This window comes from Herpailurus yagouaroundi, unplaced genomic scaffold (genome assembly GCF_014898765.1).
Source record: "Herpailurus yagouaroundi ecotype Mexico unplaced genomic scaffold, PumYag 162, whole genome shotgun sequence".
In the NCBI taxonomy this organism is placed as follows: domain Eukaryota; kingdom Metazoa; phylum Chordata; class Mammalia; order Carnivora; family Felidae; genus Herpailurus; species Herpailurus yagouaroundi.
In genome coordinates, this window is record NW_024412403.1 from 59,456,078 (window position 1) to 59,715,001 (window position 258,924).

At 38.6% G+C, this 258,924-nt stretch overlaps 4 protein-coding genes and 2 long non-coding RNA genes across 12 annotated transcripts; 4 read left to right on the top strand and 2 right to left on the bottom strand.

Annotated features, from left to right (window-relative positions):
• Positions 1 to 989: 989 nt before the first annotated feature.
• GCSAM (germinal center associated signaling and motility) lies at positions 990 to 17,166 on the bottom strand. 4 transcript variants are annotated; one of them, XM_040484486.1, is made up of 6 exons: positions 17,010 to 17,166; positions 9,399 to 9,443; positions 8,360 to 8,406; positions 6,147 to 6,175; positions 5,018 to 5,252; positions 990 to 1,329 (listed from the first exon to the last, which is right to left on the bottom strand). In XM_040484486.1, the coding sequence occupies exons 1-6, from the start codon at positions 17,036 to 17,038 to the stop codon at positions 1,226 to 1,228; spliced, it is 489 nt and encodes a 162-aa protein (XP_040340420.1). In that variant the 5' UTR covers positions 17,039 to 17,166; the 3' UTR covers positions 990 to 1,225. The 4 variants fall into 4 exon arrangements, with proteins under 4 accessions (XP_040340420.1, XP_040340418.1, XP_040340422.1 ...); XM_040484484.1 differs by having other exon boundaries at positions 5,018 to 5,255; XM_040484488.1 differs by lacking the exon at positions 9,399 to 9,443.
• A 10,699-nt stretch (positions 17,167 to 27,865) lies between these two features.
• On the bottom strand, positions 27,866 to 136,344 carry SLC9C1 (solute carrier family 9 member C1). Of its 2 annotated transcripts, XM_040484489.1 has the most exons (29): positions 136,223 to 136,344; positions 117,458 to 117,704; positions 116,325 to 116,425; positions 113,665 to 113,793; positions 111,236 to 111,401; positions 107,898 to 108,023; positions 103,309 to 103,470; positions 98,760 to 98,859; positions 92,811 to 92,954; positions 91,410 to 91,584; positions 87,550 to 87,631; positions 85,227 to 85,393; positions 83,277 to 83,402; positions 79,479 to 79,576; positions 73,337 to 73,456; positions 65,385 to 65,580; positions 63,743 to 63,928; positions 61,733 to 61,882; positions 59,905 to 59,956; positions 58,506 to 58,654; positions 50,863 to 50,988; positions 49,415 to 49,513; positions 48,719 to 48,892; positions 41,415 to 41,546; positions 41,096 to 41,281; positions 39,310 to 39,436; positions 38,171 to 38,217; positions 30,966 to 31,053; positions 27,866 to 28,274 (listed from the first exon to the last, which is right to left on the bottom strand). In XM_040484489.1, the coding sequence occupies exons 2-28, from the start codon at positions 117,606 to 117,608 to the stop codon at positions 30,988 to 30,990; spliced, it is 3,537 nt and encodes a 1,178-aa protein (XP_040340423.1). In that variant the 5' UTR covers positions 117,609 to 117,704; positions 136,223 to 136,344; the 3' UTR covers positions 27,866 to 28,274; positions 30,966 to 30,987. The 2 variants fall into 2 exon arrangements, with proteins under 2 accessions (XP_040340423.1, XP_040340424.1); XM_040484490.1 differs by lacking the exons at positions 116,325 to 116,425; positions 136,223 to 136,344 and having other exon boundaries at positions 117,458 to 117,568.
• Positions 136,345 to 145,569: 9,225 nt separating this feature from the next.
• On the top strand, positions 145,570 to 168,033 carry CD200 (CD200 molecule). Its single transcript, XM_040484491.1, has 6 exons — positions 145,570 to 145,680; positions 155,214 to 155,552; positions 156,255 to 156,554; positions 163,278 to 163,380; positions 164,636 to 164,719; positions 167,832 to 168,033. The coding sequence occupies exons 1-6, from the start codon at positions 145,587 to 145,589 to the stop codon at positions 167,854 to 167,856; spliced, it is 945 nt and encodes a 314-aa protein (XP_040340425.1). The 5' UTR covers positions 145,570 to 145,586; the 3' UTR covers positions 167,857 to 168,033.
• An 880-nt stretch (positions 168,034 to 168,913) lies between these two features.
• On the top strand, positions 168,914 to 195,272 carry LOC121036229 (OX-2 membrane glycoprotein-like). 3 transcript variants are annotated; one of them, XM_040484494.1, is made up of 6 exons: positions 168,914 to 169,052; positions 172,301 to 172,385; positions 183,198 to 183,518; positions 186,065 to 186,337; positions 188,321 to 188,428; positions 193,834 to 195,272. In XM_040484494.1, exons 1-6 carry the CDS (start codon positions 169,041 to 169,043, stop codon positions 193,839 to 193,841), a joined length of 807 nt encoding a protein of 268 aa, XP_040340428.1. In that variant the 5' UTR covers positions 168,914 to 169,040; the 3' UTR covers positions 193,842 to 195,272. The 3 variants fall into 3 exon arrangements, with proteins under 3 accessions (XP_040340428.1, XP_040340426.1, XP_040340427.1); XM_040484492.1 differs by lacking the exon at positions 172,301 to 172,385 and having other exon boundaries at positions 168,932 to 169,052; XM_040484493.1 differs by lacking the exons at positions 168,914 to 169,052; positions 172,301 to 172,385 and having other exon boundaries at positions 183,327 to 183,518; positions 186,070 to 186,337.
• A 5,425-nt stretch (positions 195,273 to 200,697) lies between these two features.
• Positions 200,698 to 207,474, top strand: LOC121036231 (uncharacterized). The gene is made up of 3 exons (XR_005793285.1): positions 200,698 to 203,279; positions 204,795 to 204,956; positions 206,212 to 207,474. It is a non-coding gene; the product is annotated as an uncharacterized LOC121036231 (long non-coding RNA).
• A 1,876-nt stretch (positions 207,475 to 209,350) lies between these two features.
• On the top strand, positions 209,351 to 218,422 carry LOC121036232 (uncharacterized). Its single transcript, XR_005793286.1, has 3 exons — positions 209,351 to 210,643; positions 218,001 to 218,132; positions 218,377 to 218,422. It is a non-coding gene; the product is annotated as an uncharacterized LOC121036232 (long non-coding RNA).
• The last annotated feature ends 40,502 nt before the right edge of the window (positions 218,423 to 258,924 follow it).

Below are 258,924 nucleotides of genomic sequence, written 5' to 3' on the forward strand. Positions count from 1 at the left end.
AAATATTTACAATAAATTATTTTTGTGTGGTCATTGTCACATTACTATTGCTTCGTAGCTGTTCACTCTCCAGGGCCATGATTTCAGCTGGCATTTTCTTGCAGTTAATGGTGTTGGAACTGATTTTTTTCATTTCCCTGAGGGCAGCTTCCCCTTCTGAGTAAGACTGAGCTGGATGGGCTGGGGTGGGCTGGGTCCTCCGTGCCAGTGAGAGCGGGGAGGGGCCCTCTCTCTATCTTCCAGTTCCTCCCAGGGCTCTCCCAGTAGGACCAGGTGTCTCAAGGGCCTGGGGCCAGAAGGAATGACCTGTTCCTGTGTGGAGACAGGATGGTGTGGTTTTCCCTTCTCCTGAGAGGCAAGTACATTTTCTTGGGTTTTGACCCCTTGTGAATCACACAGAAGACTTTCCATAGGTGTGGCTCTTTGGTTCATGTGCTGTGGAAAGAGTTGAACTTTGTGACTAAAGCATGTTGAAGTGTCTGGGAAAAAAATGGCACTCACGTATACACTATTCTGCAATTGGAGATGAGTTTATGGGTCGCCACACATCTTAACGGTGAGCACAATGCCTGGTGCATGATAAGGTTTCAACAACTATCTGTGAAGCAATTGAAAGATTTAAGAAGAAAAACCGGGGCGCCTGGGTGGTTCAGTCGGTTAAGCGGCCGACTTGGGCTCAGGTCATGATCTCTCGGTCCGTGAGTTCGAGCCCCGTGTTGGGCTCTGAGCTGACAGCTCGGAGCCTGGAGCCTCTTTCAGATTCTGTGTCTCCCTCTCTCTGACCCTCCCCCGTTCATGCTCTGTCTCTCTCTGTCTCAAAAATAAATAAACGTTAAAAAAAAATTTAAAAAAAAAAGAGAAACCGATCTTTTCTGGAAGTCACTTAGGGACAGGAAAGAGACAGCCAGATCAGTGGGATGTGCCGCTTCTCCTATTCCCAAGAAAAATTCTACCCATGTGTCCAATTCTTTTTTGCCTCTCAATTTAACTTAGTTCTGTAGATTTTTTTTTTTAATGTGCTTTGCAAACAATTACGAGACCGATTACAAGAAAAGAAGCTGCTGGTCTTGTTAGGCATTGAGACTCTGCACAGACCAAGTGGGAAACAGCAGGAAAAAAACAGCCCGGTGTGAAAAATAAAGACAAACTGTAGGGTTGTGGGCAGTCAGAGAAACGAGTGGTCAGCATACACCAGTGGGGTTTGAATAAATAGATTTGCTTTCCTTTACACGTGTTTGTGTCTTCTGAGGATGAGGTTCACGTTTTGTCTTTTCTCTTTTAGATGTGGGCTCTGCGTGGACTCCTGCTCCATCCAGAGTCTGGTCAGTGCTGAGAAAAACGAGAGAAGTCTCTCTGAGCCTTCCCTTCTCTGCTCCCGTTACTGTTTCATTGCTTTAAAATAACTAATTCATGCTGTCACCGCGCTGATGGCAGTGGTGTCCTCAGACATCCTTTCACCTTTCGGTTATCGTTAGAGACCATGTATTCTTAGCCTCAGAAGGTAGTCCCCTCATCGTCTATTTAGGAAACCGAGGTCTGGAGAGAGTGAAGAGTGAGGTTAGTGTTCCACCATTTTGGGGGGCAAAGTCCAGCCCATGGGACAACTGCACACCATCAGTGGCCTCCGACTTTGGCAGGCACCCCAAGGTCCTGCTCAGTTCAGGCTTGGCTGATGTCTGGGAAGCCACAGAGAGCACAGGCGGTGAGGGGGGAAGGGATGGGTTGACAGGTGTCACCATCAGACTGTAGAAGACTCTCTGGGATGGTAAAGACCACTCAGTGCTTCCCCAAGTGCCTTGCAAAAAGCACCCTCTGTCTAAAAGGGGGAAGAACTTATACTGACCCATTTAACAGATGGCAGAACTGAGGTATGCTCAGATCAAATGACTTTCAAGTTGCTTTCTGAACACAAGAGGCTGGCTTGAAAAAGAACAGAGTCAGAGAAATGTGAGCAGAATCTCCTTCTCTCTGAAGACTCCTGCAGTAACCTGGGGACTCATCTGTCCTGTTCTACCTATGCCCTTCCATTCCTGCGAGTATTCGAAGCACCCGTCACCTGCGGTTGTCCTAAAAATGTCAGCGTTTGCATTTATTGTCAACGGTAGATTTTCCTGACCCTGCCCTTTTCTTGTACCTCTCTTCTGTTCTGAATAAGAATTTACTCACGGGTTAAGGGATTATTTATAGATGCTACTCTGAACATAAAACGGAAACCACCAAACCTGCAGTGACTGTATAAAATGTGCCCCTGTGTACTGGCCATGTACAGGTGTGAGACCGGCAAGGGGGAAGGGAGTTTTCTGATTATATCTGTGCTCCCTCAAGGAGCAGTTTAGATCTTCAACCTCAGTATCTTATCCAGAACACAGGAATTCTTTCCCTGATGGATGACCTCTACAACCTAAATTGTGTAACATATTGTGTGTGTGTGTGTGTGTGTGTGCGCGCATTTTCAGGAAAAAGGGCTTCACAGCTTTCATCAGCAATCCTGAAATCCATGGAAAACAGGATCAGCATTATATACAGACATAGTAGGGATTCCAAAGCCCTCCCAAAGGGCTCTCCTGCTCAAATATAATTCCCTTTTGTAATCCCTCTAAATGTCACCATAAGAACAAATTTCTTTGGTTAAGCATTTATGCTTAATGTATTGCTGATAAAAAGTGTATACTATTTGGGACAAATAATACTTTCACGGATAAGACTCAAATTTGTATAACTTCCATTGTACTAAAAAGTTATAAACCGGTCAACTTCAGTAAAGGTCCAAAGTCCAAATGAAAAATTCCAGTATAAAACCCAGCGATTGTGTTTCTCTCCCTGGAGGAGAGCTGGGTGACCCTGATCATCAAGCACATCAACACGTGATTTTCCTCAGACATCGTGAAGTTTTTTTGTTTCTCTTTGCTCTTTGAGATATTTATTCAGGGTCTGTGGTAAATCAACTACATACATTAGATGCAGCCCTCCTGTTGATGGGTGTTAAAGCTGAGCCTTCAAGTTACATGCTCAAGGTCCTAGAGGGAGAAGGAGGTAGAACCAGGATTTGAATCATTGATTATCTGACTCTAATGTCCACACTCTTTCCCCTAAGTGAACCCTGGCCAAGGGTCAAAGTTAGAGTTCCATGTGAGAGAACTTTGCTGAAAACAGGAAGTTAGCAGAGGACAAGATGCCCAGATGTGATTGGCTCTTAGCTGAAGCCCACCAACTGGCTGAAGTCTCAGCAAACCTGTGTTGGCACATCCAGCCTCATGGGACCAGATTTATTATCCTCATTGGCATTTAGCACATTTTAAATAGCAGTTATTTAACCTTGGTTAGTTTTGGGGCCAAAACAGTGATTAAACACATAACATATCCACTACCTTGTCAACAAACTTCTTGCTGTTTTAACATCCCTAAAATTAGGACAATGGCCGTGGCTTAAAACAAGAAGTTGAGAACACAGGTGTGAATATAGAAATAGGCTAATTTGCTAATTATTCTTGGTCTCATATAAATTGTGGTTTAATATTTTCATGCCAGTTTACTGGTATCAGCTCTTATGAGTTACAAAACCCAAACACATTTGTGTTGAGTTTCTCTCCAAATATGATCATTTAGGCCTGGGGTCTGCAAACTTTTTTTTTTTTCCTGAACAGGGCAAAAAAAATAAATATTTTTGGCTTTGCAGGACCTCAGTGTGTGTCAACAACGACTCAGGTCTTCTGTGTTTGAGCAGCCATAGACAGTATGAACATGTATAAGCATGGCCGTGTTCCAATAACAATTTACTTATTTAAAAAAAAAAGGCACTAGGTCAGGTTTGGCCTGTGGGCCACAGTGTACTGACCCCTGTTTTAGGGAGTAGACAGAATTCTAGGAACAATGAGAAAAAAATTAGGAAAAATAATCAGAACATACAGAGAAAGGCTCATTGGAGAAGGGGTATGTGTGTGGGGGGTGTTATTTTTCCCATGTAGACATTTTATTATTATTTTATACATGACATATGAATTAATCCACATATACACCATACAGTTAAATAGAGGCTTTTCTATGTAGTATGTTGGAAGAGTGTGGAATCGGGAGCCAGGAAATCGGGCTCTGGATAAAGTTCTGTCAGTAACTTGCAAAGTTGCATTGGCCTACTTATCCTCTCTGAGCAAAAAAGGGATGGTGGTATTAGAGTGTCTCCATAGGTCTTTCTACTCTACCATGCTCTAATGCTATGATTTTCTTATTAAGATATTTCTAGGGAGAAATACAAGGTTTAAAATATGGATTAAAATTATACTAAAAATTATATAAAAACCTGGCCTAGAACTTACTGATTCAACCCATGTAACCGACAAAGCCATGAGGGCCAACAAGTCAAAGGACACTATGCAAAGACCATCGCTGAGTGGTATGGAGTGAGAGGAACGCACCCAGCCTCCCCCTCCTCCCCCTGCCCCCTGAAGGCTCCAGGTGAAGAGTTGGGTCCACGTGTGGAATGAGTGGACCCCCCTGGCATGCTTAGTATGATGGGTAATGTTTCCTTGTGACTTCAGGAGGTAATTATGTAGACATTTTATGAGAAGAACCTGGACACAGGAGCAGACTCTTTGTGATGCTCCCAGCTGTAGAAGACCAAGAAGCCCCTCCCACCACTGAGCAAAGCAGCCAATTCCCAAAGCCATTTGGAATCAAAGATGGCCACTCCCTTCTCAAAGAGTGGTGTTTAGGATAAGTGGTTGGTCTTTGTAGGATGAATATTGAGTAGGATCTAAGGATCCCTGTGGTTTGTAAACCACATTCTGCAGAGATCCCTGTAGAAAGGGGTGGCGTGTGTGTGTGTGTGTGTGTGTGTGCCCATGCGTGTGCCCCTTAAGGGCTCTGTGCCCCATGCCTGCTTCAACCAGATCTCTATACCCCCAGCTTTTATTTACTGGTAATTAGACAAGTTCTGGTCTATTTCATTTTAAACAAGAAACCCGAATCTCAGAAGGTAACATAGGTGGATGTGGCTGACGCAGGGAGTGGAAGATTTTACCAGGAGTGACAAGTTCATATTCATCTTCTGGGGAGGGCAAATGCCTTGGGGAGGAAGGCACATGGAGAAGTGCATACGAAGTCTCAGTTCTTCTCAAGAACTCCCTGGGTCTCTTGGCGTTGGGGGAAATGTTCTCATAGTATGCCCCAGAGATCCCTGATGACCTTCTTCCGAGGACGCTGTGATTGATGAGGGTGTAGGAGAGATCTTCTAAGGAGCTCTGGTCAGCATTATCCTGCTAGTGAAAGAAGAGCCTCATCAACAGTGGGTTTCTTGCCATTCCCTTTATACTCTAGGCTCAACCCAGACCTGACCCTGGGCAAAGTCTGTCTTCCATGACCATCTTTCCCCCCATCTCTTAGATGTTTTTCCTAAATGGCTGTCCCTACTCCAACCCCTAGCCCAGGCCACCAGAGAGCTCATGCTTTCTGGAGTATTCTGCCTACTCAGGCATGTCTTCTCTGCTCCATGTTCCAGAGTGACCCCTGACCACTCCGTGTAATTCCCAAATCTCAGGCCCTGAAGGCAGCCTATTCATACATAACAGAACAATCTGAGGATACCTTCACTTGGCTGGGTTATGATATTTAACCACTCATTCTAGAGACTTTGGCATTATTAAAAAGGGATACCACTCAAGAGAGGTTCCTAGTCAGCGGCATCTCAGGAGATAAAAAGCAAAGCAGCAAATCTAAGAGGGAGAGCCTGGATCTGGGACGGAGGCTTGGTTTTGAATCATGTCTTTGCCCCTCTTGTCAGTTGTCTGGCTTTGGGAGAATATCACTCAATCTCTCAGTTTTCTCATTTGTAAAACAGAGGAAATCATAGTGCCAATCTTAGAGGGTTGCTGTAACAGTTACGTGGACACTACAGGCAAAGCCCTCAGCACACTGGTGCCAACAAAGGACTCCGTATATATTAGTTCCTTTCAATAAGACGTATAACAACAGTGGTGGCGGCTGCTGCTGCCCTCGGGCCCCATACAGGGTCCTGGGCTAGCAAGCATTGGCACCTAAAGTTTTTCTTTCATATCGAGCTTTGAAGGGGTCTTGGAGGCCAACTTCTGCCATCCGGGGTGTCCGCATTTCCGCCATCATCTCAGAAAAAGGTTCAGAGATGTTTGCATTACCTGGATGGGAGCAGATGACATTTCTGTATCTGGAGAAAGAAAATACACTCAATGAATTTCAGGTCACGGGGAGATTTGAGGACAGAGGATGGGGAGTGGTGGGGCAAACACTCGGATATAAGCAGCCAGAGAGCCACATGATAGCCCATCAGGCTATCCTGACCTGCAGCACACCCCTGGGGAGTGACGGCACTATCTAAACAAGATACAGCAGAGCCGTGCTGGGGCTGAGAGGCTGCATGGAGGGAAACACATTCGGTGGGGTATTGGAAAGGAAATCACAATTCCCTCCATCCCTCATACAAAATTCATCGCAGACCCGCCCTGTACCAGGTACTGTGGAGACCAAGAAAAATCAGAAACATTTCCTGTCCTCAAGGGGCTCACGGGCTAGCGTAGGGGACAGACCAGGGCCTCAGAGGATCCACAATGCAAAGGAGGGCTGTGGTGTCTATGCAGGTGAGGGGATGGCCGTCATGCGGGGGCTGGTGTTCAAGAAAAGCTTGACAGAAGGAAACTCTCTCTCTCTTTCTTTCTTTTTTTTTTCTTTCTTTTTTTTTATTTGAAGAGGCAGAGAAAGAGCATGAGTGGGGGAGAGGGCAGAGGGAGAGAGAGAATTTTAAGCAGGCTCTATGCCTACGTAGGGACCCAACTCAAGGCTTGACTTGGGGCTTGACTTGGGCTTGATCCCACGACCGAGGCATGATGACCTGAGCTGAAATCAAGAGTTGGATGCTCAACGAAGAGAGCCACCCGGGTGCCCCTTCAGAAGCAAACTCTTAAATTGAACCTTCCCATTCCTGAATTTGCTAGCAGATACAAACAAAAGCAGGCCAGTTTATCAAAAACCAGTTTATTTAAAACCAACTGGCTCTGGCCCCTCAGTAAAGAGACAAATGGACTTGCTCCCCCTTCACAAACACATCAGCTCGATCAGCAAACGTGAGCTTTCCCACGGAAGCTGCATGGTGCCATCCTACACAGAAGGTGGGTAAGCCCTTGCAGGCCACTTGATTTATTATTATGGATTTGCATTTCCTCAGTACTGACATCCCGGATGCTCCTATCTCCATAAATTCCCATGGCCATCTAGGACGTCCCTGATTATCACTACAAAAAAAGTCTCCGAGGGGTGCCTGTGTGGTTCAGTCGGTTGAGCGTCCGACTTCAGCTCAGGTCATGATCTCAGGGTTCATGGGTTCGAGCCCCGTGTCAGGCTCTGTGCTAACAACTCAGAGCCTGGAACCTGCTTCGGATTCTCTCTCTCTCTCTGCTCCTCCCCCACTCACGCTCTCTCTCTGTCTCTCAAAAATAAAAAAGTAAACATAAAAAAAATTAAAAAAAAAAAAAGAAAGAAAAGCCTGCAAGTTTTGGCATTAGAGGTCTTATTTCTACCGGGTTTGGCTCTGATGGAGATTGGGGTTTCCAGGAACCCATGATTCCCCTGGTGACGCTAGGGATGGGAGGGCCATATTATTCCTTTTTCATACTTTACAAAACTAGTTGATAAGACTCAGAGTGAATGAATTAGGCTCCGCTCTTTCAACCCAGGAAGGCAAAGTCAAAACTCCTTCATTTTTCTTCTTTAGAAATCCAGTGGTCTGTCCTCATGCCTATGCTTTCTCTCTTTCTCACACGTGATGCTATTCGCTACCCTCTCCTTCTCGAATTCCTTCTTCTTGGCTTCAGTCCTGTTCTGTCTCCAGAGACCGTTGCCTCACCTCCTAAGTGATCTTCCAGCATCTGTTCTTGCCACTCCCTGACACAATTAGTTCTCTGCACAGCCACCCAGGCGATGTCTTTTAAGGCTAACACCATCACACCCACCCTTCTTTAAAATAGTCCTGCGGTTCTCAAGACAAAAGCCCCAGTCCTAAGCTTGACCACAAGGCCATGCCCCTCCTGAGTGCTCTCTGTGCCCGCGCCGGCCTCCTTGCAGTCTCTTGGAAGCACCTGGCACCTCTAGCTCTCCAGTTATTGTTCCCAGTTAACCCCTTCAGCTTCCAGACCTCAGGGAGATATGGAGTCACCAGCTCCTGATTCAATGAGTTCACAGTCTAGTGGAGACGGAGACCAGCAACTGGACAAATGACTCAGACCGATGTGGAAGGTATTACACTGGAAATAATGCCCAGGGAGCTTTGGAAGCGTGGGGAAAGGGCAGTTGGAAATGTAAGTCTGTCAAAGGTAGCAAAGAGAAAGCAATGACTTACTCTCCTTATCGGAATCCGGCTTTGCTTCAAAACCGTGTGTTTTTTTCCTGAAAAAAGAGAAGGAAAGAAAATTGGTTCAGTGTTCAGCAACTCTCCAAGGAAATTACACTCAACTCTAAAACCTTATCTTTGAGTCTTTCATTTGTTAAAGGTATACCCCCTTCAGCATAGAGGCAAATGAAGATAGATAAAAAGAAAAAGGAAGGATAAGATCAAGGAGAAATCTACACCTTTGTGTGTGTGTGTCTTTCTCCTCCCTTCTCCTTTTTCTAAGGCTGAGGTGGAATTGGTTTATAAATGGAGAACCATGATGATGTTATAGGTAACTATTTGGGGGATGTTTTCTTCTAACAAAATCTCAATTTCTTTTATATCATGTGAGATAAGGAGGCAAGATTATTTCCAGCTCCAACCCCAAGTTCAGTCTGTGATCTCCAAGCAAACAAGCAAACAGCTCCCATATGAACACAGAGGTAACTGCTCTGTAGAGATGATGCCCCCACCCCAGAAAAACACAGTATAAATGTAATGGATGCTCCTTATCATCTCCAGAGATGATGACATATACTCCAAGGAGCATGACTGTGTGTTCTGCTTTGCTTAGATGGCCTAGTTAACATCCTTATCAGTCATTTAGGGACCCTAAACTATTTTTAGGGTCTCTTTCACTCTCAAAGCTTTCTCAGTGCAGAGGATGAATTATATGACCACCCTGGCTGTAAGGGACAGAAATGTATGCTTCTGTACATGGGGATTCCGGGGCTAGCAGTGGGATTCAAGGGTCTTTCTCTGCATTGTAGCCAGTTTAATTTTTGCTTCTGAGGCTTTCCTGTTTGAGGAGCGCTTATCAAGACTATTGTTCCTGTTTCTCACCAAACTCAAATTGTCACTTCCCTGACTGACTCTCAGATGACTGTGTCCGGGTAGTGACAGGCTTCCACTGTGGCCACAGACAGTGGGCAGTTACAGGTGATTTAAAGCAAATACCACATTGAAACCACACTTAGGGAAATAACTCATGAAATAATTCTCCACTCACCACGGAAGGCAGAGACAACCTTCAGCAATGTAGCAGTCCCAGCATCTAAAATAACAGATGACACAAATCACAATGTTGGTTTCTGCAGCTTTGTTAGGTGACTCTCTTCCCTTTGCCATTTCTGTGAAAAACCTTTTTTCTTACCCCAAGACAGTATTTATTGTAGATGACTTGGACACATTTAGCATGCTAGACTGACTCCTTCCTTCCAGGACATTAACTGACCTTTTGAAATATGAAGATGATGCTTATCAACTCCTAATCAGGGAAGGGACTTTCGGCTGTATTCCCAGCAAAGGGAAAGGGCTTGCTCATGACTGATTTTAATGATTTGCTTGGACTCTTGTGATGAAGGACACGTGAGTTATCTCTAGGAAATCAAGGTATAAGTACATGGACATTTTAGAGATTTCTTTCAGGTATAGGTTATGTAAGAGTTCTACAGCACTCTGAATTTCTCCGATTTATACCATATTATAATTGTTCTTTTGAAAAAAAAAAAAAAACCTCAAAACAACACGGGCCCAAAATGGTGTCACTTAGACTGAGTCCCCAAACTGGTGCTTAATCCATACAATTCCTGGGGGGGGGGGCACAATTGATTGAGGGACAGAGAGAGAAAGAATCCCAGGAGGGGAAGAAGGAGAGAGAGAGAGGAGAGTGGGGAGAGAGAGAGGGAGAGAAATTGGGCTCACTCGAAGTGGAGATCGTGTTTTACTCAAAGTGGGTCTTGGGCTCACCGGATGTGGGACTTGAACTCACAGACTGTGAGATCATGACCTGAGCCAAAGTCAGATGCTTAATGACTGAGCCACACAGGTGCCCTTTAATATATAATTTAATTGCAGTTTCAACCTCCTCCAGAAATGTAGTCTTAACCCGTCAGCCAGGAGTTCTTTAATCTATGCCAATGAGCCTGTCACTTGGGCCCTCTCCATCCCCCCAAAAAAGTGAGATAATCTGCCTGATAAAGACACGTTGTTTTTCCCCTTAGAAAGTGGCCTCGCCTGGAATAATTCTTTTTTTTTTTTTTTTTTTTTTTTTTAGAGGTAGAGAGAAAGAACGTGCTTAAGGCAGGGGAGAGGGAGGGATGAAGGGAGAGGGAGAGAGAATCTTAGGCAGGCTCAATGCCCAGGGCAGAGGCCCACATGAGGCTCCATCATGAACTGATCCAAAATCAAAAGTTGGATGCTTAACCAGCTGAGCCACTCAGGCACCCCGAGAAATAGTTCTTTTCTTTTGCTAATAACTTTTAAAAAATGTTTTATTATTATATTTATTTTGAGAGAGATAGAGCATGAGAGGGGAAGGGGTAGAGAGAGAGGGGGAAGAGGATCTGAAGCAGGTTCCATGATGACAGCAGAGAGCCCGACTCGGGGCTTAAACTCGCAAACCAGGAGATCATGACCTGAGATGAAGTCAAAAGCTTAACCAACTGAGCCACTGAGGTACCCCGCTAATAACTTTTTTAAAATTTAGTTTTCTTCACTTTATTATTCTTTTTAAATATTTACTAATTTATTTGAGAGAAAGAGAGAGGGAAAGAGAAAATCCTAAGCCGGCTCCACGGGGTCAGCACAGAGCCTGACTCAGGGCTCGATCCCACAAACCGTGAGATCATGACCCGAGTCGAAATCAAGAGTCAGTCACTTAACTGTCTGAGCCGCCCAGGTGGTCCTAATTCCCATCCTTCTTCTATAAAAGCCTTCCATTTTGTGTAACTCCTTGGAGAGCCTCTCAACTTGCTAGATGAAGTGTTGCCTGACTAATGAATTGTTTTTTTTTTTGTTTTTTGTTTTTTTTATTTTTTTTTATTTTTGGGACAGAGAGAGACAGAGCATGAACGGGGGAGGGGCAGAGAGAGAGGGAGACACAGAATCGGAAGCAGGCTCCAGGCTCTGAGCCATCAGCCCAGAGCCTGACGCGGGGCTCGAACTCACGGACCGCGAGATCGTGACCCGGCTGAAGTCGGACGCTTAACCGACTGCGCCACCCAGGCGCCCCTAATGAATTGTTTAATAAAGACGACTAGGTTTTCAAATTTACTCGGTTAAATTTTGTTATTTAACAGTTCATTTGTTGACATCCTACACTAGAACATTAGTGTCATAGAGCTGGGGACCATATTTATTTGCCAGCACATGCCACAGTATGGAGCACACAGTAAATCTATTTTCCATAAGTATTTCATAAAGGAATGAGTAGCCAAGTACAGAGCATCTCTAACTGGCTCAGATCCTCAAATCTACCTCCTTGATTCAAGGCATAGGTAAATCAACAAGACTTGTGATCTATTTTATGGCAGAAAGGCCCAGGATCTTTTTGTGGTCAGATATCCAGCCTGAAGTCTAAGTATCATTCTGGGCATCTTTCTGAATTTGAGTCATAGTCAGCTACCTACATAGTTAAATGTGAGGGTCCTTTATAAAGTACTGCGTGTACCAGTAACACTATGTAAAGTGTAAAATGTCACTCAGAGATATCATCCCTAGTGATCTTCCCAAGGAGTTCCCTTGGAAAGGGCAGGAGAGGAGAAGCTGTGGGCGTCACCACGGCTGAGTGTTCTGACAACCCCTCGGGTCTATGTACCATCAGAAATTGGGGGCTGAAAGGCATTGGCTGTAGTTATTCCTCCCCTTTGGGCTACTTTCGGCCATTTGTTTACATCTCCTGTTTCTGTGGCTAAAGAAACGCTAGAAGGAAACCAAGGAATCTCACCAATTGCTAAGAAATCTGGTTCACGGAGCAGATTTGGAAGATGAGAAAAGACACTCAAGTTTGAATTACTCAGTCAGTGTCTCTGGAAACCTTGAGCCAGTTTCTTCATCGGTAAAATGAAGAAACTTCCCCTGCTTACCTCATGGAATTGTAAGGGTTAAATAAAGTTAAATGCGGGCAAAAGTTATTTTTAAACTGGTTATTTCCCCCACTCAACTTTTCTGTAACATATTCTTGCCCTTCGGCTTGGATGCTTTGGTCTGGGATGGGTTCAGAGAACCTCCCTGAAGGAGGCCAGATGCATCTCTATGACACCAGGCTGTGTGCCAGCAATTCCAGGCTCCTGTCTCTTACACAAAACTTCTCTGGCCCCCTGGTCCACCCAGTCTCTCCCTTGTTATAATGGCCATGGCCCTTCTGGTCTGTTTCATTCTTTGGACTGTGTGCTTTGACATATGTCCAATGATATCCCCCAAATATGTGACTCTGAGCTTGCACTGAAGAAATGTATGCTGCTGGGGGCGGGGGGAGTCTTTGGGCGTCTAATTCCTAACAGAAGCTTTGGCTCAGTGGTAGCTTTTTAACTGATATTCTTTCAAAAGCTTCTCCTGAAACCATAGGAAAAGTGCAGATAACTCTATGGGCCACAAAACAACTGGTTTTGCCACCCTTTGAGATTCTTGGACCCCGAGACACTAGTTTCATATTTGAGTGATTGCCTGACACTCAAAGGGAGTAGTCAGAAGAGTCTTGGTTTAACAGCATCAGGATAATTGCAAGTGTCTCTCTCCACAAACCTTTCAACAATCGTGATGATGTGGGAGATGTGGTCATCTCAGAAATAGAAACTTTGAGCTTCAAATGGAATGGCCAGGATGGAGCTTGAGCACAAAGGGACTTGAGTTAAATGAACAGAGACAGCAGGAAATAGCAATCTTATTTCTAGTTGCTGGGGATCACACTAGGTTCCTAGTACATCTCCTCTCCAAAGGTTCAAAGTGTTTTTGTCTTCTCTTCACATTTACTGTTATTACAACTGATGCTGGGTCTAAGTAAGGTGCTCCGTGTGGAGTATGTGAAGTTCAGGACCTGATAGACTTCACTCTTCATGGGCAAAGGCCGGGAGATTTCTTGGATTTGTTCTCACCTGGATGTTCTCTGTTTGAAGGTATGATTTTCCAGACCAGGTTATCTTATGAGTATTCTGTTGCCCCCTAAAACCCAATCTATCAGGAATGAGCTAAGTACTTCCTTTCCAGGCTTCCCACTTTAATTCACAAGTTTTCCAACCGCCATTTGTGTGTAGCCCCAGAATCGCCTCAGCTTCTGCTTGTTGCCCTCAGATCTGTTCACAGCCCCTCCTCAATGTACATGGAAGCCTTTTATTTGACATTTTCTCCATTGCCATGGCAACAGCCCACCAACATTCTCCAACAACCTCCATACACAACCAGTCCTAAATCATTTGTTCCCACATGGCCAGGATTCCTTATGGTGACCATGAGAGTATCAGTATATAGAGAAGTCTATCTGCTGGGCACAACATTCAGGACTGTATACAGGGATGGGGAAGGGTACTGGCTTTGTCTCATGTAAATCATCATCTTTTACAGCACCAAGGCTGAGAACAGGGGACAAGAGGAGAAAAAAGGATTAAATAAAGAAAAATCTATTCATTGTTTGGGTTAGGTTTCTTCTGTATAATCATTTTTTTCCATTTGTGGAGAATTGAGAGTATAGAGAAAAAGAAACTAAAAAATACTACTTATGTTTGTTTATTACTTTCTCTCAACCTCTCTCTCTCTCTCCACAAACACACACACACACACACACACACACACACACACACACACTTACTACATGTATGTAACACATGCATTGTATATATTTCATTTAATCTCAGACTAAATCCATGAGGTAGATATAATGATTCTATTTTTTTTTTTACCAATGAGAAAACTAAGGCTGAAAATGTTAAGCAACTTGTCTGAGAACTACCAGTCAGTAAGTAAGACTCTGAGCTCCTCTCATAGAGAACTAGGTTCTCTCACTCTGCTCAGTGAGGGTGGGGGTGGGATTTCCATGGCTTTTGTAACAAATCCGGTCTGGAGAACCATGATGAGGGTGTGCTGATTGGATGGTGAAGTTGAAAATCACATCCCAGTAAATGTAAATATAAGACTTTAAAAAATTATATTAAGGGAGACATTTTATTTATTTTTATTTTTTTAAGATTTTTGATTTTAAGACGGGGTGTGTGGATGCACAGAAAGTGAGAGACAAAATCCTGACATAGGGCTCTACCCTGTGAACCATGAGATCATGACCTGAGCCTAAATCAAGACTCCTGGATGCTTAACTGATGGAGCCACCTGGACACCTCTAAGGGAGATATTTTAAATTAGCATGGAAATGAAGTTGCTGAGGCAACTGATTAACTACTTGGGAAAAAAATGTGTGTGTGTGTGTGTGTGTGTGTGTGTGTGTGTATTTGACACCATATAGTGAATGTATGGGGCTGCATGTAAAGCAATAAAACAAACAAAAAATTATACTGTGGATTTGTCTTAAGAAAGGGAAAGAATTTTAAGCATAAATTGGTAGAAAACAAGATTTCTAGATTTAATTGTTATGTTTAAGAAATAGTAAGCAAACAGGGGTGCCTGGTGGCTCAGTCAAACATCTGACTTTGCCTAAGGTCCTGATCTCATGGTTCATGAGTTTGAGCTCCACATTGGGCTCTGTGATGTCAGCACAGAGCCTGCTTCAGATCCTCTGTCTCCCTCTCTCTTTGCCCCTCCCCCCTACGCTTTCTCTCTCAAAATAAATAAACATTTAAAAAAATAGTAAGCAAACATAAAATATCTGCATGGCATGAGATATACAGAAAAAATATTTTTTGTAATAAGAGAAAAAGGCTAATTTCTTCAAAGTACAAATAGCTTGTATTAGCAATAAAACAAAGTAGACCATACCTATCAAAATAACACCAGCATTCTTCACAGAACTAGAATAAATAATCCTAAAATGTGTATGGAACCAGAAAAGACCCCGAATAGCCAAAGCAATATTGAAAAAGAAAACCAAAGAGGGAGGCATCATAATCCCAGACTTCAAGCTCTATTAGAAAGCTGTAATCATCAAGACAGTATGGTCATGGCACAAAAATAGATGCTCAGATCAATAGAACAGAATAAAGAATCCAGAAATGGACCCATAAACGTATGGCCAACTAATCTTTGACAAAGCAGGAAAGAATATCCAATGGAATAAAGACAGTCTCTTCAGCAAGTGGTGTTGGGAAAACTGGACAGTGATATGTAGATAAATGAACCTGGGCCATTTTCTTACACCAGACACAAAAATAAACTCAAAATGGATGAAAGACCTAAATGTAGGCCAGGAAGCCATCAAAATCCTCGAGGAGAAAGTGGCAAAAACCTTTTTGATCTTGGCTGCAGCAACTTCTTATTCAACACATCTCCAGAGGCAAGGGAAACAAAAGCAAAGATGAACTACTGGGACCTCATCAAAATAAAAAACTTCTGCACAGAGAAGGAAACAATCAGCAAAACTAAAAGGCAACCAATGGAATGGGAGAAGATATTTGCAAATGACATATCAGATAAAGGGTTAGTATCCAAAATCTATAAAGAACTTCTCAAACTCAACACTCAAAAAAAAACACAAATAATCCAGTGAAGAAATGGGCAAAAGACATGGACAGACATTTCTCCAAAGAAGACATCCAAATGGCCAACCGACACATGAAAAAAATGCTCAACATCACTCATCATCAGGGGAAAACAAATTAAAAACACAATGAGATACCACCTCACACCTGTCAGAATGGCTAACATTAACAACTCAGACAACAACAGATGTTGGCCAGGATGCAGAGAAAGAGGAACACTTTTGCACTGCTGGTGGGAATGCAAATTGGTGCCGCCACTCTGGAAAAAAGTATGGAGGTTCCTCAAAAACCTAAAAATAGAACTACCCTACAACCCAGCAATTGCACTACTAGGCATTTATCCAAGGGCTACAGGTGTGCTGTTTCAAAGGGACATATGCACCCCCATATTATAGCAGCACTATCAACAATAGCCAAAGTGTGGAAAGAGCCCAAATGTCCATCGATGGATGAATAGATGAAGAAGATGTGGTATATATATACAATGGAGTATTAATCGGCAATCAAAAAGAATGAAATCTTGCCATTTGCAACTATGTGGATGGAACTGGAGGGTATTATGCTAAGCGAAATTAGTCAGTCAGAGAAAGACATACATTGTATGACTTCACTCGTATGAGGACTTTAAGAGACAAAACAGATGAACATAAGGGAAGGGAAAGAAAAATAATATAAAAACAGGGAGGGGGACAAAACAGAAGAGACTCATAAATATGGAGAACAAACTGAGGGTTACTGGAGGGGCTGTGGGAGGGGGGATGGGCTAAATGGGTAAGGGGCATTAAGGAATCTACTCCTGAAATCATTGTTGCACTATATGCTAACTATCTTGGATGTAAATTAAAAAAAAAAAAAATAGTGGTGTCTTTGAGCTCCCTGCAGGTGTTGAGAGCTCAGGAGAACATCCCCTCCCAGCCCTCAGAAAGTTGTTCCATTTCTGAAGTCACGGTTGACTGCCCTGACTTCCCTTGATAAAGTCCTTCTGCCTGTCAGCTGTTCTCCACCAGCTGCTCGCACTGATTGTGGGGAGAAGGCCAAACCCATAAGGAATTGAACTTAGTGTCTGACACCTAAAGGCGCTTCATGTTTCTCAGTTCTTTACCCAGTTCCCTCCCCTCCCCAAAAAACCTCTTTTTCTCTTTCTGGCTGCGTTCCTCTGCCCCATCTCTCCTGCTTTCCCTTGGGGAGTCTGGACTCACCTGTTTTTCCTCAGCAGAGAGTTCCCCATTTTCTCAGGTCTCCTGGCGACTTCCCCTCAGCCAACCTGCAGCTCTAGCGAGGGCAGCTCCCTGACTTACAGGCTGCTGTGGAGCTCGGCCACCAGTGCAGAGAGCTGAGAGCTGAAATGAGAAGTGTTCCTCCCTGCAGCAGGGAGGAGGACCCCAGGAGGAGGAGAGTCTGAGGCGCACACATGAACAACTTCCTAAAATGTCAGAGATGGCAAAGGTGAGCAAATTATGCCACCCTAAGGTACGCCTCTTCAGTGTGTTGATTATTTTTTCCCCCAAAGTTTATTTATTCATTGTGAGAGAATGGGAGAGAGCATGAGCAGGGGAGAGGCAGAGAGAGAATCCCACGGAGGCTCTTGGCCCAGAGCATGGTGGGGGACTCAGACTTACAAACCGAGAGATCATGGCCTGAGCCGAAACCAAGTCCGATGCTTACACCACTGAGCCACCCAGGCACCCCTGGCATATTAGCTATTTTAAGCTGGCTATGACATGGGAAACAAAGGCAAAAGGATATGCAGATAAATTTAAGTTTCCTTAGAACCTGCAGCCATCGACAAACACTTGAGGCAGGCAGAGGATCATATTTCTCCAGGAACTCCTACTGCCGTAATGTTAAGGCTTTGCTAGAGGGAAAAACAACCTTAGCTTGACTGACAAAAGCGAGGCCTCCAGTATCCCTTGAGTCTTCTTCAGCATATGAAAATCCTTTGGAAACTTCCCCTTGCCTTTACCTTCCCCAACTCCAAAGTATATAATCAGTCCCTCCTCACAATCCTGGGGCAGATCTTCCTGCCCGTGGGTCTTTTCCCCACGTTTTAAGAAAATCACCTTTTTGCACCAAAGACATCTTAAGAATCCTTTCTTGGCTGTTGGCTCTGGACCCACACCCCCTGCAACTCCAAAATCACATCAGTTATTTTTAAGAAGCTTCAGACACAGGGACACCTGGGTGGCTCAGTCAGTGAAGCACCTGACTCTTGATTTCAGCTCAGGTCATGGTCTTGCAGTTTGTAAGTTCAAGTCCCACATCGGACTCTGTGCTGACAGCTTGGAGTCTGCTTGGGTTTCTCTCTCTCTCTCTCTCTCTCTCTCTCTCTCTCTCTTCTCTCTGTGTCTTGCTCCCCGCCTCCAAATAAATAAACTTAAAAAGAAACTTCAGACATAAAACAAGCTCTGAAAATCAAGTGGAAATTACCCAACTGCAACAGACATTTACATTTACAAGGGAAATCTCCAGGTGTAAGGGTGTCAGGTGGGGGGGGGGGGGACGCTAAATCTCCAGAAACTGTTACTAAGGCAGAAGGCAATTAAATCTGCATAGCAGCATTACCCTAGTTTACTGTGCATTTTCCTCCTGCTTGGACTCTCTACCCCAACATTTTCTTTTGTCTTTATCTGAAAATGGTATTTAAGGTTATGGCTCCAGTCATTTGGGGAAGTTACTTAGTTTCTCTGGGTCTCTCCCTTGTATATGGGAGATATACATGTTGTTCAATTTTGTTTTTCTCCCGTTAATTTGTCTCGTGTCAATTTAATTCTTAGGCCAGTCAGAATCGAGGATAAATTCTTCTGAAGGAATTGGGCTACTGGCCTTCACCAGAAGCCATTGGTCAATGAGAGCACTGAGCTCTGTGGAAGCCCTGTCTGCAATTACGGTCAGGCCATGGGAATTTTTCACTTCAGATTCCTAAATTTATTAAACCACTTTGTAGTCTTGGAAAAAAAAATCAAAGGGAACTTTGTTTTAAAGCAAGAAAAGTTTAACACAAACTAAGTCACCCCATGGACCAATAGAAAATATTAACAAAACATATATCTGATAAAAAGAATTTATCCAGAACTTACACAGAACTCTCAAAATTCACTAAGAAAACAAACACCCAATAACAAAATGGCCAAAATACTTGAACAGACATTTCACCAAAGAAAATACACAGATGGCAAATACATACATGAAAAAATGCTCAATACCATAGTCACTAGGGAACTGTAAATCAAACCACAACGCGGTACTTTTACACACTTATGTTAAAAAACGGAAGTCAATTGGGGCACCTGGGAGGCTCAGTCGGTTAACAGTCTTGATTTTTGGCTCAAGTCATGATCTCATGGTTTGTGAGTTTGAGCCCCGTGTTGGCCTCTGTGCTAATCGTGCTCCCCACTAACACTGCTTCGGATTCTTTGTCTCCCTCTCCCTCTCTCTGCCCCTCCCCTGCTCTCTCTCTCTCTCTCTCAAAATACATAAACTTTAAAAAAAAAAAAAAGAGGCTCAAACAAGTGAGTCTGAAGATTTAATTGGCTTTATAAGCGATTCATGAATTGGGCAGAATCCCATCCAGAGAGTAGAGAGACGCTCTGAGGAGCTGTGCAAAATGGAAGGTTTTTACAGAAGGAGGGTGGGGCAGGCACGTTATTAGCAAAAGAGAAGAAGGAAGTGTTTCAGGCAAGATCACTATCCCTTAGGGGGAAGACAGGGAGTCTCATTCGGTGGATTATCTCATTTTTTCCGGGATAAAGAGGGCCCGAGTGAGAGATTACTTCACTGATGTTGATCAGAAAATTCCTGATTTACCAGTTAAGATGTACATTTCTGGAGGAGGTTGAACCTGCAGTTAGGTATTAAGTCTCTGTTTGGTGACCTGGTAATTACTCAGGTAATGACATTTTGGGTCTGTGGTTTTCTTGCTAACACCTATTAGAATTTCTACCTTTGAAAAAAACCCAGAAAAATTGATAATACCAAGTGCTGACAAAGGATGCAGGGCTTTGAGAGGTCTCACGTATTGCTGATGGGAATGCCAAATGATTCAACCTTTTTGGAAAACAGCATGGTACTTTCTTATAAACATAAGCATAGCAGCATTATACAGCCTAGCGGTCCCACTCATAGGCAGTAACCTAAGTGAAATAAAAAATAAGATTTCTAAGAACGTGTTTGCAAATGTTTATAGCGGCTTTACTCAGAATTGCCCCTCAAACCCTGGAAATAACCCAAATGATCCTCAAGGGGTGAATGGCGAGACAAACATTGTCACAACCATCCAATACTGCCCAGCAATAAAAAGGAATAGCCTACAAATCTATACAACAACACGAATGAATCTTGAGTGTGTTATATGAAGTGAGAGAAGCCAGACTTAAAGCCTACCTTTAATGGCATTCAGCACAAGGCAAAATGGTAGGGACAGAAAACACTTCAGCAGTGGCCAGGAGCAAGGGGTGGGGGAGGGATTGACCTTCAAGGGGTAGGAGGGAATTTTTCTGTTGTTCTTCTGTGTCTTGTGGTGGTGGCAACAGACTGCATGCATTTCTCATAATTAAAATAGCTCTATACCAAAAAGGGTGCATTTTACTGTATGTAAGTTATGTCTCAATAGAAAAAAATCAAGAGGTTAAAAAAAGAGAGAAATGAACTTGGATATTTGGTATTATGCTTATATTTGATGGTCGGTTCCAGCTTGGGCACTCATTTGTTTCTTCATTTTTTCAACAAGTGTGTGTTAAGCACCTATGCTAGGCGGGTTCAATGTCGAGCAAAGCAGATACAGGCTTGCCCTCGTGGAGCTCCTTGAAATGAAATAAAGCAAAATGCTTTATTGCTCATCCTTGGTAATGCAGAGGTCGCACTTGCAATAGTCAGGAGCAGCACAAGGAGGGGACTAGTTGTGTGACACCAGAGCCACCACACATCACTGTGCCCTTGTAGCTGCTCCCCAGGCCTCAGTGGGACTCCGTGGAGCATTTCCAGGATGGCATTACTACCAACTGGAAGAAAGACAATAATCCTTGCCTAGGAGGAGAAAACATTCTGAAGTGAGGAGGGTCTGTAAGCGAAAAGAGAGCAATGCCAATCTAGGGGGGCTTGATGCACAAAGCAAAATACATGATTATTTCCAACATCTTAGTACTATAAGGGCAAATACAAATTAAAAAATAAGAAGCCTAATTCTCTCCATTAAAAATGAGGGGGCAGACATTCTCCGCCCCCCCCCTTTTCAGAGCTTTTACATTAGAAAACTTTTAAGTTCTTAATGTATTTGAAAGGCACAGAAATTCTGGAAATGCTGAGTAAACAGCTGAGGAATGTTTCCATCAGGATCTGCAGGCTATCTCTTTGAAATGTAATCACCAGGGAATATACACGCAGTCTCCCAGTTTCCCCCTGGGGGAATAGCCACAGAAATTGAGTGGGCACCTGGCTCCAAATTGCAAGCCTACTTCCAGTTAAAAAGAGGAAATGTTCTCTTTGAAGGACATTTGGCAAATACATTAGCAAATTAATTTAGGATGGATTATGTGTGGCAAGTGGTACAGTCAATTCTCTTGTTTGAGGACTAGTCATTGTTAGTCTTGAGAAAATGTATACAATGGATTGTATCTGCTTGGTTCCATAAAAGGGCAGGATTCTTCTGTTTTTGCGGTCTTCTTAGTGAATTACCTGTGGTTTGCCTCACATCCCAGTTTAGTGCTTATTCAATAATGAAACTTTCTACTTTTGTAGAAAGGTTTTCTGGGGCAGCAGGGGATTTTGTTTTTCACTGTATTTCTCTAACAGTACCTCCATTCAAATTATCATTAACCTTCAGGTAATCAACTCTAGGAAACATGTTAGGTGGCAGATTTTCTTATCTTGGAAATATCTGAAATTCAGGAAATGCTGTCCTCAGTAAATTAAATGAAACGATGAAGTAAGAAAGAAAAGTCTTTTTTTTTTTTTAAGTTGAAGACAGCACAGATGTGTGTGCGTGGCGGGGGTGGGGGGTGGGGGGGCGGGGTGGGGAACAGAGAGAGGGAGAGAGAGAATCTGAAGCAAGCTCCATGCTGCCAATGCAGAGCCTGACGTGGGGCTCAAACTCACAGAACAGCCAGATCATAACGGGAGTGGAAACCAAGAGTCAGGCGCTTAACTGACTGAGCCACCCAGGTGCCCCTAAGAAAGAAAATTCTTAACAAAGCATATATTAAAAATTAGCTGTGTCCACTGAATACAGGTCAAAGAAATCTAGAGCTGCACTAATCTGTTTCTCCCATTCTCTTCTGTCAAAACCACTTCCTTGTCCAGGCTGGATAACTACAATAAATTTTAGGAAATATCTTCCAAGTTATCTAAAGCCTTCTTTTTTATGTATAGGAAATCTGGTATAACAGCCAACGGTCTGCCATTCCGTGTATGAAAAAAGTGGTGGGTGTTTGTGAGTGTGTGTGAGAGAGAGAGAGAGAGAGAGAAAGAGGATATGAAGTAGTCTTGACACATTGTTATAACTTAGAATTAACCTTTCTCTTCCCCACTACCTTCAGGAAACAATGAAAAAAAATTCAATGCAATCTAAAAGTCCCTCTCCTCAATGGTTTCTGTATCTTTCACACTGCCTAGAGGTCAGCAGCAGGGAACCAGAAATTTTCAGCATCACGAAGACAAAATGGCCCAGGACGTTTAGCCAGTGAGTAAGACTATTACTGACTCATCAGTATGAATTAAGATATCCCAGATTTGGGGTAGAGCGGTTTGAGCAAACAGGCTGGACATTGCCCCATGGGTTGCTAGATTCATTCCAATGTAGAACAAAGGCTTCCTTGAGTGCAGTCAACGTCACAGGGATGAGGGCTGGAAATCAATCTGTCATTGCTGGGAATCACTCCTTAACTTTTCAGTTTCACTTTTACTCGGGCCACTAGATGGAGAAGTTGAGCTGAGTGAACGTGTTAGCCACGCTCGCAAAAATTTCCTATGGTTGTGTGAGGTAGCAGGAAAGAGCGGGACATTTATAATACACACATTTATTGCAATGAAAACGACCCTGGACTAAATAATCTACCCCCACTTCACAAATGAAAGTAGAGCAGCCCACATCCCACAAAAAGAAGCCAAAATAACGAAACTTAGAATCAGACCATTCTCTTTATCCTTCTCCGTTCTGACCCCAGTGCCTACTACATGAGAACTATAGGAATTGAGTTGGAAATAAAAGCCTGGGTCTTGTTAGGCAGATGATGGTGAAATCAGAGGAAAGTTGAGTTGAAATCTTCAAATTTACTCTTCTATCCTTTGGCATTACTGTAGACAATTGGTGACCCATGCAAAGACTGTTTTGCTGTATCTCAAGATCATAGGCTAATATAATAAAAATAGCTATTTGTTGAGAGCTTCCTATGATCCATGCACCGTGTTATATGTTTTTAAATATAGAAGCATCTGGGTGGCTCAGTCGGTTAAACGCCTGGCTCTTGATTTTGGCTCAGGTCATGATCTTGTGGTTGGTGAGATCGAGCTCCACATGGAGCTCTGCACTGACGGTGTTGGAGCCTATTTAGGATTCCTCTCTCTCTGCCCCTCCTCCTCCTCTCTCTCTCTCAAAATAAATAAATAAAACTTAAATGTTTTTAGATATAACTTCTCATTTGCTCATGCGAGCATTCTATGAGTAAATACTATTTCCTCTATTTTATAGATGAGGACACCCAGGCTCATAGAAGACAAGTTAATGGGGTTTTTGGAGTGGTGGTGGTGATGAGGTTCTGGGGTGATGAGGGTTTGGAGCTGACGGCCAAGAAAGAATTCTTGAAGACATCATTGGTGCAAAAAGGTGATTTTATTAAAAGCAAGGGGACAGGATCTGTGGGCAGAAAAAGCTGTACTGGGGTTGTGAAGAGTGACTGGTTATATACAGTGGAGTTGGGGGAGGTAAAGTCCAGAAGAAATTTCTTAAAGGGATTTCCATATGGTAAAGAAGACTCAGAGATTACTGGAGGCCTAGCCATGGTCAAGCTAAGGTTGTTTTTCTTTATAGCAAAGCACTAACATTAAGACAGTAGGGAGTTCCTGGACTTTAGGCTATTGATAAGATTGCCTTTTTTTTTTTTTTTTTTTAATTGTACTAAGGTATTTGCAAACTGATGGACACTCATCAGTTTAACCATTTGTTTTCTGAGATTTCCTTTGTTCTTGGGTAGCCAGAAGTGCTGAGGAATATTACATATATCTCCCCTGGGGGGGGGGGTGGGGAGTGGGCAGGATGTGCTAGCTTGTGTTTTGCCCTCAGCTTGCCTTATGTTCCCTCATCAGTGGGGTCTAGAGCCGATGGCCAAGAAAGAATTCCTGAGATGTCTTTGGTGCAAAAAGGTGATTTTAGTAAAGCGCGGGAAAAGGACTCATAGGCAGAAAGAGCTGCCCCAGTACAGGATGGATAGACTGATATACTTGGGAGTTGGGGGAGATAATGTCAAAAGAAAGCTTTCCAAAGGGATTTTCATATGCTAAAGAAGACTCACAGGATCCTGGAGGCCTAGCTATTATCAAGTGAAGGTTGTTTTCCCCTCTAGCAAAGCATTAACATTAAGACAGTAGGGAGTTCCAGGAGAAATGTGATACTCTGCTTGCCTCAAGTATTTGTCAATGGGCTGCAGGTTCTAAGGAAATTTAATTATATCTGCCATTTCCTTCTGCCTTTGTTTCCCACATTAAAGTGGCTTGCTCAAGGACACCCCATAATAAACAAGAGAGCTGGAAAGAAGTCCAAAAAAAGAGTGTGGACCTTATCTATTCACTGTCCTATTCAATTAGTACTTGTGAAAAGAGGAACTTGGCCTTGAATTCTGGTCTGTATCATTCCGGTGTGTCTGGAAAGACTGAAACATGCCAGGTATTTGGAGTGTGTTGTGCTTCCCAGTTCCTGGGTAGCTCAAACGCCTGGCTGGTTCAACTGCCAAGGCATTTTAGAGACCTTTCAGTGAAGAGTGATTTTTTTTTTTTAATTTTTTTTTTCAACGTTTATTTATTTTTGGGATAGAGAGAGACAGAGCATGAACGGGGGAGGGGCAGAGAGGGAGGGAGACACAGAATCGGAAATAGGCTCCAGGCTCCGAGCCATCAGCCCAGAGCCTGATGCGGGGCTCGAACTCACGGACCGCGAGATCGTGACCTGGCTGAAGTCGGACGCTTAACCGACTGCGCCACCCAGGCGCCCCAAGAGTGATTCTTTAAGCTTCTTCAGTCTCTTCAGTCTCAAAGAATTGGATGCGATAGATCTAGCTCTAGCCTACTCCTTTGTAGACTCTTGTGGTTAGAGAAGGGAGCTGGGAGAGATATTTATCTGTAAGGAAAACCCTTATGGATCATTGTATGCTAGGAAAAGACCTGGTTAATTTAGGAATTCTTGTAGAGTCAGGAATCTAACAGCTTAGCTAAGATTTCCCTGGTCTGCTTCCTTCCCAAAGGTTTTAAAGGGAGGGTCAAGACTGCATGGCGTGATAGTATTGAGAGGTACTCCTGAGGATAATTTTCCAACTGCTTACTTTGTGGTGCAGAGTATGAGCTGATTAGGAGTCCTGGCTAATGTCGGAGAGTTAGTTATGTATTTGAAACTATGGCTATTTGTTGCTGGTATTCCCCATTAATGTGCATTTGGTTTGAAACAGGAGTTTCAGTACCTCCCTAAGTGAACTTTGGGGCTGGGATATTCTCATATAGCTCCACTGACTTGCCAGGAACCGTAACACAGAGGGTGATTTTTGATGGTAAGAGGACCATTTGGCGACAAAATGGGAATTTGTCCAGCTTACTGAAAGGGCTCTTATAAATCTAATGACAGGTGGATGGTATAGCACTTCCCTGTCACTGTTTGAGCCACAAACGACCCTTGGGAAGAATGTTCATTTGCAAAGTTTCCTGTTTCTCATTAGTAACACTAATATAGAACACAGAAGATTAGAATGAAGTGTCTGGGGGAAAAAATGACAAACTAGGTTTCAGCACTGTGAAAGTTAAAAACTAAATTAAAAAATCCAAGAACCAAAGGACCAAGGAAAGCCTTTTATCTAAGAAAGTTAAAAGCAGACATTCTGGGCTTTGTAAGCAAATGAGTGGGTTTCCTCTGAAGAGTCAAATGGAAGTGAACTCTAAGCACCCTTCTCAGGTCAAAGTCTGTGTATTGCATTCTTTCAGATGAGGGGCAGTCCTGGGCACACAGACACCAATATCCTGTTGATAGGGGGTGGGTATCTGTCATACATGGTGCTGGGATTATTTCATATCTCAGTGCCTTGTTCAGGGTTTTTTCCCCACGTGAAAATGTTTACACCCCAGGACACAAACATGATCAGACACTGACCATGACTGATATTTATGGAGTGTATCCTCTTCTCCAACGGCTCAGATATCCAAGATAAAGTCTAGGGAATTTAAAAAGCGTCACAAATTATACTGAATGTGCTTGCAGGATTTAAGGCCCAGTGTCATTACATCTGTGTGACTGAGTAATTTGCCTGAATTCCCTAAGTTCCATTATTTTCTCTGTAAAATGAGGCAATGATAGAACCCACTTCCTACAGTTTCTGTGAGGATTGCCTGAGAGTCCGGGGCTTACTGAGCTTGCTGTGACAAGCTTCTACTGGTGGAGAGCTCCTTCCCCACCTGGCGTCTTGTTCAGGATGGAGGGCTTTACTCTCTGTTGCCCTGACACTCATGGCCTGTCACCATCTCATTCATTCTGCTGAGGTGGAGTGGCTTATCAGGTTGATGAATCTGGAAGCAGAATCTCGACGTTCTTTGTCCAGCCCCTTCTTTCTGATTTGAGAATGAATTTGACCTTACGAATCTTACATTTTCTATTGTTCTCAGCTAGGCAGTAAGCTTAATGATATCTACCTGCAATGGTAAATCCATCAGTTTTGGGGGTCAGAAGGCAACCATGTTCTTCATGTCAGTTCCATCACTAATGAAGGTGTATGCATGTGTGTGTGTGTGTGTGTGTGTGTGTGTGTGTGGTTTAGTCTCTAAAGGCCTTAATCTTTTCTTTTAAGTTTCATTTTGTTCAACACTCAGCAGAAGAAGGGCACTCATTAACAGGGTTCCTTCAAACACTGTCGGAGCTGCTAGTTAACTATCATTGGGGGGAAAAAGCTGTTGAGTTCAGTTTTATAGAGAAGTGATAGTAGTTTGATTTGACTTTCCCAACAGAAACAAACCAAACTGTCTTCTCTGCAAGGACGTTTTATGAATGGAGTCTTTACTCTTGGCCTCTGAAAATGTGTCTACCACCAGCTGTAGAAGACAGCATTTAGCATTCAGGTTTCCAACCCCGGGTAGAAGCATGGTCCTGAAGACATAGATGTAAATGCTTATTAATTCTTCAGATATTTATTTAGGATGTACTGTACTGGAGGCACATGTGGTATAAGAGCTAATCACGGGCTCATTTTCAAATCTGTGAGATTTTTGGCAAATTACACTCACTCTTTCAGTTTACACATTTGTAAATTGGAAATAATAGTACCTACCTCTCATGCTTGTTGTGAGGATTACATAAGCATTTGTTAAACACCTAGCATATAGAAAGCATGCAACAGCTCTTAACTGGTTGGGATTATTTTTTATTTTTTATTTTATTTTATTTATTTATTTATTTATTTATTTATTTATTTTTTTCAATGTTTATTTATTTTTGGGACAGAGAGAGACAGAGCATGAACGGGGGAGGGGCAGAGAGAGAGGGAGACACAGAATCGGAAACAGGCTCCAGGCTCCGAGCCATCAGCCCGGAGCCTGACACGGGGCTCGAACTCCCGGACCGCGAGATCGTGACCTGGCTGAAGTCGGACGCTTAACCGACTGCGCCACCCAGGCGCCCCTGGGATTATTTTTTAAAAGGATGCCAGGCATCGGGCTCGTTGTTGTAGTGAAACGATGAACAAAATGGACACTGGAAGTTTCATTTAGGACTGAGTTACATTGTGTAAGTCTAAATCAGTTTCCATTCTTTACTATTTTAATTCACTGAGCGCTCCCCAAATAAGTGAAGTACAATGAATGACAGAAATCAATACTTGTTTAAGATCAACATTTAAACTGCATTTTAATAGTGTTCTGTTTTTCACAAAGTGAGTCAAACCATTTTTACTCTAAGAGCATTATGCAAACTATCTAGGTGGCCTAAGCTTATTTTCTGGCTCTAAAACGAAAACTTGTTCTATGATTTTCTGAGATGTTCTAGATACTTAAATTAATAGATATTTTAAATGAAGAAAATTTTCCAAGAAATATGTTTTAGATGGAACGGTTGCAAGGTGCATACATCTTTCCATGTGGCACCAGGATCATCCACACAGGATCCAGCTTGAACTTACTCCCTTCTGATGCAGGGAAATGTGTTTCAAAACACATTCAAAACAGGAGGCATCTTGTGACAACAGCGCCGTTACGTGCGTCAGTTTTCAAAATAGTATTGTCAACCATTCCTAACAGAGTAGGAAGGGGAAAAAAAAAAAACATGTAAAAGAACTTTTAGTCTTTCAACATTGACTTACAACCCCAAACAGGATATACTAGAGGGTCAGTTTCATTCCGGCAGGAAATACCTCCTGGTCATTATTGCTAAACGTGAGGAAGGACGTTGGGTGAAATGTGAGTTACTCCTGATTCACAAAGTGGTGGTAGTGTGGTATAAACTGGGAGTCAGAGTCCAGGAAGCCACTGGGGCTTGCTGAACTGGACAGGGACAGTTTATGGACTGTCAGGAGCATGATGTGTCATTGTGGGAAACACTGAGTCTTGGCTCTGGCTGTTACCACTCCTTCTCACAGCACTGGGATCGCCCCCAGTGCCAAGTGTAAAGGGTGACAACTTTCAGATCATGTATATTGGAATAATGCTTAGTAGTTTTACAATCATGTTGTTCATTACAAGGCCAATAAAACCATGTAAAATAAGAGAAGTGAGAACACCCATCCCTACTCTTACCTTTCTAACACCTAATTGAAACATTTGGGTATATCTCTTCTGGATTCTTTTCATGTTAAAAAAGCTGTATGTATGGGTTTGTCTTCCTTTTCATATTTTACATTGTACTGTATACAACCAATCTTTTTAATGGTTGGATGATATTTCCTCTAATGAATGTTCTGTAGCGAAATTAAATACTTTCTTACTATTGGACACTTGGGACTCTTTTTAATTTTTTGGCATTAGAAATACTGGTGCACTGGACAGTTTGTACATATGTCTACTTCACTACTTTGGATTATTCTCTTTGGATTGGTTCCCAAAAGCAAATTCATGGAGTCAAAGTATATGAACATTTTTATGACTTTTGTTTCAAATTCCTTTTACTCATCTACCAGCAAAATATAAGAAAACAAGTATTTTCATTTCTATTTCATCAACTCTATTTCAAAGGAAATAGATGTTACCATGGAATAAAATTTGTTAATTTGAAAAAGCAAATGTCGATGCTCCGTTATTTTATTTCGTACTTCTTATTTTCTCTATAGTCTGGGTATTGTCTTTTTCCTGAAGTGGCTGTTCTTAAATTTGTCTCTTGGAGTCATGGTGTTTTCCTGATCATTTTGCATATACTTTTCCCAGGTAATGATATTGGTCATAATACAAATAATTCTTGCAAATAGTTTTTCATGAATATAATTTATTGTCAAATTGGTTGACATACAACACCCAGTGCTCATCCCAACAAGTGTCGTCCTCAATGCCCATCACCCATTTTCCCCTGTCCCCCACCTCCCACATCCACCCTCAGATTGTTCTCCATATTTAAAAGTCTCTTGTGGTTTGCCTCCCTCCCTCTCTATTTGTAACTATTTTTTTCCCCTTCCCTTCCCCCATGGTCTTCCGTTCAGTTTCTCAAGATCCACATATGAGTGAAAACGTGTCTTTCTCTGGCTGCCTTATTTCACTCAGCATAATACCTTCCAGGTCCACGTTGCTGTGAATGGCATGATTTCATTCTTTCTCATTGCCAAGTAGTATTTTATTGTATATATAAACCACATATTTATTTTTGAGAGAGAGTGAGGGAGCAAACCACTAGTGGGAGAGGGGTAGAGAGTGCAAGAGAGAAAGAATCCCAAATAGGCTCTAGGCTCAGCTCAGAACCAGACATGGAGTTTGATCCCACAACTGTGGGATCATGACCTGAGTCAAAATCAAGAGTCAGACACTCAACCAACTGAGTCACCCAGGTGCCCTTAATCTATTTTTAAAACGGTCTTTGTCACAGGAAGTAGCATCTAAGAATTAGAAGTTTTTAAATGGAGATACAAAGATTTATCTGAAGGTCATTTTTTAACCCAGAGATATGCTTTATGTAGATTAGAATCATATAAAGCATGCACACGTGCGCACGCACACACACACACACACTATATGTATATATATGTATACATATATACATATATACATATGTGTATACATATGTGTATACATATATACATATACATACATATGTATATATATACACACATATATACGTGTGTGTGTGTGTGTGTGTGTGTGTGTGTGTGTATATATATATATATATTTCCCCATTGGTGCTGCATTTTGAACAACCAACAGCCAGACTGGTCTACTCCCTAAACGTCTTGCTGTCTTGTGTCCCTTTTCTAAACATCCTCTTCCCTTCTCAACAAAGGCTGTGTTTATTTCTCTTTGGATTCCTTTGAGTTTAAGCTGCCACTGTCCACAGTGTATCTTGTGTTGTTATATAACTGCCTTCTAATCAGTTTTGTTTCCTTAACTAGAACAGAAACTTGAAAATTAAAGTCATCACGAATTACCCGTTTATATCTTCCATCATACATGGCAGCCTGAAAAATGACCTCCTGGATTGGGGGGCAGCCAGTTTTGCATGTACAATTAAGTAGTGGAATGTAGAGAGGAGACCATGAGTCTATAAAGTTTTCAGAAATCTAGATCAAGGAATCTTATTTTAAAGTTAATTTTCCAAGCTAGAATTTGGAAATAGTGTCATTAGAAGAATGAACTGGCTACTGGAAAGTGACCATATTGCAAATAATGGCTAGTGGAAAGTGATAAAATTCACACGGTCACAAAAGAGCCACATGAACATGGCTTTAGCCTGTATCTCCAGAGACAAGCATGATCTGGATCACATTGAGGAAACTGAGGCAGCTTACCAGATTTTCATTTAGTTTTATTCTAGATGACCTCATAGACGTCCATTTCCTCCTTGATACTATCCAATAGCCCTGTAGATTCTTGAATCTAGAAATGGAGATAGGAGATAGGAGTCAAATTCTGAGACTATTAATAAGAGTCAGATTTATAAAGCAGGACAGATGTCAAATCTGGTCTACAGAGCAGGGGACTGAGAATTAGAACTTCTGGCATTGGCAGCGCTGTGTGCTCCATCCTGGACGCCAGAACACTTTGTAAGGAGCTGCTGGATTTGGGGCATGGGACTTTTTATTATGTAAAGGTATAGCCACAGTTCTAGGGTGTGGTGGGAGGAGGGGTTGGGGGAGGAGGAAGGGAACTGGCCCAGAAACACCCATAACCAGGATCTAACATCAGGGAGAAAAAGCATTTACTAAATAACACAAGTTGACAATTGTCTCCATAAGACTCACTCGGTGATGTTTTTACCATTTAATAAACTGTCTCTCACTTCCACACTATTTTCTCTATATTAACCGCCTCACGCAATCAGTTTTTTTTTTTTTTTTATTATGAAAATGGAGCACTTTGGGGGAATCTGTACAGGGAGATCATTAGCTTCCCTGGCTTCTCACTCAGTTCTTCAATATCTACTATTAAGCTGACTCCTACGAGTGAGGCAGCCTGCCCAGGCTAAGGAGAAAGAAAGGCTAACCAGTGGCCTCCAGGTACCATCTAATTCTGGAAGTCGAGCTATCCAACCAGCCTGATGGCAGGGCCCCAGGCAGTGGATGGATCAGGACTGCAGGGCGGCCCATAGACAGTGAAGCTTCTTGTACTCCTGCTTTTATGTAATTTGGCCTTAATAAAAGTACCTGGGGAATTGTCTGTTGGGGAATTGCCCTAGACAGGCCCCCTGGGAAAAGAACTATTGGGGAAAGAAATAAGGTTCCGCAAGGAAATTGTGCGGCCCTACGTTTAGCCCTTGCCACCCCCTATAAAGACTCCTCTACCTGAAGGAAGGATAGCCCCATATATTTCCCAGCCAAGGAGGGGCAAATGGATTTGAAAGCCCCACACCGGCAACAGAGGAGTGTATCTATGGGCACAAGTTACTCCAACTCCTAGGTGCACTTGGCCCCCAGGAGGCATTCCAGATGATGACTGAACCTAGTCGGTTAAAGTACAGAATGGTCCATTAGTTCCTAGGTGCATTGCCTCTCTGAGAATGTATGAGGTGTGGTTCCTAAGGCCCTCCTGGCCCCCTCCTGGCATCTCACACCAAGGGGAACATTTTTGTTCCTCAAGCCACAAATGGTTCAGGGAAACAACTAAGAGGTCATGTCCCTGTAACTGTTCCACTTCAGGTGTTGAGAGATAGATGACCTGTCATGAAAACAGCAAAGCAAATGCTCTACAGATTATAGATAAATGTAGATACATAATGAAAATAACGTAAGAAATTAATCAATAAGCAAAGGGCGGGAAGGAACGTTACGAGAAAATAACCATGTTATTCCTTAAAGGGTGATTACCCATAGGAACATTTTTAGAATTAGGTAATGCTAGAAAACATAGATGACGCATGCTACAAGGAAATTGCTAAGAAATATATAATGCCACGTTTGCCACAATAAAGCAGCCAGTTCAACACAATAAAGCAGCCAGTCCATTTTTATTTTTATTTTATTTTATTTTTTTCCCTTTTTCACCGATGTCATTCATCCTTCGGGAGCCCCTGGACCTGCTGGAGTTGGACTCCGGCAATCTAACATTTTGTCTTAAGTGTTCTCCTCATCTTCTTCATTCTTGAAATTGTAATTTCCCTTTGTTATTTCCTAGTCTTCAGCAGCAGCCATGTTTGGGAGAATTAGAGGAGATGACTGTATCCCTATTGTTTTAGAAATTTAGTACCTGGAGGGCACAAGAAGTTTGGAGTAGTCTACCATGTTAAGAAGGTGTTAGCAGAGAGTAACAGAAATTAATGGGTACAGATTACTTGTTATGTGCCAAACGCTATGCAGTGTATTTTCCATTTCTTTAATCTGCATGGCAGCACTACACGAGATATGTATGGTTATCATTCCTGTTGTATAGATGCAGGAAGTGATGCTTAAACAGGTTAAGAAAACTGTCCAAGGTCACGTGGCTAATAAGTGATGGAACCAGGAAGCAAACCAGGAATCTCATGCCAAAGCCTATATTCTCAGCTCCTATGTTATTCAGTCTACAGTTCCAGGCACTGAGCAACAACCAGGAAATGTTTGAGGAAAAGATTCCCCAGAAAGACCCCAAAATATAAAAAAAATGTTTTTAATGTTTGTATTTATTTTTTTATTAAAAATTTTTTTAATTTTACTTTTTATTTTTTTAAATTTACATCCAAATTAGTTAGCATATAGTGCTACAATGATTTCAGGAGTAAATTCCTTAGTGCCCCTTACCCATTTAGCCCATCCCCCCTCTCACAACCCTTCCAGTAACCCTGTTTGTTCTCCATATTTATGAGTCTCTTCTGTTTTGTCCCCCTCCCGTTTTTATATTCTTTTTGTTTCCCTTCCCTTATGTTCATCTGTCTTGTCTCTTAAAGTCCTCATATGAGTGAAGTCATAAGATTTTTGTCTTTCTCTGACTGATTTCACTTAGCATAATACCCTCCAGTTCCATCCACATAGTTGCAAATGGCAAGATTTCATTCTTTTTGATTGCCAAGTTATACTTTATCCATTTTTTCCATTCATCCATCGATGGACATTTGTGCTCTTTCCATACTTTGGCTATTGTTGATAATGCTGCTATAAACATGGGAGTGCATGTGTCCCTTCGAAACAGCACACTGGTATCCCTTGGATAAATGCCTAGTAGTGCAATTGCTGAGTGGTAGGGTAGTTCTATTTTTAGTTTTTTGAGGAACCTCCATACTGTTTTCCAGAATGGCTGCACCAGCTTTCATCTCCACCAACAATGCCAAGGAGATCCTCTTTCTCTGCATCCTGGCCAACATCTGTTGTTGCCTGAGTTGTTAATGTTAGCCATTCTGACAGGTGTGAGGTGGTTTTGATTTGTATTTCCCTGATGATGAGTGATGTTGAGCATTTTTTCATGTGTCGGTTGGCCATCTGGATGTCTTCTTTGGAGAAGTGTCTGTTCATGTCTTTTGCCCATTTCTTCACTGGATTCTTTGTTTTTTGGGTGTTGAGTTTGATAAGTTCTTTGTAGATTTTGGATACTAACCCTTTATCTGATATGTCATTTGCAAATATCTTCTCCCATTCTTTTGGTTGCCTTTGAGTTTTGCTGATTTTTTCCTTCGCTGTGCAGAAGATTTTTATTTTGATGAGATCCCAGTAGTTCATTTTTGCTTTTGTTTCCCTTGCCTCTGGAGATGTGTTGAATAAGAAGTTGCTGCAGCCAAGATCAAAGAGATTTTTGCCTGCTTTCTTCTCGAGGATTTTGATGGCTTCCTGTCCTACATTTAGGTCTTTCATCCATTTTGAGTTTATTTTTGTGTATGGTGTAAGAAAGTGGTCCAGGTTCATTCTTCTGCATGTTGCTGTCCAGTTTTCTCAGCACCACTTGCTGAAGAGACTGTCTTTATTCCATTGGATATTCTTTCCTGCTTTGTCAAAGATTAGCTGGCCATATGTTTGTGGGTCCATTTCTGGGTTCTCTATTTTGTTCCATTGATCTGAATGTCTGTTCTTGTGCCAGGACCATACTGCCTTGATAATTACAGCTTTGTAGTTGAGTTTGAAGTCTGAGATTATGATGCCTCCTGCTTTGGTTTTCTTTTTCAAGATTGTTTTGGCTATTTGGGATCTTTTCTTGTTCCATACAAATTTTAGAATTGTTTGCTTTAACTCTGTGAAGAATGCTGGTGTTACGGTGATAGGGATTGCACTGAATATGTAGATTGCTTTGGGTAGTATTGACATTTTAACAATATTTGTTCTTCCTATCCAGGAGCATGGAATCTTTTTCTATTTTTTTGTGTCTTCTTCAATTTCTTTCATAAGCTTTCTACAGTTTTCAGTGTATAGATTTTTCACCTCTTTGGTTAGATTTATTCCTAGGTATTTTATGGTTTTTGGTGCAACTGTAAATGGGATCGATTCCTTGATTTCTCTTTCTGTCACTTCATTGTTGGTGTATAGGAATGCAACCGACTTCTGTGCATTGATTTTATATCCTGCAACTTTGCTGAATTGATGATTCAGTTCTAGCAGTTTTTTGGTGGAACCTTTTGGGTTTTCCATATAAAGTATCATGTCATCTGAGAAGAGTGAAAGTTTGACCTCCTCCTGGCTGATTTGGATGCCTTTTATTTCTTTGTGTTGCCTGATTGCAGAGGCTAAGACTTCCAGTACTATGTTGAATAACAGTGGTGAGAGTGGACATCCCTGTCTTGTTCTTGACCTTAGGGGGAAAGCTCTCAGTTTTTCCCCACTGAGGATGATATTAGCGTTGGGTCATTCGTATATGGTTTTCATGATCTCAAGGTACGCTCCTTCTATCCCTACTTTCTTGAGAGTTTTTATCCAGAAAGGATGCTGTATTTTGTCAAATGCTTTCTCTGCATCTGTTGAGAGGATCATATGGTTCTTGTCCTTTCCTTTATTGATGTGATGAATCATGTTAATTGTTTTGTGGATATTGAACCAGCCCTGCATCCCAGGTACAAATCCCACTTGGTCGTGGTGAATAATGTTTTCAATGGTTTGTTGGATTGGGTGGCTAATATCTTGTTGAGGATTTTTGCATCCATGTTCATCAGGGAAACTGGTCCATAGTTTTCCTTTTTAGTGGGGTCTCTGGTTTTGGAATGAAGGTAATGCCGGCTTCATAGAACTAGTTTGGAAGTCTTCCTTCCATTTCTATTTTTTGGAATAGTTTCAAGAGAATAGGTGTTAACTCTTCCTTAAATGTTTGGTAGAATTCCCCTGGAATGTCATCTGGCCCTGGACTCTTGTTTTTTGGGAGAGTTTTCATTACTACTTCCATTTCCTTACTGGTTATGGGTCTGTTCAAATTTTCTATTTCTTCCTGTTTCAGTTTTGCTAGTGTATATGTTTCTATGAATTTGTCCATTTCTTCCAGATTGCCCATTTTATTGGCATATAGTTGCTCATAATATTCTCTTATTATTGTCTTTATTTCTGTTGTGTTGGTTGTGATCTCTCCTCTTTCATTCTTGATTTTATTTATTTGGATCCTTTCCTGTTTCTTTTTGATCAAACTGGCTAGTGGTTTATCAATTTTTTTTTAATTCTTTTGGAGAACCAGCTTCTGGTTTCATTGATCTGTTCTACTGTTTTTTGTTTGTTTGTTTGTTTGTTTGTTTGTTTTGGTTTCAATAGCATTAATTTCTGCTCTAGTCTTTATTATTTCCTGTCTTCTGCTGGTTTTGGGTTTTATTTGCTGTTCTTTCCCCAACTTCTTAAGGTGTAAGTTAGGTTGTGTATCTGAGATCTTTCTTCCTTCTTTAGGATGGCCTGGATTGCTATATACTTTCCTCTTATGACTGCCTTTGCTGCATCCCAGAGGTTTTCGGTTTGGGTGTTATCATTTTGATTGACTTCCATATACTTTTTAATTTCCCTTTTAAGTGCTTGGTTAGCCCATTAATTCTGTAGTAGGATGTTCTTCAGTTTCCAAGTATTTGTTACCTTTCCAAATTTTTTCTTGTGGTTGATTTCGAGTTTCATAGCGTTGTGGTCTGAAAATATGCACGGTATGATCTCGATCTTTTTGTACTTACTTAGGGCTGATTTGTGTGACAGTATATGGTCTATTCTGGAGAATGTTCCATTTACACTGGAGAACACTGTATATTATGCTGCTTTAGGATGGAATGTTCTGAATATATCTGTTAAGTCCATCTGGTCCAATGTGTCATTCAAAGCCATTGTTTCCTTGTTGATTTTTGATTAGATGATATATTTATTTTCGAGACAGAGTGAGACAGAGCATTGAACGGGCTAGGGTCAGAGACAGAGGGAGACAAAGAATCTGAAGCAGGCTCCAGGCTCTGAGCTGTCAGCACAGAGCCCCACGCGGGGCTCAAACTCTCAACCACGAGATCATGACCTGAGCCAAAGTCAGATGCTTATCTGACTGACCCACCCAGGTGCCCCAGAAAGACCCCAAAATATTAAGGGATGGAGTGAACTTCCTGCTTTTATGCAGGGGATGGGCAATGAGTACTTAAGAGAAGTGTTGGCCTCTTGAAGATCAGAGAGACACAAGAGAAACACCTTCAGCTTCCCCCACAGAACCTGTAATCACCTTTCATTCAACATACATTTGTGAGTAGAGATTCAGGGGAGAAGGAGCATGCGTTCTCAGAGTTACATATGCAGTGCTAATGGGCAAAATGGACTTGATGTAAAACCTATTTTTAATAACCAAATACACAATTTTCTGGCTTGTATATTTTTAGCAGACATCTCTCAGATTCTGGGTATTATAATCAGCATCTCCTGGAGTAATACAAACAGCTTGGCACAAACTAGATTTAAAAATAAATTCTCTACCCTATCTGGAACTCTCAAAGATTCAGTCTACAGGCATGCTGGTGTAGATGTAGTGAGGTACTTCCATTTTATTCCTCTGCCCCAGTTTCATTTCCAGGGCCCTACAGTGTTTCATAACTTGGGATCTTGCTGTAAAGTTGGCCTAGGATTTTGAAGATCCCAAGATCCCCAAATGACCTATCCAAGTTCATAGCAGAGTGTAAAATTAATATTTAGGGGATTTTCTGAAGAACTTAGGTTAGCCTGGGGTAGATTAAATTAGTGCATTTATTACTGAGCTCCTGCTTTGTGACAGGCCTTGTGGATAATCGGGCAAACTGTCTTCAGGTTGGGAGCTCCTGGATGCAAAGCCAAGGTAGCAATGAAGGCTTCAGACCAGTCAAAATTTCAGCCCCAGGTGGAAACATGGGAGGAGCTCGTGTACATGACAACCCTTGCCACCCCAGTAGTACGTGGTTGCTAATGTGATTCAAAAGGAACATTCTGGTATCTTCTGAACTTTCTTTCTCTTTGTCATTTAATATTTAGCTAAAAATATAAATACAATTTCCACTGTACCCTAGTCTAAGAGACAGTGCTCATATCGAAATCTGTAAAATGATTAGCAGGTAAACTCCTCCCAATTAAGAGTTTAAATTCCAGACACTCTTTTCCCCCAAAATAAAGCTTTTAAAAGTACTGTTTTAACTTACCTCACTCTTTGTTTCGCATTGAAGATCTTTATATAGTCTGCTTGTAGCTGGTTCAAAAAAGACTGTGTTAGTTCAAGCACTGAAACAAAGGACTATTTCAATTAATCCAACTATCACATTAGACCAGGTTTAATCATTCACACTCAGGGCCTGTGATTTGAAATTGGTGGTAAACTCAATTGGTGGGAAGAAGGGTCACTTTTTTCAAAAAAGGCTTAAAAGTCTTTTATTATAAACATTATGTAGTGACACCTGGGTGAGTCAGTTGGTTAAGTGTCCCACTCTTGATTTTGGCTCAGGTCATGCTCTCATGGTTCATGAGTTCAAGCCCTGCATCTGGCTCTGTGCTGATAGCACAGAGCTTGCTTGAGATTGTCTCTCTCTCTCCCTCTCCCTGCCCCTCCCCTGCTTGCTCTTTCTCTCTTTCTCTGAAAATAGATAAATAAATACATTTAAAATTTTTTTTTTCAACGTTTATTTATTTTTGGGACAGAGAGAGACAGAGCATGAATGGGGGAGGGGCAGAGAGAGAGGGAGACACAGAATCGGAAACAGGCTCCAGGCTCTGAGCCATCAGCGCAGAGCCTGACGCGGGGCTCGAACTCATGGACCGCGAGATCGTGACATGGCTGAAGTCGGACGCTTAACCGACTGCGCCACCCAGGCGCCCCAATAAATACATTTTAAAAAAGATTATGTAACAAACAAAGTTTGGAAAGAGAAAAAATTACCTGTTGTTCTATCGTCTCAAACACATTTATGTTAATGTGTGTTGAGAATGAATGCCGGGCCCACTGGTAATTGGAACAGTCACGCAGTGCAACACTACTGTCATTATTACTACTATATAAAATATTTTAATTTGGGGGAAGAGCTAAAATTCTCTCATTAAACTTTTTCCCCATATTATTTTGATTATATGATTATACATGTTTATTCTTATAGTTGAAATATAGAATAATTTCTACCATAACATGGATATTCTCAGTCTGAATTCACCCATTGGATATCAAATATGGCAATTAAAATTATTTCTCAATGCTCTAGATAGAATTCATACAATAGTTCCCAAATACATCTATGGGTATTTTATAAATGGAAAGTAAGAGTTCTCAGTTACTCAAAGAAATCTAACTCACATGTTGGTGTTGTTGGAAGAGATGCTTTACGTGAAGGTACATACTTTCTAGTGTTCCATCTGAATTTTTTCACATCAACGAAAGTTTGAACAATCATTACCTTTGTGAAATCTTCAGTGCCTTGCACCTGAAGTTTGACAGAATATAAGGTAATAAATGAGTATATATCATACAATTAAATGTTTCTCTGGTAAGCTCCTAACTATCTCAAGACCTCTCTAAATATCTGGGCTGAAAAGTAAACATAAATATGAGACAGCTACCTTAAAATACCTGGATGTGTTGGCTTTTTGAAACTCAATATTCCATATACTTTCACTGATTTTTAAAGTTTCGCTCATTTCTCTTACAAATGAGAAAAATGATTAAGAGTTAATCATTAACGGTCCTTTAAAACATCACCCAGAGAGATTTTCTATGTGGTGAAAAGAAAGCTTAAAAAATAGTGGATTTCAGGGTGCCTGTGTGGCTTAGTCGTGTCCTACTTAAGTGTCCTAATTGGGCTCAGGTCACGATCTCACAGCTCTGTGCTGCAGCTCAGAGCCTAGAGCCTGCTTCTGATTCTGTGTCTCCCTCTCTCTCTGCCCCTCCCGGCGCACGCTTTGTCTCTCTTTCTTTCAAAACTAAATAAACATTAAACAATTTTTTTTAAATAGTGGATTTCAAGAAATCCTTCAACCTGTGGGTGGTTTTGGTATTTTTTGAATCACATTGGTACTCAAATCTACAGTAAGTGGGGCTTTCTGTCTAGGAGAGTAGACAGACTTGGGTAGGTTTTAGGCTGCCTTGAGAATCTCTTAGTTGGCCATCTAAATTCCCAACCAGCACCCACACCCAAGCTCTGTTATTATGTATTCAAGCATAGAGATAAGGAGCACCACAGTTAAGAGTAATGTCTTACTTCCTCTCATGTGGCTATCACGTTGGTGCTGGTGGCGTCCACTCAGAAAATTTTTTCTTGTGACCCCTTCTCACCTTGGGATTCCTCTTATCCCCACTTCATGTTTTTCTTGTGTCTCAAATCTACCCTGTAAGTACTTCTATCATAGCTGCACATGTTTTCTTAATATATTTATATGTTTTTCTTTTCACTTAGTTGGCAGATTTTTTGAGGGCAAGCTGCAGATCTCATTTGTCTTGATCACTTTAGCGTCTAGCACTGTTTCTGTCATATATTAATTGCTTAAAAATATATGCCTAATTTAATTGACTCTAGGTACCTCTTTCAATTTACTTTCTGTAGCTATATTTTATATGTCCCCTGATTCCTCCTTACATGTGTCTCTCTTATGCTACCCAACACACACACACACACACACACACACACACACACACACACAGAGCTTAAATATGAGGAGTCTTTCACTTCTATATTCACTTGAAAAGTAGCTGAGGAAATACCACTGATACTCAGATCAGCATGGGCCTGGCAGAGCCTTTCTAGAGTACTGTTGATGCAGTCCAGAGAAAGTGGTCCTTCTGCATTGTGTAAATGAACTTAATAGACCCTCTTTTGTTATTTACAACAGCACCAAAATCTAACTATAGCCAAGAGGTACAACTTGGCCAGCCTCATTAACATTGAACAGGGATATCTTGGTGTTTGGGTTACCCATTGCCAAAGGTATCAGCGAACTTGGGGTGTGTGTGCTGTGTATGTGTGCTTCTGGAGTGGTCAGGGAAAGGGAGAGGATGGAAAGGTGGAAAAGTGGCAATTTTTGTAATGTTAACACATTGTTGGACATATGGCATATTGACCCGAAGACATGAATCAACATTTCCCTACCTGATAGCATGTGATAGGAATTAAAGAAGGTGCCTTATAAGCTTTCCGTAACTGACAATCTTCTACAGCTCCATGTATGAGGATGACATAGATTACAGTTTCATCATAGATATCAGTTTTGGTGTTCTTTGGTATGTCTTTTATGCAGACGTTACAGAGTTTTAATTGCATCTTGTAGTTCCAATCCTACAAGGAAAACACAGTTTCATAACCTATGGTTTATAAGGTTTAATATAAATTCCTAAATAGTTAATTAATAGCAGTACTTTAATAAAACTCCATTCAGAGAGAAGAGTGAGATTATACAAACACTTCTTACCTTATAAGATAAACGTTCCCTGATTTTTTTGGCAGTAATAGAAAGACCAAGTTTTAGCCACATTTTATATTCAATGTGAGGACAACATTGCTCAAAAGCTTCATACAAGTGACTTTTGGGAATAAAACATGTCTGAAAAAAGGAGGATACAAATTTAATATTTCATTCTGTACACCTATAGTTTAAGGATATAAGGTTTTCTCATTTACGTATAACATTAAAACTAAGAATTTAAATGATGTAACATTCATGTTGTTGCCTGGAAATCTGATAAGATGTGTACAGTAGTAAATATTGGTGTGATCTTGTCATAAATTAAATATTAAAAGGCTACATGCTCCAATGAGATATTCTTTATTATTGTTATAGATTCTGGAAAAAAAAAGAAAATAAAGTATAAAAAATTATTTAAACTTTAACTAAAGATATGAATATTTCTAAAAATACATTATTTTAGAGAAGTAAACTTTTTAACTAACAGTAAAATGCCAATGCTAGCAATGATCAGAATATTGGCTATCAGGAATAAGCTATTAAGAATATACAAGACAGGGGCGCCTGGGTGGCGCAGTCGGTTAAGCGTCCGACTTCAGCCAGGTCACGATCTCGCGGTCCGGGAGTTCGAGCCCGCGTTGGGCTCTGGGCTGATGGCTCAGAACCTGGAGCCTGTTTCCGATTCTGTGTCTCCCTCTCTCTGCCCCTCCCCCGTTCATGCTCTGTCTCTCTCTGTCCCAAAAAATAAATAAATGTTGAAAAAAAAAATTAAAAAAAAAAAAAAAGAATATACAAGACACTGTGTATGTTGCTTTTTATTTCTCATGGGTAAGTATGTACGAGTGGTATTGCTGGGTAATATGGTAATTGTGTGTTTAACTTTATAAGAAAGGGTTGAGACATTTTACAGTCTCCTCAGCCATGGGCGGGAATTTTAGTTGCTTTACGTCCTTGCCAATACGTGGTACTCATTATCTTTATTTTTAGCCAAAGTAGTGGGTATGTAGTGATACCTCATCACGACTTTTGATCTGAATTTCTCTGAGAGCTAATGATATCAAGCATCTTCTCTATGTGCTTATTCTTTTGTGAAATGTTTGTTCAAATCCTTTGTGTAATTAAAAACAATTTTTTTAAGTTTATTTATTTATTTTGAGAGAGACAGAGACAGCTTGAGTAAGGGAAGGGCAGAGAGAAAGACGGAGAGAGAGAATCCAAAGCAGGTTTTGTGCTGCCAGTGCAGAGACTGATGCAGGGCTCGAACTCAAGATCGTGACCTGAGCTGAAACCAAGAGTTGGAGGGCACTTAGCCAACTGAGCCACATAGGTACCCCATTTTGCCCAATTTTTAATTTGGTGATTTGTCTTCTCATTTTTGAGTTGTAAGAATTCTTTATAAGTTCCATTGTCAAGTAATTTTTCAGATAGATATTGTGAAAAATTCCCCACCGTCTGTGTTCCATATTCTTTATGGTGTCCTTTAAAACAGAAGAATATTTTAATACTAGTGACATTCCATTTATCAGTATTTCCTTTTATGGTTAGTGTTTTTTGAGTCCTGGCTAAGAAATCTTTGCCTACATCAAGATCTTTGTGTCCCTTTAGAATTTTTATAGCTCTAATTTTTATGTTTAAGTCTACAATCATTCCAAATCAATTTTTGTGCATAGTGTGTGGGGCCAAGGCTCATAGCTTCCATGTGGATACTTGGAATTTTCAGGATCGTTTGTTGAAAATGATATTATTGTTAAAGATCGATTGACTGTGTATATATGAATCTGTTTCTGGATTTTCTTCCTTATTCCACTGATCTATATTGTCTTAATCTTAAGCTAATTCCACATGGTTTTGATTATAAGGATCTATAATAAGGCTTTAAGTTAGATAGTATAGTTTGTCTAACATTATTCTTTTATAAGTTTTAATTCACGTGTATGTAATATACAGTGTTATATTAATTTCAGGTGTGTAATATAGTAACTCAACAATTCCATATATTAGTCAGTGCTCATCAAGATAAGTGTACTCTTGGGGCTCCTGGGTGGCTCAGTTGGTTAAGCATCCAACTTTAGCTCAGGTCATGATCTCATGGTCCATAAGTTTGAGCCCCTCATCGGGCTCTGTGCTAACAGCTTGGAGCCTGGAGCTGCTTCAGATTCTGTGTCTTCCTTTCCCTTTGCTCCTCCCCTGCTTGCTCTCTGTCTCTGTCTCTCTCTCAAAAATAAACACATTTAAAAAAAAAAAGGTAAGTGTACTCTAAATTCTCTTCACCTATTTCACCCATCCCCCCATCTTCCTCCCCTCTGGTGACCACTCGTTTATTCTCTAAAGTTAAGAGTCTGTTTTTCAGTTTCTCTCTCTCTCTCTCTCTTTCCCCCCTTTGTTTGTTTGTTTGTTTTTTAAATTCCAATGAAATCGTATGGCATTTGTCTTTCTCTGACTGACTTATTTCATTTAGCATTATGCTCTCTAGATCCATCCATGTTGATGCAGATGGCAAGATTTCATTCTTTTTTAATGGCTGAATAATATTCCATTGTATATACATATATACTAGATCTCGTTTACCCATTCTGTTTATCCATGCATCTATTGATGGATGCTTGGGCTGCTTCCATAAATTGACTATTGCAATTTGAGTATTGACTATATATCCTTTCAAATTAGTGTTTTCAAATTCTTTGGGCAAATACCCAGTGCAATTAGTGTATCTTAGGGTAGTTCTATTCTTAATTTCTTTGAGGAAACTCCATACTGTTTCCACCGTGGCTGCGTTAATTTGCATTCCCACCAATAGTGCACAAGAGGTCCTTTTTCTCCACATCTTTGTGAACACTTTTTTTTCCTTGAGTTTTTGACTTTAGCTATTCTGACAGGTGTGAGGAGATATCTCATTGTAGTTTTGATTTTCATTTCCCTTATAATGAGTGATGTGTCTGTTGGCCATCTGTATGTCTTCTTAAGAAATATCTATTTATATGTTTTGCCCATTTTAAAATTGGATTATTATATATTTATATTTTGGATACTAACTCTTTATCAAATATGTGATTTGCAAATATCTTCTCCCATTCAGTAGGTTATCTTTTAGTGTTTTGTTTTGTTTTGTTTTGTTTTGAGAGAGAGGTAGAGAGAAAGGGTACAAGTGAGGGAAGGGCAGAAAGTGAGAGGGAGGGAGAGGGAGAGAAAGTTCCATGAGGGGCAGAGAGAGAGAGAGAGAGAGAGGGAAAGAGAGAGAAAAGTGGGGCTCACCTGAAGTGGGGCTCATGTGGACCCAAAGTGGGGTTTGAGCTCACCCAAAGTGGGACTTGAACTCATGAACTATGAGATCATAACCTGAGCCAAATTTAGATGTTTAACCGACTGAGTCACCCAGAAACCTGGTTATCTTTTAGTTTTGTTGGTTGTTTCCTTCGCTGTGCAGAAGGTTTTTATTGTCATGTAGTCTCAGCTAGTTAATTTTTGTTTTTATTTCCCTTGCTTCAGGAGACATAATTAGAAAGATACTGTTACAGCCAATGTCAGAGAAATTACCACCTGTTCTCTGTTCTAAAATTTTATTATTTATTTATTTATTTATTTATTTAAGTCAACTCTATGCCCAACATGGGGTTTAAACTCATGACCGTGAGATCAAGAGTCACATGCTCTACTGACTGAGACAGTCAGCCACCTCTATTCTAGGATTTTTATAGTTTCAAGTCTCACATTTAGGTCCTTAATCCATTTTGAGTTTACTTTTGTGTATGGTGTAAAAAAGTGGTCTACTTTACTTTTTTGCATGTAGCTGTCCTGTGTTCCCAACACCATTTTTTGAAGATACTGTTGTTTTCCCCCCATTTATTATTCTTGTCTCCTTTGTCAAATGACCATATAATTGTGGGTTTATTTCTGGATTTTTTATTCTATCCCATTGATCTATGTGTTTCTTTTTGTGCCAGTACCATACTGTTTTGATTACTACAACTTTGTATTGTAATGTGAAATCTGGAATTGCAATACCTACAGCTTTGTTTTTCAAGATTGCTTTCACTGTTTGGATTCTTTTGTGGTTTCATTCATATTTTAGGATTGTTTGTTCTAGTTCCGTGAAAAAATGCTGTTGGTATTTTGATAGGGGTTACATTAAATCTGTAGATTACTTTGGGTAGTACAGACACTGTAACAATATTTGTTGCTCCAAGCCAAGAGCATGGAACATCTTAATTTCTTTCATCAGATTAGGCTGCGGGGAGGGGAGAGGAGTTAAGATGGCAGAAAAGTAGGGGGACCAGGATTTCCCTTGTCCCTCAAACACATCTGAATTGAAGTCAAATCACTTGGAACACCCAGAAAATCAATCTGTGGAGTGGCAGAAGGATCTCCACAGGTGGAGGGAGACAGCTTGGTGGGATTGAGGTGCATGTATGTGAATTGGGGAGATAAAATGGCATAGGCACAGAGGGTATGGAACCCCTTCTCTGGAGAGACAAAAGGAGAAAAAGAAAAGAGGGGCTGTGAAATTGCGGTATTGAGTTAGCACAAGAGGAAAACCTCTCCAGACCATGGACTAGCAAATGAGAAATATGGAGAGAACCAGTTTCTATTTTGCAACACGCCTTTTGAAACTTGGAGGTTTCAAAAACGCACAACTTTCTCCAGACCAGGGCTGGCCATTGTGTGCACCTGGCTTGGAGGGGAGCTAGACCCAGGGCAAGGCCCGAACACATGAACTGTGAGATCATGACCTAAGTGGCAGAAGTTGGATGCCTCCCTGACTGGGCCACCCAGATGCTCCCAGATATTGTTTCATTTTATGGAATCACTTAGCTTTCTAATTCTCCCTGGTAATCTAGTAATTTCTGTTCCCTCCTTTTTTCAGTTTCATCATTTTCAATAATTTTATCTTCTAATTTTTTTTATGTTTATTTATTTTTGAGAGAGACAGAGACAGAATGCAAGTGGGTTGGGGCAGAGAGAGAGGGAGGCACAGAATCCAAAGCAGGCTCCAGGCTCTGAGCTGTCAGCACAGAGTCCAACACAGGGGCTCGAACCCACGAGCTGCGAGATCATGACCTGAGCCGAAGTCGGATGCTCAACTGACTGAGTCACCCAGGTGCCCCAATTATTTTATCTTCTATTTCACCTATTCTTTCCTTATTATTTATATTATTTGTCTTCTAGTTCTTTGACTCTTAAAATGTTTTCTGTAATGTTTTATTTATTCTTGAGAGAGACAAAGACAGAGCATGAGTGAGGGAGGGGCAGAGTGAGAGAGGGACACAGAATCCAAAGCAGGCTCCAGGCTCTGAGCTGTCAGCACAGAGCCCCACTTGGAGCTTGAACTCACAAGCCCCAAGCTGTCTGACACTTAACCAACTGAGCCACCCAGGCACCCTTGACTCTTTTTTATTGCTATCTCCAATTAGGTGTTTTTAGCTCTAAAATTTCCATTTGACTCTTTTCTATATTTCCACAATATCCTGATGTTTTCTATCTCATTTCTCATTAAGGATATATTTTCCTTTAATTTTTTGAACATATTTCAAAGAACATAGTTCTTCAAATCTATTATTAATAATTATTTAGTGCCTAATCCATATTTTGGACAATTTCAATGTTGTTTTCTATCCATTGTGCACTTTTTTCACATTATAGACCACATTATCATGTTTGTTTGTTTAGTAATTCATTATTGTTATTCTGTAACCAGAAACAGAAGGCTATAATATGTTTATGAACATCTCAGGTATCATATAATTTTACTTGTAAATATTCTAATATCCATCACTGAATAATAGACACATAACATTTTCCCTTAACCTCTTCCTTCTCCCATTCCTCTTTATATGTCATTGGTGTGTTGAGAAAAAAAATGGATCATTCATTCTGTGGACCTCCCACATCTTTGGATTTAGCTAGTTATTCCCTTCTGATGTCAATTAACTTGTTTCTCTCCTTCCTGAATTTTCTATAAACTGGTTAGATCTATATGTTTTTACTCTCTCAATTTTTTTTTAATTAAAGAAAAGGGGCACCTGGGTGACTCAGTTGGTTAACATCCATCTCTTGGTTTTGGTTCAGGTGATGATCTCATGGTTCATGAGTTTGAGCCCTGTGTCAGACTCCGTGCTGACATCATGGAGTCTGTTTGGGATTATCTCTCTCCCTCTCTCTGACTCTCCCTGACTCCCACAGGCATGCTCTCTCTCTCTCTCAAAAAATATATATATGTGTGTGTGTATATATATATATATATATATGTATATATATATGTATACACATATATATATATGTGTGTGTGTGTGTATATATATATATATATATATGTATATATATGTATACACACACACACATATATCTATATATATAGGCTTTTAGTTTTTTCTCATTCAAGAAGACTTCATGGTGGTGCCAGTACTTCTGCTGCATCATATCATGAGGTACATGATGCCCAATTGTCCAACTTTTAGTGATGCTACAATTGTCTTTAGGTGGTGCAAGCCTGGTCCTTTCATTATGATGTTTCCCATTAGCATTGCACTTAGTAGTTTCAGCATCAGTTGATAGTTGTTGCCTATTTACATTATTGCATTTCAGATGGCAAAATGAAACATGCTAGGTCTCTGCTTCTATATTTGTTAGCTGAAATTCTGTATAGAAGAATATTACTTCATTTTTTGTTGTCGTTACCTTGAAAAAGTTCATAGAGGAAAGGCAGGATAAATGTTTAATTCTTTCTATTTTTTAAAAGAACAATCCATGTTTAGAGTAGTAAGTTGATATTCCAAAAACCTTATTGGAAATTAAATGAATTTTGGTATCATTATCAACTTATGGATTTTTATATATTGTGGGGTTCAATTGTTTGCAGTCATTGTTCTTTTAGAGTTCAAATTAGGCCAGTGAGAGCCCCTGTTGTTTTGAGAATTTTGTCCTCATTGTGTCTAGGGAAACTTCCATCTACTTTGTTCAACTTTTTTATTAATAGCTATTAGTTCTCTGACTTTTTTCCTTACTTAGTCCCCCAAATTATGGTGTTTACAGTTAAAATATCTCCTCTAATTTCCCCACGAGAGACCTCATTTAATCAGTTTTTTCTGGTTAAAATCTTTTTTTCAACATGGCAGAGCAATATTTATAAGCCATTTTGCCAGGGCATTATACTGGGTAAGTGTAATTTGGTAACAAGTCTTGCTCCCTTACGATTCCTATGTTTTTTAAAATTATCATCAGACAGCAAACATATGCTAGGTACAGAAACAACCTTAAATTTGATACTAGATATTGAATGAGATACAACAGTAAGACACAATGTGATGTTTTCTGACCTCCACTACAGTTTTGCAGGTAGCAGAACATATCATGGGTTTATTCGTTAAGCAGTTTAACTCTCCTATTATTTCCCCACTGATCACAAAGTCTGTGTAAGTTATCTGATCATCATTCTCCTCTGACTCCCAGAGCATTTGGTCAATTCCCAAGCCAGGCTTTGATCTTTGAAGCTGTTCAGAACAAAGAAAGATAAAAAAACATATGTCAATTACCCAAACTGTCTAAATTTTGACTTTTTTCTTTTGGTTTTAACAATTTTAATATGTACATATTATTTTGAGGATATTTATTACTTGTACCTTTTAAATCAAATTTATTAAATTAGCAATAACTTAGAAAGAAAAGAATTCTTAGATACTGCAGTCTTTCTGATTTCTTCTACTACTCAACTAACCTATACCTGCTTTAGGATGGCTAAATACCTGATTCAGATAAACATAAGAAGAAAACAACTTATACGATAATATTCCATCATAAAGATGATCCTTTGGATGGTTTCTTACTAACTATGGGAAAGTATCACTTAAAAGGTGATACATAATGCTAACCGTTATGTTTGAATAAGAAAATTGAATGGAAGCTATTGTCCTAAAGGAATAATGCAGTTCTTAACATAGAAAACTATGAATTCTCAATTTTATGGAGTTTTTAACTAATGTTCACAAATGCATTTATGAATAACTCTGACTTACCTTCACCATACCTGATATTATTATATAAATTCCTTTGGGCTCATCACCTTCTTCAAATATATCATTTCCACAATCAAATGTTACCACTCTGGCTCTTTCCTTAAAAATATCACCAAATATATAAGATATAAATACTATTTTAGCAGTAGTTGGTGATGTTGAAATTTATATTTTAACAAATTTTTTGCATTTTAAAATACCACTCAATAAGATCTGATATGTTGTGTTAGTAAATTTATAAGAGAAGATAGGGATTATGAATATCAAAGAAAGAAAGTGGATATTCATAGATCTATATAACTTCATAAATGGGGTATTTATACATGGATTAGAACAGAAATAATTTAATCTAAGAATAAGAATGTAAGGGAAAGATAAAAAAATATTTAATCTGGATGGACAATAATGAGAACAGATGCAGGCTAATGTCATATATATGTGTCTTACATAGTTATACTGTAAACAACAGATAAAGTAAATAAAAAAATTCATTCATTCAAAATATATGAAGCAGGTGGATAAATATAATTGGTCCTTTGGCACCAAGTAGATACAAAAAGAGAATGTTATTAGAACAAGTTAGACCTATTTATTTCTGTATTCAACAAACACTCTTTGAGCACTCTGTGCAGAGTGCTAGGGTTTGGGTATACAAAATATGGATGAGCTAAAGAGTATAGTACAGGGGCGCCTGGGTGGCTCAGTTGGTTAAGCATCCGACTTTGGCTCAGGTCATGATCTCATGGTTCATGACTTTGAGCCCTGCGTAGGGCTCTGTGCTGACAGCTCAGAGCCTGGAGCCTGCTTCAGATTCTGTGTCTCCCTCTCTCTTTGCCCCCCTCCCCCTCCCTACTCACACTCTGTCTCTCTCTCTCTCTCTCTCTCTAAATAAACATTAAAAAAAGAGTATAGTACAGAAGAGAGATGTAAAGGTAATTGTAATGCAATGTACTTAATGCTATAATGAAAGTATATAATGGATACAACGCTGACACTTTGGTCCTCCAAACTCAGAAAGGATCACAGGTTGATCTTCTATTGGTGGGATATTTGCCTCCAAATCCTACTTTTCTGAGTATTTTGTAAGGATGTTTCCAGAGAAGCAAGATTTGAAAAAAAAAAAAAAAGTAAAAACAAAGGGCATTTGAAGAAAATTAGCACCCCCAGAAGAATGAAATTAGAAAATAGTGTTAAAGGGCTTGGGGCACCATGCAAGGTTCAGTATGAGGTATATGATGAATAGGCAACAGAAGATTAAAATGGAAAGGGAGGCAAGAGACAGACTGTGGATAGACTTTGCATGTCATTTAAAGGGATTTTGGGGATTTTATCCTACAGGCGATCAATGACATTTAAAGACTTTTAAGCTGGAGAGTATCATAGTCTCTTTTTAGAAAATCATTTGTTGGTAGATTAAAAATGGTATTACCAGGAAATAAAAATATTACCTGAATGAAGCTTATATGATCTTTTTCTTTATCTAGCCATGGAATATTGTAGAGTGCTTCTTCAACAGTAAGTGGTTTGATAACAGGTTGAAAATCAAGTATCTCTCTTTTTTTGGCCATTATTAACTAAAACCATAAAATTTAAGAAAAAGGATGAATAAAATTGTGTTCACAGAATGTTTAAAAAATATGACTCTGTACTATTTCCTTTTCTTGCTCTTCTGAGATTTTGTTCTTCTATGGAACCCTTCAACCTCTCCCCACTGATACCCTTTTTCTGGTATCATTATTCTGAAATCATAAACACTTAAAACTAAACCTTTTTACTGAACTATAGCAGATAAACAAAAAACACACAAATTATAGAGTCTAATGGAGTTTAAATGGGACTTAAACCCTCTCCTTTCTCCTTTCTCCCTTTTTTGTTCAGTCCCTGCGGCTGTTTCCACTTTTCCACTTTCTCTCCAGCTGCTTTTGGGGAGGAGTGCTTTTCCCGTACTCCCCCCCCCAACCCCAGTCTCTGTCCTCTCTCTGCAAGCAAAAACAGCTCCCTGCCCTCCGTGGTTTCTCTCTCCCCCAGTTCACCTCTCTGCACTGTGTACCTGCTGAGTTCTGTGGTTCAGGTTGTGCACATTGTTGTGTTAATCCTCAAATCAGTTTTCTAGGTGTGCAGGATGGTTTAGTGTTGACCTCAAAAGTGCACAAATTATAAATGTCCACGGAAAGAAGATTTACAATATGAAAAGATCTGGGTAACCAGCACCCAGATTAAGAAATAAAACATTTACTGCACCCTAAAATTCTCTCTTATATTCTCTTACAGTCATTTCTTGTATCCAAAGACAACCACTCTTCTATCACCAGAGTTTAGCTTTGTTTGGTTTTGAGCTTTATCTGCATGAAATCAATGAGTATGTACTTGTTTGTATCTGGTTTGTCTACTATTGATCTACTATTCATCAACATTTGGGGTGCTCCAGTTCTGGGCTTTTGTAATGCTGCTGTATTTGCTTGCTGTACATATGTGCACATTTCTGTGACTATATGGTTCTGTAATCCAATTGCTGTGTCATATATATATGTTCAAATTTAGAAGCTTCTGCCTACCAATTTTCCAGTGTTTCATTACTTTACACTCTCACTCTGATGTTCCAGTTGTTCCACATGATGGCCTACAGTTGGTATTGCCAGTTAAAAACCATCAGGTATTCTGGACATAAGCCCTTTGTTGGATATATTTGTTTTGAAAATATACCCTACCTTTTTGTGGCTTGTCTTTTAATTCTCTTGTTTTCTTAATAAAAAGAAGTTCTCAATTTTTGTGTTACTGAAATCCAGTTTTCTATCATGTTTAAGAAATCTTTGCCTATGCCAATATCATACAAATTATCTTATATTACCTTCTAGAAGTTTATTGTTTTACCTCTTACAGCATCTTGCAGCATCTAAAATTGATTTTTTTCGTGTGTGGTGTGAGATAAGAGTTCAGGTTCATGAATGAAATAGGTTGAAGAACAGAAAAACACAAGAACTACTGAGCCAAAGTTAAAACTAAAGTGGAGAGATACGTTAATAGATTGTCAATATTACTAAGATGTCAGTTGTCTCTAAATTGACATACAGGCTTCTTGGAATCCCAATGGAAAGTTCATTAGATTATTTAATGGAAATTGACAAGTTGATTCTAATGTTTATTTGAAAATACAAAATGCCAAAACAAGTCAAAATAATCTTGAAGAAAAGAGCAAAAGCTGGAAAATACATAAAATCAGATATGAAGATTTATTATTAAGTTCCAGTGTAAGATGGTGTGATATACACTGAGAAAGATTCAATGGCAGATAAATAAAATGATTAAACAAGAATCCAGAAACTCATCAACGCATACACAGTCATTTAATTCATGAAATACTCCACTGAAGTTTAATAGGGTATGATAATCATTTCTATAAATGATGTTGAGTCAATTGATTACCCATATAGGAACAAAATGTTAATTATTTTTTTAAGAGAAAGAGAGGAGTGTGAGTGGGGGAGGGCTAGAGAGAGAGGGAGACACAGAATCAGAAGCAGGCTCCAGGCTCTGAGCTGTCAGCACAGAGCCTGACATGGGGCTTGAACTCACGAACCGTGAGATCATGACCTGAGCTGAAGTTGGGCGCTCAACCCACTGAGCCACCCAGGCGCCCTGGAAAAAATGTTAATTTTAACCTAGCATTGTTATGTAAGGCATTCTAGACACCCTTAACAGTAGAGAATAAACTGAGGGTTGATGGAGGGATGTGGGTGGGGTGATGGGCTAAATGGGTGATAGGTATTAAGGAGGGCACTTGTGTTGAGCACTGGGTGTTATATGTAAGTGATGAATCACTAAATTCTACTCCTGAAACCAATGTTACATGATAGGTTAATGAACTAGAATTTAAATAAAAATATGAGGGGTGTCTGGGTGGCTCAGTGGGTTAAGCATCCAACTTCGGCTCAGGTCATGATCTTACAGTTCGTGGGTTCAAGTCCTGCATCAGGCTCTGTGCTGACAGCTCAGAGGCTGGAGCCTGCTTCAGATTCTGTTTCCATCTCTTTGCTCCTCCCCCACTCATGCTATCGCTCGTGTGCGCTCTCTCTCTCTCGAAAATAAAGACATGTTAAAAAATTTTTTTAAAAAAATTTGAAAGAGAAAGAGAGAAAACCCTTAATGTTAAAATCCCCTAATAAACTGGTATGATTTTTTTGCTCAATCAATCAATCAATCAATCAAAAATATTGGTTTGGGTTATTATTTCTATTTTCTTTTTTAATTTTTTTTCAACGTTTATTTATTTTTGGGACAGAGAGAGACAGAGCATGAACGGGGGAGGGGCAGAGACAGAGGGAGACACAGAATCCGAAGCAGTCTCTAGGCTCTGAGGCATCAGCACAGAGCCCGGCGCGGGGCTTGAACCCACAGACTGCAAGATCATGACCTGAGCTGAAGTCAGTTGCTTAACCAACTGAGCCACCCAGGCACCCCTGTCTTGAGTATTTTTAAGTGTACAGTTCTATTTTAAGTGTACATTCATACTGTGGAATCATAGCACTATTCATTTTCAGAACTCTTTTCATCTAGCAAAACTGAAATTCTATGCCCATCAAACAATAATTCCTTATTCTTCTCTCTCCTCAGCTCCTGGAAATCACCTCTCTACTTTCTTTCTTTCTTTTTTTTTTTTTAACTTTTTATTTATTCATTCATTTAAGTAATCTCTACACCCAATGTGGGCTTGAACTCATGACCCCAAGATCAAGAATCACATGCTTTTCTGACTGAGCCAGCCCAGTGCCACCACCATTCTACTTTCTGTCTGTTAAGATTTTGACTCTATACAGAAGTGGAATCATATTGTATTTGTGTTTTTGTGACTATCTTATATCATTTAGACTGTCCTTGAGGTTCATCCATGTTGTGGCACATGTCAGAATTTTCTTCTTTTTTTTTCTTTTTTAATTTTTTTCAACGTTCATTTATTTTTGAGACAGAGAGAGACAGAGCATGAACGGGGGAGGGGCAGAGAGAGAGGGAGACACAGAATCGGAAACAGGCTCCAGGCTCTGAGCCATCAGCCCAGAGCCTGACGCGGGGCTCGAACTCACAGACCGCGAGATTGTGACCTGAGCTGAAGTCGGACGCTTAACCGACTGAGCCACCCAGGCGCCCCAGAATTTTCTTCTTTTTTAAAAGGCTGAATAGTATTCCATTCTGAGTATATACCACATTTTGCTTACCCATTCATCCATCAGTGGACACTTCGATTGCTTCTTTTTCTTAGCTAGTGTAAACAATGCTGCTGGAGTGGTATCAACAATAGCCAAATTATGGAGAGAGCCCAAATGTCCATCAGTTGATGAATTGGTTGAGAAGATGTGGTATATACATATACAATGGAATACTACTTGGTATGAAAAAGAATGAAATCTTGCCATTTGCAACAACGTGGATGGAACTAGAGGGTATTATGCTAAGTGAAATAAATCAGAGAGATATATGATTTAACTCATATGTGGAATTTGAGAAACTTAACAGATGAACATAGGGCAAGGGAAGGAAAAATAAGATAAAAACAAAGAGGGAGACAAGCCATAAGAGACTCTTATGAGAATACAGAGAACAAACTGAGGGTTGATGGGGAGGATGTGGGTAGGGGGTGGGTTAAGTGGGTGACAGGCATTAAGGAGCACTTTTTGGGATGAGCACTGGGTGTCATATGTGAGAGATGAATCATTGGGTTCTACTCTTGAAGCCAAGACTACACTATATGTTAACTAACTTGAGAATAAAAACAAAAACAAAAACAAAGGAATGCAGCCGGGATCTCTTTGAGATCCTACTCTCAGTTTTTTAAAGTATATTCTCAGAAGTGGAATTGCTAAAACTTAGGGAAATTCTTCTTAAGTGCCATACTGTTTTTCACAGTGGCTCTACCATTTTACATCCCCACCAATGATGTACATGGTTTTTGGTTTTGGTTTCTTTGATGATACTCATCCTAATTGGTATGAAGATTTCATTGTAGTTTTGATTTGCATTTCCTTAATAATTAATGGTGTTAAGCATCTTTTCGTGTGTTTATTGGTTATTTGTGTATCTTTTTTGAAAAAAATATCTATCCAAGTCCTTTGCCTATTTTTGAATTGAGCTGCTTGGTTTTTGTTGTTGACTTTCAAGAGTTCTCTATATATTCTGTATATTAATTCCTTATCCAATACATGATTTGCAAATATTTTCTCCTATTCTGTTTGTTGCATTTTTATTTTGGTGATAGTGCCTTTTGATGCACATGAAGGTCATAATGTACATTTTTTTAAAATTTTCTAATTTTCATGAAGTCCACTTTTTATATTTTTTTTCTTTTGTTGCCCGTGCCTTTGGTGTCATTTTAATAACTTATTGTCAAATACAGTATCATGAAATTTTGCCCTCTATTTTCTTCTAAGAGTTTGACAGTGTTAGGTCTTACAGTAGGTCATGGGTTCATTTTGAGTTAATTTTTATAAATGGTGTCAGGTAGGGTTGCAACTTCATTCTTTTGCATGAGGATATCCAGGTTTCCCAGGAACGTCATATAGTTGGATCATGTTTTTTGTCTATTTTGCCAATCTTTGTATTTTGTTTGGAGAGTCAAATCCATTTATATTTAAAGTAATTACTTATAAGGGAACAGTTACTTCCATTATTTTACTATTTTTCCTACATATAGCTTTTTGCCCTTTATTTCCTACATACTGGCTTCTTTTGCACGTAGGGTTTTTTGTTTTGTTTTGTTTTGTTCATTTTTGTTTTGTTTTGTTTTTTGTTTTTTGTTTTTGGAGTGAAACACTTAAATTCCTTTCTCATTTATTTTTTGGGTATATTCTTTGTTATCTACCTTTTAATTTCCATGATGATTACATTTAACACCCTATAGTGTAGTACTCTAATTTAAATGTATATCAGCTTAACTTTCATGACATATAAAACTCTGCTCCTTTAATAGTTCCATCCACACTCCTTTCTGTTGTTACAAATTTATATCTTTATACGTTGTGTGTCCAAAATATATATGTTTTTAAATGCATAGTCTCTTATATGATGTAGGAAACAACATATAGACTTACAAGCCAACATTATCATAATGTTAGCTTTTAGACTAATAATTGTTTCAAATGTTCTAGTCTCTTAATCATGTAGAAAACAAAAAAAAGTGGAGTTGCAAAAAAATTATTACAATAATATTATCTTTATGATTGCCCATGTAGTTATCTTTATTAAGATCTTTATTTCTTCATATGGGTTCCAGTTATTGTCTTCTGCCCTTTCAATCTGTAGGGCTCCTTTTAACATTTCTTTCAGGGAAGATCTAGTCATAATAAACTCCCTCCACTTTTGTTCATCTGGGAATGTCTTAATTTCTCCCTCACTTCTGCAGGACAGTTTTGCTGGATATAGGATTTTTGATTGGATAGTTTTTTTTTCTTTTAGCACTTTGAATATATCAGCCTGCTTCTTTCTGATCTCTGAAGTTTCTGATGAGAAATCTGATAATAATTGTATTGAGGATTGCTCATGTGTGATGAGTTGCTTCTCTGTGGCTGATATAAAAATTTTCACTTTGTCTTTTGACAGCTTGATTACAATGTGTCTTGGTGTGGGTTTTTTTGAGTTCATCCAACTTGGAATGTATTGACCTTCTTGAATGTTAATATTTATGTCTTTCATCTAATTTGGGAAGTTTTCAGCCATTATTTCTTCAAATATTTCCTCTGTCCCTATCTCTCTCTCTCCTTGTGAGATTCCCACAGTGCATATGTTGGATCGCACAAGTCCCTTAGATTTTGTTCACTTTTCTTTAATCTTTTTCTTTCTGTTCTGAAAATATGATAATTCCCATTGTTTTGTCTTCAATGTGACTGATTTTTTTTCTACATGTTCAAATATGCCTTTCAGTTCTTGCCACATAAGTGTTATATATTTAATGTTAGGTTCACACTTAAGGATTTAGTTTTTAATTAATACTGTGAATAGAATATTTTTCTATATTTTCTTTAGTTGGGGAAGAATTTTGAATGTTGATAGTATTTCTGAATATTCTATAATTTATCTTATTAAGCCTATATTATTAAGCCTATTAATTCTCTAGGATTTTAAATTAAACCATCAACATATAATAACTGTCTTTTCCTTTTCCCCAAAATTTTATCTCTCGATTTCCTTTTTTTTTTTCTTGACCTGGCTAAGACTTCTTTTTCCTGACTTTAAATGGTATACTCATAAGTGTTTTGACATCTAATACGATGTTTGTTTTAAATTTTTAGTAGAAACTCTTTATTGGGTTAAAGATGCTATTTATTAGTCTTGCAAGAATTTTTAAAAATATTTTGAACAATGAATTTTGTCAAATGTTTTTTCTTCTTTTTAAATCTTTGAATAAGTTCTATAGCTATTTTATGAGCTAAAACCTTCTTAGTCATAGTATATTACTTACTAATATATATTTAATATATGATATATATTACTTACTAATATATTACTTACTAATAATATATACTTACTAAACTTTTAATATGTTACAAGATTCAATTAGCTACTATTATGTTTAAAAGTTTTGTATATGTATTCACAAGCATAATAGCTTTTGGATTTTTTTTTATACGGTTCCCAATTTTGGGAATAAATTTTCTACTTATGGAATTAGTGGGACCCTCTATATTTTTATATGTCATGGTACTAATAAATAACTTAGAGAAAGGAAATGTAGTTATTTTTCACCCTATAGTTGGGTGTTCTTATAAATCATGGAATTCTATGGGAAAAGCTGTTTTGGTGGCACAGATAATTCCCAGGAAAATATTGATACCCACTCTAGCCTAGTGAGGAGTAGTTTTATCATACCCCTGATTTGGGAGCAAAGCATAGAAAGAGATGGTCCCTCACTGTGGCAAGAAATGGAAAGAAAAGCTGACCACTGGAATTCAAGAAGGAAATGCTTTATGGTATGTGCTTTTCTTTAGACAATTATTTTAATGTGGATATTCATATACCAGAGATGGTCTGTAATGGAAAACCAAAAGTAGGTTTGAAGATCTATATATCAAGAAAGTATATTTGTTTTTAAAATATGCTACTTTACCTTATTAATTTCAGAACCTTCGATTTTATGAATAATCCCTTTTGACCTAAAAACCTTAACAATTTCTCTAGCCAAATTGAGCATGACATTAATCTCCTCCTTTGTTTTCATAGTAATAGCAATTTCCGGGTGATCATACTCTAAGTAGCCTGAAAAATAACACAATATTTTCAGAAAAATAAGAACATTATTTAAATATTTCATGTGGACAATAAGCTCAATATTTTTGCTCTAAATCCATGGAGTACAACCCTCAACACAGAGAAATATATCTCTCCCTGATGAGTCCTCTGCAATCAATCATAATTCACCAGCAGCAGCATAGTTCTGTTTACCATTTTCTTGTCGGCTTGTACTTACACCAATGCCCACGAGGAAGGACAGACAGCCCCGGTCGTAGGATTAGCAATTACCCTGATCCACTTGCATGGAACACTGAGAGGCTCTTCTGGTTTCTAGGTCTGTGGTTTATGTCCCACTTTTCCATTCTGTTTGAATTAGGATTTTTGACTACAACCTGTGCACTTAGATATGGCTTCTGATTAAGTCTTCTCATTCATCCTGGGTCATTGCCCACCCAGCGTGTCTGTGCGTCTAGATGACTCATCCATCTATGTCTTCTGCCTGTCTTATCTGGATTCCTAAATGCCCACAGAGTTTCATTCACTTAGATTCTACATTTGGGCTTTTCCTTGGTGATGACTTCTTGTCTGGCTTGATGACTATCTGCCGTGCAAGATCTCTCAAGTCCAGTTCCATTCTCATGCTTGCTGTACCCTTTTACTACCCACCATCTGGTATCAAACCCCCTCCTTCTCCTCACACATGAACACTATACTATAGGAGTGTGTCTGTCCCACTTCCAGTATTAATCCTCTACTAGGAGCATGATGTGGCATGACTCAGGGAATAAGCTGGTGCCATGTTTAGGCATAGAGCCTTCCAGGAGACATATCAGAGATCTGTGAAGCTCAGTTGTGATTTCAACTTATAAAACTAAATCTTCACATGGCAACTGTATGGCAAGTGGAGAGAAAAAGTAACTTTTCCCCCTGTATTGCTCAGGAAGGTATGTGTGTACTTTTGGTTTGGAAGAAAATAGAATTTATAAGGTGATAATAGTGTGTATAAACATGCAGTACTAATTTGTTTCCTTTAAAGAGGAATTAAAAGGTCTTCATTGGGGTATAGGGCAGAAAGAACAAGCGTGGAGAGGTAATATTACACTAAACCCATGCAGCCAAAGATATGATCATGTTGATTGTTGAAGTTACTCACTTTATTATTAGTAATAAATAGGTTGCCTTAACAATCGGTTTAGTTGTCAAAACAACCGCCTTTCAGAAGTAATGATAATAAGAGATGGTTGTGCTTAATCTTTAGAACGAGGGTTACCTACCTAGCTCTTTCAGAGCATGTCCTGTGTTCTTCATTATCCTCCTTAATAATATCTATGAAATAAAAGAAGCATTATCCCCATTGGAAAACAAGCTGTTATAAAATGTCTTTACATTTGCAGCTGATGGATTTTTAAACTAACTAATAACTTGAAAGAAAAATATGATGGGAGCTTTTTAGGGATTAGAACTGAGTTTTGTGCAATAACCTTAATTTGCTCCAGGAAGAGTGGTAGAGAGAGTAAAAAGTGGCATAACAGGTTGATTTTGAGAAGCCTGAAGGCAAGTCATATTTTTTTTTCTCTAAAAGTAACTTGCTTTAGGTTACTATTGATTCTGAAAAACACACACATGGTAGATATTTTCCTCTTCAATGTTATTAAAGCCTCTAAATTGGAGATACAGGGGAAGCTTTCAATCTTAAGTGAGGTAAAATGTTTGGCCAAGCTGTGTGAGAGCAGTAGGGACTAAAACCAGACAACATCTTAGAGACTCAGGTCCTTTTATATTTCCTACTGTGTATTCTCAAATTCCAGGGCTAAATATCCTTTTTCCAGGTTAGAAAAGGTAACAAAATTCAGGAAAACAGTTTGATTTATTTTTTTTTTATGTTTATTTATTTTGAGAGAGACAGAGATAGCATGAGCAGGGGAGGGTCAGAGAGAGAGGGAGAGAGAGAATCCCAAGCAAGCTCCTCATTGTCAGCTCAGAGCCTGATGTGGGTCTCGAACCCATGAACCATGAGATCATGACCTGAGTAGAAACCAAGAGTCGGACGTTCAACCGACTGAACCACCCAGGCACCGCCAAGAAAACAGTTTTAAAGTTCCAGGCGATAAAGAAAGGAAAGATACTTTTGTGTTCTACTACATATCATCAGTTCAATTTTCCTGACTATCGAGATTTGGGTACATTGCACAGAATTTAGATGTTCTAAATTGCCTTGAAAGGTAAATGTTTCACATAGTTGACAAACTTGTGAGAACATAGTGTTAGTCTGTCTCAGTCAAAACAGTAAAAAACAAAATCTAGGGGGTGTCTGGCTGGCTCAGTCAGTAAAGCATGCAACTGTTGGAGCCACACATTGGATGTAGAGCTCACAAAAAAAAAAAAAAAAAAAAAAAAAAAAAAAAAAAAAAAAAAAAAAAGAAAGAAAGAAAAAAAAAGGAAAGAAAAAAGAAAAGTAAAAAGAAAAGAAAGAAAACAGAAAACTAAAATCTAGAACTTAGGCCCTAGAATTCTCTTTGCTGTTTACTACCTATGTGACTTTGAGCATAATCATTCAACCTCTCTTGGCTCCCCACCCCCCTTAACTGTGTAATGAAAGAATTAGACAAGGTTTCCTTCTAGATGAGTTATTATTACTCTTCCCCGTTTCCAGATCCCCATCCTTTGCTTCTATTTACCGTGGGGAAATGAGGCATATAGACAGGAGGGGAGCCTTTGGGAACTATGAGGAAGTTCTGGTTGATCAACACTGCCATCACGTCTCATCTTGCAGTGTTTCCTGTTGAGCACAGCTATAGCTGAAAGATCCTGCAACTTGGGTCAGGAGGGAACTACCCACTGCACACAGGCTTCACAAGAGCTTCCACAAGAATGAAAAGGTGGGTTGCAAAAGCCTCATGACTTGCTACTGTGGCACAGACATTTCAGTAAGGAGGCATTTGAGTAATACAGGTGTAGACTAGTTTAAGTTTTTACAGAAATCACTCAGGGAATCAGGAGTCAGGGACCACACCTACACATAGAGACAGAGAACATAATGGGTGGGGCAACAGAGGGACTGGAGGAATAAACCCTCTCCTTAGTATTTAAAGTTTTTCTCACCTGTTTAACTTGCTTAGAACTTGAAATTTGATCAATTATAGTCATTATGTCTGCTTCACCTTGGATATAACCTTTTAGTATAGCATATTTAAAGGATAGCTGATGACTCATCTTTTTATCTATTATTTGCAGCAACTTGGGGGTTATGAGCTGAAAAAAGCAGAACTACTATTTAACATAAATTGTATACATTTAGTTAACTATATGTCTATTAGTTTACCTAAAGTAGATAATGCTAAGAGATAACATTCTTTCAATGGTAACTATAGTAACCTGTTGAGGTTCTTAGTTATTTTATTCATGATAACTTTATAACTTCATGACTACAGCTATTTCCTAGTAACTAATAACGTTGGGCACCTATGTGAAGTGATGACTTTACTCTTTACTTATGTCCCTTATAGAGAACTGGATGGTATTTTCAACTGGCTTAACTTCTTGGAAAACAAAGCAATTAATCTTTTGGGCTTAAGTCAAAAAATGTCTATAAAGTATTGCTATTTTACCTGCAAAATCTCCTACTAATCTTCTTGCTAGAAGGTTTATTTGGGGGTTAGAACCCACCACAATTATGCTTCTTGTGTGACCCCACCATTAACTTCTCGTTGTTTCTTTGCTGAGGTTTACATTTCCAGATTATCTCTTACCACTGAGCAATCCCCTCACTTCAGTAGAGTTGGCTATTTCTGGTGTCCTGTCTATGCTCCATAACCTCCATAGTCTGCCTTCCAACCACCTGCCATTAATCCTAGAAGAGCTAGTTTATGTTGATCTTTCAAGATTCAGTTCAAGTATCACAAGTATCACCTAATAAAGGAAGTCTTTTTTTTTTTTTTAAATCTCATTAGCGTTGTGTACAGACTCTGTTTTGCACTTGTATATTCTACACTATAACATTGGAACATCTAGATGGCATATCATTTCCCTTCTACAATGAGTTCTCTGGGGGTAGAGAGTACAGATAATTTGTCTTCATGTTCCAAGGACTATCATCTGACATAAGAGTTCAGAGTTTCCTGAATATATATACAAACTTTTCTTAAGTTGTTTACCAGTTTTTTTCATTTAAAATATTTGGTAGACTCTGCGTATCTTCCCATTAGAAAGAATTAAGTAGTCACTGAATACACTTTACTTGCCTTCCTTAGGTCAAATTGCACACTAGCATTACTTATGGTCTCATTTAGTAGTAAAACTGGAAAAGCTACGAGTTGCATACTTTTAGACCTAGTTATTTCTCTTGGTAGCATAATTATTTTTTAAGCATATGTAAGAAAACTTTAAATGTAAAGATTGTAACCTATTAGTTTTATTTCTAGATGAACTATGTTTTACTTAGCCTTGTATCTCTCACAGTGCTTGTATGTGTATGTACCTTATTTGTGTATGAAGAGAGAGAGGCGGTGAGAGAGAGGGAGAGTATATCTGTATCCATATACACACTTCATATGCTTTGTGATGAGTGAGTTTCATGTCATTGAAATAACTGTATAGAAAAAATATCATACTTGTCATAGAAAGGTGTATTAGACAATCAAAGGTCATTTTGATGCTGTGATTTTATATTACTATGAATTTATATAACATGAAATGTGCATTTTTTGGTTTCGTGATGTGTATGAATTTCTACTATTTGTTTTGTCACTGTGAATGGTTTGCATGGTTGTTTTGTTGATTTTATACCAGGTATCTATACCAGGTATCTATAAAAATATACATAATTTTGGGGTTAGTTTATATTTACATTAATACGGAATTTGTCATGTACTCTCTATTCAAGGAAAAGCTGTGATGAACATTTCTATACTTTCATATGCTAAGTAAACTACAAATATAATTTGGATACTCATAAAACACTGTAACAAAATTTAATTTGTGAAAGGGATATAACATTTGAAATATAAACATCATTCCAATAGAAAGTGGAAGCCATAAAACTAGTAAACTTTAGTCCATATTTCATGAAGCAGTCATTAAAATTTGAAAATGAATGTTTTTATAGTTCTTTACCTTTAAAATACGTAGTATGCGAAGAAATCGAACAATTTTTAAAAAGATTACAGTTTGAATAAATTCAAAAGTATAAGTAATGTAATTTGTCTCAATAAGAATTACATCTATGATGCCAACCAATGTAATTGTCAACTCAAATAGATTCCAGGTATGTGAAAAATATTCCTTCCTCATTGCAGCCATCTGTTGATTTAAAAAAAAAACAACACATTATCTTGTTTGTTTTTGCTTTTACTGCAACATTTTCCTCAATAACTGAAATATCACTCATTAGGTTTTTTTCTCTGATCTACCTTAACACTACTTGTCTGAAATACTAGTAAATAATCATATTAACTTGAAATTAAAATGGTTGGAATATTGAAGCATCCATTCCAAGGGGGAAAATACTCAAAATTCCCTACTATTTTGTGACAGTTCATTCTTTCATTCCTTCTTTGTTTCAGAAAACCTACTATAGCTAAAAGAATGGGAAGTATTAAAAATGACTGGATTCAAGCCTGGGAAATTGGATTTCCAGTGGAATTTTGAAGGGAGAGTAGGCTTACAGAAGATAAATTTGTTAAGAATATGCTGTTTGAGATGTTTGCACAGTATTTCGTTGGGGAGATCCAGTCATCAGATCTGAGGTTCTTGATAAAATCTGAGCAGGGAACTGAATTGGGAAGTCATTAGACTATAAATGGTAGTTGATGCCAGGGAAGTGAATGAGATAGGCATGGTGTGTGAAGCTCTTTATCCTTTACGTCCACATTTCCTATCTCATATTCCATATCCTTCATGCAGATCTAACACCTTTCCAATCTCCATGCTGACCAACCCATCCCTAAGCTCCAGTCACTGGGAGTGATGTTTCTTGTGGGCGTCCTAGTGTTGCTTCTGACTTTTCCCTTATTTTTGTTCATCAAGCTATGTACTCACATACTCAACCTCCACTTTTCGATCCATGTGACCCAAGACTATAATCAATTTGTGGGGGTTTATTTCCTCATTTTACAACTACCTTTATATTTGATTTAAAAATCAAATCATGAAATGTTTTTCAAGTTTACAGGGATATGTATCACTCTACCTATCTGTTTATCTATCTAGTATTAAAAAAATAAAATGAACACTACTACCCTGCTAAGTTTAAGAACACTGCCAACACCTTTGAAACTCCCTTCAACACACACCATTTTGAAATTTGTTTTTGCAAATACAAAATCAGTTCTTAAAGTATGGATGTTGGCTATTGAGTTGCCTTAAAAATTTACTTACCTTTAACGTTTTATTTATTTTTGAGAGATAGAGCGCGAGCAGGGGAGGGGCAGAGGGAGAGGGAGACACAGAATCTGAAGCGGGCTCCAGACTCTGAGCTGTCAGCACAGAGCCTGATGCGAGACTCACACCCATGGACGGTGAGATCATGACCTGAGCTGAAGTCGGATGCTAAACCAACTGAACCACCCAGGCGCCCCAAAAATTTACCTTTAAAAATTAAAGTTTATTTGTTTGAGAAGTGAAAGAGAATTTCACATACTCCTTTAGAAAATTGTGTGTAGCTAATGCTGAAAAATGAAGTTAGGGAATCTCTTTGTGAGACATATAGCATGTTCATGCACATACACACACACATACACACACAATTTTGGATTACCTTAAGTAGGGCCTCCATGATATAAAACGTAAGAAAAAGGTAGTTAGAATATTTTAATTCATGCTCATAGATATCATTTAATGCAGGTATCCAAGAAATTGTAATCGGAAACATATTCATCATTATCACAAGATATCCAACATACTCAAATTCATTAGTAAATACGATTTTATGGCATGACTGAAGAAAGCAATGTCTGCAAAAAAAAAATAAGTTTTATCTGATAAAATAATTATACGGAATTATTTTCATTATATGCTCAGCTATGTTCTAATCATCTATAGCACAGAAGCCAGCTTAGTTCTGGGTAAGAACAGTCACTCCCTAACACTTTCTGGCATCCCACTTCAGATGCTGTCCTTTTAATTTCCTCCTCTGCTAAATGTCTTCAGGCTGATTTCCTTTCTTTTTCCCCCACCTTCGTCAACTTTCATTCACTTTTACTTTTAATAGAAATACTTTTGGTCACAGATGGGAATAATGCAAACTGAAAGTATTTTAAAAAATCATAAAACAGGGGCACCTGGGTGGCTCAGTCAGTCAAGCCTCCGACTTCAGATCAGGTCATGATCTCATAGTTTGTGAATTTGAGTCCTGCATTGGGCTCTGTGCTGACAGCTCCGAGCCTGGACCCTGCTCCAGATTCTGTGTCTCCCTCTCTCAGTGCCCTTCCCACCCCCCCACCCCCCCACCCCCGCGGCCTCTGTCTCTCTGTCAAAAATAAATAAACATTGGGGCGCCTGGGGGGCTCAGTCAGTTAAGCCCCCGACTTCGGCTCAGGTCATGATCTCATGGTGTGTAGGTTCCAGCCCTGCATAGGGCTCTGTGCTGACAGCTTGGAATCTGGAGCCTGCTTGGATTGTCTCCTTCTGTCTCTGCCCCTCCCCCACTCGTGCTCTGTCTCTTTCTCTTAAAAAGAAATAAACATTAAAAATAAACAGACAAATAAATAAACAAACAAAAAAAAATCATTAAACAAAGTTAATCCCTTCTACCTTCCGGAGATGACTATGATTAATAGTTTGAATACTGTTCTAAATGTAATCATTACCTATAAACACAAAAGAAATTATATTATACGTTTTGTTCTGTAATTTTTTTTCTTTTCTCTTAACAATGTGTCATGAGCATCTTTCTTTGTCAAGGCATAAAATCTGAGGAAAAAAAATCCCAGGAGGTGTGGTAGTGGAATAGTATACATCCACACTTCACCAAAAAATGTAAATTCATGCATATGTTTTGAAAAATAGTTTCTGGGGGCGCCTGGGTGGTTCAGTCGGTTAAGCGTCCGACTTCAGCTCAGGTCACGATCTCGCGGTCCGTGAGTTTGAGCCCCGCGTCGGGCTCTGGGCTGATGGCTCAGAGCCTGGAGCCTGCTTCCAATTCTGTGTCTCCCTCTCTCTCTGCTCCTCCCCCGTTCATGCTCTGTCTCTCTCTGTCTCAAAAATAAATAAACATTAAAAAAAAAAAAAGTTTCTGTACCAAGTATGCCAGGGAGTGGAACTGTGGATACAAGGATTTACTTATGTATTTTTATTTTTTCATTTTTCAAGTAATATAATAATGCATTATATTGCTAAAACTCAAGTGACGTGATTAATCAGCTGCTGAATTCAGATTAGGTAAGTAGTGGATCTCCCTACTCTCAGAGGTGGATCTGTATTACTCAGGACCTGAAACTTTTACAATTTGGGACCCTGAAGATGACATTGGGAATAAATTATGATCCTGTCTTCACATTCCCAGGGACCTCTAAAGCCTTTGGCAGTGACTGTGTGAGGGAGGAGCCATAGAGTGAAGCCTTGTTAAAAGGCGCACTATTTATATGATTGGAAGAGAAACCAGAGTATAAGCGAAGCCTTGTCAAATTCTGCCCATCTCAGTTCTATCTCCAGAATGCTATTTTTACCTATTTTAAACTTTCAGCTGTATTGAGGTATAATTAGATATAAAATTGTAGATATTTAAAGTGTACATTGTGGTGATTTAATGTATACATTGTGAAAAGAGTCCCCACACTAATGAATTAACATATCCATCATGTCCTATGATTACCTTCTGTGGGGGATGAGACCTTTCAGGTTCTACTCCTTTAACAAATTTCAACTATACTATTGAGTGTTTTCAGCTAGAGTCACCGTGTCTTATATCAGATTCTCAGACCCGATTCATCTTCTAGCTGAAAGTTTGTAACCTTTTACCATCCTTTATTTCTTCAACCCCTCAGCTGGTAACCAGGTAACCACTTTGCTATTCTCTATTTCTATGAGTTGATTTTTTTCATTTTTTTCTTTTGTATACTCAACACATTAGTGATATCATGCAGTATTTGTCTTTTTCGGGCTTATTTTCACTTATCATAATGCCCTTGACATCCATCTGTATTGTTGCAAAGGGAAGGATTTCCTTCTTTCTCATGGCAAATAATATTCTCATATCCCTTATTTTCTTCAATCAATCATACACTGATGGACAATTAGGTTATTTTCATATCTTAGCTACTGTGAATAATGTTGCATTGAACATGGGAGTGCAGATCTCTTTGATATCTTGTTTTTATTTCCCTTGGATATGAAAGGAGTTTTCACTGGAATGTTAGATCATATGGTAGTTCTATTTTGATTATTTTGAGGAATCTCCAAGCTGCTTTCCATAGTGGCTGCATCAGTTTACATACTTATCAACAGTGTACAAGGGTTCCTTTTTTTCCACATCTTTGCCAACATGTACTATCTCTTGTCTTTTTGATGATAGGCATTCTAACAGGTGTGAGGTGATACTTCATTGCATTTTGATTTGCATTTCCCTGAGGAGTAGTGATATTAAGCACATTTTCAGGTATTTTTTTTTTTTTTTTACCATTTGTATGTCTTCTTTGGAAAAGTATCTGTTTATTTCCTCTGAGCATTATTTAATAGGGTGTTGTTTTGCTTTTTTATTGTTGTTGTTATTGAATTGTATGAGTTCTTTACACCTATCAGTTACTAACCCCTTATCAGATATATGATTTGCAAATATTTTCTCCCACTCCAGTTTTTAATTTTGTTTTTTTCTGTGCAGAAGGTTTTTATTTTTTATTTTAATTTTAAGATGACTTGTTTTATTTATTTTTTAATTAAAAAATATTTTTTAATGTTTATTTATTTTTGAAGGAGAGACAGAGTATGAGCGGGGGCAAGGGAATAGAGAGAGAGGGAGACACAGAATCCAAAGTGGATTCTAGGCTCTAAGCTGTCAGTACAGAGCCTGACATGGGGCTCAAATCCACGAGCCATGAGATCATGACCTAAGCCGAAGTCGGATGCTCAACTGACTGAGCTACCCAGGTGTCCCTATTTATTTATTTTTGAGAGAGAGAGAGAGCACATGCACACACATGAGTGGGAGAGGGGTAGAGAGAGAGGGAGAGCGAGGGAGAATCTTAAGCAGACTCCACGCCTATCCCCTGACTGTGAGATCATTGTGGCCTGAGCCAAAATCAAGAGTCAGATGCTTACCCAACTGAGCCACCCAGGAGACCATGTGCAGAAACTTTTTAGTTTGATGTAGTACCACTTGTTTACTTTTGCTTTTGTTGACTTTGTTTTTGGTGTCAAATCCAAAAAGTCATTGCCAAGACTGCTAGCATGGAGTGTATCTCCCATGTTTTCCTCTGGGAGTTTTACGGTTTCATGTCTTACATTCAAGACTTTAGTCTATTTCAAGATTATTTTTGTGTATGGTGTCAGATAGTGGTCTAGTTTCATTATTTTGCATGTAGCTGTCCAGTTTTCCCAATGTCATTTACTGAAAAGACTGTAATTCCCTCATTGTATATCATTGATATACTCATCCCATCTATACACTCGGGGATTCAGGGAAATGACCACACAGTGGACTTGCTGGATTATTATGAAACAGACTGGGTCAGAGACTCCCATATATTATCTGGCCTAAAAGCTTCCTGTCTAACTTGAGAGCTATAACAACATTTCAAGCCTTTGGTATCAGTACCATTTCTAATGCCATATCCCATGGTCTTTAAAAAAGTCTGGGTATTCTTTTTTTTTTTTTTTTTAATTTTTTTAACGTTTATTTGTTTTCGAGACAGAGAGAGACAGAGCATGAATGGGGGAGGGTCAGACAGAGAGGGAGACACAGAATCTGAAACAGGCTCCAGGCTCTGAGCTGTCAGCACAGAACCCGATGCAGGGCTCGAACTCGTGGACCGAGAGATCATGACCTGAGCCGAAGTTGAACACTTAACCAACTGAGCCACCCAGGCTCCCCAGGGTATTTTCTTTTTCTCAATGCAAAGTAACTCTGGTAAAGTGACTTAAAGGTCGATCTGAGAAAAGATTGAGGCAATATTTATCCCATGTATTTGTGGTATTGCTGTAGATCTTTCTCAAGGGCTCTGGTTCTGAGAACTGACTCAGAAGGAAAGGGTGGGGAATCATGATCTTCCTTTGTAGTAGTTGATCTGATCCCTTTGCTCACCAGTTCTCTATCTTTAGAAAAGTCAAGTAAAATGTAGTTAACTATTTGTCTATATTGCCCTTTGACACACATTATTTGTTAACCATTCCCAGGTCAAGGTACTCTGACCACTACTCCAGGTTTGCTGTCCACCAAAGAAAGTATGCTCACCTTGCTTCTGACACTTAAGTGCTGCCATCTGTCTTCTGCTATTCCCAAATCCTTTCGATACTGGTAAGATGAATTCCATGGCAGCCCCCACTACTGTGAACCGTGCCTTGCAGAAGACATCTATCATTGAGTTTCTCAGTGTTGCCTCGTGAAACTAAATGTCCTCTGGTCCTTTCCAGGGAGCAAAGTCATGTGGTGGGTCCTTCATTCTCATATAATGATCTAGTTAAATATTCCAATTTTTATCATCTGCACTTCATTTACTGTAATTTATTGGCCTGGTCAAGCTTCAAAGAACCATCCCAAGAGTATAATAGTACCGGCTCCAAGTGTCCTTGGGCAGAATTTTGAACCCTGAATCATCATGGATAAGACCACTATGCCAATAAATTCTCCCCAATCTGGCCTTATGTTGTAACCTTGTGGTCCAATACCTTCAAGACCCATTCTCTTATATGTTCTACTAGTATTTGGTAGTATTAGTCAGGCCCTGTAATTCCTTCAGTAGATGAGTTGTAGTCTCCTAAAGAAGGCGCTATATTTTCCCCTCTGACCGTGTTGAGATCTGACCCGGGAAATTACCTTAGAAGCAATGAAAGGTGGTAGAGAATAACCTGGAAACAAAGAAAAGCTTTACCTTGTGATATATTTGTGGGCACTGAAGGTGACAGAAGGCTACTATTCTCTAGCAGGAAAAAAGATGGCTCCTCTGCCAGGTTAGTGTATACACAAGCATGTGGGGGTTCAAGATCCTCAGCTCTATCCATCCAAGTGTTATCACTTTAGATCTCAGTGTCCTGACCTTTTTCTCTCAGAGCCCTCATACTGACACAGAAGCCTTGTCATTGCTCTAGGCATTTCTTCTTCTTCGTGCAGCTCTAGTTGCGTCCCCTTAAAACAGATACACTATACCTACTTTTTGTTCGATTCGCAATCATTTAAGTTGAATTTTTAATTTTAAGAATTATGTGTGTTTTTGTATCCAGTTTCTTTCGGTGATTGGACTTGTTCACGTTTGTGATTCCATCACATATTTTTTACATATTTACAGTATTGGAATGTTATTCAGCACTTAGTAATAAATGCTCCTATCTGGTAAGTACTTACCCAGTGGTAGTCCCTGGACTAGGTGCTTATAAACACACTATACATTCTTTTCCACAGTCCCAGGAGGAACAGAGGAGAACCCAACTGGCATACTTTGGTACCCATTGTGGGTCAGTTACCTTGTCAGAGGCCTTACATATCAGCCTCTAGAATATGACACAGATGTTGAGAACTGAAAAGCTCATTCAGATAATAAATGGCAGAGACTGAGATTCTAAACCAAGCCATTGGGACTCCAGAATCTGCACTTCTTTGAGATGAATGATATTTAGAGACAGCCTACAGGGTACACTATCAATTATAGTTTTTAAAATCTCTCTTTCAAGTTTCATCATCAAAAATAATTACTCAGAAAGTTGTAGCTTTAGTCAGTATTGAAGGCTTAAAAAACTATAATATGAAAATATCTTTCTAGTATTTATTGAGTATGGTAGATTAAAGAGAGCCATATAACCTTTGATACTCTTATTGAGAAGAGGGGTCTATATTTCTTCCAGTTACATCTAAGAAAAGAAATAAAAGGCATCCAAATTGGAAAAGAGGAAGCAAAATGATCTCTATTCATAGATGACATAGTCTCGTATATAGAAAATCCTAGCAAATTCACAAAAAAGCAGAAGAGCTAATCAATGAATTCAGCAAAGCCTCAGGATGCAAAGTTAATATACAAAAATCATATACTAGGAATGGACAATCCAAAAATGAAATTAACAGTTTCAGGGCACCTGGGTGGCTTAGTCAGTTAAGCATCCAGCTCCTGGCTTTGGCTCAGGTCATAATATTGCAGTTTGTGAGTCTGAGCCCCACATAGGGCTCTGCGCTGACAGTGTGGAATGTGCTTGGTATTCTCTCTCTCTCCCTCTCTCTGCTCCTCCCCTGCTCATGCCCTCTTTCTCTCTCTCAAAATAAATAAATAAAGTAAATAAATAACTTAAAATTAAAAAAAAGAGAAAAGTTTCATTTATAATAGCATCAAAAAGAAAAAAAATATGTAGGATTAATTTTAACCAAAGATTTATTTGCCAAAAACTACAGGATATTCCTGAAAGAAATTAAAGACCTAAATAAATGAAAAGTCACCTCAAATTCATGATTTGGAAACCTTCATATTGTTAAGATGGCAATACTGCAGATTCAGTGCAAAATCCCTATGAAAGTCTCAATGCCATTTGGTTTTGTTTTTTGCAGAACTAAGCACATCGTAAAATTTATATGGAACTACCTACATCATTACGCCAATCTTGAAAAAGAGAGTAAATTTGATAGATTTATATTTCCTGATCTTGAAATTGTATAGCAGCTGTGGAGCAATTTGGTGGTTCCTCAATAAATTAAACATAAAATTATGATATGCTCCAGCAATTTCATTCCTACGTGCACACCCAAAAGACGGAAAGCAGGTATTCAAATACTTGTACATAAATGTTCGTAGCAGCACTGTTCACAATAAACAAAAGGTGAAAACAACCCAAATGTTCATCAATGATGACTAGATAAAGAAAATGATATATCTGTACAATTAAGCCATAGGAAGGAATAAAGTCTTGATACATGCTACAAAGTGGATGAAACTCATGTTACTGGTACATTCTACCATGTGGATGAAAACATTGTGCTGAGTGAAAGAAGCCAGAAACAAAAATCTATGTATTGTATGATTATAATTATATGAAAAATTTAGAACAGGTAAATTCATAGAGACAAAGCAGACTTGTACTATGCAGGAGCTGGGGAGCAGGGAGATTGGGGAGTAACTAATGAGTGCTGAATTTACACTGGATGCAATAAAAATGTCATGGAATTTGATAGAGATGATGGTTGCCAAACATTGTGAATGTACTAAGTAACACTGAATGATACACTTAAAAATGTTTAATCTTGTTATGTGAAGTTTACTTCCATAATAAAAAAAGTTGTTATACTGTTTCTTTTTTTCTTCAAGTAATTTTTTGTATGTATATAAGTAATTTATTTATAAACTACCCCCAAATATTTTCCAATTTATTCAGGATATAATTTAAAAAAGTTTGTAAAATATTTTATTTTTAAGTAATCTCCATACCCAATGTGGGTCTTGAACTTATAACCCTGAGATCAAGAGTCACATGCTCTATGGACTGAGTCAGCCAGGCGCTCCCAGGATATAAATTTAAAAAATTAAAAGGGAATTTAAAATCAATATAATAGCACTTCTAGTAAGGTTTAAAATCACTTACCTTGATGGGATCCCTTTTTCCTTTTTAGTATTGTACACCCAATTGAGCAATACTTTTCTAATAAAGGCAAGAAGTTTTTTGCTTTCAGAATAAGTCTTTATTGTCTCAGGACTCATATATCTGTGGAGGGGGAAACAATCATTAAATATGCTTTAAAATTTGGGGGATAGATATAATGTAGTATTATCAGAAAGTAGCAAGACAATTTTGTCAATCGATAACTGGGATTAGGGCACTCTCATGAGCATAGGTCCAAGTCACAAAGTTGTAGATACAAGTAGACATATAATTATGAATTTAGATTGTGGGGCTCACTCATTAGAGTATAAAAAACCCAGAGAAACATGGTTTATAATGGAGAGGTCAAGGTTCGGGGAAGGAAAAAATAACACGATTTAAATATTTGGAATTCAAATACATCCAGGCTTTCATGTTGGATCCCCCATTACCTAGTGAAGCAATAAACAAATTACCTCACTAACCTGTTCGCTCTATAAAATAGATGTAAAAATATTCATGCCAGTTGGGGATAATTAAATGAGAAAGTAGATATGAAACATCCAGCCTGTCTCACACATCCTCTTATTCCTTTGATTTTACCTTCTGGGCAGGTAGTTGGGAAACTTAGGGGGAATATACACGTGGTGGGTAAAGAGTTATGGGTACTTAGGAAAATCAGTGGTCATAAAACCCAAAAGACAGTTTGGTAGCATGTATCCCATTGTCTCTAGGTTTCTTCTGGCTTTTTATTGAGGCAGCTCAGATCTATATGCTGTGATTTGGTCTTGCTTAGGCAAGTCCCTTGGTTTTCATTATCTTCATCAGAAAGAGGATAGGGTTTTGTCTTTGGGTCTGAAGCCCCACTTTAAAATATGCCTTAAATAGAAGGGCATTGGTGACTTGCATTCAAAGGTGTACCTTGTCCTTCCTCTTGATTATACTGTTCTTACTCTGAAATCTGAGCAATTTCTCTGCTGCAAGGATACGGACATAATTGAAAAGAAGAAAGTCACTGAATTCTTTGTGATTCAATAAAATAATGTAGCAATTACATGGAAAATCACCAACATATATAGGACTTGATTTGTTCCTAATCTTAAAAATATTTATTGAACGTATTATGTTTGCTAAAAGCTGGGGAGAAACCATAAACGAATACGGATCTCTGCCCTTAAGGATCCAGCAGATAAATGGAGTAAAACATGAAAATAACAATTGTAGTGAAGGGCAGTAAGTGTTGCTGGGGAGATGATAAACAGCAGGGCACTTTGGATCCATCAAATGGGGGGCATTTAATATAGTCTTGGGGAATCAGGAAAACTTCCTGAAGGAATTAATGACTCAACTAAGATCTGGTCATTTGATTAGTTCCTACCAATCCTAGAATTCTGTGATACCAGTAATTCTGTGGTATTTTACAGCCCAAACAACTAAATAATTCAAGCTCCTGAATTCTTAGTTTTTACCAAAACATTCACTGCTTAGACCTGATTTAGGAAAACAGTTATATCTCTTTGGTTGGATAGTGAGGCAGCTTAAACTTTGAATGGGAGCTCTGTAATCTATTATTCAAGTGACATGGGGTAAATTGTTTATAATCTCTTAGTGCCTCTTCGTTTCTCATCTGCAAAATGAAGATAATAGCACTTACTTCACAGGACTCTTAGAACATTAAATTGGTAGTACATGTAACATGTTTAAAACTATGCTTGGCACAGCACTTAATAAATAGAAGCTCTCTATTCAAAGAATTCTTTCTTAGGCAATGACACAGGCAGTTAGCACAGGACCTGTTTAAATCCCCAACTCTTTATCTCCTTAGACTTGTTTTCTTGCCACAGGACACACCAACACACAGGCTACTGGTAGGAACGACCAGCAAATGGCAAAGTAAATGCCAAGGCAGCCCAGCAAAGAAGCAAGTACTGAATATAAGTGTAATTAACAGGAAGCTCTCTGGGGATTGGAACACCATTCCACTTATCTTGCTATTCCCCACAGTACTTGGCATACACCTTTGCACATATTAGTATTTCATATTTATCTACTTCATGTGTGACTAAAAAATTGTATATTCTAAAATTTGCTTTTGTTGTCCACTATGAGTCCGTTCAACATTTTGACCCCCTTCTCCCACTGTTGGCCTCCTGGTTTTGGGTCATCATAGGCATATATTGCTTCTGCCTTCCTGGAGGATTTAAAGAGGAAAAATCCAGGCATTGGGTTGAATTGCTCAATGTTCCTTTTTTTTATATTAACTTTGCCTGAACAATGCAGCAATAATGCTTTTCAGCATGTTATATTCATTCTTTTATAAACTTCCACTGTACATCTGTCTTCTTTAAGTGTTCATCATACTCGATACTCTATATGGAAAATCCAAAAGGTTCTACCAAAAACCTGCTAGAACTGATCCATGATTTCAGCAAAGTTACAGGATATAAAATCAATGCACTGAAATCGGTTGCATTCCTATACACCAATAATTAAGCAACAGAAAGAGATATTAAGGAATCGATCCCATTTCCAATTGCACCAAAACCCATAAAACAGCTAGGAATAAATCTAACGAAAGAAATGAAACATCTGTACACTGAAAACTATAGAAAGCTTATGAAAGAAATTGAAGAAGACACACACACACACACACACACACACACACACAAAATGGAAAAATATTCCATGCTCCTGGATAGGAAGAACAAATATTGTTAAAATGTCAATACTACCCAAAGCGATCTACATATTCAATGCAATACCTATCAAAATAACATCAGCGCTCTTCACAGAGTGAGAACAAACAATCCTAAAATTTGTATGGAACCAGAAAAGACCCCAAATGGCCAAAGCAATATTGAAAAAGAAAACTAAAGTAGGAGGTATCACAATCCCGGACTTTGAGTTGTATTACAAAGGTGTAATCATCAAGACAGTATGGTACTGGCACAAAGACAGATAGATCAATGGAACAGAATAGAGAACCCAGAAATGGACCCACAAATGTATAGCCAATTAATCTTTGACAAAGCAGGGAAGAATATCCAATGGAATAAAGACAGTCTCTTCAGCAAGTGGTGCTGGGAAAACTGGACAGTGACATGCAGAAAAATGAACCTCAACCACTTTCCTACACCATACACAAAAATAAACTCAAAATGGATGAAAGACCTCAAGGTAAGACAGAAAGCCATCAAAATCCTCAAGGAGAAAGCAGGCAAAAACCTCTTTAACCTTGGCCGCAGCAACTTCTTACTCAACATGTCTCTGGAGGCAAGGGGAAAAAAAAAAGCAAAAATGAACTACTGGGACCTCATCAAAATAAAAAGCTTCTGCACAGCGAAGGAAACAATCAGCAACACTAAAGGCAACCGATGGAATGGGAGAAGATATTGGCAAATGACATATCAGATAAAGGGTTAGTATCCAAAATCTATAACGAATTTATCAAACTCAACACCCCCAAAACAAATAATCCAGTGAAGAAATGGGCAAAAGACATGAATAGACACTTCTCCAAAGAAGACATCCAGATGGCCAACCGACACATGAAAAAATACTCAACATCACTCATCATCAAAGAAATACAAATCAAAACCACAGTGAGATACCACCTCATATCTGTTAGAATGGCTAACATTAACAACTCAGGCAACAACAGATGTTGGCAAGGATGTGGAGAAAGAGGATCTCTTTTGCAGTGCTGGTGGGAATGCAAACTGGTGCAGCCACTCTGGAAAACAGTATAGAGGTTCCTCAAAAAACTAAAAATAGAACTACCCTACGACCCAGCAATTGCACCACTAGGTATTTATCCAAAGAATACAGGAGTGCTGTTTCAAAGGGGCACATGCACCCCCATGTTTATAGCAGCACTATGAATGGATAAAGAAGATGTGGTATATATATACAATGGAGTATTAATCGGCAATCACAAAGAATGAAATCTTGCCATTTGCAACTATGTGGATGGAACTAGAGGGTATTATACTACCTCTAGTGAAATCAGTCAGTCAGAGAAAGACAAATATCATATGACTTCACTCGTATGAGGACTTTAAGAGACAAAACAGATGAACATAAGGGAAGGTAAGCAAAAAGAATATAAAAACAGGGAGGGGGACAAAACAGAAGAGACTCTTAAATATGGAGAACAAACTGAGGGTTACTGGAGGGGCTGTGGGAGGAGGGATGGGCTAAATGGGTAAGGGGCATTAAGGAATCTATTCCTGAAATCATTGTTGCACTATATGCTAACTAACTTGGATGTAAATTAAAAAAAGTAAATTAAATTAAAAAAAACCTGAATAGGTGCCGTCTTAGCTCAGCAGGCAGCGTGTCAGTCTGATAAAAAAAAAAAAAGCTGAATAAAGAATATCACTTTTACAAATAAAAAAATAAAAATAAAGAGGGTAGATCTCATGTTAAGGGTTCTTATGAAAAAGGAGGGTCGGGGGAGGACATAAGGAAATTTGGGATGTGTTGGATATGCCTATTACCTTGACTGTGGTAATGGCATCATGGGTGTTTGCATATGGGGAAACTCATCAAATTGTATTCACTAAATATGCGCAGTGCTTTGTATATCAATTATTCACCAATAAAGCTTGTTTTTAAAAAACTAAAAAAAAAAAAGTGTTCATCATATTGTTTTAAAGTGATCACATTTGCCCAGCCCTCTTCCCCAGTCCCCTAACACCACTGAGGTCCCATAAACATTTGAACGGCCTCGAGCTGGTGGGGCGGGGAATGGAGGCCCTTGTACTTATACTCATTAATCAAGAAAACAAAATTTTAAGTAAGATATATTTTATCTTCCTACCTTGACAATATAATGTTATAATTATTTGTATGGCTAGGCTTGAAATGGAATCTCTTATACTCTTCAACATCTGTACTTGAACTGCAATGAGACTGCTGCGATGAGACTCCAGTCCGGCTGATTCTCCTCCAACACACAGCTTTATCTCTCTCTGTGCCACAGGCCAGTACATGTGAGTGGACACCATGCTGGCACTTCTCTTGGCTCTCAGGGTGTGCACACCAAAGGCCCAGTTTGCTTGTGAGATAATGGCCCAGAGGAAAAGTCCCAAGAGGGCCTTACAAATGAGCTGAGGACCATCTGAGCAGATTATTGGGGTCCTTAGCACCAGGGGTGTGGTCTAGAATAAGAAGGTATGTCCAAGCTTTGGGTGGCCATCATGTACCTGCATGACAGTTTAACTCGTCCCTTTGCCCGCTCAAATATCTTGCGTCCTTCCAAGGAGATCTGAGGCTATTCTTAATGTGCTGACTTTAAGGAACTTGCTGTGTACTACAGAGGCTTACAGCAAAAGTAACTATTACAAGAACATGCTGAGGATTAAGAGAGAACATATAGGGGCACCTGGATGGCTCAGCCAGTTGAGCATCCGACTCTTGGTTTCAGCTCAGGTCTTGATCTCAGGGTCATGAGTTCAAGCCCTGCATTGGGCTCCACAGTAAGGCATGGAGCCTACTTTAAAAACAAAAATTAAAATTAAAAAAAGAGAGAATACTCATTAAAAGATGTGCCTGGAGGAATTAAGGAAGTCTTTGACCTTACTGAGGCATTCAAGTAGTCTACAAGAGTCTTTTACCACAGCTCAGCTTTGGAGGCAAAAGGAGAAAGGGAAGAGAATCTCAGTCAGAAGAAGCGCCTTGTGGGGCGCCTGGGTGGCGCAGTCGGTTAAGCGTCCGACTTCAGCCAGGTCACGATCTCGCGGTCCGTGAGTTCAAGCCCCGCGTCAGGCTCTGGGCTGATGGCTCAGAGCCTGGAGCCTGTTTCCGATTCTGTGTCTCCCTCTCTCTCTGCCCCTCCCCCGTTCATGCTCTGTCTCTCTCTGTCCCAAAAAAATAAATAAACGTTAAAAAAAAAAAATTAAAAAAAAATAATAAAAAAAAGAAGAAGCACCTTGTTCAAATTTACAGAAGTGTGAAAAAGTAGAGCAAGTTGGGAAATTAAAAGTGGGTCATTTGGCCTGATTTGGGGGTGTAGAGCAGTCAGTGGCTTTCACACATAATATGGGATGATCCCAAAGTCTCAGAAAGAGCGAGAAAACTCATTTGCCCGATTCCCTAAATGCAGTGGCTGAGGATGGCGGTGTTCTCTTGCCAATATACTTACTCTCCCTTCTTTTCACCGAAGCTTCCCACTGCACCCACCAGCACCTGGGCCGCACTCTGGGACAGAGTCTCATTCGTGTACTGTCTCTGGTAGCTTGCCTAAAAGAAACGTGCAGTCCAATTGTTATGTAGCATGGTTAATGATAACAAATTAGTATTCCCTTTATGGAAAAACAGTCTGTGAGAAAAAAAGTCAAAATCCCTAAATAATCTAGTATCGTTATAAAAAGAATGTTTCTGTAAAGTCCAGATCTTGAGATCAGTGTAGGAGGTCTGTCTGTGCTTTGGGTGGAATCAAACTGGTTCTATGGGAAACTAGGTTCCTGCTAGATGTGAACTAGACTTTCAAGAATAAGTGGAGTTCTGGGGCCCAATAAATGTGCGAGTATATCCCTTTCTTAAAAGCTTATAATGCATCTTAGAAATTTAAAGGCTCTGAGAAATCCTGTAGTAGAGGATCCTGGTTTATATCTTTAATTTTTCCAAATGTGTTGACAACAGAACTCTTGTTTTCTCCAATCTATTATAAGTATTAAGTGAAGTGCCACTGTGTACAGAAAATATTCATTTGTTTATTCAGTCTGTATACTGAGAGACCACTTTGCTTCAGGCACTACTTTTGATGCTGAAGAAACCATTGTCCGACACTGCCCTGGCCTCAGAGTGCTGACACTGTTAAAAATCTCTGTATGGGGGCGCCTGGGTGGCGCAGTCGGTTGAGCGTCCGACTTCAGCCAGGTCACGATCTCGCGGTCCGTGAGTTCGAGCCCCGCGTCGGGCTCTGGGCTGATGGCTCAGAGCCTGGAGCCTGTTTCCAATTCTGTGTCTCCCTCTCTCTCTGCCCCTCCCCCATTCATGCTCTGTCTCTCTCTGTCACAAAAATAAATAAAAAACGTTGAAAAAAAAAATTTTAAAAATAAAAAAATCTCTGTATGAACCAACTTTCTAAATTGGAATGCATGATGTAACTAAAGACTTCTGCTTTCATAGAACATGTCCTGTCTGTACAGGATATGGATATTAAAATGCATTTTTGTTCTTGGGGGATGCCAGAAAGGGATAGAACTAATTTAAAGAATGAGGGAACAAAAGGTTGTTTGTCCATGATACAGGAATTCAACAGTCTACTTAAGCTTCATTAAAATATTTATAAAATAATGTGAGATAAACATATTTTCAATATCCTCAAAAGTAAACACCATAGTAAACACACTAAGGAAACTGAAAGTAATATGGAACTCATGGAAGCTTAGCAACAAAAATGACAACGCAGTTAAGATACTAGAAATATGTTAATTCTTAAGTGATCATTCACACCAAAATGTAAGAAGAATTTAGAGAATGGTTGATTCCTTAAAATAACCAGCATTTATTGATCTCCCTACCATACTATTACATTAACTGACATGTTTTATGCAGAATTATTTAATTCTTGCAGGAAACTTATGGGGAAGATATTTTAAACTGTATTTCATAGATGAGAAAGCTGAGGCTCAGAGAATTAAGTCATTTTCCCAAGATCACATTAGAAACCCAGTTCTCTCTGAATTTAAAACCTGTCTCCTCTTCCCCCCATTATGGTTGGGGGATGTTGCCTCTTCTATACCACTGTCTCACCATGCTGTGCTTCCTCTTCTAATGTACAATAGTAGAGAAGATATTGTCCCAGTGAACAATACCTGACTGAGGAGCGCCTGGGTGGCCCAGTCAGTTAAGTGTCCAGCTCTTGATTTTGGTTCAGGTCATGATATCACAGTTCGTGGGATCGAGACCAATGTCGAGCCCATAGCCTGCTTGGGATTCTCTCCTCTCCCCCTCCCCCACCCCGGTCTCTCTCTGACCCTCTCTCTCTCTCTCAAAATAAATAAATAAAATCTTAAAACAAAACAAAACAAAAAAACAGTAAATGGCTGAGATTTATTTTTTTTAATGTTTATTTATTTATAATAGAGAGAGAGAGAGTGCAAGTGGGAGCAGGAGAGAGAGAGAATCCCAAGCAGGCGTTGTGCTGTCAGCACAGTGACTGAGATTTAAATAAAAACTATCAAAGCTTTAAAAACTGTAATAGACCAATTAGTATTATGGTTGGAGCAGTGAGCATTAGAATTGCCATTGTAGAAACCAAATCAACTAACCAAGGTAAGTGTGAAAATATGTCTAGAACAAAGAAGGGCTAAAAAGATGTGAGGCGAGATAAAGAGCTGGAGAACAGAGCAGAAAGATCCAACTTACTTTAAAAAATAAGGATTTCCTGGGGGATCTGGGTGGCTCAGTAGGCTGAGCGTCTGACTCTTGATTTTGTTTCAGGTTGTGATCCCATGGTTCTTGGAATTGAGACCTGCACTGAGCTCTACACTGCTAGCATAGAGCCTCTGTCTTCCTCTCTCTCACAGTCTCTGCCCCCCTCACTTGTGCTCCCATGCTCTTTCTCAAAAATAAACAACAACAAAAACAAACAAACAAAAGTATTTCCTGATTCAGACCCAACACGTAGCACAAAAATCAACAAAGATATAATGGTAGAAAACAAACATTTAGGGAAAGAAACCAAAAAGATTCATGGTGGATATGTTGCAGAAAATGTAGAATATCATATATGGAAAGAATCCAAGAGTTCCTGTAGTTAGCATTTTCCTATTTTATGAATGGAGAGAATAAAGACTGAAAAAGAATAAATCCTAAGACATACATCATATTATTAATGAAAGCAAGATCCAAAATGGAATGTCCTGTATTGATTTTGAGAGATCTTGAATACATATTTTCCTGAAATAAATTAAAAATCTGGAAGTGACTCAAAGACATGATGTCATAAAATCTGCTGGTGGAGCAAAGCACCATATAGGCATAAGTTCATCCTTAATGGCACTGCCTCAATTGCTTAATGAAATTTATTCAGGTCCTTGGAAAAGCTGCCTTTGAGATTCAACCTGTCTGCCAGGACTACTGCTGAAGAGAGAACAATTATACCCTACAAACCTTCCATTTCCCAAGTTAGATTGAACATATAGAATGCTTGGAATCCTGTATGGCTAGAATAGATGAGACATGCATGACAGTTCCATATGCAATGAGGAAGGCCCAACATGAACAACAGTAAATAAGCTATTAGCAATTTCCCACAGAGTCTGCTCTGTGGCTGTGTCACAGAATTTCTCTAATTTTTATTCAAGATTTGATCTGGAAGCTACTACTCTCTATTTGCAGTTATTAGCAGACTTGGTGGTATCTTTCACGAAAACCTGGCGTGGAACTGGAGGTGGATGGTGTCATCGAAATGTCCACATAACACGTGTGAAGGTTGAATTCAACTGTAATTCCTGCCATTGGGATCTGTCAGATTCCCAAATCCTCTTAATAAAACACCTTTTACTTAGGCCAATTTGGATGGATCCATTTTTCTTTTCTCTCTTTTGGCAATCAAGCAGATTCCTAAGACAATGCCAAACTTCCCTTTGCCTTTATAACAATCTATTCAGTTCAGCAGGTAAGCAAAATCTAGATGTCTTTAGCAAGGCAGAAAGCTTTCAGTATAATTTTAGGCCAAAATATAATTTTATTTTTTTTATTTTAGAGAGAGATAGAGCTCAAGTGGAAGAGAGAGGCAGAGGGGGAGAGAGAGAGAGAGGGAGAATCCCAAGCACGCCCCATGCTGTCAGTGCAGAGCCTGATGCAGGGCTCAATCTCAGGACCCTAGGATCAAGACCAGAGTCAAAATCAAGAGTTGGACGCTCAGCCAACTCAGCCACCCAGAAGCCCCCACAAATATCATTTTAAAAGTGTATAATCAAGTACTAACTATTTGTGCTGACAAGAGACGCCTGTTGGCCAACTCCATTGCTTCAATGTTAAGGGTCTCATCTATTTCCTTGTTACAGGCTAGACATTTCACCTTTTGATGTTCTGTTGTTTCTCCTTGGCTCAACTAAGTAGAAAGAAATAACAAAAAAGTAATACATGAATATTAATATATTGTTTAGCATAACCCTCAAGCAATTCACATAACAATTTGGTTTGAAAATTATAGAAAATCTGCTAGATACAGAAAAAATGTTCAGATGAGTTTCGTCATCATTTCACAGTTATCTAGAAGGTAAAATAATTGCCAGTTTTTGGGAAAAGGAGTTATATCATATTTTTACCTTTACATGGCATTATTGAGAGTTTATAAAGCTACCATGTATATAATCTCAATTTAAGCCAATGGTTCTGAAAGTGTGGTCCCCCAGCAGCCTCAGAATCACCTGAAAATTGTTAGAAATGCAAATTCACGTCTGGGGGAACAGGGCAGAAATCTGTGATTTTACAAACCCATCCCATGATTCTTGCTGCAGTTAGAGTTTGACAATCACTGCTTTAACCTGATCGATTAAGGTAGAATAGAAAATGAACTTGGCCTTGAGAGATGGGAGTTATGGATAATTTCATTTTACATATGAGAAAAGCTGAAGCTTAGAGAAAATAAAACATTTGCTCAAGATCACAAAGCTATTTATTAAAGTGACAAAGCTAGGATACGAACCCAGATTTTCTGAGTCCAAGGCCAGTGATCTATCTGTTATACTGTTATAGTCCCCCTTGTCTGCACTGTAAAGAGGAGAAAGCAGTTGTTTGGTCACCTGCTATCTGAAACAGATAAGGTATCAGAGTGGGGGCCTCAATGTTGACTCTGAAGTAGAATCAGCTGGGTAAATGGAATAAAAATACATATTCTTAGGACCCTCTTCAAGCCACTTGCATCAGAATTTCCGGGGGAGGGGCTGGGAAATAAAGCCATATTTTAATAAACTTTCTAGAAGATTCTGATGCAGCCAGGTTAGCAAAAGGCCACAATCAGAAATTGGGAGCTATTATAGAAAATAATTGAATTTGATTTGGTACTTGTCTTATCCAGAAATTCCTGGCAGTATTCCTATAGATGGGGGGCTTGGTTCTGGATCCCCATCTAGAGCATCAAGTACTGGTTAGTGGATATGAAATGGATTTTGAGGAATCCTACTTTATAGAAACCAATTATTTTATGGCTATACTCCTAGAATTTGGCTCCTCATATTGTATGATGCAGAAAAACACTGCAAAAACTGCATCATACAATATGCATTAAAACACTGCATTGAGAACTGGACATGACATAGGAGATAGCAAAACAGCAGTAACATTGAGAAGATTCCAGAACAACTTTTATTATTTCTTCTTATGGCAACCATTACTGATTGGTGAGTTACATATGCTTCAACCACAGATATTCTAAAGCATATCTCAGAAGCAGGAGGTGACATCTCACTCACACCTAAACTTATGACACTGGCTTTGAATTCTGTTTTATATCAAAAAATAATATTAATCATAAGTTAGGGGCTAGCAAGTGCTTGGCAAATACAGTAGTGTAAATAAATGCTGAACAAAGGCACCTGTCCACCGTCAATCTAGCAAAAAACTAGCCATTTTCTAAGACTCACTCTCCTCTTTTTATGGTAACTTTTAAAGGGAGCTCCAATTCATCACTCCTTCTTTTGAATTTTACACCACTTATTTTCTACCTACTCAAAGAGGTTGTCACTTCTATGCTGCCCCACAATGATCACAAAATTCCCTAAGATCCCCTTCTTACTATTATGACAGTGAGCCCCCAGTACAACTTCTGTATTACAAGTATTAAAAATTGTGAATTAATATTTACAACACTTATACTTAAGATAATTAGTTATATCTGCTTTGAAAGAATCAACAAAAGATACTATTTGCTTACAGCATATGGGTTTTGAAGGACAATTGCTTTCTCAACCATATTCCAATCTGCATTAGCAAGATCTTTGTCAAATTTGAGTGCAGAAGCTGCAGATTTGGTTAGCTCTTGAAAGTGTTGAAATGTACAATAAAGAGATTTATATTTTGTTGATGTGACGTCATGAAGACCTTTGATACAAAGAACATGTTTTATCAATAATAAAGATGCCACCATTTTGAATATGGATTATAAGTTTCCCTTTGTATTTTTGATTTAAGTTAAAGACTCAGCATATGTTGTTTAATAATGGGAACCCTGACAATTTTAAGCTTTTCTACTTTCATACTCCTCAAAAACACTGAGGTACATAATGGTAACAGTAATAGTTAATAATTATCGAGTGCTTAACATATGCTGAAAAACACATCTCAGCACCTTGAATGTATTGTCTCTGATTGATTACCTTACCCACCTTTTAAGGTAAGTCCCTTTTCCCAGTTTGATAGATGAGGAGACAGAAGAAAAGAGGTGTGATGATTAATTTTATGTGTCAACTTGACTGGGTTACAAGATAACCAGATATTTGGTGTGTCTGTGAAGGTGTTTCTGGATAAGAATAATATTTAACTTGGTAGACTTGAGCAAAGCCGATTGACCTCTTCAATGCAGGCAGGCCTCATCAAAACCATTGGAGGCCTGACGAGAACAAAAGAAAATTCATTCTCTCTGCCTCATAGTCTTTGAGTTGGGACTCAGTCCTTTCCTGCCTTCACAATTTGGACAGGAACTTACACTATTGGTTTTCCTGGTTCTCAGACCTTTGGACTGTAGATCTTGGGGCTTCTCAGCTTCCATAATCATGTGAGCCAACTTCTTATTGTAAATCTCTTTATAAATATATGATATATACATATAATATCATATACAGAATGGATGACATATACATATATATGTGAGATATAGGAGATATATATCTACACATTCATATATCTGTACTTCTGACATATACATCCTGACATATACATCTCATATATATGTACATATGTACAAATATACAGAATATATGTAAATATACATATATGCAAGAGATACACATGTAGGAGGTATTGATATAGATATATACATATATATACAGAGTATATATACATATACACATCTACCCTACTAAATATAATATTGTATATATTTATATGATAAGTGTTTGATATGTATTTGTCTCCAGACCTCATTAAGGTTTGAAGGACTCTCAATATTAAGCACAAATTCCTTTTTATGAGCCATAGACGTTTCCTTGGAAAGCAATGATGTTCTGTAAGCAAATGTTCACTGCTCTTAGTGCAAGTAAACATAATCCACAATAAGAATTTTAAGTTTATTTAGCTACTAAGTAGAACATATGATGCTCTTTGCAAAACTTTCCCTCTTTAATCTTTTCTTCCCAATTTACTATGTTAAGGCTCAGAGAATTTAAAAAAGTAAAGAGAAAAGATTTTGTTACAAATACAAGGAAGGAATGCAGATTGGGTAATGAAATACCATTCATAAAGATGGACTCTCAGATTGATTAAAAATGCCATTAGAGGGGCACCTGGGTGGCTCAGTTGGTTAAGCCTTGGCTTAGGTCATGATCTCAGTTTCATGAGTTGGAGTCCTGTGTCCGGCTCTGTGCTGATAGCACAGAACCTTCTTGGGATTCTCTCTCTCCCTCTCTGTCTGCCCATCCCTCACTCATTCTCTCTGTCTCTCTCTGTCTCTCTGTCTCTCTCTCTCTCTCTCTCTCTCTCCCTCTCCCTCTCCCTCTCTTCCTTCCTCTCTCTCTCTTAAATTAAAAAATGAATTGCCATTAGAGTGAAAACGCTGTGTGCAAAGGGAAGGGTGATAGAGCAGTTGAGAATATAATGGATTAAAACATCAGGGCCATTTTTTTTCTAGGTTTTCAACTGCCACATGAATTTTTAACTCTCTAGATCTCGACTTTTCAATTGTTAAAAAGTAGGGGATGAAAACAGACATATTGCATAATGCAGTTGCTTCCTAAAATTGCTATTTCTGCTTTAATGCTCTTCATCCCACAATCAGTTATCCACAGAAGTAGAGTTAACCATATAATTACACTTACTTGCTTAAAACCAGCCAAGAAATTCCTTTTGCTGACAGTGTGGAGCCTGCTTGGGATTCGCTCCCCCTCCCTCTCCCTCCCCTCCTTTCTCTCTCCCTCTTTCTCTCTCTCTCTTTCTGACTTCCCTTCCCCTACTTGAACTCTCTTTCAAAACAAATAAACATTTTTAAAAATGTTATTAGAAAATGTTTCTCTTCACTCAGAATAGTAATTAGTAGGGCTTACCTAGTTTAGTAACTGCCATTGGCAAAATAAATCTATTGACAATCAAGGTAACTAAGCAAACTGACACTCCATGAAATAATACCTAGAGTAGAAAGAAAAATACAAAGTAAGTAATCATGACAATTTCATGCACTATATTCTATATTTGCTAATGTAAGTTAAACCAGGCTGTATTAAGTCAATAAATGCTCATAGTAGAGAAGAATATGAATGTCAGGCATGATGAAAGTACTCTGGGTATTCTCTATCTCCCTGCATAGATTTTATTCATGCTTTTGGAACCAAATCAATACTCAGGACACATGATCTGACAAGTAAACAAATACTTATGGAGACATTGGGAACATAAAAAGCTTGTCCTTAAATTTCACTGCTGCACTTCTTGGGCCTTGGGAATATGCTTGTACTTTATCGGTTCTTATTCATTACACACGCCACCATGGGCATAACCATGAAGTTCTGTGTTCAACACTACCAGGCACCTCTGTATCAAATAATTCTCCTCATCTGGGGTAAGAGAAGAGCTTGGGGGTCTTGCTATGTTTGCTTACCTCATGTTTTGCCTCTCTGCCATCCCTTCATTGTCAGGAGGGAGGGGCAATTAATATCTCTGGTGCCACTTGATTTTTTTTCCCTCTGCTTATACTCCCAGTTGGAACAATACTTTTCAATCTAAGACCGAACACTTCTGTTGACTTACATAACTCTAATTTCCAGAACTTATGTCATACCCCCAGCCTTTCCTTTTTTTGTGGCTACAGATGGAGGTTAGAGACAGAGCGTGAAACCACACCAGAGACTCTCCAGGTGGCATATTAGAATCATGGGGAAACTTTAAAATACTGGTGCCCAAGATGCTCCCACTGAATATTCTAATTTATACAAGGGTGGAGCCCACACATTAGTAATTAGAAAAACTGAGGTATAATGTACATACATTGAAATGTACTTGTTTACCATTTGATAAATTTTGACATTGTATACACCCACATAACCCTCAATCCTATCAAGATGTAAAATATTCTTATATCCCGCCCCCCCCCCCCATATCTCTAGTTCTCCTTGCCAATCAATCCCCTACTTCACAGGAGGTCTGATTTCTACATCTATAGATAAGAACTACCAATTCTAAAACCTTCATGTAAATTGAACATTATGTTTCTCATTGTAGTTTTAATTTGCACTTCCCTAAAGAAGTGATGTTGAGCATTTTTTTTTAAATTTTTTTTTTCAACGTTTATTTATTTTTGGGACAGAGAGAGACAGAGCATGAGCGGGGGAGGGGCAGAGAGAGAGGGAGACACAGAATCGGAAACAGTCTCCAGGCTCTGAGCCATCAGCCCAGAGCCCGACGCGGGGCTCGAACTCACGGACCGCGAGATCGTGACCTGGCTGAAGTCGGACGCTTAACCGACTGCGCCACCCAGGCGCCCCTTGTTGAGCATTTTTAATGTGCTTAGTGGTAGGTATATCTTTCTCTGTGAAGTATCTGTTTATCTCTTTTGCCTGTTTAAAAAAATTAGGCTGTTTTTCGTTTATTATAAAATTGTAGAAAATTTGAAAACGGTATTCGATCGCTTCATATATTTTAACTAGTTTTATAGTTGTTTACTATAGGAAATAAGTCTGATATCCACTATTCACCATGGCCGTGCCCAGAATTCCACATGCACTGATAATTTTCTAAAAGTTCCTGAAGCACTCTAAAGTGCGTCCAAAATTGAGGATCACCAAGTTTGTTAATTTAATAGTAATAAAAGTTAACTTCTATATAGTAAGCATAGAGCACGATATATCAGGCTTATTTAATCCTCACAACAGTTCTGTGAAGTGAATACCAATCTTGTCCAGTTGCACAGATGGGAAACTTAGGCACTGTCACTTAGCCAAGGTCAATAAACTTGTGAGTAGTAGACACAAGATTAAGTTATTTTTAACCTTTACTCTAGTGCTGCTTTGTGAGTATTAAAAAGTATTAAAAGGTTAGCTATAGGGTTCAGCCAAATTAAATGAAGTGTTACTTTCTTTTCAACTAGTTACTACTCTAGTGAGGGCATCTCACTAAATGATTTTATTTAAGGTTTTATCTCAAAGCATTATATTTAAGGTTTCAAAGCATTTTATTTAAGGTTTTATCTCAAAGCATTATAATCATCAACATAGCTCATATTTATTGTACATTTACTATATGCTAAACAATGTATTAAGCATTTTATGTACATTTTCTATTTCTCATACTAACCCTTTGAGACAGTGGTGTGCTAGAGCTGGTTTTTCCCAGTTCATGAGAGCTGATCATTAAATTTTCAGGAAGTTATTGAGCTGATTGATGTTCTCTTAGTGAGAGTGATTACACAATGGAAATTGGCAAATACTACAAATTAGGACTCCCTCTGACCCCTAAAAAAGCTATTTGTAAACATTTGCTAAAACAGCCATTGGTATTATTATCTTTTAATTTTTTTAATGTTTATTTATTCTTGAGGGGGGTGGGGGCAGTGTGACAGAGGGACATCGAATCCGAAGCAGGCTCCAGGCTCTGAGCTGTCAGCACAGAGCCCGACACGGGGCTTGAACTCACAAAGCTGTGAGATCGTGACCTGAGCCGAAGTTGGACACCCAACTGACTGAGCCACCCACGTGCCTCAACCATTGGTATTAAGTCCCTTTTAGAATGATGAAACGGACATGTGCAATGAGGTAGGAATTAAATAACTTGGTGATGGTGACACAGCAAATAGCAGTCAACTAGAAATTTCAGAACCCAGATCTGTGCGTGATGTCTACCATTGAACTGGTCAATGTGTATGGTAAGGAACTAACCTTGATTCTTTAGGCATGTGTATATAGGTTAAAAAGGAGGAGAAGGTCATGGGATAGTAGATAGTTTTGGTTTCAAAAGAAGTGTTTGAATGCTTAATTTTTTAATGTTTGGACTATTATCTAATTAGACACACAAATATTCCCTGGATGCTCTTTCCTTTATATTTGGAATTTATGTGTAAAAGAAAACAAAAACAAAAAACACCACAATGGAAGTATTAGATGCTTGTGATATCCGCACAGGAAATTTCTTACAGAGCTCCTTGTAATGATCTTACCTTGAAATAAGGTAGAGGGAGAGTCAAGCCCATTATGTTCTGTTAGGTAGAGTTTGGGGTAACTGTAAGTGAAAAGGTAACTTCACTTGACAATTAAAATGTTCTGATTCCTAGCATTACTAAATGTGGCTTCACAAAGTTACAGAAAGCAATAGAGCCAATAATAAGCAGGTTTCTGCTTTTCTCAAATGGGTATTAGGAGTAAGTAAAAATAAAAACACTTATTAAGTACATACTCTGTTTTAGGTACTATTTTAAATTATTTATAAGTATTTTTTAGGTTCATTTATTTATTGGAGAGACACCAAGAGAGAGCGTGTGTGCTTGTGCACATGGGGAAGGGGCAGAGAGAGGGGACGAGAGAATCCCAAGCAAGCTCCATGCTGTGAGTACAGAGCCGTACACAGGGCTTGATCCCATGACCATGAGATCATGACCTGAACCAAAATTAAGTGTTAGATGCTTTATCAACTGAGCCCCCAGGCGTGCCTTAAATTATTTATAAGTTTTAATTCCTTTAACCTTTGTAATAAACCTATTTTAAGAGTGTAATGAAAGGATTTAGGAATTCCTAAGCCAGAATGTTCCCCAGGAAGAGGAATGTTGCCAGGTGTTCTTCCTCTATCCAATCTTGGCATCATGGCTAAATCACTCCCATAGTCCAAGTGGCATGAGCTACCTCACTGCTAAAATATATTTTAAGTACACAGCAACAGTATTCATAATATGTTCAAAAAAAACCAAATCATTTATCTTTACTTGAGATTTTTCCCTCTCAGTTCCAAGAGAAAGGTCAGAGTAGGCAAGGAGAAGAGCCATGTTTATATTAGGTGTTCCTTTCATTTCACTCCAGATCATTATGAACGCCCAACGCCAGTTGAACCCATGACCAAGTCGAGACAAAAGAGGGCTCATTAATAGAAAAACCAGAAGTCTAGAAGACAAAAGAGATTTTTAAAAGTTATTGTTGCCATAGATATTTTCACCACTACCCCCATTTCATTCTATTCTACTCCAATATATTCCCTGTGGAATACCAACTCTCAAACAAATGAGCCATATTTCACACACTGTTAGCATGGCACCAAAAAAAAAAAAAAAAAAAAAAAAAGGCAGAAGGGCATTTCATGGAGAGATACAAGGGTATGGCATTATTCTCTTCATTTATTTCTGTTAGGTTTGTAGAAGGTTAATTCCACATCACCCTTGAGTGGCGTTTCTTGTGGTAGAAAAGAAAAAGTTAGAGATGCTTTGTTGATATATTTTATTCTAGATCCCAAAAAGAAATAAAAGCAAATCTAATGAGTGAGAAGTGAAGGGAAAAAGTGCCCTCCTTTTTTTTTTCCTTTGTAGATTTTAATCTTGCTGAATCTATCTAATATTGGCCAATTCATTTTTATTTTTTTCTTTTAATCGCACATCTCCTACATTTTACACTAGTTGTATCTCATAATTTCGGACTCATTTCTATTTATTTGGCACTAGCCAACAGATGTCAACTCCCTATTAATTTTCCTAGATGGAAGCAGCATGTTAACAACACTAGTGATGGAGATTGAGGAATCCTGAGACTGCAGTGATGGTGGTTTTCCTCCTCTGTGTCACCTCCTCTTCCCTTCCAAGGGCAAGGGCAGACTCTTTCCCACCTCTTATCATTGAAAGAGAGCTACAAAAATTATTTAGGCAAAAAGGACATTTACAAAGAAGATATTCTTATGATTGTTAAAAAGCTATTTCTAACTATAATTTAATCACAACAGGAAATTATTTGTTATATAATATTAGGCAAACTAAAGCAACATAGAATTTTTATTTAAGATCAGTGTTGAACTTTATGAAATCTCATCGGAAAGATAACATTGGATGAAATATACCAAATGTTAATAGCAGTTGTCTCTAGGTAGTGAAATTATGAAAGGTTTTTTTTCCTTCTAATTATCAAAAATTTTATAAAGTACTTAGATTGCTTTGAAATTCAGTTAAAACTGGAATTAATACAGTTACAAAAAACACTAAAACACTAATTTGCTAGTGATTCCTTGGCAAGTTTAAAAGGCAATTCTTCATATTCATGCTAAGGAATGAAACATTTCTATTTAAAAAATCTCTTTGGGTTTAGTCAATGCCTTATAAATAGAAAAATTCAAATGAAATTCTTACCTTAAAACAATAAGTGTGAAATAGATATTTAATGAATAATATATATCAGAAAATGATATATATAAATATGTATGTGCAGGAATTAGAAGTCCAGTGAAGGTAAACACCATAAGAAAAGCAACAAATGATAGACAATTCCAGAATCTGCATTTTCAGAAGAAAAATGTAGTTAATTATAGTTAACTAATCTAACACATTTATCACAAGGCTTATCTATGTGAGGCATTGTGCTAGGCCTAGTCAAAAACATAAAGACAGGGCACCTGGGTGGCTCAGTCAGTTGAACGTCCAATTTTGGTTCAAGTCATGATCTCATGGCTTGTGAGCTTGAGCCCTCTATTGGGCTCACTGCTGTCAGTGCAGAGCCCGATTCAGATCCTCCCTCCCCTCTGTCTGCGCCCCCTCAAAAATAAATGAAACATTAAAATAAGAAGAAGAAGAAGAAGAAGAAGAAGAAGAAGAAGAAGAAGAAGAAGAAGAAAGTAAAGGTAATTAACGCATTTACCTACACACTCAAGGGGCTTATAATTTAACTGGGAAGAGAGGAGCACTCAGACAAGTAAATAAATAATTCTAAAGCAACTTTAATCAGTTTACACGACAGGTAAATTAGTGTCTTTCTTTTGGATTGATTTTGAAAACATGTTTTGGTTGTAGTTGTACTATTTGACAGAATGTATTTGGGCATTATGGTTCATGTAGCTTGAGAATACTGATTGTGAACTCCTTGTATCATTGGAAAGAGCTAAAATCATTTATCTTTAAAAGGAATACTAAACTGCCAGTCTGCTTTACACAATGATAGGATGAAGGCTTGTCCTAAAATCTAGCTAGTCCTTAGAAGATGTAAATTAATCCTTTATTCTAATGAGTGCCCTTTGTAGATTTTCCACTGGGGATTTGTGAGCATGTGTACATTCTATGAATTTTATGTATTCAATGTCAAAATATTATATTCATAAAAAAATAAATTGAAAAGATTAGAAGGGTACATGAATACCATTTTATGAGATGAAGGTAGCTTGGTTTAACCATATGTTACCCTTTAAAGATAATGATTATTTTTTCTCCAGGACTCCTGATTGGCCAAAAAACAAATTCAGTATAAAAATTAAATCTTTCCCTGTTACATTAATAAGAATTTTCAGGGTGCCTGGGTGGCTCAGTCAATTAAGCGTCTGACTTCAGCTCAGATCATGATCCAATGGTTTGTGAATTTAAGCCCCACACTGGGCTTTGCACTGATGGTGCAAAGCCTGCTTGGGATTTTCTCTCTCTCTCCCCCTCTCTCTCTGCCCCTTCTACTCTCTCTTTATCTCTCAAAATAAATAAATAAACTTAAAAAAATAAGAATTTTCAGTTTTGAACTATATTTAAGAACCACAAATACCTAGGCATTATTAGAGAAAAATTCAATATAAAACATCCTATATTAGGAAATGTTAAGTCAAAACATTCAAAATACTTTCTTTATGACTGAATTTAGGCTAATTACTCTAGGCTGTGACCAGCATTCAAATCACCAAGGAGGAAGTCAAATTTTCACTCTTTGCAGATGACATGATACTTTACGTGGAAAACCCAAAAGACTCCATCAAGAAACTGCTAGAACTGATACCTGAATTCAGCAAAGTCACAGGATATAAAATTAACATACAGAAATCGGTTGCATTTCTATACACCAATTAATGAAACAGCAGAAAGAGAAATCAGGGATCAATCCCATTTACAATTGCACCAAAAGCCATAAAATACCTAGGAATAAATCCAACCAAAGAGGTAAAAAATCTATACACTGAAACTATAGAAAGCTTATGAAAGAAATTGAAGAAGACACAAAGAAATGGAAAAATATTCAATGCTCATGGATTGGAAGAACAAATATTGTTAAAATATTGATACTATCCAAAGCAACTTATGTATTCAAAGCAATCCCTATCAAAATAACACCAGCATTCTTCACAGAGCTAGAACAAACAATTCTAAAATTTGTATGGAACCAGAAAAGACCCCAGATAGCCAAAGTAATGTTGAAAAAGAAAGCCAAAGCTGGAAGCATCACAATTCTGGACTCAAGCTGTATTACAAAACTGTAATCATCAAGACAGTATGGCACTGGCTAAGAAACAGACACTCAGATCAATGGAACAGAATAGAGGACCCAGAAATAGACCCACAGATGTATTGCCAACTAATCTTTGACAAAGCTGGAAATAATATCCAATGGATAAAAGACAATCTCTTCAGCAAAAAATGTTGTGAAAACTGGACAGCTCCATGCAGAAGAATGAACCTGGAGTACTTTCTTACACCAGACACAAAAATAAACTCAAAATGGATGAAAGACCTAAACATAGGACAAGAAGCCATCAAAATCTTAGAGGAGAAAGCAGATAAGAACCTTTTTGACCTTAGCTGCAGCAACTTCTTACTTGACATGTCTCTGGAGGCAAGGGAAACAAAAGCAAAAATGAATTATTGGAACCTCATCAAGATAAAAAGCTTTTGGGGCGCCTGGGTGGCGCAGTCGGTTAAGAGTCCAACTTCAGCCACGTCACGATCTCGCGGTCCGTGAGTTCGAGCCCCGCGTCAGGCTCTGGGCTGATGGCTCAGAGCCTGGAGCCTGTTTCCGATTCTGTGTCTCCCTCTCTCTCTGCCCCTCCCCCGTTCATGCTCTGTCTCTCTCTGTCCCAAAAATAAATAAAAAACGTTGAAAAAAAAAAAGATAAAAAGCTTTTGCACAGTGAAGGAAACAATCAGCAAAACTAAGAGGCAACCAAGAGAATGAGAGAAGATATTTTCAAATGACATATCAGATAAAGGGTTAGTATCCAAAATCTATAAAGAACTTATCAAACTCAACACCCAAAAAGCCAAATAACCCAGTGAAGAAATGGGCATAAGATATGAATAAACACTTTTCCAAAGAAGACATCCAGATAGCTAACAGACACATGAAAAAATGCTCATCCTTCATCAGCAGACAAATAGAAATCAAAACCACAATGAGATACTACCTCACACCTGTCAGAATGGCTAAAATTAACTCAGGCAGCAACAGATGTTGGCAAGGATGTGGATAAAGAGGACACCTTTATCCACCTATTCTACCACTGTTCATGGAATGCAAACTGGTGTAGCCACCCTGGAAAACAGTATGGAGATTCCTCAAAAATTAAAAGTAGAACTATCCAACAAACCAACAAGTGTACTACTAGGTATTTATCCAAAGGATATAAAAATGCTTATTCAAAGGGGCACATGCACCCCAATGTTTACAGCAGTACTATCAACAATAGTCAAATTGTAGAAAGAGCCCAAATGTCCATCTACTGATGAACGGACAAAGAAATAGTGGTATATATGTCCAATGGAATATTACTCAGCCATCAAAAATAATGATATCTTGCCATTTGCAACAATGTGGATGGAACTAGAGTGTATAATGTTAAGTGAAAGAAGTCAGTCAGAGAAAGACAAATAAAAATATGATTTTATTCATATGGGGAATTTAAGAAACAAAATAGATGAACATAGGGGAAGAAAAGCAAAAATAAGATTAAAACAGAGAGAGAGACAAACCATTAAAGACTCTTAAGTACAGAGAACAAACTGAGGGTTGCTCTCAAGTGTTGGGTAGGGGAATGGGCTAAATGGGTGATGGATACTAAGAAGGGCACTTGTTGGGATGAGCACTGGGTGTTATATGTAAGTGATGAATCACTAAATTCTACTCCTGAAACCATTATTACACTACATGTTAACTAACTGGGATTTAAATTTTGAAAATTAATTTTAAAAAGGTAAAAAAAACAAATAAAAAAATTTTTAAAAAGATTTTACCTGTTACCAAAAGAGATGAGAAGTTATTGGGTGGTTTTAAACAAAAGAAATGATTTGGGTAAGAAGGAAGTGAGGTGGATGAAGATCAGTAAAAGGTCATAAGATTGACACAGTGTAGTGTCAGCATATTTGCAGAACTGTTCAAATCTGGGTCCTAGAGGCTATAAGCTGAAAACATGGGAGATGATGTTCCTCTTGTCTTGGAGAGTCGCAAGGCCCTGCAGCAGATTGTTGTAGAATATAGGAGGATTTGCTATTGTCATCTTAGGTTTTTACGGTCTTGGAGAGTAGGACCTGACACATGTCATATTTTTGACAGTAAGATTCTTAACATTGAGATTATGATGTGCTCATTTATATGACCATGTACGTGGGTGGCTGAAGCAGGGGGCTGAACAGGCTCATAGGAAGAGAGGAGGTCCAAGAACTGAAAGGTGGAATAGAAGGATCAACTGTGTGGGTATTAACCGAAATCACTGAGAATGGTGATAGGGTAATGGTGCTGGAGAGTCACAGTGAGAGGACGGTCAATATCTTCACGAAATGGAGAGTGTGATTCAGGGATCTAGACATAACTACAGTCAAGAGAGTGGCAGATAGGAAAATCTGATGGCATGAGCTTCAAGACTGGGTTCTTCTTGGGAAGAATGAGAAAGTATGATCTAGAAATGACTTTAAGGCGTAGAAAGATCACCAGCCTCAACTCTAGGCTTAGTAGTACCCAGGATGTGGGTGAGAAAAACAACTTCTAAAGAAAGAAAGGGAGTAAATGCCTTCAGGGGAGATCCAGCATTTAGTTAGAGCAAAAAGGTGAAGGGAGACTTCAGAATCACTTCCCAAAATCAGATTTAAAACATGTAACATTTTTATTTCTTCCTACATAATTAATTGTGGCCCAAGTAATTCTGCCTAGGTGTTGGTACAATTGGTTTCCTTTGTAATTGACATGAAATTTTAGTAAAGAGTTCCAAAATTCTAGTAAGATTCTATACTTTCAAACTTCTGACTTCTGAGTTTATTCTATCTTCTATAACATTCTGCAAAACTCCAAAAATCATTGATTATGTTCAGGGCCTCTGCTACTCTATGTTGTCATTGTGCAAGTTAAGTCAAGTTCTCAGCCTGTGTGTTGTATCATTACAGAAAGCATCCTTCTAGCAGGCTGGCACAAATTCTACTCTCCCCTAAGCTGGATGCCCTTGAGCAGGGCACAATTTGTAAATTTGTACATATGGCCATATTTTCTTTTATAACACTGCCAATCCTCTTTAAATGCCCTAGCTTTGTCTTTTAATTTGCTTTGCATGCCATCTCTTCATTGTCCTTAAAATATTGGTCTTCTAGCAGCAGCGCCAGGCTGAGCCATATTGGAGCTCGAAGCAAAAGGAACTATCAGTAGTCTTGTTCTAATATTTCTTTAAAATGTTTACATTTTCACCAGGGGTTTTTTGCATTAATTTCTTTTTTTTTTTTTCAAAAATAATGCATTAAAATTTAATTAAAAATTTTTAAAAATGTTTATTTATTTTTGAGAAAGAGAGACAGATTGTGAGCAGGGGAGGGGCAGAGAGAGAGGGGGACACAGAATCTGAAGCAGGCTCCAGGCTCTGAGCTGTCAGCACAGATCAGACGCAGGGCTCGGACCCATGAACTTTGAGATCATGACTTGAGCCGAAGAAAGACGCTTAACTGACTGAGCCACCCAGGCGCCCCCAAAAAGTATTGCATTAAAAGATTATTTATCTTGATTACTGAGTCTTTTGGCACCTTCTTAAATTTTGTGCCTGTGATGAGTGTCTCGCTTGCCTTACCTTAGTCCTCGCCTTGTCTAGTGGGATTATACTGGGAATTACCAAGTAGATGGTCAGAGACTTGAGAGAATTAGGGGGAAAATAGAGCCAACATGAACTCAGGTAAGGTTACAAATTTTGCCTAAAATTAGAGGATTAGAAGACACAAGCAATAGAGTTTCTAGGAAAGGTTTTTATTGAGTAGTTTTCAAGTCAATATCTTACTTTGATAGATATGTAGATATAGATATAGCTATTATTACAATATTATAGCGGCCGATGCATGAAAAAATATGAAAATATGCTAGCTACTCACTCTAGAAGAAGTGCTTCAACTCCTGGTTTAAAACTGGTAGAATTTAAAAAAAGTCCCATAATGGCCAGGGTAAATATTCCAGACATTCCAACTAGTTCACCTATTTTAAAAAGAAATAAATATAAAGTATTAATTTAAGATCAACAGTGGTACAAATTTTGCTCAAGATGAAAATATCAGATATCTTGATAGTATAGTAACTTTATAGAGAGGCTACCCTACTTGGTTTCAACTGGATTATATTGCAGGTTATTACCACCACCTATTGTCCTTCTTCCTCCTCAGATTCACACCCAACTGTATGGTGGCGTCTAACATTCTTGCACAGTTTTGGCTTCAGATCATTGCCAACAATTTGAAGCTCATAAAACTCTTTTACTGTGTTCTCGTGCAGCCAAAGCACCCTCTACAGGAGTCATGTTTTTAGAGGGGCTCTGGAGGGATAAAATGGAAGTGAGCAAATGAGTTCTTTGGACTAGCCCACTTCATATGCTTTCTTTCTTGGGAGACAGTAGGAGATAGAAATGGTTTGACTTTGTGGCAGGACTAAGGGAGTCAAACTGGTAGAAACCCAATAAGGATATACTTCCCCAGTTTAATTTTGTTTGGGTGCATTTACTGTGTGAGAACGAAAAGCATGAAAAACTGGAATATTCTTAAAAGTAGCTGTAGTAGAGTTATATTCCCTCTTGCAATATGAAAGTAGCATATTATCAATGTAAAAATCCAAATAATATGGTACAGTATAGAGATTATATATATATGTGTGTGTGTGTGTGTGTGTGTGTGTATAAATTTTTTAATTTTTATTTTTTTAAAGAGGACCCATAATTCAATGACCCAGGCTTCAGGTCCAGATCATCCCCAACTTATGCAAGTTTGACTTCTAATTTTTTGACTTTACAATGGTGTGAAAGCAGTATGCGTCCAGTAGAAATGGTACTTCAAATTTTGAATGTTGATTTTTTTTTCTCAGTCTAGCAATATGCGGGAACATAACCTCTTGTGATGCTGGGCAGTGGCAGTGAGCCGCAGCTCCCAATCAGCCAGGTGATCATGAGGGTGAACAACCAATACACTTACAACCATTCTGGTTTTCTCTCTGAGTCAGCACTCAATAAATTACTTGAGATCTACTTTATCATAAAATAGACTTTGTGTGAGATGATTTGCCCAACTGTAGACTAATGTAAATGTTCTGAGCAGGTTTAAGGTAGACTGGGCTAAGCTATGATGTTCAGTAGGTTAGATATACTAAATGCATTTTTGACTTAAGAAATTTTCAACTTACGATGGGTTTATTAACACATAGGCCCACTCTAAGTCAAGCAGGATAGGTATAATTTTAACAAAAAATTTATTGGAATTTCTATAATGGAGAGGACTACATTTTCTCAGAAGAAATAATTTGATAAGCTAGTTGAGAATAGAGAATGAGACCCAAAAAGGAGCTTCAAGTATTAAAGGATACTTGCTGAATTACAATACTGGACACAAGTGGTAAAAATTAAGCAGGAAACATGGAAAACTGAGATTAAAGGTAGCTATCAGGTTTTACGAAATCATGAATTACATAATGTAACTTCCCTTATTAGCTTCCTTGTCCCCATCTTCAGTAAAATTTACTAAGAACCAAAAACATCTATATATTTAAAAGGAGGTAGCAGAGATCATGAGGAGCTAACCTACAAAATGTTTCAGAAATCATGAGGAGAGAGATCTTTGGGTGCTCAGAGGCTAAAGAACTGGGAATTTAAGATAATTGGATCAAGATCTTTGAGAGCAGGGGAGTGAGTTCCCAGTGAACACTCACCATGGCATACATCAAGCATTACATGCACACAAAGTCACACAGTAAAAAAAGCTATAATGAGATTGTACAGTAATAGAGTTCTGTAACTAGTTTCTTTTTTCCACTTACTGTTTAGCAGACTCTGTTCTAGTTAATAAATAAAAATTAAAATTAAAATTAAAATTTGTTTTAATAGTAAAGAGTATTGTGGCTAATCCACCTTTATCATATTGCCATTACTTGTCAATTGCCAGGTGTATTTGGATCAGTTATTTTCCCTTCCATCTCTTTGGCTTATTTTACATTGCTTTGTTACAACAGTTGTATTTTAATTACTGGTGGCTTGTTAAATATTTAATACCTACCTAGTAGAGAAAGTTCTCCACTTTTTTTTTTTAAGCTATCTTGTCTATTCTCACATTTAGTATTTCCAGATGATATTTCAAATTGTTTTGTAAAATTTCAACCCCCCCCCTCAAATTTCTATTATTTAATTCGGACTGTAATACATTTTAATTTTATGAAATTGGTATCATTATCACACTACCGAGTCTTTCCCTTCCAGAGATGGAAAATTACAAGTTTTATATTCTTTAGTTTAGTCCTGGCTAGAAATGGTACCTTAAGTCAGGAACTAACACTTTGGTTAGTCAGTTTTGAATTATAAAAGAAGAGGAAAATGTGGACATAGGCACTTTGAGGAGATCAAGTCCTGGACTAGTCATTGTAATTTATTAGGTAACAGTGACACCTGGAAAATATTTATAGGGAATATCTTGAAGATACTAATAATATGAACATTTAGCCAGGTCGGAGTGAAAGTCCTTTTACATTAGATTTATATTTCCTCTGTACCTTGTTTTCAGGAAATTCTGTCCTAGAAGTTTTCTTTCTAAAATATTTATAGAGACATTTTAACTCTAAAAGTTTATAATTATTTTGGGGGGTATAACCCTTAACCTTGAGGCTATGCTCACTTACTAATTAATGTTAGAGAAAAATTATATTTTCTGGAATATATTTTTGTAGAAATTTAGGTATCCACAATTAAAGTAGTACATGATGAATGTATCTGTACTGGCTGTTCCCTAGATGTCTATTAATTCATTAACTTGATTCTATAAACTCACTTGTTATAATTGGCTTTAATCTCCTGATTAGTTAGGAAGCCTCAAGATCCTATATTCTACCTTTCCTTCCTCAGACATGAAAATAAGGACTCTTGTTAGTCTAGCAATTCTAAAAAGATTTTCTCTGTTTCAGTTTATTCCAATTTTATATTTCTCAGTAAACTCTTATAATTTTCCATGTTTAGACTCAAACTTCTTAAGTTTATTCCTTTATATTTTATAACTTTTTGCCAATGTAACGAGTATCAAATTTTCATTATATTTTCTAACTAACTACTGCTGGCTTATAAGAACACGATTTCTTTTTGTATATTTATCTTATATCAAGCTATTAAAAAGCCTTTTGGGCTTAGTTTACTAATTAATTCTTTTGAGTTTTCTATGTAATTTAAAATGTTATCACTAATGAAATCATTTTCTTTTAAAATTATGGATAAATGTCTTTCTTTTTTTTTTTTTTTCTTATTTCATTAGCTAAAGCTTCCAGAGCTACTTTAAATCATCAATATGAGAATAGGCAACTGTTTTACTCCTAAATGTAAATGAAAGTGCACAGTATAAGTTGGTAACTAGATAACTAGGTATTAGAGTAAAACCTTGGATTGCGAATAACTTGTTCTGTGAGTATTCCACAAAATGAGCAAACATTTCTAATAAATTTTAACTTGATAAACAAGTGATGTCTTGCCATACAAGTAGTATGCGACACCAAACACCATGTGATCACAACTGGGCAAATGGTTCTTGAAATTCACTTTGATAAACAAAGTGCTGTGGATTACAAGCACATTTCTGGAAAGAATTATGTTTACAAACCAAGGTTTTACTATATTTACTGCACATGCTAACTCCAAGTCCTTTGCAGGGCTGTCTTGAAGAGCAGGGTTGAATGAGATTCTGAGGCTGCATCAGAAAACAATAATATGATGAATGATTAATAACTACCATACTCCTGTGAGGAAGAAATGGTGGCAAAGGGATTAATAATATTGATAGATTTTCTAATATTTAGACTTACTTGATATGAAACTTCTATTTTGATTTCCTTTTTGATCTAAAAGCTGTCCAGAAAAGTATATTTAATTTCAGGCTGTTAGAATGACTATTTTTAAAGACCCTCCTTTTGTAATTAGTAAATTATAATTGCATTGTGATTGAACAATATTTGGGATTTTATTAAAATGCTCTTTGAGTCTAGTTCATTTCCGTAAATGGTCTACAGGTATATATGTAAAGGATATGTATTTGGTTTGGGGAGATAAGACTGTATATCTTATAAACCAAACACTTAAGTGTTTATTTATATCTTTTTATAGCATAATTATTTTTTGTTCAATTGGTTATGAAATTATCTGGGAAAGGCATGATAAAGTATCTCATTGAAATTGTGATTTTGTCAAATTCCTTTGTCTTTTATAATGGCATTTACTTTATATATCTTGACACATTGATTTCTGTTGTATATATACTAATATTTTTATCTCTTCTGATAGGTTATTTAAAAAAAACATTCCTCCAGATAAATTGAATGGTTTATTTTACCAACGTTGCCTGGTATGTATCTTCCCGTATCTTTGTATTGAGTTTTTTTGTGTCATTTAATTTTAGGCATAGGCCCCAGACTTACAAATAAAAAAGATGAGGTACAGAATTGACAAGCTGAGACTTATGTGATTGACATCATCACCAAAAACAGTAGCCATCCACAATTGGATCAGTTTTGAACTCAGAATTCCAAACAAGAAACTTGCTAGAAAATAAGACCAAAGTTCAACTAGGATGTCAAAAACTGAAAGAAAGGGGAACAAACAGAAAATAGTTAATAGAGCTTACTTTATCTTAATTTTAAGTGATAATCTGGGTCAACTTTTCTTTTTGTTCCTATCTTTAAAACTAGCCATTGGGGTAGATGTATGGCATTTTCTTATTCCTACATTGAAAGAGTTTCTATTCAAACGCTGAGAGCCATAGAAGTTGGCAAAATTCAGTCAGTTTCATTAAAGAGCTTCTTTCGATCCCCAGTAAGAAATATACATTTATTCAGTGCCAAACAGTGTAATAAATTTTGGAGATACAGTAATGAATAAGAAGTAGAAAGTCCCCAAACTCTTGGAACTTATATTCTATATCTAACATGATACACACAGGAAATACAGAAAAGGAATGCCTCTGGGTCCCAGCTTAGTGAATCTCCTGTATTGTTGTGGCTTGTCAAAGCAACTGATTGGTTCCTTATTGTTGAGTATTTCATTTGCTTCCAGTTTTTTCCCTGATAAAATGCTGCATTGTATATTGTGTATATTTCTGCACATGGTTTTTTTGTACTTCTCTGATTACTTCCTTAGGCTCCAGAAGTGGAATTTGCACTAAAGAATAGTTGCTCCTTTACTGATATTGTCATATTTTGCCAAATTTCTTTCCACAATCATTATGATGTCCTTCCCAGGAAAACAGGAAGCCTAAGCCCTTGATGGCCTTGGTTGCTGGAATCAGGCATGCCAGTGGGTGAGGAAATCCCCCCACTTTTACAGGGTGAGGAACAGAGGAATAGAATTTGAATCACAGATAAAAGCAGGTTCTGGGGTCAGGAAAGCAGAAGTGTCAACTGCAACAGAATAGGTGGAGAGCAAGAATGAAATGAAAACAAAGAATGGCCAACAGAAAATAGTCAGAGCAACCCCAACAAAAAGCGAGACTAAATTTGAGAATAAGTAAATCTTGAACTGTGTTCTGAGGTGGCAAAATGAAAGAGAAAAAAATCTTTTATGAGTCCCATTTATAAACGTCCACTGTGGGAGAGGACACTGCTCAGAGTGCTGAGACAATTTAGATTCCTTCTTACCTAGTCCTGTGCCCATGTTTCTAGGTCTGCTAAGTGGAAAGATGTAGCATCTGTAGGGATAGTATGAACATGGAAGGGGAGTTTCAGGAGTGGCCTTCTAGGTCATACCTGTTCAAGGCATGGGGTTACCCGTAATGGCAATCTGGGGAGTCTAGTACCTCCTGCAACTGAAACAAAGAATGGAGGTTGACTCTGGTTTCAGAAGGATGCAGGGAATGGGAGTTAGAAGACCCAATTTGAAGGTTGCTTTCTTTTTTGGGGTGCCTGGGTGATTCGGTCAGTTAAGTGTCCGACTTTTGATTTGGGCTCAGGTCATGATCTCATGGTTCAAGAGTTCGAGCCCCATGTCAGGTTCTGTGCTGACAGCTTGGATCCTGCTTGGGATTATTTGTTTCCCTCTCTCTCTGCCCCTCCCCCACTTGCACCCACAGGCATGCAGGTACATGCTCGCACTCTCTCTCAAAATAAAATAAATAAACAAAAAAGAAGAAAGTTGCTTTCTTCTTCTCTTTTTAATGTTTATTTCTGAGAGAGAGAGAGAGAGACAGACAGACAGAGTGTGAGTGGGGGAGGGGAAGAGAGAGATGGAGACACAGAATCTGAAGCAGGCTCTAGGCTCTGAGCTGTCAGCACAGAGCCTGAAGCATGGCTTGAACTCAGGAACCTACCTGTGAGATCATGACCTGAGCTGAAGTCAGATGACTAACTGACTGAGCCACCCAAGCACCCCAGTTTGTTTTTTAAGAAAGGAAAATAGTTTCTAATCAGGAAAATATTTACTGAATGGAATTATTAGACTGGGAAAAACCTCAAAGCAAATCCAATATTTCTTACAACTTTTTTAAACTCCTAACACGCAAATTGGAAAAGACAGACCTCTAAGTACAGTAACGCTTCTTAATTTTTCTCTTTATGAAATATGCGCTAACTTCAAAAGACAGAGCAACACTGTTTAAATAATTGCATGAGTTTTTAAAGGTAATAATTATTATGAGTTATCCAAAAATTATTGATTCACTATTGTGTCAATTGGTATAAATGAAATATCAGCAAATCTTGTCATACATCTTTTTTCTTAAAGGAAAGTTTTCTTTCAAAGCTGTTAAAAATTCAGAGAAACTCCTAAGGGCTGAGGGGATAAGTTCACTGTTCTCTTCCTCCTTCAGCAGAGTTTTTATTATTGTAGAGTGACTACTTATAGTATTTACTCCTCTGAAACCTAAACACAAAATTCTATTCCATTAATTATTATCAAAATTATGAAGCAAACTCTGTGAAAGCAGGGACTACTATGTTCATGGTTGAAGCACTAAGGCCTAGAATAGTAACTGTCACATAGTACATATCAATAAATAATTGTTGTATTAACGAATGAATGAATGGGTTAATGAATGAATTTCCATATCAGTACCCCCCTATATTCTTTTGACTTGCCAGTGAATATAAAAAATGTTCTCTCGATTAGACTGTAGATGTCAACTCTGATAAGGTTCTCTGACATTCTGTGGTCAATATTTACTATCTTAAATGGAGCTTAGTAGAATATTGGACCAAGTTTGGGCCTGGGCATGGATCCTTCCAACCAGCGCGTATGATGATACCTCTCTGCATTTTTCAGTTTCCCCCAAGAGTGGTCCTTGAGTTTTTAAGATGTTTCTGAACATAGACCTCTCTGTGTTGCTCACCCTGGTCTTCTTCAGGAAAGCCCTATGTGCAGGAGGTCTTATGGTAAAAACTCTCTGAGTGACATATTGTATCACTTGCTTGTGTGGTCTGGATTTTGGAAGAGGTTGAATGTCTATGGTGGTTAGACTTTCTCACATACCACAGATGGAATATATGAAGCACTTAAAGAAGATGTACCTTCCTGTGCTAAATTGGGTTTCCAGGTTCACCACAGATGTTCCAAGTTGCCATGGCCTGGGTAAGCTAACTGGATATAGAGCAAGGCTAAAGGTGGGTTCTCCTGATGCCCAAGTAGGGTAACTGTCCACCATGTGGACGAGCTCCCTTGAGGAAGACATGAGAGGGGTGATGATCCCTAGAATGTGTGTTCTTCAGAAAAACTAATCTTTAATTCTTAGTTTTAGGCATTGACTATAAAGATGTAAGGCAAAGATGGGTCAGAAGAGAGGTAAACAGGAACATTGGCTGCCCAACAGCGAGGTAGTTTCCAGGGACCATGAAAGCCACTACATATAGCTAAAACTTCCTCTTCCTGAGTGATTAGAAAAGTAATTTGAGATATGCTTAATTGCTGGGGAAAGGGGGTAGTAGAGGGATCTGGCTCCAATATAACATATTATTTGTCATCTTAAAGACCCCTTTGATGCACTAGAATGTAGTCTGGAAGCACCCCTTAAATGCTCTTTTTTCAGGATGATAGAAGGGTGAAATGAGATAATGCCACAGAAGGCCTTAGGGCACAAAAGACATCCCGTGAGTGGAATAGTATACGTCAAGAATTTTCTCCAGGAGCCTCTAATCATCACTTTTCCAAAATCGGTGCAAATAGCAGCACACTAAAAAAAGTAAATAACTTCTTAATATTACTTTGAAAATATTTGACTTCATAGACATCCTTAAAGGGTCCTGTGGACACCCTCTCCTGCCGCCCTGCCCAAGGTAGTGACTATCCTCTGAGAACCACTGTTGCAGGAAGAGGGTATGGGGTTTTGATCAGGGAGGGGCATATAAGATGGTTCTGGGATTGCTGGTGACACTATATTTCTTGTCCTGAGTGATAATTACACATCTATATATTTTATAATCATTCATCATAGTGTGCATGTATCATTCATTATATATATAAAATACACAGACATATGATAAAGTAATCAACGATACTTAGGTTCAGGGTTTTCTGAATGTGGTAAATGAACTCATGAAGGCCTTGCAATCTCTCTGCTTAAAGCCCTGTTCTCAGGCCCTGAAGATGGCCATGTCACTCATACTTGCTCTTTAAGCTGACAGCTTTCCATGTTGCCCCAGTGAAGCCAAGGGCAACGGCTGTATCCCTCTCACCACCAGCAGGTGCACTGCCTAGCTTGTCTTCCGAGTTCATCTTCAACTCATAGAAAACAACATCTCTCATGTTCTTGTTGTTGAGCATTTGGACTCAGCCTAGGTCTGTAGAATGCTTCCCCTATAAGCGTCCTCATGAAAAGTCTCAACCGAGTCTCACAATAAAACCACAACAAATATTAAATAAGAGATATGTGGTAGTGCTTTGTAAAGGGTAAATCATTATACTAATGCTCACGATTATATTTGTACAAGCATAAATTATGGTAAAAGATTACAATATCCATATCAGCTTTTAGAAAATACAAGATTCTAATTTTAAGAAATTTAGGGAAAAAATAGGTCCTTACCTAATGAATTGTTCCCCTTTTGTAGGTTGCCATTAATATCTTCAATACTATTAAACATAATCAAAGACATTATAGAGGTCATCAGACTTTCTCCATTAATTAAATTGGTGAGGCTTCTAGAAAGACCTATGGAAAAGAAAATATTTTGTTTCACTAAAGAAAATCATCAATATTAAAGATTAAACTTTTATTAGCAAGTAGAAGTATATTCTTATCTATAGATTTATATCACATACTTTTCCCATATACTTAAATAGACTTTAGTCATATTTGAAAACTCCCTTCAAGGAAATTTAATTATATATCAACTTTAAGTTAAGTCTAGACTTCTATAGTTAGGAACCAAATTTATTGTGGTTGAGTATGGTTTATTTAACTAAGATAATAAGCTAGAGCTGTTATTGCTTGTTTTAAAGCCCAGATGAAAACATGAAGTTCATTATTTTTTTAATTTGGTGATTTAGTCAATATAAATACACATTATATATTTAAGGCAAGATAAGGAACAATGACAGAGGGATAAAGGAAATTCGTAAGCCAAGCTTTATAACATGGTACCTAAGCAAAGTATTCATGCAATTGTCAAGATAATCTCACTATGATTAGAAATTCTCTGACTTTTCCATACATTCCTGTCAAAGGTTTTAGAGATTAAGCTCTATGAAATGGAAAGCACCCTCATATTATGTACTCCCATCCTAATTTCCCTCCACTTGTGGCGATACTCTAAGTTTAGCGATCAATGATCATTTTTCTCTATTAAATATGCCTGTAGCAGCAAAACTGTAACTTTGAGCATCTTTAATGACTTTCTAGATGTCTGTAGGAAGGAAATGTTATTTCATGACCCAACCATTCTATGATCACAACCTAACACACTAAGTATGCTGTTGCAAGACAAGTCAAGTCAAGGCAGTGTGTTCTTGTGGAGGGGAAGTGCACTGATGGTCTAATTCTTCACCTCGTTATGCATCCATGCCCTTTCCTGTAAAACTACAGTTTCTTTCCTCTAAGAGATCCAGTCTGTTCTGTTATGAGACTATTTTTTTTTATTTTTTTTTAACGTTTATTTATTTTTGAGACAGAGAGAGACAGAGCATGAACGGGAGAGGGTCAGAGAGAGGGAGACACAGAATCTGAAACAGGCTCCAGGCTCTGAGCTGTCAGCACAGAGCCCAACGTGGGGCTTGAACTCATGGACCACAAGATCATGACCTGAGCTGAAGTTGGCGGCTTAACCGACTGAGCCACCCAGGCGCCCCCTGTTATGAGACTTGATGCAAGCAGAGGCTTGGGAAGGATTTTTGCTTCCTATCTCGGGTACCTCTGCCACCACCACTATAATGTCCCCTGGCTGTGCTACTGGAGGATTGTGAAAATATGTGGAAGAAAGGTGGATTTCTCCAAGGGTCCATCCTAGATCACTTAGGCCCTGGATGATCTTCCATCTGACTGTAGATTCATTAGTGAGCCCAGGCCGTATCATCACAACTGCCAGACACACGAAAAATAATAAATAACTGTTGTTTGAAGCCACTGTGTTTTTTCTTACTGAGTTGTTGAAACTCAGAGCTGTTCTTTACTGAGAAAAAACTAACTGGTACTGTTATATAATTATTCCAACTTGGAAAATAGAACTATAACAAATTGTAAATATGTGAAAATACACAACTGACATGGGGGCATAAGAGTCAACAGGCCATCGAAAGCTCAAGACGGTGTGAAGGTACTCATGCACTCATAAGCATAGGCAGATTTTGTAGGTGTGTGGGAGTAAAAGAAAACAAATATAAAAATCTTGCTTTGTCAACTCAGGCAAAAATGTTGCCAAGAGAAAAGTACTTTATTTTTATTTTTTTAAAAACTACAAAGTGAGGAGAAAAACAATATTCCAAAAGTCACGGCAAGATGGCCAAAACGTATGAGCATAACTTTGGAAGATAACCCAATAATTTACATTCAACAATGATAGGTCAGGCCATCACTGGATTACTAACCAGATTATAAGATTATAAAGTTGAAAGAAGTATGCAGTGCTGTCAGGTAGCACAAAACTTCACTAAGTCCCGTGAGTGGAAAAGGGGCGGGCACTGACAGAGTCCCATAGAGGCAGGGCTGGGGGATAGACGCTGGGGCCTCCTCTCCTTTCTGTTTTTCTTTTTTAATTAAACCATTTTGTTTAATGTTTATTTATTCTTGAGAGAGAGACAGAAACAGAGCATGAGTGGGGGAGGGGGAGAAAAAGAGGGAGACACAGAATCCGAGGGAGGCTCCAGGCTCTGAACTGTCAGCACAGAGCCTGGCCAACTTTGAGATTATGACCTGAGCCGAAGTCTGACGCTTAACCGACTAAGCCACCCAGGCACCAAAACTCTTACCTCACAATCTTAATCTCTTTGATTTGAGAATTGGCTTTCCTTTATTCATTTAGGTAGATTGATGTGTTTCCTCTATTCTATTTCTACTTCCCTCCAGTAGCTTCTCCCCCTATAATGGTCATAAAATGAGAAGTGTGTGTGTGTGTGTGTGTGTGTGTGTGTGCGCGCGCGTGTGTGTGTTACATCAACTTGGTACTTTATTTATTTAAAAAATTTTTAATGTTTATTTATTTTTGAGAGAGAGAGACAGAGTGTGAGTGGGGGACGGGCAAAAAGGTAGATAAAGAGTCTGAGATACAGGGTTCCAGGCTCTGAGCTATCAGCACAGAGCCTGACATGGGGCTGGAACTTGGGAACAGCGAGATCATGACTGAGGCCACAGTCCGAGGATTAACTGGCTGAGCCACCCAGGCACCCTGACTTGGTACTTAATTTTAAATATAGATTTATTTCTCCTAAAATACTACACTCTGAAAACACTGTAAGATTAGTGACTTTACTGTTTTTGACTTTCTGCATTTTTTGGTCTTAATGGTGATGACTCCAAATTTTTTTGTTTTTTGTTTTTTTACAGATGGCATAATCCTAATTAAAGTATTTTCAAAGGAAAAGCAGTTATTTGACAATAGAAATGTCATCACAATGTATATGCAAATTGTTAACCCTCAGAACTTTTGGTTTAAGGTAGAAGCACGTATAAAGTCAAGGATTCCAAATAATCCCGTCTTATTCCACAAGGGGATGAAAGATTTTAAAAATATATATACTAGGTAAGCCCATCACTAGCATTTCATTTTGTTCTAAGCATCAGCAACCTGAATCTCTATGCTTAATTCTCAATGCCCAGAACCTCATTTCATATAGTGAGAAGCTACAGTGAGCAAAAGATCTTAACACTAGACACATTAAATGCAGAATATGATATTTTAAATGTAGAAAAAGAGGAAAACATATACCTACCAAGGTCTCTTATAGCAGCTGCAGTCAGCATGGGATCTGAACTCATGAGGATAGTTGCAAATAATAGCCATGGAGTGGTTTTCAAAAGTAATTTATTCACAGATGCCAGATACCAAAGAATTAATGTATAATTCATAAAAAAGCCAGGAATTGTAATTAAAATTATCTGCAAAGAAATTTTATGTATAGAAAAATCAGATTGCCTTTTTATCCTATTTTGAAAAGCAGATTATCAGGATTATTACAGATACAGAATCACACTGAATCCATCAAAGGGAAATTTTAAATTATCTTATTTAACAAATATGTGCTTGCAAGTCTGGAAATAAGAGGCAAATATTGCAATGAGATTCTTAGGACCTATGACACAGCACTTGTAAGAAATAGCATATAATTAAAAGGGAACTTTTAAATTTCTTGATAAGGTCATTGAATATAAATATGTATGTGTAAAGGTATATGCATACACACCATACTCACACTTATATATACACATTTAACTATGCATAAAACTGAAACCTAGCCTATTAACAGAGAGAAAAAGAACAGAAGTTTACAAAGAAGTTACAAAAGAGGAAAAGGAGGAAAAAATAAAATAGAAAGAATGTAGAGAATTGGCAGAGGACTATAGAAACGATGGGAAGAAAAATTCTATTATTCTAAAACTGGAACCTGGCCTTCTGCCTTCCCACCATTGCCTTCTACTTTCTTTTATTCTATCAGTGGCAGCTATGTAGTAAGATTTCATTGCCAGATGGTCTTGGAAAAATGTGACTGTGCCTGAATCTACCTATAAGAATTCAGAACTGCACCTCTGTGTTCATTGTAACATTATTTACAATAATGTGAATTTACACTATTTACAATACTTATTTGCAATAATAAGACATGGAAGCAACCTAAGTGTCTATCTATAGATGAGTGGATAAACAAAATGTATTGTATATGCAATGAAATATTACTTAATCATAAAATAGAAGGAAATCTTGCTATTTGGGACAGCATAGATGAAACCTGAAGGCATTATGCTACATGAGATAAGTCAGATAGAAAAAGACAAATGTCATATGACCTAACTTATATGTGGAATCTTAAAACAACAACAACAACAACAACAAAAAAACCCTGAGCTCATTGATACAAAGAACAGATTGTCAATAGCCAGAAGTGAGGACTCAGGAGGTTGGGAAAAGGGATGAAGGGGGTCAAAAGGTACAATCTTCCAATTGTAAAATAAATAAGTCATGGGATTCAATGTACAGCATGGTGACTGTAGTGAATGATACTGTACTGTATATTTAAAAGTTGTTAACAGAGTAGATCTTAAAATTATGATAAAAAATTTTTATAATACTGTGGTGATGGATGTTAACTAGATTTATTTTGGTGATCATTTCAAATTTTTTTTAATGTTTATTTATTTTTGAGAGACAGAGAGAGAGAGACAGAGCTCAAGAGGGGAAGGGCCAGAGAGAGAGGGAGACACAGAATCTGAGGCAGGCTCCAGGCTCTGAGCTGTCAGCACAGAGCCCGATGTGGGGCTTGAACTCAAGAACCGTGAGATCATGACCTAAGCCGAAGTCCGACGCTTAACTGACTGAGCCACCCAGGCACCCCGGTGATCATTTCAAAATACAACAAGTATCAAATCATTATGCTGTATATCTGAAACTAATATAATGTTGTATGTCAATTATATCTCAACTAAAAAATTTTTTAAAATTATAAAAATTTTGTAATGATGTGGAAAAATGCTCTTACTACCAATATTAAATAAAAAAAGCAATATATATGTATATGTATAGAAAGTGTAGCTTATTTTAATAGTTTTGCTTCTAATGTAATTTAGGTAATGGCCTTATATTTACAAAGCTGTTTTAATTACTTTGGAAGAAATGTATACCTTGCTTAAGATTTGGAGTATTTTTTCTTTAAGCTCTTTCCTTGATGGGGTTCAAATATCACATGATTAGGGTAACATAATGGTTTGTGATTTAAAGTTATAGCTGTTTCTGTGAGTATTCTCTGTTTTTGTTCATGTGAGTAAGGGAAGTTTTAGAAGGTGGGTATTTTAAAAAAGACTTTTATAAAAAATAATTAAAAAACTGGACCAAATGTTTTCATAATAGCTCTCTAATAGTATCTCAGAGTTAAAATTATAACTGACATTAAGCCCTGCAAATCAGATTCTCAGAATTACTTTTTTTTCCTCTGTAATTTTTTTTTCCTGAGCCCTCAATATGCTGGTCAGTCGCTAAGATATGGTTTATTCACTAAAATATAAAGCTAAATTTACTTCTCCCACACTTCGTACTTTTTCTTTGTCTTCTTTGTTTTATAATTTAGAGCAAAATTTTAAAAATTTGGAGCATAGATAACATATAGTAGTTCATGAGTGAATGATATTATTGGAAAAGATTACTTCTTACCTGCCAAAATAACTTTTGGAGCATGTAAACATCCATGTCGAATGCAACGTTAAAGATAATTATTGGTGTAAATATATTAAAAAATAATTTTGGACTCATCCATTGTATGGCATCTGTGTATCTTTGCACCTAATAATACAAAAATACATCATTTCTCACTTATCCATCCTCCTATTAGCATACAACACATGCTAATGGAGTTAGCATCTCCTATTAGAGAGAGCAATAGAGATTCCTCTCTCTAGCAAAAGAGAAAAAGATATATCACAACGTAATAGGTGCTAAAGTCTTAACTCTACTGCATTTTCATAATTTTCCATCAGATTATTACCAGTAACAGAGGAACGTTAATGCACATCTCCATGCCCATTTTATTTTTTAAATAGCGGCTATAGAAAGTACATTGATATGGGTACAAAAGAATGTGTAGGAGATTTTCAGGCATCCAAGAGGAAGACAGGTTTCAGGTATATGGATTATCATGCACGATGTGTACAAATGAATAAACAATCATATCGCATTTCAGAAACTACAAATAATTAACCATGGCTTATATGGAAAATGTGCATGGAAGAATAGTAGGAATAAAAACTCAGAAGTTATGCTGTTAATGAAATGATTAATTAATGGTGTTTGTCATAAAATATTTAGTTGATAAATCCTCTTATGGGCATCCACTCAACATTTGTTTATTAAGGAAACACTGATTACTTGCCGTGTGAGGTGATATCTTTGCCTTTGGGAGATGATTCTGCCTGGGTCTCTCGTGTTTCCCCATATCTTATGAGTGGAGGCATTGATTGCTTTTCTTCCAGACTATCTTTCAAAAATATTTGTATGGCTAACAGCTTTGGAAGAGAGAGCCAAGTGTCTCCTTCTAGAGAAAAGAATTGGTTTACTATACTGTACGGTGCAATAAAGATAGTGTCTCTCTCTAGGGCCAGAGGTAGGATGAGCTTACTGCCTATCACAAAATATCCAAGTTCTTTAAACTAAGGTTTCTTCTCTTATAATGCAATCCATTGTGTATGTGGGTTTCACTGGACCCTCTTGGTTTCTCCCTGCGGCTCCCGGGGCTCATGGAACAGGCCCAAGAAGATGCTGATAGTCTGGTTTCTGCTATTACTGTCAGTACTAAAGTCCTTTGTCTCGGGCCCAGAAGTCCCTTGTCTTTTGCCAGGACCATGAAACTGTGACAGGCTAACTTATTACTTGCAGGCAGAGTAAAATCTTAGGCCCTTCACAGTTCTTGACTTATGTTCTCTTCTTCTAAAAGGTTACTGACAAATATAAAAGTTTATAGAAGTACTTAATATTGCATATAAGTCAAAATCGTACGGTTACATAACATGTTCATAGCAATAATGTGATCATAACAAATGAAGTAAGAATACTTCTGGCTCTTATACGAGTACATGTTTTCCATAATGTTCATTAATATCACATCTCCTGTTTGTTTGTTCTCATTCATGTTCTGATTGACTAGAGCAGGTGATGGAAAATTATGGCCCTGGGCCAAATCCGACTCAATGACTGTTTTTGTAAAGTCTTACTGGAACACAGCCATGCCACTTCTTACATATTGTCTACGGTTGCTTTTGAATTATAATGGCAGAGTTGAGTAATTGTGACAGAGCTCATATGGCCTGTATAATCTAAAATATTTACTAGATGGTCTTCTATAGAAAAAGTTTGCTGCCAACCCCGAGGCTAGAGAACTATTTAATGTGCCAATAATGCATTCTACGTCCCTTATTGTAAGATAGTCTCTCTCCTCTACCTGATTCCAGTTCTCAACTTTTTGTAACACTGCAGCTGCCATGACTATATCTACAGTTTGCCTTCCTCCTTACTTCCAACTCCAGGTAAGTGGTCCAACATCTGTTTCTTGAAATCTTGTAAGCCATACACACTTAAAGACTAGCCTCTATTGTAATAGGAATCTTGTAAAATATTCCTAACTGAAGCAATAGATTGGTTCAATGTCAGAATTATCTTGCTACAAGAGACCTGTACTAGCAGCTTAATCTCTCTGGACTTCTTCTTCTTCTTCTTCTTCTTCTTCTTCTTCTTCTTCTTCTTTTTAAAAAATTTTTTTTAATGTTTTTATTTATTTTTGAGAGAGAGAGAGACAGAGACAGAGACAGGGCATGAGCAGGGGAGGGGCAGAGAGAGAGGGAGACAGAATCGAAAGCAGGCTCCAGGCTCTGAGCTGTCAGCACAGAGCCCAACACAGAGCTCGAACCCACAAGCCACAAGATTTATAACCTGAACCAAAGTCGGACACTTAACCAACTGAGCCACCCAGGCACCCCCTCTCTGCGCTTCTATCTTATGTACCAATTCTTGTCTAAACTTTTGAATTCTGCTTAAACTCTCATTAGCTGCTCACACTCTCAGTAGCTGTATGTGTACTCATTCTCTGAGCTGCCCACCCCCTTCCAGACAGTGGCTCTGTTTTGACTGTGTTTAGCTGGATCTCAGCTCTTCCATGCCTGGTTCCTTTTTTCACATATCTGATCTGATAGTATCCATATCACAAGCATCTATCAACTGGCAGAACAGTGAATTGGCAAGTATTTTTTTACAAATTTCCTTAAAATTCCATCTTTGAATTTGTATGAATTTGAGGCATAACACAAAATATTTACTATACACACCTTGTCAGATGTAAAACTTAATATTTCAAAACTGCATCCAATTAAAAATAATATCACAGGGAGAGGAATTGGAAAGTCTTTTAAGTGCAGGTTCAAAAATGCTGCAGAAAAATACATTTTTACTGAGAGGCAATGAAATATGACACTTACAGAACTTTAATTTGATATACTTTCTTAATGCTGAGGACAATGAAATACTGTTCCACTTTTTACTTATTTAATTCCAGTAATTAAAACCCTCTCTCATACTTAAGCACACTGAATCAGTGTAATTGCTAATCTGCTGGATTCTGTATTTACCTCTTGTATGAAATATCTCATTTCCTTAGAATCTTTAGTAAATATTGCTAGAAATCACTGGCTCTTGGGTTATTACTAAACACTTATAGGAATTTTTGAGGAATATATGAGGAACTAGGTATAATAATTTGCCCAATGAGAAAAACTAGCTTCCTATTACTGGTTATCTACTATGCATTAGGCAGCCTATAATGAATTTTTATCAAAGTACAATAAGCAATATCATCGCATTTCCTTCAGTTTAATGTTTTCTTTTTTCCACTTTTTTGTAATATAATTTCTAATCAGTCAAAGAATGCAAAAAAAAAAAAAGAAATCTTTTGATTTCTATAGTATTCTTTTCTTCTCATAAAGGCTAGATATAATTTATCATTTGAACAAAACCTATGGGACACCCTACCAAGTGCTTAAAAAGTAACTGACACATTCAGAAGACCCAAAAATTCTTTGTTCAAGTGAACAAAGCAGTACACGACTAGCTTTAATATGTGAATAGTTTATGATAAAGCAGATAACAAGAAAAATACACCAACCCTTGAGTTTTTGATTATCTGCTTCAATTCTTTCAATCATTTAAATCTAACCATGACCTACCAAGTAAAAAGACATGAATACTTTGAACCCAAAGAGGATGAAAACAATGAATCAGACTCTGCATGTCTCTTCTCAGGGACAGATTATCATTGGATTCATTTGGTTGGTAATCTTGGGTTAAAAGTATAAATTTAGGAACAAAATTCTAATATTCTATTACTGCTACTGTCCTCAATTCTATATGGCGACATTTACAAGATATATCCATAGAACAAACTCAAAGAAATAGTTACACCTACCTCCAACTGTGCAGATCAAAGACAGTATTAGAATGATTTCAGGGAGATCTTCAGAACTAGTCATAAATGTAATTCTGAGAAAACCCACCCATGTGCTGGAAACTGTTTTGGTAAGAAAAGTGATATTAGACACACTGGAATTCAAATCCATTTTGTTGTTTCTCACAAACCATCTGATTTCAGCTCTTATGACTTGGCAAAGCCTTCACAGGATCATAGGATTGTACAATTGGCCTTCTTGGTTTTTCTTAGGAAAAAAAAAGAGGAAGAAGAAGAAGAAAGAAGCTCAGATTTCTCCTTAATTATTTCTAGTGATATCTTAGGGTCCACCAAATTTAAGAAAGCTTTCCCTTTCTATGATGCTTTCATTTTAAAGATGATAGAAAAGGTACAACTCCAAGTGATAGAGACTAGCCAGTGTCATCCTGTGTTCACTCCAAATGCAAAGCACTATTCAGCTGTTATTCACCCTGAATCTACCCAAATGACTAAAAGCGGTTTTCATCTAATCAGTCAATGGGACTACCAAATGGTGCAGGTTACTTAGTTCTGGGGATGGACAACTGAGGGGTTTACCCTCAACTTATCTGAGCCTCTGGAAGCATGTCCTGGCAGCTATTCCAAAGTGGGAAGTGGGATGGGGTCAGAATATTCTGATCTCTGGAGAACTTAAGATGGCAGAGAAGTGGGGGGGACCCCAGGCTTTCCTTTTTTCTCAAACACAGCTGTATTGAGATCAGATCACTTTGAAAACCAAGGAAATAGATCTTTAGAGTGACAGAAGGATGTCCACAGTTGAGAGGGAGACAGCTTGGCAGGTGTGAGGTGCATGAAAGTGAATTGGGGGAGAGAAAAACGATGGTGCCTTGGAGGGGATGAAACCCTTTCTATGGAAAGACAAAAGGGAGAGAAAGAGAGAGGGGTTAAGAAAGTGCTGCACTGAGTTCATACAGAATGAAAACCTCTCTGGACCATGGACTGGGGGAGTGAGAAGTACTGACTGACTGTCCCAGTTTTTGTTTTTGTTTGTTTGTTTGTTTGTTTTGCAAACAATGTTTGGAGCTCAAACTTTAAGATTTTGGAGTTGTGCAACTTTCTCCAGACTGGAGCTGTGGTTCTCACTCCTGGGGAGGAGGAAGCTGGCCCCGGGGTGCATACTGTGGTGCAGTGATCTATGGGGCACACTGGGAATACTTTTGGAAGAGGATTTATTGCCACCTAAGGACAAAAGGCCCTACAGGTGCCAGCAAAAGGCCTTTCATTGCTGGGGGACAGAGGTGCACCCAGAGGGAATATAGCTTTTGCTGCTTTTAGTGGTGCTACACCATAGATGCCATACACTGCAGGCGTGGGACTGTTTCTCAGGGACAGAGGACTTCACTTAGTGTGGAGAGGCTCTACTCTGGAGGAGAGGAGCAGATCCACGTGGTACCAGGTCCTTTGGGACCTTGGGTTTTGAATCCCAGCCACGCACCAAAGATAAAACTCAGGAGAGCTGTGGTGCAGGGCGAGTTGACTGTCCTCATTATTCTGTGAGAGCTGCCTGAATGGTGGGTGTGTGAGCTTCCTGGTCTGGGGCTGAGAGATTGGGGTGGCACCATTCCTCCCCCAACACCAACACAATGGGACTTCAGAGAGCAACAGCAGTGTCCAGCGGAGGCAGGACCGCTGACACCAAACCCTACCCTACGTTCCTGGCAACTGCTTATTTACTGGGGCAAGACTGACTCTAAGCCAAAGCAGTGGACCTCTCCTCCAGAAGACCAGCACAGCCAACATCCCCAATGCACCAAGTGCACTGGAAATCCAGGGCATCAAAATGACACCTACAGGCTTTTTTTGTTTCTTTCTTCTTCTTTTTTCTTTTGGAATCAGGCTCATAGTTCCTTTCTGTTTGTTTTGTTTTGTTTTGTTTCATTTCCTTTTCTCTTTTTTTGGATCAGGCTTTTTTTTTTTTTCTTTTCTTTTTCCTTATTTTTTTATTTTCTTATTTTTTCCCTCCTTTCTTTTTCTTTGGAAACAGCCTTATAGTCTTTTTTTCTCTGTTTGGTTTTTGTTTCCTTTTCTTTACTCTTTTTTTTTTTTTTTTTGGTTCGGGTTCCCCCCCCCCCACTTTTTCCAGGGTTACTTCAACAAACAAATCAAAGCACACCTAATTAAAGGTCCAAACACACAACCATTTCAAGCAAGGAGGAGTTCTGCAGAGGACTGACAAGAGGGAAAAAACAGCCAAAACACAATAGCACAATGCACACAGCATACACCAGAAACACTTCTTGAAGTGTCAGGCCTTGGACAGCGTATAAGCCCTTTTTAATATAGCAGTATTCTCAGGTGTAGGACACAATGAGCTTTTAAAACATGGAAAAGACAGGGGCGCCTGGGTGGCACAGTCGGTTAAGCGTCCAACTTCAGCCAGGTCACGATCTCGCAGTCCGTGAGTTCGAGCCCCGTGTCAGGCTCTGGGCTGATGGCTCAGAGCCTGGAGCCCGTTTCCGATTCTGTGTCTCCCTCTCTCTCTGCCCCTCCCCCGTTCATGCTCTGTCTCTCTCTGTCCCAAAAATAAATAAAACGTTGAAAAAAAAAATTTTAAAACATGGAAAAGACAGAAACTTAGCCAAAATGATAAGACAGAAGAATTCTCCCCAAAAGAAAGGTCAAGAAGTGGGGTGCCTGTGTGACTCAGCCAGTTGGGTGTCTGACTCTTGATTTTGGCTCAGGTCATGATCTCATGGTTTATGACTTGGAGCCCTGCATTGGGATCTACCCTGATGACAGCATAGAGCCTGCTTGGGATTATCTGTCTCCCTCTCTGTCTGCTCCTCCCCCACTAGTGTTCACTCTCTCTCTCTCTCTGTTTCTGTCTCTCTCTGCAAAAAGTAAAAATAAAAAAGAAAGAAAGGTCAAGAAGAAATCACAGACAGGGACTTGATCAAAACCGATATAAGCAATTTATCTGAAAATAATTTAGAACAACATTCATAAGACTACTAGCTGGACTTGAAAAAAGCATAGAAGACACCAGAGAAACACTTATTGCAGAGATCAAAGACTTACAAACTCATCAAGATGAAATAAAAAATACTATTACTGAGATGCAAAACAAACTGGATACGGGGCAACAAGGATTGAAAAAGCAGAAGAGAGAATAGGTAAAAGAGAAGATAAAATTATGGAAAATATTAAGCTGAAAAAAAAGAGGGAAGGAAATTATTAGAGAACTAAGTGATTCCATGAAATAAAACAATATCTGTATCATAGGAGTCCCAGAAGAAGAAGAACAAGAAAAAGGAGCAGAAGGTTTATTTGAACCAATTATAGCTGAGAACTTCCCTAATCTGGGGAAGGAAACAGACATACAAGTCCAAGAAGCACAGAGAACTCTCCCCAAAACCAACAAAAACAGCTCAATACCATAACATATCATAGTGAAACTTGCAAAATGCAAAGATAAAGAGAATTATGAAAGCTGCTAGGGACAAAAGGTTCTTAACCTTACAAGGGTAGACACATAAGGTTAGCAGCAAACCTGTCCACTGAAACTTGGCAGACCAGAGAGGAGTGGCAGGAAATTTTCAATGTGTTGAATGGGAAAAATATGCAGCCAAAAATTCTTTATCTAGCAATGCAGTCATTCAGAATAGAAGGAGAAATAAAGAGTTTCCCAGACAAACAGAAACTGGAGGAGTTCATGACCACTAAACCACTAAAATAAGAAATTTTCTGGGAGACTCTGAGTGTAAAGGAAAAAAAAAACACCCAAAAAACAAAGACCAAGGCAACAAAAACTACAAAGGAGCAGACAACATCACCAGAAACATCAACTCTACAGGTAACACAATGGCAATAAATTCATATTGTTCAATAACCACTCTGAATGTAAATGAATTAAATGCTCCAATCAAAAGACATAGGGTATCAGAGTGGATAAAAAAACAAGATCTATTTATGTTCTGTCTACAAGAGACTCATTTTAGACCTAAAGACAACTGTAGGTTGAAAATGAGGGGATGGAGGGCAAACTATCATGCTCATGGAGGTCAAAAGAAAGCTGGAGTAGTCATATGCATATCAGACAAACTAGATTTTAAAAGAAAGACTTTAATAAGAGATGAGGAAGGGCATTATGTCATAATTAGAGAGCCTATCCATTAAAAAGATCTAACAATTGTAAATATTTATGGCCCTAACTTGAAGAACCCAAATATATGAATCAATTAATTAATAACAAACATAAAGAAACTCAGTGATAATAATACCATAATAGTAAGAGACTTTATTTTACTTTTTAAAAATTTTATTGATTTATTTTGAGAGAGAGAGAGAGAGCACAAGCAGGGGCAGGGAGAGAGGGAGACAGAGAAAATCTCAAGCAGGCTCTGCACTGTCAGCTCGGAGCCCAACACCGGGCTCAAAGTCATAAACTGTGAGATCATGACCTGAGCTGAAACCACGAATTGGACACAACTGACGGAGCCACCAGGTGCTTCTGGTAGGAGATTTAAATGCTCCGCTTACAGCAATGGAAAGATCATGTAAGCAGAAAGTCAACAAGGAAACAATGGCTTTGAATGACACACTGGACCAGATGGACTTAACATATCTATTCAGAACATTTCATCCTAAAGCAATGGAATACACATTCTTCTCGAGTACACATGGAACATTCTCCAGAATAGATCACATACCGGTTCACAAATCATCCCCAAACAAGTACAAAAAAAATCACGATCATACCATGTATATTTTCAGATCACAATGCTATGAAACTTGAAATGAACCAGGAGAAAAAATGTGGAAAACCCTTCAATACATGGAGATTAAAGAACATCCTACTAAAGAATGAATAGGTTAACCAGGAAACTGTAGAAGAAATTTAAAAATACATGGAAGCAGATGAAAATGAAAACACGACAGTCTGAACCCTTTGGGAGGCAGAAAAAGCAGTCCTGAGAGGAAAATACATTGCAATTCAGGCCTATCTCAAGAGCAAGAAAGATAGGAAGGTCCCAAATACACAACCTAATCTTATACCTAAAGGAGCTAGAAAATGAACAACAAATAAAGCCCAAAACCAGCAGAAGGGAAATAATAAAGATTAGAGCAGAAATAAACGATATAGAATAATAATTTAAAAAAACAGTAGAATAGATCAATGAAACTAAGAACTGTTTATTGAAAGAATAAACAAAATCAATAACCCCCTAGCCAGACTTCTCAAAAAAAAAAAAAGAAAAAGAAAAAGACAGAGGACTCAAATAGATAAAATCACGAATGAAAGAGGAGAAATCACAACCAACACCACAGAAATACAATTATAACAGAATATTGTAAAACCTTGGTTTGCGAGCAGAATTCATTCTGGAAACATGTTTGTAATCCAAAGCACTTGTATATCAAAGCGAATTTCCCCATAATAAATTATGGAAACTCAGATTTCATTCCACAATCCAAAAATATTCATATAAAAATGGTTAAAATACTGTAATACAAAGTAATAAAAAAATAAAAATAGAAAGACAAATAAATTAACCTGCACTTACCTTTGAAAACCTTCGTGGCTGGTGTGAGAGACAAGAGAGAGGAGGGATGGTGTGTAGGACGACTTTCACTATCACTAAAGGAATCACTGCTATCTATTGGCTCAATGGAATCTTTTTCTTTTTGTGCAACTTTTTTTTTTTTATTTTTTTTTCAACGTTTTTTATTTATTTTTGGGACAGAGAGAAACAGAGCATGAACGGGGGAGGGGCAGAGAGAGAGGGAGACACAGCATCAGAAACAGGCTCCAGGCTCCGAGCCATCAGCCCAGAGCCTGACGCGGGGCTCGAACTCACGGACCGCGAGATCGTGACCTGGCTGAAGTCGGACGCTTAACCGACTGCGCCACCCAGGTGCCCCCTTTTTGTGCAACTTTAACAAGAAACCTATCCAATAACACTTGCTTTTGCCTTCTTTTAACAATTTCGTGGAAATGTGATACTGCATTGTTGTTAAACAGATTCATTGCTCACACTGCTACAGCCTTATTTGGGTGATGCTTTTCTTCAAAATTTTGCTGTTTCCCATATTTTATACATCTTCCTAATCTCATTTAAGTGAGGGAATTCCTCTGCCTTTTTCTCCTTCTCCTCTGTAGGCAAGATGCAGACGTAGACTTCTTATAAAATCTTGCAATTATGGCCACTTGCATACCTCATTCATACTTCTCAACAATTCCCTCCTTAACTTCCACTGTAATCATCTCCTTCTTCTTACTGCCTTTCTTGTCAACATTTTTCTACATGGGGGCCATTGTATATGCTCGCACAAATGTTGACTACAGTACAGTATTAACAAATTCTTGTCATATACTGTATTTAATGTAGTTGGCAATAAGGCAGCAGACAAAAAGGTATATATCTGCGGGCAACCTGACCTAAAATGAGGCAATGCATTCCTAAGCTTAACTTGTACAGAAAAGCAAAGGACTGTCCATAGGTGCTTTGAAGTAACAAAAAATACACCAGTGCCAGTTGTGGGCACCTTCCAATATTCTGAAAAAACACTGACTGCTGCCAAACACCAGGGCCTGATATCAAGCCTCTGAGCATAGGAGACGATCCACAATCCCGCAGAGAAAGAGAGAAAAGAAACATTGGTTCAGCTGTGATCATGTGATGTTCAGCATCACATACTATTCATATTACAAGACATTGCTTTTTTAACAAGTTAAAATTTATTAGAAATATTTGCTCATCTTGTGGAACACTGACAGAACAAGTTACTTGCAATCCAAGGTTTTACTGTATTATGAAAAATTATATGCCAACAAACTGGATAATCTGCAAGAAATGGACAAATTCCTAGAAACTCACACACTACCAAAACTGAAACAGGAAGAAATACAAAATTTGAACAGACCCATAACCAACAAAGAAATTGAATCAGTTATCAAAAAATCTCCCAACAAATAAGAGTCCTGGGCCAGATGGTTTCCATAGGGGAATTCTACCAGACACTTAAAGAAGAATTAATACCTATTCTTCTCAAACTGTTCCAAAAGGTAGAAATGTAAGGAAAGCTTCCAAACACGTTTTATGAAGCCAGCAATACCTAGATTTCAAAACCAGACAGAGACCCCACTAAAAAGAAGAATTACAGGTCAATATCCCTGATGAACCTGGGTGCAAAAATTCTCAACAAGATACTAGCAAATCGAATTCAATAGTACACTAAAATAATTATTCACCATGATCAAGTGGGATTTATTCCTGGGCTGCAGGGCTTGTTCAGTATATACAAACCAATGAACATGATATACCACATTAATAAAAGAAAGGAACATTTGACAAAATACAGCATCCTTTCTTTATAAAAACCTTAAAGAAAGTAGGGATAGAAGGAACATACCTCAACATCATAAAGGCCATGTATGAAATACCCACAGCTAATCTCATCCTCAATGAGGAAAACCTGAGAGCTTTCTTACTAAGGTCAGGAGCACGACAGGGATGTTCACTCTTACCACTGTTGTTCAACATGGTACTAGAAGTCCTAGCCTCAGTGATCAGACAAAAAGAAATAAAACATCCAAATTAGCAATGGAGAAGTCAAACTTTCACTCTTCACAGATGACACGATATTATACTTGGAAAACCCAAAAGACTCCATCAAAAAATGGCTACAACTGATATGTGAATTTGGCAAAATCACAGGATATAAAATCAATGTACAGAAACCAATTGCATTTCTATACACCAACAATGAAGAATCAGAAAGAGAAATCAAGGAATCAATCTCATTTACAATTACACCAAAAACTGTAAGATATCAAGGAATAAACCTAACTAAAGAGGTAAAATATCGGTACACTGAAAACTATAGAACATGCATGAAAGAAATTGAAGAGGACACACAAATGGAAAAACATTCCATGCTCATGGATTGGAAGAACAAATATTGTTAAAATATCGATACTATCCAAAGCAATCTACATATTCAATACAATTCCTATGAAAATAACACCAGCATTCTTTACAGAGCTAGAGCAAACAATTCTAAAATTTGTATGGGATCAGGAAAGACCCCAAATAGGCAAAGCAATCTTGAAAAAGAAAACCAAAGCTAGAGGCATCACAATTCCAGACTTCAAGCTCTTTTACAAAGCTGTAATCATCAAGACAGTATGATACTGGCACAAAAACAGACACTCAGATCAATGCAACAGAACTGAGAATGCAGAGATAGAACCACAATTATATAGCCAACTACTCTTTGACAAAGCAGGATACAGTATCCAATGGAAAAAAGATAGTCTCTCTAGCAAATTGCGTTGGGAAAACTGGACAGTGACATGCAGAAAAATGAACTGGGATCACTTTCATACACCATATGCAAAAATAAATTCAAAATAGATGAACTATCTAAATGTGAGACAAAACACAATCAAAATCCTACAGAAGAAAACAGGCAGCAACCTCTTTGACCTTAGCTGCAGCAACTTTTTACTAGACATGAATCTGGAGGCAAAGGAAATAAAAGCAAAAATAAACTGTTGGGACCTCATCAAGATAAAAAGCTTCTGCACAGTCAAGGAAACAGTCAGCAAAACTAAAAGGCAACCAGCAGAATGGGAGAAGATATTTGCAAATGACATATCAGATAAAGGGTTAGTACCCAAAATCTATAAAGAACTTATCAAGCTCAACACCCAAAAATAAAAATCAAGTGAAATGTGTAGAAGAACATGAATAGACATTTTTCAAAAGAAGACATCCAAATGGCTAACATACAGATGAAAACATGTTCAACATCCCTCATCATCAGGGAAATACAAATCAAAACCACAAGATACCACCTCACACCAGTCTGAATGGATAAAATTAACAACACAGGAAACAAAGATGTTGGCAAGGATGTAGAGAAAGAGGAACCCTTTTGCACTGTTGGTGGGAATGCAAACTGGTGCAGCCACTCTGGAAAACAGTATGAAGTTTCCCCAAAAAGTTAAAAATAGAGCTACCCTACAACCCAGAAATTGCACTACTAGGTATTTATCCAAGGGATACAGGTATGCTATTTCGAAAAGACACATACACCCCCATGTTTATAGCAGCACTATCAACCATAGCCAAAGTATGGAAAGACCCCAAATGTCCATCGATGGATGAATGGATAAAGAAGATGTGGTATATATGCACAATGGAATATTACTTGGCAATCAAAGGGAATGAAATCTTGCCATTTGCAACTATGTGGATGGAACCAGAGGGTGTTATGCTAAGTGAAATAAGTCAGTCAGAGAAAGACAAATATCATATGACTTCACTCATATGTGGAATTTAAGAAACAAATGAGATGAACATGAGGGAAGGGAAGGAAAACTAAGATAAAAACAGAGAGGGAGGCAAACCATAAGAGACTCTTAAATACCGAGAAGCTGAGGTTTGCTAGATGGGAGGTTGGCAGGGGGATGAGCTAACTGGGAGATGGGCATTGAGGGCACGTGTTGGGATGAGCACTGTGTGTTATATATAAGGGATATATCACTGGATTCTACTCTTGAACCCAGTACTACACTGTGGGGAATAAGTTTAGGAATTCCCTGGGCCTACACTGATGGGTTAACAAGGCATAAAGAATTACAAAGCCACAAGATGCTCACACCCAAGTTTGGGTAAACAAGATTAGGTAAATAGGTATAGAAAGGGTGGGGCAAAGCCCCCAATATACCCAATATAGAACAAAGGTATATGAGGTAAACAAGATTAGGTATTCAGGGTGGAAATCGCCCCCCAATTTAGTATTATAGCAGAAAGCTGCTTTCACCGGAAGGAAGGAGCAGATTACATAAGCAGGTAAATAGGGCTATAGGCCGCTGCAGGGTGAAGTTGCCCAGAGAGGAGCTAATTAACAAAACAAAGGTGCCTTGTTGACCTTGAGGTCACATGCTCTGTCTTATCCCCTAGTCTGGCTAAGATAAACAGACATGGCACCTCACATCTGTTAACAACCATCTGCCCTGTGCCAGGATTTTGTTTTATATTGACCCAAATCCCTAACACGGAGTATCTTCAAACCCTCCTTTTCCTTACATCCATGAGTTAACGTTCACAGATTCATTGTCCCTTTGTGTATGTCCATCACCTTGTTTGTAAGCCTTCTGATCCTAATAAAAACGGAGCAAGGACCTTTAACCGGGGCTCTTGTCTTCTTCCCGACATTAGCAATCTCTCACATTTTATTCCTGTGTCCCGCTTTCTTGCTAAACAAGAAAGAACTCTAGATCCAGAGTCTCCACTACACTGTATGTTAACTAACTTGAGTTTAAATAAATAACTTTTAGGGGCGCCTGGGTAGCTCAGTCGGTTAAGAGTCCAACTTCGGCTCAGGTCATTATCTCACGGTTCCTGGGCTAGAGCCTCGCATCAGGCTCTGTGCTGACAGCTCAGAGCCTGGAGCTTGCTTCAGATTCTGTGTCTCCCTCTCTCTCTGCCCCTCCCCCACTCACACTCTGTCTCCCTCAGTCTCAAAAATAAATAAACATTAAAAAAATAACTTTTAAAAATAGAATATTCTGATCTCTTTTGTTGTTCTAGCAAGACAGAAATTAATAGACCATATAATATTCCATTATAGCCTTCTTTTATCTCATTTGGGAGTGATAAGCCAGGTTTCTCTTGCTTTTATATATTTATATAGCAACAAGTACATAAGAAAAATGTTGAAACCGAAAGGATTTAAAACAGGGAAGTTGTTACATGTTCTCATTGTTACTTCATGGAAGAGGACCCATAAGGGCCATGATGTGTCTTGAAATGTGTGTTGTTTTGAAGAAATAGATAATAGCTACAGTCTGCTAATCTCATCTGCTTCCCATGCTAAGGAAAGTTTTAGGTGGGCATCTTAAAGTTCATGCAGGGAATTCTTCCAATTCTATCTTGTAATAGAATTGCCCTTTTCTTATTTTTATGTTATGTTTATTATACGCCCTTTTCTGATTTTTAATATATCCCCTTTTATGATTCTAAAAACAATATTTGGGGGGGGAACTAAATAAATGAATACATGCTTATCATGAATGCTTTTGAAATAAATATGGAAACAAACATTTCAGAAATCAGCAAAAAATCAACCACAGTCATGCAATCCAGTGATTCTTGTATGTTTTATTTACACAGTTGGGTTCATTCTTATTTATTATGCTGTTTTCCACTTGGTATTGTATCACTAGCATCAAAGAGCCTTGTAAACATCATTCTCAAAGGTTATATGGTATTAGCACCAATGTAAAAGTGCTGGCTGTAGTCAGACTGCCCGCAAGCAAAGGCCTGATGGGTTGCAGCTGGCAGGGTGAAAGACGCGGCAGCTTACTTCAACGCTGTTGGCCTCAGTTTTCCAATCCGTATAGGTCCCTAGTCTGTGTAACTACTCTCCGTATTTATTATTTTTATGTGACATCACCTGCAGAGTTATAATGATACCGGGGCTTGGATACTCTCCTCAGAGATTTCTATTTAAGTCAGTCTAAATTGCAGCCTGGGTTCTTCCATTTTAATGTGTGGTGAAGGTTAGCAACCACTGTGATTCACCCAATTCAAAGGCAACATTTCTCAACTTTTTTTCTCAAAGCCAGTTTCTTTTTAATATTCTTTTCTTTCATTTAAAGTTCTTTTTCCTTTTCATTTTTTATTATCAAAGTGTGTGCATATTATATATATATATATATAAATTTACATCAAGTTAGTTAGCATATAGTGCAATAATGATTTCAGGTGTAGAATCCAGTGATTCATCCCCTACGTATAACACCCAGTGTTCATCCCAACAAGTATCTTCCTTCATGCCCCTTGCCCATTTAGCCATCCCCCCACCCAGAACCTCTCCAACAACCCTCAGTTTGTTCTCTATATTTAAAAGTCTCTTATATTTTGTCCCCTTCCTTTTTTTATATTATTTTTGCTTCTCTTCTTTTATGTCCATTTATTTTGTATCTTAAATTTTACATGAGTGAAGTCATATGATATTTGTCTTTCTCTGACTAATTTTGCTTAGAATAACAGCCTCCAGTTCCATCCATGTTGTTGCAAATGGCAATATTTATTCTTTTTGATTGCCAAGTGGCACTCCATTGTGTATATATCACATCTTCTTTATCTATTCGTCTGTCGATGGACATTTGGGCTCTGTCTGTAATTTGGCTATTGTTGATAGTGCTGCTATAAACATTGGTGTATGTGTCTCTTTGAATCAGCATTTTGGTATCCTTTGGATAAATACCTAGTAGTATAATTGCTGGGTCATAGGGTAGTTCTACTTTTAACCTTTTGAGGAATCTCCATACTGTTTTCCAGAGTAGCTGCACTAGTTTGCATTCTCACCAGCAGTGCAAGTCTCTTCCCCTTTCTCTGCATCCTCACCAACATCTGTTTTTGCCTGAGTTGTTAATGTTAGCCATTCTGACTTGGGTGAGGTGGTTTCTCATGGTTTTGATTTGTATTTCCCTGATGATGAGTGGTGTTGAGCATTTTTTCATGAGTCTGTTAGCCATCTGGATATCTTCTTTGGAAAAGTGTCTATTCATGTCTTTTGCCCATTGCTTCTCTGGATTATTTGTTTTTTGAGTGTTGAGTTTGATAAGGTCTTTATAGATTTTGGATACTAACCCTTTATCTGATATGTCATTTGCAAATATCTTCTCCCATTCTGATGGTTGCCTTTAGTTTGGCTGACTGTTTCCTTCACTGTGCAGAAGCTTTTTATCTTGATGAGGTCCCAATAGTTCATTTTTGCTTTTATTTCCCTTGCCTTTGGAGACATGTTGAGTAAGAAGTTGCTGTGGCCAAGGTCGAAGAGGTTTTTCCCTGCTTTCTCCTCTAGGATTTTGATGGCTTCCTGACTCACATGTAGGTCTTTCATCCATTTTCAATTTATTTTTGTGTATGGTGTAAGAAAGTGGTCCAAGTTCATTCTTCTGCATGTCCAGTTTTCCCAGCACCACTTGCTGAAGAGACTGTCTTTATTCCATTGGATATTCTTTCCTGCTTTGTCAAAGATTGGTTGGCCATAAGTTTGTGGGTCCATTTCTGGGTTCTCTATTCTGTTCCATTGGTCTGAGTGTCTGTTTTTGTGCCGGTACCATACTGTCTTCATGATTACAGCTTTGTAATATAGCTTGAAGTCCGGGATTGTGATGCCTTTAGCTTTGGTTTTCTGTTTCAGGATTGCTTTGGCTATGTGAGGTCTTTTCTGGTTCCATTCTTTTTGAGAATTTTTGCATCCACGTTTATCAGGAAAACTGGTCTGTAGTTCTCCTTTTTAGTGGGGTCTTTGTCTTGTTTTGGAATCAACGTAATGCTAACCTTGTAGAATGAGTTTAGATGTTTTCCTTCCACTTCTATTTTTTGGAACAGCTTCAAAAGAATAGGTGTTAAGTCTTCTTTAAATGTTTCATAGAATTCCCCTGGAAAGTCATCTGGCCCTAGACTTTTGTTTCTTGGGAGACTTTTGATTACTGATCCAATTTCTTTACTGGTTATGGGCCTGTTCAAATTTTCTGTTTCAGTTTTGGTAGTTTATATGTTTCTAGGAATTTGTCCATTTCATCCAGATTGCCCTTTTTATTGGCATATAATTGCTCATAATATTCTCTTATTATTGTTTGTATTTCTTCAGGGTTGATTGTGATCTCTGCTTTTTTATTCTTGATTCTAATTATTTGGGTCCTTTTCCTTTTTCTTTTTGATCAAACTGGCTAGGGGATTATCAATTTTATTAATTCTTTCAAAGAACCAGCTCTTAGTTTCATTGATCTGTTTTACTGTTTTTTTCATTTCAATAGCATTGATTTCTGCTCTAATCTTTATTATTTCCTGTCTTCTGTTGGCTTTGCATTTTATTTCCCTTTCTTTTTCAGCCTGTAAGGTTTAAGATTAGGTTGTGTATCTGAGACCTCTCTTCCTTCTGTAGGAAGGCTTGGATTGCTATATACTTCCCTCTTATGACCCCCTTTTCTGGATCCCAGAGTTTTTGCGCTGTGGTGTTATCATTTTCATTGGCTTCCACATCCTTCTTAATTTCCTCTTTAACTTCTTGGTTAACCCATTGATTCTTTAGTAGGATGTTTTTTAGTTTCCAAGTATTTGTTGTCTTTCCAATTTTTTTCCTTATGATTGATTCAGAATTTCATACTTGTTGAGGGCTGATTTGTGACCCAGTATGTGAGCTATTCTAGAGAAAATTCCATGTGCACTGGAGAAGAATGTATACTCCGCTGCTTTAGGATGAAATGTTCTGAATATATCTGTTAATTCCATCTGGTCCAGTGAGTCATTCAAAGCCATTGTTTCCTTGTTGATTTTCTGTTTAGATTGTCTGTCCATTGATATAAGTGGGGTGTTGAAATCACCTACTATTATGATATTATTATTAATGAGTTTATGTTTGTGATTATTGATTTATATACTTGGGTTCCCCATGTTGGGGGCATAAGTGTTTAAAATTGTTAGATCTTTGTGGATAGGTTACTTAATTATGCTATAATGCCCTTCATCCTCTCTTGTTATAGTCCTTATTTTAAAATATAGATTGTCTGATATAGTATGGCTACTCAGGCTTTCTTTTGGCAACCATTAACATGACAGATGGTTCTCCATCCCCTAACTTTCAATCTGAAGGTGTCTTTCAGTCTAAAATGGGTCTCCTGTAAATAGCATATAGATGGATCTTGTTTTCTTATCCATTCTGTTACTCTGTGTCTTTTGATTGGAGAATTTAGTCCATTGATATTTAGACAGAGTACTGAAAGATATGAACTTATTGCCATTATGTTTCTGTATCCAAAAATAAGGAAAAAAATGAATAGTTGGACCAGCGAACAGAATGAGTTCCAGATGAAATTACATCCAGTTTCCCCTGGAAGTCAAACTATGAAGCACTTTATAATCCATACACTAACCAGGGGGAGAGACTTGTGGTCATCCTCTGGGGCTGGGTTGGCTCAGTTGGATGGGGCTTGGTGTAACAGCTCCATTCTTCACTAGGTGGTGCTGCTTAGCTTATTGGGGTGGATCAGTATGGCATGTGTACATGTATATGTGTATGTGCAGGACAGGTGAAAATGGCATCACCCAGCTTCCCAGTCTGCAGCATCAGAAATCTGTGCTTTTGCCAACCAGCAATCAAGCATCCCTCCTTTGTCCCCAGCTTCTGTCCAGTCCCTGCTTCTACACTGTTCATGACCAAGACATCAGCCTGCCAAGTGGCACCTCCCTCCCAAATTTTATCTCACTTTATGTTATATCTCACATATGACAGCCCGGTGGCTTGAACCCACTCTGACCTCCAGGGGAGGGTCTCACCGAGCAATGGCTGGATGCTGGCCTGCCCCCCAAATGCTCATGCGACTTCACTGCTGCAGAGACTCAGAGACTGTGGCCGGGTTCCAGCCTGCCCCAGAAAAAATTTTCGTGATTGTGTAGTAACAGTTCTAGGACTATGGTAAATCATAACACACATCTGGTGCCAGGCTTCACTGCACCCTAGTGTCCTTGTTCCAACACTGCAAATGTGGCTGTAATCCAGGTTCTGCTGGGATCTTCTTTGCCTGTGGGGAGGCTGCACGGCTTCTACCAAATGTCCTCCTGGCAGGGGAACTCTGTCTCCCTGTGTGGCTCTTGGACCCCTTGGACCTTGCTGTCTGCTTTTGGGGATTCACCTTTCCCATCACAGCACCACTACATATTGAACTACAGAGTTTATGACTCTGTGCTCCCCTGTTTCTAGAGTCCTAATGGTATTGAAACCCTCTCCCTTCTCCTTTCTCCCTTTCTTGTTCAGTTTCTTGTGGGTGTTTCCACCCTTTGTCTTTCTCTGCAGATGCTTTTGGGATAGTGCTTTTCCTGTATTCTCCCCGCTGTATCTGTCTTCTCTCTGCAAAAAAAAAAAACCAACTCCATACCCTCCATGGCTTCTCTCTCCTACAGTTCACCTCTCTGCACCACATACCAGCCAAGTTCTGTGACTCAAGTTATGCAGATTGTTGTGTTAGTCCTCAGATCAATTTTCTAGGTGTGAAAAATGGCTTGGTGCTGATCTAGCTGAATTTCAGGGATGAAAAAAGCAGAGAATTTCCATGCTATCCCACCATCTAGGCCTCCTCTCTCTTCTCTTTTTAATATTCTTAAGTCGGGTTTTGTGAGAAAGAATATCAATGCCCTTCAGGCAAAGACCACCAGAAACACATGTGGGATTGACAAATTGGGTTCATTATTGACAAATTGGGATAACATTCAGCCTGGGGAAATGTGGGGTGTTTCAATAAAAGGATGTTAAAATTACTGTGGATCTAGGCTGTGGTTGAGTAATTCTGGAGGCAAGTGAGAGTTTACTATGGATTGGGTGTTATATAGATTTGGGGTTGATTGGGTCAGAAAGCAAGGATAATTCTGTGACTGGGTATCTTAACAAATCTCTATGGGGAGGGCAGACTAGAATGAGGATAAAGCTGTCACAAGCAAAGAAGCAGCACTCATTTTAGCCAAGGGAGGGGATGTTTGGTATTCTATGGGTTGCCCAGTGACTTTTTGTTTCACTTTATTATGGTTTCGAATGACCTCATATCATGTTAATGTTCTGTGAGATTGTTTGTGTCCAACAGGCAAATAATATGGACTGGGTAAAAGCAACAGGCCAGCTTGTAGTAACACTGAGTGACACTTAGCTTTGAAATCAGACTAGTTCCCTGATGTCAGGGACTTCTTTTTTGTTTATTTGTCTATTTTTTGCTTTTCTTCAAAGAATTTCTAAATTCCCTAACATTACATTAACATGTCAAGAGCTGAAGTTTAGACCAGGGGATATTGATAACCATATAAGTGCTAGAGCAGAGCAAGGTTAGCCATTCCTCTAAGACAAAGATTCTTAACCTTGGCTCCACATTGGAATCACTTAGAGAGTTTTATAAATACAGATGCAGGGGTCCCCGGCTGGCTCAGTTGGTAAGGCATGAGACTTTCGATCTCAGGGTTATAAATTTGAGTCCCACATTGGGTGTAGAGATTACTTAATAAATTCTCTAAAAAAAAAAAAAAAAATACAGATGCATGGGTGGCACCCCCAGAGGTTAATCTAATCGGTATGAGGTCTTGCCTAGGTATTAGCAACCTTAAAATCTTTCCAGTGATTCTGACAAGTGCCCATTATTCAGAAGCACTGTCCTAGGAGAAGTCCGTGCCATTAGGGAACAACACTGTGATAGATGGATCATATTTGCTCTTAGTTAACATCAAACTGTTTAGGAAATGTTATCAATGTCACCCACTAACTTGCCCACTGTTACTCCAGAACCAAACATCTTGGAGCAAACAAACTTCACCAAAAAAGGAAAAGTATTTTTCGCAACATAAACATTCTTACATGCTTGCAGAATTTAAAACAGTTAAGAAGTCTATTTTTCAAACTAAAAGTAGGGATACATGTTCCCATAAGCATTTTTCTCATTTTTAAAATTGTTTATTTGAAAACTTTAGTAAGCGCTTACACATTTAACCTTAATCAATTCCTTTCAGGAAAGAATAAAGTTACTCCAAATCTTAATTATCCTTGAAATTCAGGGATCGAGTTCAACATAATTTCACTATCCGGCTGTAAATATGTGGTGAATACTCAGTTGGGCTTTTTCAACTTATACTCCAAATTTTCCTAACAAACCTCTCACCGAAGGGGAGATCTCATTTTATGTTAACATGTAAATGTTAATATGCCTATAGTTTTTAATATTTTAAAAGACACCAGTAAAGAAGTAGCAGTGAGACTAGACAGATTTTGCATGTAATTAAAACTCTTCTTCAGCTTAATGAAACCGACTTTTGACAGCTTTGGAGAAGTTTATGAGTCCGTGTCTCATCACGGAAGAAATACTGGTTTGTCTTGAAATTACCAGCTAGGTCTCCTACATTAATTTTTCAACGGATTCGACAAAAACCTTTGTGTGTGGAGGTCATTAACGAAGGCTCTCTCAAAACTGGCCTGTAGCTTTGTCCTCAACAGTCAGCCTTAAGAGATTCCCTTTGTCATGGAAAAGTGTAAGTCAGACTCCCCCCCCCCCCCCCCCCCCCCCCAATGGGAAGTCTTTCTTCCTTCTTAGTCGCCCTTTCCAGGACTTGGCTGACAAGAGCATCCTGAAGAGGGCGCTGTGGCATCCCAGTTATCTTCACACCTGCCAAGCTCCGGCCCCATGGTTCACGACAGAGGCGATGCACCGCTGGGGTTGGCTCCAGTAAACTGTCCTGCCACACCACACAGCAGCCCTCTTACTCACGGACTCGGGGGGGGGGGGGGGGGGGGGGGGGGGCGTTCCGTCGCCCTCCTAATGCCTCCCCACTCCCAGGGAGTCCTTCCTCCCTCTCAGCTCAGCTCCACGCACCCGAGGAGAGCGACCGCGGACGGCATCAGGGTGCTTTCCACTCAGTGCCCCAGCAAGGCAAAGGGAACGAGCACAAGCCAGGTAAATAGTCTGGAGGGATGATACGGGAGGAGTGATGGGCAATGGAGGATGATATGGGCAGGGGCCAAGGGGCAACCATTCCAACTGGGAAGCTTGTTGGCCTTGATTTCGCTGCCGCGGGAAAACGGGAAAGGTGGAAACTTGAGGAGGGAGTGGCTGGCTGAAACCGGTAGCTGGAATACCGCGGGAGCATTGGCTCCTCCTCTAAGGTAAGGCTGAGGCGGGAAACGACAGAGGGAAAGGGCAGTTTCCTGAAAGGGAAATTAGGGGAAGCTCACCGTGCCGAGCCTCAGGAAGAGTATCCCAGAGGGATAAATGAGAAGTGGAGACAAGCTATATTCCGTTCACTCCAGAACAGCCACAATCAACCGCAACCTCGGTGGCAGTTAACTTGTTCCAAGCCCCGCCCCTGGTCTGCACCCATTGGCTTCAAGGTCATAGCTCCTGACCTGATTGGCTGATGACCCGCACTAGCTGATGCTCCTCGGCACCATTTCCCCTGCACTACCAAGGCGAACTTTGAAGTTTTAAGGCCAAGTTTATTTTAAAATAATAATAAATAGATAAATAAAGGTGAAAAGGAACCCCAAGGATTTTATTGCTATATTAATGTAATGTTTTGGAAAAATGGATTTCTGGCAAAGAGCCGATGGACACTGCTTTCCTAGAATTCTGGAAGAAGTGGGTTTCTTGGATAAAACAGGGTGGTAGAGATTTTGAAGTAAGAGGAGGCAGATTACTAGATTAGAGAGGGAGATACAGAATCTGAAGCAGGCTCCAGGCTCTGAGCTGTCAGCATAGAGACCGATGGGGGGGGGGGGGGAGGGGCTCGAACTCACAAGCCCTGAACTCATGACCTGGGCCAAAGTCAGGTGTACTTAACCGACCGAACTACCCAGGTGCCGGCATTCCTACACTGTGAAGTCCCACTACCCCCCTCTCCTTAGTTCAAGATGACAGGATATCTCATTTTGCCTGTCTTTGAATGTCTATGTCTGCATGGATTCCTTATACATATGAAATTAGGTTTGATTTTCTCCTTAATCTGTCTCAGATTAAAAGTCAATTAAGATTGATTTTTTTTCCAGCTAGAAGGGCCTTGGAGGGCAGAGAGAATTCTTCTTCCTTGACAGTATTAAAACCTGTTTACTTCTAATTCTTTTTTTTTTTTCAACATTTATTTATTTTTGGGACAGAGAAAGACAGAGCATGAATGGGGGAGGGGCAGAGAGAGAGGGAGACACAGAATCGGAAACAGGCTCCAGGCTCTGAGCCATCAGCCCAGAGCCTGATGCGGGGCTCGAACTCACGGACCGCGAGATCGTGACCTGGCTGAAGTCGGACGCTTAACCGACTGCGCCACCCAGGCGCCCCTGTTTACTTCTAATTCTTGATGAATTGTTTGTTTAACACATGTCCCTTCAGAGTTATTTTGGTGCATTAGTAAACGCCACAAGAGTGGCCTAGCCTGTGTACTATAATCATTCAGTAGAAGCAAAGTCATGATCACTTTTGACTGAGATAGTCAGTGAAGGTTCTCCAAAGGAGACAGAATTTGAGCCTTATTAAGACAGGCAGGAACTGGTTGAATGGATGAGTTTAGTGAAGAAATGTGGGTCTCTGGCAAAATAAAAATCACCTTACCTGCATTATTTGTATATACATGGGAGCCTTCAAGAATACAGAGATAAGTGATCTAGACAGTTATCAAACGTGTAGAATGTGATGTGGGGCCACTAATGAGTGGTCAAGAAAGAATTCTTGACACTTTTTGGTGCAAAAGCTGCTTTTATGATAGCCTGGGGACAGGACCTGTAGGCAGAAAGAGCTGCACTGAGGTTGGAGGAGTGACTGATTATGTACTTTTCTAGTTAGTGGGGTTTAGAGATGGCACAAGTCTCTAAGGAATTTGTGCACGTTAAAAGCAAGGTCTCCAGGAGCTTGGAGGGCTAGCTATAGTTAAGGTTGCTTTTATTGTTGTCTAGTAAAACATTAGTCATGAGACTCATCAAATGTGTATTAGTGGGTCATATGTTTGAAAGTTGATTGCTAATATATATCTTGAGGGGGGGCAGTGTTTATGGTTCTTAGAGGGAAGTAACACTAACAAGAGCAAAGCTGTAGCTTTAAAGACGTCCTTGAGGGACCTGTAGGAGTATTGTAATCTGTATGCCTCAGGCTCAGGACTCCTGCCTGGAGACCTGGAGCTGCAGCAAAGCCCAACCTTTGTCCTTTTTCTCCTGTCAGTATGTATAACATAAAAGCAGTTATGTTAATCATTGTTGAAGGAGGTCATTGAGAGGGTATGGCCACTGGTTAACCCTTAAGCTGGACCCAGGCTCCTCACTCCCTCCCCTGTCCTTGGAATATACATTCTGCCCGCTGTTCCCACAGTAGGAGCCATTTGTAAGGATGCAGCCTGAAGAGAGTAATGTGTGTTAAGACTCCCTGAACAGTATGTGTGACAGAACCCAGGTGAGCCCTCTGTGTAAACTTTTAGGACTCTGGCAGGTGGGTACAGAGATCTATGTATCTTGCAACTGCCTAAGAAAGCCTTGTAAGTAAGTTGTCTGCTTATTAAACCTGCTGCCTACGAATCTGGACTGGCTGCCTCTATTTTCAATCTCTCCTTGCTCTCCAAATACAGGGGCCCGTTTCAGAGTTCACTCTGGAAGCTCCCCAGTTTGCAGACCAGCAATTATTCATGCAAGGAAATAATGAACTTTTTTTTGTTTTGTTTTGTTGTTTAGAATTAGAGGTTGGCACAAACAAGGTAATGTCTTAGCAGATTTTGATAGATAAACTAAGGTTACATATACATGGACTTTTGTGAAATACTATGATGTGTTTGGGACACTCTCCATAGTTTACTGTAGTGGGCAGTGGAATAATATCATTGGTCCTGATAGACAGGTAGAAGATTGTCTTTTTCTTGAGGAAGCTAAATAGTAAATACAATGGAGATAAGGATAGATCAGGAAGCTGAGGAATGTAGTTAAAAAAAGAAATCTCGGGGCGCCTGGGTGGTGCAGTCGGTTAAGCGTCCGACTTCAGCCAGGTCACGATCTCGCGGTCCGTGAGTTCGAGCCCCGCGTCAGGCTCTGGGCTGATGGCTCAGAGCCTGGAGCCTGTTTCCGATTCTGTGTCTCCCTCTCTCTCTGCCCCTCCCCCGTTCATGCTCTGTCTCTCTCTCTCTGTCCGAAAAATAAATAAACATTGAAAAAAAAATTAAAAAAAAAAAGAAATCTCAAGAGATCAATGATTCTGGATTCCACGGATGTTCAATGGATGGCCATTAGAATGTATTAAAAAGTGAAATGGAAGAAAATCTTTAAAATATTTTTTTTGGTTAAGTTTTAGCAGGTACACATACACACACATGAACATATATTAGTTTCAAAACTTTTAATTTTCACATATATATCAACCCGTGAAACTACAGCCCATAGAAAGACGCAGAGTATTTTCAACAACCTAGAATATTTCCTGTACTTCTTCCCAGTCAGTATCCCTTTCCCAGAATTACCTTTATTGGATTTGTATTACCCTTTAATATTTTGCCTATTCTTACATTTTCTATAAACATAATATGTATTGTTTTGCCCCTGATTGCCTCCATTCATTATTATTTTGTGAGATTCATCCATGACATAGTTTTCTTCTTTCTGTTTTAGTGCTGCATGGTATCTAATCTTATGAAGAGTACTATAATTTACTTATCTTTTTTAGAATTGATACCATTTGAATTGTTTTGAGTTTTGGCTGCCACAAATAAGGCTTCTATCACATTTTTGCATATGTCTTTTGGTGGGCATATTAATTTATTTCTCTTGGGTGTATATACCTAGGTATATACACCTTGGGTGTATATATCTAATATATATTAACTCCTAGGTATATACACCCAAGTCAAAGGGCATGCAAGATACAACTGTGGCAGATAACTGCCAAGATGATGGTGCCAATTTAAACTCTCACCACTCTTTTTTTTTTAATGTTTATTTATTTATTTATTTATTTATTTATTTATTTATTTAAAGAGTGAGAGAGAGAGAGAGAGACTGAGCAGGAGAGGGATGGATGGGGGCACAGAGGATCCGAAGTGGGCTCTGCACTGACAGAAATGAGCCCGATGCTGGGCTTGAATTTACGAACCAAACTGTGACATCATGGCCCAAGCTGAAGTCAAGACGCTCAACCAACTGAACCACCCAAGCCCCTAAACTCTCACCAGTCTTGCCAACACTTGGGATTGACAATCTTCTAAAAAAAATGTTGGTTATTGTTTTGGATGTTTGGTATTATTGTATTTGTAAATTTCATTTTCATTTAACTGATGAATGACAATGTTGAGCACTTATCTTTTCATGTGTTTTTTGACCACTTGAATGTTCTTGTTTATGAAGTGCCTGTTTAAGTCTCTTGCCTATTGTTAAAAGTTGAATTATGTGGGACTTCCATATCCCAAAGATAGAGTCTGTGTACGTTTTCCTATCCCTCCCAGTAAGTACAACTAAAAGCCCTGGACATTATATATAAAACAAACATGAGAAAGAATCTTAAAGATGAAGGAAAGGAAGGCCAGATAGGGACTTTGAGACTTGAATAGCTGCACTGAGATGAGTTCCTTGGGTTTTCTTTTTGCTTCATTTTATCTCGGACTGGGTACTACAGAAGCTGGAAAAATGGAAATGCCAGTAAGTACAGATATTTAAAAGACTTCGAAAAAAAAAAAAAAAAAAAAAAAAAAAAAAGCCTGTTCTTTCTAGCCATGTGGCCAGGAACGGATAATCTAACAAGACAGAAAATGTTTACCAATAACTGCTTTACTCCAGCCAAATCCACAGGGAAACTTGAGCCATCCCCTCCCTCACAGACAAACAAATACACACACCAGCTAGAGCTGAGTGGAAAGCCTAGACTTGACCCATGCCAGACCTCACATGGTGCCAGAAACCTGCCCCCACTCCCATCCCTACAGAAGAGGGTAGCATCAGAAAAGGTCTAGTGGGAGCTAGGAATTGTATACCCACCTTGCAGTAAAGGGATGCCTCGGGCCCCCTCGGGCTCTCCATGGAGACCATATTGGAGCCTGGACTTCCACTCCCAACCAGTCAAATCAGGTACCCCTTGTCCTCCTTACTGGGGTGATGTCAGAGGAGGACAAATAGAAAGTTTGGACATTCATCACCATTCAGCTATAAAAAGGTTACTTCTCATGGTATAAGTGGAGGAACATCAAGAAGAAGGGTGCCATTACTACTTCTTAGCAATAAAGAGACATTTTCCCCTAGCTCTGTGTTAATGAAGACTGAGTATAGAACTTGAGCTTCCATTCTACCCTGCCAGTAACAAGATAGTATCCTCACTTTTGCTAGAGCAGTGTTAGCGAAGGTCTGCTAAAACATGGGATTTAAATATGGTCCAGTCTTATAATATTCCCAATGTTCAGTTGTCAGTTAAAAATTATCCATTGTGACAAATCAAAACCACACTGAGCAACCACCTCATGCTGGTCAGAGTGGTTAAAATGAACAAATCAGGAGACTATAGATGCTGGCGAGGATGTGGAGAAACAAGAACCCTCTTGCACTGTTGGTGGGAATGCAAACTGGTGCAGCTGCCCTGGAAAACAGTGTGAAGGTGCCTCAAAAAATTAAAAATAGAACTACCCTATGACCCAGCAATAGCACTGCTAGGAATTTACCCAAGGGATACAGGAGTGCTGATGCATAGGGGCACATGTACCCCAATGTTTGTAGCAGCACTTTCAACAATAGCCAAATTATGGAAAGAGCTTAAATGTCTATCAACTGACAAATGGATAAAGAAGATGTCGTTTATGTACACGATGGAATACTACTTGGCAACAAGAAAGAATGAAATCTGGCCATTTGCAGCAACGTGGAGGGTATTATGCTAAGTGAAATAAGTCAGTCAGAGAAAGATACCATCTGTTTTCACTCATATGTGGATCCTGAGAAACTTAAAAGAAGACCATGGGGAGGGGAAGGGGAAAAAAAGTTACAGAGAGGAAGGGAGGCAAACTATAAAAGACTCTTGGATACTGAGAACAAACTGAGGGTTGATGGGGGTGGGGAAGAGGGGAAAGTAGGTGATGGGCAATGAGGAGGGGACCTGTTGGGATGAGCACTGGGTGTTGTATGGAAACCAATTTGACAATAAATTATATTTTTAAAAAAAATCCATTGTGCTCCAAGACTCAAGATGGATTCAAACTTAGACAATAAACAGTTGCCAAATCCAACACGACACAAATTTTAGTATTACCCGAATAGAATTTAACATAACCATTATAAAAATACTTCAGTGAGTGGTTATAAGTACAATTAAGACTAATGAAAAAAATATGAACTCTGGGCAAAGAAATAAAAAGTTGCAGAAAAACAAAAAGGTGATATAAAGAAAAATTAAATGGGAATTTCAAAAATTAGATATAGCAAATGAAAAAATTAAAAAACAACAAATGGGCTCAACAGCAGAATGGAGAAGACAAGGGAAAGAGTCATTGAACTTGAGGAGAGAACAATAGAAATGACCAATTCTGAAAAACACAAAAAAAAATTCACTGAAAAAAAAAATGAACACACCTTCAGGAACATGTCAGACTAAAACAAAAGATCTAACTAACATTTGGGTCTTTAGAATTCCATAAGGAGAGGATAAAGAGGGTGGTACAGAAAAAATATTCAAAGAAATAATGATTGAAAGTTTCCCAAATTTGGAAAAAGGCAGACCTACAGGATCAAGAAGAAGAGTTAACTCCAAACAGGATAAATCCAAATAAATCCATGCCAAGACACAAGTTAAACTTCAGAAAGCTAAAGATGAAGAAAAAAGTCTTGAAAGCTGTTGTAGAGAAGTGATGTATTACTTATGGGGGGGGGGGGAGACTAGTCAAATAATAGCAGAAGTTTTATTATAAACCTTGGAGGCCAGAAAGAAGTTGCATATCATTTTCAAGTGCTAAAAAATAATGAACTTATGACTCCTATAGCTATCTCCAGGGGAAAATAGTCTCCACAAATGAAAGAGAAATCAAGACTAGCAGATGAAGGAAAACCAACAATTTGTCACCCTAAACGACCCCTAAACGAATGACTACAGGAAGTTCTCTAAGCAGAAAAAATATAATAAAATAAGAAATCTTGGAACATCAGCAAGTAAGAAAGAATATGTAAGCAAACTTATGGGTAAATACAAAAGACTTTCTTTCTCCTTTAGAGTTTTATGAATTACATTTGATGATTGAAGCAAAACTGTAACACTGTCAAATGTGGATCTCAATGTATGTAGAGGCAATGGGAAAAAAAAACACATCGTTAATAGAGGAGGATAAAGGAATGCAAAGAAAGGTCAGCTTTCTACACCTCACTAGAATTGGTAAAGTGTTGACACCTGTAAACAGTGATAAACTGTACACACACACACACACACACGCACACACACAAACCCAAATACATCTCATGCATTACATTATACATATATACGCATACATATATATAATGTAATATTTAGAATAACTATTAATAAAGCTATAAAGAAGGTATACTCAAAACACCATAGATAAGATGAAATTATAAAAAGTGTTCAAGTATCCTACAAAAAGGCAGAAAAGCAAAATAGAGGGGGAAACAGAACAAACAGAATATTAAAAAATAAAATGGCAAACTTAAGTCTTAAAAAATATAAAAATGATATGTAAATGATCTATAGATACCAAAGGATTGAGATTGGTAGAACGGGTTAAAAAAAAAAATGACCCAGCTATATGCTACCTACAAGAGACTCACTTCAATTATAGAAATATAGGTAGGTTGGAATAAAGTTAGGGAAAAAGATATACTCTGCAAAGTAATTAAGAGGAAGCAGGATCAGCTGTATTAAATATGCTTCAGAACAACAACAAAATAACTTACCAGAGACAGAAAGAAAAAACACATGAAGGTGAATTGGTCAATATACTAAGAAGATATAACATTCCTAAATGTGTATTCACAAAACAACAGTACTGCAAAATATGTTGAGTAAAACTGATAGAACTGAAAGGAGAAATAGACACATCCACAATTATAGTTGAGGACTTCAACTCCCTCTGTCTCAAAAATTGATAGGACAGCAAAAACAAATAAACAAAAAAAGCCTAAGTGAACAACGAAACAGAAAATCAGCAAGTACATAGAAGAATTCAACAGCACTATCCAACAACAAGATCCAATTAATATGTATAGGACATGCCACCTCATAACAGCAAAATACAAAAAAAAAATATGGGTTTTTTTTTCAAGTGCCTATGGAACATATACCAAGATCAACCATATCCTGGCATAAAACAAACCTCATGAAAAGAGGATATATTCCCTGATCACATAGAATTAGACACAAATCAATAATAGAAAAATAACAGAAAACATTAAGAAACACAGAAAACATTAAGAAAAAAACACTTTAATTATCCTTGAGTCGAAAAGGAAATCAAGGGAAATCAAAAATTACATTGAACCAAATGAAGCCATCAATGATAGAATTACAGGAGGGAAAAAAAATTCTTACTTTCAAATATTCATTATTAAAGTATGTTGGGAGGTGGTAGTGAGTGAGCACTACTTTTCCACAATCCTACCAGGAGAAAGACATTCTGGGGAATCTTGTATGAGTTTGTGAACATAAAATGCCAAGGGACAAGTAAGTGGCTGGGTTGGAATTTAAAGGAGGAAAACACAAACCCAAAGCATCAGGCAGGGAGGGCTTTCCCTTTGTTTACTTATTTATTTATTTATTTGTTTAAAAAATGTTTATTTATTTATTTTGAGAGAGTGAGAGAAAGCTCAAGCAGGGGAGGGACAGAGAGGGAGACAGAGAACCCCAAGCAGGCTCTGTGCTGCCAGCGTGGAGCCCGATGTGGGGCTCGAACCCATGAACCATGAGATCGTGACCTGAGCCAAAACCAAGACTCTGATGCTTAACTGACTGAGCCACCAGGTGCCCCTTTCCCTCTATTTAAAATACTATGTAGAGGAGGAGTTTATAGAAAGATGAAAGTGATCTGTGTCTGTTTTTTTTTTTAATTTTAATACAGTGTGTATAATTTGAAACTATTTGATGATTTTACTTAAAACTTATTTTTTTTTTTAATTTCCTATTCCAATTTGAGGAGGTGATTGTGGGGATGTAGATGCCAAGAGGAATGATTTTTAGAAACCTAGCATACCTCTGTGGAGAGATGTCTTTTCACTTGACCTCACTCCTTGTGGAGAAACTAGTTTGAATTTTATTTTGTACATAAATAACAGGACATGAAAGACTGGGAAAAGTTAGTAGCAGGCCCCAAAGAAGGACTCACGAAATTTTCTTGCAAGTTAGCAGGTAGGTTTTCAGAACCTGTGCATGAATCCTGCGACAGCTGCAGAATAGCACACACATACGGTGACAAAAATTATATAGACCTGAGATTCTAGCAAATTTGGAGCCTAGGCAGAGAAGGAAGTCGAAATGCCACAAGATTAGGAAAGTCTTAACGGACTTTCTGAGCAAGTGGTTAATGAGTAACAGATTTGGGCGGATATATCGGAAGATATTGCCATTTTCATGTGAAAGTTGTTAGAGAATAAAACACTCCACATGTTAGTGATGGTTTTATCATCAAATTTCATGGGCTTTCCACTCTACCTCATTCTCCAGCCCCTCTTGCTTTCCATCTGGGCACAAGGATCAGGTAACTCTTCACATTTTCTCGCAATTGTTTTGTGGCTGGAAATGAATGGTAAATAAATACCAGGATGGAGTCTTTTCACTTTTATAAAGTTAGGGGAGCAGAGCATTATGTTTGGGTCTGCATGTTAACCATGTAGCTATCCAGGTGGTTGGCAACTAGCAGTTTTAAGATGAGCATATTGAAACAATGACTTAGTAAGCAGAGAATGAAAGAAAGGTATTAAGGAAGCCTTGCTTCTGAAGTAAGCCCGAGTAGTTCAGATTAGAGGCCACACACCTGATGGAAGCAAATGGGCTCTCTGTAAGTTAGTTAGTCCGTCAGTTAGTTAGTTAGCTAGTTATGCAGTATTTCCTGCAGCCCATTTGCCTTTTAAGTCTGAATTTGACTTGTTTTGAGGCTCTCCTTGGTCACTAAAAGGTTTATCATTTTTATATTGTCAAATTTGTTCATTGTTTCCTTCATGGGTTTGCTTATCATTACAAACTGAAGTACTCCTGAGATGTTAGGGATTTACTAAATATTCAGGTACTAATATCTTCTAGTCATTAAAGTTGTTTGGTTAAAGATATTTAGGGGCGCCTGGGTGGCTCAGTCGGTTAAGCATCCGACTTCAGCTCAGGTCATGATCTCACGATCGTGAGTTCCAGCCCCGCATCGGGCTCTGTGCTGACAGCTCAGAGCCTGGAACCTGCTTCGGATCCTGTGTCTCCCTCTCTCTCTGGCCCTCCCCCGTTCATGCTCTGTCTCTCTCTGTCTCAAAAATAAATAAACATTTAAAAAAAAAAGATATTTAACTCAATTCCATCTTAAATCTCTTGGGTTCATAGTAAGGGCAATAACTAATGTTCTGTAGGAATTCAGTTGAGAAAATAAATCATGATTACTTCCAGTTAGGAAGTTTTTTTCCTCAAGAAGTATCATTTGAATTCAATTAGATAATCCAATCAAAAGTTGAATGAGGAGTGACATATGCTGAGAACAAAATGATGTGACAGAAGAGGAAACCAGTATGTCCCATGTTACTTCTTAACTTAATCATCTAAACTACAAAATGGAGAACACTTGTTCTGATATCAGATAACTCAAAATCCAGTAGGGCAAACAGCCTGTGGGCAAATAATGATAAAGAGATGTGGCAAGCACAATTAGAGAAATTGTTACAGTAATAGTGATAGCTTATTTGTTCCCTTTAGACTTTCATTAGGTATTATAGGTGTCCCCTGCTTTCTGAAGGTTCATATCACATCACTTTGCTTTTCTGAAGGATCTGCATTAGTACCTGTTGTCGCTAGCTAAAAAAAAAATTTGAAGAGGACTTTGCTTTTACAAAAAAGCCCTCCTGTGCTAATGTAGGTTCTTCCTAAAAGCAAAATGGTGGAACTGCGACTTTCATAAAGCAGGGAACCACTCTTCACTTTAAGCCATTTCGGTTTATGAAAGGTTTTATAGGAACACACTAGTTTCAGATAGTGAGGGAAATCTGTTAGGGGTCTTTGTTTGGGGACGGGGACTACATCACCCATGATACCTGAAATATCTTGGTGATTTAGAACTGTCGTTATATTTACATATTCTTTTCGGATACTCACAATACGCTGTAAATCAGGTATCTTAAGCTCATTTTTCAGATGAAAAAACTGAGGCTCGGCAAAGTAAATGATTGCTCTAAAACCTTACTTCTTGAAATTAGCACAGGTAAGACATCATTACAGCTCTCTTGTTCGCAAATGAAATACTCTTTATAAAACAAACATGTTCTATGTATTTAAATATTCTCCAATGCTAAGTATAGTTGCAGACCAATGAATTTTTGAAAAATATTTGCAAAAAAATTTGTTTATAATTTGAATATAAAAGCCAAGACAAGTGAACGAAAACCAGATATAGTCTGAGGTAAGTGGAGTAAGGTACATGAGGTTTTTTTTTAACCTTTGCATTTAAGTAAGGCAGACATACAGGAATGTGTATAAACATAAGTATGCAGTTTGATTAATTTTTTTAATGATTAGACCAACATATCTAGCAAAGATCAAGAACAGAACATTAACAGCATCCCAAAGCTTTATTCATGCCCCCTTCCTTTCTTTCCTACAAATGCCACTATCCAAATTTCTTACACCATAGATTCATTTTATCTGTTGTTGATATATAATACATATATTGATTATATATATTGATTATGTATGTTAATATATATGTTATATATATTATATATAGAAACATAATCATTTAGCATTTATTCATTTGTGTTTAATTTCTTTGGCTCAACAATACATTGGTGAGTTTTATCCGTATTGTTGAGAGTAGATGTAATTTATTAAATCTCATTGCAGTTTATTAAATCCCATTGTGTAAATACCATAACTTGTTTATCAATTCTACTGTTGATTTGCATTTGGGTAATTTCTGTTTTGACTTTTACAAATCATGCCTCTGTGAACATTTATGTACGTGTGTTTTGAAGAATATAAGTAGGCATTTCTATTAGATATATACCTAGGAGTAGATTTTCTGATCACAGGATATACCTATGTTCCACATTTTTTTAATTAAAATATAGTTGATACACAATGCTACATTAATTTCAGGGGTACAACATGGCGATGTGATAAGTCTAGATATTATGCGATGCTCACCACAAGTGTAGCTACTATTTGTCCATACAACATTGTTACAGTACCATCAACCATGAAGCCAAAAGGTTTTCCAGTTTCCACTCCCATCAAAGTATGAATTGGTTTTTTACATATTTTCACTAAATTTGGTATTGTCTGTCTTTCAAGCTAGTCATTCTAGTCATGTATAGTCCAGGTTTTAATTTGCATTTCCTTGATGACTAAAGAAGTTGAGCATCTTGTCTATTGGCCATTTAAACATTCTCTTTTATGACGTGCATAGTCATATATTTTGCTCCATTTTCTATAGAGTTGCCTGTCTTTGTCTTATTGCTTTGTAGAATACAAATCCTTACTCATATATATATATATATATATACATATAGCAAGTATCTTCTCTTACTTTATGGGTTGCCTTTTTACTGCTGAATATGTATCTTTTGATAGACTGCAGTTAATTAATATTAAAATAGATCAATCACTCACTTCTAATTTTTTATAATTTCATATTTCTAAAAAAGGAATAAAGCATCATATAACTGTTGATGTATGCCCTACTTAAGAAATCGGCTACTCCAGCCAAGTAGATGTTCTATAATACTTTATTTGTAAAGCAGTGTTTTATTTTCACATTTACATTTTTAATGCATTTGAAATGGATTTTTGTTTCTACTTTTAGATGGGAGTCAATGCATTTGAAATAGATTTTTGTCTTTAGTCTTAGATGAGAGCCAATATATAATTTTTCCATATGGATATCTAATTTACACATCATCATTTATTGGGAAGATAATCTTTTTCCCAAATCTATGCACTGTCTGTTCCATTTGTGATATATATCAGATGCACATATATGTGTGGGACTGTTTCTGACTCTACTTCATTGTGTTTCATCCATTTCCTTATCCTTGAATAAAAATAACATTGTATTACTTTAGCTTTACATTCAGATAGTAGGTCTTGTTTATGCCCTTGGCTTTTTTAGACTCAGCTTGTCAAATGCAGAATTAAAAAAAAAAAAAAAACTGCTTGGGGGCATCTGGGTGGCTCAGTCAGTTAAGTGTCCAACTTCAGCTCAGGACATGATCTCGCAGTTTTTGGGTTCAAGCCCCACGTGCTCAGAGCCTTTCCTGAGCTCCGAGCCTAGAGTCTGCTTCAGATTCTATGTCTCCCTCTCTCTGTCCCTCCCCTGCTCACACTTGTATCTCTCTCTCTCTCTCTCTCTCTCTCTCTCTTTCTCAAAAATAACTAAACATTAAAAAATCTTTTTTAAAAACTGCTTTAAATTTTATTAGAGTTGCATTGAGTCTAAAAATTAGCTTGAAAAGAATTAACATCATTATTTTTTTTCCTTATTTACAGTATGATGTATCTTTCCATTTATTTAAGTCTTCTTTATTTTTTTTAGATGTTATTTTGCATATTTCAGTAAAGAGGTCTTATATATCGTCCAATAGGTTTTTATTACTATATATTTCTTTCTTTTTTACTTGGGAAGCTATTTTATATGGTATTTTTAATTTTTTTCCATTTACTTATTGAAGATATATAGAAATATAATTGATTCCTTAAAAAGACTTTATTTTTTAGAACAGTTTTAGGCTTACAGAAAAACTGAGAAAATAGTACAATGTTCCTATATATCCCTTACCCGGCTTTCCCTACTATTAACATCTTATGTCAGTATGGTACATTTGTTCTAATTAACAAATTACATTTTATGTATTTTTCATAACTAAAGTCCACAGTTTATTCACATTTCTTGATTTTTAACTTTTTTTTTTTTTTTTTTTAAGGATCCCACCCTGGTTATCCCATTACATTTCTTTGTGTTGTCTCCTTAAGCTTCTCTTAACTGACCGTTATCTCAGAATTTCCATATTTTTTATGACATTGACTGTTTTGAGGGGACTGCTCAAGTATGTTGTAGAATTACCCTCTATCAGAATTTGTCTGATATTTTTCTCATGACTAGAGTGCCTTACAGGTTTAGGGGAGGAAGGCCACAGAGGTAAAATGCTATTTTAATTATGTCATATCAAGTGTACATACTATGAACTCTTATGTCTACATAGGATACATTTGTAATACAGTTAGATTTTCAGGTTTCAGACTGCACTCCTTGGCAACCTCTGTCTCCTAAATAATTTTTTTTCTTAAATGTTTATTTATTTTGAGAGACAGCACATGTGCAAATAAGAGAGGGGCAGAGAGAGAATCCCAAGCAGGCTCTGCACTGTCCTGTCAGCGCAGAGCCCAAGGGGCTTGATCTCACAAACCATGAGATATTGACCTGAGCCAATATCAAGGGTTGGACGATTAACCAACAGAGCGAGCTACCCAGGTGCCCCAATAATTTCTTGAATTGTGTACTTGAAGATTCACTTTATGTGCTATAAATCTCTATACATTTTGACAAATGTGTAAGGTCACTTAGCAACCATTACAGTATCATACAGAATAGTTTCATTGCCCTAAAAATCCCCTGTGTCTCACCTGTTCAACTCTCCTGGCTACTCCTGAACCCCTGGACACCACTGATATTTCTACTGTCTCTATGGTTTTACCTTTTCCAAAATGGTATATACTTGGAATCACACAGTGTGTAGCCTTCTTAGTTTGGATTCTTTCACTTAGCAATATGTATTCCATATTTATCCATGGTTTGTATGTGTGTGCACGATTTGATAGTTCATTTCTTTTTATCGCTGGATCATATTCTGTTGTATAGATACTACAGTTTACTCATTTACCTATTGAAGTCATATTGGTGCTTTCAGTTTTTGGTGATGATGAATATGCTGCTCTAAACATTTACCTGTAGATTTTTATGTAGATATAACTTTTCAAATCAGCTGGGTGAATACCTAAGAGCACAAGCGCTGGATCCCATGGTAAGAATATGTGTAGGTTTGTTAAGAAACTGCCAACTCTCTTCCAAAGTGGCTCTATCATTTTGCATTCCAATCAACAATGAATGAGAATTCCTGCTGCTCCATACCCTCACCGACATTTAGTATTGTATATATATATTTTAAATATTAGCCATTCTAATAGGTGTGTCATGGAAGCTCATTATTATTTTAATTGGCAATTTTCTAACAACAAGAGATTTTGTGCATCCTTTCATGTGCTTATTTGCCAATTATATATCTTTTTTTGGTGAGGTGTCCATTTGGATTTTTTGCCTATTTTTACATTGTATTGTTTGTTTTCATTTTTTTTTTTTTTGTATATTTGGATACAAGTCTGCTATAGCCTGAATCTTTATGACCCCTCAAAATTCATATGTTAAAATTTTAACACTCAACGGTTATGGTATGAGTAGGTGGGGCCTTTGGGAAGTGATTAGCTCATGAGTGTGGAGCTCTCATAAATGGGATTAGATTATAAAAATCCACAGAATTTCCTAGTTCTTTCCACCATGTGAGGACACAACAAGAATTCTATGACCCAGAAGAGAGCCCTTTCTCAACCATGCTGCCCCCTTGATCTTGGATTTCCAACCTCCAGAACTGTGAGAAACAAATTTCTGTTGTTTATAAACTACCCAATCTGTAGTATTTAATTTTAACAGCCTGAATGAACTATGACAAAGTATGTGTTTTACAAATACTTTCTTGCAGTCTGTGGCTTGTTGTCATATTGTCTTTACTTTGTCTTTCACAAAGCAAAGGTCTTTAATTATAATAAAGTATAACATCAATTTTTTTTTCATTCATGAATCATACTTCTGGTATTATATCTAATAACTTATCACCAAACACAGGGTCACCTAGATTTTCTCCTGTGTTTTCTTCCAAGTTTTATAGTTTTGTATTTTTCATTTAGGTCTATAATCCATATTGAGTTAATTTTTGTTAGTTAGGTGTCTATCTTCATTTTTTTTTAGCATATGCCTGTTGTAGTGGGTTGAATAGTGCTCCCACCCCCATTCTTGTCTATCTGGAACATAGAATATGATCTTATTTGGAAAAAAGGTCTTTGCAGATACAATTAAGGTGATTTCAGGAAGAAATCACGTTGGGTTAGGGTGAACCCTGAATCCCAAACACCTTGATTTAGGACTTCAGATCTCTAGATCTGTGAAAAATAAATTTCTATTGTTTCAAGTCATGAAGTTTGTGGTACTTTGTTATGGCAGCCCTAGGAAACTAATCAGACACCCAACTGTCCCAGCAGCATCATTTGTCAAAAAGGCCATCCTTGGGGTACCTGGGTGGCTCAGTAGGTTGAGTGTCCGACTTCAGCTCAGGTCATGATCTCGAGGTTCATGAGTTTGAGTCCTGTGTCAGGCTCTGTGCTGACAGCTCAGAGCCTGGAGCCTGCTTCAGATTTTGTGTCTCCCTCTCTCTCTCTGCCCCTCCCCCGCTTGCACAAGCTCTCTTTCAAAAATAAACATTAAAAATGTTTAATTAAAAAAGTAATAAAAAAATAAAATAAGAAAAGGGCTTTCCTTTCTCTGTTGAATTTCTTTGCACCTTTGCCAAAGATCAGTTGACTCTATGTGTGTGAGTCCATATCTGGACTCTCTATTCTGTTCCATTGATCTATTTTTTTTTTTTTTTTTTTTTTTTTTGCCAATTCCACAGAGTATTGATTACTCTAGTTATAGTAAGTTTTTAAGTTGAATAGTGTTAGCCCTCAAACTTTGTTGTCCTTCCATATTATGTTGGCTATTCTGGGTCTTCTACTTCTCTTTATAAACTTTAGAATCAGTTTGTCAATGTCTGTAAATAACTTGTTAAGATTTTAATTGGGATTGCATTGAATCTACAGATCAGGTTGGGACGAACTGATATCTTGATAATATTGAGTCTGCTTATTCACGAACATGGAATATTTCTCATTTATTTAGTTCTTCCCTGATTTGCTCATCGAAGTTTTATAATTTCCCTCATATAGATCTTGTACTTATTTTGTTAGATTTATAACTAAGTATTTCATTTGGGAGCTGCTTATGTAAATGGTATTATGTTTTTAATTTCAAGTTCCACTTGCTCATTGTTGATATACAGGAAAGCGATTGACTTTTGTATATTAATTGTGTGATCCTACAACTTTGCTATAATTGCTTATTAGTTCCAGGAGTTTCTTTGTTGCTTCTTTTTGCTTTTCTACATAGATGATCATGTCATTTATGAACAAAGACAGTTTTATGTATTCCTTCCCAATCTGCATACCTTTTATTTATTTTTCTTGCCTTATTGCATTAGGAAGAGCTTTCAGTATGTGTTGGAAAGAAGTGGTGAGAGGGAGCATTCCTGCCTTGTACCTGATCTTAATGGGAAAGCTTTGAGTTTTACACTATTAAAGTATAATACTAGCTGTAGGGTTTTTGTAGATATTCTTTTTTTTTTTTTTAAGATGTTCTTTCTCAGGTGAAGGAAGTTACCCTCTATTCTTAGGTTACTGTGAGGTTTTATTATGAATTGGTGATGGATTTTATCAAATACTTTTTCTAAATCTGTTGATAGGATCTTGTGACTTTTCTATTTTAGTCTGTTGAGGTAATAAATTACATTAGTTGATTTTCAAGTGTTGAACCAGCTTTGTAGACATGGGATAAATCTCACTTGATCATGGAGTTTATTTTTTTATACTTTTTTAGATTCAACTTGTTTAGAATTTTTGCATATATGTTTATAAGAGATATTGGTCTGTAGTTTTATTTTCTTGTAATGTCTTTGGCATTTTCTCTTTATTCTTTTTAGCATTTCCGTATCTATGCTTACATTATCCATATGTTTTTGCACGTGTCAAACTTTTTCATGAGTCTTTATTATATTAATCATAGTTGACTTTAATTCTCTGTCTGATAATTACAAAATCTGTACTGTATTTGAGTCTGGCTTGGATACTTGTCTTTTCCAATTATACTTTTCCAATTATCTTTTCCAAGTATTCCAAGATACTTTGTCTTTTCCAATTACTTTTATTCTGGGCTTTTAGCATGCCTTACAACTTATTTTTTTTTTAATCCAGACATGACATGTCAGATAAGAACTAAGGTAAATAGAGCTTTAACTTGGGTTTTATGTTATTCTGACAGGGAGTTGGGTTGTGTTTACTGTTCACTATAGGTTAAGGTATCAAGGGTTTCAAATTCTTGTAGTTTCTTTGTTTTTGTCTCTCCTATTGATGATTGAAGTCTGAGCGTTACAACCATTTCAACTGTAATCCACTGTCATTATATTGGAACCCTACTGCTGTGGTGGGGAAGACTTAAGGAAGTAAGTATTTTAAAATCTTATGTTTAAATTTCACTCTTGGTAGGCCTATGACCCTTGGCTGTGACTTCAGAAGTTTTTGTACCTTTTCCCCCTGCCTTCCCCACCTTAGATAAGATAGGAAAGCTAAAGGGAACCAGATCTGGGTCATTGTCCTTCCATCCATGTGAGATAAGGTTTGATAAAGTCTTTTCCCCTGGAGAAGGGGACATTTTTATGGAAAATGCACTGGGCTTATTTCAACATGATTACTTTCTCCTTCCTTTGCAAAGATATGAGGTGAGTTTTCCTGGCTCTTCACTGCGAGAAACTGGCTAGGTTCATGCTGGTGGAAACTATGAATTTTAGGTCCTCCCTAATACTGGAGCCCTGAGGAGTTTGTCACCCTCAAGCTAGTTCACCCTCAACCTCCAGAGATTCATCAAAATTACCATTACTTGTGTTGGTAATTTATGTTTCAAGTTTTGCCCTCAATAAATATTTGTCAATAGGTAGTATATGTCAGAAACACTTTTAGAAACTACCTATCAATGGTGAAGAAGATAAGAAAGCTCATTTTCTAGTGGGGAAAGACACAAATAAAAAGATAATTATAAAACAGAGAGATAAGGGAGTGCTATGATAGGGATAGTATCCAAGGTAGTATGAAAGTACATTTCTCTTAATTTATACTGGGCTTTATTTTCAGATTCTCCACATAGAATAAAATACAAAAATAATGAGACAGCTGTATTTGGAGAAAATGTGACGATTTTCTGCAATTTGACAACTCCAGCAGATGTTGTGCAAATTACCTGGCAGAAGATCCAAGGTTCTTCGCGACAAAATATTGGCACATATAGCAATATATATGGAGAAAAGATTCTTCCACCATACAGAGATCGGCTGCACTGTGAGGTCATCGAACCCAATTCCTCATTCATAACTATCCGTGAAGTAACATTTGAAGATGAAGCCTGCTACAAATGTCTATTTAATGTGTTCCCGCAAGGCAGCCATAGTGGACAAATTTGCCTTAACATTATAGGTATATAAGTGTTTTATGTAAAGTCAAAATCAAGGGGATGTGAGCTTTGAAGTTTAAGGTCCAGAGAAAGAATATTAAAGAAGGAAAGACTATTACAGAGGCCATCCATAACCAATCTTTTGTTATACAGAAGAAAAAAAGTGGAAGCCAATGATGGCTACATGACTTTCTGATTTCCACATGGTTCCTGACCAGGCATAACATTTAGGTCTTCTGACCTCTCATCTAAATTTTACACTGCATTGATTTTAATCCAGTAGATAAAAGTCATAAATGGCATCAGAATTTTCACTGGGAAAGAGAGGAAAAGATAAAGAGAGAGTAGAGAGAAAAAAAAAAAGAGGAAAGAAGACTTAGAGAATAAAAATTTACTAACAAATTAACAAAATGTCGAAGGAATAGTGATAGTGACATAGTGTCCCCTCATTATTTTGCTATAACTTTAAAGTGTTGGAGATTTATAGAATGTAATTTTAAGGTTGAATGAAAGTGGAGATACCAACTGTTCCTCTTAAATTGGAATAGTGGGTATAAGAGACGAAATTGTGAAGTTTTGCAAAATGTGAGGAGAGGTATCTGAGAGGGACATGTTTACAACATTTCACTGTCATATACAAATTTGGGGAAGTCCATCTTTAACACTTCAGAAATCTTGTGTGACATATTTTTATATTTAATTTTGTGTCTCCTTTTTTGTCTCAGCTGTATCTGAAATAAAAACTGAGCTCCAGTCCAACTTTGACTCTGAAGATTTTCTTAGTTTTATTTACTCAGCTGTGGGAAAACCTGTTCCTCAAATATCTCTTTTCCCATCAAAAGTCTTGATTAATCCACCAGAGGAATACCTTGCTCAGAACCCAAACGGCACAGTGACTATCACGAAAATGTACAACGTCTCCTTGGAGACTGTGAGATCCCTAAGTCTCCAACACCTGATTGTGCACATGGATCATCCTCTAAGGAATGAAGAGAAGATTGTTCCTCTGTCAGTCAAACAAGAATGTAAGTAGAAATAATAATCAACAAGGGAAAATGTTTTAAAAATTCATACCAGAAGTGTTTGTGTGCTCATCTATTTTTAGAAATGTTAAGTCTTTGTGGTACTCCTGCATGGTTAAAAGAATCAGGCAATGCAAATGTTCTCTACCCCAGTTCTGTCTCCAATGGTAACTGTTCTTAAAGGGCAAAGTCTTCACTGATCTCCCTTAACTGCTTTCCACTGAATTTCTGCCACAGGCAGTGAAGACTAGGTTCACTCATACCTCCTTCAACCGTTCCTCCTCCCAATATGGTTCCTTTCTTCCCAGTATAGTTCTCTTACTGCTTACCTCTGCAGCCGTCAGCAGCATGGTAAAACCTATTTTTTGTTTCATCCACCATAGAAAGTCTCTCTCAGCTGCCCATTTCTCCTTGCCTGTCTTCCACCCAAGCTCTGTCAATTGTACCCTCTGTTTCAAAGCCGTAATTAAACAAGGTATGATTTTTCTTAAAACTTTAAATAATAATTTCAATATATTTATGTTCTGCATTTATATAATATAATTGCCTACAAAATTTAAATAATTGTTTTTATATTTCACCTGGATAATCTTTCAACATGAAACCATTTTGTCTCTATACATTAAGTGTAAATCTGATATATTTAGGTTTTCATTTACCGCCTTATTATTTGCTTTCTATTTTCTGACCTGTTTTATAATCCTTTCTCTCCCTGAATTCTTTTGGATTATTTATTTTTGTTTCATTTACCTCTTCTATTAGTTTGTCAACTATACATTCCTGCATCCTTCTTTAAGGGTTGTCTTGGAGACTGCAACATACATCTCTTGACTTATTAAATTCTAATATAATTTACTATTTTTACTACTTTTCAGATAATGCAATGGGCTTATATGAATGCCCACTCCTTGTGCTATTGGTTTGTGCATTTTATTTATTTATTTATTTATTTGAGTATAGTTGACACACAATGCTATATTAGTTTCAGGCGCATATTTTGTACATTTTAATTCTTTATATATGTTTAAATTCCAAAATATGTTATTGTTTTTGTTCCTGTTATTTATAATAATATTCTTTATATTTATCCTTTCCATTGTTTCTTCTTTGTCCATGTTCACACTTTTCCTTCTGCCTAAAGAATTCTTTTTTGTTTTTTTCATAGTGAAAAATTATAGATGGCCAATTATTTTAATATTTTTGGTCATAAAATGTTTTAACTTTTGAAGAACATTTTTACAGGATTTCTGATTCCAGTTTGATAGTTATTTCATATTTTTCATCACCTTGACAACGGTATTTTATTGGCTTCAGACTTTCATTACTTTTGTTGAAAAGATATATATCAATTTTATTGCTGGTCCTTTGAAATGTATCTCCCTTTCATCCTGGCGGCTTTTAAGATTTTCTCCTTGTATTTGTTTTATGTCAGTTTTATTATTAGTGCTTTGGTGTCACATCCTTTGTATTTGTCTTGCTTGAGTCTTTAGTTAATGTCCTTCATCACTTTTGGAAAAAATGTAAACTCAGGAAGTGGGGAGGATAAAATTTCTCCATAATTTGTCACATTCATTCAAGAACAAAAAGCATCACTCGCCATCAATGATATTGGTTCATAAAGTTTGAATGAGTGAAGGACACATCACATTTTTTGGAAGTTTAACAATTTGGGGTACATAACCAGCTACTGGACTATTGGAATAAGTAGCCTACTACATAGTCCAGATGGGCTAAACATAACCTCACTTGAACCTAGGATGTCTCATTAATATTTGAATTAAACAATCTGTGGACTAACCTAAATAAAGTACAAGGTAACAACCAGCACAAAATGAAACTACTACAAAATATAACACACTCAGGCCAACATAAATTATCCTTCCATCATTTTCATGCCTCACTTCCCCAGGTTAATACAACCTGGTTAAAGCAAAGTCACCTCAGTGCTGTGGAATTAGAACAGTGGGAAATTTCCCTAGGGATTCTGATAGTCATGCTAACAGGCCACAGGGTCTCTCCTATGGTCTTACAATGCTGTTTCATGTGATTGGTAGTTTGCTTGTTACACAACTTTAGTTTAACAACCCTTTTGCCCTCAGAATTTGCAAAGTAGTCCTCCATTGTCTTTGATCGTCCATTGTGATTGATGAAAAGTCAAGTGTCAATCAGAAAATTGTAATAGTAAATATTACCATATCTTCTCTTTGGTAATGGTAACCTTCTCATTATCCTTAGAGCTCTGAAACTTTCTACTACTATTTTTAGAGTATTTTATTTATAGTTCTTTAATGTAATTGGCATTTGGTGAGTTCATTCAATTTGGAGACTCAAATCTTTAAACTCTGAATATTCTCTCCTTTCTTTGAAAAATTTCCACCTGTTCACTTAATTTATTCTCTTTTTATAAACCTCAATTAATTGGGCATGAAAACATTTACATTGAATCTTATTTTCATCTTTTAAAAAATATGTCTTTTCTTCCCTTCATAGTATCTGGGAGACTTAAAAAAATATCTTTAAACTTTTTCATTCAAGTTTTTCTTTTTTTGACAATCAGGCTTATAATTTTGAATTGCTTTTATAATTTAAGATTATTTTTATAAATTAAAGTTGATTTAATTTTTTCATACCCTTCTCTTCCTGCTTTAAGAAAGTAATATCTTGTCAAATCTTGTAATTATCTTCTGTTTCTTTAATTATCTCCTCCACTGCCCACCCTTGGGACACTACCACCATTTTAATTTTATTTATGCTTCTATTACTCAATCTTTCTCACTTTTTTTTTTTTTTAATTTTTTTTTTCAACGTTTATTTATTTTTGGGACAGAGAGAGACAGAGCATGAACGGGGGAGGGGCAGAGAGAGAGGGAAACACAGAATCGGAAACAGGCTCCAGGCTCTGAGCCATCAGCCCAGAGCCTGACGCGGGGCTCGAACTCACGGACCGCGAGATCGTGACCTGGCTGAAGTCGGACGCTTAACCGACTGTGCCACCCAGGCGCCCCTAATCTTTCTCACTTTGATTACAGGTTTTATTCAAACTCTGATGAGCCCTGACTGCAGCTTTATAGATTTTTTGTGTGTTTTTTTACATCTTGTAAAGAGACAGACTTTTGTTTGTAGAAAGGAGGCAGCAGAAGACTCTAAAAGCCAGAATGGAAGGGCCTATACTCAAGGTGTCTGACCCCCTACCCTAAGTATTCCTAGTATATATTCATTATATTCAATGAATTACTTAACTATTCCTTCTTCCTCTTCCCCTTGTCCTCCTCCTCCTCCTCCTCCTCCTCCTCCTGCTGCTGCTGCTTCTTCTTCTTCTTCTTCTTCTTCTTCTTCTTCTTCTTCTTCTTGCTGAAGGATCAGAGCACCTGGCTGTCCAGAACTGAACTTTCGGATATGGAAATGGGTGCTTTTGAGTGTAAGTTTCATTCTGTGATTAATCCCTCCTTCTTTTGTCATCTGAGTTCTAATGCTGTCCAGTTTCTGTGGGGCTCTCTCTGCAGGTGTAGTCTGTTCTGTGCATACATGAGCCTGCAGCTTCTCTCACCCTGTACCTTCAGAGGCCATTCCTCTATCCACTTCACATCTGTTGTAAATTTGTTTAAATCTCTTGCCAATGAAGATCATTCTTCTGTCTGCTGTTTTTCGCTGAATCAGTTTATTTTTGTTACTATAATTTTAATGGAGTCTTAGGAAGGGTAGAGGTAAATATTTTTGTTACATGTGTTTCTTGAAGCTGAAGTTAATCAGGTCCTCTTTCTGTAAAAATTCCTTAAATCATGAGATTGGAACATGCCCATTGAATAGCATATGTATATATCTCTCATCAATCTATTGGCTGGATTATTATGGTTAATTTCACTTCTCGCTAAAATGCAAATGTCTGTAAAGAAGTAATTTGTCAATTCAGAAGATAATTCTTCCTTGCTTAGCTTTGCAGCAAATAGTAGGGATATAAATTCCTGATTTTTTTTTTTTCTTTTTGAGAGAGAGAAAGCATGTCAGCAGGAGAGGGGCAGAGGGAAAGAGGGAGAGAATCTCAAGCAAGCTCTGCACTGAGCATGATGTGGGGGCTCGATCCCACGATCCTGGGATCATGACCTGAGCAGAAATCAAGAGTCGGACCTGCAACTGACTAAGCCACCCAGGTGCCCCCTATAAATTTCTGGTTTTACTGAAATCTCATAGAAAGCCCTTTTTTTCCCCATGCTTTATTATTGCTGACTTTAGTGCTGTGTTCACATTTTAGTGCCAATTTAGGGCTGTATTCACATTTTACGCCCATTCAGCCTTCTTTGCCCAGTTTGAATGAGCTATGTAGTATCTCATTGAAAAAGAATATAGTTAAAACTAGAACCTGAGACCAAGTGACATCTGAACAGTCAAAAATAAATAGCACAGAGTTTCTCACATGGATTTTCCTAACAGTATCAACGAAGAAGTAATCGCTAACAAAAATTTCTCAAAAAAAGGACTCAAAAACTCTACCACAAGCAGACCTAAGAATGCAAAATGCACAATAATTCATGCCATTTACTGTAAGCACAATTTCCTCACAAGGTCCATCCACAAAGTGTATTGGTTCATTTTTATATTATATCTAAGAACTAGCATTGATAATCATGATGATCTTCGGTTAAATTTAAGTTGTAATGAAAAATGTAATTATATTCAGAAGATAGAATATACATATCTATTCACAGATAGAAGTGGATTTGTAAGGGGCGCCTGGGTGGCTCAGTCAGTTAAGCGTCCGACTTTGGCTCAGGTCATGATCTTGCGGTCATGAGTTTGAGCCCCGTGTCCGGCTCTGTGCTGAACGCTCAGAGCCTGGAGCTTTTTTCGGATTCTGTGTCTCCCTCTCTCTCTGACCCTCCCCCGTTCATGCTCTGTTTCTCTCTGTCTCAAAAATAAATAAACGTTAAAAAAAAAAAAAGAAGTGGATTTGTAATACAATTTAGGAATACTATGGCCAAAATAGTTACTATAAAGAGTGTTGATAGGGCGCCTGGGTGGATCAGTTGGTTAGGTATCAGACTCTTGATTTTGGCTCAGGTCATGGTCTCATGGTTTGTGAGACTGGATTCTCTCACTCCCTCTCTATCTGCCCCTCCCCTACTTGTGCTCTTTTTCTCTAAAAATGCATTTAAAAAAACTTAAAAAAAAAGAACTTATCCAACTCAACACTCAAAAAACAGCTAATCCAGTTAAGAAATGGTCAGAAGACATGCATGAACAGACATTTCTCCAAAGAAGGGATACAAATGCCTAACAGACACATAAAAAAATGCTCAACATCACTCATCATCAGGTAAATACAAATCAAAACCACAATGAGATACCACCTCACACTTGTCAGAATGGCTAACATTAACAACTCAGGAATCAACAGATGTTGGCAAAGATGCAGAGAAAGGGAAACCCTCTTACACTGTTGGTAGGACTGCAAACTGGTGCAGCCACTCTGGAAAACAGTGGGGAAGCTCCTCAAAAAATTAAAAATAGATCTACCCTGTGACCCAGCAATTGCACTGCTAGGTCTTTATCCAAAGGAAACCAAAATGCTGATTTGAAGGGGCACATGCCCCATTGTTTACAGCAGCGCTATCAACAATAGCCAAATTATGGAAAGAGTCCAAGTATCCATCAACAGATGAATGGATAAGGAAGATGTGATAAATATATACACAAAGGAATATTACTCAGCCATCAAAAAGAATGAAATCTTGCCATTTGTATCAATGCGGATGGAACTAGAGTGTGTTATGCTAAATGAAAAAAGTCGATCAGAGAAAGACAAATACCATATGATTTCACACATATGTGGGATTTAAGAAACAAAACAGATGAACATAGGGGAAGGAAAGGAAAAATAAAATAAGATAAAAACAGAGAGGGCGGCAAACCACAAGAGAGTGTTAAAAAGAGAGCAAGCTGAAGGTTCCTAGAGGGGCAGTTAGTGGGGTGATGAGCTAAATGGCTGATGGGCATTAAGGAGGGCACTTGTGATGAACACTGGGTGCTATATATAAGTGATGAATCACCAAATTCTATTCCTGAAACCAATACTATACTATATGCTAGCTAACTTGAATTTAAATAAAATCTTGGAAGAAAATTTTAAAAAAGTGTTGATACTCAAAGTTTTACAATATTCTTTTTCATAAGACTGCAGGCTCCGGAATCAGACAATACTGAACTTGCTTCCCAATTTTGCCACTTAATCACTATGTATCTTTGGCCAATTTTCTTAACATCTCAGAGCCTCTATTTTCCCATCTGTATCTAATAATGTACTCCCCTGGTTAATGTAAATAATCCTTATAAGATGCTTATCACATTGCTTAACACATTAATCTTAAGTACTAATTATCATTATAAATTTATTTTCTGGGGCTTTTGCAGATACATTTTAATAATTGAATAATATTTCATTGTGACTACATTATGTTTTTCTTAAACATTTTCTTGTGATTGTTCTTTTGGTGGTTATACCTTTTTTTCTTATTCTTGAGTGTGGTAAAATGGTATTAAATATTATCTGTCTTCAATTTGAAAATGCGTTAGTGTATTCTTTTACAAAATTGAATATGGTAAATAATATTAAAGTATCAATTTGATTATCAACAAAGCAATGGTAAATCAAAAGAGCATTGAAGATTTAAAGTACCGTGTGTAGAAATGACATATAGTCACAAAGAATATGTTTCTGCTTGTGTCTTTCAGGTACTTCTGGTTCTCCTTATATTTTGTTGTATGCATTTGGTTCATTCATAATTTTTCTATGTATTGTATTTATCATTTTCCATCTTGTTCAGAGAAAGAAAAAGTAAGTTATATTACTCCCTGTCTATGATAGGGAAGGTGGGTAAAATAGGTATAGTTTTAAATCTAAAAAAATTTTTTTCATGGAAAAATTCATCATGGAAAGAATGATGATGGAAAACTCTTTTCCCTATATTTAATAATTCTTGCAGTCAAGGGTTTATTCTTATTAAAATGATACCCTACTTGGGATTGTTACAAAGGTAGGCTGTTAGTAATTTATGCTATGGTAAATTGAGTTTAAGATTCTTTCTTGAGGACAGATTTTGACAGGACAGAGCATATGGACTTCAGGTGACTGGTGGGAAGGGATCCACTGAGTGGTGAAAAAGGCTGAATGTGAACAGTTTTTAGGATTCAAGAATGAACGAAAGGAGGTTTTTAAAAGAGGTGATTGCCATAGTCAAAATGGGAATCAACAGTGGTCTGGACTAGGGTGGTAGCAGTGGGAGTTGAGTGAATTAGGGATAGGTTTAGGATGACAAGATTTGCTGCTGGAGAAGATGTGGATAAAGGGTAAAAGGGGGAAATTATCTTGATGATTCTAAATGTTTTGCCATGGAGTGAAGAAGCCTTTTACAAATGGGGAGTTATTAGAGGAAGAACAAATTTGGAGGGAGGATCAAGAGTTCTATTTTGAACATATTTGTTTTCACATGTTTATTTGACAACCAAGAGAATGTCAATTATCTCTATATATGAATCTGGAATTTACAGAGCAGATAAGGATCAGAGGTACAAATTTGGGAGAGTAGAAGGTATGCTCTTTAACAGTACAGATCCTAAGTTATGACTCCACTACAATAGAGTGGAAATAACCTGCAAGTTCTGTTAATGGAGTATATTTATGCTGAACTCAGCATTGAAAAGACATTTTTTTTTTTAATTTTTTTTTCAACGTTTATTTATTTTTGGGACAGAGAGAGACAGAGCATGAACAGGGGAGGGGCAGAGAGAGAGGGAGACACAGAATCGGAAACAGGCTCCAGGCTCTGAGCCATCAGCCCAGAGCCCGACGCGGGGCTCGAACTCATGGACCGCGAGATCGTGACCTGGCTGAAGTCGGACGCTTAACCGACTGCGCCACCCAGGCGCCCCTGAAAAGACATTTTGATCAATCTCTAAAGAGATCTGAATCTCCCTTTTTTTTTTTTTTTTTTTTTTTTAATTCATAGTGTACTCTCACAATATACTGCCATTAGGGGGAGTGTTTGGACTGTATTCTTCTAATGAATATATCAATGTCATCATACCTGTAGGTCAGAGAATGTGCCTGAAGCCACACCCCAGCTGAGACATCCTGAGGGGGAGTCCTTAGTAACCCGATGTTTTCCTGCTCACAGGTAATTAAATTGGCAGGTGTGTGATTCTTGCTGTCACTGTGTATACTTCAGATTTAAGACTTAACCTTCCATATTAAATCATCCATTTGGTAGCAACAATTATCATTTAAAAAATAAATGGAAACAAAGATTTGTTTATATAATCCAGTTGCATGAACTAGTGGGTTCAAGTGAAATTGTATTAATGTTAATGACTTTGAATATTCCTATTCATCTCCTGATTCAGGATCCCTCCAATCAACACCAATTGAATGGTTTCTTTGATTTGTGTGATTGTGTGATTGTGTGTGTGTGTGTGTTTTCTGATTATTAGTAAGTATGAGCATGTCTTCATGTATTTGTTAGACATTCAGGTTTCCCCTTCTGTGAGGTTCTTGTCTACATCTTCATGTAATTCCTGGTTGTTTGTCTATATTTGCAGAAATTCTTTATATTTTAGATTCTTTGCATACTAGACATTGATTACTTCTCCCTATTTGGCATCACTGTATCTCAGTTACATCATTAAAAGAACAGAAATATTTAATGCTTTAATGTTGTTAAATTCATCAATTTTCACCTAACAGTTTGAGTTTGGGGAATTATTTAAGAAGTCATTATCCACCTAAATTCACAAAAATATGATCATATTTATTGGCTTCATATTTTTCTATTTTATGTTTAGATTTTTATTTATCTACTTATTTTTTAAAATGTTTATTTATTTTAAGAGAAAGAGCATGCACACACACAAGCTGGGGAGGGGCAGAGAGAGAGGGAGACAGAGGATCTGAAGCAAGACTCTGCACTGTTATCAGAGTTCAAACTCACAAACTATGAGATTGTGACCTGAGCCACCCAGGCACCCAGAATTTCCTTCTTTTTATTTAATTTTATTTTTTTAATTTTATTTTTTTTAATTTACATCCAAATTAGTTAGCATATAGTGCAACAATGATTTAAGGAGTAGATTCCTTAGTGTCCCTTACCCATTTAGCTCATCCCCCCTCCCACAACCCCTCCAGTAACCCTCAGTTTGTTCTCCGTATTTATGTGTCTCTTCTGTTTTGTCCCTCCCTGTTTTTATATTATTTTTGTTTCCCTTCCCTTATGTTCATCTGTTTTGTCTCTTAAAGTCCTCATATGAGTGAAGTCGTGTAATTTTTGTCTTTCTCTGACTGACTAATTTCACTTAGCATAATACCCTCCAGTTCCATCCATGTAGTTGCAAATGGCAAGATTTCATTCTTTTTGATTGCCGAGTAATACTCCATTGTGTATATATATATCACATCTTCTTTATCCACAGAATTTCCTTTTTTTTTAAGTTGAGTAGTATTCTGTTGTTTGTGTGTACCATATTTTCTTTATCCATTCATCTGTTGATCAACATTTAGGTTGTTTCTGCATCTTGGCTGTTGTGCACAGTGCCACAAGGAACATGGAAGTACTAATATCTCTTTGAGATTCTGATTTCACTTCTTTTCCATAAATACCCAAAAGTGGGATTGCATCATATGTACTTTTATTTTTATTTTTTGAGAGGTGGGGAGGGGTTGCGGAAGAGGGGGAGAGAGAAAAAATCTTTTTCCCTCTCTGGGTGTGGAGCCCAACATGGGGCTCAATCTTACAACCATGAGATCATGACCTGAGCTGAAATCAAGAGTTGGTTGCTTAACCGACTGAGCCACTCAAGTGCCCCTATTTTTAATTTTTAAAGAAATGTCCATACTGTTTTCCACATTGGCTGTACCATTTTGCAACTCCACCAATAGCAAGCAAGGGTTTCATTTTCTACACATCCTCATCAACCTATGCTGTCTTTTGTTTCTTGTTTTATTAGTTTTGGTTTTTTTTGTTTCTTTCTAGTTATTAGCAAGTTGTTTTAATTGAAGTAAGTTAACATACAATATTATACATTAGTTTCAAGTGTACAACATAGTGATTTGATAATTATATATGTTACATATGCTCACCACAATAAATGTAGTTACTATCCGGCATGATACAAAGTTATTACCATATTATTTACCCTATTCCCTATGCTGTACTTTTCATCCCTGTGACTTAATTATTTTATAACTGGAAGTTTGTACTTCATAATTCCCTTCATCTATTTTGTCCATTTCCCCACCTTCTTCCCCTCCGGTAACCATTAGTTTGTTCTCAGTATTTATGAGTCTTTCTGCTTTTTGTTGGTTCATTGGTTTGTTGGTTTGTTGATTTGTTTTGTTTTTTAGATTCCACATATAACGGCAATCATATGGTATTTGTCTTTCTCTGTCTGACTTATTTCACGTGGCATAATACCGTCTAGGTCTATTCATGTTGTTGTGAATGGCAAGATTTCATTCTTTCCTGCGGCTGAAAAATATATATATCTCACATCTTCTTTATCCATTCATTTAGTGGTGGATACTTAAGTTGATTCCATATCTTGGTTATTGTAAATAGTGAGCAATAAACACAGGGGTGCATATATCTTTTTGAATTAGTGTTTCCATTTTCTTTGGGTAACTACCCAGAAGTGGAATTACTTAATCATACAGTATTTCTAATTTTTAATTTTTTGAGGAACCTCCATACTGTTTTCCACAGTGGCTGCATCAGTTTACATTTTTAGTGATAGTCTTTTTTTCCTCCCATACTGTCTGTCATTGGGTTAAATATTCTTTTGTTACTTTGAGTTATATTTCATGCTTAGTCTTCTGATGTTCTTTCCTAACTTACTAAGGACAATACTTGTATTTATTTTGTAATGTCAATTTCTTAAACATATACAACTTGCCATAATTCTCACCTACCTCCCATGATCTCCTTTCCTCCTTCCATGTAGGTTTGAATTATTCAATTATTTTATATAGGGATACAAGTTGGGGGAATTTGCTTTATGGGGGCAATTCATCAATTTTTATGAATTATTTATCCTTTCTATATATCTTTCTGTTTGTCTGGAAAAATCCAGTCATTATGTTATTATTTACAGCCCTCAGATTTACAGCCACATGGATGCTTAAGTAAAAGCTTTTTCCCAGCACCTTGTCAAAGGGTGGTCCTAGGAAAACATAAAGGCTTCAGAGGATGAACAGTTCATTGATTTCTCTCTCTCTCTCTCTCTCTCTCTCTCCCTAAGAGCCAAGAACTCTGGAATGTGTTAAAATAAGAAGACTCCTCATCATTAACTCAAGTGGAAAAAAAAAAATCACATCATGAAAGAAGAGATCATTACAGAATTGGTTGCTTGAATATATAATTTGATACTAGATACATTGATTGCTTGAATATATAATTTGATTCTGGATAAAAAATAAATGTACAATTGTTTTTGGTTTTTTTTTTTTTTTAGTGTTTATTTATTTTTTAGAGATAGAGTGGGGCAGAGGGAGGGAGACACAAAATCCGAAGCAGGCTCCAGGCTCTGAGCTGTCAGCACAGAGCCAGATGCGAGGCTTGAACCCATGAGGCAGAAGACCGTGACCTGAGCTGAAGTCAGATGCTTAACCAACTGAGCCACCCAAGCACCCCACATACATTTGTTTTTTAGTGTCTATTGGTGAAATTCAGCGACAATAGTTTTGCACTCAGTTAAATTTCAACAGAGCAACTGGCGTTCAGGTCATATGAGGACAGTGAAGTTAATAAACACATAGTAGGGGCAGTTTAATCTGATGGCAGCAAGAAAATAATAAGATAGTTATCAGAAGTGGCTCAACGGGTCAGCACCAGATTAGCATCTTTTCCCCTTATCTTCTTTGTCTACAACATACAATTACCCCTTCCTTCTTTCTCATACCCACCCCCCTTTGCTTTCCCTACCAGAGCAACACTTTTTTGGTTTCCTGAAACCTGTGCTCCCCCGAATTGCAATTCCGAGACCCCAAATAACAAACCTTTGTTCTTTTTTAATTTCACCTCCTTCTGTGGATTAACACCTGCTGAGCAATGCAGACAGCCATACCTCTGAGCGAGAGCTCAAACGATTGAGGTCTCCCCACCTCCCCCCATTTCCTTTTTCTCTGGGTCCTTGTAGAGTGGAAATGGAAAGAGTATATGTTTTTCCCAACACTTTCTCAAAGTGTTTCCAAAACGGCCACCTCTGACAAATGCACCGTGTTTCAGATGGGGAATTTACCCACGAGACTGGAAACCCCAACCGCTGGCTCCCGCAAGTGGGTGTAGCGGTGAGGACTCCAGCCGGGGAGGCGGGGGGGCGGCGAGGAGAGCCACTGCAGCAGCTCCTCGGGGCGGGGACCGGCCGCGCCTTCTAGGCTTCCAGCTCCTTCAGCGAGAACCCTCGGGCTTTCCAGCTGAGGCCGGCCATCCCGCGCGGCAGGGAGCGACGATGGAGAGGCTGGTGAGCCGGGCCGGGCGGGACGCGGGACGGCGGGCGCGGGGTGGGCGATGCGGCGCGCGTGGCCCCGGGCTGGCGGCGGGCAGAGCTGTCCGTGGCTTCGGTGTCTGTCGGCGCTGGCCCCGCGACGCTTCACCTGGGGAGGAGCGGATTTTGCCTCCGGAAGGGAGGTCTTCAGGCAGTTCCTGGCGGCCCGGGTCCCTGTCCCAGTGTCCTGGAAAAAGGATGCTGCCGGGAGACGCTTCTCCCGGGCTCTTTCGGAGGGGAGCTGGGCAGGGAGGCGCGCTGGCGGCCGGCGGGCCCTCTGGGCAGTCCGGCGGCCTGGCTTACTGGCCGGGGCTCGAGGGCGGCAGAGCACGTTCTGTTGTACCCTGTCCCAAGGAGGGGATGGCGGTGGTCTTCTGGCTCCGTCGTGGCACCCAAAGCTGGGGTGGGGCTGCAGGATTCAGGGCTCGCTCTCTCCGGGGGAGCTCGCTCCCTCCTGGGATACACCGGCCTCTTTTTCCATCCTCCGGGCCCTTTGTCTTGAGAGCCATAAAGGATTTGCCTTGAGAGCCTATAAATCCGGGTTAAACCCCAGGATATCCAAGAGAGACAGACCCTTTGTTTATTCAGGACCTGTTTCCTAACTGAATGGGAGCCTTTTTATTTACGCTGCTGTAATGAAAAGAAATAATAACAATGACTAAAACAGTTAAAATCCAAATACAAGTAATACCTCAAGGTAATTTTTTTCAGATGTAGTTTACTGGCGACACCACACAGCCAGTCATTCGGCATCTTAACAAAGGAGTATGGTGGCCTGCGAGCTAGTGTTTCCTTGCGCTGGACGCTTCTGATCTTCACAGCCTTCAGAGAAGGAATTTTACAAATAAGGAAACAAGCAGAGAGGTTAATTTTTACATGTCCATGTGACTGCATGTGATGGGATCAGGATTTGGACCCAGACACTCAGGGGGAGAGGCTCTGAGCAGTTGGTTGCCAGAGGCACAGGTCTCTGTGAACCTTGGCCTTGTCGGCAAAGAGCTCCTGGATTTCTCCATTTTATATTTGTACTCCCTGTATATGATGTGATTCGTGGACTTTTTTAGTTACCTAACATGTCTTGGTATTTACTGCATCTTAGGCGCTGTATTAAGTATTTTAAATGCTGAGTTCTTACAGCAACCCGATGAAATAATAACGATATTCATTCGCTGCTTAGCTGTGTCACTCACTATTCTGGGATCCTTACATGTACTACTTTGTTTAGTCTTTTTAATAAAAGAGTTCGGTGCTGTTATTTTGCCCACATCTTGGAGAGGTAGAGTCATTTGTCCTGGCTCACGCATCCTGCGTTTGTGCTAACCCAGCTCATCACCCAGGATAATTATGTATATATTTAATAGCAAGGCTTCCCTCCGAATTCCCTAGTCTCAATCATTGTGTTTTGCTTCTTAAAAACATTGTCGGCTCCCAGCTTACACACTGCGTTTTGGTGTGCATCTGTTTTCTCTGTTATCCTAAAACACAGATTTTCACTACGAGAACCAATCCGTTCTGCATTTCTCATCATCTTTGCTTTTGGATTTCCACATAAGAGAGGGGCATATGGTTTTTTAAAAAAATACCATGGAATTAGAATGCCAAAGAAGACTTTTTGGTTTCAGAAGCCAAGGTGTTGATATAGCAAAAGCCTAAGCATTTGAGTTTTAAAAGCCTAAATATGCTGAAAAACCCACGACATATGTTATTCCAGATGGGAGAAACGCAGGGTGATGGAGGAACCAGCTTTCCCAACCCTAGCGGAAGTAAATGTTTTCTAGGCTACGAGAGCAAAGAGGGTCTGTCTGAAGTCTATATTCAGACACAAATTTGTGCTCTGAGAAGGTAGCCCTGTGCCTGGTGCCCATGAGTGGGGAGTTCAGGGAGGATGATAAATAGAACTTACAGGGAGGTGTTGAAATCCAAGAACAGAAAACACCTGTGCCTTGCTTTCTTGGGAGCAACTGTGGAAAGAGACTGGCCTCCCCATCATGATAAGTGAACAGTAAGACAAGAGATGGATAGGCAGAGAACACGCAGAACGTCCCTTTGCTGAACACAGGGAGAATCCAGGAGCACGGAATCAGGAGAACAAAAGAGAAGACGAGAAGACACTGTAAGCACAAGGTTTAATTGTTTAATTGCTATGACCATGATGTCTTGAGGGGAACACGGCCATCTTAGAGAATGCCACCGTGGAGAGATGGTTGTAACTGAGGATTAACAGCCCTGCCCCGTGGCTTGGCATTGTGTGAGCCTCTAGGAATGGAGATGCAATGCAATGCCAGAGACTGGAACAGTTGTGAAGTGCTGGGGTGGCAGGGGGCTGAATTGACAGAGATTATGTGACATTGACTGCAATGAAGTCTCTACCTCTAGTTGGAATGGCAACGTGAAATAACAATGAAATTTAGTTAAAGAAAAATACAGAGAAACCCACATTTCTTATGTATCTCTATTATAGAAAAATGTAGGGAAAAGTTACATTTCTGGCCTGTACCCCTTACAATGAACACACATGTAGACCAAATGAATGGATCTATGGGGCTACTGTAGAGAGAGGTTAATCTGTCTACATCCCATCCTCTCATCTTATAGTAAAATCATACCCAGAATAACATTTCATTAAATATCACCATGTAAAATGCCAGGGGTTTCTGCCCGGTCACTTTAAGCATTGAAGAAAAAAAAAAAAAAAAGGACATTACTGTTTTTTCAAAATGTGCGATTCATGTAAAATTTGCAGAATTCGCGGGGAAAAATACTTCAGCAAACTTCAAGGCAGTCACATCTTTCTGAAAGATGGTTACCCCTGAGTTACATTTTTAATGTTAACAGATGTGGATTATTTGGGATGTAAATGCTTTCTAACGTTTGCAGTCTCTGTGTTTTCTGTGTGTATTTATGGCAGTTTTTTTTTTCCCCCTGACCATCCTACATCTTTGAGACCTTGCTGTTTACAGTAGTGGCTTTGAGAGCAAGGCCTCCAATTGCTAGGGATTGCCATAATGGATGAGCCACACGGTTGCTTTTCCCTTCCCGTATCCTGAGCACAGTCTTTTATTTCTTCCATTTATAGTCCCTGGTTCTACATCCAAAGAACCAAAGTTCTGTGGTGGTTGAAACTTCAGCTGCAGCATTTCTGGAGGTAGCAATGAGATGGAAGCTTCTTGAGCTTTTTGTCCACATCCAAATGCCCATTTCTCTGCTTTGCTTTCTGTCTTCAGGTGTTCGTTGGGCTCTTGTGTCATCTGTCTGCCTACAGACTGATTTGGTTCTTCGCAGCAGTGAGGCTCTGCAGGGCGGCCCAAGGTAAAAAGTTATGCAATTCCCCTGTGTGGAGTCTAGGAAACAAAATTTCTGGGATGGAAACATTTGGCCACTGTTGTTTGGCCTGTGCTAGTTCATTTGTCTGCGTGAATTATTTAAATGTGTAATTTGCTTGGAGGAATGGGAGTGGTTCTTTCTGCTTTCCACATTTTTGTTTTCAAAGTGGAAAAAGACATTGGATACTTACAAACTGTTTTCATAGATTATACCAGACGTAAAAAAAATTCTTCCTAATTTAAGATGTTTTTTACCTATCAAATCGAGTAACTTCTAAATATCATTTAAACATAATTCCCTGTTTGTAAAGATAGGGAAACGCTTGGGGAGTACAAATTAATATACCCTTTTTAGAAGGTATTCTAGCAGTAAGCTTTTTAAATGGGGTTGCCCCTTTTTATAGAAAACTATGGAAAACAACGAAATATTGAGGTTCCATAGGTTCACAGTCTGTTATGTAACACGTGCTTGTGCTGTCCACTTATCTGCTGAATTTCCTGATTGGGCCAGACCTGTCTGCTCTGTGTCATAGGAAATCACACCTCACTTTGCTGCTGGCCTGTTATCACCTTCCATGTGATGTGCCTTTACGACAGCCTTTACAGCTGGGGGCAGGGCAGGTTTCACACCATCCACAGCACAGGCTTCACCAATCGACTGGGGGAATCTAAATGGAATTCTAGAGAAGCATCAAAGAATCGTAAACGTTCTCACCAAATTATTTCTTCCATAGTCAAAAGAGAAAAACCACCTAAGAAGTTAAAACTCTAGCTTTGATTCCTTTTCTACTCTCCATTCTAAAAGCAGCAGTTTCTTCAAATCTCTGCTCTGCAAAATCTCAAGGAACTTTCAGAAAACCCCAATCCCAACGGCAGGTATTGCTTCTAGAACATTTTACATCTACCAAGAATATGCCTCCCTAAAACTATATATGTATAACATCTATATTAACTCACTGCTTTTATTTTTGGGAGGCGGTGTGGGATTCTGGATATATGTGTGTATTCATTTTTCATTCTCTTGTTTCCTAATGAAATTAGGATTAAATATTTCCCTCTGCAAACTGCTTTATCAGTTTCTTTGGATTTCAATACATTATATTCTCCTTGTCATTCATAGTAATTGATTATTCTTCCTATGGTTTCTGGTGTAATTAGAGTTAAAAGAAGCATGTAAATTTCCTGTTTTATTGCATTGTGGACAGTGTTCAGGATCATAAAGTAGCAGCTTTTTTTGCACCCTTTTTTTTTTTTAATTTTTAATCTTTATTCATTTTTGAGAGAGAAACAGAGTGTGAGCAGGGAAGGAGCAGAGACAGAGGGAGACACAGAATCTGAAGCAGGCTCCAGGTCCCGAGCCATCGGCACAGAGCCGGACGCAGGGCTCAAACCCACAAACCGTGAGATCATGACCTGAGCTGAAGTCGGATGCTCAACCGACTGACCACCCAGGCGCCCCATTTTGCGTCCTTTTTCAAGTTCAGTTTTGGGGAACGTTTGTAGAGATTGTATGTTCTCTTTGTTTTTTCTTAAATATTTATTTTTGAGAGAGAGAGAGAGAGAGAGAAACAGAGCGCACACAAGTGGGGGAGGGGCAAAGAGAGAGGGGGACAGAGGATCTTAAGTAGGCTCTGCACTGACCACAGCAAGCCTGATGTGGGGCTCAAACTTGTGAACCATGAGATCGTGACCTGAGCCGAAGTCGGATGCTCAACTGACTGAGCTACCCAGGTGTCCCTATATATTCTATTTGGATAAAAGTTTATAAATACATACCTATATGCATATACATATATAATTTATATATAATGATTCATATATAAATATTCAGTTTTCAAATAATCTCTATCCATATATATATATATATATAAACTTTATTCAAGAGAGACAGAGAGAGTAAATGGGGGAGGGGCAGAGAGAGAGGGAGAGAGAGAATCCCAAGCAGGCTCCGCACTGCCAGCACAGAGTCCAATGTGGGGCTCGAACTCACGAAACTGTGACATCATGACCTGAGCTGAAACCAAGAGTCTGACGCTTAACCGACTGAGCACCCAGGTGTCCCTTCTCTATCCTTATATTTGACTTTTTTGCTTTATATATATTTTTTAATATATGGAAGTAAAACTCTCCCATTATCTCTGTGGGTTTAAAATTTTTTCTTTGCAGTTCTATTGGCTTTTGTATGTGTCGCTTATGTTGTTAGGCATATAAAGGTTTATAATTAATATATCTTATTTTAGATTGCTCCTTTTGTCATTTTGAAATGTCCCTTACAGTGTTTTTATCTTCTATTCTTTCTTTTCCCCTTTTTTTAAAGTTTTGATGGACTACCGGTGAAACATTCTAGGTCTTTGATTTTTTTCTTTAATTTTTCCCATATCTTTATCCCTTTGTGCTATATTCTGAAAGAATTTCATAATCTGGTCTTCCTACTTAACTAATTGACTCGTCAGCAAATGTCCATTTTGCTAAGTGAGCCAAGTTAAGATTTTATAGATGCCATTTGCTACACCTCTAATTTCTACTATTTACAATGCTGGCTTCTTTTTACACGTAAGATATGACATTTATTCATGTCAAAGTGTTTCTTGATTTATGATATCTTTATTCGTTTGGTAGGAGTTCTTAGATTTTGTAGAGTTCATTTTTCTTCTTTCATTGTGCCAGCTTTCTCACACCTGTGCCTGTTTGTTTTTATATCGCAGTTTCCTATGGAATCATCTATCATATCAACATGAGTAGCCAGCATTGTGGGGGAAGAAGTTATTGTCATGCCTTATGCTCTGCATTGCATTAAGTAAAAATGTGGGGGTGTGTAGATTCTTATTTGGCTGCCAAAGCCGTCTGTTACGATGCAGCCTCCTGAAGCACTGTCCTGAATATCTCTCTACCTTACGTTCCCGTATTCAGCACTGCTTTCTGGAGGCAGACGCCACTGTTGCTGCCCCTTCTTTTGCAGGGTGTGTGTGTGTGTGGAATGTATGGGGCTGCTGTATCTTCTTCACTTAAACTCAGCACTCTGCCAATTGTCCATTGGCCCTTTCCCTGCTTCTGCCTCTCTGGGCACGAACACATTCTATTCTATCTGACAGTGTTCATCTTCAACCTCATTCTACCTACTTTCAGTTTCCAGGGATTCTTTACACAGTATTTGTTCAGTGGGAGTTTGCTTTCTTGTTTTTCTACTCTGTTACTCTTAAAGATTGAATATACGTATTTGAACGTATATTTCTCTAACAGCATCAGGCATGTACATAAGTGTTTTCTTTGCATTTTTCTCTATTTTTTCTTTTTTTTCACTAGTAAAAGAATTTTACTTATTATTTATTTATTTATTTAATTCAATTTAATTTAAATTCAGGAGAGTTAACGTACAGTGTAGTCTTGGCTTCAGGAGTAGAACCCAGTGATTCATCTCTTACATATGACACCTGGTGCTCGCCCCAAAAAGTGCCCTCCTTAATGTCCATCAACCATTTAGCCCATCCCCCCACTGCCCTCCCCTCCAGCAACCCTCAGTTTGTTCTCTGTATTTAAGAGTCTCTCACGGTTTGCCTCCCTCTTTGTTTTAACCTTATTTTTCCCTCCCTTCCCCTATGTTCATCTGTTGTGTTTCTCAAATTCCACATATGAGTGAAATCATATGATATCTTTCTCTGACTGACTTATTTCACTTAGCATAATACACTCTAGTTCTATCCACATTGTTGCAAATGGCAAGATTTCATTATTTTGATTGCCAAGTAATATTCCATTGCATATATATACATCTTCTGTATCTATTCATCAGTCGATGGATATTTTTGCTCTTTCTATAATTTGGTTATTGTAGATAGTGCTGCTATAAACATTGGGGTGCATGTATCCCTTCGAAATAGCACACCTGTATCCCGTGGATAAATGCCTAGTAGTGCAATTGCTGGATCCTAGGGTAGTTCTGTTTTTAACTTTTTGAGGAACCTCCCTACTGTTTTCCAGAGTGGCTGCACCAGTTTGCATTCCCGCCAACAGTGCAAAAGGGTTCTCCTTTCTCCACATCCTCACCAACATCTGTTGTTTGCTGACTGGTTAATGTTAGCCATTCTGAAAGGTATGAAGTGGTATCTCATTGTGGTTTTGATTTGCATTTCCCTGATGTTGAGTGATGTTGAGCATCTTTTCATGTGTCAGCCATCTGGATGCCTTCTTTGGAAAAGTGTCTATTCATGTCTTCTTCTCATTTCTTCACTGGATTATTATTATTATTATTATTATTATCTTTTTGGGGGGGTGTTGAGTTTGGTAAGTTCTTTATAGATTTTGGATATGAGTCCTTTATCTGATATGCCACTTACAAATATCTTCTCCCATTCCATCGGTTGCCTTTTAGTTTTGCTGACAGTTTCCTTCACTGTGCAGAAGATTTTTATCTTGATGAGGTCCCAATAGTTCAGTTTTGCTTTTATTTCCTTTGCCTCCAGAGTCATGTCTAGTAAGAAGTTGCTGTGGCTGAGGTCAAAAAGGTTGCTGCCTGTTTTCTCCTGTAGGATTTTGATGGTTTCCTGTCTCACCTTTAGGTCTTTCATCCATTTTGAATTTATTTTTGTCTATGGTGTAAGAAAATGGTCCAGTTTCATTCTTCGGTGTGTCGCTGTCCAGTTTTCCCAGCACATTTGCTGAAGAGATGTCTTTTTTGCCATTGGATAATCTTTCCTACTTTGTCAAAAAATAGTTGGCCATATATTTGTGGGTTAATTTTGGGTTCTCTATTCTATTCCATCGATCTATGTGTCTGCCTATACTATACTGTCTTGATGATTACAGCTTTGTAATACAGCTTAAAGTCCGAAATTGTGATGCCTTCACCTCTGGTTTTCTTTTCCAAATTAATTTGAGTTTTAGAGCTCTTTTCTGGTTCCACACAAATTTTTGGATTGTTTCTTCTAGCTCTGTGAAGAGCACTGCTGTTATTTTGATAAGGATTCCATTGAATGCTGTAGAGTGCTTTGGGTAGTATCAACATTTTAACAATATTTGTTATTCCAATCCATGAGCATGGAATGTTTTTCCATTTCTTTTTGTCTGCTTCAATTTCCTTCGTAGGCTTTCTATAGTGTTCAATTGCTTTCATAAGCTTTCTATAGTTTTCTACAGCATACAGTTCTTTTCCTATTAGGTTAGATTTATTCCTAGGTATCTTATGATTTTTGGTGCAATTGTAAATGGGCTCAATTCCTTGATTTCTGTTTCTGCTTTTTCATTATTGATGTATAGAAATGCAACCAATTTCTGTACATTGACTTTATATCCTACAACTTTGCTGAATTCATGTATCAGTTCTAGCAGTTTTTTTGGTGGAATCTTTTGGGTTTTCCACGTAGAGTATCTTATATATCATCTATGAAGAGTGAAAGTTTGACTTTTAACTTGTCAGTTTGGATGCCTTTTATTTCTTTGTGTTCTCTGATAGCTGAGGCTAGGACTTCCAGGGCTATGTTGAACAATAGTGGTGACAGTGAACATCCCTGTCATGTTTCTGGTCTTAGGGGGAAATCTCTCAGTGCTTTCCCATTCAGGATGATATTAGTGGTGGGCCTTTCATATATGGCTTTTATGATGTTAAGGTATGATCCTTCTATCCCTACTTTCTTGAGGGTTTTTATCAAGAAAGGATGCTGTATTTTGTCAAATGCTTTCTCTGCATCTATTGAAAGGATCTTATCCTCTCTTTTATTAATGTGGTGTATCACATTCATGGATTTGTGAATATTGAACGAGCCTTGCAACCCAGGAATGAATCCAACTTGGTCATGGTAAATAATTATTTTAATGTACTGTTGGATTCGATTTACCAGTATCTCTTGAGAAATTTTGCATCCAGGTTCATCAAGGATATTGATCTGTAATTCTTTTTAGTGCTGTCTTTGTCTTGTTTTGGAATCAAGGTTTTGCTGTCTTCAAGAATGAGTTTGGAAGCTTTCTTTCCCTTTGTATTTTTAGAACAGTTTGAGGAGAATAGGTACTAACTCTTCTTTAAATGTCTAATAGAATTCCCCTGGGAAGCTATCTGGCCCAGAACGCTTGTTTGTTGGGAGCTTTTTGATTATAGATTTGATTTCTTTACTGGTTATGGGCCTGTTCAAATTTTCTATTTCTTCCTGTTTCAGTTTTGGTAGCATGTGTCTGGGAATTTGTCCATTTCTTCCAGACTGTCCAGTTTTATGGCATATGATTTTCATAGTATTATCTTATAACTGTATTTCTGTGGTGTTGGTTGTGGTCGTTCCTCTTTCATTCATGATTTTATTTCTGTGGGTCCTCTCTCTTTTCTTTTTGAGAGGTCTTGCTAGGGGTTTATCAATTTTGTTTATTCTTTCAAATGACCAGCTCTTAGTTTCATTGATCTGTTCTACTGTATTTTTTTTTTTATGTTTTATTTATTTTTGAGAGCAAGAGAGAGAGAGCACAAGTGGGGAAGGAGCAGAAAGAGAGGAAGACACAGAATCTGAAGCAGGCTCCAGGCACTGAAGTTGTCAGCTCAGAGCCCGATGCAGGGCTGGAACTCACAGACCTCGAGATCATGACCTGAGCCGAAGTCGGACACTTGATTGACTGAGCCACCAGGCGCCCATCTCCTGGATTTTTTTATTCTATATTGTTTATTTCTGCTGTAGGATTTATTATTTCCCTCCTTTTGTTAGCTTTGGGCTTTATTTGGTGCTCCTTTTCTAGCTCCTATAGGTATAAGTTTAGGTTGTTTATTTGGGACTTTTCTACCTTTCTTGCTTCTTAAGATAGCCCTGAATTGCATTGCATTTTCCTTTTAGGACTGCCTTTCGTGCATCCCAAAAGGTTTGGACTGTTGTGTTTCATTTTAATTTGCTTCCATGTATTTTTTAACTTTGTCTTTAATTTTCTGGTCATCCCATTTGTTCTTTAGTAGGATGTTCTCTACCCTCCCTGTATTTGAGGGCATTCCACCTTTTCTTTTATGGTTAATTTCAAGTTTGATAGTGTGATCTGAAAATATGCATGATATTATCTCAGTCTTTTGGTACCTGATGAGGACTGATTTGTGACCCAATATGTGATCTATTCTGGAGAATGTTCCATGTGCACTCTAGAAGAATGTGTATTCTGCTACTTTAGGATGAGATGTTCTGAATTTATCTGTTAAGTCCATCTGGTCAGTGTGTCATTCAGAACCTTTGTTTCCTTGTTGATTTTCTGCTTAAATGATCTGTCCATTGTTGTAAATGGAGTACTAAAGTCTCCTACTATTATGGTATTAGCAGTGAGTTTGCTTAGGTTGTGATTAATTGATTTATATATTTGGGTGCTTTTATGTTGGGTGCTACAATTGTTAGCTCTTCTTGATGGATATACCCCTTAAATATAATATAATGACCTTCTTCATGTCTTGTTACAGTCTTTGTTTTAAAATCTAGTTGGTCTGTTATAAGTGTGGTACTCTGGCTTTCTTTTGATATCCATTGGCATGATAGATGGTTCTCCATCTCTTCACTTTCTTTTTTTTTTAATTTTTTTTAATGTTTATTTATTTTTGACAGAGACAGCAAGCAAGGGAGAGGCAGAGAGAGAGGGAGACAGAGAATTGAAGCAAACTGTGCACTATCAGCACAAAGTCCGATGTGGGGCTCAAACTCACAACTGTGAGATTATGACCTGAGCTAAAGTCAGATGCTCAACAGACTGAGATACCCAGGCACCCCTCCATCCCCTCACTTTCAATCTGCAGGTGTCCTCAGGTCTAAAATGAGTCTGTTGTAGGCAGCATATAGATGTATCTTGTTGTTTGTTTGTTTGTTTTTTTTTATCCATTCTGATACTCTATGTCTTTATAGTAGGACATTTAATTCATTTACATTCGGAGTGCTTATTGAAAGATACGAACTTAGCGCCATTGTGTTACCTATAGATTTTGTGTTTCTGGTAATGTTCTCTGGTCCTTTGTAGTCTTTGCTGCTTTCAACTCAGAGAGTCCCCCTTAGAATTTTTGCTGGACTGGTTTAGTGGTCACAATTTCCCTTAGTTTTTGTTTGCCTGGGAAACTTTATCTCTCCTTCTATTCTGAATGACAGCCTCATTGGATAAAGGATTCTTGACTGCATATTTTTCTTATTCAGCACATTGAATATTTCTTGCCATTCTCTTCTGGTCTGTCAAGTTTCAATGGACAGGTCTGCCTCTAACCTTATGTGTCTAGCCTCGTAGGTTAAGGACCTTTTGTCCCTAGCTGCTTTCAGAATTCTTTCTTTGCCTTTGTATTTTGCAAGTTACTTTATGATATGTCATGGTGTTGACCTGTTTTTGTTGATTTTGAAGGGAGTTCTCTGTGCCTCTTGGACTTGGATGCCTGTTTCCTTCCCCAGATTAGGGAAGTTCTCAGCTATAATTTATTTAAATAAGCCTTTGCTCCTTTTCTTGCTCTTCTTCTTCTGGGACTCAATGATATGGATATTATTTCATTTTATAGAATCACTTGGTTCTCTAATTCTCCCCTTGTGGTCTAGTAATTTCCTTTCCCTCTTTTTCAGCTTCATTATATTCCATCATTTTATCTTCTATTTCACCTATTCTCTCCTCGGCCTCTTCGGTCCTCACTGTCACTATATCTAGTTTATTTTGTGTCTCATCTATAGCATTTTTTAAAATCCATCTCGGCGAGTTCTCAGGTCTTTGATCTCTACAGCAAGGGTTTCTCTGGTGTTTTCTATGCTTTTTTCAAGCCCAGCTATTAGGCTTATGACTATTGTTCTGAATATATTTATATTGTTTATATCTGTTTGGAGCAAGTCTCTGGCTGTGATTTCTTCTTGATCTTTCCTTTGGAGAGAATTCCTCCATCTTGTCATTTTGGCTAAGTTTCTGTCTTTTGTGTATTTTAAAAGCATATTATGTGTCCTATACCTAAGAGTAATGCTATATTAAAAAAGGGTCATACACTGTTGAGGGCCTGGCACTCTAGGAAGTGTTTCTGGTGTTTTGTTGAGTGTACTCTCCTCTTGCATTTTGGTTGCTTTATGCCACTGGTCAGTCCTCCGCAGAGCTCCTCCTTGCTTGTAGTGGGGAGTGTTTGGACCTTTAACTAGGTGTGCTTTCATTTGTTTGTTGAAGCAACCCTGGGGGAAGAAAGGAAGGGGAGGGGAGCCAGATCCCATTAAAAGAGAAAAAAGAAAGGGGAGAAAAGAAAACCAAATAGAAAATCAAAAACTGTAAGGCTGATTCCAAGGAAAGTGAAAGGAAACGAACTCGGGGGCCCCCCCCAGGAAAGCAGAAGGAAAAAGAAAGGAAGGAAAAAGAAAAGGGTTTAAAAAAACAAATAAAAAATATGTAATAAGAAATGACAAAAAAACAAATCAGAAAGTCTGAGCCTGATTCCAAAAGAAAAAAAGAAGAGGGATGAAAAAAATGAAAAAAGAAACCCAGAGTTGTCTGTTGGTGTGTGTTTGGGGGGTGGCTGTGCTGGTCTGGAAGCAAGGCCGGCTGTGTTGGGTCAGTCTTGTTTCAGTAAATAAGCAGTTGCTAGGCATGGAGAGGAGGGGTTAGGTGTAAGTGTGTCCGGCCTCCACTGGGGGCAGCTGTGCTGCTCTCTGAAGTCCCACCGCATTGTTGTTAGGGGGGGAAAAGGGACGTCCTCCCAATCTAGGGGTCTCAGATTGGGATCTCAACTAGCGATCTCAACCCACGCTGTTCAGGCAGTCCTCACAGAATAGCGAGGGCGGTCAGCTTGCCCTGAGCCACAATTCTCCTGTGCCTTCTCCTTGGCACTCAGTTGGGATTCAAAACCCAAAGTCTTTAATTTTTTTTTTTTCAACGTTTATTTATTTTTGGGACAGAGAGAGACAGAGCATGAACGGGGGAGGGGCAGAGAGAGAGGGAGACACAGAATCGGAAACAGGCTCCAGGCTCTGAGCCATCAGCCCAGAGCCTGACGCGGGGCTCGAACTCACGGACCGCGAGATCGTGACCTGGCTGAAGTCGGACGCTCAACCGACTGCGCCACCCAGGCGCCCCACAAAACCCAAAGTCTTAAAGGACTGGCGTGACAGTGATCTGCTCTCCTGCTCCAGAGTAGAGCCTTTCCACCCGGCTGATGAAAGACCTTTGGCTCACATCTGCAGGGTCTTTTGTCCTTGCGGAGGCAATAAACTCTCTTTCTAAAGTAGTCCAGGAAGGAGATTGTTCTCTTCCATTGTGCCCCAAAGATCACTACATCATGCTGTACACTCTGGGACCAGCTCCCTCCTCCCCGGGATTGCGTGCCACAGCTCTGCTCCAAAGAAACTCGTGCACTTCCAGAACCTGAGAGTTTCAGCTCCAAGACTGCACAAACTAGTACACTCAGTACTTTTCGCTCCCTAGTCCATGGTCCAGAGAGGTTTTCCTCTTGTGCTAACTCACTGCTGTGCTTTCACAGCCCCTCTTTGTTTCCCTTTTGTCTCTTCACAGAAGGGGTTCCCACTTCTCCATAACAGCACTATTTTATCTCCCACAACTCACACACACATGCATCTCAATCCTGCCAGGCTGTCTCCTTCCAACCGTGGAGATCCTTCTGTCGCTCCGCAGATCTATTTCCTGGGTGTTCCACGTATTCTGACCTCAATAAGGCTATGTTTGAAAGGACAAGGAAAATCCAGATCCCCCTTCTTCTCCACTATCCCCCTTCCTCCAGCATTTTCCCCTATGTTTTCTATATTTAACTTTGAACATGCATTTTTAAATCAGAAAAATGTATACTTGTATGTATTAAATTTTAAAATATGAATGTTCTTTTATGATTCTATGATAAAAGTGGTGACCCAAGATGAAGAAGAGCTGCTGAACACACCTGCTTCCTTAAGATGCTCTCTGCAAAATTCCGAGGAAGTCTTGATTGTGACATGGCAGAAAATCAAGGCTGTAAGCCCAGAAAACATGGTCACCTTCAGCAAGAACCATGGGGTTGTAGTCCAGCCTGCCTATAAGGACAAGATAAACATCACCCAGCTGGAACTCAAGAACTCAACCATTACGTTCTGGAATACCACCCTGGAGGATGAAGGGTGTTACAAGTGCCTCTTCAATACTTTTGGTTCCGGGAAGATCTCGGGAAAAGCCTGCCTCACCCTCTCTGGTGAGAATCTCTGATAATACATTGTCTCTGGCTAGAAATGTTGTTTTCAAGAATGTTTGGAACATGGTGGTGGTGCCTAGTTTTTCAGGATCTTAACCTCAGAAAGGTTTATAAGAAGAAACTTAGCCTCTCATGTCTACCATAATGTAGTTATGGTTATTGGAAGAGTTCGTGGGGCCACATTGAATCTCTGCCTGGAGTTATCTTTGCTCTGAGGAATTGTGTTGTCAGCAAGGGTAAATTAAGGACGATGGTGAGGATAATGGGGTTCTCCTAAGTAGTGATATGATTCTGACCTGGCTTTGCCATTAGCAATCATGTGACCCTGGAAGAGTCCCGTCCACTCTCTGAAGCAGAGTTTATTTATCTACACAATAATTATAGAATAGATTATCTGTAAATTCCCTAACAGCATAAACATTTTTGTATCTAAGGAAAGAGCCATATTGGGATAACCTGAAGCCAGGTATGTGGTACCTCTCATTTTGGTTTAATGTAGTTCTCTCGGGATTGAAAGAGGATGTACCATAAAGGCCTTTCATACCTGAGGCCAACTAGAGATTTAACTGGATAATAAGCATTCTTTTACAATCCAATAGGGTTAGTTTGACAAGATTCCTCTCCTTTTAACTGACACATAACTGAGATCAAGAATTAAGAAGTGGGAATGAGGCATAACTTTGGAGCATAGCACAGTTGGTGGTAGGTTTAGAAGGGAAAAGACAAATTTAGACATAGTTATCAGGAATGTTAAAGTGAGAGTTTGAACACACTAAGAATATTGGACCTGGGGTAAGAGGATGCTCAGTAGACAAGAGTGCGAGGGACATATGGCAACACCAAAAAAAAAAAAAAAAAAAAAAAAAAATATATATATATATATATATATATATATATATATATATTTCACTTATTTTTGCCTATAGTGAATCCTCTCTGCAGAATCTTATGTCAGATTTTCTTCTTGATTCTATGTCTTCTGTCTCTTTGTATCCTTTTTTCCTCTCCCCCTGCCTCCAATCTTTCTTCCTTCTTTCCTTTCCTTTTTTTCTCTCTCCTCCTTCCCTTCTTCCTTCCTTCCTTCTTTCCTTCCTTCCTTCCTTCCTTCCTCCCTTCCTTCCTTCCTCCCTTCCCCCTTCCTCATCACTTTTCATCTTTTTCCTTCTTGTGTCATTCTCATTTCTGTTACTTTTTCTTGTTCCCCTTCTCCCTCCATCCTCCTGCTTCTCCTCCCCCTGCCACTTCTTCCTCCTCTTCCTCACCTCTTCCTCCTCCTCCTTCTTCCTCCTTCTTCCCTCTTCCTTCTTCCTTCTTCTCCACCTCTTCCTCCTCCTTCTTCTTCTTCTTCTTCTCCTCCTTCTTCTTATTCCCCCCATACTTTACCCTTAATATTTTGTAATAGTTTTTGCCTGAAAACCACACTCCCCTGAGTCTTCCGGGTAGTAACCCCATTCTTTTCCATTCTGACCCTTTCCAGCTACACCTTACAGCCTTCATCTAAGTCATCCTTGGATATACCAGAGCACCTTGCCACCCAGTCTCACCATGTCAACCCTACTCATCTTCCCTCACTTTTATCTGTCTTCCCCCAGTGCCCCTTGACATTAGTATCTGGGTACTCTTTGGAAAAAGCCACAGCCTTTGGCCCCATTTCCTCCAGCCCACTGTCACCCTCCCACCTCTTGAACCTCTAAGCACAGACCAGGCTTTCATTTAGTTACTGCCCTTTAATTATCTTGAGGGCTCTGAAGCAACCACAGGAAAGCAAAACTGCATTTGCTCAGCAGAGATAAACTGCACATTGAAAAATATACGATGGCAATGAATTCATCAGTCAAGGGACTTTTGGAAGGGAACAGGATTACAGCTGGACTAAAATAATATCCTTTTCTCATTAACTAGTTGTTTTAACTCCATTCAGGTGATCTCTAAGGTCTTTCCAACTGTCATTCTGTGATTTTCTAGTTCTTGGCATGTGAATTTCTAATTTACATTTTTTATGGATATTCCAAGCAGGGACTTTCCAAGTCTCCTCCATGCATCTCATTCCCTGGTCCAGCTCCAAGCAGAGAAAGGCCATCCCTAACCAGCAGCCCCTCTACGGGCTCTCTGTTCTGAAACTGCCCTGGTACTTCTGAGAAGTGCAAGCTACCTGTATGGAAGTGCTGATTGGTGACTATTGTCAGACTATGAGAGGGATACCCAGAAGAAGGCAGAGGTGCTGCATTGCCCGTGGAAAAAGAGAACAGAATAATTAAGCTCTGGACTGTATGGGAAAGAAGATGCCCTTTATCCATTCAGCTAATTCCCCTGCAGAGAAACGACAGAGAGGATTTTTCTTGTTGCAGGGTTGTACTAGGCCAGTTTCCATCCTGCCGGCCAGAGAATTAGACACAGGAAGAACTGAGATGCCCCAGTTTGGGTTGGATGTGCCATCTTATGTCTTGAGCCCCCAGTGTCTTTCTGTAAAGATCTTCCTTCATCCTCTGAGGAGAATGTGGTGCTTAACTGATGGCAGACCATCATTTTTTTTTTTTTTGTCCCAGTACAGCCCACAGTGTTCCTTCACTATAAATTTTTCGAAGACCACGTAAATATCACTTGCTCTGCCAATGCCCGCCCAGCCCCTGTGATCTCCTGGAAGGTCTCTGGGTCAGGGATTGAAAACAGTACTGAGATTCTCTCACACCCCAATGGGACCACATCTGTCACGAGTGTCCTCCAGGTCAAAGACCCCAAGAGCCAGGTGGGGAAGGAAGTAATCTGCCAGGTGCTACACCTGGGGACTATGACCAGCATCAGGCAAACTTTGGACAAAGGTAAGAGAAGGTGGGCAAAGATGTGTCACACACCTGGAAGGTGGTGAATGTTTTGCGAGCCTGTTGGTTTCTTAGCAAAGGAGCTAGTAGGAGAGGAATGGCATAAGTGGGGAAAGAAAAACAGGGTTGAGGAAGCCAATAAAGCCAATTTTATTTTGGTAAATGTGGTATGTTGCCCACATACCAAATGCTTTTGCTGAGATCCATCCATTCATTTATTTTTCCACACTGCTGACATTTACTGAGTATCTGTTCTGTGCCAGGCTTTGGGACTGTTGAAATGTGACAGTAAGCAAGGCTCAGTCCCTTTGCTCAGAAAGCTTCTGGTTTACTGGGAATACAGAGTAGGCAGTTATAAAACTGTGTGTTAAATGCTTCAATAAGAAAGCTACGGTGCACCCTGAGAGGATTGAGGGCGGGGAGGAGGGACTTCAGCTCAATCTGGAGGGATCAAGGAGATTTCCTGGAAGAAGCGACCTCTCCAATAAAGGCTTTGGTAATCTACACTGTGGAAAAGGGGCAACAGAGATTTTAAGAAAGAGGCCTATCGGAAGGTGTTTACCTCACCCCTTTGAAACAAACTGCCTCCTGTTCAAAACCCCTTTTGCTTTCTTGTGTTTTTCTCTAAACTGCTATCTCTGGGTCTCATGGATACAAGAATTAAAGGTTCTGGGTGGGAGAATAAAGGGAGTGGCCGTTTTAGAGGCAAGACACTTTGCGAATAGTCACGGTTTTCTTTCTCTCTGTGGTTCTGAGGCACCAACTCTGGATGAGGCTGTCTGTAATAAGCCTCCTAAAAAGGTATTGATGGGTTTTGGTTGTTTTTTTTTTTTTTTTTCAGGGAGGATTTTAAGCAACAGAGCTTGGAAAAGCTTTTTCCTGTGTATGCCTTATTGGCGTGGTGGCCTCTAAGCAAAATTTCCTGTAGTCATTTTTGGGGTCCTTGTAAAAAACAGACGAATCAAAAAGTCAACATTTAGGTAAATTTGGTCAAAAGATACGCAGTGTTAGATCTGGATACTTGTGAAGAGATCCTCATTTTCAGCCAAGGCAAAGGGTCAATTTCCCTGAAAAACAAGAAGCTGAAAAGGAACTGGTCTTCTTTCCCAAGAATGCTAAAATCGACTTATGTCATGTATAATGTGTGAACATCATTTCTGTAATGTTTGTTCTGCGAACGCTTACTAAAAGTCTCCCGTGCTTCGAGCATGTGTCAAGCACAGAAACTGTTGAACTTAGACACATCTCTGTCTGAAGGTGCCCGATTCAATTATGATGTAACAAATCCCTTTACGGAGGTATGGGGAAGATGCTGGAAACTCCCAAATCAGGAGGCTCTTCCTCCCGTCTTTGTATTGCAGAGCGATGCGGAGGAACTTTGTTTGTTGGGCGGTGGAAAGAGCTTTAATAACAAAGATGCAGATTAGAAGACATACAGTAAAAGCATTGAGATGAGTTACTCCTGGGGTGGGAATCATGAGATGCATGATTTTTTTTTTCTTTCTATTACTCTGTATTTTCCAAAGCGCCCTCAATAAATATATGACTTTCACGGACCGTAAGGCAAAGAATATGCACTTTAGAGGCAAACCAAGCTCTGACCAAGCCCTGGTTCTGCTGCTTACTACTCTGATTCTGGGCTTGCTTAACTTCTCTCAGCCTCAGTTTTTTGTTCTATTGTTGTTGTTTGTATATGTGAGATACCTAACTCTTGGGCTGTTTTGAGGACTAAATGAAACCACACATTCAAAAGGTCTTAAGAGATAGCAACCACATAAACTGTGTGGTTAGATTATTATTAACTAAATGCTATCAAAATGATATAAAGCCATGAATGTAAACTTCAATAGATATATATTTAAGGGTAGTTTTCATTTTAAGCTCAGTTCTAGGAAAAACTAATCACAACTGTTTCTCTATCCTTTTTTGCCTCAACAGCTTCTTATGACTTTGTGTCTCCTTTTTCCCCCTCAACATCTATAGGCTTTTGGTTTTCAGTTCCACTATTGTTAAGTATTGTTTCCCTGGTCATTCTCCTGGTCTTAATCTCAATCTTATTATACTGGAAACGTCGTCGGAACCAAGACCGAGGTGAGTGATCACGAGAAATACACAGAAGGAAACAAATGTCTTTTTTTTTTTTAATTTTTTTTTCAACGTTTTATTTATTTTTGGGACAGAGAGAGACAGAGCATGAACGGGGGAGGGGCAGAGAGAGAGGGAGACACAGAATCGGAAACAGGCTCCAGGCTCTGAGCCATCAGCCCAGAGCCCGACGCGGGGCTCGAACTCCCGGACCGCAAGATCGTGACCTGGCTGAAGTCGGACGCCTAACCGACTGCGCCACCCAGGCGCCCCACAAATGACTTTTTAAAAGCAATTTGGGGGGGTCACGTGAAGACGTAAATAAGGGGTGGCAACAATGTGTTTTGTTCGCTGTTTCCAAAATACCTAAATGTTGCTGGTATTTTAGAACACGTCAGCGTCATTTTCTTGCAATTGGACGTTAAAACTGGATGCTTCTGCTTTTTGTTTCCTAAGATCATTTAGTGGCTAATTATTTGTAACTTGAGAGTAAGTGTTGATGAGAGGAAATGTGGAAAATGTTGATCCAACCATTGTTGAATCAGCTGATGGCAAAACCAGGGAGAGAAGTCTCAGCGTCCACACTGTGTTCTTCCACTTATTACTGAGAAGGACAATCTCTTTTCTTTTTACAGCGCTCCCCAGGGCCAGCTACTCCATGTAACAGACTCTGAAATTATCCAATATACTCACTAATTAAATAGTATTTTCTCTGTTATACTCTTACTATGTCTCAAACACTATAGGCAACATGTAGGCAATCTTCTAACTACATTATGTCATTCTGTCCTTATAGACTGCACATTGTCTCTCTGTCCCCTACAACATCTATCACAACATCTTATGTATATTATTAGGTGCTCAATAGCTGTTCATTAAAATAGTGAATGAATCAGTGGATGAATGGATGGGTGGATGGCTGGCTGGCTGGATGGAAGGATAGATTTTGAAAGTGATGTTTTCAATTCTCCTTTTCTTTTTTTTTTTTTTTTCAACGTTTATTTATTTTTGGGATAGAGAGAGACAGAGCATGAACGGGGGAGGGGCAGAGAGAGAGGGAGACACAGAATCGGAAACAGGCTCCAGGCTCCGAGCCATCAGCCCGGAGCCCGACGCGGGGCTCGAACTCCCGGACCGCGAGATCGTGACCTGGCTGAAGTCGGACGCTTAACCGACTGCGCCACCCAGGCCCCCCTCAATTCTCCTTTTCTTATTGTAATTTCAGTACCTCATAAATGCTGAGTCTAAAGCATTGTGAGATTTTATAAAATGAGACGCTGTAAAACAAGAGGAGTCAGCTAGAAAGAGAGAATTAAATGTTTTTGTTTTCTGAAGACAGTGCATAATTTATTAAAGTTAATGCAAAGCTGCAGTTTATGGCATGTTGATGGGGATTTCCAAGGGTGAAAGGCTCATATGGGAGTTTTCACCATCTCAGATAACTGTAAGGGAAGGAAGAAAATGTTGGTTTAGAGTGTTGTTTTAAATTTCTATTAAACACTTCACTTAAGCGCTACTTTCCCCCCTTTTTCTTTTATGTCTCATGAGCTATCTCTCATGTGCTAGGTTTTTCAAACACTTAATTCTGCATAAACCTTATATAAACACCAGATTAATGTCATTTTATAAAAAACAACAAATCTTCAGTGCCAGTGGCCCCTTTGCAAAAGTAGTCAAAAGAATGTGTTCTGTGGGGAGAGGGGATTACATATCAGATAATTTTATTGCATATAAACATAAGCCCATAGAATTCATTAGTGCTCTGCAGAATGTCAAAGGCAGAAGGCTGTTTGACTCTATCCAAACGTTTCGTTTTTCCAGTTAGGAACTGAAGCCAGAGAGGGAAATTGACTTTTTCCCTAAGGTCACACAGCTAGTTAACAACAGGTTTAGGACGAGAACCGTGGCCTTGGTCTCCTGACCTCTGCCAGAATGTTCTTCCAGCTGTGATACCCTGGAGTTCTGACTTGAAAGGCACTATTGGGTTGCATTTATTTTAGTCTTAGCTTGCTGTTACTGCTGTATTCTTTCGGAAAGTACGAAGAAAAAAAGTATGAAGTGTTCAAATTTGTTTTAAAAAGTCCCTGTTGGACAAGAATCTTACAATGCAATCTATTCAAGCCCAAGGTAAATTCCACTAGAATGGGGCATTTGAAGAATAATTGTCCTTTGTTCATTAAGTCTTAGGTTTTCTGGGAAAAAGAATTGTTCAAGGCCTTTTCCAATTCCTGAAGCAAAGGGAGTCAGCTTATCTTTGTACTCAGGCTTTTCTCATTTATGAACTAAACACTTGCACCTCTCTAGGATCTTGTAAGCACTAGAATTGCTATTTACTGATGATATCTTTGTGACATATGGCCAACTCAGTTAATTACACTGAATGTGAAGTGGCATATTTTGGGTGGCTGAATTGTTTTGTGGGTTTCAAAAATGTTAGTAGGTCCCCAAGTGTTTGTTATGCTGGAGACTTAAACACTCAGGACCAAAACTTAAGTTATACAAAAAGTTGGCAGAAAGAGATGAAAACCATCGGAGATACTGACATTTAAAATTTCTTTAAGTAACAAATTTTGATTATCAATTTGTGATGAAAGTGAACAGTCCTACTACATTTGCTTCCTACTTTTTCCCTACCCTTGCTTTGGGTTTTCCTTTTCTCTTCTGCTTTCCATCATCTGGAAACATAAAACTTTTGGATGGGCAGGGGAACATGGTGATCAGTCAAAAATGACACCAAATTTCTGGACCTGGTTACTGGAAAAAATGGCAACTGTTCAGAAATAAGGAAGTGAAGAGGGGGAACTAAATGTGTGTGTGTGTGTGTGTGTGTGTGTGTGTGTGTGTGTGTGTTCATGGTTCATGGAGAAAGAAAGAGGAGAGAAAGGATGAATTAATTCTTGCACTAGTTGAATGTGGGCAAAGAAATCATCTCTGAGAAGCTGCTGGGTGGTAAGACAAATCTAGTTAAGTAAGGGTTTGACTCTTTGTTAGGTCCATAACAAACGCAACAAAAAAAGCTTATTTTAGGCCAAAATCACTTATTCATTGCTCACAAAAGCACAGCAAACTTAGTTTCAGGATAGAGGGGTAATCTGTAATGATGATGTTATTTTTGTACAAATTAGGATCTATTTTTCTCGTGATCCTGTTTAACGCCAGAGAGAATGTTGTTCTTTTCACCAGGAAAGGTGTCCTCTGGAGGAAGGTATGGTGAGTTAGAGGCAGTTTCTTTTTGTTCCATTCCTGATAGGATCAGATCACAGTTACTTCCCATGAGACTACAACAACCAGATAATAATAGATTGATAGGTTTTCAAAAAAAAAAATCCCTTTTATTTTCTTTCATGAATGTAGTGCTTTATTACTGAAATAGAAAGTGAAAAAAAATAAAATTTCCTAGGGAAAATTTCCCCTATTCTATAATATTCTATTAAAACCCAATTGAGGTCATAAATTTTTCCCTTCCACATATACTACAATGAAGTCAAATTTGGGATTGAAAATAACCTCTTATTTCTCGTTAGTCAACCCACCAATGATTACGTGCTTCTCAGTAACAAAAACCTCACGTGGGGGCAGATCTGAACAGATAATCATCTCACTTTTTGAAATGTTTGAGTAGCAGTTTTCTTTTGTTTGATTGAGTCAAAGTATAAGTGGAAAACAGTAAAAAATTTACACAACCGTAGGAAATGCCTATTCCAAACTTCACTTTTTCTTCAAATCATCCAGCTATTTTGTAACAAAGTGGTTTTTCCTTCACCAACATTATCTGTATAATTACCTTGAATTCTTTCACTTCACTTCACTTCATAATAACCTGACCTTTAAATGGGCTGTCTTTTCATTGATAACAATGGAGGTGTTGATAAAACACTGTGTCCTCAGTGGAATCATGTCGCTTTCTCTTATTTTCAGCTTAGTACTATGTCAAATACCAGAAGTACTCAATAATTTTGATGGTGAAATAGTGATTAGTTGTAAGGGCAATACAAAAAATATTTGTTTCCAAAAACAAATGCAAATCTTTGCTTTGCGTAATAATTGTACCTATGTCTCTCTAATGCAGAGTGGTTGTGGGGGCGGGGGTGGTCCTTACCCCTACTCCAGTTTCCTCAGAGCTCCAAGCAGAAGAGATGTGGCACTTTTTATGAGAGAAGTGTTAAGCAACCTTTACTGAACTGCTTAGGTCAATACTGCCGGGAGAAATCTTGCCTTCCAACTGATTTTTCTACAAAAGTTTACACTCCAATGGGTGCAGATGCCATCCATCATCTCAAAATGGCAGGGCATGATCTGATTACAGAGTCATTGGCCAACTGAATCTTAAGCCCAGGCATTCTTGCCGGAGCTGCTTTACGTCTTTTACCACAGATAGTGGATACTGGGCATATTGGCAAGTTTAAAACATTGCAGTTTCTGGTGAAGAGTTACTTACGATACTTACGATTTACATAGAGAATGAGAGGTGGCACCAAGATAAAATCCTAGGCCTTTTACTTCACTAACTACAGGCCTTGAGGGGAGGCCCACATCCTTTCAGTTTATGTGCTAGAAATCTGATAGCCCTTGAAAGGCCCTCCATGTGTCTTTTTTGTGACACATGAATGCTACCCAATGTCTAGCAAGTTAATATCCACAGGAAGCAAAGCTCAAGGTCTTATAAATAAAATACACATAGATCATTTAAAATTCTTTAAAAAAAAAGGTTTTTTTTCTATGTTTATTTATTTTTGAGAGAGAGAGAGAGAGAGACAGAGCTTGAGTGGGGGAGGGCAGAGAGAGAGGGAGACCGAGAGTCCGAAGCAGGCCCCAGGCTCTGAGCTGTCAGCACAGAGCCCAACATGGGGCTCGAACTCACGAACTGAGAGATCATGACCTGAGCTGAAGTCAGACGCCTAACTGACTGAGCCACCGAGGTGCCCCAGATCATTTGGAATTCTTTAATGTTTTTTTCACTTGTAGTCTTAAGTGATTCTGCAGAACATTTTTTCCTAGAATTACCTGTCCTTTTATTTTGAAGCAATTACATTTTTTTTAATGTTTATTTTTGAGAGAGAGTGGGGGAAGGGCATGGAGAGAGAGATGGACAGAGGATCTGAAGCTGGCTCTATTCTGACAGCAGAGAGACCGATACGAGGCTCAAATGCATGAACTGTAAGATCATGACCTGAATCAAAGTCAGTCACTTAACCGACTGAGCCTCCCAGGAGTCCCTACCTATGTCCTTTTAAAGAGTCACAGTGTCCTTGTGTCACATTGGATCAAGAAATGTCCTTATCTTTGCCAATTAAATATGCACAGGAGTATTCTGTGTTTAGTGACCCTTTTGTTATTTATAGAAATACATACCACTATGTATAGAAATTATACATGTTTGAAGTTAATATCTTGTTCTTTCTTTTATCTAGAGCCCTAGAAGACTCACACAGAACCCTGAATATTATGTCCTGGTCTACTTGAATCTGATTCATGAGAAAGGCAGGAGGAAAAGGGTCATTCTCCAAGAACAAAAGAGGTAGGGGTAAAAGACCTAAGAATTTCAAGATTTCCTTCTGCCATGTAAGCGACCCAGTGCTGGTGAGTGTTCCAAAAGGAAGTCATTTCACCTCTCAAGTCTGTTGTAGGACTTGATTTTGTGAAGTAGGGCAGTGTTGTCCTGTTGAATGGACTCTGGATCAGTAGCCACAACTCAGAGACTGACTCTGGCTCCAGCTGATGGCAGCCCCACGTTCATCACTTTCTCTCAATGAGCTTCCACATCTGCATCCAGAAAATTAAGAAGTTGGACCAGATAATTTGCCATTTCTGCTCTAAAAACTGATGTAATTCCAGGAAAGAAAATGAATAATGAAATGAAAAAGAGAAAGGAGAATACAGAAAGGTGTTGAGGACCAAAGAACTTTTCTGAGACTACCTTTAACCTTTCTGTTGATGTTCCTTCTCTTCTTCCATATTGTTCTTAGGTCCATGAGTCTGTTTTTTCATGTGTTTCTTCACTGCATTGTTAATAGCTGGTCTTTCTAAAGTCCTTGGTTTCACTGCTATATTTCATGTTCTTTTGTGACGTTTACCACAATGAATGTGGGACTGAATTTATTGCAAAATAACATGGGCAACCTTAACTTTACTCATCTATTTTTATAGAAGAATAAGTATTGTTAGTCCAACAGCTCGCATATTTAAAAAAGTTTGCATTTCCTGTCCCATTTGACTCATAAGATGTCAGTCCTATTTTAGTCGTTGTGAATTCAAACTTGTGTAATGAAAACATATGATAAGAATAGGCATTTAGGAAGTTTTGTAAATAACAGTCAGTCAATTCAAATGCTTTTCTCTCCTGTCTTCTTTTCTCATGAGTTAACTTCTCATAATAGCAGAGAAGGCATGTATGGGTTTATAGATCCCTTTGGTCTAAATATATTTCCCTTTCCTTTCCTTTCCTTTCCTTTTTATTTATTTATTTTGAGGGGGGAGGGGACAGAGAGAGAGACAGAGAGAGAGAGAGAGAGAGAAACTCAAGCAGGCTTCATGCCCACCACCCTAGGATCATGACCTAAGCTGAAATCAAGAGTCAGACACTCAACCAACTGAGCCACCCACGTGACCCCTAAATAGATTTTTCGAACTAGTGGAACAATTTTGAACTCTTATTGCTCACAAGACCAAATTAGTGACTTTTTCAGTATTGCCTGCTTTCTCTCTACTCCGTGACTAAAACTTAACTTGTTTTCACTGTTGAATTGGATATTTGTATATTTAAGCCTTTCATATGTTATTTAATTCTGTATTATTTCATATATTTGTATTAAAATACTGAATGATTAAAAGTAAAAGTGTCAAGGCTAAACATTTGGTTCATGATACTCTTTTGGGGAATGTGGTAGACATTAGTGATAATCTTTATACTTTCCCTCTGTGTGTGAAACCCTCCCCTCCCATCTATCTCTCACCCACTAGAAGATGCCACTAACATTTCTGATTAGTCACAAAGTCACAAATCAGATATCCCTGATCTAGCCAGAGGGAGCTCTGTCAGTTTGGTAACTGTGTCCATTTGATGTGATATGGTCAATTTTGGAGCACTTCCTTGCATGTGCTCTTTTGATGTTGTTTTTTGACACCAACCTTTGCAAACTGATTAGCTTACACAGTTTTGAATTGAATAGGAGCCACCACCCTGCCTCTCGTTTTGTTGCGTTACTGTATCTTTGTATCTCAACTGCCAGATCAGGCAGGATAGCTAAAGCAGCAGTTCTCAAAAGTTTAGAACATCCCTAAAAACATTATTGAGGACCCCAAAGAAGACTTTCTGGTAAAGAGAAGTGTTTGCCAATATTTACCACATTTGAAATTAAAACTTACATATTTGAAAAAAATATATAAGCATGTATTGTATTAGCCATCAGAATGATGTCAACATTACACATCGTGTAGCTTCTGGAAAATTCCACAGCACATTTGAGAGAATGAAAGTGAAATAGGCAAATGATGTTTTTGTATGATGGTGACAATAGTTTTGACCTTGTGGGCCCCCTGAAATGGTCTCAGGGACAATATTAAAGACTGATCCTGTAAAGGATACGCAAAGACGGAGACCACCTGATGAGAAGATTTTGTGAGTCTTTCCCAAGGAAACTTCTTGTTAAACAGGTATCTTCACAGTGCCTAAACATTTCATCATTTCATCATAACTTAGTGCGGAGAACCCTAGGATGAATCCTTCTTTGTCACTAATCCAGGAGTACCTCAGAGATATTGTGGTTTGGTTTCAGACCTCTGCAAAAAAGCAAATATCATTAAAAAAAGGGCTCAGATGAATTTCTTGTTTTCCCAGTACCTATAAAAGTTACGTTGACACTATACTGTAATCTATTAAGTGTGCATTAACGTTATGTCTGAAAAACAATGCGCATATCTCAGTTAAAGAATACTTTATTGCTAAAAAGTGCTAACCATCCTCTGAGCTTTCATCGAGTCATACTCACTGATCACAGATCACCTAACAAATAGAATAATAATGAAAATGTTTGAAATATTGCAAGAATTACCAAAATGTGACACAGACACATGAATGACAAAATGCTTCTGGAAAAAAGACACCCATGGACTTGTGTGAGGAAGGGTTGCCCCAAACTGTCAATTTGTAAAAAACACAGTATCTGTGAGGTGAAATAAAGCAAGGTACCCATGTAATTCAATTAAATTGGCTTATAAAGTGGCTTATCAGTTACCTTGGAGCATATTGAGGGACTTGGACTTAGACTAGTAGGCTGGAGGAGGAGGAAGGGGTAGCCCAAAGCACGCGGCTGAGAAGGCCGATGCATGTGGAACACCTGTCTTGCCCTCTGATTCCTGCCTGGTCACCCCTGGGAGGAGCTCTCCAACATCCCATACTTATCCTGAAAGTTTCAATTAGGAGTGCTTTTCTGAATCTGTGAATTGGAAAGAGGCAGCTTGGGCTTTGTATGCTTAAGTAATGCTGGGAAAGTTGTAAGCACTTGAGTCATTTAGAATAACTCAGTCACATAGTTCTCTTGTTGGTAAAAATTTAGAAAAATTCCAAGGTGGTGATAAACCTGGTCAGAGAGAGGGGAAAGCAAAAGAAGCCTTTTGGGTTTAAAATAAAACTAAAACTCAAGATGAGAATTTGGGGGAGGATGTAAAAATGTATTAATCACCAACGAGGTAACATTTATAAGTACAGGTTCAAAGAGTACAAAATCCAAACAGTAACTAGGGATCATAAAGCTTTGGTTAAAACAGCTTCCTTGAGGGGTGCCTGGGTGGCTCAGTCGGTTAAGCATCCGACTTTGGCTCAGGACATGATCTCACGGTTTGTGAGTTCGAGCCCCACTTCGGGCTCTGTGCTGACAGCTTGGAACCTGCTTCAGATTCTGCATCTCCCTCTCTCTCTGCCCTTGCCCCGCTTGTGCTCTCTCAAAACTGAATACGCATTAAAAAAAATTAAATCAGAAAACCCCTTATGAGTTAAAAAAACACAACAGTTTCCTTGAACAGACTTTCTTCTTTGGCTATCCTTAGCCTAACAAGAAAGAGATTTAACTTTTTATTTATTTTTTTTTTTAAATTTTTTTTTTCAACGTTTATTTATTTTTGGGACAGAGAGAGACAGAGCATGAACGGGGGAGGGGCAGAGAGAGAGGGAGACACAGAATCGGAAACAGGCTCCAGGCTCCGAGCCATCAGCCCAGAGCCTGACGCGGGGCTCGAACTCCCGGACCGCGAGATCGTGACCTGGCTGAAGTCGGACGCTTAACCGACTGCGCCACCCAGGCGCCCCAGAGATTTAACTTTTTAAAAGTAAACATTCCTAAATTAATTCCTCACAACTGTAATATCTCTTGGGTTTGGGTTTTTGTAGTTGCTCCCAAGATATTTCAGATTTGACCACAGCCTCCCCACCGCAGTTGCTCAGGCTAATGAACTTGCATGAGGTCACACAGAACTGTGATTCATTTCTAAGAAAGTCTGCTTTTGCACAGACGTCACATACACTTGAGACTCCTGTGGTCAAGAAGGAGCTAAAGCCATTGTTCTAGAGGTGAAAAATGAGGCCCCAAGCTTTTCAGTGACTTTCCTCAGGTAACACTGTAAATGTGAGATGGACTGAAACTCAACTGAGAAGCCAGGCTTCTTGCCCAGTGCCCTCTCTCCCCTCCTCTCACCCCGTGATTCAGCCCACACTCTATCAGCATATTCTGTTTATTCTACCAAGACATTCAGAGTCCAACTCCTACCATCTGGCCCCAAACCACCACTGTCTCCTAGACTGTTGTTGTAGCTTTCTTGTTAGTCTCCTTGCTCTGCTCTCTCCCCTGTTCAGTCTATTCTCAGAACTGTTTGAAAATAGGGGTCAACACAAATCATGTCATTCTGCACAAAATGTCCAAATACTTCCGGTGTTATTTAGAGTAGAAGCCAAGGTCTTTACGTGGGCTATAAGGCTGTCCATGATTGGCCCCCCGATAACTCCCTGAAATCATCTACCCCTCTTTCTCCTGATAATGTCCTGCCAGCTACACTGGCCTCCTTACTATTTCACCACTGTTCAGGCATGCTTCTGCCACAGGACTCTGGCACTTACTCTTGTTTTCTGCCTGGAATGTTCTTCCAAAGATTGCCACAATCTGAAGATTTCCCCAACAAATGCTCTTTATCTCGTTCTCCTTTTTATTTGTCTCCATTGCACACACCTCCATCTAGCACACGCTGGGCTTTATTTATTTCATTTATTATCCGTCTTCTCCCATTACATGGTAAGCTTCATGATGGTGAGCGGAGATTTTTATCTGCTTGCTTGCTTGCTTGCTCTTTTCTAGCACCTAGTACAGACAGGTGGTCGACAAATAGTTTTTGGACAAATTAACCTTATGCTAATATATTTTGGGAGGGAGGAGTAGTTCAAACGACTTTGCACTGGAACATCCCTCCTGCCCTATGGGAAAGCATGATTGGCCAAGACAGCAGGAAAAGGCCTTTTAGAAATTGGCGGTCATGAAGCCTGGGGACAAGCATAATGGATTTAGAGCCGATAGACGGAGTATATCTGAACGGTGTCTGCTCTGCCTCACTGACAAACCCTGTCATTCCCAAGAGGCTGTCACTAGTTGGCTAAGTGCTGTGGGCCTCTTAATCTTAAATGTCACCACAGAACCATCCTGCCCCACCACCTTTAAACGAATACGATTCTTGTTCTCAGTCTTGGCTACTTCCTGGGCTTTTTGTTGGCCGTGCTGAGCACTGGAGTCTCCTCAGCTGCCACTGCACAAAAGAGGTACCAGGTTCACACTGCATAAGCACACAAACGGGACCGGGAGCAGCAGAAGGAGGTGGCGGTGGTGGAGGAGGGAAGGGGTGTTGGCTTTCTGACTACAGTTTTTCCATCTTGCTCCAGGGTATTAACAGCCAGGACCCTCCATCAGAGATGGCAAAGAGCCCCCTTAAATGCATACAGAGGATGCCCAGATTGACATCCCTGAATTGCCCCCCTAGACTTAATGTTCCTTCACCAGATCTGTACTGTGTCGTGACAGAAGGACCTTGCCAGCACTTGCAAGGTTCCAGAGAACTCACATAGCTTAAAAGAGATCCTAGAATTGTATTCCCTCTTTCCATTTGTCCCCATGGGTTTCTGAGAAGCCAAGCCGGTTCCACAGCGACCTAGACATGGTAGGAACCGCCTGGGGAGAGAAGATGCTTCTCTCTGCTTCATCTTAAAGCTAGCTTTAATTTACAAAGGCAGAACGTAGTCCCCAAGGGAACTCCATGCCTGTCAAGTTGTGTTTGAATATTTTTTTTTTATTTATATATGAAATTTATTGTCAAAGGTTGTGTTTGAATATTTTTGACTTGGCCAGGTTCTAGCACCAAAGTATCATCAGAAGCCACCAACTTGTATAAAAAATAACAACAGTTTGAGACCTAACATCTCAGGAGTTGATTGGCATATGCTTCCGGGTGAGTTGAAACTTCCTGCCGTATGCAAAGGGACACAGCATCCTGTGAGTCTCTGTACAAAAGACTGAGTAGGAATCACAAAAAGTCAGTATTAGAAGTGATTTTAGAGATGGGGAAACTGAGGCCTGGAGATTTCAAGTGGCTCACTGAAACTTCTTAAGACTCATTCCTTTATCAGGAGAGAGGAAAGAAAGAGGGAGTAGAAATACCCAACATAGCTCAGGCAAGACTCTTCTGCGGCCTGATAGAAGCTGGTTAGGGGCACTGACTCAGCCAAGAAAAAACATTTCCTAAGTGTAAATATAGCTTCAGGAGGTCAGGGCTTTACTGGAACCCAAAATTTTCCTGAACTGCCTCTTTCTGCATGTGGTTCAAAGCTGTTCCTATCACTGGTTTTTGATGTACTTCCAATTTCTCTCACAGTGAACAGGTAAACATCTGGCTTGATAGATATTACACACAGTTCTGATTTTACACTTAAATTCTGGAGAATTCTTTCCCTTGGCTGACACAGTCTGAATTGCTTTCAGCAAACATATTTTTTGCCTTGGATCTTGACAATGGTGGGAGGGTGGCACATTCTTGGGTAGGGAGAGGAAAGTTTATATATATCAGGTTAAAAACAAACAAAGAGGGGCGCCTGAGTGGCTCAGTCGGCTAAGCGTCCGACTTCGGCTCAGGTCATGATCTCACAATTCATGAGTTCGACGAGCCCCGTGTTGGGCTCTGTGCTGACAACTCAGAGCCCGGAGCCTGCTTTGGATTCTGTGTCTCCCTCTCTCTCTGCCCCTCCCTCGCTCATTCTGTGTCTCTCTCTGTCTCTCCAAAATGAATAAACGTTAAAACAAACAAAGAAAACCAAGAGTCACTTATGAAGTGAACACTTACAAGCCAGACTTGAATTTACATTCACTTTCATCAAGTTTCAAAAGGTAAATGTTTCAGAGAGAACATTTCAACAGCGGTGAAAGATGAATAGAAAGAAAACGAATGATTTCACATTCAAGCGCTTGGCTTGGCATTTTGAAGAAAGGGATGGAGGTAATGATGTCATTGGACGAAGTTCGTGATAATAGGTTTTTAGAACAATTAAGTGTAGAATACGTTCTCTCTTTTTTAAGTTTATTTTGAGAAAGAGAGAGAAAGCGCGTGGGCACGAGTGGGGGAGGGGCAGAGAGAGAAAGAGGATCCCAAGGGGGCTCCGCACTGTCTGTGTAAAGCCTACCTCAAGGCTGGATCTCACAACCTTGAGATCATGACCTGAGCTAAAATCAAGAGCCCGACACTTAACTGACTGAGCCACCCAGGCGCTCCAAGTATAGATTACTTTCTGACCATACAGTTATTAGGAAGTGGCATTGCATTTCTTTTCATTATTTTACATACTTCCTTCTGCTAGTTGCGTTTCTGGTGATCAGCACGTATCTCAAAGCGGGTAGCATTTATCAAGTACTGTTCCAGCTGCTCCACTGCACTGGGTCCTGAGAGATAGTTACAGAGGGAGGCACCAATAAAACCCTTTTTCTGGAGGCATTTAACCCTTAATGACAGGAAAATGAACCTATCTGTGTGTATTAAAAGCAACTTGTGAAATATGAAGTAATGTCACGAAGGGGAAATAAAGTTTAGAAATGCACTTATTATAATTCAGTTTATATTTTGATTACATATGTAATGGCAGGATGTCTTGGATATGGACGAGAGGGAACGAGATTGGCCGCATGTTGGTCAGTGTTGAAACTGAGGTTCGTTACATTCTTCTCTCTAGTTTTGTGTATTGTTTGAAAATCTCTTAATCCAAACTTTAAAACAAAGAACTGAGCTCCAATTTTGCGATTAACTGGCTGCTTGAGGGTGAGAACATTATATATAAGTGAGAACATTCTCTCTTCTATGTTCACAATCTAGTCATCTCCTGCCTCCTTTTCATGCGTCTTCCAAATAAAATCTTTCTTCAGTCAATAACCTTGAATTCCATTACTCTAGGCCTTTATCAACGAAAATATAATCCTAATACAGTATTATTACAAAACTTTAAACACATATTTTATTTATCATCTTCAGATAGTCAAAGCTGTTACAGCCAGCTCGGAGCACACTTCCAAACTCAGTGCTGATGAACCAGATCCAGGAATCATGCCTTTCTACTTGCTCGTGGGCTCATTTCACAGCGAGCTTTAGGAGTAATTGACTAAGGACACATAGTTCGTTTACTGGGCATGTCTTCTCAGACCACATAATCTTAGGCCATTACAATATCACTTACAGCTTCTGCTGTTTTTGAACAAGGCTGCAAGAAGCATTTTCAGGAATTTGTGAGAAATGAAGGCATTGTATGACCTAGTGTTTAGAGTAAAAGCCAGTACTAGAAAAACTGTTACTTTCCCGGAAGGAATTGACCTACTACCTCCTCTTGGATTCTAATTATCTAAATGACTGATTTCCCCTTTTTACCTTGACTATCAAGAAGGCAAAGTCCAATTAAGAAGTCACTTTCCAATTATGAAAACAATAAATATTACATGCCCATGATAGAAAAGTTGTAAAATACCCAAGGAGCAAAAACAAGGAAAAGAGAGACATAAAAAAATTAACCCATGATCCCGTCATCCAGAAAAGCCACTGTTAATGTTTTCTGTAAGAGACAAATATGAGACTCAGTTAATGGAATTAAATTTACCATTAGGGTTGATATGAGTGCTTACCTTTTACTTGGTTCTGATTTTCTCAATTTCCTACCTTTTAAGTATATGCATGTTGAAACTGTTTCAAGCCATTTGGGGGAAGAAGAGGTGCCAACAAAAATTTATCCTTAAACTAATATAGTGGCAATATGAGGCAACTATTGTCAAGTTTGGGTCTCCTGATACAATACCTGCTTACTATGGGATTATGAGGATTATATCAAGTGAGTCACCGGTTACACATTGAAAATTCCAAAGTACTATAAAACAATGATAATAAAACGAGCTAACACTATTTGAGTTCTTTGCTATGTTTCCCGGCACAACAACCCTACAAAATGGTACTGTTTTAGCATTTCAGTCTTTGGTGTTATTAAATAGTTCACTTCACTCTTTTGTAGAGTAATGAGGTATAAACCTTAATCCCTATAACCTCAGAATGTTATCTTCTCTGAAAATAAGTCTGTGCAGATGTAATTTAAAATAATGACATTGAGATGAAATCATCCTGGATTTCCACAGGATGCCCTAAGTCCAATGAAAAGTGTCTTTATAAGACACACCTCAGAGGAAAAGTAATGTGACCATGGAAGAAAAGATTTGAGTGCTGTGACATCAAGCCAAGGAAGGCCTGGAGCCACCAAAAACTAGACAAGGCAAATGACCAATTGCCCATAGAGCCTTCAGAGGGGGTAAGCCATGTGGACAACCTTGAGTTTGGACTTCTATCTTCCAGAACTGGTAAAGAATATGTTTCTGTTGTTTAAAGCCATAAAATTTGTGGTAATTTGTTACGATGGCCCTAGGAAGATAATCCAGAGATCCAGAAAGCAGAACCAGAATAAGTTGAAAGTTTAAAACAAAACAAAAAAAAAAAGAACTTTCTAATTATGGGAATTGTTCGAGATTGTGAGAGGCTAAGTTATGAAATCATGGGCCTCTGGAAATTGGAGTAGTGGTTTCGAGGTTGAATGGCCAGGAGGGAAGGGTTTAAGACTCCTTTACACTTTGTTTCCCTCAGATTTACATATTTCTGATTACAGTTTTCTGGAATCACTTCTCAGAAATCCCCAGATTTTATTCACATCCTTGGCCAAAATCCCTGGTTGGGTTAAAAATAATACAGTTAGATCCAAACAGGAAAGTTAGTTTCCAGGGCAGGAAGAAGCCAATGCTGACCATGCCTGGCAAATAGATTGGGAATACCTGGCAGAGCTTCATAACTGTGCAACCATGTACCTGAAGTGGATTCATCTGATGCTTTCCTCATTTGCAGAGGAACAGACTTTCCCATAGGCTCTAGCACAAAATGATGAATGATGCCTGCGGGCAGATTAGGTCTCACCCTCTTAGAGTGTGCCTCTCCTGGCATATGCTACAGTATACTTCCAGAATGCTCTTTAATTTGTCATTTCTTTGGCCAAGTCTACTGTCTCCTGGGTTTCCATTTGGAGGATTGCTAGTGGGGCTACAATTAGGTAGCCAACAACAAGATAATTCCACATAAACAAAATATTTCTCCCACAATTCCAAGACTGGGAAAAGTGGTAAAGTGCTGTTCATGTAATCCCAAACCCTGTAATTTGGAACAACCATTTGGAACAGAATATAAGTCTTCACGGTGTATTTTCTTTGTCTAAACAAATCCTGCTTCCCCTTCAAGACACAGTTTAGGTGCTCTGCTCCTCTTGAAGAATGTTCTCAGATTTCCCCGACTAAGATCCCAGAGCACTTTTATAGATTTATATTTTAGTTTTTAGTATAGTAATTAATATTTTTTCTTCACTGTCCTGTGGAACAAAATTTGCATCTTATTTTTCTCATCTCCAGTGGCCATCAGAACTAGGCACATAGAAGGTGCTCAGTAAATGTTTGTGAAATACATTAAAGTTGCTTCACATTTGGGATCATGAAATGGACTTAAGTTGTTTCTCTTTGAAACAATGGGGGCAAAAAAGGAAATTGTTAGAATGTATCACATGTGATAAGGTAAATGCTCATGGGTCTGAATTCTGGGTCAGGGCGTTAGATGTATATCTTCTTGTGTGTTAATTGAGAATGTGAAAAACTTGAATTAAAGTATGACTGAGTTATTAATACCCACACAACTCAGCAGATATTTTTTAGCATATATTTTGGTAATTTTTTGGTTAAAAATCCAAGTGTGCCTGTCATTTTTTGACCAACACAGCTATCCTTCTCCCTAGGAAATTTCAGATAACTTGTTGAGATCCTCCTGTGACCAGGTGATTATATGGACACGATCAACTTCTGGGGGCTAATGAAGACAGACAAACACATGGCAGCTGAGATCAATGAGACAAAAGTCACTCCTCTTTTTTAGTAGCAGAGCTGGGATACAAACCCAGGTGAGCAGGCTCCAAAGCCCAAGCTCATTTTTCTCTGTCTTGCTATGGAAATGACTCCCTGCGGAAGCAGAAGCAGAAGCAGAAGCTTTCCTGAGAGCTGCCAGTCAGAGCCTTGTGAGCAATGATGCTGAATATCCATCCTCAGGGATCAAGAGGAAGTCCTAAACATTTATGTACTCCTCACAGGACCTCACGCCCCACATTTCTCAAGAACACGATCTTTGTCACCACTACCTAACTTGTCTTTATCCCTGTTTATGGCAGTCACTACAAGCAGCCCAGGAAAGTGCTCATTCCTCCAGGCACTGTGGTCCCCTTTCCTGACTGTCTCCCACCAACCCCTAAGTCCTGAAATCCTTCACCTCTATTCCCTGGAATTCAGGGCCTGTCATCAGCAAACTCCCCTGTGTTCACACCTTTTTCTTTCTATCTTTTTTTTTTTACATTGATTTATTGATTGGAGTATAATTTATATACAATATTATATTAGTTTCAGGTGCACAACATATTGATTGAACAATTCTATACATTACTCAGTGCTCACCATGGTTAAGTGTGGTTACCATATAATGTTATTACAGTGTTAATGACTATATTCTTTATGGTGTACTTTTCATCCGTGACTTACCTATTTTATAACTGCAGGTTTGTATCTGTTAATTCCCTTTATCTATTTGAACATTTTTTTCTAAATGTTTCCGTTCATGTTTTGCGATAACTGAACCCATGCCCCCCTGAGGACAGAGTCCTGCAGCCCCTGCAGGGGTTTGGCTGTACCTAGTTATGGCATGAGGAGGCCCTTTTTTTGCCCCTCTATGACATTTCTAGGCCGTTTTCCTTTCTGACTCCATGAAAAGCCCTTTCTTTGAATCTCGAGTCTTCAAATAATTTACTGTCCCCTCCTTTTTCTTACAGTCACCCAGCTTCCCAGGTCATCTTTATTTCTTGACGATGTTAGTCCTGACTAACTGCTATCATCTCCAAAACTATTTCTGTCATAATTTTTGCTGACATGTGCATAGATGGTGTTTCAATTCCTTTGCCTCTTCCCCTCCACTAACCTAATCCTAGTCCTCACCCTACCTCACGCACTTCCTTCTATGCCCATGTTCTAATTGTTGTTCTCACAGAAACTTCTACTCATTCATGATCTCATTTCACACTTTTCACTGCTGTAAGGCAACCTCCCTATTTTTCCTGTTTATTTCCTCAAGTACTCCGACTCCAGCTCACCTTTATCTGTGGTTTTCTTTAGTCTCTACCTGTTGTTCTGGACCGAAGGCAATTTTGACCGTCAACCCCAAACCCTAGGAGACACATGGAAATGTTTGAAGACATGTATGGTTGTCACAGCTGGATGCTCAATGCTATTAACATTTACCAGATAGAAGCCGGGATTTCTGCCAAATATTCTACGATGCACAAGACAGCCCTCCGCAGCCAAACATTGTCCAGTCCCCACTGTCAATAGTGCCGAGGTTGAGAAGCTCTGCGTAACGTGACCAGGATCCTCAATACATTGATTCTTCCATGGCTTATGGTTTGAATTGTTTCTTTGTAAAAAGGGCATATTGAAATCCTAACCTCCGGTTCCTCAGAATGTGAACTTGTTTGGAGATAAAGTCATTGCAGGTATAATTAGTTAAGAGGGGGTCATGCCGGAGCAGGATGGGCCTGTAATCTAATGACTGGTATTCTTATAAAGAGAATGCCATGCGTGGATAGATACAGAAACACAGGGAGAATTCCACGTGAGGATGGAATGATACACCTAGAAGTCATTGAGTGCCAAAGATGGCCGGGAAACCAGCAGAAATTAGGAAGAGTCAAGGAAGGATCCTTCCCTAAAGGTGTCAGAGACAGCATGACTCTGCTGACACCTTGATTTTGGACTTTGAGACTTCAGAACTGTGATACAAATAAGCAGCCCAGTTTGTGATACTTTGTTATGGCAGTCCTAGGAGGCTAATACTTATGCTTTCACTGAACTGTACTCCATTAATATCCTCACTTGCTGCCTTGCCCAGTTGAAATAATGGTGATCGCTAAAGCAATGGAATATACGATCTTGCACAACTATATTTATTTCAATCAGGAAGTAAAGAGATTGAAATCTGGGTATATGTTCCAGTATTTATCTATCCAAATTGAGTAATAAAATGTTGCAGGCAGGTATGATAAGAAGTTTGGGTAAGGATGAAACTGAAAAGAAGTCGAGGACTTATATGATTCACTAAATTGATATACCAGTGGGTTCTCCATTGACATAGCAGAACTCTTGAAAAGGGCCTTACCCTGTACACCTGAGCTGACTCTTCTTGGGGTATGCTTTGTACTGGTTCACATAATCCAGGTTTTAATTCCTTGAGCAAAGACCAAGAACCTCAAATCCACAGCATTGGTGTCAAATCTCTGGCCAAGAACTCCAAGTGTATAATCTCAGCTATTGTGCTGGGTCTGAAATAGTGATTTTCTTTTACTTTGTTGATTAAATGATTTTGCAAATCTGAGACTGTACAAAAAAAAAAAAACAATAATAATAAACACAGATATAATGAAAAAATAGACATGGGTTTTTGATATGAATTTATTTTTATGCAAATATAACAATTTTAAAGATAATTTTACTGCTTTGTGTATTCGTTATGTTAAAGACATTTGAGAGAAACTAACATAGTAAACAAATTATTTTAACTGAAATACTTGGGGTGTTTATCCATTTATACACATTTCCAGTCAATTTTCAATACTTAATGTAATCTTATTTACTAAATTTATGAGTTTGAGGTTTAGAATATTTTTAACTTATTTTTTTGAGGTATAATTGACACACCATGTTGTATTACGTTTCAAGTGTACAACATGTTGATTTGGCAAGTCTGTGCATTACTTAGTGCTCGTGATAAGTGTAGTCACCATCTGTCAGTATTATATTACAATAATACTGACTACATTCCCTATGCTGTACTTTGCCATCTCTGTGACTTATTTATTTTATGACTGAAGTTCGTACCTCCTAATGTCCTCTATCTCTTTCATCCATCCCCCAACCCGCTTTCCCTCTGGCAACCACCAGTTCATTCTCTGTGTTTAAGAGTTGTTTGCTTTTTGTGGTTCATTTGCTTTGGTTTTTAGATTGTACGGATAAGTGACATCATATGGTATTTGTCTTTCTCTGACTTATTTCACTTAGTGTAATACCCTCTAGGCCTCCATATTGTTGCAAGTGGCAAAATCTCATTATTTTTTAGTGGCTGAGTAATATTCTACTCTATATAGAATATTATATATATTATATATATACCACAACTTGCTTGTCCATTCATCTATCAAAGGACACTTAGGTTGCTTCTATATCTTGGCTGTTGTAAATTAATGCTGCAATTAACATAGGGGTGCATATATCTTTTCAGATTAGCACTTTTGCCTTTTTTGGGTAAATGCCCAATAATTTTTGAAGAATCTCCAACCCACAATGGCTGTACAAGTCTACATTCCTACCAACAATGCACAAGATTTTCTTTTTCTCCACAACCTCTCAACACTTGTTGTTTCTTGTCCTTTTGACACTAGTCATTCCGATTGATGTCAGGTAATATCTCACTGTGGTTTTGTCTTCATTTCCCTGATTAGCCTTGTTGAGCACCTTCTTGCGTGTCTGTTGGCCATCTGTCTGTCTTTGGAAAAATGTTCAGGTCTTCTGCCAATTTTTGAATCAAAAATTTTTTTTTGGTGTTGAGTTGTTTAGTTTATATATATGTGTGTATATATATATTCACTAGGTTGCCTTTTTGTTGTTGATGGTTTCCTTTGCTGTGCAGATGTGTTTTTTTTTTTTTTTAATTTTGTGTAGTCCCAATAATTTAATTTGCTTTGTTTCTCTTGCCAACATATCGATAAATATGTTGCTAAGGCTGACATCCAAGAGATCACTGCCTATGTTTTCTTTTAGGGGTTTTATGGTTTCAGGTCTCACATGTAGGTGTTTAATCCATTTTGAATTTAGTTTTGTGTATGGTATAAGAAAGCAGTCCAGTTTTATTCTTTTGCATGTAACTGTCTAGTTTTCCCAACATCATTTGTTAAAAAGACATCTTTTCCCCATTGTATATTCTTTCCTCCTTTGTCATGGATTAATTGAACATACAAGCACGGGTTTATTTCTGGGTTTTCTATTCTGTTCTATTGATCTATGTGTCTATTTTTATGCTAGTATCATACTGTTTTGATTACTACAGCTTTTTGTATATCTTGAAATCTGGGATTGCTGATAGCTCCAGCTTTGTTCTTCTTTCTCAAGATTACTTTGGTGAGTTTAGCTTTTCTTTTTTTAATTTTTAAAAATTTATATCCAAATTAGTTACCATATAGTGCAACAATGATTTCAGGAGTAGATTCCTTAGTGCCTCTGGTGAGTTTAGCTTTTAAGAAGCTAAAATACTTAAGAGAATTATATGTAAATATGAAAGTTTTATATTTAGTTTTATTAAAGTTGTGTATGTGCTTATGGAGGTTTATGGGGTTTGTATGTCTGTTTTCTTAAGTGCTTGAGATTCTTGAGGAAATACATTATATGAAATATGACTGCAGCTGGAAAATTCACAAGAATGTAAGTAACCAGGTCTGTAAAATGTGTTTAAATATGTAAGAACGTTCAAATTATCGGATTCACACGTTCATTTATTGAATTATATACATTTAAAGTATGAGATAGTTTTATATATAGTATCTAAAGGATTACGCAAATTTTGTTAAAGTATAAGCTAACCTAACAATAAGTACAAACTGCATTTAATTTCAAACTAAAAATTCTTAGTTTACTATATTTTTGCAATTGTGTTTAAAAGCTCAGAAAAAATAAGTTTTTCAATTTATAACTGTAGGCGATTGAATGTCAGTGATAACACAGGCTACTGTAAGCATTGTTTTCTGTACACAAAAGCCTCTATGAGATTTAAAAAAAAAAAAAAGCCCAACTGATGTCAGCCTGGGACGGATCTGAGAAATCTTTCTGATGAAAGTGACTCTGAGGCTGGAAATAAGGAATCTGAAAAAGTTAGCCAGGAGAGAGGAATAACAATGTGTAGGGGAACACAGAATTTCAGTCTTACTGGAAATAAAGGATCAAAGAGGAATCCCTAGGGAGGCAGATGTCACAACTCCTTATTTGGAAAACTATTCAAGGGGCAGCTAAAAACAGTTCTGCAAAGTGCTTCCCACTTCTAAAGCACCATCGACATACTTGGTATGGTAATAATGAATCTAACTGCCTATTCCAGAACTCTCTGCTGTGAAGAGGCCGTGGTGGGCAATGCCAATTGGGAAACAAGGCTGTGGTTTGTGCCGCCTTCAGCAGAACCTGGTGCCAGCTCTGTGGCTCCGGAAACAGAGCTCAATTGTATCTTCCACTCCTCTCTCTTTTTAACCTAATAAACTTTTCTGACAGGCAATGGCACCACTCAGGCCTCACTGCCCAGTAGCCATATGATCTCCATCTGCACTGAGGTCAGCACATAGGCATAAATGGAAGGAAGCAGAAAGCGTATCAGGAGGAAACACATGAATGGAATAAAATGTAAACCAGACTTCTGTCCTGCCGTTGGCCCTCCCAGGCTACCAGAGACTCTTCCTCCTGGCTGACCTCTTCTACAGAGCCTTCTCCTACATTCGCTGGGGATCAACCACAGGTAGCTGACTGCTTCCGCGCATCTGTGCATTCCCAACTCAGGGCCTTCATTCACATTAGCTGTTTCCTCTGCCGGAATATGAACCTTTTCTGTCTTGTCTACTCCTATACTTCCAGTGCCCAGAACAACATCTTCACATAATAGCCTCTCAGAGAACATGTGTGGGTGCCTGAATGGAGAATAGAAAGTACGAGAACACTCTTTCAATGGCCTCTTTAGCATTTTCTGTTTCTGTTCACCTTCAGAGCAGAAAGGGCACCTCTGGGCAGCACTAGATTTGCTCTCTGTTCTCCTTTAGGCAGCCTTTTGGAAAACTAACAGAGCAAAGTCTTAAGGGCACAGATGCACTGTGTGTACTCAGTCTTTTTTCATACTGGCTGTTCTAAGTCCTGCTCAACTCCTGGGAATAAGAGACCAAATAAAGTGTAACCAAACCCAAGTACATCTGCACTATGTGTATGTAGCAAAGCCAATCACTGAGACATCAGGTTTGCAGCAAGGAAAGAGTGTATTGGAGAGGCAGGCAAAACAAGGAGAGGAGATGGGAGGACAAGCCTCAAATCTGCCTCCCTGAAGGGGGACAGAACAAGTTTTTTTAATAATCATAGGGGTTGAGAATACAAACATATTGATGAAGAGGGCAGGGAAACGTATGACTCTTCGTGAGGAAAGATGGAGAATACACATTTAACAAACACGTAAAACATACATCCTGTGTTAACTTTGGGGTACAGACTTAGCATCAGAATGAGGCAAAATTCAGCCCCTGACATCAGGAGGTTGCTTCAGGATGTCCTGAGAGCCAGTATAAACTGGATGGAGTCTTAGGCTCATTACCTCAGGTAAGGAAAGCAGGGTCTTGCTTGTTCATAGGTTAGAACCCTTATCAGTTGACCTTGAGTCCTGGTTTTTGCAGAGACAGCTAGTGGATTTGTTAGTGGGGTCTGAAAAAACATAATAGCTGATTAGGGAGAAACAGTTCTCTGAGAAACAAGCTTTAAACAAGCTTTCAATCTTACTAACCTTATGGGGCATGGTTTCAAAAAAAGTACAAGGTGCAAGAGTTTTGGGTTGACACTGTCTCTTCTATTTACTTGCTCTGTGACCTCGAGCAATTCATCAATTTTCTCTGTACATCTGCATAAAATGAGTTAAGACAATACTTGGCTCATATGGTTGCAGTGAGGAACAAAGAAGATAATTTTTGCAAAGATTTAGTAAAGTTCCTTAAGAGGTGTTAACTGCATTGTTAACATATGTATATATTATATATGTATTGTAATATAATAAATGTATTGTGATTTTTTTATTGCGTTATTATTAGTTACAAAATGAAGGAAAGTATCATTTGGTGGGTTTCAAGCTATTTTAGATAACTGAAGATTTCTTACAGGCATTTCAGGTTCTGCAAATGTTTAATTCTATTTTTTAATAAACTTTTTACTTTATAGTTGTTTCTTTTTTTTTTTTTAATAGACTTTAGTTTGGAGCACCTATGTGTCTCAGTCAATTAAGCATCTGACTCTTGATTTCCGCTCAGGTCGTGATCTCACAATTCATGATTGAGCCCTGAGTCTGGCTCTGTGCTGACAATGCAGAGCCTGCTTGGTATTCTCTCTCTGTCTCTACCTCTCCCACACTCATTCAAGCATTATGTCTCTCTCCCTCTCTATCTCTGTCAAAATAAATAAATGGTCTTCTGACTTTGTTCTTCTCCTTCAATATTGTGTTGGCTATTTTGAGTCTTTCGCCAATTAATATACACTTTAGAATCCATTTGTTGATACCCACAAAATAAATTGTTGAAATTTTGATTGGAATTGCATTGCATCTATAGATAGAGTCGAGAATAATTAACATCTTGACAATGAGTTTCCCTACCCATGGTCATGGGATATCTCCCCATTTAGTTCTTTTTTGATTTCTTTCATAAGAGTTTTATAGGTTTCCTCATATAGACCTTATATATATTCTGTTATATTTATACCTAAGAATTTTATTTTGGAGGGTAATAACATAAATCTTATTCTGCTTTGAATTGCAAATTTCACTTGCTCATTGCTGGTGTATAAAAAAGTGATTGACTTTCATATATTACTCTTGAATACTGTAATCTTGTTATAATCACTTCTTTAGTCAAGTTTTCTTGGCAATTGTATCTGGCTTTCTACATAATTATGTTATCTGTGAGCAAAGACAGTTTTATTTCTTCCTTCTCAATCTACACACCTTCTGTTTCCTTACTTGTCTTATTGCATTAGCTAGGACTTCTAGTACAATGTTGAAAAGGAGTGGTGAGAGGGGGACATTCTTGCTGTTTTCCTGATCTTAGCAGAAAAATCCTAGCTTTTCACCATTAAGTATCATGTTAGGTAAAATCTATTTTTAATTTTTTTTTTCAACGTTTATTTATTTTTGGGACAGAGAGAGACAGAGCATGAACGGGGGAGGGGCAGAGAGAGAGGGAGACACAGAATCGGAAACAGGCTCCAGGCTCTGAGCCATCAGCCCAGAGCCCGACGCGGGGCTCGAACTCACAGACCGCGAGATCGTGACCTGGCTGGAGTCGGACGCTTAACCGACTGCGCCACCCAGGCGCCCCTAAAATCTATTTTTAAAAGTACTTTTTAAGCTGTTATGAATTTGAATAGAAAATAACAGTCAAGTAAGTTTGCATGCCTAATTTTAAATAAGTGCAGACAATTAAGGTTCCAAGTGGGCTTGGAAAAAAGCCCACTCCTGCATCCCTGATATTCTAATAATACTGTCATTGATTAGGAACACTTGAGGTCTGGAGTGGTTTTCACTTCCTTGGAAGACAATGCTGAACTTTCTCAGGGGTGCCCCTGGTGAAGATGCCAGCAGATTAATGGACAATAGCTGACTTGATCAAATTTTGATCAAACTGCAGAAAACTTTGACATGGAAATTCAGACCCAGTTCACTAATAGTTTAAACATTGAGAAAGGATCATCTCCTTAGTGCAGACCCTGTGCTTCTCAGTACTGAATTCAGTGGCAGATATAAACCAGGTTAAACTGGCTCCATAACATCTTCTGTAGAGTCAAGTTAGTGTCATGGGTTTTACATGGCATTCTTTAAAAAAATGTGTTTAATCATATGTTCAGACTTTTTACAAAATTTCGTTATGGATAGAAAAACAGACAAATGAACTGATTAGTAAAACCCTCCCGAATGCCAGCAGAATGGACTCCATAATGTTCCTAGACCTTCTGCATAGGAGGGCTCATTCTCCTTCAACTTCAGCTTCAGCTATAATCTTTCCCTAACTCTAGAGATTGGCAGGGGACAAAGCAATGAGTTGTTTTTTTTTTTAAATTCATCTTATTTTTACTTATTTTCAACTAATTTATTAAGAAAGGATTTATAAGGGAACTCCTGTGTGGCTCAGTCGGTTAAGCATCTGACTTTGGCTCAGGTCATGCCTCATGGTTCGTGAGTTTGAGCCCCGTGTCGGGCTCTGTGCTGAAACTCAGAGCCTGGAGCCTGCCTCAGATTCTGTGTCTCCCTTTTCCTCTGCCCCTCTTCTGCTTGCAGTTTTTTTTTTTTTCTCTCTCTCTCTCTCAAAAATTAAAAAAACACTAAATTTTTTTAAATATAAAAAATTTAAAAAGGATTTATAAGGAATAAAAGATGATAAAATAAGCATGTAATGTGACCCCACAAATTTGAAGAAATAGATCATTGGCAATTACGAACATTGTTTAAACTCAAAGGCGGGCAAGCTTAATATTTATTTCTTTTTTTAAATTATTGGAGCTTTGTTTTTTCTTAATTGTCTTTGAAAGTAATAAAATTATATGTGGGAAGCAGATGCCTGCTTATTGTGCCATCAAGCGCTATGTTGACTGCCAAACAAGGACACTTGTCAGACGACTTTGAGTCATTTACTCATTCATTCAATAAACATTTATTGAGCTTCTATTATATGGCAGGTGCTTGTGTTTCACTTAGCATCCTGTGATGGTGTTCTTAATTTGAATTGAGATGATTCCCATAGCTCATGCTGTGTCCCATACTGTCAGTCTTGGGGTTCTTTCAATTCCACCTCTGGGCAACACTTGTATCGTCGTCCCTCTCCGAGGTAAATGGATCCCCCTTGTTCTTGCTTATACCTATTTACTCGTTATAATTGCGAACCATCTTCCCCGGATTTTCAGGGGCACGTCAGTGTTCAAACTTTTGACTCATAAAATATGCTAATTACAGTTATATGTAAATAACTTCCTTGTTCTTGGCTTTGTTGAGAATATAACACGCATATTTGTCATATAAGGGAAGGCACTCTATAAGTACTTGTTGAGTAAATTGTAAATATGTCTTCATTGGCTGAATTTATTAAAAGAAAAAATGTATCACACTCAGTTTTCAGCTAGATTGGTGTACCTTTTTTAAAAAGAATGTTTATTTGTTCATTTTGATTGATTGACGGTGGGGAGGCACAAGTGGGGGAGGGGCAGAGAGAGAAGGAGAGAGAGAATCCTAAGCAGGCTCCGTGCTGTTAGCACAGAGCCTGATGAGGGGTAGGATCTCATGAACCCAGAGACTATGACCTGAGCTGAAATCAAAAGTCAGATCTTAACTAACTGAGCCACCCAGCTACCCCTAGTTTGGAGTACTTTTAAGGAGAAAATAAGATCCTTATCACCTCAAGCTTGTACTTCTGCCCATCTCTGCCTCAAAAGTCTCTGTAACAACCTTTTATATTGCTGTGTTTGTGCTCATATGTACACTTTTCTGACTAGGGTGAATCGTCCCTCCACTTCACTTCTGCTCCGCTTATGTAAATCTTTCCCACCCTTCAAAAGTGATTCCTCCACAAAATTTATCCAGGTTCAGTCTGTATGCTTCCATTGACCAGTCACTAGACATCTGAAGACCCAGGGATAAAAAGAGAAAAATTCAGATGATTTTTTCTAAGCTTTTGATTCCTATTATTTCCTAACTTCTAAAAAAATAAGAGATAAGAGTACGTAGATTCCTTTTCTCCATATTTTTTTCTTTTTTTCCAACGTTTATTTATTTTTGGGACAGAGAGAGACAGAGCATGAAAGGGCGAGGGGCAGAGAGAGAGGGAGACACAGAATCGGAAACAGGCTCCAGGCTCTGAGCCATCAGCCCAGAGCCCGACGCGGGGCTCGAACTCCTGGACCGCGAGATCGTGACCTGGATGAAGTCGGACGCTTAACCGACTGCGCCACCCAGGCGCCCCTCTCCATATTTTTTTCAATAATACAAGTACATATCATATCTTAAATATAACAAACTAAATTGTTTACATCAGCAAAGTGTTACATAATAGATTTTCATGTCCCCAGACAATGTAAGTTTAGATATGTTCAAGTCACAAAAGGCAAAGAGCTTTGTATACTTTTCCTTAAAAAAAAAAAAAAAAGAAATAATTTCTAGCCTCACTCTCCTAAGTTATAGCTTTTGATGCACATTTGAAAATTAATCATGTACTGCCTCATGACATGATCTATATCATATTAATGTCTGTAGAGTTGTTTAATAGTTCATTAATTAAGCAACATGGTAAGGGTGACAAGAACAAAGTAAGCTCCCCAGAAATCTTGGAAGGAGAGGAACTACTTTGGGACTGGTTAAAGTTTTGAGGCACTGGAATTGAGATTCCTGAGTGAAAAGAAAAGAAAAAAAAAAAAAAAGGAAAGGAATGGAGATAAAGTTTGTTAATGCCTCTAGAGTGGAAACTGCAATCTCAGATGCCTATACGAGTCAGGGGAGGTAAATTAAAATAACTGATTTAATAAGAATAGGGAGTTTTAGGCTCAGTGTCAAATATCAACTCAAGCACTGGGTAGAAATAAAATGGCTAGGAAGCTAGGGACCTGCTCTTGTAACATTGAAATATTAGTAAATGACTCATGAAAATTAATATTTTTAGGTATAAATCTTGCTGGGATTGCTTATATGTCTTTGAATTCCCTTTGACTGAGCCCAGGATAATTTGCTGTCTCTCAGTGGAGTATCCAACTCGACTTGGGGTTCTTGAGACCTCATTCCCCTCCATCCCACTTGGAATTGAGTTTTTAAAATTTTATTTATTTATTTTATTATATAGAGAGAAAGAGCGAGAGTGGAGGAAGAGGGGTAGAAGGAGGGAGAGAGAAACAATCTTTTTTTAAATTAGTTTAATGTGTATTTATTTTTGAGAGAGAGAGCACAAGTGGGGGTGGGGCAGAGAGAGGGAGACATAGAGTCCTTAGCAGGCTCCAGGCTCTGAGCTATCAGCACAGAGCCTGATGCAGGGCTCGAACTCATGAACCGTGAGATCATGACCTGAGCCGAAGTTGGGTGCTTAACTGACTGAACCACCCAGGTGCCTCAAGAGAAAGAAATAATCTTAAGCAGGTCCCATGCTCAGCGTGCAGCCCAAAGTGAGGCTCAATCTCATGACCCTGGGATCAAGAGTCGAATGAAGAGTCAGATGTCCAGCCAACTAAGCCACCTAGATGCCCCTGAAATTGATATTTTTAAGTGAAGAATAAAGAGATTAGAACAAAGTTGGTGCCCTTGGACTTCTGAAAAAGGGTTTTGTATCTCGGGTGCTTTAAAAAATTCCTCATGCTCCTTGTAGGCACTTCTAGGCTAGCCCTTGCCTTTCTCTTCACCTTGGTCCTGGTCTCTTGGCCTTAGAGTTGATTTTCTCCTATGGCTCATCTCTTTGCCCTTTAGAAAAATTTCTATATTTGTGCCACTTGACTCCCAACTTCACTTTCCCCAAGATTCTGGCCTCCAATTTCCCCTTTGCTTTACAATCTATTCCTCTGTGAAGTTTCATGTTATTATCAAACTCAGAGCAAGTTTTCAGAACCTCAGCCAAGAGCAAAGCCCTCAGGTCCCTATCTGCCAAGGAAAGGAATTTGGACATGAATAATGTCTCAAGAAAATTAAGGTAATTAAGAGGAAATGTTACCCAAGCCGAGGAAGAGCTTCCATTTGAGTGGATAAGTGAACAGAAAGCCTTCTCCCCTTGGCAGAGATGGCAGCCAGCAGGACTGGTTTTTGCTGTTAGGCTTTCCAAGTAGCAGCAAGGTTCCTGCATCCACAGTACAAACAGTCTGGTTGTGTTTGAACTTCTCATTACATATGGTCATAACAAGCGAAGGGAGAGAGGTAGCATATCTCCAGGATGAGAAAGCCCAAATACCTACCACGGTGAATATAAAACACTCCGTAGACTCTCAGTGGAGAGGAGGAAGGAAATGGAGGGAGGACAACTCTTGAAATTGTTAGTGTAAGGAAACCACTGTCAAAGATAACTGAGAAAGCATGTATACTCTTTGTTGCCCTTCTCCTGATGCTCTGCCCCCAGGAAGAAGAAGCTACAGATGTTTCCTCAACAAAGCACTCTGAACAGAGCAGAGTAATGCAGCTATTCTGGACTTGGAACCAGAAGACCCAGCTTCACATTCTGACAAAAGCACTGCCATGCCATGTCCCACAAGTCAGTCACCTCTCTAAATCTTGACTTCTCTATTTTTTAAAAAGAGATGATGTAAGAATATTCATCTTATACTGTTGAGAGAAATGTAAGGGGTAATGTATGTAGAAGAACTTTGAAATACTAAAGGATCCCACTACTTAAGGTTGTATTATGACTTGCCATGTTTTAGTACTTAATAGTGTTCATACCAAGTATTTGTGATTTATTTTTTATTATTTTTTTAATGTTTATTTTTGAAAGAGAGAGAGAAAATGCACCCACAAGCAGGGGAGGGGCAGAGAGAGAGAGACACAGAAGCCAAAGCAGCCTCCAGGCTCTGAGTTGTCAGCAAGAGCCCGACGTGGAACTCGAACCCATGAACTGCGAGATCATGGCCTGAGCCGAAGCTGGATTGTCAACCTACTGAGCTACACAGGTGCCCCAAGTATTTGAGATTTAAATGATACAGGTTAAAAATAAAATTTGGATTTTTAATCCAAAAAAAAAGTATGAGTATTAAAAGAGACTTCTAGCAGTAGTATAATAGCATGATGGGTTGTGGAGTCAAATTCCTGCAAATTCAAGATTTGCAACAGACTACATAATCATAGGTATCAACTTTTCATGCCACATGTCCTCATCTGTGAATAATTCTTTGCACTGTTTTCCAGGGTTAAATGAGAAGGCATAGTAGAGCATCGTGTTTGTTTTCTTTCCTTTCCTTTCTTCTACTTTTTGACATGCTTTCTCTGTTTCCCAAGCTCATTAAAACCTGAAAAAGGAAAATTACCTTAGTGGATCCAAGCAAGAGATACTGGCATGGGAATATCATGGAGCCAGGAGGAGAATGAATTTTTCTTGTATGGCAGACAATGTTAAACTCTGCTTCTGCACCCACAGTCTGGGGTATCATTTGTACTCTCACAAATCCACAATGCTTAGTTTAAAGAAGTTTTGGGTGATGCAAGATTGACTTGACGGTATGCAGTTGCCATTATAAAGAGGGATGCAGGGCTACATAGGAAAACAATGTGTCCATGACTCACTGCGATTTTAAAGGTTTGTTTTTTCCTGAGCTGACACTTACAAAGATGTGCCTCATGAGCTCATGCCCTACAATTTGAGGAATGTATTATTAAGTCAACTGCTTGTCTTGTTTATGCCTATTTATGGTTATGGTACCTTATTTATGAGTCTGTGGTATGAATAGTTAAGCTTCCATCAATGATAGTAGTTAGGCTGAGAGACTAAAGCAATGACACACTTGCCCAGCAAATATAAATGGGTACTACAAAATTTTTATACACACGTAGTGGGAGGATGTCTGGAAAGGCAGAATCCGGTACGTTTCTAACTCACACGTGTGTTGAAGGAACACATTCCTTGAAACCCAGGCCTATTTTGCCATGTAAAAGTTATCATTGGATGTAACTCTCCCAGGAAACAGTAAGTTATTATTATTTTTTCCTTTCAGTGTATACCTTAAGAAACTACTACAGGACAAACAGGTTGGCAAGAAACAATGAATGCAACTGTCTGACTCTGTGGGAGCAGTAAGGTTGAGTGATCCTCTTCTCCCTCAAGAAGTTCTTGGCATCAGGGCTGACAACTGGAAATGAATGGAAACAAAGTGCTTTAAGGGCCCCAGTGATAGCAATAGCCCAGTGTTCTTCAGAGTCATAGATGCTTTGTTTAAAGATTTCCCAGAGGAGCATCAGTGCAGGAGGAAAACAAGATCAACCCAAAGAATCTTCTGTACATGGCCAGGGTTATTGCATAGCAGCTGGGGCAACATCAATGAGGGGAGAATTTCATTGAAAATAGCCTTCACTAGGGGCACCTGGGCAGCTCAGTCATTTAAGTGTCCAACTTTGACTCAGGTCATGATCTTGCAGTTCATGAGTTCAAACCCGACGTTGGGTTCTGTGCTGACAGCTCAGAGCCTGGAGCCTGTTTCGGGTTTTGTGTCTCCCTCTCTCTCTCTGCCCTTTCCCCACTCTCACTCTGTCTCTTTCTCTCTCTTTAAATAAGCACTAAAAAAAAAAAAAAAGAAAGAAAGAAAAGAAAAATAAAAAGAAAAGAAAAGAAAAGGAAAGGAAAGAAAAGAAAAGAAAAGAAAAGAAAAGAAAAGAAAAGAAAAGAAAAGAAAAGAAAAGAAAATAGCCTTCACTTTCGGCCATAAAGCATGACCCAGCAGAGCGAATTTATGGAGGTAGTTTTGACAAACTCCAGTTTCAAGGTGAAGCTCTTCCTTACAGGATATGATGAATGTGTGTAAGCCCTCTGGGCAATTAGGATTACCATAAAGAAGATGACTACAAGGGAGGAGAGAAGCTTATTATCACGAAGGGCAGGTCAGTATGAAGCCTTAATCTGTTTTGATTTGAATAACATAGGACCTTACTTGTTCCCTTCTTTGAAGTGGGTTAAAGGGATTATCCTACTAGGTGTGATTAAGAATATAGTAAGATGAATCTTAAACTATTAGCTCAGATGTGCAAGATACCATATTTCTTTTATTTAAGAAAAATCAACTTATCCTACTTTGTCCCTGGTTTCCAAATCAAAACTTATTTTGTTACACAGAGGAAAAAAGTCTGCTTTGGAGAGAAAATTGAACTTGGGTCACCTTGAACTCTAAGAAAATATGATCATAATTCTACAAAGAAATAAAACACCATACATATGCTAAATTGTAGTCAGTCTTGTCACTCAACATATTAGCCCCTACTAATAATATTGAAGAATGCATACAAGGTAGGCTACTGATTTTTAAAAATAATCATACTGGGTGTCTCGGTTAAGCATTGACTTAGGCTCAGGTCATGATCTCGTGGTTCATGAGTTTGAGCCCTGTGTTGGGCTTTGTGCTGACAGCTCAGAGCCTGAAGCCTGCTTCGGATTCTGTGTCTCCCTCTCTCTCTGCACCTCCCTCCCACTCTGTCTCTCTCTCTCTCTCTTTCTTTCTCTCTCTCTCAAAAATAAATAAACATTTTAGCCACTCTGACCAGTGTGAGGCTGTATCTCAGTGCAGCTTTTATTTGTATTTCCCTGATGATGAGTGATGTTCAGCAGCATCTTTTCATGTGTTTCTTGGCCATCTGAATGTCTTCCTTGGAAAAGTGTCTATTCATGTCTTCTGCTCATTTCTTCACTGGATTATTTATTTTACAGATGTTGAGTTTGGTAAATTCTTTATAGATTTTTGATACTAACCCTTTTTCTGATATGTCATTTGCAAATATCTTTTCAAATTCCGTCAGTTGCCTTTTAGTTTTGTTGATTATTTCCTTTGCAGTTTCCTCTGCAAGCTTTTAATCTTGAGGAAGTCCCAAGAGTTCATTTTTGCTTTTAGTTCCATTTCCTTTGGAGATGTGTTGAGCAAGAAATTGCTGCAGCTGAGGCCAAAGAGATTGTTGCCTGCTTTCTCCTCTAAGGTTTTGATGGCTTCCATTTAGGTCTGTCATCCATTTTGAGTTTATTTTTGTGTATGGTGTAAGAAAGTGGTCTGGTTTCATTCTTCTGCCTGTGCTGTCCAGTTCTCCCAACACCATTGGCTAAAAAGACTGTCTTTTCCATTGGATTCTCTTTCCTGCTTTGTCAAAGATTAGTTGACCATATATTTGTGGGTCCAGTTCTGGGTTCTCTATTCTATTCCATTGGTCTATGTGCCTGTATTTGTGCCAGTACCATACTGTCTTCATGCTTACAGCTTTGTAGTAGAGGCTAAAGTCTAGATTGTGATGCCTCCCACTTTGGTTTTCTTCTTCAATATTACTTTGGCTATTTGGGGTCTGTTGTGGTTCCATACAACTTTCCGTATTGTTTATTTTAGCTTTGAGAAGAATGCCAGTGCAATTTTGATTGGGATTGCATTGGATGTGTAGATTGCTTTGGGTAGTATTGACATTTTAACAATATTTATTCTCCCAATCAATGAGCATGGAATGTTTTTTTTTTTCCATTTCTTTGTGTCTTCTTCAATTTTCTTCATAAGCTTTCTATAATTTTCAACTTATAGATCTTTTACATCTTGGTTAGGTTTATTCCTAGCTATTTTATGGCTCGTGGTGCAATTGTAAATGGGATCAGTTTTTTAATTATGTTTCTGTTGCTTCATTATGGGTGTATAAAAATGCAACCGATTTCTGTACATTGATTTTGTACCCTGCGACTTTGCTGAATTCATGTATCAGTTCTAACAGTCTTTGGGTGGAGTCTTGCAGGTTTTCCATGTATAGTATCATGTCATCTGTGAAGAGGGAAAGTTTGACTTCTTCCTTGCTGATTTGGATACGTTTTATTTCATTTTGTTGTCTGATTGCTGAAGCTAGGACTTCCAACACTCTGTTAAACAACAGTGGTGAGAGTGGAAATCCCTGTTGTGTTCCTCATTTCAGGGGGAAAGCTGTCAGTTTTTCCTTATTGAGGGTGATATTAGCTATGGGATTTTCATATATGGCTTTTATGATGTTTAAATATGTTCCTTCTTTCCTGACTTTCTTGAGGGCTTTTATTAAGAAAGGATGCTGGTATTTTGTCAATTCTTTTTCTGCATCTATTGACAGGATCATATGGTTCTTATCCTTTGTTTTATTTATGTGATGTATCCCATTGATTGATTTGTGAATATTGAACCAGCTCTGCAGTCCAGGAATGAATCTCACTTGATCATGCTGAATAATTATTTTTCTATACTGTTGAATTTGATTTGCTAGTATCTTGTTGAGAATTTTTGCATCCATGTTCATCAGGGATATTGGCCTGTAATTCTACTTTTTTGTGGGGTCTCTGTCTGGTTTGGGAATCAAGGTAATGCTGGCTTCATAGAATGAGTCTGGAAGTTTGCCTTCCATTTCTATTTTTTTGAAAAGCTTAAGAAGGATAGGTATTAACTCTGCTTTAAATGTCTGGTAAAATTCTCCAGGGAAGCCATCTGGTCTTGGACTCTTATTTGTTGGGAGATTTTTGATAACTGATTCCATTTCTTCATTAATTATGGGTCTGTTCAAATTTTCTGTTTCTTCCTGTTTGAGTTTTGGTAGTGTATAGGTGTCCAGGAATTTGCCCATTTCTTCTAGGTTGTCCAGTTTGTTGGCATATAATTTTTCATAGTATTCTCTGATACTTGCTTATATTTCTGAGGGATTGGTTGTGATAAATCCATTTTCATTCATGATTTTATCTGTTTGGGTCCTCTCTCTTTTCCTTTTGAGAAGTCTGGCTAGGGGTTTATCAATTTTGTTTATTTTCTCAGAAAACCAACTCTTCATTTCGTTGATCTGTTCTACTGTTTCTTTCAGATTCTATATTGTTCATTTCTGCTCTGATCTTTATTATCTATCTTCTTCTGCTGCGTTTGGGGTTTCTTTGTGTTCTGCTTCTAGTTCCTTTATGTGTGCTGTTAGATTTTGTATTTGGGATTTTTTTTTTTTAATTTTTTTTTTCAACGTTTATTTATTTTTGGGACAGAGAGAGACAGAGCATGAACGGGGGAGGGGCAGAGAGAGAGGGAGACACAGAATCGGAAACAGGCTCCAGGCTCCGAGCCATCAGCCCAGAGCCTGATGCGGGGCTCGAACTCACGGACCGCGAGATCGTGACCTGGCTGAAGTAGGACGCTTAACCGACTGCGCCACCCAGGCGCCCCTGTATTTGGGATTTTTGATGCTGGCGAGGATGCGGAGAGACAGGAATGCTCTTGCACTGTTGGTGGGAATGCAAACTGGTGCAGCCACTCTGGAAAACAGTGTGGAGGTTCCTCAAAAAATTACAAATAGAACTACCCTATGACCCAGCAATAGCACTACTAGGAATTTACCCAAGGGATACAAGAGTTCTGATTCATAGGGGCACATGTGCCCCAATGTTTATAGCAGCACTGTCAACAATAGCCAAATTATGGAAGGAGCCTAAATGCCCATCAACTGATGAATGGATAAAGAAGATGTGGTTTATATATACAATGGAATACTACTTGGCAATAAGAAAGAATGGAAACATGCCATTTGCAGCAACATGGATGGAAATGGAAGGTATTATGCTGAGTGAAATAAGTCAATCAGACAAGGACAGATATCATATGTTTTCACTCATATGTGGATTTTGAGAAACTTAACAGAAGACCATGGGGGAAGAAAAGAGGGAAAAATTACTAACAGGGAGGAAGTTACTAACAGGGAGGAAGGGAAGGAAACCATAAGAGACTCTTAAATACAGAGAACAAACTGAAGGTTGGTGGGGGTGGGGGAAAGGGGAAGGTAGATGATGGGCATTGAGGAGGGCACTTGTTGGGATGAGCACTGGGTGTTGTATGTAAGCCAATTTGACAATAAATTATATTAAATAAATAAATAAGCATTAAAAAATAATCATTATCATACTGATTAAGGCCACTGTTTGAGCAACTCAAAATGTAGCTTGAGTTGATTTGGGACTTTCCCCATTTTGAACTGCTGAAGCCCAGTAAATTGTAGATAGTGGTTTTCAATTACTATTTATTGGATGAATGAATAAATACAAAAAGTTTTTAGAACTTTCCACTTTGAGTGAACTTGTTACTCTTGAACTTTGACTTAGTAATTTCCTTTCTTCTTGTCAAGCACCACAGAAGAAATAGTTCTTGTCTTTGAAATTTCTCCGGAAATCTACAAGGCCTGAGTTTCTTTAAAGAAACTGTAGTAGAAAAATAAATGAGTTCTAGGGTATTATAAATAAGTTCTAATCCATGTTTTGACAGAGCTGTTCAACTTACTAAATTATAAAGTTTGTCAACGCAAGCTAAACTTTTAAATTCTGAAATTAACAATATAATACTGAACTACATTGTTTTGGTTTTATTATGAAAAATAAGAGGAAAACCCAACATGTGCAAATAAGTTTAAAATATATATACTTAAAATCCAGTTTGTTAATTAGAAATGGATCTGTTATTGCTATGCATCTCATTATACTTGTCTTGCATGTGTTACTTTGGAAGGAATAAATGGGATTAAGGTAAGAGTTTCTTTAGAGGAAGAATTTTCGAAAGAGTGGGGAGGGCCTAGGCACAGATGAGAATCAGTCACTGAGCAGCTCTGACCAGCCAGGAATGAAGAAAGAGGAGCTGAGGAGACAGAAATCACGGTGTCATGTATGACAATATTTTTGTGATGGAAAACAAAGAATAAATTTGGGCAAAGCCTGGAGGTAAATTCTCAGAACAATCTCTCCTAAAGGGCCAATCAATCAAATCTTAGCAGAAGATTGAGAGGACTCATTCAGGGAGGGAAAACAAACAAATAAAACTTGAGTTTTAGTGATATAGAAGAATGTCTCATTTTATATGTGCTTTTCTAAACATCTCTGTAATAATAATTTGTTTTGCATAATTATATATGCATTAAGTTTTAATCAATAAATATCAGTAAATAAAGAAGCTTTATTTTGCTTACTTAAGGGAGAATGTCTACTTTTAAATTTTGCTCCTTTACCCTGACTGGTCATCCATACTCACCTGGTATATTAATAGAAAATTTTCATGAGAGAACTCAACAGGTTGAATGTGAATAGCCTTTTCTGTGTCACAATATCTCAAAACTGGACATATAAGTAACAGTCACCTGTTAGAGGCATCTATCTGATGGTAAAGTCAGGTGAGGAAGTCTTTTCAAGAGATTGGTAAAAGGCTGTTGGGAATTCTAGATAGGATTAGTAAATCTGGGTCTTGGTGGAGGCTATTGTAAGCAAATGAAGCAAGTGTGTTTTTACAGGAACCACTCTGTAAGTCTTGGTAAAAGGCCATTGGGAATTATAGACAGGATTAGTAAATTTGGGTGTGTGGGGGGGTGCTATTGTAAGCAAATGCAGCATGTTTTGAAGGAACCACTCGGATTTAGAATTCCATCTACTGCAGCTCACTTCCTCATTACCTCATGGTGACTCGGAGTGAGCATTAATTCTGAAATAATGTAAGACCCAGGAAGGCAATAGTGTTCTCTTACATGATTAATCGTGTCTTTACATCAAAGTGCTTTCATATATTTGATTACATTTATTGTCAATTTACACATTAGGAAACGGAGGGTCACAGATGACACTGAACTGACTCAGTGTCTCAAAACTAGTTAGTAGCAAAGCCGGGACGGTGCCCTTTCCAGTATGTCCTGCCTGAGAGACTATCAGATAGATGACAAAATTAAATTACATTTTCTGTCACATTAGTGTGGGGAGAGACATCCTGACTCACTGGCTGAATTGATAGAAAAGAGAGTGACTTTAATCCAGGGCCAGCACGCTGATGCGGGAGCCCGAACAGAAAAGTCCTTCATCTTGGGCCTTTTCCTATTGCTTTGTCCTTGCTCATTTGTTTGTCATCCTTTTCAAAGATTGAAAAAAGGAAAGGAACTGCTAAAATAGGAAGTATATAAAGGGAACTATTTTCATAACATGTGCTCAAACTGATCGAGCAACATTAGACAATAGATCTGTCACTCACTTCACCTATTTAATGCCTACTCTCATGTCAAATCCACTTGACGCTTAAAGTAATTGAAAACCTGTCATTTATCTCATCTCTATATAGTTTATATGTTAGAAACTATGTTCTCAAATATGAACACAAGCTATATTTTAAATTCTGGGATCCCCAGAGCTTAGAACAGAGCCTGGCACACACTTGATACTTAATAAATGTTTGTTGAATGAATGAATGAGTGAATGAGTGAATTATGCCTTGGTGATGGAAGGCTGAGAGGAATAATGAAAGAAAGGAAGAAAAGTCAACTGTCACAGACATGACCTTCCTTCTATTGTGTGCCTGGATGATGGCAACAAAATATGACCCAACGTTGGCAACAGTAGAAACTTCATTGGGAAATTTTTTGGTCTTTCAGAAATGGGATGCTTCTTTTCCAAGGAAGTCAAAGAACAAAGTTTACTGAATATAGTTTCCTTGTGCATTCAAGTGTTATTAACAATGGAACTCATAAAGACATTTCTATTGTATATCAAAAACAAAAACTGTAAGGAAATGATCTACTTCCTACAAATATTTTTCTTGAGTTATTTGAGTGCAGGGTTTCTCAATCTGTAGTGTGCCTGTAAATCACCTGGTGAACTTACCAAAATATGGGGCTTACAGGTTATGATTCAATGAGTCCACAACTGGGAACTGAGATTCTGCTTTCCTAACAGCTCCCAAATAAAGGCAACGCTGCAGATGTGTAGGTCACACGTTGAGTAGCATGTGTTTTGTAACTTTTGGAAGGGATTCCATGTTTTCCTTTATCTTCACTCAAAACCTTACAATGTCAACATTGATATATACTCATAAAAGTCAGTAATATCCTCTAGGCGAATCCTTGGATTTATTCTTTATTCTTCCTGTATCACCGATTATATTTAGGTCACTGTGTCAGGCTGTTGATGTGACATATTGTGATTAGTCAATCTTATTATCATGGTATTTTTTCATTATTGAGAAATCCAAATTACTTGCTTTAGGAAACTGCCTACATCACACCTGAGTATGACTGATTGCTTTGCAATAAACATAGCTTCATTAACAGGCTATCCAGTCATCAGAAAAATTTCTCTTTATTTCCAATTTTTACAGTTTCTTTCTTTCTTTTTTTAAACTTTATTTGAGACGGAGAGAGAGAGAATGGAGAGAATGCAAGTGGGGAAGGGACAGAGAGAGAGGGAGAGAGAATCCCAAACAAGTTCCCTGCTGTCAGCACAGAGCCCGAAGTGGGGCTTGAACCCATGAACTGTGAGATCATGTCCTGAGCTGAAACCAAGAGTCGAATGCTTAACTGACTGAGCCACTCAGGTGCCCCTTCTCAGTTTATTTCTATTACCTGAGGCTATGAGCTGGATCATTCCTCTCTGCAAAGTAAAGCTGAGAAACTATTCTCAATCATGATCCCTTTAAGTTGTGAAGTATTTCAAAAATAATTATGTGGTAGCACTAAATATAATAAAGCAGTGAAATTGCTTTATTAAAAATTTATTCAAAAATTATAGTCCATTCAAGGTTATCTCTCTACCAAGAGTTCTCAGACTTGTGGATCACTAAGAATCATCTGGAAGACTTCTGAAACCACAAATGCTGCGGCTCTCTCTTGGTTTCTGTTTCATTAAGTCTGGATGATGTGCACCTCTAACAAATACCCAGGTAATATTCTATGCCACAGTTTCTCAACCTCACACTATTGACCTTTCAGGATGGATAATTCTTTGTTGTGAGGGCTGTCCTCAGCATCATAGGATGTTTAGCAGAATCTTTGGGCCCTTCCCACTAAACGTCAGTAATGCTCCCACTCCCTGCAGGTGTGATGATCAAAATGTTTTCAGGCATTGAGGGACACCTGGATGGCTCAGTTGGTTAAGCGACTGACTTAGGCTCAGGTCATGATCTCGTGGTTTGTGGGTTTGAGCCCTGCATCGGGCTTTGTGCTGACAGCCTGGAGCCTGCTTCGGATTCTGTGTTTCCCTCTCTCTCTCTGCCCTTCCCCAACTTGTGCTCTCTCTCTCTCTCAAAATTAAATAAACATAAAAGAAAAATTTTTAAAAATTTTAAAAATGTTTTCATGTATTGACAAATGTACCCTAAAGATGAATCTACCCTTCTCTGAGAACCACTGTTCTAAGCTATATCATTCTCATCAATTTGTATTTTAATATGCTTTATTAAGTGGAAGACTAAGGATGTGCCAACTCTGGTATAACAGTAGGCCTGTGTGGTAAGTGTGCACATTTCCCATGAGTGTTTCCATGGAGGAACTGGTTGAGGTCACTGTTATCCAAATCAACATTGTTCCAACATGTAAACAAAAGAACACAAATGAACATTTGGAACACGATCCATTCTTCTGCCAGGGCAATCTCTAGTATCAAGTAGGGTGTCTAGAAAATACATGTGATTACTGTAAGATCATATTCTGTCTCTCTGTCTTCCTGTCTTTTTTGCTATCTGTTTCTCTTTCACTGAACTGTGCTTTCTCCATGTTTGGACAGTATTTTTTGAATCTTCCTTCATATCTCACATTAAGATGTTATCTTTGTATCTGAGAAGCATTATGCAATCTTTGTGTCTTCATTGATTGTGTAGTTCATTTAATTCACTGAATTACTTCTCAGGAGAAAAATTTTACAAAGACTCATGGATAACCCAATGAATAACGATGTTATTCATATTGATAAAGGGTAACTTTTTCCTGTTTCACTCTAGTTCTCATGTTGACCCAGAATTCTTACTGAGAGATTTCTCAAAACCTATTTTTGTTCATTTACTGAAAGACGTCCATTGACATTGGATTCAGATTTCCCCTGAAGCAGAAAAAAGAAACATTAATTTAGAAACTGAGATCCAAAGACACAAAACAAGTTCCGGAAGTTTCATACAGTGAAAATTAATAGAAGGCTAAAGAAAAAAAGAGGGTGGATTTTCTTCAGATAAATCTTCTATTCCCTTCTTACCCCCATCTCAAACATCCCTACAAGCTCTACCAGGCCCTCTTGTACACAGTTCCAATATCCAATTACTCCTCTCGTCTTCTTTTGCTCTCCCTACCACACCCCTACTAAAGAAAAAAGGTTGAGTAAAGACTAAGATGTTATCTAATATGGGAGAATCACTCCCCTAAAAGAGAAGTTTTAGATTATGAACAGGACAGTGCAGAAGAAAGGTAAGTAAAATTCCTGCAATTTAAGACTAGAGCGAAGAAGAGCTCTAGGAGTGAAGCACGAGACAATACTACTGGTACTCAAGGGAATCAGCTCTGTCAGAGGCAAACATCAGAAGATGCTGTGGGGCTAAAGGAATTGACTTTGAGGGAAGTGGAAGACCTTTCAAAACTAATAATTTCCATTAGAATGATAAGGTATATTGAACACTTATAAGTTCATGCTTTACTTGATTCTGTGTAATGTGTATATAAATTGTGGCATTTGAAGTATCTTATATATTTAGCTATTTGTGTTTAATTTTTTAATGTTTACTTATTTTTGAGAGAGAGACACAGACAGAGTGTGAGCGGGGAGGGGCAGAGAGAGAGGCACAGAATCTGAAGCAGGCTCTAGGCTCTGAGCTGTCAGCACAGAGTCCAATGTGGGACTGGAACCCATGAGACGGGAGATCATGACCTGAGCCGAAGTTGAATGCTTAACCGACTGAGCCACCCAGGCACCCCGCTATATTTTTTGTTTTTTGTTTTTTTATGAATTCTGATCAAGTGTTTAAATAAAATTGAAACTTATAAATACCGGAACAAACTCCTTAATACTGGCATTATAATTTTTCTTCAGTATTATGCTTACTTATTCAACATGTCTAAAACTGAAGTGATACTTGTCCCCCAAATACTTCCTCCCTATCAGAATCTTCAATAAAAAGAATTCCTTTTTAAACATTCAAACCCTGGGTGTAATCATTGATGCCTCCTTATTCAGTCCCCCTCTCCAAACTATTAACAAATCTCATAAGTTCTATCTTGTAAATATTTCTAGAATTCCATGGATGAGAGAGTTTGGAGAAATCGAGTCTTCCAAATGAAGCATACAACATAACATTGGAAAGAAAGAAAAATATGACTTTGGACACATTGGAGAGACTGAGAGAAACTTTGCCAGTGCGACCCGTCCCACTGAGACTACACAAGATAGTGCTGAACTATCTAGGGTGACTTCTTCATAAGGGAAAAAGACAACGGAGTAGGTGCCTGGCTACTCAGTGTGTGGGACATTGGAGAAACCTACTTTTCTCCAGATGCACCCACAGTACTGAGGCAGGACCTCTGTGACTGGTGGGAGGGAGAAAATTGGGAAAGAAACATAGAAGACTCTCAAAGGGCAATCCAGAGACTTGGTTCCTGCTGACTGTGCTCAAGACTTCTGCAGGAAGTCTGCTCACAAGTCTTTGGGAGAACCTCATCCAAAGATCCTCCCAGCAGATTGCAGTCAACCCAACACTCCAAGTGTCAAATCCATACCTCTCCCCACTCTGTGACCAGCTCCTCTAACTCCCAAGTGTAGTGGTAAGTGAGCTCTACTAAACAGAATATCAAACTAGTCTTTGGGCAAGGGGAACCACAAACTGGAACTGTAGCACCACCTGCTGGAAAACAAAAGAGAGGTTTTTAGCAGCCAGCCTGGTGAGTTGTAACAACCATAGAAGAAATAAAAGCTTAAGATTTTGTCATGAGAAAAATCGAGGAGTGTGGAGCAGGTCACAGAAAACTCCAGATATAACAGGACCAATGCATAGTACATCCCAAATGAAGGCAGCCAGTTAAGATTTGAGAAGGAGTTTGCTACTTCAATTGTGAAAGCAACAATGCAAAATTGCAAAAACACATGAAGAATCAAGAAAACACTTTATTCCCCAAAGATAACAATATTCCTACAATACCTGAACTCAAAAGCATGGAAATTTGTGAGTTTGCTGATAATTAAAAATAGCTTTTCCTCTTTTGAGGAAACTCAACATGCTACAAGGAATACAAAATGACAATTCAATGAAATAAGGAAAACAATACATAAATAAAATGAGAAATTTAACAAAGAAATAGAAATCATAAAGAACCAAACAAAAACTCTGGAGTTAAAAAATTCAGTGAATGAAATGAAAAACACAGTAGCATCTATAGCAGAGTAGACCAAATGGAAGATAGAATCAATGATCTAGAGGATAAGAACTTTGAAATGAACTAATCAAAGAAGAAAAAGAAAAAAGAATGAAAAGGAGCAAAGAAAATCTATGAGGTCTATGAGACTCTATAAAATATTAGAATAATTGGGGCTTCAGAAGGATTCAGAGAGGGAGAAGGAGGCAGAAAGTTTATTTAAAGAAATAAAAGCTCAGAACTTCCCAAACCTGGGGAAAGTCATGAACATCCAAGTTCATGTACTTATTAGATCACCCTATTACCTTAGTGCAAAAAGAGCTTCTCTATGACACATTATAATGAAATTGTCAAAAATCAAAGACAAAGAGAAAATCCTGAAAGCAGCCAGAGGAAAAAAACCTACAAAGGAACTCTAATTAAGCTATAAGCAGATTTCTCAACAGAGACTCTCTGCTGGGTGGAGGGAGAAGAATTACATATTCAGAGTGTTGAAATCATAAAATTGCCAATCAAAAATAATTTATCTAGGAAAGTTATCATTCATATATGAAGGAGAAATAAAGGCTTCCCAGGCAAGCAAATGCTGAGAGAGTTCATTCCACTATACCCGCCTTGTGGGAAATGCTGAAAGAAGACCTTTAAGCTAAAATGAAAAGATGCTAACTAAGGATATGAAAACATGTGAAAGTATATGACACACTGGTAAAGATAAATAGATTTAGAAAACTGTAGAATGGTGTGTTAACCACTTTATATAGTATAAAAGTTAAAGGAAAAGTATTAAAATAACTATAACTATGGTTTTTGTTAATAATTTGTTAATAAATACACAATATAAATAGAGGTAAATTCTGAGATAAAAAATAGAAACAGGACAGGAGAAAAAGGGTAGCACTCTCACATACCATAAAAGCTAAGTTGCTATAAGCTTAAAAATGGACTGTTTTATCTTTGTTTTATATGAACCTCATGGTAACTACAAAACAAAAATCTAGATTAGAGTAACAAAAAAAAATTTAAAGGATAAACAAAGCATACCACTAGAGAAAATCACCTATTTACAAAGGTAGGCAGAAAGAAAGGAAAAAAGAAACAATGGAACTACCAAACATACTGAAAGCAACAAGATGGCATTAGTAAATCATTACATGTCAATAATTACTCTAAATACAAGTGGATTTAATTCACTAATCAAAAGGCACAGAGCATCTAAATGGATTAAAGACACAATACCCAATGATATGTTGTCTACAAGAACTCATTTTAGATTTAAGGATACACAAAGGGCCAAAGTGAAGAAACAAAAAAAGGTGTTTCGGACAAGTGGAAAGAAAAAGAAAGTAAGGGTAGCTATAATTATATCAAACAAAATAGCCTTTAAGCCAAAAACAGTAATAAGAGATGAAGAAGGCCATTTTGTAATCATAAAGGGGTCAATTCATCAAGAAGACATAATGAACATAAATATAGACACACTGGAGTTCCTAAATATATTAAGCACATAATAACAGATCTGAAGGGAGAAAGAGACAAGAATCCAATAATAGTAGGGGACTTCAAAACCTCTTTCAGCAATGGGTAGATCATCTAGAGTGAAAATCTGGACTTGGGGCACCTCGGTGGCTCAGTCAGTTAAGCATCCGACTTTGGCTCAGGTCATGATGTCGCAGCTCCTGGGTTTGAGCCCTTCAACGGGCTCTGTGCTGACAGCTCAGAGCCTGGAGTCTGCTTAGGATTCTGTGTCTCCCACCCTCTCTGCCCCTTTCCTGCTTGCACTCTGTCTCTCTCTCTCTCAAAAACAAAAAAACATTAAAAAAATAAAAAATATGGGCTTGAAACATACATTACACCAAATGAACTCAACAGATATTTATGAACATTTTATTTAATAGCAGAAGAATACACATTATTCTGAAGTGCACATGGAACATCCTCCAGGATGAATTATATGATATGCCACAAAATAACTTAGCAAATCTAATAAGACTGAAATAATGCCAAATATATTCTTGAAACATATAAAACTGGAAACACAATACGCAAACCTATGGGATGCTGCAAAAGCAATTCTGAGAGGAAGGTTTCTAGCAATAAATGCATACATTAAAAAAATAGAATGATCTCAAATAAACAACCTAACTTTACACTTTAAGAAACTAGACAATTAACCAAAAAATGAAATAACAAAGATCAGATTGGAAATAAATGAAAAATAAAGACTGCAGTACACTATAGAAATGATTAATAAAAAAAGAAATGGTTTTTTGAAATGGTAAACATAATTGAAAAAGTCTTAATGTTATAATTAATAATAAATTAAAATTAATTAACTAGTTAAAAGTGCTCACCTAGACAAAGAGAGAGAGAGAGTGAAGACTCAAATAAACAATACCAGAAATGAAAGAAAACACATTACAACTGATACTAGAGAATACATAGGTTCATAAGAAACTACTATGGACAATTATATGTCAGCAAATTGGACAACCTAGAAGAAATGGATAAAGTCCTAAAAACATAAAATCTACCAAGGTGAATAATGAAGAAATGGAAAATCTGGACAGACGGATAATGACTAAGGAGATTGAAGCAGTCATTAAAACCCTCCCAATACAGAAAAGCCTAGAACCAGATGGCTTCTCTGGTAAATTCTACCAAACATGTAAAGAAGAATTAATGCCAATCCTTCCAAAAAACGTGAGTTGTCAGACTCACTTTACAGGGTCCGTATTATCCTGATATCAAAACCAAATAAAGACATAACAGAAAAAGAAAACTATAGCACAATATTCCTGATTAATATAGATGCAAAAATTCTCAACAAATTGTTAGTGAACCAAGTTCAACAACACGTTTAAAGAATCATACACCATGACCAAATAGGATTTATCCCTGGAATGCAAGGATGATTCAACATATGTAAATCAATAAATGTGACACATCACATTAATAGAATGAAAGATAAAACTGTTATAATCATCTCAATAGATGCAGGAAAAGCATTTGACAAAATACAGCATTGTTTCATAGTGAAAACCCATAAGAAATTGGGTACAGAAGGAATATACTTTAAATAGTCAATGCCGTATACCACAAACCTATAGCTAACATCATACGCAACGGGGAAATCAAAAAATTTTCCACTAAGATCAATAACAGGAAAAGGGTGCCTACTCTCATTTTATTCAACATAGTACTGGAAGTCCTAGTCAGAGCAACTAAGGAAGACAAATAAATAAAAGCTATCCAAATCAGAAAGAAAGAAAACTGTTATTTGCAGATGATATAATCTTATATATAGAAAATTTTGAGGACAACGAAAATACTCCTGGAACTAATCAATGAATTCAGTAAAGTTGCAGAATATAAAAACAACATACAGAAATTAGTTGTGTTTCTATACACTAACAACACAAATGTGAAGAAAAAAGCAATCCCATATTCACAATAGCATCAAAAACAATAAAATACTTAGAAATAAATTTTAGCAAAGGAAATGAAAGATCTGTACAATGAACACTATAAGACTTTGATGAAAGAAATTGAAGAAGACATAAACAAATGGAAGTATAGCCTGTGTTCATGAGTCATAAGAATTATTGTTGAGATGTCCATACTACCCAAAGCCATCTACAGATTAGATGCAATCCCTATCAAAATTCCACTGAAATGTTTGACAGAAATAGAAAAGCAATTCTAATATTTGTATGGAACCACAACAGACTCCAAATAGTCAAAGCAAACCTGAGAAAGAAGAACAAATAGGAAGCATCATACTTTCTGACTTCAAACTATACTACAAAGCCACAGAAATTAAAATAGTATGATACTGGCATTAAAAACAACCACATATACATATGGAAAGAATAATGAACCCAGAAATAACCCCCCGCATCTATGGTCAACTAATATGTGACAAGGAAGCCAAGAACATTCAAGGAGAAATGTTAGTCTCTTCAACAAATGGTGTAGGGAAAACTGGAAAACCACATACAGAAAAATAAAATTGGACTTTTACCTTACACAACTCACAAAAATTAACTTGAAACAGATTAAAGGCTTAAACATAAGATCTGATACAATAAAACTCCCCAAAATAAAACATAAAAATATGGAAGAAGATCCTTGACATGTGTCTTGGCAATTACTTTTTTGGATATAACACCAAAAGCAAAGATCAACAAGTAGGACTACATCAAGCCAAAAAGCTTCTGTACAGCAAAAGAAACAATCGACAAAAAGAAAAGGCAATCTACGGAATGGGTAAAAATATTTGCAAACCACATATTGCATAAGGGTTGAATAGCCAAAATAAATAAATAACTCATACAACCCAATAACAAGCAAACAAAAACAATCCATCTAAAAAATGGGATGAGGAACATGAAAGAAATAGAGAATCGATTCTGGATGTCCAACAATAGACTAAAAGGAATTTTTTAAATAGTAAGTTTACAGAAATCATCACAGGAGGGAATTGTAAAGAGTATATATAAAGAGAAGATAATTCCCACACGTGAAGGGTAACACTGAAAGGTACCACTGAATGGCAAGGACAATAAATGAAATGAAAACCCACATATATCCATGGAGGTTCAGAAGACCAGAGAGAGGGGGAAAAAACAAAACCAAATTACCTACCAATGAACAAGAATCAGAGGGCATCAGATTTCTTATGGATCTTCAGGATTCTTGAATTATAAGGCAGTGCTGGAGTTCAGATCATAAGCAGTTACATCTGAGGGAAATAAGAAAAAAAGTAAATTAAATACAGAAATAAGCCATACGAGATTTCCATGGAGTCAATGACAGTAATTCCTATTTTTTTAAATATTAGGCTAAAATATGAATAACACACTTATTTTAAATTCTTTTTCTTAGATTTTCAGATGCTCCTGAGCTGGTCTCCTATGCCCCTAACAAACCCTCCAGTATAAAAAACAAGTTAAGGTTACCTTTTTCACTAAACCCTCATAATTAAAATTTTTTTAATGTTTATTTTTGAGAAAGAGAGAGACAAAGTGCAAGTGGCGGAGGGGCAGAGAGAGAGGGAGACACAGAATCCGAAGCAGGCTCCAGGCTCCGAGCTGTCAGCACAGAGCCTAATGCGAGCCTTGAATTCACGAACCACGAGATCATGGCCAGAGCCAAAGGTGGACGCTTAACCAACTGAACCACCAAGGTGCCCCCCAATTTTTGTTTCTTAAATGTTCATATGTTTGAAACAGAATAGGTGTATTTCCCTACTGTCACTTTTTCATCCTTCTCCTCCTTTATATTTTCTTTTTTCCATTTCTTCTGCTACTTTGCAAAAGTCAGTCAGAGTCTCTTTATAATGCTTACCCATATTAATGCATTGTCTGCTGGGAAAGAAAAAGTAGTAAGGAAATGATACAGAAGTACCTGTTTCATGGTCACTGTGCCTCTTAACCCAGGCTGGTCTCAGCTCTCTTGTCCATAGCACGAAAGTCATGGACTATTTAAGTCCAATTGGTCTTCCAGCTTTAATGTACCTTCTCTGAGTACAATCCCTGAAAGGTCAAGGCCCAGGATTTCTGCCACAGCAATTTGCTGCCCCTGGAAAACATCAGATTCTGAGAATAGTAGATATGCCTGTTCTCCATTGTTGCCATGTAGAAACACAGTAAGGGGACATTTGTAACAAGCTTAATCCTAAGAAATCACTTCTTAAATGGCTCTGAAATGCTTTTGATGTTTTGCAGTGCAATCAATCTCAATATGGTTACAGAATCCCCCCCCCATATTTATATTATAAATGTATCATTTTTATTTAAGAGTCTACTCTCTTGCCAGGACATTCATCTACTGACCTGGTCAAATTGCAAAAAAGGATTGCATTCACTCCCAGCACATAGGGAAAACCTAAAAATAAAACCTCTAATTTACAGGGAGCCACATATTTCTATCGCTCTCTGGATTTAGCCACGTTCTAACACTTACTCTTGTGTGTCATAATTATCTTTGTCCAGGTCTCTCTTCTAGGGTTGTCAGATAAAAATAGAACTCTCAGTTAAATTTGAATTTTAGATCATCAACAAAGGTTTTTAGTCTGTTCCAAATACTCCATGAACATTCATACTAAACATTTAGTTGCTTATCTGAAATTCAAATTTAACTGGATGTCCTGCATTTTTATTTACTAAATCTGGCATCCCTACTCTCTTTCCACATAGACTACAAGATCCTTAAGGGAAGGGCCTCTATTTTCACTTCTGTGTCCACCCTCCATGCACAATATCTTCACAGAGTAGATACTCAATTTTTGCTGAATTAACAAGTAAAAATATAAATGAAACAACTATAAAATAGGTAGTGTTAGCAAATTTTATTTGTACCTTAGTAGCTCATAGGTTGAATGAATCATTCAACTAGGCTAAGCACAGTGTATGATTAGAGCAGAGCAGGTCATAGTATGACTGCATACAAATTTTGAGTATTTAAACAAATCTGAGAGGAATTACTGTGATGTCTCCTTCAAACCCTTTCTGAACCCCTCGACTTCTCTTCTTTTACATTTTTTTAAATGCTTTTATTTATCTTTGAGACAGAGAGAGACAGAACATGAGCAGGGGAGGGGCAGAGAGAGAGGGAGACACAGAATCTGAAGCAGGCTCCAGGCTCTGAGCTGGCAGCACAGAGCCCAACCCGGGGCTCGAACTCATGGACCGCGAGATCATGACCTGAGCCGAAGTCCCACGATTAACCGACTGAGCCACCCAGGCGACCCTGAAACCCTCGACTTCTGACACAATGTTAAGACTATGAGTAGCTCCAACATAGTGAGTACACCATTGCTAAGAGAGGGAAAATACTAAGTTAGATGGTCATGGAAACTCAACTGAACTGAGAATTTTTACTTCCTTTAGTAATATTTTCCCTTGACACCTGGGACTAGTAATCAAGGACATAAATAAGTTAATATATTAGTAATCAAACCATTTTCCACAGGAAATTATAAATTAAAAAGAAAAAATTTCCAGTCAGTATCAAAGGAACGTTTTGGAGACATTATTCCATGAACAACATGTAAATCAGATTTTTACATAAAAACAAAACAAAATAAATCTAAAATTGCTTCTATCACTTGATTTTGTTCATTTTCATTTTTCTTACTTCTCCCCTTTTCTCTGACTCTCATTCTAAAGTTGAGGAAATTTGGCTTCTAATTTTTAACAAATTCCTCCTGACTATCTGCTGCAGACTGGTATTCTAAGGACTAGTTTTTATAAAAAGTGGTACACTCAATTTGTCACCAAAGACTTATGTCCATCTGCCGCTTTGCAGAATATGCTCTTGGGCCAGTCCCTTCTGAGTTTCTGTTTACTCCACTGCAAGATGGAGACCAGGATTCCTGTCTCACATGGTAACCATGTTGCAACAATCCAATGGGAACATACGCGTTAAATCACCTCCGCTAGACACTACAGATATATTGGTTTTCATGTATTATGAGTGTGATCTGAGTGGGGGGAAGACAAAAGATAGACACCTGGACAGGAAAGAGAAAATTACTTGGATTCAACTTGGAAGCTGCCACGAGAGCACTTCTCTCGTAAATAGCCTGACGTTCCATGAAAAAGAATAACTGACCCACTCGATTATATTTAATCCATATCTACAACCACTTTTTGAGAATCTTCTGTGGTAGAAACTAGAAGTGCCGAGATAAAAGAGATATGGGTCCAGCCCAAAAGGAGCCCTGTGTGAATTTCCTTGGAACTTCACTCATTCACTTGATTCATTCCTGCAATAAATGTTTGCTGGGTTTGTTGAGTTGACAGAGCCTGTGCTAAGTACTATCACTACAACAAAGAACAGGGCACTTTTCATCTTTGACAATCTTGTGGTGTATACCAAACAAAATTCTCTCTCAGCCTCTTCATCTATTATGAAAAATAAATACTGATGGCCTAGACTCCACCAACTACTTGTCTCCAATTGTTTTCAATTAGTCTTATAGATCAACTACATATATAAAAAGATTATTAAATACACACACATACACACACGCACACGCACATGCACATCTTGAGATATTGTGTTTTCAGTTCTAGACCACCATAATAAAGGAAATATTGCAATAAGTGTCTGAAATAAATTTTTTGGTTTCCCACCCAGTCCATATAAAAGTTATGTTTACACTATACTGTAGTGTATCAAATATGAGATAATATTATGTTTAAAAACACAATGTACATACCTTGGTTAAAAAATATTTTCCTGCCGGGGGGACCTGGGTGGCTTAGTTGGTTAAGCGTCCGACTCTTGGCTTCAGCTCAGATCATGATCTCCTGATTTCATGAGTTTGAGCCCTGAGTAGGTCTCTCTGCGCTGTCCGCACAAAGCCTGCTTGGGATTCTCTGTATCCCTTCCTCTTTGCCCCTCTCCTGCTCACACTCTCTCTGTCTCTCTCAAACTAACAACTAACTAACTAACTATTTATTGCTTAGAAATCCTTGGGGCGCCTGGGTGGCTCATTTGGTTGAGTGCCCAACTTGCTCAGGTCATGATCTCACCCAACTTCACCTCAGGTCATAATCTCACGGTTAATGAGTTTGAACGCCACATCAGGCTTGCTGTTGTCAGCTCAGAGCCCGCTTTGGATCCTTTGTCTCTCTCTCTCTCTCTCTGCCCCTCCCCTATTTGCGCTGTCTCTCAAAAATAAACTTAAAAAAAAAAAAAAGAAGAAGAAGAAATGCTGCCCATTATCTGAGCTTTCAGCAAGTCATACTCTTTTTGCTGGTGGAGGGTCTTGCCTTAAAGTTGATGGCTGCTGGCTGATCACAGTGACAGTTGCTGAAGGTTGGGGAGGTAGTGGCAACATTTTAAAATAAGACAGCAATGAAATTTGCCATTTTGATTGACTCTTTCTTTCATGAATGATTTCTCTGGAGCATATGATACTGTTTGACAGCACTAAATCCTATGTCATCATTTCAATAATCATCACAGCATCTTCACCAGGAGTAGCTTTCATCTCAAGAAACCATTTTCTTTGCTTATTTGAAATAAATAACTCCTCTCTCATTAAAGTTTTATGCGATTGCAGCAATCCAGTCCTATCTTCAGGTTCCACTTCTCATTCCAGTTCTCCTGCTATTTCCACCACATCTGCAGTTACTGCCTCCACTTGAGTCTTGGACTCCTCAAAGTCATCCATGAGGATTGGAATGAACTTCCTTCAAACTCCTGTTAATGTTTTAGGCACTTCCAGCTAAATACTTTAATTTGCATGGAATGAACTAGATTTCAGTATTTAGAGTTTTTTCTTTTATGTGAAATTTGTATGCAATTAAATGTACAAAGCTCACAGGTAAATTTGCTAAGTTTTGAAAAATGCATGCATCTGGCTAACTCAAATGCCTATCACAATATGAGCATTACTATCACCTCAGAAAATCCCTTCATGCCCTCTCCAAGTCCTAGATACAACTGCTGTTTTGATTTTTCCACCATAGATATTATTAAATAATATATACCTGGGTTTAAAAAAGGATTTTCTATCTAAATGGAGTAATAGAACTTAATTGTTTTTGATGTGTTGATTTATTTGATTGAGCTATTCTTTACCTTACCTTATATTTCATATTTTTTATTTAGTCTACTTCAGTTGTTTTTTTTCCCCATTTTCCTGCCTTTTTCCTCCCCCTTTTCCCTTGACTTATTTGAATGTTTGGTATTCTCATTCTATTCTATAAAGGTTGATTTTTTTTGTCCCATGTAATTAATACATATTTTTCTAACAATCTAGGCTTAATAAGTGCCTATATTGTTCAACTGGACAAGAAAATTGGTACATTTAAGAGTTTCTCTGCTCACTTTCAAAGCCTCTCCATATCCTTATTCCATGTTTTATTACATGAAAGTTTCTGTTTAACAAATCAATACATGTTTACAATAAGCTTTAGTAATTTCTTTGGTTATCATTGCTCCTTGAATTCCATGGATTCAATGGTTCATTGAATTCAATGATGTTTTTCTCACTAATTTACATCCTCAAGAAATATATCATTTTTTTTGAGAGAGAGAGAAAGAGAGCAAGTGGGGGAGAGGGGCAGAGGAAAAGAGGGAGAGAGAGAGAGAGAGAGAGAGAGAGAGAGAGAGAGAGAGAGAGAATCTTAAGCAGGCTTCACACTCAGAATGACCCTGGGGTCATGTCCCAAGCCAAAATCAAGAGATCAAGAGTTGGACACTCAACTGACAGAGCCACCCAGGTCCCTCATCCTCAAGAAATTCTTGTGGTAAGAGTTTTGTTGGTAAATATTTTCAGTTCTTCCATGTATAAGATATTTTTATTTTATCTACAAAATTTGGCTAAGATTGGAATTCTAGGCTCAAAATTGCCTTCTTTTGAAACTTTGAAGATTATAGTTCATGATCTTATCACTCCCACTGTTATTTATCAGAAGACTGATGTCAATTAATTTTTATTCATTTGTAGATAATTGTTGTTTTTGTCTTGTGGAAGCTTTAAGGGTTTTCTACCTAATCTTTAGTGTTCTGAAACTTACCCTATAGGTGGTCTAGTCTTTTCTTTTTCTTTTTTTGGCTTTCAGTAAGATTTTTGACCTTGGGACTCATGTGTTTCTCAGTTTAGATTAAATATTCTCTGTCATTTGTTTAAATATCATCTCTCCTCCATTTGGTCTATTCTTACTCTTGGGGACTACTATGAAGTGGTTGTTTAAAATCTGGATGTATTCATCAGCTGTGTGTGCTTTACTTTACAGACTGTCTCTTGAAGCCTTCATTTCAACATCCAAATATTTAATTTTTGTGCTCTGTAATTGGTTATTTTTATGACTGTGATAGCTTTGTTTTCATCACTCCTGAGCTTTATTATTTTTTTGAAAGATTTATTTAGCTCGTTCTATTAACTGTTTCTCCATTGTTGGTTCTTCCATTCATTGAGCTTGCTTTCTCTCTGATGTATTGGTTTTCTCAAATATCTCATTATTCTGGGTTGTTTGTTCTTCTTTGTAGCAGAGGTTTTATTTTTGATTATCTGGTTATAAGTGTTTCTGCAGCCTGCCACAACACTGTCACACTGAAAGTTTGGGGAAGGTCTACCATGCTGACAGGATGTTGATATTTTGGACTCTTCCCATGAATCACAAATGTTATTAATGGTATCTAGAATAGTGAATCCTTTCCAGAAGGTTTTCAATTTACTTTCCCCAGATCCATCAGAAGAATCACTTATGGCAGCAACAGCCTTATGAAATGTATTTCTTAAATAGTAAGACTTGAAAGTCAAAATGACTCCTTGATCCATGGGCCACAGAATGGATGTGGTGTTAGCAGGAAACCTGGAGAACACACTAAAAGCCACTTAATCATACACTTTCAAATGGTGAATTTTATGTTATGTGAATTATATCCCAACAAAGTGACCAAAATGAATAAAATCTTTAAGATGCTGAGGGCAGAATCTAGGTAATGGGTACCTAGGTGCTAACTTTAAAATCGTTTTAATGTTTCTATATATTTGAAAATGCAAAGTGTTGTGAAAAAAATTATGGGCCTGACTTTCCTGATATTATTCCCCATTTCACGGTCTGGATTTTAATAGACCTTTCTTGCTTAACAAAACTTTGAATCTGATCACACCATGACTTACTCAACTCACTTTATTAAGCACTTGACAGGCAGGCATGAAGAGACACACAAACATGGCATGCAAACTGCTTTTAAGAAGCACATAGCAAATTAAGATGGTCCACAGTGGAGCACAGAGTCTGAAGATTCAGAGTTTGATAGTTCCTGGTGGTGCTCTGGTGAGGAAACAGGGAGAATCCCCAGGAGCAAGCAGTGTGGTCTGAGAAGTCTGTGTGCCACATGGGGAGAAGCAATTCTCCTGGTGGAAGAGCATTTGGTAGAGGCCATATTACTTCCCCATGGGCAAGGATCCCAGAGGACCCCAGAGGGCAGCCCATGAGCAAAGGTCCCAGAGGACCCCAGAGGGCAGCCACGTTTCCTGGAATTGGGACGAAGACACCCGAGTGAAGTGAAACCTGGTGCCACCTGTGTGTTGTGATTTGCCATAATCTCTGAACCTCTGCTCTATGCTATTGCACGAACATTTTCTGGGCAAGCTGGCACCTAGCCACTGCTCAGTGAGACCCTCCCCCAGAGAGTTGGAGCAGGTCTTAGCTGCAGGGGTCTCTGAAGTGTGGGGTTTTGAAACACAACCCCAATTTTTCTGATGGACATAGATGCAAAAATTCTCAACAAGATACTAGCAAACTGGATCCAACAATACACTAAAAGCGTCATTCACCATGATAAAGTGGGATTTATTCCCGGGATGCAGAGCTGGTTCAATATTCACAAATCAATCAATGTGATACATCACATTAATAAAAGAAAGGATAAGAACCACATGATCCTCTGAATAGATGTTGAAAAAGTATTTGACAAAATACAGCATCCTTTCTTTTTTTTTTTTTTTTAATTTTTTTTTCAACGTTTTTATTTATTTTTGGGACAGAGAGAGACAGAGCATGAACGGGGGAGGGGCAGAGAGAGAGGGAGACACAGCATCGGAAACAGGCTCCAGGCTCTGAGCCATCAGCCCAGAGCCTGACACGGGGCTCGAACTCACGGACCGCGAGATCGTGACCTGGCTGAAGTCGGACGCTTAACCGACTGCGCCACCCAGGCGCCCCAACAGCATCCTTTCTTGATAAAAACCCTCAAGAAAATAGAGATAGAACATACCTCAAAATCATAAAGGCCATATGTGAAAGACCCACAGCTATTATCAGCCTCAATGGGGAAAAACTGAGAGCTTTCCCTTTATAATCAGGAACACGACAGGGATATCCACTCTCACCACTGTCATTCAACATAGGACTGTAAGTCCTAGCCCTCAGCAATCAGACAACAAAAAGAAATAAAAGGCATTTAAATCAGTAAGGAAGAAGTCAAACTTCAGTCTTTGCAGATGGCATGATACTCTAAGTGCAAAACCCAAAGACCCCACCAAAAAACTGCTAGAACTAATACATGAATTAAGCAAAGTTGCAGGATATAAAATTAACATACAGAAATCAGATGCATTTCTATACACCAATAATGAAGCAGCAGAAAGAGAAATCAAGGAATTGATTCCATTTACAATTACACCAAACCCATAAAATACCTAGGAATAAACTTAACCAAGGAGGTAAAATATCTATACACTGAAAACTATAGAAAACTTATGAAAGAAACTGAAGGAGAAAGAAATGGAAAAACATTCCATGCTCATAGTTTGGAAGAAGAAATATTGTTAAAATGTCAATACTACTCAAAGCAATCTACATATTCAATGAAATCCCGATCAAAATAACACGAGCATTCTTCACAGAGCTAGAACAAACAATTCTAAAATTTTTATGGAACCACAAAAGACCCTGAATAGCCAAAGTAATGTTGAAAAGAAAAACAAAGCTGGAGGCATCACAATTCCAGACTTCAAATTGTACTACAAAGCTGTAATCATCAAGACAGCATGGTATTGGCACATTTAAAATAGACACTCAGATCAATGGAACAGAATAGAGAACCCAGAAGTGGACCCACAAATGTATGTCCAACTAATCTTTGACTAAGCAGGAAAGAATATCCAATGGAATAAAGAAAGTTTCTTCAGAAAATGGTGTTGGGAAAGTTGGACAACAACATGTAGAAGAATGAAACTGGATCACTTTCTTACACCATACACAAAAAATAAACTGAAAATGGCTGAAAGACATAAATGTATGATAGGAAACAGTCAAAATACTAGAGGAGAAAGCAGGCAACAACCTCTTCAACCTCGGCCACAGCAACTTCTTACTTGACATGGGAGGCAAGGGAAATAAAAGCAAAAATGAACTATTGGAACCTCATCAAGATAAAAAGCTTTTGCACAGTGAAGGAAACAATCAGAAAAACTAATAGGCAACGGAGAGAATGAGAAGTGACATATAAGATAAAGCATTAATATCCAAAATCTATAAAGAACTTACCAAATTTAACACCCAGAAAACAAATAATCCAGTGAAGAAATGAGCAGAAGACATGAGTAGATACTTCTCCAAAGAAGACACCCAGATGGCTAACAGATACATGAAAAGATGCTCAACATCACTCATCATCAAGGAAATACAAATTAAAACGGAATGAGATACCACCTCACACCTGTCAGAATGGCTAAAATTAACTCAGACAACAACAGATGTTGATGAGGATGTGGGTAAAGGGGAATCCTGTGGCACTGCTGGTGGGAACGCAAACTGGTGCAGCCTCTCCGGAAAATAGTATGGAGGTTCCTCAAAAAATTAAAAATAGAACTACCCTACGACCCAGCAATTGCACCACTAGATATTTATCCAAAGGATACCAAAATACTGATTCAAAGGGGCACATGAACTCCAATATTTATAGAAACACTATTGACAATAGTCAAATTATGGAAAGAGACCAAATGTCCGTTGACTGACTAATGGATAAAGAAGATGTGGTATATATGTACAATAGAATATTCCTCAGTGATTAAAAAGAAGGAAATTTTGTTACTTGCAACATGAGTGGAAACAGAATGTATTATGCTAAGTGAAATAAATCAGTGAGTGAAAGACAAATATATGATTTCACTCATACATGGAATTTAAGAAATAAAACAGATGAATATAGGGGAAGGGAAGCAAAAATGAGATAAAAACAGAGAGGGAGGCAAACCATAAAAGACTCTTAAATACAGAGAACAAACTGAAGTTTGCTGGAGGGGAAGTGAGTGGGGGGATGGGCTAAATGGGTGATGGGCATTAAGGAGGGCACTTGGGATGAGCACTGGGTGTTGCATGTAAGTGATGGATCATTAAAATCTACTCCTAAAATCATTATTACATTTTATGTTAACTTACTTGATTTAAATTAAGGGGAAAAAAAAAAGAAACACCTAGCACCAGTAGCTTGGGAGAACAGACACCTAACTATAATAATGTACCTTCTACTGCCCAGAAGAGGAGACTGCAGGAAATGGGAATCCAGTGAAGGGCTCTGAACCAGAAGGAGGCAAAACACAGTGAAGGAGGAATGAAAGTAGCTCCAAGGGTTATCATCCAGCCTTGAGACTTTGACACTGAGCCCAACTTGTGCCTCAGTCTAGGATTTTAAAATTGTTTCCTATGAAAATAGACCCTATTCTCCAAATGTGATTGCCTTAGGACCCAGAGAAAAGGGAGGCTCTCCAAATGGAAAGTGGGAGCCATGAGAGAAGGTATTCCTATGCCCATAAATTTTGTTCTCTCATAGAATAAAAACTCATAAGGGCAAGAGTATCCTGTGTCTCCACCACGGTGTAAGTGTCTCAAGGGATGCAGACAACTTCACATGGTTAAGATACATTAATGTGAAATTCATGTATTTTGGAGCTTAGATATGATCCACTTCCTGAGTTCCTATGAAGACATGACTAACCTCTGGAAGCTTACAACACCCAGAGTGGCATTCTTCCTGTGTGTTTAATCTATCAGATATAATTGGAATGTTAATTATTTCCTCAAACATTTTTCACTTCCATCTATGATGGCAGGTTCCTCTACATTTAGTGTTGAATGGATTCTGTTAATAGAAGTTCCTAGAAAAGAGGGAAACATTAGAAAGAAGAAAATGCTTGTACTTGAAGCGAGTGATTGCATAAGGTTTTGAAAATCTCCACTGGAAAGATATTTAATGGGTAGTGTCAGAACATGGGGCTACCTGTCACGACCGGCGCGACAAACACTGAGGTCAGGGTCCTGAGGGTAGGGGAATGCAAGAAAAAAAGAGAGAAGAGAAAGTTTGGGAACAGGAGGGTCCCCTGGGCTGATGGCCCAAGTGACGGCTTTATTGTTGCTGTCCACAATCTTTTATAATATAAGACTCTTATGGATCAGGTCATTCTAAGAATAAACAGGTTTCACATGATCACTGCCAGCCAAAACATTTAGTTCTGTATACCTTGTGAACTTTGTGAACGGGTCACAAGACCTTGTTGATAGATTGCTAGCAAAACACAGTTCCCATGTTTGTTTCTATCTGACTCGGGATAGAAAAAGGGAGGTAGCATTACTGCCAACACCTGCAGACCACAGGCTTCAGGAATTAACTTTCTCAGCCTTGACAAGGCTTTCGTATGCCCTTGAAAGTGGGGGAATGGGAGGGGGAACCACCGGGTTGGCTAAGTCAACAGGGAACGTTGCTCGACCCGGTCTCAGCCTGGCACTGGGGCCCGGCCCCCCACAGCTACCCATAGATTACCCTCTTCCTTTCTCCATTGATTTGGGCAGTTAGACAATTAGAGTCATAGCTAGACTGATAAATATTAAAATATAATAAATTAGAACCAAAAGTTGGATTGGAGTATATAGCTTAAATATGCAGCCACAATGAGTTTCTTAGTAAGTCACTACAGACTTAAACTGATCCTCTCACATGGTTAACCTTTCCCACGGAGTCCAGGCCTGCTCCACCAGCAGGCGGATCCAAAATTCAATTTCATCTCATGAATTCACTAGGTCGATACATCACTCCTTTTCTTGTAGGAAGGTATGTAGAGAATTCGAAGTGTTTTGTACAGAACATTCCCTATTGATTGGAGTGGAGTAAAAATTCTCCATTTTCGTAAATATAAGAATCAGAGATAGTGTTCCCCCACTGGATATCCGTCTGTCCAAAATGAATTCTTATAATAGTGTGCATTTTATGACATTTTGTCATTTACAATTGACTTTCTCATGATTATCTCATTTGGCTCTTATAGGGTTCTTCTGGGAATTGGGGGGCTCAAAACAGGAATTCTGTAAGTAACTATGAGTCCTGCAATTCTAAGATCTACACATAGATTCCCATGATACTACTGTTCTAAGATTTGGGATTATAACCAATGTCACATTTATCATAATATTTCAGGACCATTTAACTTCAATTTAGGACAATATGTTCCCAAAATAAAAGAGGCATTAAAAGGAGAGGATGAGGGGTGTCTGGGTGCCTCAGTCAGTTTAGCATCTGATTCTTGGTTTCCCCTCAGGTCATGATCCCAGGGTCATGGGATCAAGCCTCAAGTTGGGCTCTGTGTTGAGTGTGGAGCTTGCCCAAGAGTCTCTCTCTTCCTTTCCCTTGGCCCCTCTCCTCCACTTGCTCTCTCTCTCTCTCTCTCTCTCTCTCTAAAATTAAATACATGGGGCGCCTGGGTGGCGCAGTCGGTTAAGCGTCCGACTTCAGCCAGGTCACGATCTCGCGGTCCGTGAGTTCGAGCCCCGCGTCAGGCTCTGGGCTGATGGCTCAGAGCCTGGAGCCTGTTTCTGATTCTGTGTCTCCCTCTCTCTCTGCCCCTCCCCCGTTCATGCTCTGTCTCTCTCTGTCCCAAAAATAAATAAAAAACGTTGAAAAAAAAATTTAAAAAAAATAAATAAAATTAAATACATATATTTGGAAAATAGTTAAGTGGAATTATGTAGGCACAAATAACCAAATGAATTATCATCCTTGATATTCTTCTTTTCCATTAGCACTGATAATCACTCCACAGAGCCTGGGAATCCTCTCTCTTTCTTCCTGATCCCTCTAACCAAGTTTTGACAAGTCTTCCTCCATTCTCTCCCTCACTTATTACCTCCCCTTCCATGCCTACCACCATATTTTCAGTCTCAGCCTTCACCCCCTACTCTGCAACAGGCTACCCACTGATTTCCCTGGTTCCAGAACCCTGCCTTATCTTGCCCATCTTCTACTCTATAGAAACAATGACCTTCCAAATACATAAATCTGTTTACCACCTCTCCTCACTCTCAGTGAGAGATGCTGTTAATGGGGTAAATCTACACACAGTTCAACTCCCCTTTTCCTTCACAATCCCAGCTCAAGCGGTGATTGAGTTCTCTCAACTGCCTTGAACCTAGTAAGAGCCATCGTGTTTATTCATGTCACCAGCTATAGGGAATTCAATTGAATGACTTCCGGGAAAGTTTCACAATTTTAATAAAGGGCATCTATGCAGTAAATCCTCCCAACACCAGCCAGTGCTAGCTCAGAGAGAGAGCTGAGAATATTATTCTCTTGCTCTGAAATGCTCTAACAGAAATAGTATGATTATACTCTTCTTTAATACTGTGATTCCTTTGCAAGTGCCCTTTCCTTCTTTTATGATCTCTCACTGATTCCAATCATTACCTTTCTGACACACACTGCCCTCCGTGGTTGAATTATTTGGCTCAGCAGATGTGCCATTTATCCATATAGCTGTTAAGAACAGCCATAATGGTCATGGGTACTTAAAAATTTTCCTTCAGCTTAATTGAGGTATAATTGACCTATAACATTGTGTAAGGTAAATGTGTACAACGTAATGATTTGATATATGCATATATTGCAAAATGATTACCACAATAAGGTTAGTTAATATGTTTACCCCTTCACATAGTTACAATTTTTGTGTGTGCATGAGAACTTTTAAGATATACTCTCCTACAAGTTTCAAATCTACAGTATTGTTAACTATAGTCACCATGCTATATTATTCCACATTATTCCTCTGGAACTTATTCATCTTGTAACCGGAAGTTTGTACCCTTTGACTACCTTCATCCATTTCCCTACCCTCCTCAAACCCCTGACTCCTGGCAACCATCAATCTGATCTTTATTTCTATGAGTTTGATTTTTTTAGATTCCACATATGTGTGAGATCATACAGTATTTGTCTTTCTCTGTCAGACTTATTTCACTTAACATAATGCCTTCAACATAATGCTTTCAAGTTTCATCCATGTTGTTATGAATGGCAGGATTTACTTCTTTTTGGCTAAATAATATTTCATTGTGTGTATCTACCACATCTTCTTTATCCATTTATTTATTAGTGGACACTTAGCTTGTTTCCATATCTGGGATTTTGCGAATAATGCTGCAGTGAACAAGGAAGGGAGTGAAGATATCTCTTTAAGATAGTGATTTCAGTTCCTTTGGATATATACTCAGGAGTAGAATTTCTGGATCATATGGTAGCTCTACTTTTAATTTTTTGAGGAACCTCATGCTATTTTCCAAAATGACTGCACCAATTTACATTCCCACCAACAGTGCACGAGGGTTGCCTTTTCTCCACATTCTTACCAGCACTTGTTATGTCTTCTCTTTTGGTAATAGCAATTCTGATAGATGTGAGGGGATATCTCATTGTGGTTTTGTTTTTCATTTCCCTGATGATTAGTGATGCTGAGCACTTTTTGTGTACTGCTGGTCATTCATATATTTTCTTCGTAAAACGTCTTTTCAGGTTTTTTTTTTTTTTTAAGCTATTGAGTTGTATGAGTTGCTTATATATTTTAGATATTGAGGTCACTGTTTAAACTCCCTGGTTATGTGGGACCAGAGGTTACACTTAACAGTTGGACAGTACTGCCGGCCTGGCTCCCTGCTTAAGCACACCTATAGGATGAGCTCTACAGCTGCTCAGATTCCTTGGTCAGCCTTTCGGGTCAAGTGGGCCTAGAGGCTATACTCAGCAATTGGGCAGGGCTGCAAATTTGCTCCCCTGACTGGTTGGGACTATAGAATGGGCTCATTGCTTGCATGGTTTGTTGACTGGAGACCAGAATTATGCAGAACTGCCCACCAAGCTCCCTGAGCAGATGTGGCCACTGGCTTGACTCTGGGCAGAGCTGCTGGCTGGGATCTCTTCCCAGGGCACTGCTGCGAGGAAGAACGTGATTCTCCAAGATCTGAGTGCTGTTGCTGTAAACCTTGCCCCACATTCTCTCTCTCTCTCTAATCCTCAGTGATCAAGTCTTGAAGATTCCCCCAGTGATCCCCATGAGGCGAGATCTGAGTGGGCCTCCCAAGAAGTGTCCCACAACTCTGAGGGAGCTATATGTCCACCTCGGGCTCTCTTTTATCCACTGGGTAAAATGTAGGCCCAAAGGGGCCCTCTTGGTGCAGCACAGAGCTGGTCTGGAGGAGGGGAGATGTGGTCAGTGTATAGCCAATCCTCTTGCCCTTCTAATGCAGTCCTTCAGGGTCTCTGTGGTGGGGGGAAGATGCTTCAGCCTCACCCTGGGTTCTGGGGTTTCCTCAATGGAAGTCTTGGAAATTGAATTTCTGGACTATGGATAGTTGTTAGTCTTCTTGTGAGAGAGACTGAAGTCTGTAATGATTTATGTCACTGTTATGCCCAGAATTCGTGATCCCCAAAGACCACCAGGGAGCCGAGTCCGATGCAAAAGCAAAGAGCCTTTATTCGAGCTAGCTTGAGCTCAATCCCCTACCTGCACTGACGCAGCAGTGAGATACTGGAGAGAGAGAGCAGGTTTCAAAAGCACAAAGCTTTTATAGGGATCATGGCCTTAGCTGATTGGCTGGGGAAGGGTCATGGCCTCAGCCGATTGGCTGGGGAAGGAAAGAACAATGGCTGCCCAGATCAGCAATTATCAGTGTCACCTGGAACTTGTTAAAAATGCAAATGTTGGGCCTGGTGGTCACAGATCCACTGAATCAGAAATTCTGGGGGTGGGGCTCAGCAATCTGTGTTTGAACAAGTCTTCCAGGAGATTCTGATGCACCTGAAGTTTAAGAACCACTGTGTCTGAGGATCTCTAACATGTTTGGCCTTGGTGTATACAGAACCTTTCTCACTGGTCACCTATTAACCATTGGCTGTCAGCCTTGCTGTGCTATATAAATACCTAGCACCAAACACCATCCCCAGAGACTCTGATTTAATTGGTTTGGAGAGGGGTAAAATGCTCCCAGGTCATTCTAAGCCTGGACAGGGTTTAGGGCTCCTGCCTCTGGCCCCTACCTGAGGGAAGCTCTCCCTCTTCTACTCACACTTTCCACGCCTCTCACACTCCCCTTCTTCCCACCTTAGACTTCGGAAGAATGCATCAATCGGTAGCCTGCTTTCTTAGAAAACATAAGTTACTCAAGGGGAGGAGGTGTGGTCTGAGCTTTGAGCAGGAACTTCTTTCTGCGGCCATGTCGGGGACATAGTCACTAGTCGGCGGCCTAGGTCTGCTCTTTCAGTCACCAACTTCTTGACCTCCATTCCTAATGTCATATTTGAAAGGTAAAGAAACATAGGACTAGTTCTGCTGCTTGGAGATGGAATTATATTTATAGTTAGGCAAAATTTGGTTACATAAATTGAACTTATGATCTACTCACGAGTATCTTCAGGAATACGTACTGTCAAAGTTATATTGTGTCTTATTCATTTATATCACCTTTCTTGGGAACATATAAATTTAAATCCAGGCCTGGTATGCACGGAAAACTTCTGTGAGATGGGAAAGGTATAAGGTACTGCTTTACATTCTTTCTATCCATCATTTGCATCTCCAGATCCAGAAATAGATCCACTTGAGTCCTCATTTTACTTCCTGTCATATTCAATCATTTGAATAACAATCCAGCTCTTAAAATCTTTTTTTCAGCAGCTTTTGTGAAACAAGGGTTTCAGACGCCATGACAGGTTTGTAATGGAACCACTGCTCTAAGAGCGAAAAGAAGTGTGGTAGAGCCATGCAATGTTAATTTTCTTTGTTCATTTCTGTACATTGGTAGAAGAAAAACATGTACCAGAAAAAATATATTCAACTGAACCATACTGATGGATAATTTGCTCTTCCGAGCCTGAATTATATTTTCTGAGGGTACTTCTGGGTTACAGGTTAAGCAAACCCATTATAGTACAGTCTCAATCCCAGTTAAAACCATTTGTAGCCCAATATGGGACTACCAGTAAAGGTAGAATGCAATCCACTAGCCAACTATGCACAGACTTTTGCCTTCAAGCAATCTTACCCAACCAGTTTCAAAGGATTTGTTCCTTGTAGACAAAGGTATGGTTTCTTTACCTTTACCTTTCATTTCTTTACCTTTTTTCATTAGTCAGCAGTTACTAAGGGAATGTGTCATCTGTAAGCCCAAAAATGCATGACCTGAGTCCCTCCATGCCTATTCATTTTGCCCAGGTAGCTTCAAGGTAGGGATATGACTAAAAAACAGTGGCCTGCTCTCCCAATTCCCTTCTGAGCCAGCAACTGGGGTTTTTGATGAGCAGCTACATGACTCACTTTAATTTTTCCTCTAAATTTCCACAGGGGATTCTAAATCTGAGTTCCACATACAGGGGTATTCCTTTTGTTCAGTCACCTAGGCCTCATTCGCCTGACCATATAGCAGGGCCACTGGCTGTAGCTACAGAGATTCTAAGCATCCAAACCACTACCAGAGGGTAGGAGCTTTATTCCCCTTTCAGTGTTAAATAGACAACCCTCAGCTCTCTGCCCATTGTACAGATTTGTGTTGCCTTCTTCCTTTAAGGCTAACCCTCTTTAGCATGCTGCTGATTTCCATACAGCAACATGACCCTCAGTCCAAGAACTCCAATCAGTGAACAGTGAACAAAGCCAGCGACCCCAGGCCTTTCTTCAGCTGGGATAAAAATCACAAGGTTCAGACAGCAATTGGGCTAGGGAGTCCTCAGAGACCTCTATCAAATTCCCTACAGGCAATAAATCAGCTTGCTCCTATATGTGTGGGACACCTCTGGACATCTCCCTTTGGCATGCTCTTGAGTATATCACTTCCGCTTTAGGAGAGTCTTCTGTGCTTGTTCTTTTTGTGCATGTGTGTGATTTTTTTTTTTTTTAATTTAACCAGCATACAGTGTATACAGTGTGTTCTTGGTTTTGGGGGTAGATTCCATGATTCATTGCTTATATACAACACCCAGTGCTCATCCCAACAAGTGCCCTCCTGGACAGTCTCTTTGGCATTACCCAAGACATGGTTCACATTACTGGCCCCAAATCAGTTGGTGCCTTTCTATGGTGAGGGTAGTTTTGACCAAGGCCAAGAAACAAGCTAGCAATTGTTTTTCACATGGGCAGTTTTTGAGAACAAAACTTGAGAGGTGTCCATTGAGTAATGTATTGCATTTCTGCCAAAAGCTCCAATCCTGTGTATGTTGTGGTTGTACTTATTTCTTTTTTTTTTTTTTTTAAAGAATTCAACCTTTATTTATTTTTGGGACAGAGAGAGACAGAGCATGAACGGGGGAGGGGCAGAGACAGAGGGAGACACAGAATCGGAAACAGGCTCCAGGCTCTGAGCCATCAGCCCAGAGCCTGACTCGGGGCTCGAACTCACGGACCGCGAGATCGTGACCTGGCTAAAGTCAGACGCTTAACCGACTGCGCCACCCAGGCGCCCCGTTGTACTTATTTCTAATGTCATCTGAGGAGTTGGTTCATAGAACAGAATAAGGCTGTCTGTGCCACTGTCCTTTGTACATTTTTTAACACTTGTTTCTGCTCAAAAACTCATTGAAATTCAAATTTCTTTGGAGGAATTAAGTCCAACAAGATTTCTAGGTGAGGAGTGTGACTTCTTCCCAAACCTGAGTAGCCAGTCCTCCTGGTCTCTGATATACTTGTTTATTGGCAGGATCTCCAAGAAATAATTGACTTCTCACAGTTTGAGGAATGTTTCTAGTTTTTCCAGCGCACATGATCCCCAGATTGGGCTGGGCCTTGAATTTTAGCAGCAGTTATTGGCCCCCATTTTCTTATCATAATATTCCAAAGGCCCTTAGGCCTCCTCCTGAGCATCCTTTCAGGAATGTCTGGAGTGTGGTACTTTCCCTTATTCTTAATGGTGATCAGGCCTAATCTCATCTCATTAGATTGTGACATTATGTCATCACATTCAAATTTGCTGTGCCCAAACAGTAAATGCATACTGGGTTTCATTCCATGGGAATACCAATGTACTTACTTAGCTGGACTCAGAAATTGTTTCAGAAAAGAAATCACCAGGAAGACCTAAAATGGCATCCTAATCTCCTTTAGCTTTTCTACATAGTCTTTACCATATCAGATATTGCTAAAGCTATCAGTGAAATCAGTTTATTTTCATCATCCTCCACAGTCTACTGTTAACCTCTGGGAGACATCTGCCTTATGTACTGGGGCCAGACAGGACCCTTAAGGGAGCTAGTAGGAATCAAAACTCCCACTTCAATTATTTCCATCAGAGCAGTTATTTTTTGATGCTTCCTGGAATTCTGCATTTATGAATATTTTACTAGAAAGGAGGGCTAAGATAATTCCAAAGATTCTCATGTGGCATGGCCAATTAAAATTGGGCAAAGGTTGAGGACATCAGGCTTCATTCATGTATAATATCATCCCATTTACATATTCAGGTTAAGGTGATGACGACCAAATAACTCTCCAGCCACATTTTTTCAATGGGCAACATTCCCTCGTCTTAGTTCTCTTCATCTGTGGCATCTGCATGTCCTCCCAATTTTACCTTCAGGCCTTTGGGGGCACCTTCTTGGTCTCCCAGGTTTATCAAGGGATTTTCCCTGCCTATCTTCTTTCTTTCTTGGGAGTTCACCAGTAAAGCAATATGGGTTGCAGACCCACTGCTTAATCATTTCCTTCCCAAGCACCATTCATCACCTGCTCCCTTGCCTATCTTACATCTCTCTAAGACAAATGAAGTACATAACCACCATTTATGAGATTAGTTGGATTAGATTAGATTTTCTAGGAGGGGAGCTTCAGAAATGGATTTTTATAGACAAGTTTTATTGAGAGAGTAGTCTTCAGAATGAATCTCTAAGACAGAATGTGAAGCAGAAGAGGGAAGTAGAGAGAGGTAATCAGGATGTGACTTCAGGTACAAAATAGCCTGGGTTGGTTCCTTGGGGGTGGGGGTGCGCTGGAGCATAAGTTGCACCACAGAGTTGTTCCCCTTTGAGATAAGGGGTTGATCTATCATACCTAGTATGAACTAGTCACTGATTGCTTATAGGCTATGGTGAGGGAGTTGGCAGTCTCCCAGAGAGGTGACAACCATCATCCAAGGAAGTGGGTGGATAGGTAGCTGTGAGTCATTGTCAGTCCACACTTCCAACAGTTTGGGAATTTGTATAACTGCTGGTAAATGCAATTGGGAAGAGGTAACAATGCCATCAATACACATGCACTATTCCACCTATTTGACTTGAGATAATTGACTTGAAAACTCTAAAAATGTATTAAAGAGGAAACAGAAAACAGTTTAGAAATGTTGTTGATGAAATGACAGATGTACATGTAACATTAGTGAAGTTGATAGTATGCTTTGTGAAATGAAATAGACTGCACTGGGGTTCCCTTCAGACGTGGATACATACAGATTCAGTAGGGGTAAGAATACTGATAAGTATGGGAGCTTACCAGTTAGGGCAGAATTTACAAAATTTTGATGGCAAGAAACTTGTCATTAAAAAATTGTATACAATTTGAAATTTTTAGCAGGCATTCCTTTTGAAAACCATTACCTGTGCCCAATCAGAGGTGATTTTTTTTGTAATGTTTTTTATTTGAGTATGGTTGCCACACAATGTTACATTAGTTTTGGGTGTACAACATAGTGATTCAATTTCTCTTTACATTACACTATGCTCACCACGAGATGTGATTTTGGAATAAATTCATGGGTAGCATTTCTTTATTTCTTTATAAAGATGAGAAAACTGATCTTCAATCTGTACATTTGTTATATATTATATATATATTATTGTTATATATTGTAAGCATATATATATGAGAGAGAGAGATTGATTGATTGATTGATTGATTGATTTTAAGGAATTAGCTTACATATGAAGGCTGGCAAGTCCAAAATCTACAGGGGGAGCTGACAGGCTGGAGACCCAGGGAGGAGCTGATGTTGTAGTTCTAGTCCAAAGGCCATCTGGTAGTGGAATCCTTCTTCTGGGAAGGTCAGTCTTTTTCTATCAAGGCCTTCAACTGATTGGATGAGGCCCATCCTCAAATTATGGAGGACAATGTGCTTAGCTCAAAATCTACTGATTTAAATATTGATCTTGGGGTGTCTGGGTGGCTTTGTCAGTTAAGCATCCAACTCGTGATTTTGGCTCAAGTCATGATCTCACACTGCGTGAGATAAAGTCCCACATGGGGCTCTTTGCTGACAGCACAGAGCCTGCTTGGGATTCTTTTTCTCCCTCTCTTTCTCTGCCCCTCCCCCACTCATTCTTTCTCTCTTTCTCTCTCACTCTCAAAAGTAAATAAACATTTAAAAATATAAATATTTATCTCATTTAGAAAATACCTTCACGGAAACTTCTAAAACAACATTTGACCAAATATTTTGGTACTTTGGCCTAGAGAAATTGACACATGAAATTAATCATCATATTGCCCAATCCTTTACAAACTTCTAGAGTATTCAGCTCCTTTTCTTCTTTTATATTTCATAGTATAACTTCTCCTATGCTGAGCCTTGTGCATTTATTCACCAGGCTATTCTTAAATTTTCTATTCTTAAATTTTCCTGGTTCAATGTACTTCACACATCAATCACATCCTCCCCTGAATTAGTTGGAAAGTATAATGTTCTACACTTTTTTTAAGTTTATTTATTTTGAAAAAGACGAAGATAGTTTAATTTTAGATTTTTAAGTGTATTCATTTTGAGAGAGATGAATGGGGGGAAGGGCAGAGAGACAGGGTGAGAGAAAATCCCAAGCAGGCTCTGCACTGTCAGCACAGGGTCCAATGCAGAGCTCGAACCCACAAAGCCATGAGATCATTACCTGAGCCAAAATCAAGAGTTGAATGCTTAATCGACGGAGCCACTGAGGCGCCCCAGAATGTTTTGTACTTTTGCCCCCTCTGCAATAACTATTTGGGGAGTTGTGTTTTAAGAATGCTGAGGTTAAGGTCATAGCAAGGAAAAGCAAACTCAACTCATCTGACATTGCAAATACATGAGTCACAAGATAAAGCTCACAGCACAGGTAACACAAGGGAAGTAGTCAGAAAATTTTTTGGTGTATAATTTCAATGTTTTTCCCATCCCAAGAGTTCATTTTGAGCAGGCAGCATTGGTTTAAGGGTTTGGAGTTCTTTTAAAATATATAAAGAAAATAAATGATTTAGGAAAATAAGCATTTCTATTACACTAAACTGTCCACCAAAACAATGCAAATAATGAACTGTGAACATTCTCTGAGCTCTCTTGCTTCACATCTTTGGTTATTCTTCTCCTTAACCTGAACTTCCACCAGACAAATTCCAACTCCCTCCATCAAGACATTAAAAAGAAGAAGAAGAAGAAGAAGAAGAAGAAGAAGAAGAAGAAGAAGAAGAA

Coding starts and splice junctions, on each gene's coding strand:
- GCSAM (XM_040484484.1), bottom strand. CDS start 17,038: ATGGGGAACTCTCTGCTGAGGAAAAACAG. Junction 5,256..6,146: donor TGTCATCTGCTCCCATCCAG/GTAATGCAAACA, acceptor TTCTTTCACTAG/CAGGATAATGCTGACCAGAG. Junction 1,330..5,017: donor ATATGAACTTGTCACTCCTG/GTAAAATCTTCC, acceptor CGTTTTTCTCAG/CACTGACCAGACTCTGGATG.
- SLC9C1 (XM_040484489.1), bottom strand. CDS start 117,608: ATGGATTTGAATTCCAGTGTGTCTAATATCACTTTTCTTACCAAAACA. Junction 87,632..91,409: donor CTGAGAGGGAAAAATCTCAA/GTAAAGATAAAT, acceptor TTTCTACTCTAG/GTATTATTTCATGGAGTGTC. Junction 61,883..63,742: donor GCATACTACGTATTTTAAAG/GTAAAGAACTAT, acceptor TGCTTTTTTCAG/CTCATAACCCCCAAGTTGCT.
- CD200 (XM_040484491.1), top strand. CDS start 145,587: ATGTTAGTGATGGTTTTATCATCAAATTTCATGGGCTTTCCACTCTAC. Junction 145,681..155,213: donor CATCTGGGCACAAGGATCAG/GTAACTCTTCAC, acceptor CTTTATTTTCAG/ATTCTCCACATAGAATAAAA. Junction 156,555..163,277: donor TCTGTCAGTCAAACAAGAAT/GTAAGTAGAAAT, acceptor TGTGTCTTTCAG/GTACTTCTGGTTCTCCTTAT.
- LOC121036229 (XM_040484494.1), top strand. Junction 172,386..183,197: donor GCTCTGCAGGGCGGCCCAAG/GTAAAAAGTTAT, acceptor CTATGATAAAAG/TGGTGACCCAAGATGAAGAA. Junction 183,519..186,064: donor AGCCTGCCTCACCCTCTCTG/GTGAGAATCTCT, acceptor TTTTTGTCCCAG/TACAGCCCACAGTGTTCCTT.